The following is a 288,358-nucleotide window of genomic DNA, read 5'->3' as shown; positions in this document are numbered from 1 at the left end:
ATAATCTTAATACAAAACAAATGTGTCATAAATTAAATTATTGTGTGTACAATAGGGCGAAGACTTTTTGACTGTTTTATGAAAATTGTTTTCCTGTAGCAGGAATGAATGAATTTTGCCTATTATTGACTAAAATAACGTTCATTATTTTTAAATGTTAAAAAGATCACGCACAAACAAATTTGAAATTATATTTTTTGAGCATTCCAAATGCATTTCATGTTAAAGACAATTCCAAGATTTTTAACTTCTTTTACCATGGTATTATGTTGTTTTTCTAAGTGACGTCATATCGCACTAATCATTGGATTGTCTTCATTATACCCTCAGCCTTTAGGCTAGAAGGGTATATACACTTTGATACGAAAAATGTCTGTCTGGCTTGTGCGCACGATAACTCTCGAACAGTTCAACCGATTCGAACCAAATTTTGGGTATCGTAATATTTTGTCCAAGCTTAGTTTAAGTTCAAAAATGGGCCATATCGGTCCACTCTTCTGGTACCTCCCCACAAAAGTTCAAAATTTTTCTTTAAAATGGTTTTAACGATAACTCTCGAAGGGAGCAATCGATTTGGACAGAACTTTGCACATCGTATTAGTCCTTTCAGATATAGATCTGGTTCGAATATGAACTATATCTGTCCACTCCTTCGGGTACCTCCCACACAAAATTCGGATTAAGTGAAGTTTAAGGGATCCTCTCGGATGGTTTTGCAATTTTTTTCAGTAAGTTTTCCTAAAAGCTCCAAGAAACCCTGACGGCACCAACCAAAATGGCAAATCCGCAAGATAATCCTCGCAGGGAATTTCTGATTGGTGCAGGATTAGCACATCGTATTATTTCATCCAGTCATGTATCAGGTTGGAATATGGATTGTATTGGTCAACTATTTCGAGTACCTCCCACACAAAATTCGGATCAAGTGAAGTTTAAGAGCTCCTCACGGATCGTTTTGAAATTTTTTTCAGTAAGTTTTTTTGTGGCTCGCTTTACGACGTTACAATTTTTTGTCGGAGTAAGTCAATAATTCCTGAGATATTGGCCTAAAAGCTCCAAGAAACCCTGACGGCACCAACCAAAATGGCAAATCCGCAAGATAATCCTCGCAGGGAGTTTTTGATGCAGGTTTTTCGCATCGTACTATTTCATCCAGTCCAGTATGGGATTGAAATATAGACTATATCGGTCCACTCCTTCGGGTACCTCCTACACAACATTCGGATAAAGTGAAGTTTAGGAGCTCCTCCTCCTCCTCTGGCATCATTTTGACTCTTTTTCAGTAGATTGTTGGAGCTGTCTCATTTACAATGGTACATTTTGTTCCGGAGTAAGTCAATACATCCTAAGATAATGACCCAAAAGCTTCAAAACCCTGTCGGATATTGTGCAAGATAACTCTAAAACTTTTTCAAAAATTTCTTTCAAACTTATTTTAACATAATTTAATATTTTGAGTCCTTTATGAGGAAGTTTGGTTGCCAAAAATGTTTGGTATATGTCAATGATTTGGTATAAGCCCACGTTACGGTACCTACAGATTTTAAAGCAAACTCGTGATATAAAATCAATATATTTTATATATGGCATAATTATTGTGTTTGGTTTTGTTGTTTTTTTCTTGGTCAGTGGCTGAGGGTATTTCTCCGTCAGCACAGCTGACTGATACGTACTTACTTGTTTTGTTTATTATTCGTCTTGGAAGGGTTTAACAATAATAATGTATAACAAGTAAGAAAAGCGTTAAGTTCGGCCAGGCCGAGACTGGAGACTGTATAAAACGTTAACCTGTACCGATAAATTTCTGGAGGAAAGTTTCGTAACTCCAGCGAAGACTCAATACCAAATTTCAGTTATTCCCATTGAATATTGTGGCTAAAACTTTCAAAAATACCGAAAATTGGGAGGGGTCTTTCTAAGGGGGTATATAAAACCATGGAACAATACCAGAAATTTTCAGGTGGGAAGTTTTATACCACCAACGGAGATTAAATATTAAATTTCATCCGTTTCGATGGGATATTGATGATAAAATCCCGAAAATCGGGAAGTACGCTTCTATGGGGGTTATTTGAAGAAAAGGGCTTATACTGAAAATTCTCTTCTGCAATATTTTATATACCCATGGCAATTTAAATACTAAATTTTAGTCATATCGGTGGTATATTGAGGCCACAACTTTCAAAATACCGTAAATCGGAATGTACGGTCCTATGGAGGTATTTGAGGACGTCGGCCTATACCGGCACATTTCTGCTGGAATGTTTCATACTGGAATTTCATACTTAATACCAAATATCAGCTATTTTGGTGGAGAACGAGCTATATCTAGAAAATCGGGAGGTTCCATTCTATGGGAAGACATGGGCCTATACAGACAAATTTTAGGTGGAAAGTTGTATACCCTCAACGAAGACAAAGTACCATCTTGCAGCCATTTCCGTGTTATAGTGAGGCTTAAACCATCTATATAGCGAAAATTGTGAAATACCGTTCTATGGGGGTACCCCCCAAAACATGCACGTATACCGACAAATTTCTGAGGAAAATTTTTGTAAAATACCGAAAATCGGGCGGTGCTGTTCTATGGGAGCTATATGAAGACGTTGACCTATACCTACTAATTTCAGGTGGAAAGTTTTATACCCACAACGAAGACTATGTACCAAATTTTAGCCATTTCGGTGTTATAATGACGTTAAACCCTTCAAAACACCGAAAATTGGGATGTACCGTTCCATGGGGTGTACATTACAGCGTGGACCGATACAGATAAATATCTGGGAGAAAGATTTGCATCCCAAAAGAGGACGAAATATCAAATTTCAAGCATTTTGGTAGTATAGTATAGCTAAAACCTTCAAAAATACCGAAAATTGGGAGATATCGTCCTATGGGAAATATATGAGGGAGTGGATCTATACCAACAAATTTCCGGGGGAAAGTTTTGTACCCACAACGAAGACTAAGTACCAAATTTCAGGCATTTCGCTGCGATAATGAGGCTAAAACCTTCAAAATACCGAAAATCGGGAGATATCGTCCTATGGGGTCTATATTAAAACCTGGACCTATATAAACATTTTATGGTAGAAGTATTTCTTAGTCTCTGGAACCACAAAATACAAACTTACAACCAATTCTTTGGTCAAATGGGACTAACACATTCAAAATATCTTAAAATAACGCGTACTATATATGGGGCGTTATATGGGGGCTACACCAAAACGTTGACCTATATAAACAAACTTTGGGAGAAAGGTTTTTTAGCTTCTGGAGACGCAAAATACAAAATTACAACCAATTCGGTGCTCAAATGGGACCAATACATTCAAAATATCTTAAAATGACGCGTACTATATATGGGGCCTTATATGGGGGCTATACCAAAACATGGACCTATATAAACAAAGTTTTGTAGAAATATTTTTTATCCTCTGTAGACACAAAATACAAAATTGCAACCAATTCGGCGGTCAAATTGGACACATATCTTAAAATTTCCTTAAAACGACGACGCGTCACTTTGTATGGGAGCTATACGAAAACGTGGACCTACATAGCCCGCTTTTAATACCAAAAGTCCTACATACATATAATAGATTTTACCAAAATTTCATCCAACTACTTCAATCCGTTTGGACGCTAGTGTGATTTCCACAGACGGACGGACATGGCTATATCGATGTAGAATTGCCCGCTGATCAATACTATATATAGTTTGTGGGGTCTACAATGATTATTTCGAGTAGTTACAAACGGAGTGACAAACTTATTATCCCCTATCCCTATCCTATGGTGGATGGTATAAAATTAATAATGTATAAAAATAAATAATGTGCGAGTGCAATCCAGATCGATATTGTAACATTACGCATTTTTTGTGCTTTAAATTAAAACCATGACATCAATATCAAAGCGGCATTACGAGAATTTTCCTATATAAGCTTTTTGGCTACAGACACCAAAAATTGCAAATTTATGTCCGTATATAGTGAAAAAAGGACAAAACCTATAAAATATAATTAAAATCTAATTTGTGGCCGTTACAGAACCTGCAAAATTATACTTACAATGTACTAAATGGTACTCTAGTAATTTTGCCCATTTTGCGATAAAAACGTACTCTTATTCCAAAAGCTAGAAAATGTGATTTTCTCTAAACAAAAATTTCGATGGTTAATTCTAGCTCCTTCGTTTTTCTGCTAGTAAAACTAACTCTTGTGCCAGACTATGAAAATATTCATGAACATGTTTTGAGTTTATTGGTATGAAGGGAGAAAGGGAGCTCCTTCACCTCCTCTCTCTCCTAAAAGTTAAACAAATTTCATGTCATATTTTCAATCGCTGGCACAAGAGTATCACTATATTTGGATACGTTGATTTTGCCATTTCCAATTGAGTTTTTTGAAAATTTTGTAATTTTTCCCTTACCGTGCATTTTGAACAAATTTGTATAGGAATTTTTCTCATCTTGTGAAAACTGATTTTGTTTATGTCTACATTTAAGTCTTATTAGTCCAGATTTATTTCTGTGACGTAATGTCTGGAGAGTCTTAGTAACATAACAATCTGCAAAAAAATCGACGTTAATCGACAAAAAACTTAATTTAGAACACTTTTTAATTATTTTCCAAATTTAATTGACGATTCTCGTCAAAAAAAATGCTTGCACATTAAGCATATTTTTTACATATTTTTGCATATATTTTGCATAATTTTTGCATGTTTTTGATATGACCCTAAATATCGAAAAATTGACCCTCGAAACTTCTAGATCCTAAATTTGAGTACAATCGGATAAGATATAAACACATGCTAAAATCCGATATCTATTCGTTAATATAGACTGTTGTACTATATAAAATTTGATTTCATTAGTTTTAAATCTAACTTTTATCTGAAACACTCTGTTTTCGTGTAAAATCTGAGTAAATACATTTTAGTATCCCCATTTTCTTAGTGGGTGCCTGTCATAGGCATAGGTTGTGAATCCTAATTTCCATTTTCAGAATTTTGAAGGTTTTAACCACATTATCCCCCCGGCTTATCAAAATTTTGTTTTTTAAATAAGAGGATTTACCTTAAAAAGGTTTTTTGACCGATTAATGGTAAAAATGAGTCAATTTTTTGTCAAAATTTCGATTTTGACTGTTCATCGTTTTCTTTTCAAATTGATATTTTTAGAATTCCCTTGTTTAAAAACAAGATTATTAAGTAGCCCACAAAAAAATATGATTATCGGTCCATTCGTTTTCGAGCTTTAGTCGACACCGCAAAACGCTTTGTTAATAAAGGGGGTAACCCCTTTAAGAGGTGGTCACTGAAAATAATAAATAACATGTTCGTCTGCAAGCCTCTGCAGCTGACACCTTTATACATTTGAAGTACTCACTTTTCACAACTCAAACAGCAAATAATATCGATATACCTTTTTATGCTCAACTCCACTAGTTTAAAATTTGCATCACAAAATTGATGAACTAAGAACTACAGGCCTGGGTAACTGTAAACACCATATCGACGCCTCCAAACAATAGTATGCTAAGTCGACTTAGCATGTTTTTTACATTTTTATATTTAACGTCCTTTAACTTAAATTCTGTCAAATTTTGGTAATAATCGGACAATCCGAACAGAAGTTATAAACAAAAATTTACTTAGCATGGTACTGAAGGTCAAAGAAATTTCCAAACTTTTAGAGCTTATCCTGCAAAACGCACTGTTCAGAACAAGCAAACTATTATTTGGAGGTGTCGAATGTCCTTAAACTTAAATTCTGTCAAACTTTGGTAATGATCGGTCAATCCGAACAGAAGTTATAAACAAATATTGACTTAGCATTGTACTGAAGTTCAAAAAAATTTCCACACTTTGAGAGCTTCTCCTGCAAAACTCACTTTTTAGACTTAGCATACTATTATTTGGAGGTGTCGATATGATCACCTTTTACTTCCAAACAAATGTGAAGTCAAGTTTATTACATCAGTTTTATAATGACCATTTCTTTAAATATTTAAATATTTGGAGATAATAAATGTTGTTAATTTTGGGAAAATATGGAGAAAAATTCACATTGCCAACAATTATCGGATTTGAACCTTCATATAGACAAAACTACTTGACGTATCATTGCCAAAATTCAAAAACTTTATAATTTGAATGTTTTCTATCGTCTCCCATCAATATATTTGTACTCCGAGGTACTTGGTTTTGACCATTTTTGGTCGCTGTCGTGACACTGTGCGCTGTGATCTTGTCTGGCCAGTGAATCAAACCCGGAAAATCAGTGCACCAAGAGGACGTGCGCCACTGTGATTCAGGACTACCTTTTAGTGATCAACTTTTTTGTATTGGCATCAAATCTCTCATTACTACCAAAATTCTCTCTCGTAACAGCTACAACTGCGTAGTTTTCAATTCAATGGAATTCATTTAAATTCGGATTTAAAGTTTATTGCCATCAAATGAAGTTTTTGTATTGAACAAAAACACAGAATATTCGGCAAATTCACATAGATTTTTTGTGTAGCTAATTAATTGGCACAAAACGAAATTTCATTTTATCACATATAAATCATAAAAGATATAGCCGCCATTAACAAATATTTCGTTTATTTAACATTGATTATGGGCGAGTGGTGAAATTCGAGGGAAGTATGAAAAATTGTCATTGAAAATATATGGGGAATTCGAAGTGAAATCGGACAGTTCAGAGAAAAGTAATTTTTGATTTCAATTGTTTTTGGTTCAATTTATGCTCCTAGCCAACAGAACATTTTAGTATATTTTAAAATTATTTGTTGACCAACGGTACAGAGATATCGCCTATTGAAATTATCGCATTTTTAAAGAACTATGTTCAAATAAATACTCATAACTTCTTTAATATTGGTCCAAATGGGACCATCTTTTTTTATTTGTCTGTTTTTTTATCAGCTATCGAAAGAAATATTTAAAAGAAAAATGCAGTGGGCTTCAATGCAATTTTCGGGATTTAATATTTAAAATCAATTTTTAAACATGATTGCACCCTTCGACGGAATGACCGGAAGGATGTATAAAGCCGTCTGGAAGGTCATGCCTGAGTATATTGAGTCCGTTCTTGGTAGTTGCATTAACCAGGGGTACTTCCCGCGTGCGTGGAAGGAAGCTCGCGTCGTGGTGCTGCTTAAGTCGCCTGATCGGGTGAGGAGTAATCCTTGCTCGTATCGGGGCATAAGCCTTCTCCCAGTGCATGGAAAAGTGCTGGAGAGGATTATGGTGGCAAGGCTTGGGGAGTGCCGCGGCGTGGGCTTTGTCGAGGATAGAGGTACAGTGGACGCGTGGATGCATGTGCAGAACAGTCTGAGTGGGTCAAGTGCCAAATATGTCTTAGGCATATTTGTTGACTTTAAAGGCGCATTTGACTTCTTTTCGTGGGATAGCGTGCTCGTTAAGCAGTCTGAGATCAGGTGAAGGGAGTTTGTTCTCTGGTCGAGTTATTTCAGTGCACGAAGGGCTTGTGTCGTGGGAGCCAATGAGACAGTCTGGACAGATGTGGTGGGCTTTTAGTTGCCTGTGCAACATATGGTGCACCTGTATGGTGTGCCGCAGCAGAATCTGCTGTTGGACGTAGGAAGCTCTTGTCGTGTCAACGAGTGGTCATGTTAGCATGTCTGCCAGTGTGTCGCACTGTGTCTACGGACGCAATGCAGGTGTTACTGGGCGCCCTGCCCTTTGACCTGGAAGCGAGATGTAGGACTGCTCTGTACAAGCTGAAGTGTGGCTTGCAATTTTCTGAGGATGATTGGCTCGGGCCTTCTGATCTGGTGGATGGGGATGTTAGGCGGCGCAGTGCAATCCTTTGGGAGCGTGCTGCTGTTATGTGGCGGACTAGGTGGACGGACAGTTACAATGGGCGGGTGATGTACGAATGGACCGCCCAGACTTATTTTTATTTTTATTTTATTATTCATACATAGTAATGCAAAAAGTCTTTAAGACCAAAGTGCGCATTACAAATAAATACAAAGTATCTTGCTGATTAATCCATGACTAAGATAACATTATAAAAAAATATAGTTTGCAAAAATAATGACAAAAATTAAAAGAAAAATAAACTAGAAAAACGGCTCCCCAGCCAAAAAAGAATGAAAGGTAATGAATTAAAATCCCATGTTAATAATAATGCACGTACTACAGGCACCGGGCTACGCATTTAGGCACATGATATAATTACGTTTAAATGTATTGGGTGAATATGCAATATTCGTCTTTAGCATGAGTCTGGGATTCTTACTGGCATGGCTCTCTAAATGCATTTTTATATGCAAGAGGTCTGTCCGGGAGATATTTTTGTGGGTGTGGGATGACTGAAGACTGGCGGTATATACTGACGGAATTCCGGTATTATGATGACATTAGGGATTCAGTCAATATGGGTATCACGTATGGAGGGGCGGGGTGGGATTTCAGTAGGGCACTTGAAGACAGGCGGACTTTTAGTTGTTTAAGTAGGTTTGCACGTGAAGTGTTTGTTAGGAGAAGGAGTAGACTTAGTGGAGGTAATTCCTCCACATAGTCATCTCTACAATTTGGGCGTTGGAGGAGAGTTGGAGGAGTTGGTGTGGTGCGGCGTCGTTTCCTTGTGTGGATGTCGTGCCGGTCATCTGTGAGGGTGGCTTCGTCCATTGTTTGTGTTGTGTTGTCCGTTGCCGCGGTCCCTGTTGGCCCATTGTGCAGTCCGTGAGGACAGCATGTTAATTGTTTGAGGTCCTGTCTTGTATGTTTGTTCCGCTGGCTTAAATGGAGGAGTTCACCAGTCCGGGACTGTGTGGAGTCCAACTGGCAGTGGTCATTGACCACGAAGCTTGACCGGAGGCTATATTCTGGTACCGCGGGTGCCAGGTGCCCCCAGATCTTCGGATCTGGCCTGGCAGTTGGTGTTGGCCCTCTTGTGGGATCACCCAAAGAAAGGCAGGAGTTTAGATAGGCTCCGCTCCTAACCAAGGAGGCGACCATGTCCTAATACGTGTGAGCGAATTGGTACTCCTACTTTCTGTGCGGGGGCGTTGGTAGACGCATTGTATTCACCCGGTGTTAAGAGCACTGTGAGGAACCGCAAGGTAGGTACTCACACAAAACACCACGACGTATGTGTTGGTGTACATGATAAGATAACAGAGTTACAGCCTAATATATCCAGTTATTTGCTTGTAGTGTTAATTACGAAATTTTGCACGAGATAAAAGTTTAGGTAGAAGAAGATGCTTACAATTTTGGATGATGATCTGATATTATTTGGGAGAAATGGACCATTACTTTTATATGAAAAATACAAAAAAATATTTTTGGTCTATATTTTATTTCCTGGAGGGCATATGCCGGTAAGGTAGACTGCATATGGAAATATAACTACTGATCTTCCCCCTGATGCAATTTGCCATTTCGTGTCTGCTAGATAACGGGCCTACTGCTTATATAATATACTGCTTATATAATAATATATAATTTTCCTATTCGCAGTTTTTGCATTATTGCAAATTACATGGTGCCCTGACGTTTTAATTGTCCAATTGGATTTTTATACATACATTGCAGCATGGATCGCTTTGCCACCTTTTTGCAAAACGATTCTCCAGCCAGGCAAAATCAAATTTTCAACGGTTGCAAAATATCCTTCAGTAAGTTTTGCGACATTTTGTGAGTATTTCAGCCATATAAAAATTCTCTACAAGTGGTGTCTTAGGGCATGCCGTTCGGACTCGGAGATAAGCTGTGGGTCCCATATCATTGATCGAATATGAATCGGGGTACACTCACTCATTAATATGAGAGAAGTCTCCCTTCTAAGATCTTTTCGAAACAATTATTATATTATTATTTAATCTTTGTGTAAAGTTATTTCTTACAATAAATTTATTTGTTCCATAAAGAAATTTTGATTTCTGAAAGGCTAATTCCCAGTGGTAAAGGTGTAGGGTATCACATGGTAGGCCCCGTCCGACTATAGCCTTGGCTTACTTGTATAAAATAAATTTTTCTTTTAAGGCTGCTCGACCTCAATTCTAATGTTACATGATGCAGGACGAAGGGGTAATTGTAGAGTACTGCAATTCTACATAAAGCGACATATAACAAATACTGTTCGTGGGTCACAAGTGCTCTTTAATTCTAACATCCCGGCTCGTCTGTTCCTTGTACCACAATCTCATAATGCTAAGCTGTCAATCACACGGCAAAAAAAGCAGCGTCTACGACTGATCAGCAAAAAATGGAAGATCGAAGCATAAAAATATACATACATTAAAGAACAATTTAATTTCAAAGCTAAGAGTGAACAGAGATAACCTGATAATACCTCATAACACTAAGAGAACTGTTTAAACCTTGGAGGGCAATTGGATCGAGAATGAAATAAATGAATTACGGGTATTGCGAAGTATGTACCAAATATTAACTTTGAAATTGACTGAGAACTTAATAAAGAAATACGAACTGCTACATAGGCTGCGATAACCGATCATGTTTCATATTACTGCTTTTGGGTTCATAGAGCTTAGTTGCCGTTGTTTATACATCTTCCCATGAAAGCTTGTTTTGTCCTAGTTCTAGGATTATTTTTCGTCGCCAGGTGTTTCTTGGTCGTAGCAGTCGTAGTAGGTCGTAGTCGCACTGTAGTGCGTTGGTAAGCACGTCTGCCTTGAACTCAAAATGTTTGCGGATCAATCCCAGACCAAAACATCGGCAGTGGCAAATACCCTCAGTATAATGCTGGATTACAGTTTTTAGTCATGAAAAACTTCTCTACAAGAGGTGTTGTTCGGACTCGGCGATAAAAAGTAAGTCAAATATCATTGAGCCAGTATGAATCAGCGTGCTCTCATCCCTTCACGAAAATTTGTCTTGATTTTGTTGCTTCACGGAGGCAGGTTTCTTTGTGGATAGAACAGACTAAACCCGAAATATACCACTGTACTATTGCGTTTGAGTTACATCGCAACCCACTGTACGATTATTGAAAACATTCAGATTTATCATCTGTCCATTATACATTGCATTTATCACACATTTATCTCAACATTATAATTAAAAACAAATATAAATAATTCACGACGACGTCAACAATAACAACAATACAAGGGATCACACAGATTGCTGCTGTTGTTGTTGTTGATTCACAACTAATTGCAATACAAATAAAATTACATTTCATTTCATTATCGTTGACTGCCAACTTCAATGTCTTTTTGACTGTCGTCCGTCGTTTTTCTCGTCCAGCCGACATAAATCGAAGTGTTTACTTGGACGCACACAGAAGCATTTGCGCATGATCATTGATCACTTTGGTACGTGGTAGCTGGCCAGTGGTGTTGTTTTTGTTGCCTGGACCACCCAATTAGTTAAATGTTCGTTCGGAATAACCTAAAAGAGTTAAAAGAGTTTATGAACCTGTTTCATTGTTTGGCTTAAAGGTGGGTATGAGAGGCGAAATGCGTGCATCCGACAAAATGACCGTGAGTGTGTGTGTTGTTGCGTCTAAACAATCAAATAAGATGAAATTCATTTGGTGAACCTACCGACTGACAACTCGAAATATTTGTGAAGATGTGCTGACAGAGTGACTAACGAACGCACTGATGGATTTCGAATGCATGTTTGCATAGCAGGTTCGGAAAGTAATCCTCTAATGGATTTTCGGATATGTTACCCGGTGTTTAGATGTGAAACGCTTGGCTGACAATATGACGGTAGTCGGTAGAATGTTTGTTAATTGGTCGGTTGGTTGGTGGCTTGCTTGCTTGGTTGAATGCTGTCTCGTTGTTGTTTTTGTTGTTCACCGTGAGTGAACAAACGAATGAATGAATGAACGAATAAATTGATTGATCAAACAGACAGCAATACTCGGGCTTCACATATTCATAAATAATGATGAAAATACCTACACTGTATGTCTGACTGTGTGATTCCAAAGGGGCAAAGCTATTAATTTAAATGTACAATTTTCAAACATTTAAATGTTGTTTGATCAGTAATTAGGGCTTTGATTTATCCTGCTTGTATCTCAAGATATTATTTTAATAAAGAAGGGGGTGCGGACCCTCCCAGGATGTTTGTTTCACAGGTAGGCGTTAAATTACCTCCGTGTTCGAATCAGCTTCTTGTATTGACCTTTTTTTAACATTTCCCATTACCATGGATAGTTGAAATTAATTTGTAAGGAGGTGGTAATGGATGTGAGCAGATCTTGTGTCTTTCACAAAGGGAATAATACGAGAGCGGCTCTGTGTTTAAAGCTAATGGAAAATTGCCCATATTATGGGTGATTTTAATTAAAATTTATGATAGCTTCGTATGCGGAAGAACTTTACATTTTCTTCCATAGACCGAAGACCTTCCAAGGGCCTTCAAAAGGTCTTGTATAGACAAAACTCCTTCAAAAAGTCTTCCATAGAAAGAAGAACTTCAAAAGTTCTTTTATAGACAGAAGACCTCTAAAATGACTTCTATACATAGTAGACCTTCAAAAGGTCTTCCATACACAGAAGACCTTCAAAAGGTCTTCCATACACAGAAGACCGTCAAAAGGTCTTCTATACACAGAAGAAATTCAAAAGGTATTCTACAGCAAGAAGACTTTCAAAAGGTTTTCTATACACAGAAGACCTTCAAAAGGACTTCTACACACAGAAGACCTTCAAAAGGTCTTCTATAGCAAGAAAATTGTCATAAGGTCTTCTATATATAGAATACCTTTAAATGGTCTTCTATGCACAGAAGACCTTCAAAAGGTATTCTATAGACAGCAAACCTTTAAAGGGCTCAAAAGGTTTTCTATACGCATAAGACCCACGCATAAGACACTATAGCAAGAAGACCCTCAAAAGGTCTTCTATAGCAAGAAGACTTTCAAACGGTCTTCTTACACAGAAGACCTTCAAAAGGTCTTCTATAGAAAGAAGACTTTCAAAAGGTCTTCTATACACAGAAGACCCTCAAAATGACTTCTATACACAGAAGACCATCAAAAGGTCTTCTATACACAGAGGACCCTCAAAAGGTCTTCTATAGCAAGAAGACTTTCAAAAGGTCTTCAATACACAGAACACCTTCAAAAGGTCTTCAATAGCAAGAAGACTTCAAAAGGTCTTCTATACACAGAAGACCTTCAAAAGGTCTTCTTTACACAGAAGACCCTCAAGAAGTCTTCTACAGCAAGAAGACTTTCAAAAGGTCTTCTATACACAGAAGACCTTCAAAAGGTCTTCTATAGCAAGAAGACATTCAAAAGGTCTTCTATACACAGAAGACCTTCAAAAGGTCTTCTATAAACAGAAAACCTTCAAAAGGTTTTCTATACACAGAAGGCCTTCAAAAGGTCTTCTTTACACAGGAGACTTTCAAAAGGTCTTCTAGAGCAAGAAAATTGTCAAAAGGTCTTCTATACACAGAAGACCTTCAAAGGTCTTCTATACACTGAAGACCTTCAAAGGGTATTCTATACACTGAAGACCTTCAAAAGGTATTCTATAGACAGCAGACCTTTAAAGGACTCAAAAGGTTTTCTATACGCATAAGACCCACGCATAAGACACTATAGCAAGAAGACCCTCAAAAGGTCTTCTATAGCAAGAAGACTTTCAAACGGTCTTCTTACACAGAAGACCTTCAAAAGGTCTTCTATAGAAAGAAGACTTTCAAAAGGTCTTCTATACACAGAAGACCTTCAAAAGGTCTTCTTTACACAGAAGACCATCAAAAGGTCTCCTATACACAGAGGACCCTCAAAAGGTCTTCTATAGCAAGAAGACTTTCAAAAGGTCTTCAATACACAGAACACCTTCAAAAGGTCTTCAATAGCAAGAAGACTTCAAAAGGTCTTCCTTCAAAAGGTCTTCTTTACACAGAAGACACTCAAGAGGTCTTCTACAGCAAGAAGACTTTCAAAAGGTCTTCTATACACAGAAGACCTTCAAAAGGTCTTCTTTACACAGAAGACTTTCAAAAGGTTTTCTATACACAGAAGACCTTCAAAAGGTCTCCTATAAACAGAAAACCTTCAAAAGGTTTTCTATACTTAGAAGGCCTTCAAAAGGTCTTCTTTACACAGGAGACTTTCAAAAGGTCTTCTAGAGCAAGAAAATTGTCAAAAGGTCTTCTATACACAGAAGACCTTCAAAGGTCTTCTATACACTGAAGACCTTCAAAGGGTATTCTATACACTGAAGGCCTTCAAAAGGTCTTCTATTCACAGAAGACCTTCAAAAAGTCTTCAATACACAGAAGACCTTTAAAAGGTCTTCAATACATAGAAGACCCTCAAAATGACTTCTATACACAGAAGACCATCAAAAGGTCTTCTATAAGCAGAAAACCTTCAAAAGGTTTTCTATACACAGAAGGCCTTCAAAAGGTCTTCTTTACACAGGAGACTTTCAAAAGGTCTTCTAGAGCAAGAAAATTGTCAAAACGTCTTCTATACACAGAAGACCTTCGAAAGGTCTTCTATAGCAAGAAGACTTTCAAAAGGTCTTCTATACACAGAAGACCTTTAAAAGGTCTTCAATACACAGAAGACCTTTAAAAGGTCTTCAATACACAGAATACCTTTAAAAGGTCTTCAATACACAGAAGACCTTTAAAAGGTCTTCAATACATAGAAGACCCTCAAAATGACTTCTATACACAGAAGACCATCAAAAGGTCTTCTATAGCAAGAAGACTTTCAAAAGGTCTTCAATACACAGAACACCTTCAAAAGGTCTTCTATAGCAAGAAGACATTCAAAAGGTCTTCTATACACAGAAGACCTTCTAAAGGTCTTCTTCACACAGAAGACCTTCAAAAGGTCTTCTTTACACAGAAGACCCTCAAGAGGTCTTCTACAGCAAGAAGACTTTCAAAAGGTCTTCTATACACAGAAGACCTTCAAAAGGTCTTCTTTACACAGAAGACTTTCAAAAGGTTTTCTATACACAGAAGACCTTCAAAAGGTCTTCTATACACAGAAGACCTTCAAAAGGTCTTCCATACACAGAAGACTTTCAAAAGGTCTTCCATACACAGAAGACCTTCAAAAGGTCTTCTATTCACAGAAGACCTTCAAAAAGTCTTCAATACACAAAAGATCTTCAAAAGGTCTTCTATACACAGAAGACCTTCAAAAGGTCTTCTATACACAGAAGACCTTCAAAAAGTCTTCTTTACACAGAAGACTTTCAAAAGGTTTTCTATACACAGAAGACCTTCAAAAGGTCTTCTACACAGAAAACCTTCAAAAGGTTTTCTATACACAGAAGGCCTTCAAAAGGTCTTCTTTACACAGGAGACTTTCAAAAGGTCTTCTAGAGCAAGAAAATTGTCAAAAGGTCTTCTATACACAGAAGACCTTCAAAGGGTATTCTATACACTGAAGACCTTCAAAAGGTCTTCTATTCACAGAAGACCTTCAAAAGGTCTTCAATACACAAAAGACCTTCAAAAGGTCTTCTATACACAGAAGACCTACAAAGGTTTTTCTATACACAGAAGACCTTCAAAAGGTCTTCTATACACAGAAGACCTTCAAAAGGTCTTCTATACACAGAAGACCTTCAAAAGGTCTTCTATACACAGAAGACCATCAAAAGGTCTTCTATACACAGAAGACCTTCAAAAGGTCTTCTATACACTGAAGACCTTCAAAAGGTCTTCTATTCACAGAAGACCTTCAAAAGGTCTTCAATACACAAAAGACCTTCAAAAGGTCTTCTATACACAGAAGACCTACAAAGGTTTTTCTATACACAGAAGACCTTCAAAAGGTCTTCTATACACAGAAGACCTTCAAAAGGTCTTCTATACACAGAAGACCTTCAAAAGGTCTTCTATACACAGAAGACCTTCAAAAGGTCTTCTATACACAGAAGACCTTCAAAAGGTCTTCTATACACAGAAGACCTTCAAAAGGTCTTCTATACACAGAAGACCTTCAAAAGGTCTTCTATACACAGAAGACCTTCAAATGGTCTTCTATCCGCAGAAGACCTTCAAAAGGTCTTCTATACACAAAATACTTTCAAAAGGTCTTCTATACACAAAAGACCTTAAAATGGTCTTCTATACACAGAAGACCTTAAAAAGGTCTTCTATCCGTAGAAGACATTCAAAAAGTCTTCTATCCGCAGAAGACCTTCAAAGGGTATTCTATACACAGAAGACCTTAAAAAAGTCTTCTATACACAGAAGACCTTCAAAAGGTCTTCAATACACAGAACACCTTCAAAAGGTCTTCAATAGCAAGAAGACTTCAAAAGGTCTTCAATAGCAAGAAGACCTTCAAAAGGTCTTCTTTACACAGAAGACCCTCAAGAGGTCTTCTACAGCAAGAAGACTTTCAAAAGGTCTTCTATACACAGAAGACCTTCAAAAGGTCTTCTTTACACAGAAGACTTTCAAAAGGTTTTCTATACACAGAAGACCTTCAAAAGGTCTTCTATAAACAGAAAACCTTCAAAAGGTTTTCTATACACAGAAGGCCTTCAAAAGGTCTTCTTTACACAGGAGACTTTCAAAAGGTTTTCTAGAGCAAGAAAATTGTCAAAAGGTCTTCTATACACAGAAGACCTTCAAAGGTCTTCTATACACTGAAGACCTTCAAAGGGTATTCTATACACTGAAGGCCTTCAAAAGGTCTTCTATTCACAGAAGACCTTCAAAAAGTCTTCAATACACAGAAGACCTTTAAAAGGTCTTCAATACATAGAAGACCCTCAAAATGACTTCTATACACAGAAGACCATCAAAAGGTCTTCTATAAACAGAAAACCTTCAAAAGGTTTTCTATACACAGAAGGCCTACAAAAGGTCTTCTTTACACAGGAGACTTTCAAAAGGTCTTCTAGAGCAAGAAAATTGTCAAAACGTCTTCTATACACAGAAGACCTTCAAAAGGTCTTCTATAGCAAGAAGACTTTCAAAAGGTCTTCTATACACAGAAGACCTTTAAAAGGTCTTCAATACACAGAAGACCTTTAAAAGGTCTTCAATACACAGAAGACCTTTAAGAGGTCTTCAATACACAGAAGACCTTTAAAAGGTCTTCAATACATAGAAGACCCTCAAAATGACTTCTATACACAGAAGACCATCAAAAGGTCTTCTATAGCAAGAAGACTTTCAAAAGGTCTTCAATACACAGAAGACCTTTAAAAGGTCTTCAATACATAGAAGACCCTCAAAATGACTTCTATACACAGAAGACCATCAAAAGGTCTTCTATAGCAAGAAGACATTCAAAAGGTCTTCTATACACAGAAGACCTTCAAAAGGTCTTCTTCACACAGAAGACCTTCAAAAGGTCTTCTTTACACAGAAGACCCTCAAGAGGTCTTCTACAGCAAGAAGACTTTCAAAAGGTCTTCTATACACAGAAGACCTTCAAAAGGTCTTCTTTACACAGAAGACCTTCAAAAGGTCTTCTATACACAGAAGACCTTCAAAAGGTCTTCCATACACAGAAGACTTTCAAAAGGTCTTCCATACACAGAAGACCTTCAAAAGGTCTTCTATTCACAGAAGACCTTCAAAAAGTCTTCTATACACAGAAGACCTTCAAAAAGTCTTCTTTACACAGAAGACTTTCAAAAGGTTTTCTATACACAGAAGACCTTCAAAAGGTCTTCTATACACAGAAAACCTTCAAAAGGTTTTCTATACACAGAAGGCCTTCAAAAGGTCTTCTTTACACAGAAGACTTTCAAAAGGTCTTCTAGAGCAAGAAAATTGTCAAAAGGTCTTCTATACACAGAAGACCTTCAAAGGGTATTCTATACACTGAAGACCTTCAAAAGGTCTTCTATTCACAGAAGACCTTCAAAAGGTCTTCAATACACAAAAGACCTTCAAAAGGTCTTCTATACACAGAAGACCTCCAAAGGTTTTTCTATACACAGAGGACCTTCAAAAGGTCTTCTATACACAGAAGACCTTCAAAAGGTCTTCTATACACATAAGACCTTCAAAAGGTCTTCTATACACAGAAGACCTTCAAAAGGTCTTCTATGCACAGAAGGACTTTCAAAGGTCTTCTATACACAGAAGACCTTCAAAAGGTCTTCTATACGCAGAAGACCTTCAAAAGGCCTTCTATCCGCAGAAGACCTTCAAAAGGTCTTCTATACACAGAAGACCCTCAAGAGGTCTTCTATAGCAAGAACACTATTAAAAGGTCTTCTATAACAAGAAAATTTTCAAAAGGTCTTCTATACACAGAAGATCTTCAAAAGGTCTTCTATACACAGAAGACCTTCAAAAGGTCTTCTAAACACAGAAGACCTTCAAGAGGTCTTCAATAGCAAGAAGACTTTCAAAAGGTCTTCAATAGCAAGAAAATTGTCAAAAGGTCTTATATACACAGAAGTCCTTCAAAAGGTCTTCTATACACAGGAGACCTTCAAGAGGTCTTCAATAGCAAGAAGACTTTCAAAAGGAGTTCTATGGCAAGAAAATTGTCAAAAAGTCTTCTATACACAGAAGACCTTCAAAAGGTCTTCTATACACAGAAGACCTTCAAAAGGTCTTCTATACACAGAAGACCTTCAAAAGGTCTTCTAAACACAGAAGACCTTCAAGAGGTCTTCAATAGCAAGAAGACTTTCAAAAGGTCTTCCATATCAAGAAAATTGTCAAAAGGTCTTCTACACACAGAAGACCTTCAAAAGGTCTTCTATACACAGAAGACTTCAAAAGGTCTTCTATACACTGAAGACCTTCAAAAGGTCTTCTATACACAGAAGACCCTCAAAAGGTCTTCTATACACAGAAAACCTTCAAAAGGTCTTCTATACCTCAAGAGGTCTTCTATACACAGAAGACCCTCAAGAGGTCTTCTGTAGCATGAACACTATTAAAAGGTCTTCTATAGCAAGAAAATTTTCAAAAGGTCTTCTATACACTGAAGATCTTCAAAAGGTCTTCTATAGCAAGAAGAATTTCAAAAGGCCTTATATACACAGAAGACCTTCAAAAGGTCTTCTATACACTGAAGACCTTCAAAAGTTCTTCTATACACAGAAGACCTTCAAAAGGTCTTCTATACACAGAAGACGCTCAAGAGGAAAATGTCAATAGGTCTTCGCCGAAGACCTTCAAACGGTCTTCTATACACAGAAGACATTCAAAAGGTCTTCTATACACTGAAGACCTTTAAAAGGTCTTCTATACACAGAAGACCTTCAAAAGGTTTTCTATACACAGAAGACCCCCAAGAGGTCTTCAATTCACAGAAGACCCTCAAGAGGTCTTCTATAGCAAGAAGACTTTCAAAAGGTCTTCTATAGCAAGAAAAATGTCAATAGGTCTTCTATACACCGAAGACCTTCTAAAGGTCTTCTATACACAGAAGACCTTCAAAAGGTCTTCTATTCACAGAAGACCTTCAAAAGGTCTTTTATACACAGAAGACCCTCAAGAGGTCTTCTATAGCAAGAAGACTTCCAAAAGGTCTTCTATAACCAGAAGTCCTTCAAAAGGTCGTCTATACACAGAATACCTTCAAAAGGTCTTCTTTACACAGAAGACTTTCAAAAGGTCTTCTATACAGAGAAAATCTTCAAAAGGTCTTCTATTCACAGAAGACCTTCAAAAGGTCTTTTATACACAGAAGACCCTCAAGATGTCTTCTATAGCAAGAAGACTTCCAAAAGGATCTTCTATAGCAAGACGACTTTCAAAAGGTCTTTTATACACAGAAGACCTTCAATAGGTCTTCTATAGCAAGACATTTTTCAAAAGGTATTCTATACACAGAAGACCTTCAAAAGGTCTTCTATAGCAAGAAGACTTTCAAAAGGCTTTTAAAAGGTGCTCTATAAGTAAAAGACCTTCAAAAAGGGTTCTATAGACAAAATACTTTTAAAAGTCTTGTATAGAAAGAATATCTTCAAAAGGTCTTCTATAGGTCTTCTCGTCGAAATATATTCGATAGAAAGAAGATCTTCAAAATGTGTTCTATAGACAGAATACCATTTGAAAGATTTTCTATAGACAGAAGAGCTTAATTATGAAATTCTTCAATAATCAACGAACTTAATATGCACACGTTTCTCCTTACTCCATAATTTTGAGAATTCTACTCACGTGTTGTTAACACTTTCATTGTTGTTGTTGGGGAATTTGTAGCTTGATTAACAGGCATTCAACATAATTCAAGCGTAATAAATAAGTATACTGTAATGAACATAGAATAATAGTAAAATCCTGGAAAATTAAAAAATAATAATTTATTTAAACACTTTTTTTTACATATACTTCATAATTTCAAACCCATCATTTTCGATTTCAGAATCACATTTCGTGGTAAATATTAACCAAGCTACTTTTTATGTGAATCCTTTCATTTGTATACCTCAGTCAATTATCACTTCATATTACAATTGATAACATATATCCTTCGGTTTCATGTTATTCCGTTTAAGAGGGGGTTGCTTTTTTTTGAAGGGATGCCAGCTTTACAGCCGCTTTATTTCTCTAACCTGCTGCTGCCTTTGGTGTAAGTATTGATTACAATTCGGTTGAAAATAATTTGCCAAAAATTATTGTATGCCAATATTGATTTGGACTTTCTTCGATGTGTTCGACCTGTTTAGTTAGAATGCTTTGTTCTTCTAAGGGAAGTTCGCGTGGCAGTAATCTATTGTCCTTTCTGTTTCATTTTAGATATTGGGCATACGTACAACACGCGGCATTTGGGTTGATGCGACAGCATCACATGCAGCAAGTTTATGCTGTATCAACCCACACGCGAATGTGGAGTTTTGTTTTTGAAGCGATATAAAAGATTACTAGCGTGGGGATTGGTAAAAAGTTTCATTTTATTTGCTTTGTTTATGGTATAATTACATTTACCCCCAATATTATAAGTCTTCTTTTGTTATAGTTTGGATTTACCAAACAGATTTACAGCGTTCCCGTTAACTTAAAGTTAAAAGTGATCATTAAATTTCATGGAGGACCTTCTTGGCATTAACTTTTAACGTTAAAATTATATTTTTAATTCCTCAAAATTGGTTTATTTTGCGTTTTAAAATGCATCCAATAGTAAAAGAACACATATAATAATGAGCCTTAATGTTTTAAATTTCTAGAGATGATTTGTTTAATATTTTATATTTTTTAGGGATTAAAATTGCGATAGGACGTTAATTTTTTTTTCACTGATGGACCTTTTTTTTTGCTGCTGAGATTTCAACGTGGGCTATAACGACCCAGGTTTGGGTATATTCCAGTATTTTAAAGGTTTAGTCTACATGTGTCTACCAAATTTCATGTAATTGGACAATTGGGGTTCAAGTTGGTCAGAAAATTTACTTAAAACATTTTAAGGGGAGAGGTCCACATTTTGGCATAGACCGATGTCTCCTATTTGATGGTTACAGTTGAATGATTTGACCAAATAAGCTGTACTTTGGTATTTCTTCCATCTACAGACGTCGTTCCAAAAGTTTTCAATAGACAAAGGATCTTCTACAGGTGATCTAAAAACTTTCAAACGGTCTTCTATAGACCGAAGACCCTAAAGCGGCTTTGTTTAGGCAGAAGACTTTCAAAAGTTAGTGTACATAAAGAACAGCTTCAACAGATTTTCTTTAACTAAAAGTTAGAGTGGCTTCTGTTATTTCCAATGTCTTCTATAGAAGAAAAGTCTTCTTAAGGAAACACGTGACTGTCAATAGACAGAATATCATTACAAGCAAAGGCAGACGATTTTCGAAAGGATTTCTTTACAAACATTTTTTATGTATTTTTTAAATTTACCTAAAACAAAATATGGACAGAGGTCCACGAATTGACATAGCCCCAAATAACGGTGTCTTCCGATTTGAGGTATTTTGAAAGTTTTAGCTGAATATTCTGACCGAATAAGCTGTGATTTTGTATTTTAGGTTGGTAGCAGTCAACAAAAAACGACAAATTAATTTTTGAAAAAAAAAAATAAAAAATATTTCAAAATTTTGATTCCGGTTGTTAAATAAAATAAATAAATAAAAATATTCCGAAATTAAAAAAAAATACTCATTGCGTTTTCATAAAACTCATACTTTTATAAAAACTCATATATTAAACAAGTAAGCCAAGACTATAGTCGGACGGTGTCGACCATGTGATACCCTACACCCTTTCAACAAATCAAAATTTCTTTATGGAACAAATAAACTTATATTAAGGAATAACTTTGTGGATTCTTGTACCATATCACATCATGCTTAAATAATAATATAATAATTGTTTTACGTTCGCTTCATGTTCGCTTAATGATGTGGGACCCACAGCTTATCTCCGAGTGTAAAAGCGTGTCCTACGACACCACTTGTAGAGCCTCAGAAAATGTCGCCAACATTACCTATTAGGTCTAAATAGCTCAACTCGAAAGAGAATTAATTCAAATATCACTCTAAAAATGACCTTCGCCTTAATAAGGCAAAACAAAAATTTTACCTACAAATCAGCTACAAAATATGACAACAATTATGTTTTTGGTCCATTTTACGCGCTAAATATTTTACGATCATCACCAATAAAAATAGGGATCTATTCTGGTCTGAACCCGACCTACATACAAAATTTCGTGACAATACAAATAGGGATCAATTCTGGACTGAACCCGACCTCCACAAAAAATTTCGTGACGATCGGTCCATAATTGCGGCCTGGAGTTTGATTACAATTTATAATGGACAGACGGACGTACGAACAGACGGAGGGACGGACAGACACACATCTCAAAATCGCTATATTGGTATACCAATTTGGTGGTCTCCAACGAATATTTCGCGGTATTACATGAATTCTTTCTTTAATACCCTTTCCACATAGTGGTGTATGGTATAGAAATGTGCACATAGGTATTCTTTTTATGTGGACCCAAATACAGTTAGGCAAGAAATGTATTGCAAAAACCAAAATTGTAGAAAATGTCATATCAATTGTTCGTTTATGGCAACAAATTATGTAAAAGCTATACGGTTTTTTTGTGCAAATCTCTTGCTATAGGTCCTTACAACAATATTCCGTCAAAATATGCAAAGGTTATTTGCGATTTATAACAAATACGGTCAAAAATAAGAATTAACTACTACTTGGGGGTGACAATAAAAGTATTGCAACGGGAAAATCAGTACTACAAAACTATAACATTTTTACAATTTTTTGCGGTCATTATGCATTTTCATGACTTTCGCGGCTAATAATAGACTAACAGTATTGAATGTAATAAAGTTCAGTGATAAAAAATGCGGTCATGGAGGGTCTTCAGACAGGGAAAAAACGCACGGGACCATATTAACAATAAACAATGACGAATCGGCCACAGGCAAGTATGCCAAGAATGAATATTTGACTCAATATGTATTGTAGGATAATGGAACAATGCAAAACAGTCCGATTTTGGCTTTGAGAACATCGAAATACCTCTGGAAAGTATATGGAAAAAATGGACACCAGTGTAGTATTTTGAAACGACCTACGACAGAGCACTATTTCGTCTCTCAATGGTATTGATATGATTTAATTTTTACTAAGTGGATAGATATTATCCTCTGCTATCATAATAAATCCAAAAAAATGCGCCAAATCCAATAAAACCCATCAAATATGGAAATTAAACCGCCACTGGAGAAGCTGGAATACCGAATATTTGGGTACTATATTCTTTACCATGGAAAATAGTATGCCAAATTGGGTTCACGGATATAATAATGATTGGGAAGACATCCCCACTGACATCATTAAGAAATATTTAATAGTCATTAGTCTGAAAGTCAGAAAAATCGATCCCGAAAGCTCAAACAAATCAACTACCACCATTCCAAAGACCAGATCATGACATGTTAATCTTATTTGTGTAAATTGCCGATGTAATATAACAACACAAAACTCTTAAATACATCGGGCCAACATCCTGATATCAACTCTCATAAAATGTTTGGCTCCAATTTAACAAAAAACTCCAAAAACATCCTCCAACGAAGGATCAAGATTTACTAAAAATTGGGGAACCAGTATCCTTAGAGTGGAACATACCGAGCCTTAATTTTTGGTTTAACTAAGCTCATTAATGCTCCAATGAATGAATAAAGTGAATAGACAACTCATTAAGGAACACACCTTTGGTAATTCTCGAAGAAACCACCGATTTGGCAATTTTTGCAATACTTTTATTGTCACCCCCAAGTAGTAGTTAATTCTTATTTTTGACCGTATTTGTTATAAATCGCAAATAACCTTTGCATATTTTGACGGAATATTGTTGTAAGGACCTATAGCAAGAGATTTGCACAAAAAACTGTATAGTTTTTACATAATTTGTTGCCGTAAACAAACAATTAATATGAAATTTTCTACAATTTTGGTTTTTGCAATACATTTCTTGCCTAACTGTATGTTTTTTGAAGGTTTCAGCTACATCTTCTGATCAATATAGATAGCTCTACATTCGCATCTAAAATTTTGAGTGGTTGGAAAAACATTTTGTACTCAGTGCGGGTAAAGGTAGAACCTTGAAATTTCTAATATGGGTCACTGTTGCTGTGCCGGAATTAGGTTTTTTGGAAATTCCTGGAAGGGTACGAAAAGTACCAAAAGGTACAAAATGGTGAGCTATGCTATATAATAAATGGATAAAGCTAAACATCTTAAATATAGAAGTGAAATATGCCTGCCTGCAAAAATATTTAAAGATAATATCAAGGTTCCATTCATTGTTTTGTGTAGTTCTTTAAAATGTCTGTCCATGTTTTTGAAGATTATGGTTTCCCTTATGATAGAGGTTTGGTTTCCCTTGAAGGTAAACGGATTACACTGGTCAACAGAACTTTTGTTTCAACCAAAGTTGCAGTTGTTTCTAGATGAAATCGTCGAGTTATTTTCAAATCCGGTCCCGGTTTTTCTCCATCAGCTCTTGTTTTTGAGATATAGCTCAAAATCGGTTTTTACGAGTTTAACCCATACTTTCGTTATTTTCGGTTACAAACAAATATATTTTTGTGGGTTTTCGACATTAATATGTCAGGGAGATGTTGTACGCTCGATACAAATCGTTTTTGAAATAGTTATGGTCAGTATATATCAAAAAAATATAGAAAATATACGAAGGACCTTGTAAAAATTGCATATTTTGAGTACTTTAAGCTGTAATTACGTCATCGGGGGAAGTCATAGGATCTTCATATGGTACTCCGGATATGCTTAGGGTGTCTACTATATAATCCAGTATTCAAATGTATAATATAAAGTTCATAGCCCCCATGATTCGGCCATAACCGAATCACGCCATGAAGACGGCTAAAGGGAAATAATTTACCAGTGATATCATTACCACATAAGCCATTTACTTTTCAATGGCAGTCTTCATGATGATTTTTAAGTTATGGCCGAATCATGGGCGCTGTGAACTTTATATTATATATTTGAATCTCAAAAACAAGAGCTGATGGAGAAAAACCGGAACCGGTTTTGTAAATAACTCGCCGATTTAATCTAGAAACAACTGCAACTTCGTCTGAAACATTCAACTTTTTCAATTTTGTTGAGCAGTGTTATCTATATTTATAACTGACGCACTGACTGACTAACTGACTGACTGATAATCAACGCCCAGGCTAACTGTCTGAAGCAAGAATCTTGAAATGTTGGGTAAGAGTGTTTTTGGAAATTCAAACTAGAATGGTACGAAAAGTACTAAAAGGTACTAAAAATGGTTTTATTTGCAGTTGGAGGACCGGTGGAGCTAGAATTCTGAATTTCGGAATGAGAGTCACTGATGGAATGAGGGATAAGTGTACCAAACGGTTTTTAGAAACTCGAACTATAATGTACTAAATTTGGTAACATTTGGTATTATGTAAAAGAGTAAAAAGCTTGACATTTGGAATGAGAATCAAAATTGAGAAGTAGAGTTGATATAACGAGGCGGTTTTGCAAATGTGAACTCATGTGTACGAAAAGTACTAAATTGTACTAAATTTGGTACAATTAGAATTTAGGCTAACCGATATAGTTAGAATGCTAAAATTCGTACATATGTATGGGTACGAAAAGTACTACATTTAGTACAATTTAGATTTGGGTGAACAAAGAGAGCTGGAATCCTGAAATTTCGAATTAAGATTAAGTTAAGTGTAGGATTAAGGTAGTACTGGAAATTTGTACTTACGCGTACGAAATGGTACTACCATTACTACGGTACTAAATTTGGATTTAGGTGAACGAACAGTGCAGGAATCCTGAGATTTGGAATTAATGTTGCTGTTGGAGTGGAGGAATGAAGTAGTTTTAGAAATTAGCACTTATGGGCACGAAGAGTACTAAATGGTACCACATTTGGTATAATTTGGATTTAGGTGAAATTTGGAATTTAGATGGCTGTTGGTGTGTAGGATTGTTGAAGTTATGGAAATTCGTACATATGGGTACGAAAAGTAGTAAATTTGGTATAATTTGGATTTGAGTGGACGAACAGAGCTGGAACCCTGAAATTCCAAATTAAGAGTACGTCGGAGTGTACGATTGAAGTAGTTTTAGAAATTGGTACTTATAGGTATGAAAAGCATTAAGTGTTATCAAATTTGTAACCATTTGGATTTGGGAGAACAGGTAGAGCTGGAATCCTGAGATTTGGAATTAAGATTACTGTTGGAGTGTAAGATTGAGGTAGTTTTGGAAATTCGTACTTATGTGTACGGAAAGTGCGAAATTGTACTAAATTTGATACAATTTGGATGGTGAACGAACAGAGGTGGAATCCTGGGATTTTTACGATAACTGTCGGAGTTTAGGATTGAGGTAGTTTTAGAAATTAGTATTTATGAGGTTGTGGAAATACGTACCATAAGAATACGAACAGTATTAAATTGTACAGAATTTGTTACAAATTAATATTGTTTAAAGGGGTAGAGCTGGAATTTTTAAATTCGGTATTGGGATAGCAGTTGGTGTGAGGAGTGGAGATAAGGAAGAGGTTTGGAAATTTTGTACTTATGTATATGGAAAGTACTAAATATAGTATTATAATTGGTTTTGGGGGAACAGGTAGAGCTGGAAATGAGAATCACGTTTGGGATATAGGGTGGATGTAAGGAGGTAATTTTATAAACTAATATTTATGTGTACGAAAGTTATTAAATTTGGTACCATTTTGGTATTTCATAAAAGGATAGAGCTGTGTTAAAGTCAGTGCTGTTTAGATTAGGAATTTTATGAAATACGAACAAATTATGAAAATTTGTATATAGGACGCTGTGGGTTATGTGTGTGAGTTATGGAGGTTGTGGTGGAAAATAAAATAATTTACTAAATTTGGTGTTGGTGGAAGTAAACGCGAAGAGTGTTTCTAAACAATGTTCTGCAGCAATTCTTTACAAAATGGTTTTTACCCCTTGAGAAATTGTATTCTGTGGTGTTGAAAGGGTAAAACCAGAATTCTGAAATTTCCATTCCATTGATTACTTGTATTTTATTCCCTTGCCGCATACGAAGTTGCGGACACTTTGCTAGTCTACCATAAAGGAACCCGAAGAATAAGTCAGGGGAGTTCAGAGTAAAAATTGGACAATTTTGAAAAAAGTGGGTTTCGATTGCCTTTATTTTTTGCTGTGTTGATGCTGTTCCTCAGCAAAACATTTCAGTACATTTTCAGATTTTTTCGGCTAAAAGTTGCAGAGATGTCGCACTTTGAAAAAGTCGAATTCTAAAAAACTATGTCTTTGCACATTACTCATAACTTTTTTTAATATTGGCCCAAATTGAAAAAAATCATTTTTGTTTTTATCAGCTATCTAATAAATACATAGAAAAAACATTTGCACAGTGGGGTTTTATGCAATTTTCACGATTTAATATTTAAAACTTTTAGCAATGACTGTACCTCTCCATTTTCTTGCCAATTTTTTTGAATTAAACTACGGTCAATTAAAAAATGTTAAGTCCCACTTGGTAGTGGGTTTCGAATAATAACAATTTTTTTTAATTTTTTTAAATTTGTCAATAAAATTTTTTCTCTATAGAAGTTTGTTATTTAACCCAAAAGAAAACAAAATAAAACACTGTAAAAAATACATTTATTAACATTTATTTTTTTTTTTTTACTTATCTTAAAAACTAAATAATTTTCGATTTTGAAAATGGTTTGTTCAAGCCGGTTTGGCTTGAGCGTACGATAACCCTTCGCCAAAATTTAAGCCTTCTTAATATTTTGTCCAAACTTAGTATAAGTTTGAAGATGGAGAATATCGGTCTACTCTTTCGGGTACATCTCCCACAAGAGATCAAAGCATAATCACTATGGAAGACAGTAACCGATTTGGTCCATACTTTGTATATCGCACACATCTACCAATATGGATGGACTCTATCGTCCACTGCTTCGAGCGGCTGCCACACAACGGTACGACGGTACAAGTTTTTTTCAGGGGCAAGTCCATACCGAAAGCTGAAAAAACCTCTATGGCACCATATGTAGTAGCTGGAGCGCATGACAACTTTCGAACTGGATACTGCGTTGGTCGAAATTTTGTATATGATGATAATTTTTCAGCGAATCTTAGAGTTTTAAGATGGTGTTTATCAGCCCACTCCTTCGGGTACCTGCACCACAGAACTTCAGAAATGTTTCCTAAAATTGTACGCGCGTTATCTCACAAACGGGACATTGTCCTGGAGACAACCAATTTGTTCTAATCCTTGGATCGCGAAAAATGTTGTCCAAATTTAGTATAACTTTAAAGATTGTCCATATATGTCTTCTCCTTAGGGTACCTTCACCACAAAAGTTGAACATTGTTGTTTTAATGCAGTTCAGAGTTTGTTCGAAAATTCGTTAGAAATGTATACTAATTCTATTCCTTGTCCTGTTGACAGCGATATTATGTTTTTCGTGGGCAAGTCCATGCTTCCTGGCATAGTGGTCCAAAAGTTATACGGTTACCAACTGAAGTGACTTGTGTACGTGAGATATGAATCTATCGAAAGGAAAGACTCCCAAAATAAGGCCAGGTTCTACCTCCGCAACACTTTTGGCCTTTACTCCAAATCCATATTTTTTTAGGCAATTTTATACGTCCAAAATTCTGAAACCCCTCTAAATACATAATTTTTTAGGGAAAAACAGAGTTTCAGTTCCCACAGGCTGAGGCTATATCTCTGTCGGCAAAGCCGAATGATACTTTTTTACTTGTTTTTTTTTTCTGTTCCAAAACTGTAGGAATCTAAAATGTGTGCAAGTTTTTTACATTGTTCCTCAAAAATTTTGTTGTACGGTACAAAAATACGCACATTATTTGATTTTTTTTAAACAAGTTTTACATACATATCGCTCATTTACTCAAAGAGTGATACATCTCAAAAAATCCAGTTCCGAGAAAAATGCGTCTTAAGATGCACGCAAAAAAAAAATCGGCCTCTCTAACATATGTCCCAAACATATTTTGGAGCAAACATATATATGTTTGCAACAGTCCCAAACATAATATATGTTTGGGTGGAAACAAATATATGTTTGGGTGCAAACATATATATGTTTGGGTGCAAAGATATTTATGTTTGGGTGCAAAGATATTTATGTTTGGGTGCAAAGATGTATATGTTTGGGTGCAAACAAAGATATGTTTGGGTGGAAACAATTTTATGTTTGGGTGCAAACATTTTATATCTTTGGGTGCAAAAAAATACAAACCCAAAAGGCACAGAAAAAAACAAACACATGCACCAGTGAGCGCTTACTAAGAGCAAGGGAGCGTAAAATTCAATGTAAAACACTTTAAAATGTGTGCTCACTTGCTCTCAGTAAGAACTCACTGGCTATCTCTATAGTATACACACAAATGTTGAGGTTGTTTATTGGAAGGCAAAAGAACAACAAACACTTAGGTACATACAAAATTCCAAAGAAATACATAACACAATTTAGTAAAAGAAAAACTGATTGAACTCATTTGTACATAGTCACACTTTTAAAAAGAAAAAATATATAGAAACGTAGTTGAACTCTTCTCCTTTGTTGTGAAATAAAACAAATTGTCCTCATAGTTGAAATCATCAGCGGGGAATCGGCATCTAGAATCAAATGATTATGTAATGTAATAAATAAATATGGATATGCCATATTTCAAATATACATAAGTATGTATGTAATTACCAATATTAAATGCGATTTCTTCCTTGTCCAATAAAATAATTCCATTCAACTTTCCGATTCAATTATAAAATGTATTGGGCATTTAATTTACTAAAAAGCACAATTTCTTTAAGAAAACACAAAACACTGATTTATTCACTCACTTTACCGTCTTGACTCTACAAAGGCATTTAAAACACTGAAGAAAGAAATAAAATATAATTCATATCATTTCTTCTTCTCCTCCTAAGTTGGTTAACAACAACAAAACAAGAAACACACGATTTGTCGCATACACGCCACCAAAGCCCCCTTCTTCGCTTCTACGTCTTCTATTATACAATACACACAACTCTTTATTATAAAGCAGCATTCCACAGCCGCGAGAGCACTGTTATTACTCTCGTTGACAAACATCCTCTCTCCACCCATGAAAAAAATGTTCTAACATAAAAAGTATGTTTTACCCAAACATATCAAATTGAGATATGTTACAAAATGTTGCAAACATATATTTGTTTGGACCCAAACATATTATGTTTGGATCCAAACATATATTTGTTTGCAAACGGTCCCAAACATATATTTGTTTGGATCCAAACATATTTCTAACATAAATTTTTCTGCGTGTGGAGATTGAAATTTGACTTCCCACATTAAAATGATTATTACACAAAAAATAAACAACTACTTGGACCATATTAGTGCTAAAATTTTGTGCCAGATCAAGCATGATTTGAAGTGATTTAGTGCTTCATAAACTGTAAAAACTTTTTTTGTTGGACTATGCCAAATCTGTAGTAAATGAGCTATAACTCGTTGAGTTTAAGAAATATGAGCATGGAAATATGATACAAGATAAAGTAGAAGTCATAGAAACAAGTAAAAAAGTAGCAGTCGGCTTGCCGACAGAGATATAGCCTCAGCCGGTGTGGGTTGAAATACTTTTTTCCTAAAAAAAACTTATGAATTTAGGGGGGTTTTCAAAATGTTGGGCGTGTGAACCGACAAAAGTATGGATAGGATTAAAGCTCAACAATTTGCGGGGATATCGATAGATAGGGCTTTTTTATCTTAGCCTACGAAAAACATAATATCGATGTAAATAGGGCCACTAGGAAAACCTTTGGTAAAAATGTCCAAAGGTTCCTCGAACAGTCCCTCAACCACACAAAAATGTTGAACATTTGTGTGGGTGGCACCACAAGGATTGGTCAGATAGGGCCCAAATTTGAACATAAACTAAGTTTCGACAATATTTAGAGATCCAAAGTTTGGAACAAATCGGTTGCTATGTCTATGAGAAATCGCGCGTACCATTTTAGCGAATATTTTCGAACTTTTGTGGGGGAGGTACCGGAAGTAGTGGACCTATAAGCAACACCATCGAATTTCATCTAATATTTGAAGAAATATTACAATATCCAAAGTGTGGACGGGCGCAGTATTCGGTTCGGCCACTAAATTTTTTACAATATTCGGGCTGTTTTCTCAAGAAGTATGGACTTGCCCCTGGAAAAACTTTTACTATCGTAATTGAGGCAGCGAATGCAAGTTGCTTCAACAAAAATCAAAGTGATTCGAGAGCAGGTCTTAAAGTAAATTTATCCAAAATTTTGTATGGAAGGTACCCGAAGGAGTGGACAAATATAGTCCATATTCGAACCTGATCCATATCTGGTAGATATATTAGGATGTGTAAAATATGGACCAATCAAGAGTTACCGTGCGCACAATTTTTCCGAACATTTTTGAACTTTTGTGGGAGTGGTACCTGAAGGTGTGGACCGATATGGCTTATCTTCGAACTTAATCTAAGTTTGCACAAAATATTGCGAAAGCAACATTTTGGACCGAAGCGGCAGATCCGTTCGAGTGTTATCTTGCGCTCAAACCACTACACACGGTGTCATAGGGCTTTTTGTACCATCCAGGTTATTTTCTCAGGAAGTATGGTCTTGCCCCTGATGAAACTTATACCGTCGTATGGGGGGCAGTGAATACAAGTTTCTACAAGAGAAATCAACGCGATTCGAGAGCAGGTCCTAAACTGAACTTTTCTGAAATTTTGTGTGGGAGGTACGCGAAGGAGTGGGCCGATTGAGTCCATATATAGGAAACTCATCTAAGTCTGGTATAAATTTTACGATGTTCAAATTATGGACCAAATCGGTTACTTCTTTCAAAAGTTATCGTGCGCACAAATTTTCCGAACATTTCCGAACTTTTGTTTGGGAGGTACCGGAAGGAGTGGACCGATTTTTTTGAGTTATACCACTCTTTGAGTAAATGAGCGACCGAAAGGACAAGAGACTTCCCTTATATCAATGAGTGCACTCCGATAGATGATATGGGATATAAAGTAGATCCCATATCATCTATCGCCGAGTCCGAATGTGATGTCTTACGACACCATTTGTAGAAAAGTTTTTAATGGCTGAAATATTCAGGAAATACAAGCCAATATTACTCTAAGGGGATTTGCCACAGTCGAAAATATTGATGTTCTGGACAGAGATTGAACCGGTGCACTATTCAAAGATAGTATTAATTTTGATTTTAAATTTTTCTTAACAAATTGACAATCGTAAAACCAACAACAGTTTTAAATTAAAAGCATTTATTCAACAATAGTTTTACATTTCCAAAGGCAATAACATTCAACCACCACTTACAAAAAAAACTTACAATTTGCACCCCTCGCATTTCGAATGTCAATCTCTTTGGCTGTGGCATGCGTTATCACAAGGTATACAGCACAAATACCGTTGTATGATTGAGTTTCATAACAATTAAGAAGCGCTTCATAACGCTTAACGTTTCATAAAAGTTATGAAACATCCACTCGGCATATGCTTACCTATTCATCAATAAAAAGGATATCCCTTATATGATATCCCTTCAACATGTGCAATTTTTATTTACCCACAAATGACCTTAGGTCATGATTTTCTGATCGTTTACCATGGAATTTTTTCGTGTTGTGTTTTGTTGTTCTATTGGCAAAGTTCAAATTCCACTGCATCTATGAAACAATGAAAGTTTCATAACTTCTATGAAGAAGTTTGGCGTGCGTACTTGGTGGCTGATGCTGCTTTCTGTTGCTTCGAACATTCAACCCCTATCCCTGTCTAACGCACACGGCCAATGCTTGGTATAGGAAGTAGAACGCTTGCGTGTCCTGCGTCGGCGTTGACATTTGTAAACATCCTAGCGTTGTTTTTCTTGCTTGAATTGAAATCATTTAAAGGTTATAATCGTTTCGGACCAGTGGAATAATTTTGTTTTGTTATTATGTTTGTGTTTAAATTGCACTTTTTAATGGGAAAAACAAGTTAAAAATATTTAAAAAAGTGAGTTTTGCAACGCCAACTATTCGAGAAAGTGAAAGTGTGCATTTTTGCCGAGAAATAACTGTCAAAATTGAAGAATATTTGAAAATAAAAAACTGTGGATATGTAAAACGACTATTAAACGCTTTAGTGGATTCGAATTGGTTTGAATTTCCAATAAGAAGCAAGTGTGTGTACGTTTGTGTGTGTGTCCAAGAATTGCAACGAACATTGTAATGAAAAAGGAAATAAATTGAAAATATTTTAAAACCGAAAAACTATTTACCGACTTAAACTCTAAGCAGCTGTTTTGTGGTTTTTTGGTGTTTTATTTTTTTAATGAACTTGAAAAGTGTTAATCGCTGTGCTAACGAAGAGGACTACAGCAACAAATCGTATCTATACGAAGGAGAAACATCAAAACTAAGAGGATAACCCTTTCGCGCGTTCTTGCAAATTTTAAAAAGTGGTGTGAGAAAATTGTAGTATATTAATATAAAATATATAGGAGGATTATCCAAATGATTTACGAAAACCCAATATTTTCTAAATTTTTAAATATAATAGGAGTGTCCTTCATAACAAAATTTTATGGATCTTAATATTTTGTGGAAGGAGATAATATGTAGAGAAATATTGACCTTCCTCCTTCCATTTTAAATAGGGACTCTCCATACATTTCTTATATAAGAATAAAGACTGCGCAGATTTTTCGTTTGACAACCTTACCCGAAGTTTAAGACAACTTGTTGGTGGTAAGGTGAAGAAAGGAATTATGTTTCAATTATTTAATTAATTGATAATTTAGTTTAGTAAATTAAATTAAAATTGTTTATTCCCATGCCTTCACTATAGGCTTGGCAATGGTAAACAATGTCACTTGAAGAACATAATGTCAAGATATTAATCGCTTCTAGAAACGATTACAAATGATATCGATATTTATCTTAGAGATGGAAAGTTAATTCCAAAATCGAATATTTTTGTTATTGCAATTCCAATTAGATATCTAAGGTTGTTGGTTACTAAGAATATGAAAAATAGTTACAGATGTTGGAATACGGCTCAAAGTGTATTCTATGTATGGAAGGCTCAATAGATCATAAGTGTTTAAAAGTCTTCAAATTACCATTGACTCCAAGAGACTTAAAAAAAGTTAAGGATTTGCCGTTTGATAAAAGGAATTTTGTTTGTTTTGTTTTGGTTGAAGTTTCAATCTCATTTGATTGTTTTTAATCCTCCAGGAATTTACCCTAAGTAGAAGACCGATTTCTGAAGTAAAACTATATTTCGACAAAATATTAGGAGATCCAAAGTTTGGACCAAATTGGTTGCCCCGTTCAAGAGATATCGTGAATACCATCTTAGTGACCTTTTTTTAATATTGGGGGGAAGTACCGGAACTTGACCGGTATTGTCCATCTTAGAACTGAAATTAAGTTTGGACAAAATATGATGAAGAGTTATGGTGCTCTTCAGCCACTACAAGTGGTACCATAGAGGGTTTTTTTACACCTTTCGGACTATTTCTCTAGAAGTATGGACTTGCCCCTGAAAAAACATTCACCGTCGAGTGTGTGTGGTAGGCACCCGAATATTGTCCATATTCGAACCTGATCTATATCTGGTAGATATATTAGGACGTGTAAAGTATGGACAAAATAGGTCACTCACTCCAAGAGTTATCGTGCGCACAATTGTTCCGAACATTTTTGAACTTTTTTGGTGGAGGTACTTGAATGAATGTGCCGATATGGCTTATCTTCGAACTTAATCTAAGTTTGGACAAAATATTACGAAGGCAAAAGTTTGGACGGAATCGACAGATCCGTTCGAGAGTTATCTTGCGCTTCACTACATACGGTGACATAGGGATTTTTTGCATCTTTCAGGCTATTGTCTCAGGAAGTATGGACTTGCCCCTGATGAAACTTGTACCGTCGTATAGTTAACAGTGAATACAAGTTGTAACAATAAAAATCAAAGCGATTCAAGAGCAGGTCCTAAACTGAACTTTTCCGGAATTTTGTGTGGGAGGTACCCGAAGAAGTGGACCGATAGAGTCCACCTAAGTCTAGTAGAAGTTTCACAATGTGCAAAGTATGGACCAAATTAGTTACTCCCTTCAAGAGTTATCGTGTGCACAAATTTTCCGAATATTTTCGAACTTTTGTGGGGGTGGTACCGGAAAGAGTGGACCGATATAACCCATCTTCGAACTTAAACTACCTTTGTACAATATATTACGAATCGGCAGATCCTTCGAGAGTTATCGTGCGCTCCAGTCAGACAGACAGACGGACGGACATGGCTAAATCAACTCCAAATTGTCTGAAATGGATTTCGTCCAAAAATACCTGATACAGATGATATAACGAGCATCAACAGGTATAGTCTTTGAGAAGTACCTAATGTACTTTTATTTAGAGGAGACCCCAAGACGCAGAGCCTGGATGTCCTTTAAAGTCTTCCTGAAGAATTTATATAGAAGTAGACTTATATATAGAAGTAGACTTCTGTAACTAATTCATTGAGGGCCTCCAATCTGCAGTTCCTTGATCTTACCTTTATAGAAAAGTAACGGTTGCCCATTTGTTGAAGACATTGGACTTGAGTATAGGATGTACTAAGTACATTATCATAACTGAAGTTTCCTTTATATAGACGACAACAGGGTCTTCTGTAGAAAACCTGAGGGCCCTATGGCTACAGAACAGCAAGGTGGATCATGGGACCTTCGGTAAATAAGATGTAGAACTTTTAAAAAATACATTAAGAGCCTTCAATCTGCGAATCTAGGTCTTCCCTTCATAGACAAAATTACGTGCCTAATTTAAAGAAGAGTTCAGGCTGCATTGAAGAATATCTCGCACTTCTTATACAAGAACTCAGGTTGTTCTTAGTATATCCAATACTTAAGCCCTTCAAGGTCTTAAGGTCTCCTAGAGAAGACATTTGTCGTCTGCAGAAGACCTAACAGTATTCTATCTAAGAAGTCTGAAGCAGAATCTTTATCTCTGCTTCAGACCCTTAGGAAGAATACTGTTAGGTCTTCTGCAGGTCTTCAGTACAAAACTTTGATTTTGTGTACACGACCTCATGATTTGCTGTTGAATCCTGAGGGTGTTCTAATGAAGAAGTCTTAGGGGTCCTCTGTAGAAGTCCATCGTGCTTCTGTTGAATCCTAAGGGATCTTTTAAAGAAGTCCAAAGGATCGTCTATAGGAGTCCTAAGGGGTTTCTTTAGATTATCTAAGAACCTATTGTAGAAGTCCTAAGAGTCTTCTGTAGACAACCCCATGGTATTCACTAAAAGAACTAAGGGTATCCAAGGTCTTACGTTGAATACTAAGGATCTTCTGTAGAATACGAAGGCCTAAGAGACTTCTATAGAAGACCTAAAAGTCTTCTATAAAAGGCATAAAGGTCTTCTGTAAAAGGTCTAACGGTCTTCTGTAGAAGTCTTAAAGGTCTTCTATAGAAGGCTTAAGGGTCTTCTGTATAAGACCTTAAGGTGATCTATAAAAGGTCTAAAGGTCTTCTGTAGAAGGCCTAGAGGTCTACTGTAGAAGGCCTAAAGGTCTTCTGTAGAAGGCCTTTCTGTATAAGACATAGGGCTCTTCTGTAGAGGACCTAAAGATCTTCTGTAAATGGCCTTAAGGTCTTCTGTAAAAGACTTAAGGATCTTCTGTGGAAGACCTATGGTCTTCTGTGGAAGACCTATGGTCTTCTGTGGAAGACCTATGGTCTTCTGTGGAAAACGTAAGGGTCGTTGTAGAAGACCTAAAGAACTTCTTTAGAAAACCTAAGAGTATTCTGTAGAAGACTAATGGGTCTTTTGTGGAAGACTTATGCGTCTTCTGTGAGAGACTTATTGGTCTACTATGGGAGATGTAAGGGTCTTCTATGAAAGTCCTAATGTTCTTCTGTGAAAGACCTAAGGGTCTTCTGTAAAAGTCCTAAGGGTCTTCTGTAGAAGACCTAAGGGTCTTCACTAGAAGACCTAAAGTCGTTCTGTAGAATATCTAATTTAGAAGACCTAAGGGTCTTATGTAAAAGACCGAACGGTCTTTTGTTTTAAATCTTGAGATCTTTTGTAGAAGACTTAAGGGTCTTCTGTATTAGACCTAACGATTTTCTGTATAAATTTATTTGTAGAAGACCTAAAGACCTTCTGTAGAAGACTTAAGGTCTTTTGTAGAAGACCTAAGGATGTTTTCTGAAAGGCCTAAGGGTCTTCTGTAGAAAATCTAAGGACCTTTTGTGGAAGACCTAAAGATCTTCTGTAGAAGACCTAAGGATCTTGTTTAGAAGACCAAATGATCTTCTTTAGAAGACCAACAGATATGTACAAGACCCATAGATACCTTGTACTAAACCTATAGATCTTCTGTTGAGGATGTACAGATCTTCTGTAGAAGCGCATATGTCTTCTGTAGAAGACCTAAGAGCCGTCTATAAAAGACCTTAAGATCTTCTGTGGAAAGAATACTTGAGCGTCTTCTGTAGAAGACCCAAGGATCTGGAAGACCTAAGAGACTTCTGAAGAAGACCTAAGAGACTTCTGCAGAATACCTAAAAGTTTTCTGAAAAAGGCTTTAAGGACTGAAAGGTCTTCTGTAGAAGGCCTAAAGGTCTTCTGTGAAAGGTCTAAAGGTCTGTAGAAGGCCTGAAGGTCTTCTGTGGAAGGCCTAAATGTTTTCTGTAGAATGCCTAAATGTCTTCTGTATAAGGCCTAAAGGTCTTGTGTATAAGGCCTAGGGCTCTTCCGTAGAGGACCCAAAGATCTTCTGTAGAAGGCATTAAGAAAGACCTATGGTCTTCTGTGGAAAACCTAAGGTTCGTTGTAGAAGACCTAAAGAACTTCTTTAAAAAGCCTAAGTGTATTCTGTAGAAGACTAAAGGGTCTTTTGGAAGACCTATGCGTCTTCTGTGAAAGATTTAAGGGACTTCTTTGGGAGATGTAAGGGTCTTCTGTGAAATACCTAAGGGTCTTCTGTGAAATACCTAGGTGTCTTCTGTGAAAGACCTAAGGGTCTTCTGTGAAAGTCCTATGGGTATTTGTAATAGTGCTAACGGTCTTCTGTAGAAGACCTAAGGGTCTTCAGTAGAATACCTGAAGTTCTTCTGTAGAATATCTAAGAGTCTTTTGTAGAAGATCCAAGGGTGTTCTCTAAAAACCTAAAGTCCTTATTTAGAAGACCTAAGGGTCTTCTGTAAAAGACCGAAGTGCCTTTTGTATTAGACCTTAAGATCTTCTGTAAAAGACCTAAAGATCTTCTTTATTAGACCTAACGATTTTCTGTAGAAAACTTTAGATATTCTGGAAAAGACCTTAGGGTCTTCTGAAGAAGTCCTAAGGGTCTTCTGTAAAAGGTATAAAGGTATTCTGTGTAATACCGAGGGCTCTTCCGTAGAGGACCTCAAGATCTTCCTTGATAGACCTAAGGGTCTTTGTAAAAGACCTAAAACCTTTCTTAATGTCTTTTGTAAAATACCTAAGGGTGTTTCTGAAAGACCTAAGAATCTTCTGTAGAAGACCTAAGAATCTTCTGTAGAAGACCTAAGGGTCTTCTATGGAAAACCTAAAGATCTTTTTCAGAAGACCACAAGATCTTTTGTGGCAGACCTAATGATTATCTGTAGAAAACGTAAATTTTCTGTGGAAGATCTAAAGATCTTTTGTACAACATTTATTTGTCTACAATAGAAGATCTTAAAAAATCTAAGGGTATTCTTTAGACTACCATATCGTCTTCTGTTGAATCCTAAGGGTTTTACAAAGAAGTCCTTAGAGTTTCCTGAGTCTTCTGTAGAAGTCCTAAGGGTTTTCTCTAGAATAACAAAGTGTTTTTTGTAGACAACCTCAGGGTGTACGGAAGAACTCCTAGGTGTAAGAGTAAAGTTTTTATATAGAAAAACTAAGGGTAAATCTGATGGTCTTTTGTAGCCGACCCCATGGTCTTCTGTTCAATCCTTAGGATCTTCTGTAGAAGTCCTAAGAGTTTTCTGTTGTAGATCTAAGGGTCTTCTATAGAAGACCTCAAGGTCGTCTGTAGAAGATATGAATGTAATTTGTAGACGACTTCATGGTCTTCTGTTGAATTCAAAGGGTGTTCTGTAGAAGATCTAAGGCTCTTCTGTGGACAATCTCAGGGTCTTCTGTACAAGATCTATGACTCTTCTGTAGAGGACCTCAGGGTTTACATTTAAAGTCCCAAGAGAGATGGACTAAGAGTCTTCTATAAAAGATCTAAGGGATGACTTCAGCGGTTCCTGGAGAAGAGTTCATTGTCTTCTGTAGGAGACCTCATAATTTTTTATGGAAGGCCTCATGATCTTCAATGTTATATAAAGATTTCTCTACTGTAGAAGTTCTCAATTATTCTGTAGAATATTTTAGCGTCGTCTGTAGACGACCTTTGTGAGAAGACTGCAGATCTTCTATAGAAGTCCTTGTGGTCTTTCGTGGAAGAACTGACTGAACTAAGGATATTTTCCACAATAACAAGGGTATTCCATCGTAGAACGGGGGTCTTTAGTAACATAAGTAAATGTCTTCAAGAGAAATGCCTTCAAGAGAAGGTCTCGGGTTATAGACAATAATCTGGCTGTAGACAATAATCCAATAATCCAATCTGACTATAGAACACCTTCTGTAGGACTGTAGGATTTTCCCCCAAACATATCAGAATTTCATGTAGAAGATCTATGGGTCTTCTATACAGAAAGGGTCTTTTTAAGAAAATTCCAAGGTCTTCCATAAATGATTTTGGAATCTTCTATAGAAGCATTAAAAGGTTTCTGTAGAAATCTTTGGGTTCATATGCAGCCGAAATCTGCGGATTCTGTAGAAGATCAATGGACCTTCTATAGCAGATTGTTGCTGGTCTTTCTGGTAGACTTTATGTTTTTATGTATACCTCAAGGTCTGCTGTAGATCTCAGGGTTTTTTGTAATGGACCTCTTGGTCTCCTGTCTATAGAAAACTCCGTGTTCAGTATTGAAGTACTCAGTGTCTTCTGTGAAGATCTCTTTTTTCTCAAAGACCTCTTGGTCTTTAGTAGACGAACTCATAGTTTTCTGTAAAAGATCTATTAACCTACTGGAGCATACTGCTTCTGGTTTTTGTAGCAGACTTCTGGTTCTTCTGTATACCTCAGGGTTTCTGGGTTCTCTGTAGCAGGTCATGATCTTTTGTTTGTTTGGAGGTATGTTTTGTGCAGTAGACTTCAGAAGAACTAGTGGCATTATATTTAAAAAAATTAAAGGTTTTTTATAGAAGAGCTAATGGTCCACGGTACTCTTGAAGCAACTTTAAATGGAAGGTGCTTACCCCTGGGAAGTTTTTGCAGATTCTGAAACTGCAATGTTCATAGATGAGAAAAATTAAAAATCTTTAGTCTTATTTCGATACAACTTGCGGTTTCCAAGCAAAATCGTGAAAACTTAAAAAACCCCTAAAAATGTCAAATTGAATCGCAATTTTTTTTAAAAAGCGCTCCGGCGATTTTTTTTTTGTTTTTTGATTTTTCTCATCTGTGAACATTGTAGTTTCAGAATCCGCAAAGACTTCCCAGGTGTAAGCACCTTCCATTTAAATTTGCTTCAGGAGCACCGTGGGTCATCTGTAGTTTCTTCTATCTATAGCATATCACAAGGAACTTCAGTCGATTACCTCAAATTCTGCTTTTTGAGACTCGAGGATAGTAGATAGATAACACTTCAAGCTTTTCGGACTACATACTACTTCAAGGATCATCGTTAAATGATACATCAGAATCTTCTGCCAGGAGATAATAGGATTCTTTGACAATAGAAGACTTCAGAATCATGTCCATATAGAAAACTTGTTTTTTCTCTTTAAAATACTTTAATGCCATCTGATTTCTGCAGAAGATACCAGCTGCCTTCGAAACAGTTCTAGTGAAGAACATCAAGGCTTTCATACTTGTAGAAGAACTCAGGAGTCAGGTGGAAGCGTTCTAGAATATATATTATTTTTACAAAATAGATATCTTAGTTATTGAAGAACATTCCTTCTATAGAAAACTACATGGGGCTTTAAGTAGAGAACATCCCTGTACTGGGGCTCAATTCTTGTTCTATGAAAATTTGAAATGAAAAGTTTTATAAAGGAAATAAAAGTCAAATGAAAAATTGTATAATGCAAATATTTTTCATTTCAAATTTTTATAGAACGAGAATCCAGCCCCAAATCTATCTTAAATTAATTTCATTAGTATTTTTAGAGCAACTTTACTTATAACACCCCTAATGGGTTAATCATAAATTAGTGATGACACATATCGATATCGATAACAAATAAAAAAGTAAACCTGGCAACCCTGCAAGGAACACAAAACGATTAAAAAACTTATTAGCCGTCATTGAAAGATAAATCTGTACTTTTCCGCAAAAAAATCTAAAACCACCACCACAAAAAGGACATCAAACAATAAAAATCTTTAATAATATAAATGTAATTGTATTTGTTATAAAAATAATTAAAATTAATAAAAACAAACGGTTATTACAAACAATTCGTTATACAAAGAACACAGCGAAAGGTTTATCCTCTGAAACTCCCACTAAATGAGAACAAATGACGAACAATAGCCTCAAGTGATAGACAAAATAAATTTTCCAACAATTCATTAACAAAATGCAATAAATCTACAAATTATTTTTAGAAAGAAGAGTATTTTTTTAAAATTGCTAAATAAAACTCTGTGACAATCATCTAAAAAACAGACATTGTATACGAAATTATTAAAAGTGTTCGCAGAGACCTGACCTGATACCTACAACGCTTAATGCAGGTAACAGGATACCTAACACAAGATTACAAACACCCATAACAGTTTGTAGAGAACAGAGAAAAGGAAGTTTCGCAAAGAACGAGGAAAACAGAAGTGTACAACAAAATTCCCGCAAATTTTTGGTGTTTACATTGAGCATCAACGAGCCATGACCCACCATGTTTAGAAATGGAAAGTGTGAAAAACTAAAAGGTTGCTGACCCAATCAATCAGTGCAAGCAATATATTTTTCAACAATTAACCAAGGACGAGATATCTTCAAGCGCAATACGAAATAGCAACTTGTCATTATTTTGTTTAATAAAATAAAGTGTAACAACAGCATCAGTAGTAGTACCAGCAACAATAGCAACATTTCACAACAAGAAACCAAAGAAACCAACGATAAAAATACATCATAAAGATTGCGCAGCTGATTTGTGCGCATATTACACCGCCAATAGAAAAAAGAAACAGGAGTACGAGACATTGTGATACACATCAACCTGAGCGTTAGCATCTTTGCAATACTATACGATAAGGATTAAGGTAGCAGCAGCAGAGGCATTCAGCTGATTGACTTATTTGTTGTAAAACTATTTTTCCACATTGTGTTACACTTGATTAGCACAGCTTTGCGCCTTAATGGAGATATTGTATCCCTATGGAAATTCTACAGGTAGTGATATGGACGTGAGTTATTGTTAAGAATTTTCTTTTCTTTGTTTTGATTTTTTTTTTATTCTCACGATCGAAGGTTGAACATTATAGTCGTAATCATGAATATTCAAATTTTAGGTGATCAATATATGTGAATGACTTCTGTACTAAGGAGCTATAAATGTAATATTATTAAATATCTCTACTGCTTACTTTTGGGAAAAGAGTAAAATGTACAACTCCTCCTAACAAGTTGTCACATTTGGGTTTAATTTTCCTAGGGTTTAACTTTCGAATTCTATATTTGCCCAATACAAAATTATAACAACATTTGCTCTGTTCCAGAACTTGCAAGAAAGTACAAATTTTACTAGGATGACAATTTTTACTTAATGGCATTGAACAAATAGTTAAATTGGTAGATTCTTTCAGGTTCTGTAACAGAGCAATTGTCTTATGCGTTTGTTTTCTCCTATTGAATAGTTAAATTTTTAACGAACTTAATTATGTTGATGTGGTTAAATAAGATGCTTTTTATTGATCTAAATACTAGTATGTTCTATATGAATGAAGATGGAGATGCTTGTAGCAAGACCGGTGACAAGTGTGTTTCAAGGTTATACATGATCGGGGACAACTACGTTGATTGATGATCGGTATTGACTATGTTGATTGATGTTCAGGACTGATGTTTGTTAATGACAAGGTGCGTTGATCATCGGGCCAGGAATAACGAAGTTGATTGGATTCGGTTTCTACAATTATAGAAAATGACGAAGCTACAACTCCATTTTCGGTTAATCGATATTTTAAAAGTGTTCCAATAGTAGAAATTTGATTTTTCATTAACAACCGAAAACTGTTTTTAATCTACTATTATCTACTATATGTATCCAATAGTCAACTACGACTAATACTCGTCTGTATAAGGAGGAAATATCAAAAATTTCCAAAAAGCCGTATATAAAATATATTGATATTGTATCACGAGTTTGCTTTAACATCTGTATGTACCGTGATATGGGGCTATACCAAATCATATGGGGATATACCAAACATTTTTAGTAACCAAACTTCTTCAAAAATAACTCGAAATATTAAATTACATTAAACTAAGTTTGGAAGAAATTTTTGAAAAAGTTTTATAGTTATCTTGCACGATAGCTATTTGAATATGTACCGGCAGGGTTTTGGAGCTTGGACCATTATCTCAGGAAGTATTGACTCCTTCCGAAAAAGACTGTACCATTTTAAATGAGGCCGCTAGAACAACCTTCTGAAAAAATGAATCTAAACGATTCGAGAGGAGCTCTTAAACTTCACTTTTTTCGAATTTTGCAAAGTCTGTACCACTCAGAAACTCCCTTCGAGAATTATCTTGTACCGTCGTAAAGTGAGCCGCATGGACAACCTGCTAAAAAATATTCAAGACAATCCGAGAGGAGCACTTAAACTTCACTTTATCTGAATTTTGTGTGGGAGGTACCCGAAAGAGTGGACGGATATAGTCCATATTCCATGCTGATACATGATTTGATGAAATATATATGATGTGCAAAGTCTGCATCAATCAGAAACTCCCTGCATGAGTTGTCTTGCGGATTTGACAGTTTGGGCGGTCCCGTCTGGGTTTCTTGAAATATTTTGCCCAATATGTAAGGAAGTATCGACTTGCTCAAAAAAAATTGTAACGTCGTATAGGGAGTCGCATGGATAATTTACTGAAACAAATTTCAAAACGATCCGAGTGGAGCTGTTAAACTTTATCCGAATTTTGTGTGGCAGGTACCCGAAGGAGTGGACAAATATAGTCCATATTCGAACCCAATCTATATTTGGAAGGAATAATACGATTTGCAAAGTTTTGACCAAATCGATTGCTCCCATCGAGAGTTATCGTTCACACCATTTTACAGACAAATTTTTAAGGAGTGGACCGATAAGGCCCATCTTCGAACTTAAACTTAGTTTAGACAAAATATTACCATACCCAAAATTTGGTTCGAATCGGTTGATCCGTTCGACTAAATCGACTCCAAATTGTCTGAAACGAATTTCGTCCAAATATACATGGGGTCTAAAACCGTTATTTCGATGACGCACATTTTTGGCCGTATGAAAGTGTATAACCCTTTCTAGCCTAAAGGCTGAGGTTGTAATTATTCGGGGTCAAAGGTCATTGTTGGATGCCTTGTTCAGGTTTTAGGTTTTTTCTCAAAAACCGTAAGACTTATCAAAAATCTACTAAAGTAAAAGTTGTAGATTCAACAATTGTCTGTATGAATGGCTGTAACGATTTTTAATAAAAAGGACTTGCCATTTTTAAGATATTGCGATCTAAGTGTCAAATTAACAAGTGAAAAAGTATCAGTCGGCTTTGCCGACAGAGATATAGCCTCAGCTTGTGCGAGTTCAAACCTTTATCAACCAAAATCCTTTTCCCCAATAATTAGATATTGTGGCCCTTTTTGGGCGTATGAATTAATAATGTGGAGGAAGTTACAGAAGGAATGGATCGACATACTCCATTTTGGTAGTAGATCTTTTTTTTTAATTTTGGACCAAATCGGTTGAACAGTTCGAGAGTTATCGTGCTCTCCAGCCATAGAGGGAACCATAGAGGGTTTTTACGTCTTTCGGGCTGTCTTCTCAAGAAGTATGGACTTGCTCCTGACAAAACTCTTACCGTCGTAATTGAGGCAGCGAATGCAAGCTGCTTCAAAAAAAAAAAGATTCAAAGTGATTCGAGAGCAGGTCTTAAAGTGAACTTATCCGAAATTTTGTGTGGAAAGTACCCGAAGGAGTCTATATTCGATCTCGATCTATACCTGGTAGATATATTAGCATGTGTAAAGTATGGACCAAATCAGCCACACTCTTCAAGGGTTATCGTGAGCACAATGTTTTCCGAACATTTTTAAACCTTTGTGGGGGAGGTTTCTGAAGGAGTGGACCGATATAACCCATCTTCGAACATAAATTAACTTCGGACAAAATATTACAAAAGCCAAACTTTCGTCCGAATCGGCAGATCCGTTCGAGAGTTATCTTGCGCTCCAGCCAGCCAGCCATACAAAGAAACAGACGGACGGACATGGCTAAATCAACTCCAAATTACACAGAAAAAAAAAATCCGGCGATAAAAAAATTATCGTATTGACGAAATTCGATAAAATTATATGATCACAAAGTAAAAAAACAACCAATAAAATATTTCATATATTGACTAAAATATTTATCGACTTTTATACCCTCCACCATAGGATGGGGGTATATTAAGTTTGTCACTACGTTTGTAACTACTCGAAACAATCATTGTAGACCCCACAAAATATATATATTCTTGATTAGCGTGCAATTTTACATCGATATAGCCATGTCCGTCCGTCTGTCCGTCTGTGGAAATCACTCTAGCGTCCGAACGGATTGACGTAGGTGGATGAAATTTTGGGAAAATATATTATATGCACGTAGGACTTTTGGTATTGAAAGCGGGCTATGTAGGTCCACGCTTTCGTGTAGCCCCCATACGTGTGACGCGTCGTCGTTTTAAGGAATTTTTAGGATATTTGTCCCATTTTACCATTGAATTGGTTGTAAATTGGTATTTTGTGTTTCCAGAGGCCAAAAAACATTCCTACCAAAGTTGGTTTATATAGGTCCACGTTTTGGTATAGCCCCCGTATAAAGCCCCATATATAGTACGCGTCATTTTAATATATTTTGAATGTATTAGTCCCATTTGACAACAGAATCGGTTGTAACTTTGTATTTTGTGTTTCCAGAGGCTAAGAAACATTTCCACCGTAAGGTGTAGGTTTTGATATAGCCACCATAGGACGATATCTCCCGATTTTCGGTATTTTGAAGGATTTGGCATCATTATCACACCGAGATGGCTGAAATGTGGTATTTAGTCTTCGTTGGGGGAATAAAACTTTCCCCCATAAATTTTTAGGTATAGGTAGGTCCACGCCATCATATAGCCCCCATAGAACGGTACCTTCCGATTCTCGGTATTTTGAAGGTTGTGGCCATATTAATCCATCGAAATGGCTGAAAATTGTGGCGGGGGGTATAAAAAGTTCGGCCCGACCGAACTTAACGCTTTTCCTACTTGTTTATATTGAACTCATAAAATATTTCACATATTGACAAAAATATGTATCAAAATATTCAAATTTTGTATTAGCATTCAGTGGTTGTTAGAATAGCTACCAATAAACATTAGGGTTATAAATTTTTTGCAAATATCAAAAATACCACCGTATAGCCGCGTAGAGCACGAAAAACTACTATGAAATGCGGTGTATTTTTTTCTCTATCGCGAAAAAAGTTTCTGCACCAAATGCATTGAAATTCAGTAATGCATTATTTAATATTATTTGTTAAAATGGCATATACGCTTTCCGTAACAACTTATTAATAGTTTTAGGGCCATTATTATATCTTTCCTTTTGCTAAAGGTTAGATTTTAAAAGTCAAAATGGAGACTTTTGGTGGCTTTAAAATACAAATTTCGCATTAAACATTAATGATACAAATGTCCTCCATCAAATTGAATGCTCACATTTAGTTTTAGGGTAACCAGAAAGCTAAAAATCTGTTCGTTAAATCGAAAAAATAACAAAAGGCCAGTTGTAATAGTGGGGGTATATCTAATTTAAAATCAATATCGAACCATTCTCGACCAATTTGGCTTTTGGGGTTGTATTTAATAAAAAAAAACAAAATAATTGTAAATACGAATATTTTTTTATCGATTGTAAAAAATGTATTCAACTATTTTTTTCATCAAGAAAATATATTGTTTTATCAAGCACAATGTGGAATATTTTGATAAATATTTTTGTCAATATGTGAAATATTTTATCAGTTGTAATTTTACTTTGTGATCAAATAATTTTATCGAATTTTTCAATATGACAATTTTTTATCGCCGGAAAATCGATAAATTTTTTATTGAACCTTTGAATTTTTTTATCAAATGGCTAACATTTTTTTCTGTGTGTCTGAAACACATTTCGTCCAAACATACTTTGGGTCTAAAACCATTATTTCAATGAGGCACATTTTGCCCGTATGAAAGTGTATATATCCTCGTTAGCATAAATGCTGAGGGTATAAAAATAAGCCTCGTAACTACATTATGAGGGAACCGGGTAAAATAACCTCACAATGTGCTAGGCCTTTCGGGTTAAATAAACGGCGAACCTGATCCGTCGCACATAAAAGTTGTACATTTCCGCACCAAACACTAACTTCAGACAATAATTCAAAACAGAGAGTTTTCTTTGGAGTCATTCCGGTTGGGCTTACAACTACAGGTGTGGCTTAAATTGGTTAATTTTGTAAGCAATTACTCTAACATGGCACAACTCTATTAAACATTCTCCGATTTTGTTGCAATTTTTCCAAAACATAGGTTAAAACGCGCTCATCAAGTAAACATACATTTGTTGTTGGAACAGATCCGGTTACCCGAGTTCTTTAAGACTGTTCGCCTGAATATGTGCATAAAAATGATGAGTTTTTTTTAGAACCGATGTATCTCAAAAATGATTCCTTCTATGAAAAAAATTATAAAGACAAAAATTGTAGATAATTGCTCGGTCAACAATATTTACTCTGGTCACTTTTTGATTAGACCATTTCGAAAAAAATCCGAAAACCTAAAAGACCATTAAAATTTCACCTTTGACCTCGAACAACTTTTTTTGCACACATGGGATCGAGCTCTATACCAAAATTCAGCTTTGTGGGAATTTTTGCTATTTCAATCTCTATTTTGACTGGACTTTAATGGTCAACTATATTTATTTCGTATGTATTTCGCGGTGTTACATAAATTTTTACCAAAACAAACTTATAATACCCTTTCCACATAGTGGTGTAGAGTATAAATATTGAAATCGTATATTTTTTTGTTCTCAGGATTCTACAGAAACTTAACTTTGGGCAAATTTTACTTCTTCTGAATACTTGGCCACATATGTTTACGACAATTCTCTTGGTTCCCTTTGTGAGTTCCACGACGCTGATAAAATATTTTAGTTCGTAAAAGTTTACTAACCGACAGCTGTGACGTTGTCCCGATATTTATTTTCTGCCATCCAACATTAGAAGGGTTGAGTAGTTTCCTTATTACTCGACCGGAAAACTCTCTGACGGGCCACATCATGAATGCATGGTGCAGAACATTGAGAAATTAATCGGTGCTGCCAGTGCTATACTTCTCGATACTCGAGAACAGACGAGCATTGTCTTCGAAAAGAGAGTTAATGTGAAGCGTATAACGTAGTGCACAACAAATTTTAAGCGAAATTGCATGTCAAGAACTTTTAGATCTGTGGGTCACTAAAGCGCGATAGGTCTCTAGGTCTGGACTGGAAATCTCTCTGACGGGCCACATCATGAATGCATGGTGCAGAACATCGAGATAATAATCGGTGCTGCCAGTGCTATACTTCTCGGTACTCGAGAATCAAACGAGTATTGCTTCGAAAAGAAAGTTAATGTGAAGCGCATAACATGGTGTAAAACAAATTTTAAGCGGATTTGCATGTTAAGAATTTTTACATCTGCGAGTCACTGAAGCGCGATAGGTTTCTAGTGAAGAGAATTGAAAGAAGAAATATATTGTTACACAGTTCTTGCAATGTAATAGCATAAAAGTAGCGGTTTCAGGGTTTGGCAATGTTTAAACTTTGAGTAGCTATTGTAATTGATGTCATTGTGTTAACTTTTTAATAGTTCTGAGGTCAGTTGTGGCGTATTATTATCATAATTTCATTATTATTAATGCTCATACGCGACTAGAAACACCTATTGTTTGCAACACCAACAATATTGAAATAGAAAATTATAAGATTATTTTTTTTTTTATAAATTATAATCGTATATACATATGTAGAGTTTTGACTTTATCTGGAAGTTAACATTTTGCTAACACTTCTTTAAGGTATTTAAATCTAAACACATAAAACAGGTTTTCGATTCTTCAAATATTTTAAAATTGATATTTTAATCAAAATTTCAAAACTTTTTCCAGGTGAATTAAATTTATTCAAATTGGCATAAATTCATAGATAATTTGAAAGAAACCTTAAAATTTTCCATTCACAAAGAAAGAAGAAAAAGAAATTAATCAACAAACATATTTCTCATGTATTAGGAACAATGTACGATAATGGAAAAGTTTCTGCAACGTTTGGAAAAAGGAGGTAAGTGCCAAAATGAATTCAAATGCCTTTAGAATTTGTAATTTCAAGATTTATTTAGCAGCCTACCGGAATCACTGTGAACAGATTTCGTAACTTTGAGTAGAATACAAATAAGAACATCAGACAAAATTATCTAAGAAAGACATAAAACATTATATTTATGCCTTTGCAACTAACGTCAAATCAATTCTTGATAGAAAAAAAACTGTAAGTAAATATTACAACATATGTGTGTAATAAGTGGATAAGATTAAATATTTAAAAGGTAAATATCCATTGCTACAATGGTCAATAGCCAAACTGCCATAATTGGTTTTTGAAAATTCTTACCATTATCTAATTCTTACCATTATTATTTAAACTATACACACATATTTTGTAATAACGTTTTTGTATATTTATTGGTAAATAATTTTACTAATTAATTGTTTAAATTTTGCAGCTGCTTTGAAAACACCTCAAGTTACGGCATCTGTCTCCAGCTGATTCCTGATGGCTGTCTCCTGGCACAAAGGTAAATACATGCAAACTAATTTTCTTAATTACAACCAAAAATACATTCGACACAATTTCCAATATAATTAAATATTATAGAGAATATTTAACACCGTTAGACAAAGGCAAATGCTTTGTGTTAGATTGTATGTAAAAAAGTTTACTTCTGTCCACATTTTACAAAGTTAATGTAGGATATTAAATTAATATACAGGTTAAAAAAATGTATACATCACCCACAAAAAACTCTAGAAATTACGATTTACTCATCAGCAATTTGTATACAAAAATTCTTGGGAAATTTAGATTTTCGTGACAATTTCGTTGAAAATATAATTGTTTTTGGAAAATGTGTTTAGAGATTTTGAAAAAATGGGAAACTTATCGGATGTTTGTATTTTTCGCCTAAATTTTGACTTTTATCTGAAACATCTGGAATTTCACAATTATTAAACACAAACCTTCTCAATAATGTTTCGTATGCCACCACGCTGTTGTTTTTTATTTTATTTTATAAAACACAAGGGAGACTTCACCTCATATCAATTCATATTACCTCAATGATATGGGACCTACTGTTTATCGCCGAGTCCGAACGGCGCACAATGGTTCAAAATCGTTTTTTCCTGGTCAAAACTCTGTAAATCTTGAACGGATAGAGATATTTTCATATTATTTTATTTTCATATTTCAAGGTCAAAGTTGAAATTTTGAGTTGTTTTCATATTTTGCATTAAAATATGAGTATTTCATATGTTGAAATCTATTAAAGATCAAACACCAAAAAATTAAAAAAAAAAAAACAAGTAAGAAAGTATCAATCACCTGTGCTATACCAAATCATTGACATACATATACCAAACATTAGCTGTGTTCCTTTACTTACCGGAGGTTACCATTTGTTACAATTTTTAACCTGCAAAGCGTTCCTTAACCCCAAAAAGTGGCAAAACTGGCGGCAATTTTTAAGAGAGTGAGAGAGGACAGAGGGCACAATTGCCTTTCTCTTCTATCACAGGCTACCAGACAAATTTCTGCAGGAAAAAAATGATAGAACTGATTTTTTGACATTTGTTTGACGATTATTTCACAATGAGTCAAAAAATTAACGAAAAGCAGAAGAAAAAGGCGAACGCTGACAAAACAAAATTAAAAACTGTAAAATAAAAGAAGAAAATTGAATTTTATTTTTGACATTGCTACCAGATCTACCGTTTTTTCGTTCCTTTACTTTTCTGGTAAAAATGTTTATGGGAGAGCAATTTTGAGCAATTTTGTCAGTTTTCTCTTTTACCACTTTTACCATTAAAAAAGTAAAGGAACAAAGCTATTTTTAGTAACAAACTTTTTCATAAATGACTCAAAATATTAAATTATATAAAACTATGTTTGGAAGAAATTTTTGAAAAAGTTTTAGAGTTATATTGCACTATACCTATTTGAGTATGTACCGGCAGGGCTTTGGAGCTTGGACCAGGAAGTATTGACTTATTCTGGAAAAATATTGTACCGTTTTAAATGAGGCCGCTAGATCAACCTACTGAAAAAAGAATCAAAACGATGCGAGAGGAGCTCTTAAACTTCACTTTTTTCGAATTTTGTGTGGGAGGTACCCGAAGGAGTGGACCATAGCCCATATTCCAATCTGATTCATGACTGGATGAAATAATATGATGTGCAAACTCTGCACCAATCAGAAACTCTCTGCGAGAATTATCTTGCGGATTTGCCATTTTGTGTGGTGCCGTCACACAGTGTCACGACCGTGGCCAAAAATGGTCAACGTCAAGTACTTCGGAATACAAATTTATTGATGAGAATATAAAGTAAACATTTCAATTTGAAAGAATTTTATTTTATCGTTCTAAAATAAATTTTTAAGATTGCTTTGGATGTAGTAAACATAGATAGATTTAATTTTGTTTGGGAGTAAATAGTGATTATATGGTGTTTACGGATACCCAAGTCTGTGGTACTTAGTAAATCGATTTTGTGAACCAAATTTTAAAATTAGAGGAGTGGGAAAAATGTTGTATTAATGTGTATATCGATATTATTTGCTGTTTGAGTTGTGAAAAGTGAGTACTTCAAACGTATAAAGGTTCCAGATGCAGAGGTTTGCAGACGAACATGTAATTTCTCTTTTTCAGCGACCACCTCAGTCAGAGGATGCCCCCTTTTTTAACAAAGCGTTTTGCGGTGTTGGCTATAGCGCGAAAACGAATGAACCGATCATCATATATTTTTGTGGGCTTATTAAGTACCTAATAGTCTTGCTTTAAAACGAGAGAATTTAAAAATTTAAATTTAAAAAAAAAATGGTGAACAGCGAAAGTCAAAACTCGATTTTTATAAAAAAAATTTACCGCTTTTAACCACTAATCGGTCAAAAAATGTTTTTTAAGGATATTTCTCATATATAAAAGCAAGGTTTTGATATATTCAATATGCTCACAAACAATATGAAGACTAAGCACCATATTTCAGGCATTTCGGGTGGATATTAAGGCCACAACACTCAAAATACCGAAAATGAGGAGGCACGGTTCTATGGGGGCTATAGGAAGACGAGGACGGAGACTTAATACCAAATTTCAGCCATTTCGGTGTGATAATCAGGCTAAAACCTCCAAAATACCGAAAATCGGGAGATACCGTCCTATGGGGGCTATATGAAGGCGTGGACCTATGCAGACAAATTTCAAGGTGAAAGTATTATACCTCCAACGAAGACTAAATACCAAATTTCAGCAATTTCTGTGTAATAATGACGCTAAAATCTTCAAAATATCGATAATCGGGAAGTACCATTCTATGGGGCCTATATCAAAACGTGGACCTACACCCACAATTCTCTGTTGGAATATTTTATACATCTGCCGAAGACTAACCTCGAAATTTGAGTATTTTCGGTTGGTCATTGTGCCTAAAACTTTGAATATACCGAAAATCGGGAGGTACGGTTCTATGGGGGCTACATCAAAACGTGGACCGATCATCCCAATTTTTTGTCCTGTAAATTGTAAGTCAATAAGAGGTACGTGTACTAAAATTGATGCACCTACAATAGCTCCTTTTATTTTTGGCCACAGTTAATATGAACTCGCGACAGTGTGTGTGGTGCCGTCAGGGTTTCTTCGAATATTTTGCCCAATATCTCAGGAAGTATGGACTTGCGCAAGAAAAAAAAATGGATCGTCGTAAAGTGGCGCATGGACAATCTGCTGAAAAAATTTCAAGACGATCCGAGAGGAGCTCTTAAAATTCACTTTATCCGAATTTTTTGTGGAAGGTACCCGAAGGAGTGGACCACAGCCCATATTCCAACCTGACTGATGACTGGATGAAATAATATGATGTGCAAACTCTGCACAAATCAGAAACTCCCTGCGAGAATTATGTATCTTGCGGATTTGCCATTTTGGGTGGCGCCGTCAGGGTTTCTTTGAATAGTTTGCCCAATATCTCAGGAAGTATGGAGTGCTACAACTTACTGAAACAAATTTCAAAACATTCCGAGAGGAGCCGTTAAACTTCACTTTATCCGAATTATGTATGTGTGGGAAGTACCCGAAAGAGTGAACCAATATAGTACATATTCGACCCATTCGATATTTGGAAGGAATAATACGATGTGCAAAGTTTGGACCAAATCGAGCCAGCCAGACAAACTGGCGGACACGGCTAAATCGACTCCAAATTGTCTGAAACGAATTTCGTCCAAACATACTTGGGGTCTAAAATCGTTATTTCATTGAGGCACATTTTTGGCCGTATCAAAGTGTATATGGTAAATTTCAAATTTCTTTTGCAATTCCATTGGAAGAAATGTTAAAAAATTTTTTGCGAGCACATCAGCAATTTTTGGAACATAGATTAAGAAAAAAGTCGTGGTTTTAAATCTGTTCGCGTTCAAAAAATTGGATGCTACGCTCCAAAGTTATGGGGGGTTTTATTCCCTTATAAAGAACAAATATTTAAAAATTAAATTTTTGCTGTAATAAGAAAATGTATATATAAAGCGTTAACAGCATTCAATATCTATCCGTAGATGCCTAAATATTTACTAAATGTATTTCTATTTTCGCGGAAAATCAAGAAATACTGAAAAAAATCTTGGAGTAAATTTAATTTATTCTAATTTAGAGTACAAATAAAACTCGAAAAAATAAATTAAAAATACGTACAGATTCTAGACAACGCGTAGAAAAATATGAGACCAAAATTTTAACGATAGGATTTATAACTGCCATATTACAGCAACAACAAAAGACGAAAACTTAGTGTTGGAAATTATTTCAAAAATATATTTTTTTGTTTAATACGAAAAATAGAAAAAAAAATTTGGGAGTTATTCTACTATTTCGCTAAATTTCGATGCAAAGACTGACGGACTTCGCTGAAACTTCTTCAGGGAAAATGCGATGACAAACCCGAAAGTGTATTTGCTTACTTTGATAAACAGTAGGATTATGAAATAGAAAGTAATATTGAAATTATAACCAAAGAAAAAACATAACAGTTAAAAAACGCATAATTCGCGAATTCGTTAAAATCAGTTAAGGCGCATGCGCTTTTCAGATATAGCGAGTGCATCTCTATCAATATGTAGCGATTTTTCCACTTTTCATTCAGCGGCCAAAGTGTGCCGTCAGCTGCATCTTACTGTTCAAAAAACCTTTATGTGGGTAAAAATTGCGCGATGTACATACGCTTATAAGGCGCATCCGATTTCAGTGACCACCTATAAAAAATACGTCATTATAACAAATTTTAAACAAATTCGTGAAGAACCGCGGATGTGCTACCAAATTCTATTTTATACGAAATACGAATATTATTCCAGAATCTCGGTAATTTATGTCACACGGTTTTGGAAAATAATATAATCGCGTATAAAGGATTCCATTTATGTAAAAATAACCAAAGAAAATCGCGGTTCAATGCGCGGAATCATCAAAATATAATTTTGCAGAATTTCCTACTTTGAAGGTATCTATAGCTGCCGTTTTAGTAGATGGATTTGAAAGCGGATGGGTTCATTAGATCCGGCGCGTAAAAAAACTAAAATCACGCGGGTTTCAAGGGTACCTGAGTCACAGTTGTAAATTTTGAAACCAAAAAATAGGTTTTTGAAGAAAATTTTCGCACCAAAATTTTGAATTTGGACTCCTATTACTAGGGAGCTGCATTAAGCACACTCATGAGATATACATCAAACGACGTGGAATCACGAGTTCTACAATCCAATAAACAGTTTGGGTAATTATCTGGTTGCGCCCTCCAATTATAAGAAAAATTCAAAAAACCCAGATTTCAAAACTTCAAAATGTCAGCATCGATTTTAGGGGGATGCAGTGTATATATCGAAAAGTCATACATTAGAACCATGTTGCCCAACGGGTATTCTTCAATTCTTTCTTTGAGCTCAGGTCTGAATTTTCCGTGGTTTGACCAGAAATCTAGAAAGAACACAAAAAAACTTGTAAACTTCAACACATTTTTACCCATTTTTTAATATTACCACCAACACAGCTTCCACATAAATTATTTTTTATGTTTCATTTTATGCGACCCCGGCTAAAACACTTCAATTAATATAAATATATTCATATTGTATAAAATATATTGACAGTTCGCGACTTATTAAATGGTGAACCTCAACTTCAACGATTGTAAAACATTTTAGAATATTACCATATACCCTTTTAGACTAAAGGCTGAGGGTATAATAATTTTTTAAAAAAATTGAAATTTGTTCAAAAATTTAAAAATGCTTCATGTATTTTCATCATGGCAGAACTACCAGGTAGTGGTATCACACCAGCTGATCGAATATGAAAAGTCAAATCCCTTTATAAAAAAACTATTTTTGTTGTAATTTCCCCAACAACATAAAGAAAGTTTTGACATAACATATTCAAAATTTTACGATGCCATTACCTGGGTAATTGTGCCATGATTTTCATACAACTCAAGGCATATTTATATAAGGTAGAAGTGACATTCAACTGTCTTTTTACTTTTTTTTTTGTAAATTTGGGTTTCAAAATGTAATGGGGTCTACTCATGAAATTTGAAACATCGAAATTTGCTAACATAAAATTCTTTTTTTTTTTATTTTTTTGAAATTTTGCTTTTTTAGGGCGAAGATCATTTTTAATGATTTTTGTTAATTTTCTCGTTTAGAGTTAAGCTTGATGATCTGAAATTATTTGCAAGTGAAAAAGGAAAGCCAAGGAATCGAACCCACATAGTCACCAAATTACGTTACCTGGTTTCATTGGTGGTAAAGCAAATCTTCGGACGTATCGACTATGTAATGGCTTCTCTGTCCTTACCTTTATCGTTTTTCAAATGCAAATGTGTTTTTTTTCCTATTTTTATCATAAACGTGTAATAACAATGACCTACGGCAGTTCTGAATGCTTTATATTTACATTTTTATTCAAATTTGTTCTATTTTAGAGGATTTTCAAAATGTATTTATGTATTTTCTGCGAAATTTTTTAGAACGACCCTATTATTTAATATTTTCTTTGACATTCAATTTTCTATAACAACAATGTTGTTTTTGTAAATTTGTTAGTTGTTGAAATTCATGCACTTACCTTATATGAATATGCCTTGATACAACTCATATAAAAACTCATATTTTATTTATAATATGGGAAACGGTATGGAAAACAGATTTTTACCCATGTAATTAAAAACAAAAGTATACTGGCTTGAAAGAGGACACTCTTAGACATCATTATGCGAAAGCGAATCTTTGTTCCATGCTGTTCCCTAAAAGGTCTAGTCCACTAAATTGGAATTTTACTAAAATTTGGTACCTCACGGTAATTTATTAACACATTTCTTAAAGACAACAATCCTGCCTACCAAACGAAAAACAATGAACACAATATCTGTTATACATCTCTTTCAGATGTAATTCGAATTATTTTAATTGTAATTCGAGAATTGTATTTGTAATTCGTAACATTTCATTTGTAATACGAGAATTTCATTTGTAATTCGAATTATTCCACTTGTTATTCTAATTATTCCATTTGTAATTTGAATTATAACATTTGTAATTCGAATTATTCCATTTGTAATTCGAATTATTCCATTTGTAATTCGAATTATTTTATTTTAAATTCGAATTATTCCATTTGTAATTCGAATCATTTTTATTTGTAATTCGAAAAAGCCAGATATAAAATCAACACAAAAAATATTTTGTAATGTTTTTTGTTTCGAATTCCAAATAAAATATTTCGAATTACAAATGGAATAATTCGAATTAAAAATGGAATAATTCGAATTAGAAATGGGATAATTCAATTTACAAAGGGAAAAATTCGATTAAAAGTGGAATAATTCGAATTACAAATGGAATTATCGAATAACTATTAAACACACATACATAAATAGAAATTACTGGAGTCTTCATTTAAATGAAAAAAAAAAACGTTTTTAAGATTTACATACATATGTATGTAAATAAGTATTTTAAATAGTTCATCCCTTTGATATTTGATCGGCGATCGCTTGGTTTCCTCCTTAAGTGTGAACAATAACACACAGTTCATCACAACCAACGAACAACTAACTACACATGTTATCAGAGAGTGGGGGATTGATGGACAGACAGACAGACAGTCAAAAACCCATAGGAACAAATATTGTCATTTGCCTTTCTTTTAATTGTACATCTCTGCCGTTTTTGTTCCTGGGCTCAATACAATACTCGTATTTCATATACATATATTTTTATTTAAATAATTTCATTATTGTTGTTGTCTTTTTTGGTGGGTTTTGCTTCATCGTTCAACACATTAAAAACAATATTAATTTGTTATGCTTGTCTTTTGTCATCTGTACGAATATATGACCGTCGACCATTGAGTATGTGAGTGAGTGAGTGGTTTTCTTGTTGTTTTTGCTGCGGCTATATTTCATTCGGCACTTTTCAAAAGGAAATGTCATCCATCCAATTTGTTGCCAGCAAATGATGTTTCGAATATGAAACGGAGAAATTGTTTCGTTTCGTTTTTTCTTTTTTTTGGTTATGAAAAACTTTTGTTTCCTTGTTGGTGTTGTCCCGTATGTTAGTTGCTTTCATTGTTCAGATTGTTGTTGCTGCTGCTTTTGTTTTATGACCGGATCCAATTATTTTCTTTGTGTTCGTATATTCTCGTATAAATAATACAAAACATATTTTATTCGTTAAGTATTCACGAAGGAAAGGAACAAGAATATGTATTTTGTCTCCTGGTTCAAATTTGTGTGAATTTTGATCGTGTACCAGGGAGAAATAGCTAAAATATTGTCTAATTAAAATTTAATATACATATAATTAAAGAAGGTGATGGAAATTTAAAAAAAAAAATACTAAAATTAATTACGTACCTGGGTGTTTGCGGCGGAGCATTAATTCTCTGTGCCGAACAATTGTTCTTTTAAATAACCTATAAGAATCTAATATATTTGAAAATTTCACATGTTTTCCTTTATAAATTTGTCAAAAAAATCAAATATTCTTTCGGGTTCTGGGACATAGCAAATAGGTTTCAATAGTAGAAAATTGAATTTAAAACCTTTGAATTAATTTCAACAAAATTGACCAAAGTACTCCTTGTAGACACCTTCCGCTCAGCCTTATTCTCAAAGAAAACGATCTTCTGTACAGAGTTCTTCTACACAGAGATTTTGCAAAGATTATCTAGAAACAGAAGACCTTCCAAAGTTTTTCTATAGACAGAAGACCTTTCTAAAGGGGTTCTATAAATAGAAGATCTCCGTTTCCATAAATGTATTATTTCCGTCTAAAGATCGTCTATAGACAGAAAATCTTCAATAGACGGAAGACCTTCTAAGGGTTTTTTATATACAGCTGACCATTTATGGGTTTCTATAGAAGGAAAACATTCTAAAGGTCTTCTACAAAAGCATTTTCTAAACAAAAGAGCTTCTTAAAGTAGTTTATGGGCAGAAGGTCTTCTAAAGTTCTTCTATTGACAGAATCATTTCGAAGGTCCTCTATAGTCAGAAGAACAGAAACAGAATGCCTTCTAAAGGTATACTATATTTATATTTTTATTTTATATATAGATTTTCTAGAGAGAGAACTTTCAAAACGTCGTAAAAAGGCAGATTTTTTTCTAAATATATATTCTCATTGATCGAAGGCCTTCTTCTACAGATAAAAAAAGTTTATGAAGTTCTTCCACAGACGGCCTTCTAAACCTCTTTCATAGACAGGAGGATTTCTAAAAGTCATCTATAAACAGAGGGTGTTTCAAATGTCTTCTATAGATTGAAGACCTTCTACAGGATTTCTATACACGGAACACTTTCCCACGGTCATCTGTCGACAGAAATACTTCCTTCTACAGAAGCCGTCTATTTTAGACAAAAGTTATTCTGGGGCGCATCTTTAGTTAGAAGTCCTCCTAGAGGAATTCTATAGACAGAAGAATTTCCACAGGTCTTTTATAGACTGAAGTCCTTTACAATATATTTTATATACAGAATATCTACTGCATGTCTCCACAATATAGAAGACCTTATACAGTTCTTTCATTGGCAGAAGACCATTTCAGGCAAAGAGTTTGTAAAGCTCTGCCATAGACGAAAGACTTTCTAAAGGTCCTTCATAGTGGGCAGATCTTCTACAGACATAAGACCTTATCTATAGAATATAAGACTATTTAAGGCATTGTATAGGTAGGAGGCTTTCGAAAATTTTTCTATAGACAGAATACCTTCTAAAGGTCTTCTATAGACAGAAGGCCTTCCAAAGGTCCTCTATGGATAGAAGACCTTCTGAAGGTGGAATATATGGAATATAGCATTAAAATGTGGGACTACCGAGATAGAGTTGCTGAATGTTTACCTACCACCGATGAATAGTAGTGCCTAGCGCTATATGGCCGACATTAGTTCGCTATTGGGGGGCAATAACCGTCTGGTTCAAAGAGACTCAAATGCATATCATGAGTTTTGGCATTCCGTTCTAGGCAATGACCGTAGTGGTACAGCGCTGGCAGAGCAAATTGATAGCTCCACGTTTTGCACGGTGAATGAAGACACACCCACAAGGATATCTCCTCTTATGCCATAGTTCGCCAGACATCACCACTGTGACACCCGATCTGATAAATGTCTCCGTAAACAGACCACCTGACTTAATAATCTCTGACCGCCGTACTTTTCTGAACCAAGGAAAAGCTATTGGCAAGGATTCAGAGAAGTTACAAATCACAGCTTCAGATAGCTGGTCATTCCCTCAGATCCTTGGGTAGATGAGACAATATTCCGGGACATCATAACTGAAACCTGCTGGTCGAATACCCAAAACCAGACCAAATTTCCCAGCATAGGCGATGGGACTAGCAAATGGGCGTTATGAGCTTCGTCGTGCGAACCCTGAAGAGTTGGAGATCTTACTCATGAAGTCAACAGGCTGGTAGGCGTACATTAGGTGGATAGACCACCTGAGTCAATGCAACATTGGTACAGGATTAAGTAAATTGTTGGCAACGGTTAAATCATTGTCGAATCAGGGAATGAAGGATAATAAAACGGTTGTTATTTTCAACGGCGTGATAGTGAGTGATCCGAGGGGGTGTGCGTGTTATTTTAACAGGAAGTTTATAGAGCACCCTGATATTGATAGGGAGAATATAAATGTGTTACGCCGTATAAGAAGAGCCCTCCCAGCCGAAGAGGTACCGCCAAAATTTACGATGGTATTACCATTACCATTTACCATTGGCTTTAGTCACTCATATTATACCAGAAGCCTGGAAAGTTGGTAGGGTTGTCCCAGTAGCAAATATTCTATAGGCACTCCCCATGATGAGAGGCAAACATCAGCATGGATTCCGGAAAATGAACAGCATCACTACAACATTACACGCCATACCCACACATATATGTGGGGGACTGAACCGGAGCAGGCCGTGCGACCAATCAGTTATTGTGGCTGTTGACCTATGCTTTCGATGCCGTCAACCATGCCAAGACGTTAAAAAACAAAGAGAAGACTTCCCTCAAGCCGATTTTGAAACGTTTGATAATCAGCTATATATGTATGTATGGACGCCTGTCGTTTGTAGAACTTCGAAATAAGAAGTCCAAAACCCGTGGAGTGAAACAAGGAATTCCCCAAGGCGGGTGATATCTCGGGAAATGTTTAACTTTCATGTTTCTGAAATTCTACACCTTCCAGACGGCATAGAGACCGTAAATTACGCGGATGATTGTGCGATCTTGGCGTGGGACCCTATCGTCGCTGACTTAGTGAAGTTCTTCCATCTGAGGAATATGAAAATATGCGCCGCCACATCCACTGTCACACTGTTTACCACTAGAGTTGGGAAATCTAGTTCCCGGAGCGTTCCTTTTCTCAAAAGGAACTTGCCTTCGCTACGGACAGATCGAAGGTATTTAGGGTCTTTTCAGAATTGTGTGGCTCTTTTGGACATTTGAACTTGCCGACAAAATTGTGGATTAGGATTAAAATTCAAACGTGTTGCGGAGGAGTTACTTCAAGGAATAGACCGGCATAATCCATTATGGAAGTGGATCTTATTTTGGGAGTCATATCTTTTCGATAGATATCTCGCCCACTAGTCATTTTATATATAACTTTTTGCCAGTATGCCAGGAAGCATGGACTTGCCCATGGAAAACAAAATATCGCTGTAAACAGGACCTCAACGAACAGCATCGTTATACATTTCCAAAGGATCTTCGAGCAGACCCTAAACTACACTTAGACACAAATGTTGAACGTTTGTGGGGGAGATACCCTAAGAAGAGGGCCGATATGGGTAATTTTAGAAGTTCAACTAGATTTGGACAAAATATTAGGAGATCCAATGTTTTAACCAAATTGGTTGACCTGTTCAAGAGATATTGTGCATACCATTTTAGTAATATTTTTTAAATATTGTGAGGAAGAATCGGAAGTTGTGGACCGGTATTTGGCATCTTCAAACTGAAACTAAGTTTGGACACATATGACGAAGGCAAAATTTTAGACCAAATCGGTTGATCAGTTCGAGAGTCATCGTTCTCTACAGCCCCTCCATATTGTGCTATAGGGGGTTTTTAAATTTTCCGGGCTGTTTTCTCAAGAAGTATGGACTTGCTCCTGAAAAAACTTTGACTGTAGTAATTGAGTCAGCGAATGCAAGTTGCTTTAACAAAAATCTAAGTAATTCGAGAGCAGGTCTTATAGTGAGCTTATCCGACATTTTTTGTGGGACGTACACGCAGGGGTGGAAAAACATTGACCATACCGGATCTATATCTGGTACATATATTAAGATGTGTAAAGTATGGTCAAAATCGGTCATATTCCGTTCAATTCAGAACTTTTGTGGGGAAGGTACCTAAAGGAGTGGACCGATATGTTTATCTTTGATCTTAAATTAAGTTCACGCAAAATACAACGAAGGCCAAATTTTGAATCGAATTGGCAGATCTTGCGCTCCAACCAATACACACGGTGTCGTAGGGTTTTTTGTGCACATTTCAGGCTATTTCCTCAGGAAGTATGGTCTTGCCCCTGATTAAACTTGTACCGTCGTATGTGGGCCAGTGAATACAAGTTATTTACAACAAAAATTTAAGCGATGCGAGAGCATGTCCTAACCTGAACTTTTCCGAAATTTTGTTTGGGAGGTACCCGAAGGAGTTGACCGATTGAGTCCTTATTGGAACCCCATTTAGGTCTGATAAAAATTGCAGGACGTGCAAAGTATGGACCAATTCGGTTACTTCCTTCAAAAGTTATCGTGCGCACAAATTTTCCGAATTTTCGAACCTTTGTGGGGTAAGTACCGGAAGGAAGGGACCAATGCAACCCATCTTCCAACTTAATCTAAGTTTTGACAAAATATTAGCCAAATTTTGGACCGAATCGGTTGATCCGTTCGAGAGTTATCGTGCGCTCCAGCCAGACAGGCAGACAGACAGATGGACGGACGGACATAGCTAAATCAACTCCAAATTGTCTGAAACGGATTTCGTCCAAACATACTTGGGGTCTAAAACCATTATTTTGATGAGGCACATTTTGCCCGTATGAAAGTGTAGGGTATATACACTTAGCATAAATGCTGAGGGTATAAAAATTGTCAACATAGGCCCACGTTTTGAGATAGCCGCCATATAACGGTAACTCCCGATTTTCGATGTTTTCGGGGTTTTAGCTACATTTGTGACCGAAGTTCTCGTAATTTGACGTTTGAGATTCCCTGCACTCACGAAACTTATACACCAAAATTGTCAACATAGGATTTGGTATAACGGTACCTGTGGTCACAAAACATCTCCACCTAAAATTGTCAACACAGATCCATGTTTTGGTATAGCCCTCATATAACGGCACCTTCCGATTTTCGGTATTTTGTGGATTCTAGCTGCATTTTTTGACCGCACTACCTATTATTTGAAAGATTTTAAACACAGGTCCATGTTTTGGCATAGCCACCATATAACGATACCTCCCGAATTTAGGTATTTTAGCTACAATTTTTAACCGAACTAGCTATAATTTTCCGTTTAAGGTTCCCAGCGTACACAAAACTATTCCACCAAAAATAGTCAACGTGTAGGTGTTTTGAGGAGTCTCGCTACATTTGTTGACTAAACTATCTGTACTTTTACATTTGAGGTTCTCAGTGACCACAAAACTTCTCCAGTAAAAAGTGTCAACATACTAGGTCCACACTTTGTTATTGGCCCCACATAAAATGACGCCCCATGAAGACATTTTTAGATACATTTTCTGCCCTAATTTAGGCATTTGGGGTATATGTGGTCGAAAAACTTCTCCACCTATAATTGTGTATAAAATAAATTATTTAATTTCAGTTCAGTATATTTTATATTGGTATGAAAATTCGGCCCGGCCGAACTTAACTTTTTTCTTGTTTTCAATTGTGATTAAAACCTGCAAGGTAACAATGGCAGTCATTTCCTCAGTGTTTCGGTCACTTCTCTAGAAAAAGAGCTCTACTAGGATCGGCATACCGTTTGGTCTCGGCATTAAAAAGCTTGAAGCAGAATCTGTGTGCTATCATTAATATAAGAATAGGCTTCTCTTGTACTATTGAGGATTTCCGATTTTTATTATTTGGATTTTACATAATTTTTATAAGCATAAGCCGTGGACATATATCTGTCCCAAAAACCGATTGATACTCCTTAAATTCTTTAATATAGACGTTTTTACTGTTACATCTTTATGAGGTTGTGACAGACCTCACTTTGGATTCCCTTTCGTTTCGGAACCAATGCATCTGCATTACATGACATAACGGCATAAAAAGGCAAAACGAAATTCACGTAATTTTATGAGAACACATGTTGGGCTCAGATTGCTCCAGTTTTAAGTACTGCCTTTACAATGCCGACAAAGCGGTAAACTGGCACTGGCAGACAAATCGTTGTGGGCGATGTCAAACATGCGGAAGCGTCAAATTGTCTACGCATGCGTGTGTTTTATTACAAGATCATGAGACAGATTGTCACACTCACACAGGATTGCCACAAGGCGCAGGACATAGAGATGACAAACTCGATTTTGTAGGGAATTACCCAACAAGAACAAAAACAAAACCTATTGGAAAACCTCTTGAAAAAACACACGAACATAAATTTAAACCAAATTGGGCAGATAAAGACATCAATCATCCGATGATTACAACATAACCACTTAGAGATATGTTTTCACTTAAATTTCAAATTGAGATGTGTGATTTCCCCAAAACATGGAAAGGAAAAACAATAAAGCCGCTTGTCACCCACACTTGCCTTACACAGTGTTTGAAGTGAGTGCTAAGTGGATTACACAGCTACATGTGTATCTTAGAAGACTTTTAAGTGGTGTTATTGAACATCTTCTTTAGATGGTCACTCTTTGACACCTGATACCACCCATTCTGACTTACTTACCCTTACTGTAAAGATAATATCCTTTGACCCCATTGTAGCATAACGTAATGTTACAACTTTGTCTGTTTTACAAAACAGTATTCCACCACCACCCGAAATTTCAAATAGAAATAAAATGGAATGTCTTGCTTTTCGTCTTCATAATGAAATCAAATTTCCTTTTACTTTTGTTGTTTTGTTTTTGTAACATATGTATGACCAAACATATGTCCATATGTTTTGGATTTCTTATGGATCTTATCCTTTGAAATCTGAATTTTATATGGTACCATCTTCCTCATCGTCATCAGCATCTTCATCGTGTCACATGAAATTTAATTTCTGTAACATCCAAATGCTATTTTGGAGTTTTCCAAGTACCGAAGAAAAAAGAAAATCAAACTTTAATGCACCAGATTTGTAGCTTGTGTTCAGTTTGTTACGCTTTCCTTCTTATCCTCCGCCCTTAGCGTGAAGTAAATAATGAACATCAATATTTATTGTTTTGGTTGACCCCTCCCCTCCTCAATTTTTGTTATTTCTAATTGGAGACAAGTTTGGGGAGAAATGAAAAACCAAATGAAATGCTTTATAGATTCTTTTGTCGGCTTTATGTTCCATTGAGATTTGTTCACAGCAACTCACACTTAATGCTCGATAAATTTTTGTTTCTGCATAAAATTTTAATACATATTTTTGTTTTTAAATTTATCGTTGCAATGATAATGAACTTTTGTTTTTTTTTTCGTCAAAAGTTTGCTCTCGTTTCGCTCAATTATAAGAAAATGTAAAAAAACTTTTGTTGGCTAAAGTTTTGGTTTATAAGTTTTCTTAAAGTAACAAATGAATTCTGAATTATTAGAAATTATTACTCAAGGGCTGCAACTGTTTTTGCGAATATGGACCTGTACATCTGGATCAGTATAAGCGTAGCAATGGACCCAAATGCTTTAAGAATAGATCTCTAGTTTTAAAAATAAATAGAATTATTTTAGGTGGCAAAAGAAGTTTCGGAAGTTGTCAGTAGAGCTGACGAACAATCGATAGTCTGACTACCATTTTGATCGCTGTCGTAAAGCTTTGTTTATATCGGATTGCAAACCAATTTTTAACTTTCGACAGCAATCGACATGGACAGAAGGCGTTCGAGAGTTATCGTGCACACCAGCCAGCCAAACGGACAGACATGGCTAAATCAACTCCAAATTGTCTGAAACGAATTCCGACCAAACATACTTGGGGTCTAAAACCGTTATTTCAATGAAGCACATTTTGGTCGTATCAAAGTGTATATCGATGCTTTACATCCTGAAACTCGTATCTTAAAAACATTTTTTTTGAAGAGGGATAAAAAACGTTAATTTTTCGAAACATCGGGTACATCTTGTACATCTAATTCCGTAATAATTGCGTTTAAACTTTTTCAAAAAGCCCAATATATTCAAAAATATTTTTTTTAACTCTCCTCAAAAATGTTATTTTTTAAGATACGTGGTTGATGAAGTAAGGCATCGATAAACCCTCGTTACCCTAAAGGCTGAGGGTATAATTATAGCATTGCAACAAAGACTAATAAAAACTTTAGTGTGAGAGATGCATGAAGGAATTACCCTAAACATTGTGTCAAATCGGGAGGGACCGATATATGGGGGCTGTACCAAAACATGGACCTGGATTGACAATTTTTAGTGAAGACATTTTGTGGCCATTGGGATTCTCAAATGTCAAATTACGGGTAGTTCGGTCCAAAAAAGTACCAACAATTTTCAAAATACCGAAAATCGGGAGGTATCGCGATATGGACAATAAGAAAAACCTATGCTGGCAATTGTTGGTGGAGACGTTTCTTGACTACAGGGAACCTCAAATGTCACATTACGAGTAGTTCAGTCAAAAAATGTCGCTAAACCCCTCAAAATACCGAAAATCGGGAGGTACGGTTATATGGGGCTTATACTAGCAAAACATGGGCCCATATTGACATTTTTTGTAGAGAAGTGTTGTAACAACTGAAAAACTTAAAAATATAATTACCGGTAGTTAGGTACAAAGATGTAGCTAAAATCCACAAAAATGCTTAAAATCGGGTTATCAAAACATGGCAATTTTTCGAGAAGAGTTAGAACCACTGGGATTCCCAAATATTAAATTACAGATAGTTATGTTATAAATTGTAATCGGAAGATACCATTATGTTGGGGCTATAACTAAACCTGGAATCGGAGTCGGAGTCTAGCAAATTTTGTTGGAGTCGGAGCCGGAGTCGTGAAAATTAGCTCCACTCCGACTCCGGACAACAATTTTTTTTACTTTTGTCAAAAATTTGTTAAATCAAAAATCCTTTTAATCTCTATATTGATTATAAAATGCATATCGGAAACATTTTTGGGTCAGTTGATTGTTTATAATACACTTTGGAATAATGGTTTCATGTCCCACATATTCTTGGGGAAGATCTTCTAGATGATTTACTGGACAAATCATAGAAGGCTCACTGGTCTTCTTCTCTTGTTTGCTATTAGAAGTCATGAATGTCTTCTGTGAAAGGACATTTACTAAAGGTACTTTAAGAGAAATCGTACGGAAGACCAACTGGACTTTTATAGAAGTGATATTGATACTGCTAGCCTTTTTGTTGAATTTGTATGAGAAAAGTTAGAGTCTTCTTTCTGATTATCTTCCTGAGATTTTTTTCAAACGATAGTCTACCCTTTTCGTATGCTATGAAGAAATTTTGGTCTTTTGCAGGACTTTTGAAGAACGATGAAGTCTGCTTTTTTAAATGAATCAAAATTCTTAACCGTTTGGGCATCAGAGCCTCAAGTCTTTTGGGAACGATAACCACAAAAGTCTTCTTCTTGGATCTTCAATCATGCTGAGGTGTTAGAATATGGTTAATTTTCCATATCTCAAAAAATTATAAACAGTGTTATCGGACAGCAATTACGGTAATTTGGTATTTTGGGTCTCATTGCGTACAAATTCGAAAAATTGTAAATGTACTCGTAGGTCTTTTGGTAGAGAAACCTCGATTTTAGATATTTTGAAGGGCTTTGATACATTTTCACTAGGGTTATGACTTTTTGAAATTTTTTCTCAAAAATGATTTCCTGCAGAGAGAATGAATGAACTTTTGCTTATTAATGCCTAAAATAACGTTAAATACTTAATTAATTTCTCGTTGGAAATCGAGCTTAGTGATCAATAATGCATCTCAAAAAGGAAAGCCGACAACTCGAACCCACACACCCACCACTATACGACATGTGTAAAGAAGGCTCCTCAGACATATCGGCTGTGGGACGGCTTCGCTATCATTTAACTTTTATTCTTTCAAATGCAGTTTGTTTGTTACAGTGCTGAATGTTTTTTTTTCAGTCATTGTATGGCTTTCATGACAAACGCTTAGCGTAGTCTTTGAAAGTTAAGAGTTTGGCTCTGAACACTAACACACGTGAAATCCATTTTATTATAAAAAAGGTTCCGCACAAACCACTTTGATTTTTTTCTCAAAAAATAATTTCTTGTTGCACGAATGAATGACCTTTTCTCTATTAATGGCTAAAATAAATTTTATTTCATTTAAATATTGAAATAGGTCCCGCACAAACCACTTTTAATTTTTATTATATATGAAATAAAGTTATATATAATATAAATGATATATATGTAATGATATGAGAATACAATTAGTAACAAAACAAACCGTTATGTAATTCTGGTTATGTCGTGTGCCCCTATACCTTAATTTCAGATAAAGATCGGCTTATAAAGACTTCCAAAAAATTTCCAAAATTCTGAAAAATGTAAAAGTTTAAAAGCTTTTTTGTGCGAAAGATTTCTTATCGAAGCACTTTAGTTATTTTTCAATAACTTCTTCAACAAAAAACTTGTTATACCCAAAGATGCCAGATAAGTTTGGCCGAAAATCTGCACTTTTCGGGTGCCAAAATCGGCAAAAACGGCAAAAAATTTTCAAAATCGGCAAATTAAAAAACATTTATTTCAGTTCAAATGATCGCTTTATTTAATAAGCATAAGTTTAAAAAATAACATTTTAAGTACAACAAAACAATTAACAATTCATAAACCAAGGCAATAATTCAAAATATGTATGAAAATAAATGCTTTTACCATATGCATATGTAGTATATATTTATAAGTACGTGTATATATGAGATCAATATATTTTCAATTCAGTCAAGCTAAACAAAACGTATACAAATATTGTCTTAAGAGGATAATTAATAAGGTGATTGTTTTCATATCCTCAGCATTTATGCTAACGAAGGTATATAAACTTTCATACGGGCAAAATGTGCCTCATCGAAATAATGGTTTTAGACCCCAGACGGGAACCTTCCACACAAAATTTCGGATAAGTTCAGTTTAGGGCCTGCTCTCAAATCGCTTTGGTTTTTGTTGCAACAATTTGTATACGCTGCCTCCATTATGACGGTAAAAGCTTTTTCAGGGACATGTCCATACTTCATGAGAATATAGCCCGAGAGGTGTAAAAACCCCTATGGCACCAAATGTAGTGGCTGTAGAGCACGATAATTCTCGAACTGATCAACCGATTCCAAAAGTTATACGATGACCCACTGACATGACTAGTGGGCGCGATATCTATCAAAAAGATATAACTCTCATGTCGGTCTATTCCTTTAAGTACCACCTCCACAACACTTTTGAATTTAAATTTTAATCCACATTTTTCGTCAAGTTCAAATGTCTAAAAATGGCCACAAAATTCTGAAAAGACCTTAAAAACATTCGATCTGTCCGAAGAAGAAAGTTTCAATTCACATAGGCTGAGGGTAAACCTCTGTCAGCAAAGCCGGCTGACACTTTTGGCTGACACATTGGAATTTTGAAATTTTGGTTTACAATTAAATTCAATTTCTGTAATAAATATTTGTAACAAATCATTTTTAATGACAACATTATAAAAGTTACCCCCATTATTATAAGTCTTCTTTTGTTATAGTTCCGATTTACCGAACAGATTTATAGAGTTTCGGTTAACATAAAGTTAAAAGTGATGATTGAATTTCAAGGAGGAGCTTCTTGTCATTAACTTTCAATGTGAAAATTATATTTTTAATGCCTCCAAATTAGTTTATTTTGCATTTTCAAATCCATCAGATAGTAAAAGAACACATGTAATAATGGTCCTTAGACTTTTTTAATTTTAAGTAGTCTTTAGTAAAGAGAATTCCTTCCATCGAGTCCCTAACTAATCGATTTCGGCACTTGTTTTTATTTAAATTTACTTGGCTAGAAACTCTTTCCACATTTCCTGAAGAATGTGGCAAGACTAAAATATGTTTAATAAATTTGGACAAAATAGGAAATAATGGTTCAGAATTTGCACATATTAATTCACACACTATTTTCCAAAATTCTAGCAACTCTACGTTTTTATCTTTAAACAAATTTCTGAAATTTAAACGTGAAAGTTCGCGTGATACTTGCTTTTAGTTTATGTTTATAAAGCATTCGTATTCCTTTATAATGTCGAAAAATGAATCATCTGTGCCATTTATTATAAAACGTTGATTTACGGAAGCTAGGCATTTAAGTTTATTTTCTAAATTAAACCGCTTCAAAATCTGACAACAAAGTTCAATGTAAAAGATTGTGCAGTTTTTAATTATTTCCACTAACCCACTTTTCGACAATTTCGTTTTTTGAACAATTTCCTTGGCGTATATACTGAAGTACACGTTTTGGTAATCAAGAAAATTCAAACTGTTTTTATATGTTAAAAAACTTTATTATTATTAATCAAACTACTCTTGACGATATAGTTGTCTTTGTTATTGTACCAAATTAGTTCTAGCAACCACAATTTTCATACAAAACGGAAATTTTATGTGAACAAGTTGCCTTAACTGAAAATCGGCATTTTAGGGGTAAAAATCGGCAAATCTGCATTTCTATTTTTTTGGACTAAAAATCGGCAAAATGCCGATAAATCGGCAAATCTGGCATCACTGGTTATACCCAAACATCAATCGTCAGCTCGAAGTATAAAGGTGAACAAAGAAAAAAGTTCAATGAGAAGTTTTTCCTTGGCAACCTCACACAACTCCGACGAAAGTGTCTGCGAAAACAATTCAAACCTTTTCCACTAGTATGTGTCGTCGAATTTCAACGAATGCACAAATCAAAATTTGGTTGGTCTGCTTTACAGCAAAAACAACACACGTCGTGCCAATGTCTTCAATTAGAAACATTGTGGCGTTTTTATTATGATAGCGTTTGCAATTTTGTTTTCCTATATGGGCACTATTTCTGAAAATTTAATATAGCTGAAGCCAAGCTTACCCTTCCTGCATCTCTCACGCGAATTGTGATTATGATATAAAAAATGGGTTGAAGCCAACGTGATTTTTATGTTTTTTTCTCGATTTGTGAATAAACCACACTTTTCACGATTTTACTGTCAAATTAAAAGTAGAAACAAAACTAAATGAGTATCATCTCATTAATGTACAACTTTTTAAAACTTGATCTGCCATTCGACCATTAAAGGATGCTGACGTTTTGAAACCAGAGTTTTCAGAAACTCATTTATTGGATTGTAGTACTCGATTGCGAGTTATTTGACGTGTATATCGTGAGTTATTTGATGTGCACACTAGGCTGTTTTTAACTCAAAGAGGAAAAATCGATGTCCGAATTTTTTATGCGGCACATTTCCCATATTCTATTTTTAGTCTAAAGGCTAAGGGTATAAAAATTGTGATTATTCGAATCCCACTACCAAGTTGTTTAATAAAAAAATGAAGAAAATCGAAGAGTACATCATTGATAAAATTTGATTTAAAATATTAAATCGCGAAAATGGCATCCAAGCCCACTGTGCACATTTTTTCTATTTTATTAGGTACCTAATAAAAAAAATACGATAAACGATTTTTTTTATTGGGATGAATATTAAAGAAGTTATGAGTATTTCTTTGCATATATGTATATTTTTTACAGAATTACACTTTTTCAAAGTGCGATATATCTGCAACCGGATGCTGAGGAGCAGCATCAACACAGCAAAAAAAAAAAAAATAAATAAATAAATGAAATCAAAAACCTTCTTTGAGAAATGGAAACTTTTTCAAAAATCTAAATAAAATTTTTGACTAAGTAAATTTATTCGTTAGCCAAATATACTTGCATATTTTTTTCATAAAATAAATGTTTAATGCGAAATAATAATTTTAACTATATGCAATATTCAGCAAAATATACCTAAAACTGCTTCTGCAAAATATCCTTGGCAAAACAACGAAAACTTCCACAAGTCTTCTCAAATATTTATGGTTAAAGGTTTTTTCCCAACTTTCTTTGCATTTTTAATACAGAATGGAATCAGAGTTGAATCAATGGGTCTCATGCATAAAAACGAGTAAAAGCGATGAGTTGAGTCAAGTAAGCAATTGCTCGTAAGTTGAGTTAGATCGAACAGCAACAGCTTTTGCTCAATTTCGTATGCATAAAAATGAGTTCAAACCAATTGCAATTACTCGAGTAAATTGAGATCAAACCTCTAATTGTTATTGAAGTACAAACCAGTCGTCAAGTGGAAGTGAAGTAGAAGCAAATAATAATAAAATAGAAACTGACGATATATCTAAATTTTTAGTACAAAAATGAAAGATTTGTGGGATTGATTTGTGGGATTGATTTGTGTGTTTTTTTTTTAATTTTTATGTGAGTACAATCAATGACTCCAATTGCAAATGGAAAGCAATAATTTGCCAGCCATTTCCTTTGACAATCTTTTATTTGATCTGCATCTTTCGGGAATTTTATCCATTCGTTTGCTTTGGCAGATATAAGTTTTGCAACTTCCTCAATTGTTCGCGACACAGTTGATTGATGGACCCCAATATCTGTGGCTATACCATTTTGGAATCCAGGATCTGCACAGAATCTTAAATAGAGTCGAATTTTATCAATGTTGCTGAGGGCACCAGCTCCTCAAAAAATAATTCGCTAACCAGCAAATGCAACTACCATCAAATCTACACAGTCTTACATAAGTATACGTACGCCCCATAAATCTCGGGTTTTAGAAATAGTAATGATATTTATGAAATTCCAAGTACACAGGTTTAAAATGGTGTTATATAATCCTTGGACACCAATTGAATCAGAAATGTGAAATATTCTGTTAAAAACCTGCTCCCAAAGCATCAAAATATAATCACTACCAAAAAGCATGAAATTTACACTGTGAACAACGTAGTTTTCGTATTATAACCATTACCGTCAATATAGGGTCGGAAAGTATCGGATAATTGTACATTTCTGATTCAATTGGTGTCCAAGGATTATATAACGCCATATTAAAACACAATTCAAGGTCTTCTGTATGTAATTTGAGCCAAGAATTCCGAGGAATCTATTAACTTCCTGAGATATCACAGGAAAAATGTGAATTTATCGACACCCAGGAAGGTGTGTTATGCACAAGGTCAACTAAAAAGCTTTCTAGGATCTCAAAATCTATAATCTGACACTAATATTGTGGCTTTTGTATACTCAAATACCTAAAACGGAAAGAAATCAGCAAGGGTCCGCTTTAACGAGCTATACAAGAAGTTTGGCATTAAATAACGGCACTTAACTCCCAAAAATTATTTTTTTTTCTCTAAAATATATCTCGGACACCCAGACACATTCGCCAAAACAATAAAATGTATAAATTTTGCTGCTAATTCCATAAATTGTACGATAATACTCATATTTCCTTGGGGCGTATGTATACTTTTGTAAGTATCATTTTTTGGTTTTTGTAAAATTTACCGTTATTTATATTATGGAATATACTTTTGTTGTATTAAATATTGTTTATTAGTGAGACGAAATAAACCTGTGTACTTGGAATTTCATAAATATCATTACTTTTTCTAAAACCCGAGATTTATGGGGCGTACGTATACTTATGTAAGACTGTGTATGTATTTATCATTTTATTATTAGTTATATAAAAAGTAATAATTAAGATTACAAACCTGTATAATTTTTTATCCTCACTTGCTAAATTTGTCTTACGCTTTTGATAACATTTTTTATTTATTTGTGGTACAAAATAATCAGCCATTATTCCTTTTTAGTGCACGCGAGTCAACTAAAAGGCATGCTCCACAAAAGTTAAGCAAGAGCTCACAAAAGTAAGCAAAACCTTGTTTTTATGCATATGAAAATGAGAACAATCTCATCTAACTTCAACTTCTAAGTTCAAACTGAGCAAGAAGAGATCAAACGTGAGCAGTGAGTAAAAGCAAATACATCAAATTTTATTATGCATACGACAAGCACCTTTTACTCAAAAAATTGAGTTCGAGCTCTAGCTCACGTTTTATGCATGAGACCCAATGGTTCATTCTCTTTCCTATATGGGATCCTTTCATATCAAAATATGACATTAAAAGAAACCCCTGTTTCGCTATGTCGAACGAAAATGAAAACGAAAGAAAAACTACTAAACTCGTGTATTATTTTCAAAATTTGTAGTTGTTTCGAAGCAAAAACAATCAATATTGCAGTGAAAAGCAAAGTTTAGGTGTTTTTCGTTCGCATTCATTTTCCTTCGACATAGTGAAACAGGCCCTAAATATAAAATATTGGCCTTTCCAAAAAAAAAAAAAATAATAATAATAATAATAAATTATTTCTATTTCGAGTAAAATAAAAATCATAGATACTCTAAAAACGCGAAATAAAAAATAATCAACCCGTTTAAATAGTTAAGAAATTAAATTAGCTAAAATACTAAGAATTTTAGCGCCAAACGAAATCCTTGAGTACATTCCTGGTTTAAGTTGAATTCTGCAATCTATTTAGAATATTTTTAACTAGTTCTGTGCAATTCTCCTCTTGTTTTGAAAAGCTCCTCCTATAAGGATGTTTGGAATTATAAGTCGTCTGGGGAAATATTGTCCATTTAATTTTCGAACGATTTTAAATATTTTATATGGATTTGTTTGTTAATTTTAGAATAAATTATTACATTCGTTACATTAAAGTAGAATAAATTATTACATTCGTTTGGCTCTAAAATTCTTAATATTTTAGCTTAATTAATTTTTAACAATGTTACGGGTTGATTATTTTCTAATTTCGTGTTTTTAAATTGTCGACCGAATAGACTAAAAAAATGCGTAAATACTTTTTGTGTCGGAGATATACATATGTAAGTCAATTAAATAAATTTGATTAGCTGTACGACTTTCGCTTGGATCCACTGTTTGGGGGCCTGAGGCCTTAAGCTAATGGGATAATTTTTTTATTTATACATTCAATCTTGTCTTAAGTAAGTCGGCAAACTAACGTTTCCAAATACCAGACATTTCTATCGCATTTATTTGTTACAAATTAGAACAAAAAACATCGTTTTGACAGACGTTTAACGTTTTGACAAACTAGGTATATATGTTATTTTACTATATTTCACTATTAAAATGTGTGTTTCACAACTATTTTAAAAATTTCCATTGAAAAAAACTATATTTTCCACTTTAAAAAACTATGTCATGGTAACCTCATTTCCCACATACATATGAGTGAATGTATGGTCCAATTGTATTGTATTTTCTCACAAATATTAAACTTTCGTTTTCCATTTTTTTTTCTTCTGTTCCAAATAAAACTCGCTTTTTAAACAGTTCCGTTTAAATACGTGATTTTTCAATGATTTTCGACGAGACTAATGACGATGACGGTTCTTGGAAAAAAGGAACAAACGAACGTTGAGTCAATAATATTCGTAAATTTTAAGTGCCACATAAAAACTAAGGAAATTGCAATAATCCAACAAGGTAACCCGTTCCCGTTTCGTTCCTTTAACGAGCAACGTTCGTTAAATCGACATATTCCATTATATTTACAATGTCAACTGATTAAGGCTATGATGGCATTACAATTCCTTTGCGCCGCCACCACCACCATCAACATTGAGACCATTATAATGCGGCCTGGAAGTGTGTACTCTTTCAAAATATAATTAAATGAAAACGAGCATCCGAATATGCTTCGGTGGTATTGGAAATGCAGCCAGACGACGAAGTTAGTTAACAATCAAGGCAGGCATAGGACATATCATCTAAGCATCCATTCATCCATCCATCTATTCATTTATTGTCACCCCCTCTTGTTTGTTTGGAAAAAGTCATACAATATGCAACAACATTCAATTCTGCAATTCGAAACGCTACGAGTCGTTTCATCTCGTCTCTACAGAGAGAGAGGAGAACGGCGTCTGCCTCTGCCCCCACTTTAATTACATTCAAACAACACAAAACAACAATAATAAAGTCATAATGTTGTGCAACATTATAATAATGCCTAAGGAAGTGACAGAATCCAAGTGCAGAACGTCGCTGCTGCCGCAAGTATCCTCACCGGATGGAAGAAAGGGGTTGTTTTGTTTTGGTTTTATTTGGGAAGTTGTGGTTCCTTGACAAAAGAAGGAGCTGCTGGCATTTGACTTTATTAAGTCAACATGTCACGCCCTTCTCCGCCTGGCTAAGCCTGGTTGAGTTTCAGACGTAGCATAGCATAGATGCTGTGGTGGCGTTAGTAATCTTGGCTAATTACATGTGGCCACGGCTAGCTAGTTGTTTCCAAGTGATTTGGGGAAAAATCAACATTATCGACACATCGTTAATAAGGCAGCAACAAGCTCCGCCCATTGTCTTGAAAACAAACGTGATAAAAATCAAAACAAATGTTTTATTTTAGCTTACCTCTGCTAATCTCCGGTATCAGATCATCATCATAAAGAACAGCAACACCAACAACAATAACACCCCAATATTAAGCATGAACAAAATCATGACATCTCGCACTTGTACGCGTGTTAATACCAAAAACAACGAACACACACACTCACGCACACAGCCTCTCGTAGATTTGTTTCTTATTGTTTATGCTCGCGCCCATTCACTCTCAGCCACCAGGCATTCACACTCGCACAAACACCAACAATGTACCAACAACAACTATCATCATCTTCTCACACACTCTGGCAACAAAAACAACAACAACCCACTCAGCCAGTCAGTCAATGAATGACGTTGCGGATACGCTTGCTGGCTTCAGATTGGCCATTCATGCATTTCGGCATTAACTCCGCCCGATTGCTTTATTCGGCTGTGTTATTGTTGTTGTAGTTCTTGCTACTGTTTTGGTGTTGTTATTACGCGCGCCCATTCAACCAAACAGAAATCTCAGACATTGCCATTCAAACGAATCTCTGACGAGCATGCATTCGTGTTGGTTGGTATCTGAGAATATTGTTTGTGTGTGGGGTTGTGTGCGGCTGAGTGTTTGTGGTATTTATAGTTGAGCAAGAGATAAAAACCGATTTCTCTATTCGTAAAGAGTATAATCTCTCACTGAAATGTAGGGAATTTACCGAAATGACTTGATCTTTTTTGCTTCGTTCGTTAAAGGGGTTCCTTTATGAAGCCATGACAATCGTTGAACTGTTTGAAAGAAAGACCGTGAGCAAATTTCGCTAGTTGCCCAAAAACTACAATTTGTTTACATTTATTTTGCTCGTATATTAGGGTGTAATGAAGGAGAACTAAAGTGAAAATAGACTATTAATGTTTTTCCTCTCCAACTAGTTCCAATTTCTTGAATAATTAATTATCCGAACAGAGAAAATGTTGCTTTCTAGATTCACGGGAAAATTATAGGTTTTGTAAAAGTTAGGATAGGATAGTCGGCGGTTTTTGAATTTGAACTCAAATAACTAAAAATTAAGAAAAAAACCTATCCCATTCTCCAATTATTCGATATCATAGTTCCTCAACCTCATATCATAAAAAATTAAATTTTTGAGAATTATTCATAAAGCTTAAATATACATTTTCACACAAAACAGTCACGTTAGTTACCAAAAGCTACTTTAGAGAAGTTTGTCTAAATGTAAAAGCTGGTTGTAATAGTTATGGTCTGTTTCATTAAGACGATTCGAATTCAAATTCCTTCGAACTACTACCAAAATTCTGTTTTTACAGTGTTTTATTTAACTTGCTTTGGTGACTGTTTAGTTCAAATCTAGTGACTCATTTTCCTCACTAATTGCAGTTGACCAATCGAACTAAAACTTTGCACACTTTTCAGATTTGGATGACAATACATGAATATGAAAACAAAAACCAATATGGGTGAATTTTTTCCTATAGCCCCCATATAGGTGTTCCACCCGATTTCAGGTATTTGGTATATTTTATCTTCATATTTAGTCTGAATTGGCTGCAACTTGGAATTTGGGAACCTTAGTGGCACAGAAACATCCCCACAAACAAATGTGGACATATGTAGGTCCAGGCTTTGGTATAGCCACCATATAGCGGTAACACATTATTTCAAGTATTTTGAGAATTTTATCTTCATTTTTAGCCCGAATTGGATATTACTTGACATTTGGAGTTCCCAATTGTACAGAAGCTTCTCACCAAAAATTGTGGACATAGGTCCACGTTTTGGTATAGCTCCCATATTGTGGTACCACGAGATTTCAAATATTTTGGGGATTTTATCTCCATTTTTTACTTGAATTGGCTGTAACTTGGCATTTGGAGCTCCCAATGGCACAGATACTTCCCCACCTAACATTGTGAACATAGGTCTACGTTTTGGTTTAGCCCTCATATAGCGGTTCTACCCTATTTCAGGTATTTTGAAGTTTTTATCTACATTTTTAGCCTAAATTGGTTGGAATTTGATTATGGGGTGTTGTTGAAGGTGGAAAGGGCAGGTTGAGAGTTGGAAATTTGGAGGAGGAGTTTGTTCGGAAGTTCGGATGATGTTGTTCGGGGGTTCAGTGAAGTTTGTTCGGAGGTTCAGCGGAATAGTAAAATATATTTACTAAAGAATTAAAAATAAAAAAATAATTAAAAAAAGTTTCAATGTTTTTATTTGTGAATGCACAAAAACCTAGAAAATAATGTTTCTCTTAGTCTCAATAAGTATATTCTTCTTCATGACGGCATCTCTCAAAAAAAGGCTTGTCTTTTTTGCCATTTAATTTTGTCACCATTTTTAATTTAAATGCAAGCGCTTTATTTGAGAAATCCCATAATTAAAAAGAATATACTTATTGAGATCAGGGATGCCAACTGTTCCGAGGTAAAAGTCGCTACAGCCACATACGTACCATAGGTCTGTAGCGATTTACCTTAAAATAGTTGACATTCCTGCTTAAACGGTGGTTTTTGTCAAAAATCACCACAAGTAGCGGGAAAAACACCACTTGGACCCCTGATTGAGACTAAGAGAAAAATTATTTTCTAGGTTTTATTGCATTCATAAATAAAACACTGTGACTTAATTTTTTAATTATTTTTTTATTTGAAAATAATATTTGATTCATTTTGTTTTCAATCAAACAAAATTTTTTTACAGTAACAGGAGTTTGGTAGAAACAGGCCATTATGTATTCAAGTTTGATCAGAGTACGTAAAAATACTTTAAATAAAATTTCCAATCGTTTCGTTTCGTATTTTCCATAGGAACAATACAAAACGAAACATAACCCTCGTTGGCCGAGCTCGCTGTTTAGTTTCGTTTTGTTTACATTCGTGAGTACGAACAAAACGAAAAGCGAAAAGTACTCAACTCCACAACAACAGATAGAAAACTAAATAGTACTTAACACATGTGAATAAATCAAAAACGTTTGGTAGTTGATAAAATTCACTGTGGTATGCTGATGCTAACTTATTATGTGTGTGTGTGTCTGAGTGTGTCATTGACCATAACGCACGGCAAACGTTTCCCAAAAATACTTGTCGTTTCGGTTGTGAATGAAACAACTCGGCAAAGCATAGCCGAAGTTACATTTCACCAATCGTACGGTTTCCATCTTTTAACGTTGAAAAGTTTGTGTTTTTGTTTTGGTTGTGAGAATGAAACGATTCAGAGAAGCTGAACAGTTTGTGGCTTTGTGTGATTGGTACGGGAATCGTTTTGTTTCTTTCCGTTCATTGAGTTTGATACAGTGCTGCTAAACTGGAATTGGAGTGACTATTTCATATTTTCCAACAAAATGTATATATTTGAAATACATATGTCGAATTCTGAGTGAAATCAGACACTTTTTCAAAAGCTGGTGTTTGATTTCCTTTATTTTTTCTGTGTTGATGCTACTCATCAGCAAAATATTTCAGTATATTTTCAGATTTTTATACCCTCAGCATTTATGCTAACGAGGGTATATACACTTTCATACGGGCAAAATGTGCCTCATCGAAATAATGGTTTTAGACCCCAAGTATGTTTGGACGAAATGTGTTTCAGACAATGTGGAGTTGATTAGCCATGTCCGTCCGTCCGTCTGTCTGTCTGGCTGGAGCGCACGATTACTCTCGAACGGATCAACCGATTCTGTCCAAAATTTGCCTTTCGTAATATTTTGTCCAAACTTAGTTTAAGTTCGAAGACGGGTTATATCGGTCCACTCCTTCCGACACCTCCCCCACAAGAGATCGGAAATGTTCGGAAACTTTGTGCGCACGATAACTCTTGAAGAAATTAACCGATTTGGCACATACATTGCACATCGTGAAATTTCTACCAGACTTAGATGCTGTTCCAATGTGGATTCAATCGGTCCACTCCTTCGGGTACCTCCCACACAAAATTTCGGAAAAGTTCAGTTTAGGACCTGATTTTTGTTGTAGCAACTTGTATTCACTGCTACCCATACGACGGTATAAGTTTCATCATGGGCAAGTCCATACTTCCTTAGAAAATAGCCTGAAAGTTACAAAAAACCTTTATGGCACCGTGTGTAGTGGTTGGTGCGCAGGATAACTCTCGAACGGATCTGCCGATTCGGTCCAAAATGTGGCCTTCATAATATTTTGTGAGAACTTTTAGTTTAAGTTCGAAGATAACATATCGGCCCACTCCTTCAGGTACCTCTCCCAAAAAAGTTCAAAAATGTTCGCAAAATTTGTGCGCACGATAACTCTTGATGGGAGTGCCCAATTTGGTCCATACTTTACACGTCCTAATATAACTACCAGATATACTCCTACTCCTTCTGGTACCTCCCACACAAAATTTTGGATAAATTCACTTTAAGACCTGCTCTCGAATCACCTTAGGTTTTTTGAAGCAACTTGCATTCGCTTCCTTAATTAGGACAGTAAAAGTTTTTTCAGGGGCAAGTCCCTACTTCTTGATAAAACAGCCCGAAAGTTGTAAAAACTTCTATGGCACCATATGTAGTGACTGGAGAGCTCGAACCGAATACTGCGTTCGTCCACTTTTTGTATATTATAATATTTCTTCGAATATTAGACGAAATTCGAAGGTGGTGCTTATAGGTCCACTTCTTCCGGCACCTCTCCCACAAAAGTTCGAAAATATTCGCTAAAATGGTACGCGCGATTTCTTTTAGACGTAGCAACTGATTTGGTCCAAACTTTGGATCTCTAAATATTGTCGAAACTTAGTTTATGTTCAAATTTGGACCCTATCTGTCCAATCCTTGTGGTACCACCCACACAAATGTTAAACATTTTTGTGTGGTTAAGGGTCTGTTTGAGGATCCTTTGGACATTTTTACCGAAGGTTTTCCTATTGGCCCTGTTTACAGCGATATTGTGTTTTTCATAGGCTAGTGTGATAAAAAAGCTCTGTCTATCGATATCCCCGCAAATTTTTGAACTTTAACCCTATCCATAATTTTGTCGGTTCATACGCCGAAAACCCCCCTAAATACATACCTAAGTTTTTTGGGAAAAAAGTTTATCAATCCACACAGGCTGAGGGTATTTATCTGTCGGCACTGACTGATACTTTTTTACTTGTTTTACTAACGGTTCCAGAGATATCGCGCCTTGAAAAAGTCGAATTCTGTAAAAGCTATATGCAAAGAATAACTCATAGATACATTTTATTTAGTTTTGTGTGTCATAAAAAATCGTTTGACTTTGAGGGCTTTACCATGGCACAATTATTTTACAGGTAGAGACAAGTGTTGTTGTACAACAAACGTAACAATAACCACATAGAAATTTGTTTTTGTAAGTAATACTAGTGTCACTGGTATTGTAAAGAAAACATAAAAAGTGTCAATGACTTATTTTAATTTAATTTTTAAGTTACATAAATTTAAAAATCATGAATGAAAATTCGATTTATGTTCAATTCTAATGTTTCCAACCAATTCCTCCAAATGGCAAGGAAGCAGGAAAGATATTTGCTACAAAAATGTTTGGGGTCGTTAAAAATTTATTGAAAAATGAAAGTTTGCTTCAAATTTTTGTTTTTGAAATCAAAAAACTTATCTTTATTAGGGTTTTAATTTTTGTAATTTTACAAAATAACATACATATTGTGCCGCCTTCTCCCCATTGCGAAAAAAATTCCGCATCGAAGCAATTTAAGTATTATCTGTTCTGAACGGAATCACATATTGCAAACATTATCTTAAATTGACACTAGGTTGATTAATGCATCATACATAAACATCGATGTTAATGTAGTCCAGAGCAAAGTCGGGCAATATATGCTAGCTATTGATTGATATATGGTCAGTCAAATGACAGAGAAGCCCTGTTCTGCAAAAAACATATTCTCTTAAGTTGAGCATATAACAAAAAAAGACACAAATATATACAGTGACTGTCACTGAAAATGATGCAACCTGAAATAAAAAATGTAAACGTTGATAACTTGGAAACGAGTTGAGATTTTTAAACAATTCAAAAACAATTTTGTTGGCTGAAAAGTTGTCTTTAATATTCCATTAACAGTACCGTTATCAATTTTGCCGGAAAACAAAAAATGGGCATTAAAAATGATGCACCACGACAATCGATCAATAATTTCCAAATTTTTCGTTTTTTATCCTATTTTAGTCATCAGGATGGTGGAATAATTGGTTCCCTATCGTTTTCAGTAGTTTTGTCATTGATTCCGATAGAAAAATGTTGTTCCTGACGTAATTTTGGCATGATTGTCATTAATGTCCCTTTGTAGGTAATTTGACTAGAAATTTCTAGTTTTTGTAGCTATTTTCCAACAAATGAAAAGCCATTAAGGGTTATGTCTAGAGTATGTTTAAATAATTTTATGATATATGGGAAGTCCTGTATCAGCCAGGCTTTTATTTCAGGTTGCACCATTTTTAGTGACAGTCACTGTATGTTGTGGCTAAACCTGTATAATGTGGCTAAACCTTCACAATAGAGGAGATATGCTGACTAAATATTAAATTATCTTAAATTCTGAATTTCTTCCAGATTACCATAATGTTCGAAATTAAACTCCTCTCAAAACGATTGGACATATGTAAGTGGGAGATTAGGTCGGACCTTACCCTCAACGGGTCTTAAACGAAACGAAATTTCAGAGATTATTAGACGTATTGGTATTCAATACAATAGTAATTGTGGCCTCTATCATTATTGGGTGTTTTGGAAATAGAATGCCGCCATCAAGTCCGATTTTTATATAATTTGTTAATTTAGCAAGAGGTAGTTTACACTATCTATCAATGCCATAAGTACTGAAATTTTCCATCGTTATACAGTCGCTACTGTGTGTAATATTAGAGATTTTCCTTACGTTATTTACTTTTTGCATCCACACCAGAAAAAATGTAGTGAAATTATATCCCCACATTGCCTGCGTGGGTAAATATGGAATGTTTTTATTTCGTGTCAAATGACATTGATAGCTAGTGTAAACTACCTCTAAGTAGGACTTCATAAACGCCATAAACAACTCGATCAAGGCCACGTTTTTAACTAGCATTTAAAATTCGTTTTTATGAATTACTGGGGTTTTTATGTTTAGGAGTATAAAATAATAACCTGATCAACGAAACATCACTTTGTTAACAACAAGTAAACACGGCGTTAAGTCCGATCAGTAGTGTGATTCTCTAACTCATTTTTTTAGTTACCGACAAAAATCGGTAAAATTAAAACGCAAAATTATGAATGAAAAGTGCAACTAAAAGTTGACAATACTATTCAAATCGGTTGAACTTTACGACTGCTTTTTATTAGTCGTTAGCTTTTCGAAAAACATCGTTAATTACCGAAATTATAAACATTTTAATTTTACCGACATTTGTCGGTAACTCAAAAAATGAGTTAGAGAATCGCACTACAGGACGTTCTGTTTATAGCCTTCATCATAAATTATACTTAAACAAGATTTCAGCCATTTCGGTTGGATAAAGAGGCTAAACGACTCACAATTCACAAAAATCATGAGGTATCGTTCTTTCTTACTTACTTAGTTGGCCCATTACAGAACATTTGTTCCATAGACCGAACAATTTTGTCTTTTCGTCGTTTACCGCCAGACCCACTTTCGCAGATTCTGCTTCGACCTTCCTAAAGGTATCAGTTACTTCCTTTACTGATCGTCCCATGATGTCTATGTCATCAGCATAGGCATGTAAGATGTGGCTTTTGGTGTAAATTGTGCCATTTCTTTTGACATTTGCATCTCGTATTACCTTTTCCAGCAAAATGTTGAATAGGTCACACGAAAGGCTGTCTCCTTGTCTGAAACCTCTTTTGGTATAAAATTCTTCGGAGAGGTTCTTTCCAATTTTAACTGAGGACCTAGTATCAGTTAAAGTCATCTTACAAAGCCGGATGAGCTTTGCGGGGATACCAAATTCAGACATTGCATGTAATACCTTTGATCGGAGGGGACTGTCGCATGCTGCTTTATAATCGACAAAAATGTGAAATGTGTCGATCTGCATCTCTTGGGTCTTCTATAGGATTTGCCGCAGGGTAAATATCTGGTCAATGGTGGACTTGCCAGGTCTAAAGCCACATTGGTATGGTCCAATTATTTCGTTGACCATTGGCTTTAGTCGTTCGCACAATATCCCTGACACTATCTTATAGGCAATAGGGAGAAGACTTATGCCCCTATAGTTTGAGCATACTGTCTTATCTCCTTTCTTGTGGACGGGACATAGGATGCTCAGGTTCCAATCGTCGGGTACGCGTTCTTCCTGCCAGATGGTGCTAACTAGCTGATGCATACACCTTATCAGCGCGTCGCCTCCGGTTTTAAACAGCTCGGCTGGTAAGCCATCGGCTCCTGGTGCTTTACTATTCTTCAGCCGGTTGATTGCTGTTTTCACCTCATCTTGGCCGGGCGGTATACATTCTATACCATCTTCTGGGATTGGATCTGTGGTATCATCGTCTTCGCTACTATTGGATACCAGCAGATTGGAGAAATGTTCCTTCCATATCCTGAGCACGCTATCTGTATCTGTTACCAGATTACCTTGCAGTTCTCTACAGGAGGATGTGCCTGTACCAAAGCCATCTGTTTGATGTTTCACTCTTTGGTAGAATTTTCGGACTTCATTCTGTCTCCTGAACATCTCGATTTTTTCACACTCCTGCTTTTCCATTTCTCTCTTTTTCTTGCGGAAAAGCCGTTTATCTTCTCTCCTTTTCTCCCGATATCTCTCTCGCGCGCTACGCGTTGCTACTGATTGTAAAGTAGCTCTATATGCCGCATTTTTCTCTTCGGTAGCAGCACGACACTCCTGGTCATACCATGAATTCCTTTGTGGAGGTCTCTGGAATCCAAGTATGCATTTTGCGGCTGTTTGCATGGAGTGGGCAATAGGTTGCCATTGTGTTGTTATGTTATCGGGACAAAGAGTGCTCGCGTTAAGCAATTGGGCTAGTTGAGTGGAATATGCTGTGGCTATCTGTTGTGTTTGCAGCCTATTGATGTCCAACTTCCGCGTTGAGTCTGTTCGTGCTTTATTTGCAACGTTTAGACGGGTACGTACCTTTGCTGCAACAAGGTAGTGGTCCGAATCAATGTTTGCGCCTCGGAACGATAGTACATCCAACACGCTGGATGAATGTCTTCCATCTATTACAACATGATCAATTTGATTACTTGTTCTTTGATCTGGAGACAGCCAGGTGCCCTTATGAATATCGAGATGATTAAATCTGGTACTGCTAACTACCATGTTTTTTGCAGCTGCAAAGTCTATCAGCCTCATACCATTGTCAGATGTTTTACTGTGGAGACTGAATTTCCCGACTGTTGGGCCAAAGATATTCTCCTTTCCAATTTTGGCATTAAAATCGCCTAGAATGATTTTAATGTCATGGGCAGGGCAACGGTCATATGTTTCTTCTAAGCGCTCGTAAAATATATCTTTGGTCTGTTCGTCCTTTTCTTCGGTGGGAGCATGAGCACAAATAAAGCTGATGTTGAAGAATTTAGCTTTTATTCGAATTGCAGCAAGTCTTTCATTCACTGGGGTGAAGCTGGATACCAGATGTTTTAGTCTCCGACTAACTACGAATCCGCAACCAAACTCATGCTTTACGTCATGGCAGCTATAATACAGTGCGTCACCTTTAGGTATCGTTCTATGGGGGCTATATCAAAACGTGGACATATATTGACAATTCTCTGCTAAAATATTTGACACCTCCAAGGGAGACTAAATACCAAATATAACCATTTCGATTGAATAATGTGGCTAAACACTGCACCTGTAGCGAATATTGCATGCGGTATTATTTACTTCCACCAAACAAAAGGAAACACTAAATTTAAGCCATTTCGGTAGGATAATACGTATAAAACCTTGAAAATTCCGAAAATCAGGCGTTACAGTTCTATGTAGGCTATATCAAAATACGGACTGATTTAACCGATTCAATAACAAACATAAATATAAACTTCTGTATCAAATTGTAAAGATCTATGTTAAATATTGCAAACTTTTTCCAGATTTTAACAGATAGACGGACATCGTTATATCAACATATTTTTTATGTTGGTCAAGAAGAATGCATAAATATTGTCAAGTCGGTTCGAAAATCTTGAGGCATTAACATTAGCTAGATAGATATGTATATAGACTGCTAAGATTTACAAGGCAATCAGTTTGCCATAAAATAAGAATTTCAAAATGTTAAGATTGGGATAGCTTTGCGTCTTTAGCAAAAAAAACGGTATTTGAGCATTAGCACGAACATATTTGGTATTAATTAAAAACTCAAACGGTTTTTCATTATCAGTTTTTCCCCCTTTTAATACGTCCGCCATAAAAATATAATACTACAAATTTGAAATTGGGATACCTGAACATATTTTTTCTCTATTTCTAGTATTTGGCCAACCCAAGATGGAATATGACGAATATCCCAATTCAAATCCATAAACTGAAAAACAGTTAACAGCTCTTGTGATATCTGCATTGTTCAATCACCAAGATGAGATTTTTCTATTTTCATTGTCAGGAATTCCATTGCTTTTGGTATACCCCTAATAGAGTCGGAGATATTCACAAAAGAATAATGCATTGTTCTTTCCTCTCTGGAATCCCAAAAAAAAAAAAATTGTCAAGAAAATCTTTTCACACTAAGAATGCGGATACTATTAGGTATTAATTACTTCAAAATTACAAATTGTTATGACGAAAATGACGAGATTTCTGGAAAAATTAGTTGATGGACTTGTTCAAGTCACCTTTGGCCCCATACAAATTACTATGGAAACAAAGATTGCTCGGGTTACCGTTAACCGATCGCTATAAAATTTCATATATAAGGTTTTTGGATCAAATGGAAAAAAATTAGGATGAAGGAGTTCCAAAAATTGTTTTGGGTCGCCCTAATATTCCCACAACATCCCCGAAGGGACAGGGGTCGACTTCTCTCATATCAATGAGCGCACGCCGATTCATATTGGCTCAATGATATGGACGTACTTTTTATCGCCGAGTCCGAACGCCGATATCACTTGTAGAAAAGTTTTTCGTGGGTGAAATACTCAGGAATTGCAAGTCAACATTAATTGATATTGCGACCGCCGAAAATTTTGATGTTCTGGTCAGAGATTGCAGACCTTCTGAGTGCAAAGAGGACGTGCTTACCACTGCACCACGGTGTCTCAACATTATTAACCAAAACATGTAATGTAAGGTGTCAAACGAATGTTTTCAAAATGTAATGGACGTTCGAGAATACCGCGTGTTTTCGCCAAATTTTTGAACATCATTTTATTTTATATTTTATGTTTTTTTTTTATTGTTAACGGGAATCTACTACTAACAGACATCAACAAGATTAGCCATAGATATCTCCACTAATAGGCAAACCATATAGATCATACAAGTAGAAGAAAACAATGCCCTTTAGGTTTCAAAACGGGAATATCATCTATGATCACGATGTGTGACCAATTTTTTTTTTATAATTATATAGTGGCTATATCAAACCGTAAGTCTATATTGATTTTTTTGCAAGCCATTGCAATGGCTTCATATTACTGTCTATTACAGAGAGTAATGTATACACATGGGTACCACCGTGATGCAGTATTATGCACACCCGCCTTGCACGCTAAAGGCCGATTTCCCGGCCAGGCAACATCAAACTTTTTTCAACGGTGACAAAATACCCCTCAGTAATGTTGGCGACATTTCCTGAGTATTTCAGCCATGTAAAACTTCTCTATACAAGTGCTTACTATTTTTAACACTACTTTCAGAAACCACTGAATTTTTTTCCGATTTTTTGAGCACTTTGATTTTATATAATTGTCTTGTTGCAAACATGGTTGTTCTTCATGCTTTTTTCATCATTTTTTTTGAAGAAGTTATGGAAAGATAAAAGAGTTTTTTATTAATATTAATAAAAGGAATGTAATATTTTGAAGAAAGTGGTTGAACTCATGCGTCTAAGGAACCCATGAGGCGTATGATTCTTATTGCTGAGAATAAGAAAAAATACGCCACCCATGATTCAACGTTAAACAAATACAAAATATCGATAAAAAAACAAAAAGAAAAAACTTGCTTAAACCACTATAACTTAGCGTTTTTGCTTTGTAATTTCACCCGCCACTCTAAGAATGGACCTTCTTTTTGCTAACATGATTTTTTTTTTCAAAATGGTTAAACGTACGAAAAAAGCATAGAGGTTAATCATGTAGAGAATGTACACAGCTACAACATTTCCTCTAATCCCATTTCAATAGGACTTGGGGTTTCCAAGCAACATCGCGAAAACCTAAAAAAATCCCTAAAAATGTAAACTTTGATTGCGAATTATTTAAAAATATTCTAGTTTTTTATTCAATTTCATCTTATAGAAGACCAGGAGGTCTTAGAGAAGAGGAAGAGGTCTTCTCATAGAAGAGAAAGACGTCTTCTAATAGAAGAGAAGAAGGTCCTCTCATAGAAGGGCAGGATGCCTTCTCCTTGAAAAGCAAAAGGTCCTCTCATAGAAGGGCAGCACGTTTGCATATTGGTTGGTTGGTTTACGTGGTGGCTATACTTTATAGCCTCAATTAGTATATAAGGAATACCGTTTTGAAAACCACACCACTCGTTCAAGGATTGTTATTTCGTAGTATTCAATTGGCAGTTAAATCCAACCTGATGAGTTGAGAAATCGCAGAAGGTCTCGGCGATATTATGAAGGAACGGTCGTCCTATAGCTTTAAGTCGTCGTGGCATTAGTGCAGGGCAGGAACAGAGGAGGTGCTCCACTGTTTCCTCCTCTTCTTCATCTCCGCAGCTGCGACAGTGGTCGTTGTGTGGTATATTTAAACGCTTTGCGTGGTTACCAATAGCCCAGTGACCGGTTAGCACTGCAATAAGTCTTGCCAGGTTCCGTCGATTTTGGCTGATTAGGAACTTTGTGCGTTTGGCGTTGTATTGAGGCCATGTAGATTTTGATACTCGGCATGTTTCCGTTTTGTCCGTTTTGTATTAGAAGATATCCCCTTTAACTACTCCCATTGGTGTTGCGACTGACACCTTTGGGAGTTCGTTAGGGGCGGATCCTGCTCTGGCTAGTTCTTCCGCGTTTTCATTCCCATCAAGTCCCTTATGGCCTGGAATCCAGGTGAGAGTTACTCTTGCCAGACGCCCTAGTTTAGCAAGTTCTTCTTTACAATCTTTCACTAGCTTTGATGTGGCAGAGTTAGATTTTAGTGCAAGGAGCGCCGTTTGACTGTCGACATAAATTCCTATTGAGTTTGGTGTGTGGATTTTTAAGAGAAGAGTACAAGCTTCCTTTATGGCCAGTATCTCCGCCTGAAAAACACTGCAATCGTCAGGTAGCTTTGTGGATGAAGATATGTTTGCATCATCTGAGAAGACACCAGAGCCGACTCCACATTTCATCTTGGAGCCATCTGTGTATACCTTGATGTCATGGCCTGTCAGTGGTAATCCACTATTCCATTCTTTCCTGCTTGGAAATTTATTATATTATATTTTTTATAGAAGATCTGGAGGTCTACATTTCGAAGATTTGGGGGTCTTCACATGGAAGGTCTTCTTATAGAATATCTAGAGGTCTTCTTTTAGAAGATTGAAAGCTTCTTATAGAAGACCTAGGGTCTTCTTGTGGAAGATTTGAGACCTTCTTATGGAAGATCTGAGGCCTTCTTATAGAAAAACTGGAGGACTTCTTATAGAAGGCCTGAATGTCTTCTTAGGCAGATCTGAAGGACTTCTTATAGAACACCTGAATGTCTTCCTATAGAAGGGTTCGAGATCATCTTGTGGAAGACGTGGGGGCCATCTTATAGAAGATCTGGAGGACTTATTTTAGAAAATCTGCAGGAATTGTTATACATGATCTGGAGGTTTTCCTATGGTAGATCTGGAGGTCTTCGTATAGAAGACCTGACGGTCCACTTATACAAGATCTGGAGGTCTTCTTATAGAAGAAAACAAAGTGAAACATTTCTGTTGGGCAAAATCTATGCCATATGGCATAGTATGAAATATAAAAAATCTGGCAACTCTATTAAACTCTATTTCAGATCTTTTTTCGTTTTAATTATTAAGGCAATGATTATCTACTAAATTAATTGATTATCTACTAAATTAATTGCAAAAAGTTAACAAAAAAACAATTTTTGTTAAAAAAAAATATATAAAATTATAAGATGGTATTTTCATGCAATTTTAAATCGAACGAGGAGCGCTCGTTGTTTGAGACATAACGATGTATAGGGTCCACCAATCAAAATTTGTTCTCGATTTATTTTTAGATAGCACTTCAGAGAAAAATACAAAATTATTAATAAAAAGGGTACCCATAAGTGTTTTGTCTTAAAGCGGGCTTCAAAAACTGGCTATGCCATATGGCATAAAATCACCGAAATAGTTAATTTCGCGACGCTGATTTCGGTTTTTATACCCTCCACCATAGTATGGAGGGTATATTAAGTTTGTCATTCTGTTTGTAACACATCGAACTAATCATTTGCGACCCTATAAAGTATATATATTCTTGATCAGGATAAAATTCTAAGACGATCTAGCCATGTCCGTCTGTCCGTCTGTCTGTCCGTCTGTTGTAATCACTCTAGCGTCCGCAATAATTGAGATAGAGTGCTGAAATTTAGCACCCGAGGGTCTTTTTTCCATAGGCAGGTCAAGTTCGAAGATGGGCTATATCGGTCCACTTTTTGGTATAGCCCCCATATAACGGTACCTCCTGATTTGAGGTATTTTGACGTTCTTCGCCACATTTGCAGACCGAATTAGCTATAATTTGGCACTTAGGGTTCCTAGTGATCAACAAACTTATATCCCAAAGGATATGGGCATAGGTCCATGTTTTGGTATAGTCCCCATATAACGGTACCTCCCGATTTTCGGTATTTTGAGAATTTTAGCCACAATTTTTAACCGAACTATCTGCAATTTGATATTTGAGGTTCTCAGTGGTCATGAAACATCTCCACGAAACATCGTCAACATAGGTCCATGTTTTGGTATAGCCCCCATATAACGGTACCTCCCGATTTTCGGTATTTTGAGAATTTTAGCTAAAATTTTTAACCGAACTAGCTGTAATTTGCCATTTGAGGTTCTCAGTGGTCATGAAACATCTCCACCAAACATCGTCAACATAGGTCCATGTTTTGGTATAGCCCCCATATAACGGTACCTCCCGATATTCGGTATTTTGAGAATTTTAGCTAAAATTTTTAACCGAAATAGCTGTAATTTGCCATTAGAGGTTCTCAGTGGTCATGAAATATCTCCACCAAGCATCGTCAACATAGGTCCATGTTTTGGTATAGCTCCCATATAACGGTACCTCCCGATTTTCGGTATTTTGAGAATTTTTGCCACAATTTGTAACCGAAATATCTGCAATTTGACATTTGAGGTTCTCAGTGGTCATAAAACATCTTCAACGAAACATCGTCAACATAGGTCCATGTTTAGGTATAGCCCCCATATAACGGTATCTCCCCATTTTCGGTATTTTGAGAATTTTAGCTGCAATTTTTAACCGAACTAGCTGTAATGATCGGTTTTTGGAGAATTTTAGCCACAATTTTGTCTATTCAAAAATAATCGTCAATATAGGTCCATGTTTTGGTATATCCCCACATATAACTGTACCTCCCGATTTTCGGGAATTTTCAGTGGTCACGAAATTTCTTCATTAAAAATTCGTCAACATGGGTCCATTTTTGAGGGTCTACATTGTTTTGATGAAACTACCCTCAATTTGACTCTTGAAGTTCCGTGCAGCTATAAAACTTTTCCGCCAAAATATTTAAAGACAGGTTGACTCTTTGATATAGCCCCGTAGGTGGTACCTTTCACCTAGCTGAACACATTTTTTTAGATTAGATAACACTGTGCAACAAAATGGAGGTGAAAGTCTGGGGCGCGGAAAATTCCTCTTGGGGAAGAAAGGCCTTGGTGGGTATATTATGAACCCTGAAGGACAGATCCGCCGTGAGTCGAACTTCCGCGTTATGGCGTGATGAAATTTTTGTTAGAGACCCTGTGGGCCATCAGGAATTAGCGTTATATCTCTGTTCACTGTTGCTTAAGTGCTCTACAAAAACAACAAACAAAGATATAATGCAAATTCATGATGGCTTACAGGGTCTCTTGCAAAAACTTCATCACGCCATAACGCGCAAGTTCGAATCACGGCGCATCTGTCCTTCGGGGTTTTTAATATACACACCAAGGGCTTTCATCTCCAAAAGGAATTATCTCTACCCCAACATTTGTGTTCACAGTGTAATTTAAGCAATAGTAGGAGGCAGTAAGAGTCTAACCATTGTCGAAAAGTTGTTCCACCTAAAATTGTAAAAGGACCCTAATTATTCCATTTTAATTAAGACTATTTTATGGTGGAGGGTACAAAAAGTTCGGCCCGGCCGAACTTAACGACGTTTTACTTGTTAGGTTTTAATTTGTCATATCGGAATTTTCAACAAATTGTCAATAACTGCACGTCCACGTTCTATCGTGAAAAATCTTCATCTTTACATCCATAGTGTTCAAAACCGATTTTAAAAGATTAGTTCTAACCACTCTGCGAACAATATCGTTTTTAACACTCACCTGTAGTCAGATTTTAACGAGACCACTCTATTACACGCCCATAGCAAAAAAAAAACGAGGCACAGCAAATGGCATTGTTTGAGGCAGTCGCAGTGTGAACAAACATTACACCCCTAAATAGTAGCTGGAAACTGTAACAGTTCTCGCCTAGCTGAGCGAGTGTGTGTTTGAGTGTGCGGGTTTTTGTTTTCTTTTTTCGCAGAGGGTTTCAAAACGAACACTTGTCGTCCAATTGCCTTGTGATAAAATGCCAGAGACATTGTGGCTGGTGGAAGACAAATGGGGGTTGAATGCTCCAATTGGGCTGTGATTGTAGCCAACAACTTTGCTTCTTAACACTTGTGGTGGCCAGTAATCAGAGATAACAACAACAACAGAAGAAAAAAAGATAATCACTGTTACGCTTGCTGGCCAACCAGGCAAGGCCAGGGTAAATTAGACTTTTTAGTTAAAAAAGTGAACATTAAAAATCAAAGGGAATGGTTAAAATTCCCGGGGGATTGTTATGATGATGATATATGGAGTTTGGCAGGAAGGAAAGAAACTCCGCAAACAATCTGTCAAAGTTAATCCAATTTTAAAGTCTTCCTGTAACTTTGCTTTTATAGGTATTTGGAGATAATACCCACAATCTATGGATAGCTGTTTACATTACAACACCCCCTCAAATAATTTACAAATATCGCTCTTATATCTTCAAATTTCACGTGTAACTTACTTTCGAAAGGTGGGAGGGGGCTTAAGGCTCGAGAAAATAAAAAAAACAGCAAATCCACAAAAGCTTTGCTTATAAAACTCACCACACACACTTGGGGTAGACACTTTTGCCAAGGAAATAAATGGTCATGAACTATGTACGACGATGTACACTGTGACTACTGACTACGATGCTGTTGTCGTTGTTGTTCATAGCACTGATGTCGACGATGGTGATGATGACGATGGTGATGATGTACAACAATGAAAAATGTATGTATTTTTGTACATACGATGTACAATCAGAATGTTAATGATGTTGATGGCGATGATGATGACGACGTTTGGTACGGTACGTACATCTCAATGCCAAAGATTTTCAAAAATGCCACAGCGCATGGAAGATTCGGTTCGCCGGCCGTAACAGAACGGCAGTTCGAGAAAAGGATAAAACAACTAAATTCAAGTACTTGGTATAGTTAAAGCCGGTGTGCGTTAAAACGCTACTTTTTTCTGCCTCTGTGTGTGTCCGTGGTGTCCCTTTGTTTTCTGTCTGCCCAAGAAGTTCAAGAAGCTTCAATTCTTAAATTTAGAAGTTTAAGTCAAGTGTTCTAATCTAACCTCTTTGAGGTCCCTGTCTTTTTAAACTTCTATTGTGTTGGTGCCAAAGGACTGTATCGAGACGTAAAAAATGTCCTATTTGTGATAGATGTGGAATCGAAAATGTGGAATGAATCATACCATGGATATATAGGGCAGTGGCCAGCATATACCCAAAACGCCAAAGGTATTAAAAAATTCAATTGAAAACACAACAAAAAAAGCTAAAACAATAATTTTGAAATGTTACAACATTAAATGAGAGAAAATAATACATATTGTTTATTCATAGTACATATTACATACTAAGTGTTGTACATAAACAAAAATTTTATTTAAACTCACACATGTGCATAACCTTGGCAATAATTATCACCATATAATGGCAATGTTTTGAATTTGAAAATAATATATTTTGAAGATTTTTTTAGATTTCTTCTATAAGAAAATTTTGAAAAATTGTGTAAATTGTATATTCTTGTGATGCCCAACTGTTTTTACTTGTTGGAGGAAAAAATATTTTCTTTTTAAAAAAAAGCTTGATCTTTATCTGTGACTGTGTAAAAATATTTTGAAAATGTAAGTAAGAACCCTTGATCGGGAGATTATTGATTTTTAAATTACACCAAGAAAAAAATATTCTCAAAGTTATTAAAAAATGGAAAGAAGAAAAAGTCAAAAACAAAACTTTAAATGGCGAGCTGCGCCAAAACGTCTTCAGAATTAGGACTAAATTAAAAAAAAATAAGTTGGCAAAAGCTATAGCCGGGATGGGACCGACAAGGGACGCAGGTGGCCTCCGAAATGGTTTGGCTACTTTAACAAAATATTACGATTCAATAATTAACAACGGATCATCCATTAAAAAGTTGCAAATTTTCATTTTTTGTTACCAGAATTTCAAATACAGACGCCCTTAATAAAGTTGGAAAAAAGACAACGAAATGTCGAGAAAAAATGAAATAAAAATCTCTTTTTTTCATTAAAAAACAAAATCTGACCAATAAAGCCCAATAACCAAAAAAAAAAAATTGAAAACTTGGCATAAATAGAATACTCTACCAGCTGGCGGAAAAATCTGAAATGTTTACCACAGGTAGATCTTTACGTCCTGATTACAAAAATGTAAAGTTTGTTGAGGGGAAGTTCATACTTCCCGAGATATGGGCCCCTGAAGTTCCGAAAATGCCCTTGTAAAAGTTAAAAAAATTAACTTAAAAAAAATGTTTTCGTGCCCTAAGTTGGTTCCTGTCCATAGTAGAAAGTCTTAAATCCCCGGCCGAAGGCCGGTTACTTAGAAAAAACTTACAATTTAAAAAAAAAATTGAGATTTTTTCCTTCAGCTGGTAGAGTATTCAATTTGTTCCGAAAACTTATATTGGTCTGAAGGGTCTGTACCGAAAATTTACTATATTAAAAAGTTGCCTAAGAAATATATAATGGCCTGTTTCCCTAAGACGATTCGAATTCAAATTCGTTTGAACTACTACCAAACTTCTTTTTTTGAAAAATATTTGATTCGTTCTTGTTGTCAAGCAAACAAAAATATTCTACAATAACAGGAGTTTGGTATTACTTCGAACGAATTAGATTCGAATCGTCTTAGTGAAAATTCCATAATTTCTTTCTTTGAATACTATTTTGGGGGGAAATATCCAGTAATACGGAATTACTCCTTTATGCCATGTCATTTCATTATCAAATAATAAAGCGGTTTGAAACGAACGAATTTGATTCGAATCGTCTTAGTGAAAATGCAATAAATTTGTTTGTTTGAATACTATTTTTGGGAGAAACTTAAAGTAATACTGAATTACTTCTTTATGCCATGGCATTTCATTATCAAATTTAATATCAATTAAAGGTCTTGAGACTTTAAACTCAATCAAAAAAGTTGCAAGTTCAGTTTTTTGTGAATAGAAGTGGAAGAAATGAAATCTCTATTGGATAAAATGTACGACATATGAAGCGTTTTCTGTGGAGTATATGTCGAAAACCAATTAGAAAATTGTTTTTACTGCCTTAATCAACTTTTTACTAAAGCAAGTAAAAAAGTGTCAGTCGGCTTTGCCGACAGATATATACCCTCAGCCAATGTGAAGTGAAACTTTCACTTACGGACAGATCGAATGCATTTAAGGTCTCTTCAGCATTTTGTGGTCCTTTTGGACATTTGAATTTTCCGACAAAAATGTGGATTAGGAATTAACTGCACTAATACACAAATGTTGAACTTTTGTGGGGGAGGCACCCTTAGGGAGGAACGATATGGGCCATTATAGAAGTTAGTTTTTAGTGACATTTGTTAAATATTGGGGAGAAGTACCGGAAGTTGTGGACCGGTATTGGCCCATGAAACTAGGTTTGGATATAATATGACGAAGACCAAATCGGTTGAACAGTTCTAGAGTTATCGTCCTCTCCAACCGCCACATATGGTAACATAGGGTTTTTTACAACTTTCGGGGTGTTTTCCTAAGAAATATGGACTTGCCCCTGAAAAAACTTTTACCGTCGTAACGGAGGTAGCGAATGCAAATCTCTACAACAAAAATCAAAGTGATGCGAGAGCAGGTCTTAAAGCGAACTTATCCGAAATTTTGTGTGAGAGGTACCAGAAGGAGTAGACAAATATAGTCCATATCCGAACCTGATCTATATCTGGCAGATATATTAGGATCTGCAAAGTATGAATTACATCGGTCACTCCCTTCTAGAGTTATCGTGCTCACAATTTTTCCGAACATTTTTGAACTTTTGAGGTGTGGAATGATTTGCTTACCTATTTTCTCAGGAAGTATGGACTTGCCCCTGATGAAACTTATACCGTCGTATAGGGGCAGTGAATACAAGTTACTACAACAAAAATCAAAGCGATTCGAGACCAGGTCCTAAACTGAACTTTTCCGAAATTTTGTGTGGGAGGTACCCGAAGGAGTGGACCGATTGAGTCCATATTGGAACCTCATCTAAGTTTGGTAGAAATTACACGATGTGCAAAGTATGGACCAAATCGGTTATTCCCTACAAGAGTTATCGTGCGCACAAGTTTTGCGACAATTTTTGAACATTTGTGGGGGAGGTACCTGAAGGAGTGGACCTATATGGCCCATCTTCGAACTTAAATCGAATCTGGACAAAATATTTCGATACCCAAAATTTGAACCGAATCGATTGATCCGTTCGGGAGTTATCGTGCGCATCAGCCTGCCAGACAGACAGACAGACGGACATTGCTAGATCTGCTCAAAATTGTCTGAAACGGATATCGTACAAACATTCTTGGGGTCTAAAACCATTATTTCGATGAGGCACATTTTTGGCCTAAAGGCTCAGGGTATAAAAATAACTCTAGAAGGTCCAAATTGATTTTTTTCGATACATAGGTTCGAATATGGATTATATCGATTCACTCCTTCAGGCACCTCCCACACAAAATTTCAATTATCCGATATGACCGAAACTTTGAACATTCTAAAATTACTTCCAGACGTACATACATATATCAAGTACCAAGAGGGTCTATAGGGGACAACATCTTCGGATACATCCCTCACAAAAATTCAACGTAAGTGTAGTTTAAGGGCTGTTCGAGGAGACATTCCACATTCATGGTAGAACAAGAAAAGGTAGCAGCTATACCCAGCTGACTGAACTGGGCTGTAATGTTAGTGTCAAATTCCATACGACATTTTATATATAAATATATATGTTCGATGTATATTAGGGATATATGTATGAATATTTTTTGAAGAACAAATTTATTCATCAGAAAAAAAACTATTTCCCATAAAGACTCCTTCATAGCATTGACATGTAACGTCCTCCAGGTCCGAACGACGTACCGTACACTAAAACACTGCTTATAGAGGCGGTACAATATTTGTTAATATGTGTGGTATTTTGTTAAACTTGAAAAGAATAAAGCCATAATTAACATGTGTTTTTTTGTTTTCAAAAGCAAATGATTGAAACAGCTTCTCTTTTTTCAATGAATAACCAGCGACACCAAACATTTTTGCAAGAATTCTACTTTCTGCGAGAAATTATGCATTTAGTGGAATGATAGGGAAACATTCAAATTGAAAATCTAACGAGTTTTCATCCATGCTTTTCAAAATATTTAATCAAATGTGAAAAATTATTAGTTTTTTAAATTTCAATAATTTATAGACATTTCCTTATTTTGTTTACATGTACGTTGACACTAACGTTTCCAAGCAAAAACAAATTTCTATGTAGTTGTTGTTGAGTTGTTTTTGTTGTAGTATTTAGTTTACCTGGTTTGTTCTACCATGTCCCACATTGTGACCATGGTACACCCTTGGCCTTGTTGACAGTGATATTCTATTTTCGTAGATAAGTTCATGGTTATGTCAGGAATGGTCCAAAAGCTGCAAATCTTACGGTGACCACATAAAATGACGGCTTGGCACCATAACAATCAAAAGGAAGAATTTCCAACATTAGGTCCATTCCCTACTCCATTTTGGAAATGTGCATAATGTTGGCCCATCAGTCCATTTATTCAGGTATCTTCTGTACAAAAGTCCAAAAAGACCACGAAAATCTGAAACTCCCTGACTTCACAATTTTTAGGAAAAGATTTTTGTTATGTAGTCCTTTTTCGATCTGTCTATAGATAAATATTTCAACTCTGTCGACTGATACTTTTTTACTTGTTTTACAGAAAACAAAAGTTACGCATTTTCATAAGTTTGCCTCCGCTGTGCCGACAGAAGTGATTAGCCTTGTTCATAGTTCTTGGAAAGTTTTTAATGTCATCGAGTCTATAAACATCTACTCGTACAATTAAGAAAGTAAAAAGCGGGAATAACGATCATTGAAGTATCAGATGGAGTTTTTTCGACTTAGGCTATTTTTTCAGGACTTAGCTAAAATTTTGCCGAGCTTTTTTTAGAGATATTTTTCGACTCTGTTTTTGTGTAGTTCACACAGTATTGCATTCAGAGTCTATGAGTCGTAGTTTGTATCGACTGATAAAAATGTTTTCTTTTTTCTTAATGTAAAAAGGAGCCGTAGACAAATTTTTATTGGAAATATTCGATATTCTAGTTTTTATTCTTTTTGAGGTACTTCCTTTCACAAATTATTAATTAATTAATGGTATACAAATATAAATAAAAGGTTTTTGAGGTAGATCTTCTTATTTGAATCAGTCCTCTTGGTCTAAAATGTATTCAAGGGAAAACATAATAAGGCAAAAATAACACAAAACTATTTAATGGGACTGAAGTTAGTGTGTACTTTAAAGAAGAAAAGGCGTTATGCTCGGGCCAAACTGTTTATATCATCCACCACATTAAAGCACTATATATCTCTATTCGACATATTTGCGAATGCAATCCCCGTATTCAAACGTAGATCTTTTTCAACACTTTCTGCATGGAGGTTCTCCCACCAAAGGATATTCAAAATCCATATTACAGATGATATTTTTAAAAAATTATGCTAATAGCTTCGAATTGTAGAAATACTTTCGAAAGCGAAAACGCTATAGTAGCAATTCTCTTCGGGATTTAAAACACAAAATGCAAAAATGGTTGAAAATTCTGATGCACACCAAAACGTAAAACTACAAGGGTAATATTAATTTGAACGATTTTTTAGTTATTGCTTATATTCTGTTGAAGAATTTGGTAAACTTTTGTATGGGGACTATAACGAACATGGCCTGATATGGTTTATTTTGCATATAAAATCAACAAAAAAGCCGTTAAAATAGCTTTACGTAACGCTATACAACATTTTTAACTTTCATGACTTTTGGTCAAGTTTATAGACCTAAACCCGAGAAAATTTATAAAAGAAATTTGATCTTGGTCACTTTGAACTTGAAGAAGAAATTTCATGGATTTTATGCATTCGCAAGTTTTGTTCTGTTATGAGAAGAGCTACAACTTTGCCTCCGAGAGTAAATTAAATTTCTTAACTGTTTGGAAGATACGATCCTGACAAAATGATCCTTTTTGACATCAAAGCCTCAAATCTTTGGGTCATATAACCGCGAAAGTTGAAGAGATACGGAAAAACGACCCTTTTAATGTCTTCTATAAAGCTGCGATGTCAGAATATAATTAATAAACCATTACACAAAAAATTACACACATTAATATACCTAACTAAAATGCCTATGTACAATACTAAAAATTTAAACACCATTTTTTTCTTGAACATTTTGCTTCCAAAAGGTTTATTTGGTCTAGTGGGCACCCAAAATAAATGAGTTATGAAAATTGTTGTGTTTTAATTTGTATTATTAGTAGGGTTCCACCCGTGCGTGTTAGTAATAATAATTATCATACGCAGGGTGGAGTTGATTTAGCCATGTCCGTCCGTCCGTCTGTCTGGCTGGCTGGAGCGCAGGATAATTCTCGAACGGATTAACCGATTCGGTTCAAAACTTGGCTGTCGTAGTATTTTGTTCAAACTTAGTTTAAGTTCGAAGATGGGTTATATCGGCCCACTTCTTCCGGTACCTACCCCATAAAAGTACGAAAATGTTCCGAAATATTTTGAGCACGACAACTCTTGAAGGCAATAACCGATTTGGCCCATACTTTGCACTTCGTGAAATTTCTACCATACTTAAATGAGATTCCAATATGGACTCAATCGGTCCACTCCATCGGGTACCTCCCACACAAAATTTCGGAAAAGTTCAGTTTAGGACCTGCTCTCGAATCGCACTGATTTTTGTTGTAGCAACTTGTATTCACTGCCCCCATATGACGGTATAAGTTTCATCAGGGCCAAGTCCATACTTACTGAGAAAATAGTCTGAAAGCGGCAAAGAAACCCTATAACACCGTAGGTAGTGTATGGAGCGCAAGATAGCTCTCGTAATATTTTGTGCAAACTTAGTTTAAGTTCGAAGATATGCCATATCGGTCCACTCCTTCAGGTACCTCCTTCACAAAAGTTAAAAAATGTTCGGAAAAATTGTGCGCACTATAACTCTTGAAGGGAGTGACCGATTTGTTGCATACTTTACACGTCCTAATATACCTACTAGATATAGATAGGGTTATAGATATAGATCAGGTTCGAATATGGACTATATTTGTCCACTTCTTCGGCTACCTCCCACACAAAATTTCGGATAAGTTCGCTTTTAGACCTGCTCTCGAATCACTTTGATTTTTGTTGAAGCAACGTGCAGTCGCTGCCTCAATTACGACGGTAAAAGGTTTTTTCAGGGGCAAGAACATACTTCTTGAGGAAACATCCCGAAAGGTGTATAAATCCCCTATGGCACCGTATGTAGTGGCTGGAGAGCTCGAACCGAATACTGCGTTCGTCCACACTTTGGATATCGCAATATTTCTTCGAATATTAGAAGAAATTCGAAGGTGGTGCTCGGTTCTGGTACCACCCCCATCGAAAATATTCCCTAAAATGGTACGCGCGATATCTCATAAAAGTAGCAACCGGTTTGGTCCAAACTTTGGATCTCCAAATATTTTATCCAAACTTAGTTTATGATCAAATGTGGATCCTATCGGTCCATTTCTTGGGCTACTACCCACACAATTGTTCTAATTTTTTCCGACGTTATGTTTTTCGTAGGCAAGTGTGGTACAAAACCCCGTCTGTCGATATCCCCACCAATTTTTGAGCTTTAATCCAATACATATTTTTGTCGGTTCATGTGAAAACCCCCTAAATACGTAAGTTTTTTTTACTAATAAAACACTATAGCATAGTCTAATTAGCACTTTCGAAAATTTGAAAAAAATTATTGGCTTATTTTGAAGTACGGACTAATAAACCTATAGAGCAAGCCGCGAACAAATTCAAATCGATCGGAGCAAAATTGGCTGAGAATCCGTTGTGTTTTTTTTTTGAGTGGACGCGCAGAGTATTTGCTGGTTATACCATTCCTTTTTCATTATTTTATTATACCTTACAAGGGTTACCTAATGTTAATTCCTTGAAAAATTGAAATTTATAAGTAGACATCGGATTTTTGTATGTTTTTTATTTCTCATCCGATTGGACTCAAATTTTGGATCTAAGGGTCAATTTTTCGATATTTGGGGTCATATCAAAAAAATGCAAAAAATATGCAAAATATATGCAAAAAATATGCAAAAAATATGCAAAATATGCAAAAAATATGCAAAATATGCAAAAATATGCAAAATATGCAAAAAATATGCAGAATATGCAAAAAATATGCAAAATATGCAAACAGTTTTTGGCCGAAAATCGTCATAAAAGTCGTAAAATTGTCAATAAAAGTTGGAAAAACAATCAAAAAATACATAACAGTGTTCTAAACTAAGACTGTTGACCGTATAACATCGTTTTTTTCAGCAGATTATTATGTTATTGAGACCATTTAAGACAGTGTGGTGTAGGGTATAAAAGTATGGTATTGTAATACAATTTTTTTATTATTAAACTATGCAAAAATATAAAATTTGATAGAATATCAAACGCTCTATGTAAAATTCTTTACTTTCTTTGTAATAATTTGTAGCGTTGGGCTGGTTATTGTTCAAAGGGAACAAATCGAAGTCGGATTTTTTAAGGCGGCAACCGCATAAAGTTTTTAGTTGGGTCAGATTTTAAGACTGTCAAAGTTTGAGCACAATTGGAATATGTTAACATGTGCCACTGGGGCCCTGACGTTATGAAAATCTCGATTTTTTTGGCGATTTAGCGATTTCGGCGACCCATTTCTCTGGAATGGTTAAAGCTTTTTATCCATATTAAGCATTAAATTAAAGGCCATTCTGTTCTTAACATTTCTTGAACAACAAACTACGTAAGTATTACAGAATTCGAGATAATAAAGCCAATGTCCCGAAAAACGTGACTAGGTACGCCTTTGTGCGAAAATGGAGACTATTAAAAAACATTTTCTTCATTTTTATCAATTTTTGGAATGAAAACAAATGTCTTTGACATTTTGTTCTAAATTAAATTTATTCGAGAGTCAGACATCATGTGGTTTTTTGGTTCTGGGTACAGCTGACTACTTGAAGAACGCTCTGCTATGTAGTTCGCAACTTTCAAGTTGTTTACCATACTTTGCGCCTCCTGGAAATTCGGAGTTAATGTTTAATCTCTTGAACAACAAGAATTATGCCAGATCTTTTTCTAGGATTTTCGGCAGTTGCTCTTTTGGAAGTTTGGATCGAATATTTCTGAAGAAATTTGAATCTTTGCTTTGTTAAGATTTTTGTTGCCTTTTGGCTCTTTACGGCGTTTGCACCGTTGGATCAAACAATGCCAAGCCAACAAGTTCAGGACTAAGATCCACAGGTGATTTATTATTTTGTTATTTCCTTTTTCTGATACTTGTTTGTCTATGTTTACGTATTTCAATAGATTTTAAATGAGGTCTAGCTCTTGTTTTTATGCTAAACGTATCGTAGAATCTGAAGAACCATCTGTCCCGAAAACAATCAAGCGTGGCTTCAAGAAAATCGTAACTATGCTATCATTGGTGCTGGACCCCTGTAAGGTGTATAGGAACGTTACTAGTATCATTATGGCTACAGTAGAAGCTATCGGAGAGGATCCCTACAAATATAAGGTCTCTAGAAGCTTTATCCGTGAACAGCGGAGAATAAACCGTGAAAATAAACGCAACAGCTTTAAGGAACGAGGCTATTTGTGTGCACTGGCATGGAAAACTATTACCAGATATTCTCAAAACAGAGAAGAAAAAACGGGTTGCTGTTCTGTTATCACATGGGGGTAAAGAACAACTCCTATGCGTTCCTGAAACTGACAGTAGCTCATGGGAGAAACAAGAACTAGCAGTGTACAAATGCCTAGAAAAATGGGGTCCACGAGCTCGAGCAGATATTAGAGAGCTTCTGTACCACCGTACAAACTTGTTAGAAAATTGTTGAGAGGGATTTTTGACTGCAAGTTTGGAAGCACATCCGGACATCAACCAAACATATTCAAGCGATTTCTATAAGAATAGTCTGCGATTGACAAATCCAAGTTCGAAGTAGGCGAGAGTGTTTTAAAACTACTGCCCAGCCCACTTCCCAAGAACAAGAGGCCGTAGAAGCACCTTGCGTTTAAATCGTTCGAGACTGGACGCCCCCAGAATGATTTTTTCTATTTTATTTATTTATTTGGTATCCCACACGACAACAACTAAGTGTTATAAGTGAGAATTTGGGTTATTGATTATACAAAACGTATAATGAACAAGATAATGTTTATATAGATATAATATAGGATATATTGGGTAAACATTATCAATAGATTGAGTTTAATACAAAAAATAGTGAAAAGGATATTCAGAAATATTTTTAGGTCCAAAACAAGACCTAAACCGCATTGAAGATTTACTTAATACGAAAGGCATTCACAAACAAATATCAGATAAAGGAAATAGCAAAATGATAAATCATATGTGGTACCTTACCTAGTCCTGAACTTATTGGTCTGGCATTGTTTGAACTGATAGTGCATAACACCGTAAAGATCTAAAAGACGACAAAAATCTTAACAAAGCAAAGATAGAAATTTCTCCAGAAATAATCGATTCAAATTTACAAAAATCAACTGCCGAATTTCCTAGAATAAGGTTTACCAGGCATAATTACAAGTGAGACTTAATTGTTGTTCAAGAGATTAAACTTTAACTCCGAATTTCTTGAAAAAGATTCTGCAACTTGACCACAGAACATCAATTACCCGGAGGAGTAAAGAGGGTAAATAACTTGAAAATTGTGAGCGACATAGCAAGGAGTCGAGTTCATCACCAAGTTGTCATCTGTACCCAGATGGCTCCAAAACCACATAATGTCAGTCCCTTAATGCCCGTAATTTCAACGCGTAGTTATCTATGAGTTCACAGATATATCCCGTGTATAATTTCAACGCATAGGTAACATTACTGAGTCAAAAACGGCCGTGTTACTTACACCAAGGATTTTACCTGGTTAATCGTTGCCAATGTGTTAAAAGTTGTAAAACACAAACAAACAAAATTGCATTTAAAAAGGAAATGTTTGATAGATAGCGATGCCATTCCACGGCCGATATGTCTGATGAGTCTCAACAAAAGGCGAACCATGTCACATAATGGTGGTTGTGAGGGTTCGAATCTTCGGCTTTCCTTTTTCACTTGCAAACATCATCGGTCATTAAGCTCGACTCCAACGAGAAATGAATTAAAATTAATATTAAAATAGATCTTCGCCCTAATAGGCACCATTTTCAAATAAAGTAAAATATATTCGTTTTCATTCGCTAAAATTTGATAATATAGGAAGAAAAAATTTGTTTTTTGTTTAAATAGACTCCATTTTTGCCCTATGGCCTCTTTCGGGACATTGGGTTTATTAATTCGAATTCAGTAACACTTACGTACATTGTTGTTGAGCAAAAAATGTTAAGAACAGAATAACTTATAATTAAATGCGTAATACGGGCAAGTAGCTTTAACCGTTCCACATATATAGGCCGTCGAAGTCGCCAAATAGCAAAAAAAATTGATTTTCATAACTTCGAGGCCCCAGTACCACGTGTTAACATATTCGAATTGTGCTCAAACTTTGGCAATCTTAAAATCTAATAATACTAAAAGGTTTAGGCGGCTCCCTGGCTAAAAAATCCGATATCGATTTGGTCTTTGAGTTAAAACCAGCCCAATTCTACAAATTAAATTAAGATGCTACAAAAAAGGAAATATTGAATTTTACATAAAACGTTTGATATTTTGTCAAATTTTATATTCTTACATAGTTTAATAATAAAAAAATGGTATTACAATACCATATTTTTATACCCTACACCACACTGTCGTAAATGGTCTCAATAACAAATTAATCTGCTGAAAAAATCGACGTTATACGGTCAATAGTCTTAGTTTAGAACACTGTTATGTATTTTTTGAGGTACGGTTATATGGGGGCTATATCAAAACATGGACCCAGAGACTCCATTTTAATACCTTTAATACTATTGATATAAGAATGTTTTGAACCAAATGTTGTCAGCCTACGTCAAGTGGTTCGTCAGATAAAGAGTTTTTACCCAATATTTGGGTAAATACTCGAAATCGGGGTACCCTTATATGGGGCTATAAGAAAACGTGGACCTACGTTGACAAATGTTTGCAGGGATATTTTATACTCATTGAGGACTCACTGCGCCAAATTACAGCCAATTTGGTTGTAAAATGTGGCTAATAGATTAAAAATACCTTAAATCGGGAGGTACGGCTATATGGGGGCTATACCAAAACATGGACCCAGGGACTCCATTTTCAATACCTTAAATACTATTGATATAAGAAAGTTTTGAGCCAAATTTTGTCAGCCTACGTCAAGTGGTTCGGCAGATAAAGAGTTTTTTACCCAACATTTGGGTAAATACTCGGGTATTTACTCAAGTATTTACCCACTTGTTTAAAGTACTGTAAAACGGTCCATTTTGAAACGATTTCACAACCTATACCCATTTTCAATACCAGATATTCTCTTGATATAAGTAAGATTTGAGCCAAATTTCGTCAGACTACACTAAGCGGTTCGGCAGTTAAAGAGTTTTTACCCAAAATTTGGGTAAATACTCGGGTATTTACCCAAGTATTTACCCACTTGCTTAGAGTATTGTAAAACTATCCATTTTGAAACGATTTCACAACCTAAACCCAGGAATAGGGTGTAAGATTTTGTATTGGCGATTCAATATAGTAAATACCCAAATAAATACCCACAAATGGGTATTTACGGTATTTACCCAATTTACCGGGTATTTACCTATTGGGTATTTACCCACTGTCCATCTCTAGATATGTTTTTAAACCGCAAATAAACATTTTTCGATTGTCATAAATTTTGTATACCCTACACCACAATGTGGGAGAGTTTTATAAGTTGACCCAAAGTGTGTAGCACATCGAAATAATGGTCGCGGATCTATAACTTTACATGTATAACAAAATCGGTCTGGGTATATGTGCCCGACCGTCTGTCCACCCAAAACCTTGTAATCATGCTCCAGATCGAAATTTTGATGAGTGTCCCAGAGATGAAGACGCCTATTGATGTTGGTGATGATCGGAAAATATTAAGGAGTCGGAATGGGGAAAAATCGTATGTGGAGAAAAATCCAACGTTTTATTCTTATGCGAATATCTTCACTCTTAGTAGGAGTATTCCAAAAGAAAAGCAAGTCGACGGAGAAATCGCAATAGTCGCTAAACAAACCAATGTGTCATGTTTGGGATTTGAATTGTAATATTTTGGTTGGGGGCCTTCCAAAAGCAAAGAGTGACAATGAAGGTAGAAAATCTCACCTTTAAAATGATGTAACGTATGTTGGTCAAACAAAGGAGATATCCCAATAGTCGGCAATAATTCGCTTTATTCATTTTTTTTAGTTGATCACAATTTCTTTACCAAAAGTGGCCAAATACTAGATATATAGAACCTTGTAAGCACGCTTCAGGTCGGATCGGCTATCGATGTTGGTGGTGATCGGATAGTATATCCGAATAGGCAAAAAACTTAGGTGGCGACAAAGGCCACGTTTTATTATTAGGCGAATATCACCGCTTCTAGTAGTGACATTCCAAATGGAAGAACAATAAATCACATTAACAATGATGCAAAATATTTTGGGAGCATATCAACAAAAGTGTCCAATATTAAAGGAGACATTCTGAGGTTTGAGTTGATCCCAATCGCAGGTATCCCAATTCCCAATTTGTGGAATTTAATTTCCAAGGCGGATATATGCGCTTCTGTTGGACATATTCTGAGAGAAGAACCTTATAATGAAAGTAGACCGTCTGAGCTTTGCATCAATACCAAATGTGCTGGTAATGATGGTTAAATACACTGTGCAACATTTTTCAGCCAATCGCGTGCAAACAACTTCTGTCCAGAATTTTATGAAAGTAGAGGACCAATAGGCAAAAACCATATTTGGGGTTTGTTTTCTTAGATCGGGATCGGTTTTTATGGCCTCATCTAAACGTGGTTAAATGTCGATTTTTTAAAACAAATCGGGGCTGTATCTCTGAAACCAGTACGAATCTTGTTTTGACATCTGCAGCCAACTTGTAGATAAGAGCAAGAAGAAAATATTTGGAGGACTAGTGAACACGAAAAACTGCGCTTATTGTCTCAAATTTTATAATATATATAAAAATTCTATAATTTGTGTATATTTCTCAGCGTATCTCCCAAGCTGTTAAATTTTTTCTTAAAGTTACATTTGAGAAAATATTCTCTGGAATGTAATGCACAACTCTTTAGAACATTGCAACGTTGTAAAATGCCTCTATAGCCTTGTTTATAGCAAATTATTCAACAACAATTTGGTAAATATTTCAGTAACTCATTGAAATCCCCAACATGAGAATAAACAGCCTGGGTGAACATTGTTTGAAATAAGTTTTGAAAAAGTTATGTTATGAAATACCCCTTAAACAACGTGAAATAACCATTTTAGAGTTTCAGAATGTTCTGAAGAATTGATGGTCACATTATTTGGAATATTTTTAGAACGATTACTTAGTTCAACTCCCAACAGATTAGTTGATACTGACCGGAATTTTAGAAATTATGTAAACTTTTCTATAATTTAACGAATTTGATGCGCTAGATGCAGATTTTCCTAGTTCATCTGTTTGACACATACGTTTTACTACCTTATGGCTATAATATTGCCGAAGACTGCAAAGCAGAATTCTTATTAGTTTCGGAGATAAAGGTCCGATCACTGGAAAAAAGGCTCATTTTATGTCGGTTTAGATGAGGCCATAAAATCTAAACCCGATCTAAGAACACAAAACCCAATTAAGGTTTTTGTAGTCTCAATATGTACTTTCAGAAAATGCCCATTAGAAGTTGTTTGCATTTCCAGTGTTGCACAGTGTTATTTGGAAAATGTTTGGAATGGCTACTTGTTTCAACTCCCAACAGTTTAGTTGTTACTGGCCACAATTTCAGAAATTATGTAAACTTTTCTATATTTTAACGAGTTTGATGCGCTAGATGCCGCTTTTTCTAGTTCATCTGTTTGACACATAAGTTCTACTACTTTAGGGCTACAATATTGCTGAAGACTGCAAAGTAAAATTCTTATTAGTTTCGGAGATAAAAATCCGATAACTGGAAAAAAGGTTCATTTTAGGTCGGTTTAGATGAGGCCATAAAATCTAAAACCGATCTAAAAACACAAAACCCAATTAAGGTTTTTGTAGACTCAATATCAGCAAAAATGTCTAAAATCGTCTTTTCCATTTCAAAAAAATCAAAAAAAATTTTGATACTACATCTATGATTTTTGGTACATAGATTAAGAAAAACATCGTCATTCCAAATCTGTTTTCGTTACCAACTTTGATTGTTGCGCGCAAAAGATATGACCGTTTTAATTATGCTAATTAGAAAAAATTCTAAAAAAATCGCGGCTTAATATAGTAAGCTGTTATATCCAATTGTCGTTAACTGAATTCGCACCCTTTGAGAATATCCAAAAAAAAAAATTCAAAAAGTTTCAATGGATTCGCGAAAAATTAAATTTGTTAAATAATTTCACGTATTTACAAACATATTTTTGAAACAATAGCGCTTATACTTACAAAAAAATATATAAAAAAATTATAGCAGCATCCAGACATTGTGAGGAATAAAATGAAACCTAAGTCGTGAAGTTTGGAGCTATAGTATTTGTGTTATTTGCAAAAATACAATGAAAATGTGACGAAAAAAATAAAAATTATGTTATTCTAATTTTATTTTTTTATGGTTTTATAGAAAATGTTGAAGAAAAAATGATTGAGTTCTTCGTCATTTTCGTCCAAATTTCACGCAATAATGAAGATATTCCGTTGCAACAACTTTTTCACTTATAGTTTTCCTATTGGCGAATATTTTTAGAACATTATATTAAATCACAAGGAATTCCAATTGTGGCATAACATTAAAATAATGTTATATTGAATATTACAACATTTGAAACGCATAGAAACCGCGTAGTAGTGGAAATCACAAGATGCGCATCCGATTTTCCAAAACAGCGAGTCAATCCCTCTTATTTGATATACACTTTGTGAAATTCCATTTGACGACCACGATGTAGCATCTGTTGCATGTTAGGGTGCAAAAAACAGTAAAATGCCCATAATTTCCACGAAGTACATTTGCATTTTATGCGCATCCGATTTCAATGATCACCATTAAAAAATACATCATCCTATGTCATTTCAATGCGATCCATCAAGAACCGTGGATGTAGCATCGCACTCAGTTTTTAGAAAAAATCTATTATATCTCCGGATTCGCGAACGTTTTTCAATATCTGTTTTCGCACATTTTAAATATGCGTTTCGCTCTATTTATCTAAGTAGGAATAACACATCTAAAACGCGTCTAAATACGCGATATTTTCAAAAATATTTTTTGCATATTTTCGAAATTTGAGGGGTATCATATCCGCCGATCTAGTGGATGGATTTAGACGCGCAAAGGCTTGTTAGATTCAGAACGTAAAAAAACTAAATTCACGCGGGTTTCCACTGAAATCGAAAGGCATTTGTAAGTTATGAATCCAAAAAACTGGTTTTTAAAAAAAAAATACGCACAAAAATTTCGACTTTAAACTGAGATTGTTGTGAACCTTTAAAGGCTACACGCCCGAGTTATACATCAAAAAATGCGTAATCACGAGTACTACAATCTCATAATCAGTTTTTAAACGAGTACAGTTGCGCGTTCCGATTAGAGCAAAAATTCAAAAAACCCAATTTTTCAGTCTTCAAAATGTCAGCATCCGTTTGAGATTGATGCGGTGGTTATATTAAAAAATCATACATTAGAAACTTCATCTCTAAAGTGCATTCTTTAACTTCTTCTTTGAACATTATACTCTACATTGTATTGTAAAGCCACTAATTGAAAATTGACTTAAAAAAACTCGTTTCCTTCAACGATTTTTTTCTATTTTTTTACATTAATATGACCACAGCTTCCGCTCAAATTATAATTTTAAGAAATCCATCGGTGAATCGTGCTAAAACAGTTTATTTTACCTTAATGCGTTCAAAAGTTATGGTATATTACAAAAATTCGCGAGATACAATACCCCATACCTCAGTTTCAACAGAAGTAAATTTTCTACAAAAAGGCCGATATGTACTTTCAGAAAATGCCCATTAGAAGTTGTTTGCATTTCCAGTGTTGCACAGTGATATCAGAGTTATTGGCTATAAACTATTCCAACATTAATAATTTGAAACTTTTATTTTGAAGACAAATATCTCTATTTCTATTTGCTGTATTCAAAACATTTAATCAGCTAATCAGCAAAACTACCAAAGCTTGAAAAAAGGAAAAATGTGTAAAAATGTAAAAATGTGTCGTCAAATTATATCAATATTTAATTTTTAAACTCTAAATTAATACAGATTGTTTCGATGTTATTGCCCCAGTTCTACGAGTGTACTATAGAACATAGCTTTAATTTTGAGAGTGCTGTATTTATTTTGGTTCAGTTAGCACTAAGTCATCTGATATAAAAGCCTGAGTGGTTGATGAATTTAGTATTCCTTAAAATAATGTTTACTATGAAATGCTTATGCACAGGAGTAGCGGTGTAGAGTTTGACATTGTAGGCCTCCTCCCGACTATACCCTTTGCTCAATTGTTTTATTAACATTTTGTTCCACCCGTGAGTGTAAGGAATAATAATACGCATGGGTGGTTGACCAACTAAAATAACTTGTGTGCGCGATCCATTCCAAAATATATTATGTCGCTCCATTTCTACAGGTACAGTCTCCACAAAAGTTTAGCACCTCTTAAATTTATTAGTAATACGTAAATGCCTTCGTTCGGAACGTCCACAATCGTTAAGATAAATATCCCAAAAGTTACGACATTTTTATTGGCAATTTTGTTCGTCTAAAAAGGTCATAACATTCTTATTACATAACTTTTGGGGAGGAATATTTTGGATGTGTAACCGGTATTCGATCTGTTAATAGTAGCAAATTTACAAAGGCTGAGGGCGCATATCTGTCGACAAAGCCGACTGATAGTTTTTGACTTATTTTACAGAAATCAAAAATTTAAAAATCTTTTAGTTCGTTTCCAACCGTTTACAAATTATGACAAATATAAAACGCTTTTAGATACAAGTGGCCATTCGAAAAGGGTAGAGTCCTTGTCCTTAATTTGCTTATTGCGAATAATTATGTTGGGTTCTTTAAGGATCGATTGTTATTTGTCAAAACTATGAAACATTTGTAAATAAATAAAAAAATAATAAAAAAAAATAAATAAAATAAATTTAATTTAAAAAATATTCAAATTCTATTTCCAATAAATTGAAAGAATTGAGTTCAGTTAAGTGTTTAATGTCATCGATTCCAAAACATCTTTTCGTAAAATTAAGAAATTAATAAAGCCTCTTCTCTAACATTATATCAAAAGAAAGGGAATGCAGCCGGAACAACAATCATTCATTTTTTTCGACTTATAGTATTTTGTCAAGATTTAGCTAAGAGTTTGATGATTGGTTTCTGAGATATTTGTTCTACCATGCTTTGGGAAAGCCCAAACTTGAGTTTTGTAGTCTCAAACAGTATTTCAAGATGGATTCGGAGTCTATGAGTCGTAGTCTGTATCCTCCGATTTTAAATTTCTGGCTTTAACAGACTCTATCACTTCTGGTAGTTAGATATAGAAGTCCAATATGAACTCGCGAATTCGAGTTATTCTTCATTTTTGAGGTATTTAATTCATAGAAGTCGGTCATGTATCTCGATTATTTAATTTAAAAAAGGCGTTATGTTCGGGTCGAACTATACTCTCTAACATATTAAACCCCTGTATAACTTAATTCGTCCTACTCGCGAAAACAGTTATTTGGATTGTTATTGGGGATTGTATTAAAACGGTTATATGTTTTAACCACTTTGTGCATGGAGGTACTCCAATCAAAAGGAGTTCCAAAATCTGTATTACAGCCGATATTCTTAAAAATTAAGCTAAGATATTCGAAATACTGAAAATCTAGCGATAGCAAACAATGGCAATTCTCTGTTGTTTTAAAATTCTGGGATATACCATAACTCTAACCTGTTTCGTCTACAAAATCCATTGAGTTACCCAATAATTGCTCAATTTATGGGAAAAATCGCCACAAGGACAATTGCCTGTTTTTTGCTACCACCAAAGGACTTTTGTTTTCAAACAAATTTCAAATCTATAACAACTAAACACTTACAGTTTTGTTCGTAAATTTAAATAAAAATATTTTATTTCCTCTTTTCTTCCACACTCCTATTTTTTTATACCCTCAGCCTTTAGGCTAAGGAGGGTATATACACTTTGATACGATGAAAATGTGCCTCATCGAAATAATGGTTTTAGACCCCAAGTATGTTTGGACCAAATGTGTTTCAGACAATTTGGAGTCGATCTAGCCATGTCCGTCCGTCTGTCTGTCTGTCTGTCCTGCTGGCTGGAGCGCACGATAACTCTCGAACGGATGAACCGATTCGGTTCAAATTTTGACTTTCGTAATATTTTGTCCAAACTTAGTTTAAGTTCGAAGATGAGCTATATCGGTCCACTCCTTCCGGTACCTCCCCCACAAAAGTTCGAAAATGTTCGGAAAGTTTGTGCGCACGATAACTCTTGAAAGGAGTGACCGATTTGGTCCATACTTTGTATAGCGTAAAATTTCTACCAGAGTAATATGAAGTTTCAATATGGTCTCAATAGGTCCACTCCTTCGGGTACCTCCCACACAAAATTTCGGAAAAGTTCAGTTTAGGGCCATCTCTCGAATCGCTTTGATTTTTTTTAGCAGCTTGTATTCACTGCCCTCCATACGACAGTACAAGTTTCATCAGGGGCAAGTCCATACTTCCTGAGAAAATAGCATGAAAGTTGCAAAAAACCCCCATGACACCGTGTGAGGTGGTTGGAGCGTAAAATAACTCTCGTACGGATCTGCCGATTTGGTCCAAAATATGGCCTTAGTAATATTTTGTCCAAACATAGCTTAAGTTTGAAGATAAGCCATATCGGTCCACTCCTTCGGGTACCTCCCCCACAAAAGTTCAAAAATGTTCGGAAAAATTGTTCGTACGGTAACTCTTGAAGGGAGTGGTCGAATTGGTCTAAACTTTACAAATCCTAATATATCTACCAGATATAGATATTTGTCCACTCCATCCGGTACCTCCCACACAAAATTTCGGATAAGTTCACTTTAAGACCTAATATCGAATCACTTTGATTTGTGTTGAAGCAACTTTCATTCGCTGCCTCAATTACGATGGTAAAAGTTTTTTTAGGGGCGAGTCCATACTTCTTGAGCAAACAGCCCGAAGACTGTAAAAACCCCCTATGGCACCATATGTTGTGGCTGGAAATCCACTTCCATAACGGTCAATGTCGATCCATTCCTTTTAGTATCTCCTCCGCAAAACTTTTGATATTTAATCCTAATCAACATTTTTGTCGGCTCAAACGCCCAAAATTGTTAAAACCCCCTAAATACATACGTATTTTGGAAAAAATTGTTTCAATATACACAGGCTGAGGGTATATCTCTGTCGGCAAAGCCGACTGATACTTTTTTACTTGTTAACAAACAATCGAATACAATTTATAATGTTCGTGTAAACTAAAAATTTAAAAATACTGAAAACGGAGCAAAACTTTTGTATGGTCCCATATGGTTTATTTTCAATTCTTAATATCCGAGGACATTTACCCCCAGTTTATGTATTTCGAAACGAAAATGTGTGCGCATGAAACACACCCAAACTTTAGTTTTTGAAAAATATTTCCTTTGCTTTTGCTTCAAAACAAAAAATCAAATTTGAAAAACACACTCAAATTTGGTAGTTTTTCTTACGTATTCATTTTCTTATCGACATACATAAACAGGCCCTTATTTTATATTCTGTAAAAATTTCAAATTTTATCCTAAATATTGAGAACTATTTATAGTTTTACGTAACGCTACACAACATTTAAATTGCTCATGTTTTTGGTCAAGTTGAGGTTTCAAATGTCAATTGTATACGTCAAATAAATCCTCATAAAGAAGGTTAAGACGGCAAAAAGCTTTAATATAACAAGTAAAAAAGTATCAGTCGGCTTTGCCGACAGAGATATACCCTCAGCCCATGTGAATTGAATCACTTTTTGGACATTTGAACTTGCCGACAAAAATGTGGATTAGGATTAAAGTTCGAAAGTGTTGCGGAGGAGGTACATAAAGGAATGGACCGACATAGTCTATTATCTAAATGGATCTTATTTTGGGAGTCATATCTTTTCGATAGATATCGCGCCCACTAGTCATTTCAGTGGGTCATCGTATAACTTTTGGACCAGTATGCCAGGAAGCATGGATTTGTCCACGGAAAACATAATATCGCTCTAAACTGGACCATATCGAACAGCATCGGTATGCATTTCCAAAGGATTTTGGAAAATACCATAAACTGCACATGGACACAAATGTTGAACATTTGCGGGGGAGGTATCCTAAGGAGAGCACCGATATGGGCCATTTATGAATTTTAACTAAATTTGGACAAAAAGTTAGGAGATCCAAAGTTTGGACCAAATTGGTTGACCCGTTCAAGAGACATAGCGCATAACATTTTATTGAAATTTTTTAAATATTTGGGGAAGTACCGGAAGCTGTGGACCGGTATTGCTCATCTTCGAACTGAAACTGAAGTTTGGTTGATCAGTTCGAGAGTTATCGTGCTCTCTAGCCACTATATATGGTGCCATAGGGGTTTTTAAAATTTTCGGGCTGTTTTCTCAGAAAGTATGGCCTTGGCCCTAAAAAAAAAAACGTTACCGTTGTAATTGAGGCTTGTCGTGCGCACCATTTAACCGAAAAGTTTTGAACTTTTGTGGAGGAGGTACCTGAAGGAGTGGACAGATATGGCTTATCTTCGAACATACACTAAGTTTGACAAAAATATTATGAAGGCCAAACTTTGAATCGGCAGATCCGTTCGACAGTTATCGTGCGGTGTCATAGGCGTTTTTTTTGCAACTTTCAGGTTATTTTCTCAGTAAGTATGGACTTGCCCCTAATGAAATCTGTACTGTCGTATGAGGGGGAGCGAATACAAGTTGCTATAACAAAAATCAAAGCTATTCGAGAGCAGGTCCTAAACTGAACTTTTCCGAAATTTTGTGTGGGTGGTACCCAAATGAGTGGACCGATTAAGTTCATATTGGAACCTCATCTAAGTCTGGTAGAAATTTCAGGATGTGCAAAGTATGGACCAAATTGTTATCGTGCGCACAAATTTTCCGAACATTTTTGAATTTTTGTGGGGGAGGTACCGGAAGGAGTGGACCCATATAACCCATCTTCGAACTTAAACTAAATTTGGACAAAATATTACGAAAGCCAAATTTTGGACCGAATCGGTTGATCCGAGAGTTATCGTGCGCTTCAGCCAGACAGACGGAAAAATTGTCTGAAACGGATTTCGTCCAAATATACTTGGGTTCTAAAACTCTTAACTCTCAAACGTTTCAGACAATTTGGAGTCGGTTTAGCAATGTCCGTCCGTCTGTCTGTCTGGCTGGATGGTGCGCACGATAACTCTAGAACGGATGAACCTATTTGGTCCAAAATTTGGCTTTCGTAATATTTTGTCCAAACTTAGTTTAATTTCGAAGATGGGTTATATCGGTCCACTCCTTCCAGAACCTCCCCCACAAAAAATCGGAAATGTTCGGAAAATTTGTGAGCACTATAACTCTTGAAGGGAGTAACCGATTTGGTCCATATTTGGCACATCGTGAAATTTCTACCAGACTTAGATGAGGTTCTAGTATGGACTTAATCGGTCCACTCCTTCGGGTATCTCCCATACAAAATTTAGGAAAAAATCAGTTTAGGACCTGCTCTCGAATCGCTTTGATGTTTGTTTTAACAACTTGTATTCACTGCCACGCTTACGACAGTACATGTCTCATTAGGGGCAAGTCCATACTTCCTGAGAAAATAACCTGAAAGATGCAAAAAACCCCTATGACACACTGTGTAGTGGTTGGAGCGCAAGATAACTCTCAAATGGATCAACCGATTTGGTCCAAAATTTTCCCTTTGTAATATTTTGGCCAAACAACTGAACTTAAACTAGTTCGAACATAAGCAATATCGGTCCACTCCTTCTGGTACCTTCCCCACCAAAGTTCAAAAATGTTCGGAAAAATTATTCGCACGATTACTCTTAAAGGGAGTGACCGATTTGGTCCATACTTTACACATCCTAATATATCTACCAGATATAGATCAGGTTCGAATATGGACTATGTTTGTTCACTCCTTCGGGTACCTATCACACAAAATTACGGATAAGTTCACTTTAACACCTGCTCTAGAATAATTTTTATTTTTGTTGAAGCAACTTGCATTCGTTGCCTCAATTACGACGGTAAAAGTTTTTTCAGGGGCAGGTTCATACATCTTGAGAAAACTGCCTGAAAGGTGTAAAAAAATCCCCTACGGCACCATATGTACTGGCTGGAGAGCACGATGATAATTTGGTCCAAAATTTGGCCTTCCATATATTTTGTCATACTTTCGGTTCAAAGATAGGCAATACCGGTCCACAACTTCCGGTACTTCCCCCGAATATTTAAAAAAATGTCACTTTAATGGTATACCTCATGAACAAATTTGGTCCAAACTTTTGATCTCCTAATATTTTGTTCAAATTAAGTTTAACTTCTTAGAGGAACCTTAGGGTACCATAGGTACCTCCCCAAAAGTTCAACATTTGTGTCTAAGTGCAGTTTAAGATCTGTTCGAAGATCCTTTGGAAATGTATACCGATGCTGATCGTTGTTGTCCTGCTTACAGCGGTATTATGTGTTCCGTGGACAAGTCCATGCTTCCTGGCATACTGGTCCAAAAGTTATACGATGACCCACTGAAATGACTAGTGGGCGCGATATCTATCGGAGAGATATAACTCCCAAAATAAGTACCTCCTCTGCAACCCTTTTGAACTTTAATCCTAATCGATATTTTCGTCCGCAAGTTCAAATGTCCAAAAAAGGACACAAAATAATGAAAAAGGTTATAAATACATTCGATCTGACCGTAGATAAAAGTTTCAATTCACATAGGCTGAGGGTATATCTCTTTCGGGAAACCCGACTGATACTTTTTTACTTGTTATGACCTAATTGACCTACCCCCATTATTACAAGTCTTCTTTTGTTATAGTTTGGATTTACTGAACAGATTTATAGCATTCCGGTTAACTTAAAGTTAAAAGTGATGATGGAATTTCAAGAAGGAGCTTCTTGTCATTAACTTTCAATGTGAAAATTATATGTTTAATGCCTCCACGTTAGTTTATTTTGCATTTTCAAATCCATCAGATAGTTAAAGAACAAATGTAATAATGACCCCTAATTGAGTTGCGAAAAACTTCTTTATAGGTATAAAATTGTGGACAGGAAAGAACATTTATTATACCTATTATTCCATTTTTATTGCTGAAGACGGCAAAACAAAATTCTTATTAGCTTATGAGATAAAGCACGGATCAATTGAAAAATATGTCGTTTTAGCCCGGTAAATCTAAACCCGATCTAAAAACACGAAACCCAACTAGGAGTTGTGTAGTCTTAATATGTACTTTCAGAAAATGCCCACTAGAAGTTGTTTGCATTTTCAGTGTTGTCCAGTGTAATATAAAGATATTTTAGTTGTTTTATTTATTTTGTATTTTTTTATATATAAATAGATTACTTCTAATTCTTCAGGAAAAGAAGAAGATACAAAAACAAATTATTCGAATACTTTTTTAATTGATTGACCGTAGACAGGAAATTCAAAAGACTTTCATTTTTTATTCCAAACAATGAACTCAAATGAAATAAACAAAGCTTCGCTTTGAACTCTAAATAAACACTGAGCTAAAAACTTTGCAAACAATGCAAATATGAACAACACACTGAGCAAACATTGCAATTAATTCATGCAAGTCCGGCAATAAATGAGCAAATAACAACAAGAAAAATAACTCTCCATATTAATGTAGGGGGAGATATATATACAACACAACACAATACTCATTCGCCACCACACAAACCACCCACATTCCGTTAGACACCTTTATTTATGAATATAACAAAAACAACAACACAAAGGTAAACAACATGTCAACAAAGATCTTCAGATCTTGGTTTGCTGCTTTCGTTTTGAAACAAAAAGTGGTAGTGGTATCCAAAAAAAGAGTCCACATCAAGAGCGAGAGAGTAAAAGAGAGCATAGCAAAAACAAAACTTGTTTGGATACCCATGGCATGCACACAATATTAACAAAGCACCGCCATTAAGGGCCACACATACATGGCCTACACACACTGACAACAAAATTCATTAACCAATCAACCAAAGCCAATGTGGCTCTCCAACACAATGCAGAATTTGTGTTGTTGTTGCTTTTGTTGATGGTTAAGACTTTGTGTGTGTGTTTTGTTGCTGTTGTTGATCTTGGTGTTTGTTTTTGTTGGTGTGCATTCATGTTGATGGGTGGATGAATGGAAGTCTCAGTGTTTCTTGTTTTTGTAGGGAAGTCTTTTTTTGGTTGTTGGTGTTGGTATATTTCTTTTGCTCTTGCATTGTTGTTTTTTTGTTGTTTCTTTTTGTGTGAAATTGTCTTCTGCTGCCTCCTCTGCTGTCTGTAAATGCTACTCACGCCGCCGCCGTTGTTGCTGCTGCTACTACTACTGCCTGATGTTGTTGTTGTATGCTTAACTGACTGATCGATCATACATCAGAAATGCTAACAGAGCGAGATCGCTACGCCTCAAATTAGTCGCAACAAGTACGGTTGACGAAGAACAACAAGTCGGAACGAAGTCACAGAACCCTGCATACGTTTGTGTTTTTCATTGTTTTCTTTCTTTTTTGTTTTGTAATTTGGAAAATTGTGTGTGCGTGTGTTTAACTTTTGTGCATATTTTCCCATGCTTTCAAATAGATTAATGAAAACTTTAATAACAACAAAATAGAATTAAATAAAGTTTTCAACAAAATTTTCCAATTTTTTTCTCTCAGCATTATTTTAACGACGGCATAATACAGTGACTGAAGCCGGTTCTTAATAAAGCAGAAAAAAATGAACGTTTTTATGCAAAATTAAAGATCAAAGAGATCGTGGATTGTAAATCGAGTGATAATGAATTTGATTGATCGTTCGAACACAAACAAGGCTATGGAATTTTTAATAAAATGCCTATAAAAATCTTGTGATAATGCTGATTAGAGAATACTCTGTCAATGACCATTGGATTTGTGTTTGTATGGATTGGTGAAAAACTCTAAGAAACCAAAGAAAAAATGCTCACGGTGTTAAAATGAAATTTTAATAAAATTAAAAATATATTAAAGAAAAATATAAAAAAATACTCAACGGCAAATAAATAAAAGAAAATAATAATAAACCCATGGTGTAAAGTGTGTGCTAATTTTCAATTAAACCAAAACGAAGCCAGTAAACCACGTCAAATCAACAACAACAACAACAAAACTTATCTGGCCTACTCACAAAGCTTTAAAATTCCAAGCAAACGACAAGTGTGAATTAGAATCAATTGTTACAACAATAGTGGCAAATTCCCATACCTCACTCCCCCGGCTATTATCATATCTAACAAAAAAGAAGAAAAAAAAAGAAATAAAAAGGCAAATAAGAAAAAATAAAATAAAACTGCCAAAGAAAGTCAGCCGTTAAAAATAACCAAACCTAAAGAATTCCGTTAAAAGTGAACAGGTGTATTGGAAAACGCCACCACAACAAAACAAGTAAGCAAGCAACAACAACAACTACGGCAAGCATTTTTTAAAGGAAACAAAAAAGAACAACAGCTGAAGCAGCAAACCCACCAACAACAACACCACCAGCATAACTCAAGAAGGAGGAAGGAAAAACGTTAAGAAGATCCCCGTGAAAATAACCATACAGGAAAGCCATACGAACGAGCCAACATTTCTGTTTTACACTTCTAATAAGGAAAGGCAGAAAAATTACACCACTTTTTCATCCCTAAACAAAGAACACTCACCTGTTCATTCGTTCGTTCCTGTTTTTGGCGCAGTTTTCTTCATTAACACATTACATGCAACGCTTTTTCTAAGGATCTTCTCACACAGAACAACAGCGTGTTTGTTATTGCCTTCTTTCCCACTATCTCTCGTCGGTAAAAAGGGGGACAATAAACCTCTACTTCCGCTTAATTTGGATTAAGTTTCGGCTTCTAAATTTTTATTTTCTTGCTCCCGTGATTGTCACCCATTGTTTTGGGTGATACCCCATTGGCGATATATTGGCGTGCTTCAGCTTTATATACGACTCGCAAGAGCAAAATATGATTGAACCAGGTTAGTATTTTTATTTAATATTTTTCTTTGTTTATGTTTAAGATGATTTTTAGTAGGTGGTTAAATTTTGAAAATCTAGGCATAGACCAAGACAAAATATTGAAGTTTGTTTTGTAAAGTGTTTTTATTAGTTAAATATATTGTTTATAATTTTATAATTTTTAAACGTTGTAGTAAACCATTTCCTTAGTTTTTTATTATTTAGCTACAAATCTAAAAGTATGTATGTCTAAGTAGTTTTTTTATTCTTATGGTTATGGGTAGGTAGGTTTTTTAAATTGAAAAATAATATATTATATGTAAAGTTGGAAAAATTAATAGCCTGTTTTTCAAAGACGAAGATAAATTAAATGGAATTACTACCAAACTCCTGTTGTTTCAAATTTATTGGTAATATTTTTGGTTTCAAGCAAAACATAATTTGCTACAATAGCAGGATTTTGTTAGTGCTTAGAATTCTGTTTGTTTTGAGCCTCTCAACAGACGGTAGGTACTGAAATTGTTTCAATATATCCCATCATTAACTGCTCGACCTTGTTATTGTACACAGAAAAAATTATAACGATTTGATAGACAAATTCAAATATTCAATTAAATTTTGATTGTTTATTGCCGATAAACGAATTGTCATATTTACAAACGTATTTATCAAACCTTTTCCCAAAATATTTTCCCTTTTTTGAGAATAAGTTTTTTCATCGTCTTTCAAAGAGTTAAGGCCTCGACACATAAGAAGCATGGCGTTCTTGTTTAAGTCATATCTGGTAAATGACTAAAGACCAAGATCGACCTAATTCAAATGTGATTCTGAAATCTTTTAATTAGGTCGAACTTGGTCTTTAGTCTTTTATCAGATATGACTTCAGCGAGAATGTCATGATTCTTATGTGTCGAGGCCTTTAACTACATTTTAGTTAGTTACAAAATACAAATTTTTATAAAACTGTTTATTGGAATGTTTTCTGTGTATCATTCCAATGGTAATCCTCGGGAAGAGCTTTTAAAGGGAGATCTTGTGATTTTTTACATTTTGGAGAAATTTCTACTCAAAATTTAATTGTAAATAAAAATATTGTTTTGTTTTTTAATAAACAATATAAAAATAAAAATATTTCAACAGAACGGAATCGAATGTTTAAATTAGAGTAAGCATGGCACAATTACCGAGGTAGTGGCATCGTAAAATTTTGAATATGTTATGTCAAAATGTTCTTTATGTTGTTGAGGAAATTACAACAAAAATATTTTTTTATAAATTTGACTTGACTTTTCATTTTCGATCAACTGGTGTGATAGCACAACCTGGGAAATTGTGCCATGGTCGTAAGCAAAAATTTTGGGAAGATTAAATTTATGTTAAGATGTTGTATATTTGTTTATGACCAGTTTCGCTAAGACAATTCGTCCGAAAATGTTGTTTGATGGAAAAAATTTTTGGTTGAAATTCGAGGTTTCCAATCATAGAGAAGCAAAACCCGTTAAAGTTATTGAAAGTATTATTTAATCCGCATACATGCGTACTTAAATTTCGTGTAAGATTTTTGAATTCTACAACATTTTATGAAAATCTGGCCAGATTTTTATATTAGCTATATTATACATATAAAAAGTTTTTGTAAAATTCGTTTTTTAGCCACAACAATGAACTGATAAAATTGTTTCGTCGTTTGGAAAATTATTGTGGCCTGCAGAACGATTTCCTGAAAATTTGCCTTTGGCCCTCATACAAAGTACTACGGAAATAAAGATTGGTCAGGGGGCACGAGTTATCGTTAACCGATTATAAACAATTCTTGTCGTAAACTGAAACTTAACTTTAAATTTTACGCCGATCTGACTATAATTGCGACCTACAGAGCCGCTTCAAAATCGGATGAAAATGTTGTTTTTGGTCCAATAAAGATCGGCCAGGGGGCACGAGTTATTGTTAACCGATCATAAATAATTTTTGTATAAATCAGTTTTTAGCCACTGAACTGGTAACGTTTTTCTATCGATTGGACCATAATTGTGGGCTTTAGAGAATTTTCGTGAGAATTCACCTTTTCCCCCATACAAATTATTATGGAAACTACGATCGGCTTGGTTGGCACGGGTTAACATTAACCGATTGCCATAAAATTTCATATACAAGGTTTTTGGATAAAACGGGAAAAAATTGATTGGGTAGGAGTTCCAAAAATTTTTGTTTGTTTTTTTGTCGCCCTAATGGGCTATAACAAAACTTGGAGCAAATACTACAATGTTTTGTAAGTAAGTTTTTTTATGTTACAGTTCAACCAAAACTGTAGACAATTTCCCATAAAATGAAATGTTATCCTTGGTGCCTTTGGAGGCACCTTTACACAGGGTATATTTCGAAATCTCTATTTTTTATATAATTTTTTGTTAGATTATATATAACGTCCTGAGAAAAAAATCTTTTTCAGGGCAATCATGAATATTTTCCTCGGAATTTTCCGCACTCAAAATAATTTAAAAAAGTTAAATTCTTTTAAAATTATTTTTTAAAACTTTGAAAATTACTAGAATCAGTTAATTATGGAATATTCTCGACGAATCGACAAATTCCCTTCTTGGACATAAATATGGAAAATTGGACATAAATATGGAAATAAAAAATTGTGAAATTGGGGGAAGGGAACAAATTCCGCACGGAATTTTTATTCATGTTTGCCCTGATTATCTCTGGGCAGTGGGCCGTAAAATGTAACAAAAACCTGCAAAATACTTAGAATACATATCCATATTATTATTCTATTGATATCTGCATTGGAAGTATTTTTGGCCACTGTTGGCATTCATATGGGACCATTATTTTAAAATCATATGCTAAGTTTACATTTACGAAATCCACTCGATTTCAACTTTCAAATTCAATAAGTTTCAGTTTCATTTGACGTATACGCAAAGGAATTGACAGTTGAAATCGAGTGGATTTCGTAAATGTAAAGTTGGTATTATAGACGTCAAGCATAATTATTTTCAATTTCAAAATAATCAGTTTTCATTTATCATTTGTAAAATAAATTGAATATGGCAGGAAGGCTATAACTTCGGACCTTGCCACAAATACTATTTTCCAAAATCATCTCAAACATTGCTACCTTGATTAATATTAAAGAACCGATAAGAATAGACTTCATCGATTTTTATAACCTCAGCCTTTAGCCTAAAGACGGTAGATACACTTTCGTACGACCAAAATGGGTTTATACCCCAAGTATGTTTAGACGAAATACGTTTCAGACAATTTGGATTCGATTTAGCCATGTCTGTACGTCTGTCTGGTGCACACGATAACACTCGAACTGATCTACCGATTCGTTCGAAAATTTTGTCCTCGTAACATTTTTTTCAAACTTAGTTTAAATTGCGAAAATGGGACATACGGGTCCACTCTTTAGTGCATCTCCCTCTCAAAAATTCAAAATTTTTGTTTATATGTAGTTTAAGGTCTGTTCGAGGATCCTTTGAATTTTACTACTCCTTGTGGTCCAACCGCAACACTTTTGAGGTTTAATCTAAATCCATATTTTTGTCGGTAAGTCCAAAAACGTCGGTCCAAAATCGCACACGAAATACTGAAAACCTCCTAATATGTATTTTTGTTTTTCCCGGCTTCACCATCTCCAACTGTCTATTTATCGAATAGACGCCTTTTTTAAAATAATCGGTATTTTATTTTCTTACCAAAGATTTTTTTCATTTGGACGGTCACATCTTTCTAATCTTTTTTTGCTAAGAAATATTGCACAGTTTTGTGAAAAATTACAGTCTAAGAAAAAGAATTTTTTTTAAAATGCGTTTTGTAATTTCCTACCTAGCTCGAAAACAAATGTAGCATTTCCAATATTATTAAGTACCTAATAATGTTGTCTTTGACAGAGGAAATTTTAAAATATTAATTTTAATTAGTTAAACATTTAAAAAAAATAAAGCTGAAAAAAAACAATATTTTGATGTAACTTTTATATGAACAATTTTGGGTACCAACAAAAATTTTATTTTTATTTTATTTCGAAAAGATTTACTTGGCAAACTGTATATTGTTTCGAATAAAAAACATATTTTAATAATCTTAAATTTATGGGGAACTCCAACTGTGTTCCCATAGTTCATTTCACTGAATCTCTGCTCTGGACAGTGGTTCAGAATCGTGTTTTCCTGGTCAAAATTCTGTAACTTTTGAACGGATAGAGATATTTTCACAATTCTTTTTTTGTTAGACAGATAACACAATCAGCTTTCCGGTGAATTATAAGCGGTCAAATTCGGTAGTTGCAGAGGAATTCAATGTCAAAGTTAAACTTTTGAATTTTTTTACTATTTTTCATCAAAATATCAGTGCTTTTGTGTTTTTATATCTTCTTATATATTAAAGATGGTCAAACGCCAATAAATACACTACAAAAATTCCAAAAAAAAATTAAAAAAAAAAATTCGAAAAAAAATTAAAAAAATTTTTTTTCACAAATTGTTCACATTAAAAAATGCAAAAAATTTAAATTTTTTCAAAAATTAGAATAAAATGCTCCTTGGGTGTTCATAAAACTTGTTATGGAAAAACACACATTTTTACCCATGTAATTTCAATAAATTTAAAAAAGTGTTAAACGGACGGAACGGGACGGGAACAAAAGTATATATGGGCTAAAAGAGGAGACTTTCGGGCATATTTCTGTGGAAACAGAACATTGTTCCATGTCCACTAAAATTTGGAATTTCATAAAATTTAGTACCTGAGGAAAAATTAAATAGCTCATGTTGTGTAAACGCCACGGTAATTTGTTTAATTTATTTTTAAAGGCCACAATCCTACCTACCTAACAAAAAAACAGCGAACGCAATTTATGTTATAGTTTCCTAGAAATAACTATTTCTTTCTCCAGAAGTTTTCAAAAATTACGTATTTCTCAAAAATTGGAAAAATGTTCGTCTTTAGGGGCACCCCACGCCCGCACCTTCCAATATTTTGACCTAATTTTTTGGTTTCCTTAGTTTCAATATGTTTACTATCGAATACCATATAGAAATTAAATATCTGTTACAAAACAAAATTTTGATTTTTGGCCAGGAAAATCGATTCCTGAGCTATTGTGCGCCGTCGGAGAATAGTTTCAATTATTTTATTTTCATCTACGAAAAATGCTTTCCAAAGTATCTACCTTTTTTAGTACAAACCTATAGAATTCTTTTTAAACGAGGTTTTTATTGGTCTGAAGCTATTTTTTCAACATTGCTTTTCTAATGTGTGTGATAATTATTGCCAAGAGTTTAAAAATAACAATAATTTCATAATATAATTTATAAATATAAAAAAGTGTTAAAAAGTTAAAACAATACAAATTTTCTTAAAAAATATAAAAGTGAATATATTTTTTCAATGCATTATTACATTACATATTTAAATTAATTAATATTTAAAAACATTACAATATTTTGTACATTTATTTATAACAGCAACAGGGTTTTTTATGTGTTTTCCAATAATGAAATATTAGTCTAAACTAATAATACGGTTACACTAGAGTTTTTTGCCGGGTTAACCCACTTCGAGAGGATTTATTTGACGTTTGCCATTTTAAATCCAAATCCACTGGGTTAATCCGGTTAAGTGTAACCTGGGTATAACAAAAGAACTTGTCCAATGAATACGTACATAATCGCTAATTTTTTATAGGTTTTTCCATTGAAGAACATCTTACAGAACTTTCCCTTTATTTAAAGGAAATATTTATATAGTTTTAGTTTTTTGTGGTTATAATATTATTTTGTAACTATATATTATTGACCATAATTTATATAATTTATCTCACACAGATTATGATACAGTAATTTTATTATATTTTCAAAAACTTTTTTGTGGTAGTTGTTGTATTAATTTTAAGATAATCCTAAGAATATCCGTGTTTAATATTAAAAATGTAAAATTTAAAAGTATTTCCTGAAATTTTACTCCAAAAATCGGTTTCTACCAAATCAAATATTTCGTTAAGAAGCAATAAGAGATTTGAATTTCACACGTAGTAAAAAATATGATAATGTGAGTTATATCTGGGGGTTTTCTAAGAAGCCTAGGCCGACTTATCTTCGGTGTCATGCTCAAGTGTTCCATACGCCACTTTTTACTTTTTGACTTATATGTGGTTTTTAAGGTTCTTTCATATGCTCTTTCTGAATTTTCAATCAGCTCCTACTTTTCTGCACTAGTTTTCAATATAACGGCTTAACGATGCAAAAGTTGTATTTTTTCAGATATGATATGAAATCTTACAAATTGAAAAACACGTTCCAAAATCAGAACATAGATTTTTAATTTAAAAGGTATTTATTCATTGACTCAAACAAGCCACATTTATATAAGGTATATGCATAAATTACAACAACTAACAAATTTACAAAAACAACATTGTTGTTATTGAAAATTAAATGTCAAAGAAAATATTGAATATTAGGGTCGTTCTAAAAATGTTCTCAGATAAAAAATACATAAATACATTTTGAAAATCCTCTAAAATAGAACAAATTTGAATCAAAATGTAAATATATAGCATTCAGAACTGTCGTAGGTAATTTTTAGTGTGAAAAGAAGTATTTTATGGTAGCAAATTTCGAAGTTCAAAATTTTAATGAGTAGACCCTATTACATTTTGAAAACGAAATTTACAAAAAAAAGTAAAAATACAGGCGATTGTCACTTCTACCTTATATACATGTGTCTTGGACTCAAAGAAAAAATGCAGTCATTTTCTTCTATGTAATTAATACACAATAATTGTGTCACCACCCAGCAAAAAATCCTACCAAAATAATCGGTTTTATAGGGAATTTTTGGCAGCCGTAACTACTTACAAATCCCCCTACTAAACCATTATTTTAACAAGCGCTTACATGTGCACCACCAACTGTTCTTTGTTCTTTGTTTTTTTTTTTAACAAAAAGTACCCGACCGGCTGTGAGCGTTGAACACACAATCCTCTGATTTATGATCGGACACACACGCTCTGTGCCACCGTACTCATAACTTAGTAAGGCGTAATATAAGTAGTTATTTTTGTTTACATTACTTTGTAATGAGTTACATAATGACTAACGGATCCGAATTTTTGCTGGGAAGTGTTTATTTGGAACAAATCGAAAAAAATTATATTTTCCAAAAATTTTTTATAACTTGCCACAGATATTCCTCTTAAATTTTCCACGTTTAATTTTTAATTAATTTCTCGTTGGAATCGAGCTTAATGATCAATGATGCAAGTGAAAAAGGAAAGCCGAAAATTCGAACCCACACAACCACCATTATGTGACATGCATGTTTCGCCTTTGGCAGAGGCTCTTCAGACATATCGGCTATGGAGCGGATTCTTTGACATCGAACTTTTCTTCTTTCAATTGCATTTTTTTAATTTTTTTACAACAACAATGGGTATTTTCCCATTTAGTTGTGCTTTCATGACAAACGCTTAGCGCTGCCTTCGAAAGTAACGAGTTTGGCTCTGAACGCTAACACGCCGTGACACGTTTATTTCATATAATATTCTTAACAATTAAAGTTAGAAATATTAATAGTACTATTTTCAGCTCCAGTCAATTGAGGCACAATGGTTAATATAAAAATCCATTTTTTGGAAAACAATTGACATTTCCTGAAATAATTTCTGGTAAAACGACACATCCGATATGTCTCACGAGCTGCTAACTAACAGCGAAACCGGTCATATAATTTGGTGGTTGTGTGGGTGGGTTCGAATCTTCGTCTTTTCTTTTTCAATTGCAAGAAATCCTCCATCATTAAGCTCAACTCCAAAAAGAAAAAATTATAAAATAGACTTATTTCAAGGTTTTAAAAAATATTCCCATCGACTATAAGTAAAACTCCATATAAAAATGCATAACTTTATTTTTCAATAAATTTTCAGAATTGCAGGCAACCCAAAGATTACGTCGAAATAAGCATTTTATCGAAAAGAATTACCATGATTTCATAATTCTGTTCGTCTATGCTCCACGTTGGGCGCCATTATGGCTGCACTTTGTAATGCATGTAACTAGAGCTTCTACTTGTGAAAACATATGAAAAATTAAAAATTGTTTATGTCTTCTTTCAAATGAAAATTGGAGCAAAAATGTACTTCATATCCTTAGAATCAATTGAATTTAAATTGTTTCCAATACAAAAAATTGTTTCAATATAAAAAATAATAATAGAAATCATGTAAAAACATTCATAACTTGATCTTGATCTTCGAACAATTGGCATTTATCATTTCTTTAATAAATATTTAAAAAAATTTATTTTTTTACAAAAGTTCCCAAAATCATAATGGCTGCCGACGGCATAATTTTTTCCATAACATCCCGAAAACATTAACCACAAATTTGTGGTTTGCTGGAACAAAAAACAAATCCATCAGCCAGGTATGGGTCCTGGCACAAGTTTTGTTATTGTAGAAGTTTCACGCCTTGTTTGTTACCCTTTAAACGGTATAAAAACAGAGGGAGGAAGGACAATGGCAAAATAATAAACCATAAAAATGGGTTACCCCTAAAACAAATAAATCCTTTGGAAGAGAAGTGAAATGATTTTTGTAAAATAATCCTACAACCCTTGTGATGGGCAAAACGAACAAAACAAAAAACTGATCTTGCAAGCAAACATTGTATGTACGATCTGCAATGTACGTACGTACGTACGTATGAACGAACAAACAAACACCTTTCAACGAAAGCCATTTTGTATGAATCAAAATTATTTTGAAAACAACAACAACAATATATGATTAAAAACGCACACACACATGTATTATAAATAACCCAAAATCCAAGTGAAATAAATTAAAAAAAAGTACGTTAACTCATTAGGTGATGGAGTTTTTCTTTTTTTTTTTTTTGGAACAGCAATGAGGTGGTGCTTTGTTATTAAACAAACAAAAATAAATCACCACGTTTGTGTGTAGTTACAGTACAAGTTTTGTGTACCGTATTGTAATTTTCATGAAAGAAATTATGATTTCAAATAAACCTCAAACAAAAAAAAAAAAAAAAAAACAAAAAGAAAATTCTATTTTTTAACCATAACCATTAACTTTAACATACCTAACAACATACTACAAATGCTGCATATGTATATAAGTATATGTGTTAGTTTTAGTAATGGGGTGAGTTAAGGTGTCCAACTACAATTTATGTTTAGAGAGTTGTTTAATGCTGTTGTACAATGAAAAAACAAAAAAAAAATAGGTTCTGTTTTAAACTCTGAAATCATCATTAATGCTAGACTGCGGCACGATCAACATCATCATCATTCTCGGCACACGTGCCCATATACTATCTACATACTACTTATTTTTTCCGCATACGTCATATTAACCTTTTTTTATTGTTGGTGTTGTCGGTTGTTGCTGTTGCTGTCGGTGCTTCTCTACTAACTATTATAGCCTCATTATAATTAGAAGGGGGAGATAACAACATAGCCCACAAAACATAACATAACATAACACACAAATCTAAAAAGCATACAAAACCCCATGCCACCAAATAATGAATGTGCCTATATACATATTCACTGCTACATACCCAGCAAACCAAATGTCGGATGTCCGACATATAGGACCAATTTCGGAAGCAAAATCGTTCAGATTTCGTATCGATTTTTATACAATTTTTCGTAGGGTAATTCGTTCAGATTTCGTTCCGATTTCGGAGAAAATGTCGGAAGTAAATTTCCCTTCGAATATGCTAATGTTTTTCTTCCGATTTCGTTACGAATTCGGATCGATATGTCGGAAACAAACTTCCCTTCGCACAACAACCACCTTTTGTATATATCTAACAAGCAACATTTTAGTTTGTTGTCGTAAAACAAAATGGTTGGTTATAAAATTCGCATATACATTTTTTAAATATTTTAAATATAAATGCAACATAAAATAATTCAAGCTAGTGATGATAGACTCAACATATTCGTACACAGAGTTTGCATTGTTCTACTATAACTACAAAATGATAACAACAGTGAAAATCATTAGATAACTTTGAAATTATAATCTTCCAATAAAAAGCATAACAAAAAAAATTACCAATAAAAAAGAGGCATTAGAGAAAAATTTTTTCTTTCTATAATCATATGAAATTATTCCAAAATCGTTCAGAAATCTTTACGAAAGTTCGGAAGGTACCTCCGATTTTCATACGATATTATTCCGAAATCGTTCAGAAATCTGAACGAAAATTCGGAGGAAAAAAATCGAATTCCGAATTTCCCAAGGATTTTCTTCCGATTTCGTTGCGAATTCTGATCGAAATCGATCCGATTTCGCTCCGACATTTCGTTCCGAAATTATGTCAACCACTTCATACAACTTTCGTTAAGATATCGTTACGATTTCGGATCAGATATCGGACGTTACGTCCGAAGTTTGTTCCGATTTCGTTACGATATCGGTACGATTGGTTTGCTGGGTACCTACATATATAGAAATACATATGTATATATAAACATATGTATGTTTGTATATATAACTCCATATACCAAAAAAAAAGCATTTATTACGCCGTCGCAGCCACCAACAAGTAGTGACTAGTGATCGTTCGTTCATATATACTATGTCTGTATGTACGTAAATATGTGGTGGCTGGTATAAAGCAGAGTTGTAAGTCGTCATCATGTCGAATATGTGGCATTTGCGTGTTTTAGAGCATTTGTTGCGCGCTTACCTCTGCAACTATTACTTACTGCTTGCTACTTCGTCTTCTTCTTACTTTTACCTCATTTTTTGGGTGTGTATGCAGAAGAAGAGAGTGTGGCGGGGGAAGAGGAAAGCTTGATGACGATCATATAAAAATACAATTTATCAGATACGGACGACCGCTTAAACTTCCCCCCATTAAACAATAGTCAGACAACAGTGGTTAGAAAACTTGCAACAATCTAGAAGTCATTAAAGAATTCTCAATCGAATATAAAAGAAAAATAATGTGAGAACGCGGCTTTAACAAATTCCTAGGATTGCATTGCATAACTCTTCTAACCCAAGCCATCTTCTCATCCTTTTTCTTTTCTAAAGCAACATTTCTACTGCGCCTACATTTGGAATAATCATGCTATGTTTGTTAAATTTGAATGTTAAAATAGAAGAACACTTGCAACACTTACTAGAGAGAGGAATTTTATGCAACCACTATTTTTGGTCCGATTTATGTCAAATTTTGGGACTAGTCATATTTTTGGCTTCTGATTACATTGCAATCGAAACATATGACGTATGCAAAATGCATAAATTTTGCATATGCCAAATTTATGCATTTTACAGATTTTCTTATTTCAATGCTTGATACACAAATGTGTGTGTCCAATTGTTCTGTTTAAAATTGCCTTCAGACACTTCGATAAAATATAGAAATGTATAAACAAAGCCACAACCTTCAAAATACCGAAAATCGGAAGGTATCATTCTATCGGGGCTATACGAAAGCCTGAACCTAAACCGAAAAATTTTAGGTGGACATTTTTTACCCCCAAGGATATTGAGGCCACAACCTTCAAAATACCGATAATCGGGAGGTATCGTTCTATGGGGACTATATGAAGACGTGGACCTATGGCGACACATTTCAGGTGGAAAGTTTTGTACCCCTCACGAAGACTAAATGCCAAATTTCAGTAATTTCGGTGGTATATTGAGGCCACAACCTTCAAAATACCAAAAATCGGGAGGTACCGTTCTATGGGGGCTATATGAAGACGTGGACTTATACTGACAAATTTTAGGTGGAAAGTTTTTTACCCCCAACGAAGACAAAATACAAAATTTTAATCATTTCAGTGGTATAGTGAAGCCACAACTTTCAAAATACCGAAAATCGGGAGGTACCGTTCTATGGGGGCTATATGAAGACGCAGACCTATGCGGACAAATTTCGAGTGTAAAGCTTTATACCCCCAACGAAGACTTAATACCAATTTTCAGCCATTTCGGTGGGATATTCAGGACACAAATCCTTGCATATATTTTTGCATATGGTTTTGCATATGCTCATTTTATGCAAAAATATAAAAATATGTCAAAATATGCACGATATGAAAAATATGCCAAATATGCAAAAATTTCTTTTCCTAATTCGTTTTATTTTGTGATAAAACGAATTTCTGTCTAATCAGATTTTCTCTACGATCATCCTAACCATATATGCATTTGCATAGGATTACGCTGTCTAGTCATTGCTTATATTAACCCACATAAACCCACTGGCTGGCTGGAGCGCACGATAACTCTCGAACGAATCAACCGATCCGGTCCAAAATTTGGTTTTCGTAATATTTTGACCAAACTTAGTTTATGTTCGAAGATGGGTTATATCGGTCCACTCCTTCCGGTACCTCCTCCACAAAAGTTCAAAAATTTTCGGAAAATTTGTGCGCACGATAACTCTTGAAGGGAGTAACCTATTGGATCCATACTTTGCACATCGTGAAATTTCGGAAAAGTGCAGTTTAGGTACTGCTCTCGAATTGCTTTGATTGCTGTAGCAACTTGTATTCACTGCCCCCTATACGACGGTACAAGTTTTATCAGGGGCAAGTCCATACTTCCTGAGAAAATAGCGTGAAAGGTGCAAAAAAACCCCCATGACAACACCGTGTGTAGTGGTTGGAGCGCAAGAAAACTGTCAATGGATCTGCCGATTTGGTCCAAAATTTGGCCTTCGTAATATTTTGTCTAATCTTAATTTAAGTTCGATGATAAGCTATATCGGTCCACTCCTTCAGGTACCTCCCCCACAAATGTTCACAAATGTTCGGAAAAATTGTGCGCACGATAACTCTTGAAGTGAGTGACCGATGTAATCCATACTTTGCACATCCTAATATATCTACCAGATATAGATCAGGTTCGAAAATGGACTATATTTGTCTACTTCTTCTAGTACCTCTCACACAAAATTTCGGATAACTTCACTTTAAGACCTGCTCTCGAATCACTTTGATTTTTGTTGAAGCGATTTGCATTCGCTACCTCCATTACGACGGTAAAAGTTTTTTCTGGGGCAAGTCCAAATTTCTTGGGAAAACAGCCCGAAAGGTGTATAAAACCCCTATGTCACTATATGTGGCGGTCGGAAAGCACGATAACTCTCGAACTGTTCAACCGATTTGCTCCAACATTGGATATTCGTCATATTACATCCAAACTTAGTTTCATGGGGCAATACCGGTCCACAACTTTCGGTACTTCTCCCCAATATTTAAAAAATGCTATGACGACTTCACTTGAATGGCGCAACCAATTTGGTCCAAAATTTGGATCTCCTAATATTTTATCAAAATTTAGTTCAACTTCTAAAATGGCCCATATCGGTCCTCCCTAAGGGTACCTTCCACTCAAAAGTTCAACATTTGTGTCTTAGTGCAGTTAATTTCTAATCCAGATTTTTGTCGGCAAGTTCAAATGTCCAAAAAAGGGCCACAAAATTCTAAAAAGACTCTAAATACATTCGATCTGTCCGTAGGTGAAAGTTTCACTTCACATTGGCTGAGGGTATATCTCTGTCGGCAAAGCCGACTGACACTTTTTTACTTGTTTTAACAGAAAAGTGCTCTAACGCGTATTTAAGGCCAACTGTGGCATGTCATGGGAACCACCGTGGTGTAGTTGTTAGCACGTCCGCCTTGCACTCTGAAGGTCAGCGGTTCAATCCTTGACCAGAACATCAAAATGTCGGCTTACATTTCCTGGGTATTTCAGCCATTAAAACTTCTCCACAAGTGGTGCCGTAAGACACGCTGTTCGGGCTGGGCTATAAAAAGTAGTACCAATATTATTAAGTCAATATGAATCGGTGTGCACTCACTTATTCAATGGAGGTCTCCCCTCTTTCTTTGGGAATATTGTTGGAACATATCAACTCATTGCAAATTTTTAAAACACTTAGCCTTTCGATGAAAGACAGTTTGTTTCATAATGTTGGGCGCCACATCGGCTAATAGATGGATGCGAGAATCACTAATATTTTATTAGGCATCATTGGATGCGACTGCTTTTGTCTCCATAATAAAAACATAATTTTACAGAACGTACATCAAATGTTTTGTTCCCTCGCCAACTTGGGCCCTACATTGGAGCATTAAAAGGGATATATTTCCAGACTTCTAACATTAGCCTTGTAAGCCTTTAATCCAAACAGCATTAAATTAAAATATCAAAACTATTGGTCTTACGAAAAACGCCAGTTTGTTTCATTACATTGGGCGCCATATCATTAGAAGAGATATGCATTAAAAGAGATATGTTTACAGACTGTAAGCATTTTTTCCAAGCGACATTATTTGAAAAGCATTGGACTTATGTTTTATTACATTGGGTGTCATATAAGCTAATAAAAGGAGGATTAGTAATATTTTATTATGCACAGCTTGTGTCTCCATAATAACAACACAAAAATAATTTAAAGTCTACGTAATACCGCTACAAATTAAACGGGACGTTCGTCAAATGTTTTGGTTTTACGCCAACAAGGACCCTATGTCCTAATAATGGAGCATTAAAAATGTTTCCTGAATTCTTACATTATGCAAGCCTTCAATTCAGGGAACATTGAATGAAAATACCATAAGCATTGAACAGTCAATAAAAGGATGTCAGGATCAATTATATTTTATAAGTTAACGTTGGATGTCACACAAAAGTATTTTAAAGTTCACTTAAGACCGTTACCAATTCCACAGGGCGTAAATCAAATGTTTTGGTTTTACACCAACTTGGAACCTATGTTGGGCGCCACATTGGATAATGGAACATTAATGTTTTTAGGCCCACGTTGGCCATTACCATGATGAAATAGTAAGGTGGCGTAAAATAACCAGATGATTGGTTTCAATCTGTCAAATTTTTTGTTATTGTGAATAAATTGTATGAAAATGTAAACAAACATTGTGACATATTGAAGACTTTTTGGCCAAAACAGAGTTGTATTTGTGCTACTTACGTGACCTGTTAAATAGATCTTGGCCATTACCTCTAATATCTTCATCATTAAGAAATAAAAACAAAGAAGGTCGCACAATGAAAAGAACTATCTGACCAGTGTTTGACTTCCGATGGAATCCCATTTAATTATTGTTGGACCTGAGGTTGAAAAATTGCTGACACTACCCGAAGAATTTGAAGAGATCAATATCCTCTGCAAACTGTTTTTGGTATAAAGAATTAGTAGGACTATAGAACTATAGAAAATCATGGTCCTCACAGCAGTTAAGTGCAATAACTTTAGCGTTTTTACAAACAGGTATATATATCGGCCCAATGTTGAACGCCATTGTGATTAAAAACTCACGTCCCTACGTTGGGCGCAAACGCAGCTATGTGAGCATATGGCTATGAGGAATTATGGGCACAAAGTTTTAAATTGTAGGAACCTTTAGAATTTTACTAAATAGATATAACACATATGTATGTGCCAACGTTGTGCGCCATTGTATTGATACAATTCGAGGAAGGAAAAAAATCTATGCAATTATATTTTCTACCTTTTAGGAATCGTGAAACCACTGTTTCCCCACATTGAGGATGATAGTCTACGACCGTTGGATAGCTATCTAACTAAACAATAAAAACATACATACATATATGCCAAAATATATATAAATACATACATAATATGTATGTATGTAACTATGGACAGGCATAACACATATTAAACTAAAGCCAAAAACCATAGGTGTAGCTGTAACACAGAAAAAGAAGAAAAAAAAACCAAACGTAAATTATTATATAAACTTGGTTTAGACCGGGCGCTGGTATAACGTTTTGTTGTTGTTGGTGTACTTTGTTGTTGTTGCTGTTGTTTTGTTAATATTATGGTTATATTGTCGAGAGTCTTCTTGCAACGAGTTTCGAAAAATTTAAAACATACACAAAACTCCAGCTTTAACAAATAGTGGTGAATGCTTGTGGTGCTACGTATGTGGATGGGGTAGAAACAAAAAATCAGCGAAAAAACACAGAAGAACCAACAACAAAAACACACAGAACAGAAAACTAACTTTAGGAGAAGGCCCGTTTTGATTTCATGTTGTTGTCATTGCCATTTGAATTTGGCTGGATAGGTGGACGGGCAGACGGACGGACAGAAAGGCGGACGAACGGAACGACAGACAGACATATAAAACTGAACAAAAAACGGAAACGGGTATGGGGGAATTATTTTTGATCGTCGTTTTTATATCTCTCTTAATTTTTATTTCGGTGTTTTTCTTTCTTTTTAATTTTTTTTTGTACAGCTAGAATGGCTGACAATAATACATATGAGCATATGTATGTATGTTTATACATATATTAACAAAAAAAATTAAATCAAGCAACCATAGCGGCCATGTTTTTAGTCTCCATACTAGTTATATGTAGTATGCCAGTCATTTAGTCTAGAGTTGGGGGGAGGAGGGGTAAAGATTTTTTTCTTTTTAAACAATTTATAAACAAACAACATAAAATTGTAAAGAAAATTATCTTTAGTTGTGTTAAGCTGTAGTTGTCTTGCCGTCTCGCATAAGGTAAAGGAAGGAGTAGATGCCAATGCTAAGATTACAGAATAAAAAATTAGAAATAAATGCATTTGGGCACGAGTCATTCTGGATAATTCTATGTTTAGTGTTTTTTTGTTATTGTGCTTTTTTCATTTTTTTATTCAAGACTATGCTTAATAGTCTTAATAGTTGGTAGAGTAGTTGATTGTCTTGTGCTTTTTTGTTGTTGTTAGTACATTATTTCACCAAGTCTTGGAAGAAGAAGAGATTATCTTAGCTTGATGTTACTTTGGCGTTTTTAGTAGAAATTTGCTTTTTGAAGAGCAAAATTTCTAATTAGAGCTGTGGAGTGGGCGAGTTTTCTTAGAGTTTTTGAAACTTCAATTTAACTCGAATTATGTTTTTTCGGGTATTATAGTTAAATATATATTTAATGCGGCAACACAAGTTATAATTATTAATAATTATGTCGAAATATTTTTGTTGGGAATTTTTTAAGGTTCTAAGGTGTGAAATGAGACATACATACATACATCAAATAAATATAATTTGGCAGCAGGATTCCAATTTTAAATACCATGATCTTCAACTGACTTATGCCATAGTTTCACCACACGGAAAAGTACCAAATGTATTACGAAAGGCGCCAATTGCTTTCATTACGTTGGGCGCCATATTTGCTAATGCATGTTTGCTATGGGTGCTTATATTTTATTGCGCAACTTTGGCTGCCACCTTCTTCTCTCTACAATAATAATGGAATTATTTCAAAGTCTACTTAAGATCCCAAAATTCCAAAGCATCACTTTACGATGGACGACAAATTGTTTCGTTACGTTTGGCGCCACGTAAGATGATGGAAGGGTGAGATGATCACTTAGTGGTTTGGCCTTATGCCAACTTGGACCCAATGTCGCGCACCACATTGTTTAATGGAACATTAAAAGAAGCCAGATTTCCAGCCTTTTTACATTAATCCAAATTTCAATATCAAGGAAAATAACGAAAGCATTAGTCTTACGCTAGACGTCAACTTGTTTCATCATATTGTGTGACATATATGATAATGGTGTCAGAATCACCCACATTTGTTAAGTAACGTTGGATGCCGCCAATTGTGTCTCCATAATAACAAAAATATTTTAAAGTTTGCATAAGACCGCTACCATTTCCACAGAACGTAAGCCAAATGTTTTGGTCTTACGTCAACTTGGAACCCACGTTGGGCGCCACATGGGATTATGGAGCATTGGAAAATATATGTTTCCAGACTTCTTACTGTCTTTATTCCAAGGATAAATACCAAAAGGAAAGGCGCCCTGTATGGAAGTGGGAGGGTGTGAGGATCACTTGTGTGTCCATATTAACAACACCAAAGTATTTTAAGTTAATTTAAGTTTACTTTACTTTGATCTTTCGCCAACTTGGACCCCACATTGGGCGCCACATTGGATAATGAAGCATTGAAAAAAGCTATGTTTACAAACTTCTTAAGAAATGAATAAATGATCGATACCAGGGAAAATACCCAAAAGATAAGTCTTTCGATGAACGCCAACTTGTTTCATTACGTTGGGCGCCATATCCGATATTGGATGGGTGTGAGTATCACTTATATTTTATATTTTATTAGGCAATGTTGGCATTTGTGTCTTCATAATATAAGAACGCGAATTCCGCAGGACGTAATCACATTTTTTTGTCTTACGCCAAGTTGGATCCAGCGTTGGGCGCCAAATTGTATAATTAGAAAGCCTATAATCCAAGATCATCAATATTTTTAGGGCCACATTGGACATCACACCTGATGCCGAACTTAGAATAGATTTCCAACCGCTTGGATACATTGCTTTATCTGTTCAAATTTGAACACCATGATTCTCGATATCATTTGGCCATTAGTTCGTTACCAAACCCACAGGAAGAAAACATTGAATTTGAAAGAAAAAAGCTCGATGACAGAGAAGCCACTCCCACAGCCGATATATCTGATGAACTGCAAACTAACAGTGATGCCAGTCACATAAATTGGTGGTTGTGTGGGTTCGAATCGTTGGCTATCCTTTTTAAATTTCAAAAAAAAAATCTTTAGTCATTAAGCTCAACTCCAAGGAAAAAATTAATATAAAGAAAATCAAATGGTTTGGTCTTTCGCCAAACCGGACCCTACATTGGGCGCCATATTCAATAAAAAAACTATGTTTCCAGACTTCTTATATTATGAACGTTTTTTTATGCAAGGGTCACGTTGGACTTCTCAACTGACATCTTCATCATTGAGCCATACTACATATGAATAGATTTCCACCGCTTCCATGCATTCTTACTTCGAGACTTTCTCCCAGACCATTAAGTAAAGACCTCAAACCAATCAATAATTTCAAATTTATGTGAAGCAAAATATTAAAAGAATTGAAACAAAAATTGATTTTGATCATATCAATACGCCAATTCTTCGGCGGAAGTTTTAAAGAGAGTATAGAGAGGCGTTATACTCTCGCAGAAAATAGCCTTTATAGACCTTAAGAAGGCAGTCTTTATAAACTCCCTTCTGGGGGCTGATAAAGAACCCCTTGTAATCCATAAAGACTCCATTCGTGGAGCCGATAAAAAATACCTTCTGGTCGTCTATAAAGCCTCCCTTCTGTATGTCTACAAAGGCCAAATTTGGGACCTATAGACAGAGGGAAAAAAGTCGATTCAAAATTCAATTTTTTTAGCACAAGAGTGTTCAATTTTTTTTACCACGAATCTGACTTTCCCCCAGATCATTATGTAAAGACCTCAAACCAATCAATAATTTCAAATTTATGTGAAGCAAAATATTAATATTAAATATTATTATTTAAAAAGTATAGTAAACATTTATTTTGATCATATTAATACGCCAACTCTTGGCGGAAGTTTTAAAGAGAGTATAGAGAGGCGTTGTACTCTCACAGAAAATAGCCTTTATGGACTTTAAGAAGGCAGTCTTTATAAATTCCCTTCTGGGGGCTGATAAAGAACCCCTTGAAATCCATAAAAACTCCATTCGTGGAGCCGATAAAAATACCTTCTATTCGTCTATAAAGGCTCCATTCTGTATGTCTACAAAGACCAAATTTTTTGGACCTATACAAAGAGGGAAAAATTAGATTCAAAATTCTATTCAATTTTTTTTAAGAAGGTTGTTGTTATTTTTTTTTTTTTTTTTTTTTTTTTTTTTGAAAACAACGCCTCATGGTGTCAACATGAGCACGAGCGTGTTCAATTTTTTTACCACGAATCTGACCACCAAATGGTGTCAATATGAGCACATGCGTGCTTAATTTTTAATATTTCGACCACAAACGTGGTCAATTTGGCAACGGTAGGTTGTCAATTCTCGAAACCCGTTGTCAAATTGACAACGGCGTGCTCATTTCGACCACAATGTTGATACACTATCGACAACGGATGTGGTCAGTTTGACCACGTATGGTGTCATTTTTTCTCTGGGTGTATATGCTCCATTTTGGGAGTCTTTACAGGCTCCCTTTTGGGAATTATGAAGACCCCCTTCTGGAAAACTATAAAGACTCTATTCTTGGAGCCTATAAAGACGCTCTTCTAGCAGCTTATAAGGACTTCCTTCTTTGAGTCAATAAATATTTCTTTCTTGGTGTCTATAAAGGATGTACAACAACACCATATGCTCTCTTCATTCTCATCTGCCGTTGTTCAGCAATGGAAAAATATTCTCAGAAAGGCTAATGCATTAAATATTTGAGCACCACTGATAGAGACTCCCTTGCTGGAGCAAATAGAGACTAAATTGTGGAATTCTGTAAAAGTTGGTATTCCACAAATATTATAAAATCATGAGTTTAGCTGGGGGATTGTGGTCAGAGGCCTGAGATACCCAGATGGCTAAAGATATTTTGTTGTCATTTTAATTTTTTACTTCATTTTTGCACTTTGCATTCCATTGAAGAAAATTTCCAGATTATATGATGGTCTTAAACAAATATTTTTATTATTATTTTTTTTTTTCAATTGCCAAACCAAATTTAAAAGCGTTTTTTTTTTGTTGTATAAACAAATTAAAGACATAAAACAAAAAACGATCAATAAATGATCAAACACGAGCTAAAAATTTAATATTTCAACATGCTGTCGGTTTGGGCCCCCCACAAAAAACCATATATCTTAGCCATATTTAAACAATACCTAAAAACAAACCCAGATTCAAAAAAAACATAATAATGATCACTCGATGATAATGGTGATGATCATAATTATCATTAAATGAACTTCAATGATAGCTTTTGACTTAAAAAAAAATCTTTCAATAATTTTTTATGCTGTTTACTGTCATCACTTTGGCCGAAGTATGTAAATATTTGATCTTGTCTGCTATCTTCAGGTTGTTGTTGTTTTTATTGTTTGTCTATACCACAACTCCTCTCGACATTGTTCAATGAAGCATTCAACCAAAAATGCCACTGGATTAATGCATGCCCAGGGCGTAATGTAATGTCCATTTACAAGGGTCATTGATGTGATGCCGCGCCGACAGATGTAAGGGAAAAGATGATGACAAACAACGGCAACAACACGCAGGTAAATATTATTTCCCTACAGACAACATACTTACGATGTTACGATGGTCACAGTAAGTAGGCTTGTTATTAATAAGCCTCATCTCTTCCTAAATGCAATAATTCCTAGTGGATTTATTTTCATTGCTTACTTGAAAAAACCTTTAAAATTAATTCACTAAAAGCAAAAACGTGAATCTTCTTTTTATTTTATTTTTGGGATTTACATAAAATGTTCAAGTGTTTGCTTTAATTTTAAAGCCGTTTTTTGCTGTACTTCGTTCAAGTACTTCATGTCCTACTGTGTGTGGTCGCTGGCTTAAGCCTAGGCCTTCATCAACAAACTGCAAAAACTACATATTAGTATAACACTTCACTTACTATTATTAATGCATCTTTTGTGTGTACTACTTCCTTCCTCCTCTGATTTGTTGCTGATCCACAGGTTAGTGGATTTGCACTGGGTGCGTGCATAATCGTCAACACACGCCATCCAGGCAATCAGCCATCCAACCAACCGTCTAAGTCACGCTGATTATAAAAATAAATTAAAGAAAGATTTTCTTAACGGTTATTAAGAGACTTACTCGTCTTTATGAGGTGCTATACCAATGACCCGGCCATGCCCAATCAATATTTGTCCTTTTTTGTAATGAATTACAATTTATTTAGAAAAAGTGGAAAATTTGGGTTTTATGTGGGGAAATCCAGGGCGAAGGTGTGAAAAAAAGTTTTATGAGAAAACTTTTTGAAGAATTATAAATAAATAATTATAAACTTAAGGGATGTAGAGTAGGAATTTCAATGAATTTTTTAAGAAAACTGCAATCCTAAAATATCCCTAGATAGGTTGCATTGCAAAGTGATTCCTTTTATTCCACACTGAACAACTGGCAACATTGTAACTTTTTCTCTTTACAAGAATTTAACTTTTTTTGTTCCCATTGGAAAATGAATTCTTATTCTTTGTTGATTTCTATTTTTAAATACAAATTTGTTGGTATGACCAGCATTTGTTTGGAATGTTGAATGGGAAAAACTAAACTCTGGCCGACGAGAATGCAACCTTAAAAGTGCAATAAAAAAGTGCTTCATTCATTCACATTTACACAATTCTTAACAATTGCATTTCAATCATCATGACTAGCGTTGTCATCGTCTTCGTTTTCGTTACCAACATTTCAGTTGTCACTTCAAATAAGTAGCTGGCCAAGAGAACAACTGGTCAAGTGATATTCCCAGTTAATCTTTCAATTCATTCATAATGGAAAAACACGAGTAGCTGCTACTCAAACGGGGCATCTGGAGGGTGATGAGGAAGGCTAGCTTTTGAGTGTTATTTATACCCATATTACAACAATCAAAATGAAAAAGAATGAAATGCAAAAATAACAGACAAAACTACAAAAAAAATCTTGTTTGATTTGAGTAGCTGCAGCAGTTGTTGTTTAGATGGAAAACCTAGGAATGTAGGTTATATACTTGTCACTTATTCGTTGTCTCCACCGTCCACTCATTCATTCATTCATTCCTCCATCAGCAGTAGTAGTATCTGTAGCTAAGTATAAAAATTACACTAACAAATCTGAGAATTTTTTGCATCTATATAAGCAAAGTGTTCAGTTACATGGTCATTTACACCATTACATTCCCAAGAGATTTGACAAAAGGAAGAGGTTGGAATGATATTTAAGCACACACACACACATTCATATAGCAAATTCTAGATCTACAAGTGGGAATGCTTTTTTATATAAGTTGGCATTATCGTCCAATTGTTTATATTTATAAAATATCATGTGGCGATTGTTGTCTTCTATTTTTTTTTTTTTTTTTTTTTTAAATGACTTTAGAGTCTTAGAAGTTGAGAGAAATTGTGGGAGACCTAAAAAATAAAACGTAAAATATAAAAATATAAAATATTAAATATAAAACACAATATATTAAATATAAACATATAAAATTTAATTTTATATTTATAAAAGTATTAAATATAATATTAAAATATAAAACATAAAACATAAAATATTAAATATAAAATTAAAATATAACATATATAATATAAAATATAAACTATAAAATAAAACATAAAAAATATAAAATTTAATTTTATATTTATAAAAAAATATAAAATATTAAGTATTAAATATATAGAATATTTAATAAAAATATTAAATAAAAAATGTAAGTATTAAATTAAAATATAAAACATAAAATATCAAATATAAAATAATAAATATAAAATATTTAATAAAAATATTAAATATAAAATTAAAATATAAAACATAAAAAATATAAAAATATAATATAAAATTTTGTTTTTTCTTTTTATATAAAATATAAAAAATATAAAATATAAAAAATAAAATATAAATTTTAACTTTATATTTATAAAAATATAAAATATTAAGTATTTAATTAAAGTTTAAAATATAAAATGTTTAATAAAATATTGAATGTAAAATTAAAATATAAAATGAAAAATATAAAATAAAAAATATTACAATATATAAAATATAATGTATAATATAAAATATAAAACATAAAATATAAAATATAAAATATTGAATAAAAATATTAAGTATTATATTAAAATTTAAAATATAAATTATTTAATAAACATATTAAATATAAAATGAAAATATAAAATTTAAGTACAAAATTTAAATATAAAATATTTAATAAAATTATTAAATATAATATTAAAATATAAAAATATAAAATATAGTAAAGTTATATTCCGAAGTGACACGACACTATTGTCCTTATTTTGAGTCCCTTAGCCAATTTTTTCCCAGCTTCTTTAAAATGACAATATATAAAATAAAAAAAAAATATATAATATAAAATAAAAAATACAAAATTTAATTTAATAATTTAAAAATATAAAATATTAAGTATTAAATTAAAATATAAAATATTAAATATAAAATATTAAGTACTATATTAAAATATAAAACATAAAATATAAGATAATAAATATAAACTATGTTTTATATTTTATATATAAAATATGAAATAAAAAATATGAAATATAAAATTTAATTCTATATTCATAAAAATATAAAATATTAAGTATTAAATTAAAATAGAAAACATAAAATATAAAATAATAAATATAAAATATATTTTATATATTATATATAAAATAAAAAATATAAAACATAAAATAAAAAATTTAAAATTTTTAAAATCAAAATATAAAATATAAAACATAAAATAAAGAATTTTATTTTATATTTATAAAAATATAAAATATTTAATAAAAATATAAAATATAAAACATAACATATAAGATAATAAATATAAAATATGTTTTATATTTTATATATAAGATATGAAATAAAAAATATAAAACATAAAATAAAAAATATGGACAATTTAAAATATAAAAAATATAATAAATAATTAAAAATAATATAAAATACAAAACATAAAATATATAATATAAAATATGAAAAATAAAATATAAATTATAAAATATAAAAAATAAAATATTAAATAAAAATATTAGGTATTAAATTAAAATTTAAAAAAATTTTAATAATAATATTAAATATAAAATATTAAGTATTAAATTTAAATATAAAATAATTAATAAAAATATTAAATATAATATTAAAATATTAAAATATTAAATATTAATATTAAAATTTAATAAAAATATTAAATATAATATTAAAATTTAATAAAAATATTAAATATAATATTAAAATATAAAATATACAAGTAAAAAAAGTGTCAGTCGGCTTTGCCGACAGATATATACCCTCAGCCAATGTGAAGTGAAACTTTCACCTACGGACAAATCGAATGTATGTAAGGTCTCTTCAGAATTTTCTGGCCCTTTTTGGACATTTGAACTTGCCAACAAAAATGTGAATTAGGAATTAACTGCACTAAGACACAAATGTTGAACCTTTGTGTGGGAGGTACCCTTAGGGAGGACCGATATGGGCCATTTTAGAAGTTAAACTAAATTTTAACAAAATATTAGGAGATCCAAAGTTTGGACCAAATTGGTTGCCCCATTCAAGTGATATAGTCCTAGCATTTTAGTAACATTTTTTAAATATTGGGGAGAAGTACCGGAAAATGAGGACCGGTATTGTCCCATGAAATTAAGTTTGGATATAATATGGCGAAGACCAAATGTTGGACCAAATCGTTTGAACAGTTCGAGAGTTATCGTGCTCTCCGACAGCCATATAGGGTGACATAGGGATTTTTTAACCTTTCGGGCTGTTTTCCTAAGAAATATGGACTTACCCCTGAAAACACTTTTACCGTCGTAATGGAGGTAGCGAATGCAAATCGCTTCAAACAAAATCAAAGTGATTCGAGAGCAGGTCTTAAAATGAATTTATCCAAAATTGCGTGTGGGAGGTACCCGAAGGAGTGGACAAATATAGTCCATATTCGAACCTGATCTATATCTGGTAGATATACTAGGATGTGTACAGTATGGACCAAATCGATCACTCCCATCAAAAGTTATCGTGCGCACAATTTTTCCGAACATTTTTGAACTTTTGTGCGGAAGGTACCTGAAGGAGTGGACCGATATGGATTGTCTTCGAATTTAAACTATGTTTGGGCAAAATATTACGAAGGCCAAATTTTGGACAGAATCGGCAGATCAGTTCCGTTATAGGGGCTTTTTGCACTTTTCAGGCTATTTTCTCAGGAAGTATGGACTTGCCCCTGATGAAACTTATATCGTCGTATGGGGGGCACTGAATACAAGTTGTTGCAACAAAAATGAAGGCGATTCGAGAGCAGGTCCTAATCTGAACTTTTCCGAAATTTTGTGTGAGAGGTACGCGAAGGAGTGGACCGATTGAGTCCATTTTGGAACCTCATCTAAGTTTAGTAGAAATTTCACGATATCCAAAGTATGGGTCAAATCGGTTACTTCCTGCAAGAGTTATCGTGCGCACAGAATTTCCTAACATTTTCGAATTTTTGTGGAGGAGCTACCGGAAGGAGTGGACCGATATAGCCAATCTTCGAACTTAAACTAAGTTTGGACAAAATATTACGAAAGCCAAAATTTGAACCGAATCGGTTTATCCGTTCGAGAGTTATCGTGCGCTCCACCCAGCCAGACAGACAAACGGACGGACTTTTCTCAATCGACTCCAAATTGTCTGAAACACATTGCGTCCAAACATACTTGGGGTCTAAAACCATTATTTCGATGAGGCACATTTTGCTCGTATGAAAGTGTATATACCCTCGTTAGCATAAATGCTGAGGGTATAAACATATATTATGTATTAGCTATGCTTTTATTATATTCCGAATTGGCTCGGCGCTATTGTCCTTATTTTGAGTCCCTACGGGTAAGGACGCATTAGGCAATTATTTGCTCAGCGACAGGCAGTGTGCGCTTACGGAGAGCAAGTGAGCGTAAAGAATGCATTGAAATTTATGCTCACTTGCTCTCAGTAGGCGCACACTGCCTCTCGCTGGAACAAATGTTTGTCTAATGTGACCTTACCTTTAGCCAATTTTTGTTTTTTTCCCCAGCTTCTTTGAAATAACAATATTTTGCCGACATTTGGGCACAATTTGTTTCGAGCAGCTTACATTTTTATCAAATCCATCACCCAATTTTAGCATTGTGGGTCGCCGATTTTTTTTTTAAATCAGCTGTTCCGTTGGCCTCACTTTTAGAAAATCCAAAAACTAGGATATTTCTTTGATGCAAACATCTGCTCCATATGTAAAGATGGAAAACATCTTTTCGTTTAAATTAACCTTATGCTCCATATGCAGATTAAGTGACCTTGTTTGCAAATTATTTTGACAGCAGATTTTTTCGGCAATTTTTTTCTTTCTATTTTTCGAAATTTTGCAGAAAATTAGCACCTTTACCTTTAGGTTCCAAAACAATGGGAATTTGCCCTTGATGTAATTAGTTTTTTGTAAAAATTGCAGAAAATGTAAGTAAGATTCTTTTATGTACCTCATCGGCAGTTATTTCATTTCTTTTTGTTTTTACCACAAGCAAATTAATTCTTCTCAGGTAAAGATGATGACGACGACGACGTAGAAGAATGAAGATACATTTTGTGAACATTATGTGGCAGATTAACAGACCTTTCTTGTGGTAATATTTGATGTGAATCGAAGACAATGACGAGATGAGCAGGATTACATTTGTTTGCGGTTCTTTTTATAATGTAGAGCAGTGTTGAGGTGGAAAGGAAGAGAGAGAGAGATAGAGTATAAGAAGCCAATGCCGAATAATTGTCCATTGATACTATTCTGTGATTATGGTGAGATAACAGCCAGCGATAGTTGAGGGATACAGTGTTTCTTGGAAAAAATTTATATTATTTTTTTTTCAATGGAAATATGGTTCAATACCAGGTTTAGCAGGAAGACCAGTTGACTACCAATTTAGTTGTCAAAAAAAAAATATTGTAAAAAATTTACAAATTATTTTTGAACTGAAAATTTTCAATCTTCTTCAACGTTTACCGATTTTTATATTTTAATTATATATATTTTTCTTTGTCTGATATTTATAATTTTCATCAAATAACTTGTTATGCCTTTTTTCGTCCCACTGTCCCCGAGTTTCATATAAAAAATCCCATAGTTCAATATTGTTCCAATTTTTTTCTTTTTTACTTTTTGATCTTGCAGCTTTCATATGATGGGAATTGTATTTTTTCATTTTCAATTTTGTTTTCTGTTATTGTCTAGAGTGGTTTCATGCTTCTTCTTTTCATTATCATCACTAACATCATCCCATTATTAACAAATCCGATTTAAAAAGGATTATCTCTTTACAAAAGAAAAACTGTAACATTCGGTCGGTCGGCTTTTTGAGTGTAACACATCAGTCAGTCAGTCAACTATTCAGTCAGTTGTCTAACAGACAATGTAATAAACCAAAAAATAAAAGAAGAAGATGATCTACATTCGAAGAGCATCTTTGTCTGAAACAACAAATTAGGATTAAAACCTAACCTCTAAACCTAACAATTTGTATGGATTGTTTAAAAATTTGAATCATTCAAAACCAAGTGCAGCAGCAGGCGCTTAAGTACTTTTGTTTTATGATCCTTCATTATTTTTTGAGAATGAAGATGAAGAGTGTGAGGAGAAAGAAAGTGTATAAAGAAACTCTTGAGAAGCACGTGATGTCTGTGAGAGGGAATAATTGTTTTCAATATTTATTAAAACCATTATGGCAAGAGTTGTGGTTAGGTAGAAAGGATTAAGTGGTGAGAAAATTTGCGAAAAGAAAAACAACATACGTATACTTGAAGCTGGATATGTTTGATGGCATATACGAGGGTCACTCGCAAATCTTCTAGCCTAGGCAACTCGCAGTGTCGCCAAGTGTCATTTGGCATTTTTATGGAAAGTTAGCCTAAGCGCACTCAGGTCAGTTTGATATATGACCCTGTGTTGGGTTGTTTACAGTGGCTTGATTGAGCACTTTTACAGCATCTTCTGGCGACGAAAATCATTGACCACGCATGTATCCATGCTGTGTATCCTGCATCATTTTTTTAAGTTCCAAGAACATAACTATTGCCTCCACAGTACATACATACATACATACATACATATGTTCCCACAACATCCCTGAAGGGACGAGGGAGATTTCTCTCATATCAATGAGTGCACGCCGATTCATATTGGCTCAATGATATGGGACCTACTTTTTATTGCCGAGTCCGAACGGCGTGTCTTGCGACACCACTTGTAGAGAAGTTTTTCATGGCTTAAATACTCAGGAAATGTCGCCGGCATTACTGAGGGGGAATTTTGCCACCGTTGAAAATTTGATGTTGCTTGGCCTGGGATTCGAACCGCAGACCTTCTGAGTGCAAGGCGGACGTGCTAACCATTGCACCACGGTGGCCCCCATTTGCCTCCACAGTATTGATATTAAATTTTAAATAATTCTACTTTATTATTGACATATTCAAGCTTCAATTAATTTATAATAAAATAATGCATAATTTAAAAATTTCAGTTAATTAATTATATTTTATTTTAAACTAAACAATTTAACTTTAACCAACATAATTTGTGTTCTTCCCTGAAATCGTGCTGTTGGTGCCCTACAGGTTTCAGGTGCTCGGTCATGGTGGGCAGCAATATAGCTTCCCATATTTTGGTCCCTGTTGGCAAACCTCTTAAGACAATTCCTTCTCAAAACAGTAGCCTTTTCGAAATGCACATGCTTCACACGTTTAGACATAACCATTCTGTTCAATGTACGTATATATGTACTCGTATGTAGCTCAGAACAAACAACTGAAACGTCAGAAACGTTTATCGTTTCAATACTGTTTTTTTTGTAAACTTTTTATTCCATCCTGCTGCTAATCCTACTCCTTCATTGGCTTTTGAAGTCACAGTTTTTTTATTTTTCCCTACTCTCCTTATTTGGCAGAGACACGGCGGAAGGACAGACAAAAACATTTACTGATCGGAACAATGTAAATATGCCAACAAATACGAAAAAATACCCCAAGAAACTACCTTTAAACCAAACACAAAGTGAAGTAAACAAAAAACTAAATTTTCGATCCACTTTTTTGGTGCGATCACCACCAAACTACTGAAGGGATTTGGGGTTTTGTACTCCACAAAAGAAAAAAAAGACCTCAAAACATTGTCTGTTGCCTCAATGGCCCAACAAAAAAAAAACTTACTTGGGTTTCGTAAATGATGATCGGACATTGTTTTCCTGTCTTCTGATCGGGATTTTTTTTCATACGTTCTTTGACTTTGCAAACCAGAGAAAGAAAAAAACTGCAAAACTACAACAACTACTTGATAAAGTCGCGCCAATGTGTACACGCCTTAATGGGAAAGTGTATCGTCGGACTTCTAGACAGAGAGTTTTGCAGACAAAGAGACAATGCAGGCCTGTTCTAAATACTTGACAACACACACATTGTTTGGGCTTGCCCTGCATTGCAACTCTGTGTGTGGATAGGCCAGCCCTAAACCTTAACGCTTAGGTTTTTTTCTTTGTTTTTGTTGGTTTTGTATAACCTTAAAATCAGGCTTTGGCGAGACTTGCAAAGCAACAACAAATATATGGTTGTCGGCTTTGGCACTCACATTGTCGCCTATCGTTCGTTTTTGTTGTTTTTTTTTTGTATTATTTTATATGAGGATGTCTTCTTTCATTTTGTTCCTCAAAAAAAAACTATGCTCATCCCGCGAAACCATTTCATTCAATAAATGGCATGGATTTCCAATGCCGTCTGTCTTCTGATACGTCTGTCCTTCTAAGCGTTTGTAGCATGAATTAAAACTTGCCTGGATTAATAAAGGTTCGTCGTTCACAGATCGTCTAAATAAAATTTTGTTGCCAATCGATATTAATCTGTTTTAGGGATAGCAAAATCTGTGCGTATGTTTGTGTGCAGTTTGAAAAATGCAAAAAACAATGTATTCATTCTGTTACAATTACACAAACCACAAAGACCATGGAATAGAGGAATTTTTGAAATTTTTAGTTTTCTTGACACGTTTCAAATTGGCTTGCATGGTAGTACTGCATGAAGGTTTTCAAGCCATTGAGAAGCTGAAACGACAAATTTCAGCCATAAAACCTTATAAAATGTGCAGTACTTCGTGTAATAACCGCGTGACACGATATCAGCCATCATGAATGGCACAATTTAGATCTTCAAGATTCTGCTTGAAAACTGCAAATCCTTTCGAAATGGGACTGAAGAATATGTTGTAGCTGTGAAAATTCTCTACAAGATTGGCTTTCGTAATTTTTTCCTAGGTTCTACCGTTTTAGAGATATATAAGTTTAAGTTGGGAAATTGCAGTCATGACATTGTTTTATAAGGAGGCGATACATTCAATCCGTTGTCCTAATTTGAACTTCTATATCTCAATAACGGTAAAAACTACGAAGACATCTTACAAGTCAATCTTGTTGAGAATTTTCGTAGCTATAACATTTTCTTTAGTCCCATTTTGATAGGACTTGCGGTTTCCAACAAAATCGTGAAAACCTAATAAACCGTTAAAAATGTCAACTTCAACCGCGATTTATTTAAAAAGACCTCCGGCGATTTTTTTGTTTTTTGATTTTTCTGATCTATGAACATTGTAGTTTCAGAATCCGCAAAAACTGCCCAGGTGTAAACACCTTCCATTTTTCAAGCCATTGCGAAGCTGAAATGACAAATTTCTGCCATAAAACCCTAAAACACGTACCGCACTTCGTGTAATAAGCACGTGATACGATGTCAGTCATCCCACAAGTCCATATTTTGTCACGGTAGTTCTATTTGCCGGTCATTGGTGGTATCTTAATTTAGTCTCATGGCTGTTCGTAGAAAAACCACCGAAAAGTTTATGAGTCGTCATTAACGCTGAATACGAAAAAGGAAAGGTCAACATTTATTAAGTTTTTTCCTATGCGAAATACTCAGAAAATTTTGCAAGAATTTTTGTTGATAAATTAGAAGCTGAAATGAGCTATAAAACCTTAAAAACGTACCGTACTCCATGTAATAACCGCGTGACACGATATCAGATATGGCACAATAACACAATAACTTCAGACATTAGCTTACCCAATTTCCCAATAAATTTACGTGGTCGTATCCATATCTTAGCTTACTAGAAAAAAACGTATCTTCAGTTACTAAACCTTCAGGTGAGATTAATATAAAGTATTTATTGGAATTCCGCGTGACACGACACATGTTTATATTTCATTACGTTTTGCTAAAGTGTATATGCTTCTATATACATCTTGAGGTGGACTCATACTTCCTATAATAGTGAAAACGTGTCACTCGTGTCTTCTGCATGTTCGGTCCAGGTAATAACAACGGGACAATAAAAAAGGTCCTCGTGACACGAAGTCCCTATCCACACAAGTCCATATTTAATCAGGTTATTTGTAGCTTAATCTGATGTAACATGTCAGTGTCCTCATCAAGTCTTGAGACTGAGATTCGTGTGTTTTCGGCATAAACTCTAGGTAATAACATCGTGGCATACAATGTTTTTATTTTAGACCCTCCAGATACCTCACATCAATATTTAATCACCCCAATTAAAGCTAAATCTATTTCTTGTAGTCTTTTTCATATATCATTACTTCTAGGGATGGACACATACCCCGTGTTAGTGGAAATAACGTGTTAAACATGCCTCACGTGTGTTTAAATTTCACGTGACAGAACATACTTGGCTCTTAGCTCTCATGATAGCCGTGATATGAAACCAGACATCACACACGTGAATATCTAAAAACGTTATTCAAAGCGCCAATTATCCACCCAATTTTATATTAAATTTCCTTCTTCGCATCTAGAGATTGGCACATATATTCACTAATAAAAGGTGTATTGAATTCAAAATTGTAAGAGAAGGCACGCGTGACACGAAACAAGACACGAACTCACGTTCAGCGCTGATAACCAAATTCAAAGCTCTGTCTCTACTCTGAAGAAAAAAAAATTGACAGATGCTGTAAAAATCAGTAGTTCGTTGAGGAATAATTGGTACTTTTATAACTCTCTATGATTTTCCAAAGTTCATCAAAGTTATCTCAACACACGCACCTCTTTAATCCATTTATCATCGAAGCAGCAGGGTATTACTATAGATGGCAACGGTCCCTACAGCCTTGAAGAAAAACGGAGCTTGAGCTCCACGTGCTCCATTGTAATATGTGCATTAGCACGCTACAAATGTGATATACCCGCATGATATGAAGTGACTCCAGTTTTTATTATAGAAGCACGCATGACACGTAGAAATAAGAAATCTCTGATCGAGTCTGTCATTGTCGACGGCACATTCTTCCCTTCAGAAAAACGTATGATGCCAACCACTCATTCGTTGATGATGCATTGGCTAATACCCTAGACCAGCATCCGGCAGAAAGGGGCACACGTGCCCTTGACGAGAATAACATGATAACAACCATCATTCAGTCTTCATTCAGAAGTTAATGAAGAAGGTTCTGCTGTCGCTTGTTTCAATGATTTTTAATTTTAGCAATGCATTAACTCTCCCGCTGTCCGTGGAGAGAGAGAGAGACGTATGCGTGAGGTCGCAAACAATGCGTTTGTATTAGTGCCGATAGCTGCCCTAGACCATTGATGCTCAAAATATTTTGTTCATTAGTCTCTCTGCGAGTGTCTTTCCTTTGCTAAACAACGGCAAATGAGAAAAAAGAGAACGTATATTGTTTTTGCCGTCACTTTAACGTATATGGATGATTTTGGCTGCCATAGACCAGCGTCAGGCACCATACTTTTCTGTTGCATACTTTACGGGGCGTCATTGTGTGAGTGTATGCTTTTTCAATGGGTTGAATTGTGTGTGGAGAGAGGAACGTTAAATGAGCGCACACGGGCGCCTAATTGCCTGTCCTGGCCCTAGACCATAGCCGACCAAGAAGAGCGAGCGCTTAATTTGATTATGTGTGGGTAAAATTACACTGACAGAACAGGGTGATGATTTTCATATTGAGTGTGAAATGAAAAAAATATATTGTTGGCGTGTTCGCTTTGTATGACTTAAATTAAAAATAATAATAATTTGAAGAATATTTTTCTTCATATGTTAATTTTTTGAGAGAAAAAACAAATTATATATAAAAATAATTTTTTAAGACTTTCTAAGCATAAAAAACATTTTTTTTCTATGAATTTCCCTATTGACTCGGTGCGGCGGACTATTGTGGACCGAGATAAAGGCACCTCTTTGAAAATGTCTTCAATTTTTCTACCAGTATCTCCAGAAAAAGGTAATACTGACATAAAAACTTCTTTAAAAAAACCCCCCTTCTTCAAAAGGTCTACATTTCTTGGCCAATTCCAAAGCAATCTTATATGTGGCCTTGATTGTGGCATTATCATAATTGCCTTTGTCTTTTATAATATTAAGACACCTATTATTATTTGTTAAATTATCTTTAAGCTGTCATATTATTTTTTTCGCTAATTTCCCGTCATTAAATGATATTTTGCATGCGTATTATAATGACGCCTAAGGTAAGATGGATATACATTTTTTATTGTTGCATTGCAAACGAGGCATCCTGCGTCATTAAAAATATTAATACAAAACAAAAAATCATTATCAATTTCTTCACTCCACATATTTGCTGTACAACTGCAAAATCTTTTCAGTGTACCAAAAAAAAAAAAAAAAAACAAATAAAGCGGCATCAACCTGCTTGCATGACATTCAGTACAAGACTGAAGTAAAAAAATCAAAACATTTGCTCTCTTAGTTTGCGTTCGGGTCGCGTGTGTGTGATTTGCCGAAAAACTTCGTAACCTTAACAATATCAACGAACGGGTTTGCCCTAGACAGACGACAGCGTTAATTTGCATTAACTGTCTTAATTCGTGCATTATCCACATTCTTAATGCACAAAATCAAAGTGTATTTAAATTGAATTTAGGTATTTCAATATGGCAATACTGTAAAGGAGAGCCAATATTCATGTAAGGGAGAGAGCATATTCATGCTCTGAGACACAATTTACATAGCAAACAACAACAAAACAGTTGTTTACCAGCAAACAACTGTCAGCGTAAATGCAGAAACTGTCGTCTGTCACGGAAAATTAAATGCACTTCTTAATGCAAAATAACGCTGCCGTCTGTTTAGGGTATAAGGTCATTATTTTTTATGGGTAAGCTACCAGCAACAGGTGATCTATGAAAGAAAATCGAGATTTCCCAATTTCTTACAGAGAACGTAATTTTGACTGGTAAGAGTTTTTGGAACTGTCGGCAAGTTTAAACTTTCCAAAAGTGAAATTGTAGTATTTAAATTTACGGGTACCCTGCAAGGTGTTGTCGCAATGATCTGCAATTTCGGAGAGAGTAATATTGAGAAATCTTCCTTACAGTTCAGTTCCGGTGTCGACAGAGTTTTGCAAATCATCTCGTGAGTTGACGCAACGAGTTAAAAATCAGTCGGGAGAGTATTTCCGCTGATATCTGGAACAATGTATTTTCTATACATTTTTCGAAATTTACAGTTGCAATATTCCTATCATTAGTCAATGATTCGTCCAGATTGCAGAAGAATAGTCTTAACAGATTAGGGTTAGCACAAGCTGTAGAAGTGGGTGCGTAATACATTATTGCTTCAACAAACCTCTTTCGACCACCCTTTAAAGCAAGGGTAAATGCGAATGGTCGGCCCGGTATTGTCTGAAGAACTAAGATTTCGCAGAGAGCGAAGAGCGAGATAATAATAGAAATAATACTTTCTGTCAGACCATCTCTAATATCGGTGATTTAGGAAAAACGATGGTTTTTCCTTTAGCGATTTCAAAATGAGGTCCACAAACTGTCTAAAAAAAGCACAATTTCGCTCGAGTTAACTGCGTATTTATCAACATTTTGAAGTATGTTTTCAATATTTAACATTCCTTTCTTATGATAGACTTATCTATACCATTAACCACACTTCTTCTGCCACTTAATAACTTCTCTGTACTTAATGGAGCCCAAAACCAAAAGATTGAGTTTATTATTCTTTTATCTCCTTGTAACCTAAATTGGCGCCCAACTGTTGCGGCGCTTTTTAAACATGTTCAAGCTATGTATACATCTTACTGACTTTATTTTTTTCCAAAATTTTAAATTGTAAAAATTCCCAAAAAAATGTGCTGAATGGAACCTCAAAACTATCGGTCTGTTCCAGAACTGCAAGAATCTACTAATTTTTACTATTTTTTCCGATAACATAAAGGAAAAAATGTTATCGTAGTAAAAAATAGTAGATTCTTGCAGGTTCTGGAACAGAGCATATATCTATACAATGCAAGATGGTCAAACCATCTGCTCCAAATTAATTGGCGTCCAACTGATATGCCAATTGCTTTGGGAAAATTTCCGCTCTCTACATCTATTAAATATATACCTTTTCCTTAATGTCTAAAAATTCCCATTTTTTTTAAATGGGACCTCAAATCTCCGTCTGTACATCTTGTATCTTAAACCATCCCCTCTCAATAAATTGGCGCCCAACTGCTATGGCCATGGTTTTAGCAAACTACCGTATATTAACTATTCTTTCATTCTGTATTTTTTTTAAAGTGCCAATAATTCAAATCCTGTCTTATTAATTTCTAAAAATTCTCCAAAAACTGTCTATAATTTGTCAGTTTTGATTCTTCCGTTGTCAACATGGCGCCCAATTTTTGTGCAACTCTTTTTACCTTATCGATCGGCTTTAAGGATCAATAAGTTGTTGATATTTTTCTTTGACATTTTGCTAAAAAATTTCCGAATAAAAGAAACTTGGGTTCTCTAAGAGAACAAAAATTTTAGCGAGAAAAGAGCTCAATGAGAAGATATAAAGAAACCTTTTTCTCCTTTACCGTTTAAGTTAAATGGCTTTGATTTGGGTCATTTGACGTTTTTTTTGCCTTATCTGTACGTTTCGTTTCTTCTTTTTTTTGCGTTGCCTGTCAAAGGTGTTTATCATGAAATTGTCATATGTTATAACAACTTTATAATGACATATCTATTCTACGTTTTGGGTAGAGTTGCCAAGGTAAAGAGTTGTTAATACAAAGTCTTGTTCTGTTGTTAATTATTCTTTATTCCCCAAATTCTTAATTTGCCACCCTTTTACCCTTTTCTGACATTCCAGCACACTTCATTACAGGGAAAATAAATGTTTCCTCTAATCAACTGTGTTTTTGTGTGCTCCAACCTCTCCAAACAATTCATAAATCCATAAAGTACTCCTACTTTTTTTGTGCCTATTCGGGGTGCCTTATATTTTGTCTAATGTCATTTTAATTTGTCGACTTGGAAATTGAAAACCAAACATGCCACCCGGAAAAAAATATGGCCAATTTGATATTTCCCCACAAGCTCTAGGTTGGCTGGTGCCGTTGTGGTGCCACACCACAAATGAAATGCAAGTGAATAATGCACCATATATGGAGGGAACATGTGTGTGTATGAGTTCCATATATGATCTGGCTGCACATGAACATCGTTGCACAGACACACACACCCCTTGACACAAAATGCCACAAAAAGTCAACATCAATCTTAGAGACAAGACCTACAGGGCCCTGTTGTCAGGCTAAATTTTACAATTCTGTAGAGATTTGTATGTATGTAACCTTTGGGGACATTGGGAATTGTCATCATGCCTGATGAGGCAAATGTTAAAGGGGGGGGAAGCCAGAGGATGAGAGGAGTCAAAAGTCATTTTTGGAAATCAGTACAAGCATGCATATGTGTCTATGTCTGTGCATGGTTGTTGATTTATGAAAAATCATCCCTGAATGACATTGACAAGTGTAAAGTCATGTTGTGTGCGGTCGGTCTTCTTTGCCATCACCCCCATCCATCCATCCTACCACCACAACTTCATTAACATAAATTTAATGAGTTTCTAATAGTTTAGAAAATATTTAAATATATTTCAGTAGGAATTGACAAGATTGTAAATGTTGTGGTTTTCGGTCCGTCTTTTCTGTTTATGATTCTCAGGAATGCAATGGCACGCGCTTTTGGGAATATTTTCTAAGGAAAAACACAACGTCTTCTTGTAAATTGCAATGTCAAATTGTAATAAATCGTTTATTTCCCAATTGTTTTGTGGAAGAGCTGAACAGATGGTTTTCTACTTTACCATGGAACGAGTAAAATTTATGTCACCATAAATATTTTAAATTTTATGGTTATTGTCAAGAAGGGTTAGCAACAGCAGGGCAAGAAGACATTGTTAGGCTCATTATCTAGAAGTTATGGTAAAACACATAGTCCTATAATTTCAAGTGGTTTTGTATAATCTATCTAAACAATGCCCAAAAAGGACTTAAATTTCGAGATATGTATACAATTTTTCCAAACCTCAAATAATTTTCAAAATTCATCTATTCCTGCAAATAACCTTTCTCCAGCAGCTGAATTTCATCAGCCATTTATTTGTCATTTATTTTTAATTATATTATTTTTGCAAACAAATTTTTTTTGTTGGTTATTCTTGACAATTAACTTTTTTTATTGTGTCCAGTTCATTTGCATCTGTTAAACGCCACCATTATTTAGCCGATGTCGCCGCTGCTATCTATAATTGTCGTTGTAAAAATCATTGATCGCTGCTCTTTGGGAAGGAAAACAAAAGTACAACATAGCTAGAGAATGAGAGGGAACAAGTTCCAGGGTCCCGATAATGTTTAACGGGTCATGATAACAAATTTTATAAATAAATCTCGTTGTCTTGCATTTATGTGTGCGTGTGTTTGTGTGTCTTTTGACAGATAATCGAAGTCCAGTTCCAAAGACAATGTAAATCAGTCAATGATCAGACGCATCAATAAAACCATTGAAGAGAAAATTGAACAAAAGCAAAGAAATGTACAGCAAAAATACAAATAAGGCGTAGCGAAATAACTCAAAACGGGGGAGAGCAAAATATCGATATTAGGGAAAATTTGTTCTAAAACCATTTTTTCATGACGAACAATTTTTTATTAACAAAAGTTGTCGATAACAACTTTTCAATAACGAATGGATGTCGTTAACAACTTTTGTATAACGCAAAAATGTCAATAACAAATTTTCTATAACGACAAGTTGTCGATAACAATTTTTATATAAAGAAAAACTGTCGATAACAACTTTTCTATAAAAAAAGTTGTCGATAACAACATTTCTATGACCTAAAGTTTTTGATAACAACTAGAAGTTGTCGACAACAATTTTTCTATAACGAAAAATTGTCGATAACAACATCTCTACAAAGAAAGGTTGTGGATAACATTTTTAAAAGAGGAAATTTGTCAATAACAACTTTTCTATAACGACAAGTTGTCGATAACAATTTTTATATAAAGAAAAACTGTCGATAACAACTTTTCTATAAAAAAAAGTTGTCGATAACAACATTTTTATGACCTAAAGTTTTTGATAACAACTAAAAGTTGTCGATGACAACTTTTGTATTACGAAAAGTTGGTGACAACAATTTTTCTATAGCGAAAAGTTGTCGATAACAACTTTTCTATAACGAAAAGTTGTCGATAACAATTTTTCTATGACGAAAAGTTGTCGTTAACAACTTTTCTATGGCGAAAAGTTGTCGTTAACAACTTTTCTATAACGAAAAGTTGTCGTTAACAACTTTTCTATAACGAAAAGTTGTCGATGACAACTTTTCTATAACGAAAAGTTGTCGATAACAACTTTTCTATAACGAAAAGTTGTCGATAACAACTTTTCTATAACGAAAAGTTGTCGATAACAACTTTTCTATAACGAAAAGTTGTCGATAACAATTTTTCTATGACGAAAAGTTGTCGTTAACAACTTTTCTATGGCGAAAAGTCGTCGTTAACAACTTTTCTATAACGAAAAGTTGTCGATAACAACTTTTCTATAACGAAAAGTTGTCGATAACAACTTTTCTATAACGAAAAGTTGTCGATAACAACTTTTCTATAACGAAAAGTTGTCGATAACAACTTTTCTATAACGAAAAGTTGTCGATAACAACTTTTCTATAACGAAAAGTTGTCGATAACAACTTTTCTATAACGAAAAGTTGTCGATAACAACTTTTCTATGACGAAAAGTTGGCGATAGAACTTTTCTATAACGAAAAGTTGGCGATAACAACTTTTCTATAACGAAAAGTTGTCGATAACAACTTTTCTATAACGAAAAGTTGTCGATAACAATTTTTCTATGACGAAAAGTCGTCGTTAACAACTTTTCTATAACGAAAATTGTCGATAACAACTTTTCCATAACGAAAAGTTGTCGATAACAACTTTTCTATAACGAAAAGTTATCGATAACAACTTTTATATAACGAAAAGTTGTCGATAACAACTTTTCTATAACGAAAAGTTGTCGATAACAACTTTTCTATAACGAAAAGTTGTCGATAACAACTTTTCTATAACGAAAAGTTGTCGATAACAACTTTTCTATAACGAAAAGTTGTCGATAAAAACTTTTTCTATAACGAAAAGTTGTCGATAAAAACTTTTTCTATAACGAAAAGTTGGCGATAACAACATTCTATAACAACAAGTTGTCGATAACAACTTTTCTATAACGAAAAGTTGTCGATAACAATTTTTCTATAACGAAATGTTGTCGATAACAACTTTTCTGTAACGAAAAGTTGTCGATAACAACTTTTCTATAACGAAAAGTTGTCGATAACAACTTTTCTATAACGAAAAGTTGTCAATAACAACTTTTCTATAACGAAAAGTTGTCGATAAAAACTTTTTCTATAACGAAAAGTTGTCGATAAAAACTTTTCTATAACGAAAAGTTATCGATAACAACTTTTATATAACGAAAAGTTGTCGATAACAACTTTTCTATAACGAAAAGTTGTCGATAACAACTTTTCTATAACAAAAAGTTGTCGATAACAATTTTTCTATAACGAAAAGTTGTCGATAACAACTTTTCTATAATGAAAATTGTCGATAACAACTTTTCCATAACGAAAAGTTGTCGATAACAACTTTTCTATAACGAAAAGTTATCGATAACTACTTTTCTACAACGAAAAGTTGTCGATAACAACTGTTCTGTAACAAAAAGTTGTCGATAACAACTGTTCTGTAACAAAAAGTTGTCGATAACAACTGTTCTGTAACAAAAATTTGTCGATAATAACTTTTCTATAACGAAATGTTGTCGATAACAACTTTTCTGTAACGAAAAGTTGTCGATTACAACTTTTCTATAACAAAAAGTTGACGATAACAACTTTTCAATAACGAAAAGTTGTCGATAACAACTTTTCTATAACGAAAAGTTGCCGATAACAACTTTTCTATAACGAAATGTTGTTGATAACAACTTTTCTATAACGAAAAGTTGTCGATAACAACTTCTCTATGATGAAAAGTTGTAGTTAATAATTTTTCTATAACGAAAATTTATCGTTAACAACTTTTCTATAACGAAAATTTTCCGATAACAACATTTCTACAACGAAAAGTTGTCGATAACAACATTTCTACAACGAAAAGTTGTCGATAACAACTTTTCTGTAACGAAAAGTTGTCGATAACAACTTTTGTATAACAAAAAGTTGTCGATAACAACTTTTGTATAACGAAAAGTTGTCGATAAAAACAACGAACGTTGTCGATAACAACTTTTCCATAACGAAAAGTTGTCGATAACAACTTTTCTATAACGAAAAGTTGTCGATAACAACTTTTCTATAACGAAAAGTTGTCGATAACAACTTTTCTATAACAAAAAGTTGACTATAACAACTTTTCTGTAACGAAAAGTTGTCGATAGCAACTTTTCTATAACGAAAAGTATTCGCTAACAACGAGAATTTGTCAAAAACAACTTTCCTTAACGAAAAATTGTCGGTAACATCTATTCTTTAAAGAAAATTTGTCGTTGACAACTTTTCTATAACGAAAACAACTTTTCTACAAGGAAAAGTTGTTGGTTTTATAACGAAAAAATTTTGATAACTCATTTCTAGAACGCAAATTTGTCGATAACAACTTTACTACAACAAAAAGTCGGCGATAACAGCTTTAGTGTAACGAGTATTTGTCGAAAACAACTTTCCTATAACGAACAACTTCCCATAAAGAAAAATTGTCGGTAATAATTTATTTGTAACAAACAGTTGTCTATAACAAGTCTTCTATAACGAGAATATGTCGATAACAGCTTTTCTATAACGAAAAGTTGTCGATAACAACTTTTGTATAACGAAAAGTTGTCGATAAAAACAACGAAAGTTGTCGATAACAACTTTTCTATAGCGAAAAGTTGTCGATAACAACTTTTCTATAGCGAAAAGTTGTCGATAACAACTTTTCTATAGCGAAAAGTTGTCGATAACAACTTTTCTATAGCGAAAAGTTGTCGATAACAACTTTTCTATAACGAAAAGTTGTCGATAACAACTTTTCTATAACGAAAAATTGTCGATAACAACTTATCTATAACGAAAAGTTGTCGATAACAACTTTTCTATAACGAAAAGTTATCGATAACAATTTTTCTATAACGAAAAGTTGTCGATAACAACTTTTCTATAACGAAAAGTAGTCGATAACAACTTTTCTATAACGAAAAGTTGTCGATAGCAACTATAACTAAAAGTTGTCAATAACAACTTTTCTATAAGGAAAAATTTTTCTATGACGAAAATTTCGATAACAACTTTTCTATAACGAGAAGTTGTCGATAACAACTTTTCTATAACGAAAAGTTGTCGATAACTACTTTTCTTTAACGAAAAGTTGTCGATAACAACTTTTCTAAAACAAAAAAAATGTTGTATGACGAAAATTTCGATAACAACTTTTCTATAACGGAAGTTTTTCGATAACGAAACATTGTCAACAACAACTTGTCGTCGATACAAAATTTTCTACAACGAAAAGTTGTCGATAACTGTGTTATACAACAAAGCGTTGCCAAATGAAAGTTGTCTATGAATAAAAAATTGTATGTAACCTTCTATAAAAAAATCGATAACACGCTTTGTATACGGTAAGAATGCAGACTTAAACTTTTTCCCCAAACTTTTTCGCTTCCCTCTTTTTTAAAATAACAGTATTAAAAGTTTTCCCTCAAAAGCTTTTATCCCTAACTCCCTTCTTTTCAAATATGTACAAAATTTATTCCCAAAAGCTATCATCGCTTTTATCCTCTGTCTCCACACTTTATTTGTTTGCAACACACTTTCTTAACATGTCTTAAAGGAAAATTGCTATATCATTTGTTGGTTCTGGCAAATTTGTTGCGCATTAAGGCAAATAATCCCCCCCAAAAAAAAAAAAATTATATGACTTTTCGCATAATTATAACAATAGAGCCCGGAGCCCGAATGTGACAGTGTCGATGACGACAATGACTATGAGGATTTATGAGGATTTCCCTGGAAATAAACTTGTAAAACATCTCAATCACAATACATCCTTTTTGGAAGACGAGAAATGAACGACGTCTATCGTTGTGGTTATGGCGTCAACATTTCAACGTAAATCATTTGATTTTCTGCGTGAGAGCTCATAACTCTAACCCCAGTCAGTTGCCTTTATGTGGTTGGTGGCCGGCCACAAATCATAGAATATGAACAAAATGAACACATCATCGACTCAAATGACGATCGAAAACAAGTGGTTAAAAGTAGCAATGAATTCACCATTCACAATTGTTATGGTTTTTTTTGTTTTTCCTTGAAAATATGATGAAGTTTATGGCATCATTATAAAGCGACAGCAGCAGCAGACACACTCCCAGAGACCACCAACCACATGGCCATAGTTGTTCGGTGCATAGAACATCGATTAACTTTTTTTGTGCTGAACGGAGGAACGGAAACTCCATTGTCGGCATCAAGAATATGATGTTTATTGTTATGATTATTGTACATTTATTGGAACGTATCTCGTGTTTTTTGGCAAAAGAAAAACGTCAGCAAATGCAGTGCACACGCTTGCGGCACGTGCCTGAGCTGCGTAACTAAATTGAATAAATTTTGTTTTTGGTTTTGGCAAAACTCTGTAAAGGATGCAAGTTTGACAGGGAAATTCGTTCGTTACCCATTCTGGCGATTTAACACACTTTGAAAATAAAACGACAAAGCACAGGCCAAAAGAGCAAGGATATTTGGTGTTTTGTTGGAGAGTGCCAAAAGGACCCCACTGAACTGAACAGCAAAGTCATAGAACATGTTGTAGTCGAAAGTGTTTGTTGCTGCACAATGTCCTTTGCATACGTTCACGATTATGTACGGGCCATGTGACTCTATGAATTTTCCATTCTTTCTCTCCACTTCCCACTCCGGGGTTTCCTTGACATTAAAAGAAAATAAAAAGTTTGTGTTTTTCGTTAAGTTTCATTACATCCTTCTTCTTCTTCGTCTGGCAAGTGTTAAAGCCACCAAGTGGAAGGAAGTTAATAACCAAGTGACAGGCTATTGTTGCTAAGCCAGTGCAGAGTTTTGGGTGTTTGAATGATGATTATGTCTGAACTTTAAGTGTTGTTGCCAAAGTTACAACAACAAATAATATTCACAAAAACAAAAATTTTAACTATTCTGTCAAATCATAATTAATGTGATTATGTCTCTCATCCCTCCCTTCTTCGCGCAGCCACTGAGTAAGGGCATTTGGTTTATTTCAACATATTCAAAGAAAACCAGATGGTTTTTCCATAGATGATGCTATTTTTCTATTACCACTACCACTCTTGTTTCGTTCGTTTGGCATTTCCCTCATTCCCTGTGGCATTCAAAACGAAAATTGATGTGCACATTTCGAATGTTGTGGGTTGGTTCTGAGTCGCATTTTTTGTGCCAACATTGAAAGTGACATTCAATCCTCCCCCACCATCCTCATCTTCTTTGCTGCCATGTGAGAACAAATGAATTACCTCCTCCCACTCCCCCTTGGGAGTTTTTGAAAATGTTACAAAGAATCAATCTGAAATTAAGTGCTTCCAAAGTGAAATGAATAAAGAAAACAGGAATATTTTACAGGACCAACCAAGGTTATGGCAGACATGTGTTGTTCACTTGTGAATTACACCCCACCCATCCCAAAAAGGGGAAGAGAACACGAGAAAAAAATCCAAATAGATTTTGATAAAGAACATGAAAATGTCATATGTAGTTTGAATATTTGAACATTCACTTTTATGTTCACTAAAAGATAAGGCCAATAAAATTATGGGGATATGGCGACGTTATTGGCAATGGCAAAGGAGTAAAGGAAGCCAGTTATCAGCAATTATTTTATGAATAAATCGATTTTAGAGAAAAATTTAATATTTTCTCTTTTTGAAAATTTTGCTCTGCTCCAGAACCTGCAAGAAGATAGAACGACAACATTTTTTTTCCTTTATGTTATCGAAAAATGCGTAAAAATTGGTAGATTCTTGCAGTTCTGGAACAGACCATTTGTTATTGACAACCTGTTATGTGGAAATTTTGAAATCGAAAGCATACAAAATTTTATTGCGATAACAAATTTTCCTTTATGTTATCGAAAAAATACATACAAATTACTAGATTCTTGCAGTTCTGGAAAATACCCTTTATATCAACGTTGAAAACTTATGATCTGTTCCTGAAGTGCAAAAATCTACTAATGTTTACTATTTTTTCGATAACATAAAGGAAATTTTGTTATCGTAGTAACAAATTTTAGATTCTTGCAGGTTCTGGAACAGGAATTTCCATTTAAGGAAAAATAGTTATCGGAAATGTTTTACTGGTTACAATTATTGAGAGAGAACTTGTTATCGACAAGTATATTCCTTAGAAATGTTAAAATCAACCACCTTTTTCCGCAGAGAAAATATGTTGTCGTCAATACGTTTGCATAGAAAATATGTTATCGACAACATTTCTGCCTAAAAAAAGTTGCTATCGAGAACATTTCTGCATCGAAAAGTGGTTATTGACAATTTTTCAGGATATAAAAGTTGTTGTCTACAACTTTTCTTAATAGAAAAGTTGTTGTAGACATTTTCTTCACAAGAAATATATGCAGACAGCTTTTCTTCTTAAACAAGTTGTTATCGGCAACCTTTCTTCTTAGAATAGTTGTTATCAAGAACTTTTCTTCATAGAAATTTTGTTATCGGCAACATTACTACACGGACAATTTGTTATCGAGAAATTCTCTTCTTGTTATTTGCAACTTTTTTCATAGTAAACATTCTATCGAAAACTGTTATCGATAAAGTTTCTTCATAGAAAACTTGTTATCGACAAATTTTTTTTCATAGAAAAGTTTTTATTGGCTACATTTCTTCATAGAAAAGTTGTTATCAACAGCTTTTCTCCAAAGAAATATTGTTATTGACAGTTTTTTCCCTAAAAAAGTTGTTATCGAAAAGTTTTCATCATAGAAAAGTTGTTATCGACAACTTTTGTTCATAAAAAGCTTCTTTCATAGAAAAGTTGACAATTTTTGTAATAGAAATGTTGTTATCGACAACTTTTTGTTATGGAAAATTTGTTATCGACAACATTTCATTGTAGAAAAGTAGTTATCGATAACTTTTCGTTATAGCAAAAGTGTTATCGATAAAAAATTAAAAAGTTATTGACAACTTTCCGTTATAGAAAATTTTTATCGACAACTTTTCGTTATAGAAAAGTTGTTATCAACAGGTTTTCTCCAAAGAAAAGTTGTTATCGAAAAGTTTTCTAGCTATTATAGCCAACAGCATTTCTACAAAGAATTATTGTTATTGACAGTTTTTCTCCATAAAAAAATTGTTATCAAAAAGTTTTCATCATTATCGACAACTTTTGTTCATAAAAGCTTGTTATCGAAAACTGTTTTCATAGAAAATTTGAAAACTTTTTGTTATAGAAAAGTTGTTATCGACAACTTTTTGTTGTAGAAAAGTAGTTATCAACAACTTTTCCTTATAGCAAAGTTGTTATCGATAAAAAAAGTTGTTATCGACAACTTTAGGTTATAGAAGGGTTGTTATTGACAACTTTCCGTTATAGAAAACTTTTTATCGACAATTTTTCGTTATAGAAAAGTTGTTATCAACAGGTTTTCTCCAAAGAAAAGTTGTTATCGAAAAGTTTTCTTCATATAATAGCTATTATCGACAACAAATATTGTTATCGACAGTTTTTTTCCATAAAAAAGTTGTTATCAAAAAGTTTTCATCATAGAAAAGTTGTTATCGACAACTTTTGTTCATACAAGCTTGTTATCGAAAACTTTTTCATAGAAAATTTAAAAACTTTTCGCTATAGCAAAGTTGTTATCGATAACTTTTCGTTATAAAAAAATTGTTGGCGACAAGTTTTCGTTATACAAAAATTTTTATTGAAAACTTTACGTTATAGAAAAGTTGTTAATGACAACTTTGCGTTATAGAAAAAATTTTATCCACAACTTTTCGTTATAGAAAAGTTGTTTTCAACAGGTTTTCTCCAAAGAAAAGTTATTATCGACAGATTTTTTCCAAAACAAAGATGTTATCGAAAAGTTTGTGTCATAGAAAAGTTGTTATCGACAACATTACTCATAGAAAAGTTGTCATCGACAACAGAAAAGTTGCTATTGATAACTTCACTTCATAGAAGATTTGTTATCGACATAGAAAAGTTCTTTTCGACAACTTTTCTTCATAGAAAAGTTCTTACCGACAGTGTTTCTTTACACAAAATTTATTGTCGACATACTTTCTTCATAGAAATTTTGTTATCGAATAGTTTTCTTCATAGAATAGCTATTCTTGGCGACTTTTCTTCATAGAAAATTTGTTATCAACAGTTTTCTCCAAAGAGATGTTGTTATCGACAGCTTTTTTTCCATAAAATAGTTGTTAGCAACAAATTTTTTCCATAAAAACCTTTTTATCGAAAAGTTTTTTCATAGAAAACTTGACAACTTTTTGTTATAGAAAAGTTGTTATCGTCAAATTGTTGTTATGTGAAATTTGTTATCGACAACTTTTCGTTATAGAAAAGTAGTTATCGAAAAATGTTCGTTATAGAAAAATTGTTGGCGACAACTTTTCGTTATACAAAAGTTGTTATCGACAACTTTACGTTACAGGAGAGTTGTTATTGACAACTTTCCGTTATAGAACATTTGTTATCGACAACTTTTTGTTATAAAAGTGTTGTTATCGACATATTTTCGTTATATGGGCACGGCGGAATAACAAGATGTTACATCGAAAACAATAATCGTGCCATTTATCACACCAAACGTCAACATTTGTTCACAAATTTTGAAGTTTGGTCTGTTTAATGGTCCGATTATTGTTATCGATGTAACACCTTATTATACATGGTTATGGGCAACTTTTCTAAAAAGGAAATTTGTTATCGACATTTTTTCTACATCATAGCAAATTTGTTATCCACAACTTTACTTTATAGTGGAGTTGTTATCGGCAATTTTTCGTCATAGAATAGTTGTTATCAATAACTTTGATTAACAGAAAATATCTTATCGACAACTCTTCTTCATAGGAACATTGTTATCGACCACTTTTCTTCAGCGAAATATTGTTATCGGTAACTTTTCTTCATAGAAAGTTCAGTATCGATCATTTTGCGTCAGAGGAAAGCTGTTGGTGACATCTGTCGATTATCATAATTATGTCCCTAATTTATCAGTAAAATCTTCTAAACAAATGAGACAAACTAGAAAGTGAGAGAGTGAGATAGACAATGTTTAAAATTCTAAGATATAAATACATATATTGTCATTTTCAATGTGTTGGTTACGCTGCATTGAAGATGATTGGTTAACCTGAATGAATTGTGAGGGGGAACAATCGCTGTGTGGATGCTGGGGCAGAATATGGATGTTCATATATCTTACGGATTGTCCCCTTTCCTTTACGTTATGTTGGCGATAGATAAATGTCATATCAGCCCGCCTGGTAGCAGATAATTGATGATGCCGATCATCATCAAACAAACGAATAAAAGATTTCATTGGATATCGTATCATATCACCCACACACAAAGGCCTATAGATTTTTGTGGCGATTGAAGAAGCGTGTGTGTGAGCAAAAACGTTAGGGTGTCTCATACAAAGAGATTTTAAAAGCGTTTTTTATTTAAAGTTCTAGAATTATGTAAAATAGAAATTAAAGTATAGATATTATGATAATAAAAAGTGAAAATAAAATTTTAAAAATATTAAATATTTGATTTATTTAAAGAAAAACATTTTGACTTACTGGAATTTTTACTGTTTTTAAATTAATTGAATAATGGGATTGATCGGAAAATGAAATACATATTTGAAGGTGCCCAACAAAATGATTGATAAAAACAAACGTCTATATATATGTATTTGTGGCGTTTGTAGAAGAGTGTGTATGAGCAAAAATCTAGGGTGTTTCACACAAAGTGATTTGAAAGGCTTTTTTATTTAAAGCATTTAAATTTTAAAATTAAATAAAATAGAAACCTTGAATATTAAAAAATTAAAATAAAATATTAAAATTTTTCGGATTTATTATGCTCCGATATATATATTCGAATATTTTTTAGTATTTTATTTTCATTTCATTTGAAAAGCTTTTTTATTTAATGCTTTTAAATTATGTAAAATAAAATGGAGACCATGAATATTAAAAAATTAAAATAAAATATTAAAAAAATTCGGATTTATTATGTTTTGATATATTCGAATATTTTTTAGTATTTTATTTTATTTTCATTTCATTGTATTTATTTATAGGAAAATATTTTGATTTTTGAAATTTTTACTGTTTATAAATTAATTGAATAATGGGGTTGGTCAGAGAATGAAATATTTGAAGGCACTCGAAAATTATTTGAAATATTAAATTCCGCTGGAATGGTTCCCAATACTTAGTCCATATTTAAATTAGGCAATTTTCCTTGCGGCAATTGTCAGTTTGTTGGTGAGAGAGGTTGCTACGAGGCAAAGGGTTACCATATGTTTTAACTCTCTCTCCTTCAAACTGACAATTGCCGCAAGGAAAATTACCTGATGTAATTATGGACTTAATGAATATATTAGTGTGGATATTAGGGTGGTCATTGGAACTTTTTATAAATATTTAAAAAAATAAATAAAATTCGTCTATATTGCATAATATTAGAAAATCATGCAAGTCGATATTGAGACCAAATTCGAGTGGACATATGTATTAGGGTGGCTACTTGGTCAAACATTCAAATTATTAACAATTGTTTAAAATATAATTGAAAAATGTATTTTAAAAATTTCCTCCCCTCCCTCCTTTGTTTCATTGAAGGGTGTGGCCCATGTTGCTTTCATATCCATTTATGTAAAACACAAATATGTTTACACCAGTACGTTAACATGATTTATGATGTCATTAATTTTCGTTGACAGATCAACATGTTGACGCTAAGATGCTAGATGCTGTCGCTAGCTTTTTGGCTGGCTGGCTGACTGCATGAATGCCTGCCTGCCTCGATGTACTTGACAATTGAGTGTTTGCTGAATATTTAAGGGTCTTAAAAATATTTTGATTGCAATTCTTGGTTTCTACCCTCTTTTGTGCTGCTGATCATCATTGCACATTATGTAATTAAAAGACTTGCACAAAATGGACAAGTAAAATAGTGTTGAATCAATAAAAGAATTTCATTTAATAATGAACAAAACAAAAAACTTGTGTTATTTGTTCTTTTGTTAATATTGAGATTTTCTGCTTGTCCTAAACAATGATTGCTTTTAGCTTTTTTTCTAAATATAACAAAACAAAAAATCTCATACTGTGTACCATTTCTATGTGTGTTATTATTAAGGTTTTCTCACAGCATGATCATCCATTTGAAGTGTTGTTTCATTTTGTTGTTTTGTCGCTTTTTTATTATTATTTTGCCTCCTCTCGAATACAATGGGAATTTCACATGCATTCGACACTAATGACGACAGAGACCATAACATTTTTACAAATCTGGCGTTAAATGGCAAAAGGAATCATATTTCAATATTTTGTTTTTGTTTGGAATTTAATTGACTTTTTTAAGAATGGGGAGGGGTAGTTGAAATTTAAGCTTTGTCAATTTTCTAACAAGAAAAATCGCAGAGAATTCCTTTCTTATTTTTAATTTAGGGTCTTCATTTCAAAATTTATTTTAATTTATTTTTTTTTCTGTTCCAGAACCTACAAGAATCTACTAATTTTACTATTTTTTAATATTATCATCGTACTAAAATTTGAAGATTCTTGCAGGTCGTGAAATAGGACAATTTTTCCTCTTGTTTTACCTGTAATTTCATGTTTTCAAAATTCTTCAGTTATTTTTCTACATTATTTTTAATTTTTAAAATTTTTTCTTTTATTTTATTAGCCCCCTTGCGGCCAGACTTAGAGTCGTATTGTTATAGTACAGGTAAACTATGTTTTGCTTTACATTTTTGTGATTTCTATACTCTCTTTAATTTCTAACAATAATAAAATTTTATTTCAAAACACCTTCTCATTAACAAAAAAAAAAACACCTAATGTAGATTTCTTAAGTTTTTCCACCACACTACTCACTGACTCTATATAGGCCTATCTATCTAGTATTTGTAGTTAAATTTACACTTGTTATAAAAATAATCTACAACAACAGCAACACAATTTTGTTGTTGTTGTTGTCCTTTCTCTCTTTGGCAATTATAATTGTGACGCTTAGACAAAATTCAAGTCAACTGTGTTGTATAATTAATATCAAGTGAACTGCATATAAATTCATCAAAACGAAATATAAGTTGCAAAAAAAAACAACCATCAACCGTGTTGTGGTGGCGACAACATCACGAAGTTGTTCTGCAAGCAAAAGACAGACATGTATTTTGCTAAGAAAAAAAAATGAAAATAAAAAATATATTGTGGCATAAAATGGGGTTCGCATACTCAGCCATACAGCAATTGTAAAATTAAGTAAAAATATAAGTTGGCGCTTATCATCTCTTAGAGGGCTTGGCAACAATGTAGACAACATCTTGTTGTACCAAAAACACTCAGAGAAAATTGATCGTTAAAACTTTTATTCAGCCTGGTTGAATAAACATTTCCATAGGAAAACTTTCATTCAGCCTGGCTGAATAAAGATTTTCATAGGAAAACTTTCATTCAGCCTGGCTGAATAAAGATTTCCATAGGAAAACTTTCATTCAGCCTGGCTGAATAAAGATTTCCATAGGAAAACTTTCATTCAGCCTGGCTGAATAAAGATTTCCATAGGAAAACTTTCATTCAGCCTGGCTGAATAAAGATTTCCATAGGAAAACTTTCATTCAGCCTGGCTGAATAAAGATTTCCATAGGAAAACTTTCATTCAGCCTGGCTGAATAAAGATTTCCATAGGAAAACTTTCATTCAGCCTGGCTGAATAAAGATTTCCATAGGAAAACTTTCATTCAGCCTGGCTGAATAAAGATTTCCATAGGAAAACTTTCATTCAGCCTGGCTGAATAAAGATTTCCATAGGAAAACTTTCATTCAGCCTGGCTGAATAAAGATTTCCATAGGAAAACTTTCATTCAGCCTGGCTGAATAAAGATTTCCATAGGAAAACTTTCATTCAGCCTGGCTGAATAAAGATTTCCATAGGAAAACTTTCATTCAGCCTGGCTGAATAAAGATTTCCATAGGAAAACTTTCATTCAGCCTGGCTGAATAAAGATTTCCATAGGAAAACTTTCATTCAGCCTGGCTGAATAAAGATTTCCATAGGAAAACTTTCATTCAGCCTGGCTGAATAAAGATTTCCATAGGAAAACTTTCATTCAGCCTGGCTGAATAAAGATTTCCATAGGAAAACTTTCATTCAGCCTGGCTGAATAAAGATTTCCATAGGAAAACTTTCATTCAGCCTGGCTGAATAAAGATTTCCATAGGAAAACTTTCATTCAGCCTGGCTGAATAAAGATTTCCATAGGAAAACTTTCATTCAGCCTGGCTGAATAAAGATTTCCATAGGAAAACTTTCATTCAGCCTGGCTGAATAAAGATTTCCATAGGAAAACTTTCATTCAGCCTGGCTGAATAAAGATTTCCATAGGAAAACTTTCATTCAGCCTGGCTGAATAAAGATTTCCATAGGAAAACTTTCATTCAGCCTGGCTGAATAAAGATTTCCATAGGAAAACTTTCATTCAGCCTGGCTGAATAAAGATTTCCATAGGAAAACTTTCATTCAGCCTGGCTGAATAAAGATTTCCATAGGAAAACTTTCATTCAGCCTGGCTGAATAAAGATTTCCATAGGAAAACTTTCATTCAGCCTGGCTGAATAAAGATTTCCATAGGAAAACTTTCATTCAGCCTGGCTGAAAAAAGATTTCCATAGGAAAACTTTCATTCAGCCTGGCTGAATAAAGATTTCCATAGGAAAACTTTCATTCAGCCTGGCTGAATAAAGATTTCCATAGGAAAACTTTCATTCAGCCTGGCTGAATAAAGATTTCCATAGGAAAACTTTCATTCAGCCTGGCTGAATAAAGATTTCCATAGGAAAACTTTCATTCAGCCTGGCTGAATAAAGATTTCCATAGGAAAACTTTCATTCAGCCTGGCTGAATAAAGATTTCCATAGGAAAACTTTCATTCAGCCTGGCTGAATAAAGATTTCCATAGGAAAACTTTCATTCAGCCTGGCTGAATAAAGATTTCCATAGGAAAACTTTCATTCAGCCTGGCTGAATAATGATTTCCATAGGAAAACTTTCATTCAGCCTGGCTGAATAAAGATTTCCGTGGGAAAACTTTCATTCAGCCTGGCTGAATAAAGTTTTTAATAGAAAAACAAATTCTATTCCAAAGTAAGAATTTAAACTAAACCTCGACTAACATTTTTCTTTGGCTGTATTTGTTGTGTTACTTTTGAAAAACAAAAAAACAACTTTAAACTAAAATGTAATCACATTGTATGTAAGCATGTTAGGCAAGTATGCCAATATGTGCAAAAAAGAACAACTTCCAAACTAAAGAAGGGGAAAAACTCAATGTCATTATTAAGGGTTTGCTTTTTTTGTTGTTTACGACAAATGGCCTGTACTTATTTTCCACAAAAGGGCTGAGATTTGTTGCAGACAAACTTATTTTATTTTTGTTTATAAAGGCCATAGAAACGAACATATGGGCAGATTTTCAAACGATTAAACTTAGTTGTTTTCCTTTTCAAGGATAGAACCAACATCCACAAGAAACCAAACGAAAGAGGGGAGTAATGATAGTACAGGCAGCGTGCAATATTATAAAACTTAAGTATCGACCATTAAAAGCCCAATTAATATTGTCTTTATTGAAACCAAAAAGAAGAAGCAACGCCACACATATCATAAATTCTGGGAAATTTGAAACAACAAACAACCCCATTGTCTTCTCGATTTTTACTGGCCAGTACTGGGATGACCATTTAAAAAAAATAGTTCCAGAGTGGTTTTGAAAAAAAATGCACAGAACTTTTTGTTGTCGCCGTTTGCCTACTAAAGCAGAATTCATTATTAAATCACACAAAAACCAGCAAAATATTTCAACGAAAAGGCATTTTGCTCAATTCCAGGAATTTTTGGGGAAAAATGGCTTTGATAAAAATTCCAGCAACAAACAATATTATCTGCCTTAGCATGCTAATTTTATTGTGTGTGGTATAGATGGCGGATACATTTCAAATGAAAAATTATCTAAACAGAATAAAGAAATACTGTGGAAATAAAATTAAGTTGTTGGAAATGGAGGAATTGTTGAGATGCTAGGGAACGAACTATTGTTTTGAATTAAGAGATTCGACGAAATTTAAATAAATCTAAATAATATTAAAACAATTTACAAAATTAAAAACTATATACATACAGTCAATTTTGTTGACGTCTTAGCGTATGAAACCGAATTCATCGTGGATTTTTAAAAATATTTTTAGAGACCTCCGAAGGACTCGTGGATTTTTAAAAATATTTTTAAAGACCTAGGAAGGTCTCGTGGATTTTTAAAAATATTTCTAGAGGCCTCCGAAAGCCTCGTCGATCTTTAAAAATATTTCTAGAGGCCTCCGAAGGCATCGTGGATTTTTAAAAATATTTCTAGAGGACTCCGAAGTTCTCGTGGATTTTTAAAAGTATTTCTAGAGGATTCCGAAAGCCTCGTGGATTTTTAAAAATATTTCTAGAGGACTCCGAAAGCCTCGTCGATCTTTAAAAATATTTCTAGAGGCCTCCGAAGGCCTCGTGGATTTTTAAAAATATTTTTAGAGGCCTCGTGGATTTTTAAAAATATTACTAGACGCCTCCGAAGGCCTCGTGGATTTTCAAAAATATTTGTAGAGAAATCCGAAGGTCTCGTGGATTTTTAAAAATATTTCTAGAGGCATCCGAAGGCCTCGTGGATTTTTAAAAATATTTCTAGAGGCCTGCGAAGGCTTCGTGGATTTTTAAAAATATTTCTAGGGACATACGAAGGCCTCGTGAATTTTTAAAAATATTTCTAGAGGCCTCCGAAGGCTTCGTGGATTTTTAAAAGTATTTCTAGAGGATTCCGAAAGCCTCGTGGATTTTTAAAAATATTTCTAGAGGCCTCCAAAGGCTTCGTGGAATTTTAAAAGTATTTCTAGAGGATTCCGAAAGCATCGTGGATTTTTAAAAATATTCCCAGAGGCCTCCGATGGCCTCGTGGATTTTTAAAAATATTCTACAGGCCTCGTGGATTTTTAAAAATATTCTACAGGCCTCGTGGATTTTTAAAAATATTCTACAGGCCTCGTGGATTTTTAAAAATATTTCTAGAGGCATCTGTTAATCCATTCGTGAGTTATACAGCTCCTCAATTAACCAGCAAAACAGACGGACGGACCCGCAAAAGCGACTCAAAATTTTCTGAAACAAAGCTGGGGTCCAAAGTTGGGGTTCTATGACGCAAATTTCTATCATTTTACTCGTATATACCCTCGTTAAGCTATAGGATGAGAGTATAATCAATTGTTTGTTGATCCATGGCTTCAAGAGGTTTTGATCCCTTTATGGGAACTATTGGGAGACCTATACCAAATATTCTCCGTAGGAATACATTCGACACTCAATAGTGGAATTTTGTTCTCATTTTCTTGGTTACCGAAATAATCGGTAAAATTTAAATCCATATAATTTCGGTAATTAACGAAATTTGTCGGTAATTGACGAACATTTTCGGTAATTTTGTAACCAAAATAAAGTTAAAACTAGTGTTGGCAACATATGAATTTCTCCAAGAACCCCTCACCTTGTAAATCCCCTTTTTAAGGCTTTGCTCAAATTTAAATTTTCTGCAAAATTTCACTTTTTAATAATCTCATACCTTTTTTGACAGAAAATTATGCAAACACAAACATTCGACAAACCAAAAATCTCAAAACTTTTGATGTTTTGACAGCTAAACAAATTTGACAATTATAGGCATACAAAAAGATATTTATGTACATGTGTATGTAACACTTTGAAGCAAAAGCTGTCAAGCTAATTAACAAATTAGTCACAAGCTATTGAACATTATGATGAGATATTGCTCCAAATACAAGATAATTTTACTTAGCGAAATTGCCACACAAAAACAAAACTGTTTTTGACAGCCTCTTTCAATATGACAGTTTTGTCTCCCTCCCTAACAAACAAATTTTGTTTATTCCTTGACAAATCCCTTTAAGAAAAACATCACTCATAATTAAAAATATATAAAAGTAAACAGCAACAAAAATCTATTATAATTAATAATAATACAAAAAAAAAAAACAAAAAATATATATTTTTATAAAAAACACAAATAAGTTCACAAAATCAGTGATGCATTCTAAAGCAATTACAAAGGCAATTAGCAATTGTTAACTAAGTAGAACCAATTTTTATTTAGAGATAGGCATACGTTTGACCATCCAACTAAGCGGCCAAGCATCCAACCAACCAGTCAACCAGCCATCTAATCAGTCATAAAAATATTTTGTTTTCTTTTTAAATAAATTTTAGAAAATTAGATTAGAAAATGTTTATGTTTTTTTTGCAAAAAACCCAAACCTAATTGACTTGGTCTAGAGAGAGAATCTTAGCTAATAATAAAAAAACGACGCGATTGCAAATTTAACAACAACAATGATAAGACATCATAGCACATTGTTCGCTCGTCTGTCTATCTGTTGTCTGTGACTTTGTTCAGATTTGACTTTTTAACATTGAATTTTAAAATCGAAATATTTTCGCTTTTTTTAATTTTGCTGATTAGAAAACATTGGTTGTTTCAACAATAAATAAGTCAAGTGTACAATGCTCTCATTTTATGCGTAATTGAATTTAACAAATTATAGAATATTAGAAAAAATACATATATAGCTATCAAGAGGAGGATGGGAGGAAGGTGAATAAACAGATTGCTAGACTTGCGAAACTTGTGAAATAAAATTAAATGAAGTGCATCATAAATAATTGCAAAAAGAAATAAATAATTATGAAATGAAATATTTTTTGAAAATTTTGAGATTAAATAAAGGAAAGACAAGGCTCCACCTTCGATGAAAAATATTTGTGTGTCAAGCAACTAAGGAGCTGAAATAAAAAACTTCAATTATAAAACCTCTAAAATACGTACCGTACATCGTTTAATAACCGCGTGACACCCAAATATCCCAGAGTAGACAAGAGAAACTTCTCTCTCATCCCGATTCATATTAGCCCAATGATATGGGATCTACTGTTTATCGGCGTGTCTTAAGACACCACTTATAGTGTTCATGGTTCAAATACTCAGGAAATGTAAGCCAACATTACGCTAAGGCAATGGGAGCAAGGCGGACGTGCTTGCCACCGCATCGCGGGAGCTCCTTCATATACTTTCAGTAATTTTTTCGTTGTTTGGGACAAAAAACTCTTTACGCACCCTCTTATTGTAAAAGCTTCTTGTAGCTTCAACAAATTTAAGGACATTCCTCAGGCTATTTTGAAATTGTTTACATCAAGTTGTCCTCACTGTGTCTATTACAACAGTACAAATTTCAAGTCTATACTTTCTAAGATGATGGCCCAAAGGCTATGAAAAGCCCTAAAGTATATTAAATAAAAATATTCACGTGACCTTCAGCTTCATCTAGCAATATTTCTAAAAATTCACGTGGACTTCAGACTCCTCTAACAATATTTCTAAAAATCCACGAGGCCTTCGGAGGACTCTAAAAATATTTTTAAAAATCCACGAGGCCTCTAAAAACATTTTCAAAAATCCACGAGGCCTTCGGATGACTCTAAAATATTTTTAAAAATCCACGAAGCCTTCGGAGGACTCTATAATATTTTTAACATCCACGAAGCCTTCAAAGGCCTCTAAAAATAATTTTAAAAATCCACGAGGCCTTCGGAGTCCTCTAAAAATATTTTTAAAAATCTGCAAGGACTTTGCAGTCCTCTTAAAATATTCCTAAAATATCCACGAGGCCTTCGGAGTCCTCAAAAAATATTTTTAAGAATCTATGAAGCTTTTGGATGCTTTTAAAAATATTTTTAAAAATCTGCAAGGCTTTTGGAGGCCTTTAAAATATTTTTAAAAGTCTACGAGGTCTTCGGAGTTCTCTAGAAATATTTTTAAAAATCCACGAGGCCTTCGGAGGCATCTAAAAATATTTTCAAAAATCCACTGGGCCTTCGGAGGCCTCTAGGAATATTTTCAAAAATCAACTAAGCCTTCGGAGGCCTCTAAAAATATTTTTAAAAATCCACGTGGCCTTCGGAGGTCTCTAAACATATTTTTAAAAACCCACGAGGGCTTCGGAGGCCACTAAAAATATTTTTAAAAATCCTCGAGGCTTTCGGAGGAATCTAAAAATATTTTTAAAAATCCTCGAGGCCTTCGGAGGAATCTACAAAAATTTTTAAAAATCCACGAGGCCTTCGGAGGCATCTAAAAATATTTTTAAAAGTCCACGAGTCCTCTAAAAATATTTTTAAAAGTCCACGAGTCCTCTAAAAATATTTTTAAAAGTCCACGAGTCCTCTAAAAATATTTTTAAAAGTCCACGAGTCCTCTAAAATTATTTTTAAAAATCCACGAGGCCTTCGGAGTACTCTAAAAATATTTTTAAAAATCCTCGAGGCTTTCGGAGGAATCTACAAAAAATTTTAAAAATCCACGAGGCCTTCGGAGGCCTCCAAAAATATTTTTAAAACTCCAAGAGGTCTTCGAAGGCCTCCAAAAATATTTTCAAAAATCCACTGGGCCTCTAAAAATATTTTTAAAACTCCAAGAAGCATTCGAAGGCCTCCAAAAATATTTTTAAAACTCCACGAGGCCTTCGAAGGCCTCTAAAAATAATTTTAAAAATCCACGAGGCCTTCGGAGTCCTCTAAAAATATTTTTAAAAATCTGCAAGGACTTTGCAGTCCTCTTAAAATATTCCTAAAATATCCACGAGGCCTTCGGAGTCCTCAAAAAATATTTTTAAGAATCTATGAAGCTTTTGGATGCTTTTAAAAATATTTTTAAAAATCCACGTGGCCTTCGGAGGTCTCTAAACATATTTTTAAAAACCCACGAGGGCTTCGGAGGCCTCTAAAAATATTTTTAAAAATCCTCGAGGCTTTCGGAGGAATCTACAAAAAGTTTTAAAAATCCACGAGGCTTTCGGACGTCTTTAGAAATATTTTGAAAAATCCACGAGGCTTTCGGACGTCTTTAGAAATATTTTGAAAAATCCACGAGGCTTTCGAAGGCCTCTAAAAATATTTTCAAAAATCCACTGGGCCTCTAAAAATATTTTTAAAACTCCAAGAGGCATTCGAAGGCCTCCAAAAATATTTTTAAAACTCCACGAGGCCTTCGAAGGCCTCCAAAAATATTTTTAAAACTCCAAGAGGTCTTCGAAGGCCTCCAAAAATATTTTTAAAAATCCACGTGGCCTTCTGAGGTCTCTAAACATATTTTTAAAAATCCACGGGGCCTTCGGAGGCCTTTAAAAATATTTTTAAAAATCCACGGGGCCTTCGGAGGCCTCCAAAAATATTTTTAAAACTCCACGAGGCCTTCGAATGCCTCTAAAAATATTTTCAAAAATCCACTGGGCCTCTAAAAATATTTTTAAAACTCCAAGAGGCATTCGAAGGCCTCCAAAAATATTTTTAAAACTCCACGAGGCCTTCGAAGGCCTCCAAAAATATTTTTAAAACTCCAAGAGGTCTTCAAAGGCCTCTAAAAATATTTTTAAAAATCCGCTGGGCCTCTAAAAATATTTTTAAAACTCCAAGAGGCCTTCGAAGGCCTCTAAAAATATTTTTAAAAATCCACTGGGCCTCTAAAAATATTTTTAAAACTCCACAAGGCCTTCGAAGGCCTCTAAAAATATTTTTAAAAATCCGCTGGGCCTCTAAAAATACTTTTAAAACTCCAAGAGGCCTTCGAAGGCCTCCAAAAATATTATTAAAACTCCACGAGGCCTTCGAAGGCCTCCAAAAATATTATTAAAACTCCACGAGGCCTTCGAAGGCCTCCAAAAATATTTTTAAAACTCCACGAGGTCTTCGAAGGCCTCCAAAAATATTTTTAAAAATCCACGTGGCCTTCGGAGGTCTCTAAACATATTTTTAAAAATCCACGGGGCCTTCGGAGGCCTCTAAAAATATTTTTAAAAATCCACGTGGCCTTCGGAGGCCTCTAGAAATATTTTTAAAACTCCACGAGGCCTTCGAAGGCCTCCAAAAATATTTTTAAAACTCCACGAGGCCTTCGAAGGCCTCCAAAAATATTTTTAAAACTCCACGAGGCCTTCGAAGGCCTCCAAAAATATTTTTAAAAATCCACGAGGCATCTAAAATAATTTTTAAAAATCCACGAAATCTTTTGATTTTTGCTTAAATGCAGTTTGAAGTTGTTCGAAGATAGTTTTGAAATTTTTCCCAAAATTGCTTTTTTTGGGCCTTACATTTTTTTGCATTTTACTTTATGCCACTCTTTGTACACCCTAACGTAGCCAGTATTTAAAATATGTATTTTATAATGTACATTTCAAATTATTTTGAAACAGTGTTCAAAGTCCTTAATTGGTTGTCTCCTATTTTGTGTCACTCTTCGTACCACCCACTAGCAAATGTAAAAATGTAATGAACAAATATTTATTTTGTTACATTTTAAATGGGTTCTTTTATTTTTGTTACATTGGAGTTGGAATTTCGTGTTTTGTTTGACCAATTGAACCGATTTTGTCTTATTCTATTCTTAAAATATTTTCGTGCTACCCTAATGCATATGTACGAGCAATAAGTCTTTCATTACTTTTTAAAATGGATTTTATTCCTTTTTACCAAGATATGTAACATTTGAACCGGGTTTTCATACCTAGAACTTTCATAACTTTTTAGTGTTTTCCCCACCCTAATGTATAAACATCTCTTCTATAGACCATTTGAATTCGAATTATATACGAATTTCATAATTTATTATATGCCACATTAAGAACTGAACGTGCAAATTAAACGAATTCTAACCAACCAACAAACAGATGACAAGCAAATGGCTAGAGACGAAAAATACAACAGCAGCAACAACATCATCATCTGACATAAATAATAAAGAATTCTTTACGTTAATATATCAACTTGAAAACGAAACATTAAAATTTATATTTATTTGATTCAATAGAGACAAGTGAATGAATCATGAAAGAAACACAGAAAAAAGAACAGCAATAACAAAACAAAAAAATCAGTTCCCAGATAACACCGAATTTTGTGGGCAACGTCCCGCGTTGTCATCAGTAGACTGAGGGGGGTAAAGGTGAAATTATAAGCCGAAATGACGACGCAAAACAGAATTAATCACAGACGTTGGGAAAATTTTATATAAGATTTTCAGTTTCTATTGTAAAGCTGAAGCGGGCGATCAATGTAAATGATAGATATGTAGATAGGCAGTGTGTAGGAGACATGAGGGAAAATTCAATGTTAGACGTAATAATGATTATTGTGTTTAAATGTTTGAATAGGCTTTTGTATTGTTATTTTGGCGCGTTGTTTTGGCCTTCTGTTTGAATTTGACCTTTACATGGCTAATACAAGGGCAGACCGAAAAAAAGAATACATTATACATACACGTAGAAGAGACATAACTAAACAAGTGTCAGCCAGCCAGACAGACAGTTAGCTGAATGGATATGCGACTAGTTGTTGCTATTAATTTAGCAACAACAAAATGTAATTACAATTCGCATTAAAAACATTAAAAAAATAACAGATGTTTTTATCAACCACCGAACAGCAACAGTAACACTGCTAACACCACCACCACGACCAAGCAAACGCCACCACTTAAGGGACAGCAGCAGCTCTACATGTTGTTAATTTATGTATGCCCGTTGGTCCGTCCGTCTGTCCTTTCTTCTATCGATCTACACGCTTAGCACAATTTTTCCCTTTTTTAATGCTGCACTCGACCGACCAAACGCAGTCAACAGTTGACAGCAAAGCAATCAATTTGGCCGAAAATAACCTTCATTTGGCAACCAAATAATGAAAATAAAAATAAAAACTCCCTGGGTACCACCACCACCAACCACTCCACTGTACAGGAGGGTACTTTAGATTTCGATGTGAAAATTTTGTTTGACAATATTTACAATGTCATTCAGTTCAGCGTAACACACTTCAGCAGTTCTCACATCCCTTCTCCTTTTGACGTCCCAAAATAATGACCCCCAATGCAAAAAAAAAAACAACGAAATCAAACTCACAACTCATTTGTCCACACACAATCATCATATATTATTGAATTGAATCGAACGCATCCATATCCCTGGTCATTTGTTAGACATTGTTGAGCCTTTATCCAGTGTGTAGTGTAGCTGCTCCTCGTAAATGACATTTATGTGTCAATGGTCCAATGTGAAGTGAACCGATAAATTTGTAACGGTAATTTAAAATATTGTGTCCCAAGGGGTGGGTTGCTTAAATTAGTTCGTTTTAATTTGTTCATCAATGAATTTAATAGTTAAAGGATTTCATTTTAAAATTGAGATATCAGATTTAATGTGGAGGACCTTTTTTTTAGGGACTATACCAGATAGTGAATCTATACAGTCTGATTTGTCGCAAGTGATTTCAGACATTTCCGTTAAATAATGTGGCTAAAACTTTAAACACACCGAAAATCGGAAGGGACCAACCTATGGGGCTATATGAAGACGGAGGTGGAAAGTGTTAGACATCCAACAAAGATTAAATATCAAGTTACAGCCATTTCGGTGGGATATTGAGGCCACAACCGTCAAAATACCGCAAATCGGGAGGTACTGTTCAATGGGGGCTATATGAAGACGTGGATCTATACCAACAAATTTCAGGTTGAACGTGTTATACCCCAACGAAGATCAAATTGCAAGTTACAGCCATTTCGGTGGGATATTGAGACCACAACCTTCAAAATACCGCAAATCGGGAGGTACTTTTCTATGGGGCCTATACCTACAACGAAGACTAAATGTCAAATTTCATCAATTTCCTTGAGATATTTAGGCCACCACCTTAAAAATACCGTATATCGTGAGGTACGGTTCTATGAGGTTTATATGAAAACGTGGGCCTATACCGAAAAATTTCAAGTGGAAAGTTGTATACCACCGAAAATCAGGAGGTACCCTTCTATGATGGCTACATGAAAACGTTGATATATACTGATAATTCTCTTCTGGATCATAGAAACCTAAATACCAAATTTCAGCCATTTCGATTTGATAATGATACTGAAACCTTCAAAATACCGAAAATCGGGAGGGATTGTTGTACCCCGTACAAGAAGAAGACGTGGACCTACAGCGAAAAATTTTTGGTGGAAACTTTTGTGCCCCTAACGAAGAATAAAAAACAAATTTTAATTAGGAAATAAAGGCCACAACCTTCAAAATACCGAAAATCGGGAGGTACGGTACTATGGAATCTTTGTCAAAACGTGGATCAATATAGCCCATTTTCAGTACCAAACATCCTAGCAGTAAAAGAAACTTCTATACCGAATTAAAAAGCACTATCTTAAATATCAAAAATAAAAGTATTTTTAAAAATCCACGAGGTCTCTAAAAATATGTTTAAAAATCCACGAGGCCTCTAAAAATATTTATAAAAATCCGCGAGGCCTTTTAAAAATATTTTTAAAAATCCACGAGGCCTCTAAAAATATTTTTAAAGATCCGCGAGGCCTCTAAAAATATTTTTTAAAATCCAGGAGGCATCTAAAAATATTTTAAAAAATCCACGAGGTCTCTAAAAATATTTTTAAAAATTCACGAGGTTTCTAAAAGTATTTTTAAAAATCCACGAGGCCTCTAATTTTTTTAAATTATTATTAAAAATTCCCCAGGCCTTTCAAACTATTTTTAAAAATCCACCACGACACACTGAATTTTTTATTTATAAAAATCCATGAGGCCTCTAAAAATATTTTTAAAAATCCACCAGGACACACTGAATTTTTTATTTATAAAAATTCATGAGACCTCTAAAAATATTTTTAAATATCCACGAGGTCTCTAAAAAAATTTTTAAGAATCCACGAGACCTCTAAAAGAATTTTTAAAAATCCACGAGGTCTCTAAAAAAATTTTTAAGAATCCACGAGACCTCTAAAAGAATTTTTAAAAATCCACGAGGTATCTAAAAATATTTGTAAAAATCCACGAGGCCTCTAAAAATATTTTTAAAAATCCACAAGGTCTCCAAAAATACTTTTAAACATCCACGAGGACTCAAAATATTTTTTGTTATTGCACGAGGCCTCTTGATATATTTTTAAAAATCCACGAGGCCTCTTGATATATTTTTATAAATCCACGAGGCCTCTAAAAATATTTTTAAAAATCCACGAGGTCTCTAAAAATATTTGTAAAAATCCACGAGGCCTCTAAATATATTTGTAAAAACCCACGAGGCCTTTAAAAATATTTTAAAAAATCCACAAGGTCTCCAAAAATACTTTTAAACATCCACGAGGACTCAAAATTTTTTTGTTAATGCACGAGGCCTCTTGATATATTTTTAAAAATCCACGAGACCTCTAAAAATATTTTTATAAATCCACGAGACCTCTAAAAATATTTTTATAAATCCACGAGGCCTCTAAAAATATTTTTAAAAATCCACGAGGCCTCTAAAAATATTTTTAAAATCCACGAGGCCTCTTGATATATTTTTAAAAATTCACGAGGCCTCTTGATATATTTTTAAAAATCCACGAGGCATCTAAAAATATTTTTAAAAATCCACGAGGCCTCTAAAAATATTTTTAAAAATCTAAAAATATTTGTAAAAATCCACGAGGCCTCTAAAAATATTTGTAAAAATCCACGAGGCCTCTAAAAATATTTGTAAAAATCGACGAGGCCTCTAAAAATATTTTTAAAAACCTAAATATATTTTTAAAAATCCACGAGGCCTCTAAAAATATTTGTAAAAATCCACGAGGCCTCTAAAAATATTTTTAAAATCCACGAGGCCTCTAAAAACATTTTTAAAAATTCACGAGGCCTCTTGATATATTTTTAAAAATCCACGAGGCATCTAAACATATTTTTAAAAATCCACGAGGCCTCTAAAAATATTTTTAAAAATCTAAAAATATTTGTAAAAATCCACGAGGCCTCTAAAAATATTTGTAAAAATCCACGAGGCCTCTAAAAATATTTGTAAAAATCCACGAGGCCTCTAAAAATATTTTTAAAAATCTAAATATATTTTTAAAAATCCACGAGGCCTCTAAAAATATTTTTAAAAATCCACGAGGTCTCTAAAAATATTTGTAAAAATCCACGAGGCCTCTAAAAATATTTTTAAAATCCACAAGGTCTCTAAAAACATTTTTAAAAATTCACGAGGCCTCCAAAAATTTGTTGAAAATCCACGAGGTCTCTAAAAATATTTTTAAAAATCCACTGTGCCACCTTTGTAGCAAATGTGGAAGTTTTACATGGATGAAATACTCCAAAAATGTCGCCTTCATTGCACTGAGGGGTACATTTGCCACGGTTGAAAATGTGATATTGTCTGTCTTAGGATTCGTACCCAGACATTCAATGTGCAAGACGGGGGTACATGCCATTGAACCACGGTGCCCATTTTACAGAAGAAGCTTAACCCTTTTGAACAAAAAGATTTCTTATAAAGGCCAAATAATGTTCTATTAAAGTATCCTGAGGACACTTTTTCCATTCTATATATAACTTAGGTAATTTTTTCTATAAAAAAACCTTAGTTCAATAAGGACACTTTCTTATAGAAAAATCCTCTGTTTCCTAACGACTATATTTTTACGAGAAAATACTCATTAGTTTCTTGAGGACTTTTTTATAGGCAAAAATCCCTCAATGAGGATTTTTTTTTTATTTCTATAGGAAAATATTCCTTAGTATTCTTAGTTTCAATTCTTCCAGAACCCTATCTTAGGAAATATAGAATCTGGCTTCATTCACTGATATAAAAGAAATCACCACTTGTCCTTTAAGGCATACTCGTGGGCTTTCATTTGCGATTTATTATAAAATCCGGCCGATTATTCTTTTCAAAAAAACCCGATTTTTTTGGGGTATTCGAACTTCATCATCTGAAAGATGACCTTCAAAAACAAAGAACATTTGTTGGTCTTTCACATCTAGATTACATTATGGTCTTCTACAAGAAAATTTGTTAAAAACCTTCAAAACTTGACTTCCTCTCCTCACAACCTCTTAAAAGCTATAATGACAAAAGTCAATATCGCGCATGTTTTCCAAAACATTTATCACTGAACTAAAAGGATCTCCTCTCCACATTCACATTTAACCCGCCACTTACAATTCGTTGTTTTCGAAACATAAACTTTATTAGCCTAAAATACAACCACATTACGATCACTCAATTCCCCTTCCCGGTTTTTCAAAACGTGGGCAAACAAATAAACGTTTATTTCTTGCCGTTTGAAAGGACTGACATTTCAAACATTTTCAAGAGTTAAGCGTTAACATGTGTTAATGCAACAACAAACATCAACTTGGATAAAACGCGTTTTGTATTGTAGGTCGGTCGTCTATTGATATTGCCACTTCAAGAGTGCCACTGTTCGTCGTGCAGCAAGTCACCACCACAGCAAACCTTTGCCATCCTGTTTGAATCATTTACACATTACATTCCAGTCAACCAGCCTGCCTGCCTGCCTGCCTGCCAGTCAGACAATGTGTAAATACACTTAAAATCAAAAAGGTAAAAACAAACGACTGCTTCTGCACTCATCTCTGTGTCTGTGTTCTATTATCATCATCGGCAGCAAGCATTATTACCATTATCGTTATTGCCATGAGTGGTGCAGCAGCTATTATTTCTGTTTACATGCCACAAAAAGCAAACTCTCCATACCCTCTTTATGGCTCATTGTTCTAACTTCTTGCCTCATGTTAATGTTTTATGACAGCAACAGCAGTAGTTCCTTCCTTGTGTATCTATCCCTGCATGAAAAAAGGTGAGTGTGAGCTATCATCGATCTTGAGTACTCGACTCTATCCAAATACCAGTGGTGTGGTAGTACCTCACAATGCCGCCGATGATGATCCTCATCAACATCATCTCTGTCACGACAATGAGGATAATAATGACAATGTTTACACCGAGCTCAACCAAACGAGGCAGCTGTTCTGCTCTCTATGAGTGTGCATTGTTTTATGGTAAAATGGTCTATTGTGTGCTATTTATTTAATCATTTGCCTAATAACGCCAAAAAGAGAATGAGAAAGAATAAAATCTAAGATATTTGTTGTATACAAAAGCCGACAGATGTAAAGGTAGAGTGTTCCATGTTGAGATATTTTACAACAGGTACATCGAACATATTTTATGGATATTAGGAGATGAATTGCTACCAGTTCTCAGTTCCCTGAGGATTTTTTGTAAAAAAAAACATCACTTCCCTGAGGAAGTCTTTTTTCTATAAAAAAAATCCTTAGCTCTTGAGGAGACTTTTTTCTACAAAAAAATTTCCTCGGTTTCCTGACGAGACATTTTTCTATGGGAAAAATCCTTAGTTTCCTAAGGATTTTTTTTCTATAGAAAAGAATCCTCAGTTCACTGAAGGCAATTTTTCATTAACTTTTTCTATAGAAAAAATTTCCTCAGTTCTCTGATGACACTGAGAAGACTTTTTCCACGGAAAAAATGTTCATTTCCATAAGGAGACTTTTTTCAGTGCCCTGAGGAACTTCTCTATAGAACAAAGTTCCTCAGTTCCCTGAGGACCAGGAGACGGCACTTTCTATAGCAAACATTTAATCAGCTCCCTGAGGAGATTTATTTCTATTGAGAAAATTTCATCAGTCCGTGAGGACACTTGTTTTTATAGGAAAAATTCTCACAGTCTCCCTTTTCTATAAAAAGTACCTCAATTCCCAGAGGAAAATAAAAATTCTATATTATCTAAGGACACTTTTTCCTCAGGTCTCTAAGGACATTTTTTCTATAGAAAAAATTCCTCAGCTCCATGAGAATACCGTTTTTCGTTAAAAAAAATCCGTTCTTCACTAAGCAAAATTATTTCCATAGAACAAATTTCCTCAGCTCCCTGAGGACACTTTTTTCTATAGAAAAAATTTCCTCTGGTCCCTGAGGACACTTTTTTCTATAGAAAAAAATTTCCTCAGGTCCCTGAGGACACTTTTTTCTATAGAAAAAAATTTCCTCAGGTCCCTGAGGACACTTTTTTTCTATAGAAAAAATTTCCTCAGGTCCCTGAGGACACTTTTTTTCTATAGAAAAAATTTCCTCAGGTCCCTGAGGACACTTTTTTTCTATAGAAAAAATTTCCTCAGGTCCCAGAGGACACTTTTTTCTAAAGAAAAAAATTTCCTCAGGTCCCAGAGGACAATTTTTTCTATAAAAAAAAAATTTCCTCAGGTCCCTGAGGACACTTTTTTCTATAGAAAAAATTTCCTCAGGTCCCTGAGGACACTTTTTTCTATAGAAAAAATTTCCTCAGGTCCCTGAGGACACTTTTTTCTATAGAAAAAATTTCCTCAGGTCCTGAGGACACTTTTTTCTATAGAAAAAATTTCCTCAGGTCCCTGAGGACACTTTTTTCTATAGAAAAAATTTCCTCAGGTCCCTGAGGACACTTTTTTCTATAGAAATAATTTCCTCAGTTTTTTCTATAGTAAAAATTTCCTCAGAGACCTGAGGACACTTTTTTCTATAGAAAAAAATTCCTCAGTTTCCTAAGGACACTTTTTTCTATAGAAAAAATTTCATCAGGTCCCTGAGGACACTTTTTTTCTATAGAAAAAATTTCCTCAGGTCCCTGAGGACACTTTTTTCTATAGAAAAAATTTCCTCAGGTCCCTGAGGACACTTTATTCTATAGAAAAAAAATTCCTCAGGTCCCTGACGACACTTTTTTCTATAGAAAAAATTTCCTCAGGTCCCTGTCGACACTTTTTTCTATAGAAAAAATTTCCTCAGGTCCCTGACGACACTTTTTTCTATAGAAGAAATTTCCTCAGGTCCCTGACGACACTTTTTTCTATAGAAAAAATTTCCTCTGGTCCCTGAGGACACTTTTTTCTATAGAAAAAATTTCCTCAGGTCCCTAAGGACACTTTTTTTCTATAGAAAAATTTTCCTCAGGTCCCAGAGGACACTTTTTTCTAAAGAAAAAAATTTCCTCAGGTCCCAGAGGACAATTTTTTCTATAAAAAAAATTTCCTCAGATCCCTGAGGACACTTTTTTCTATAGAAACAATTTCCTCAGATCCCTGAGGACACTTTTTTCTATAGAAATATTTTCCTCATGTCCCTGAGGAGACTTTTTTCTACAGAAAAAAATTTCCTCAGGTCCCTGAGGACACTTGTTTCTATAGAAAAAATTTCCTCAGGTCCCTGACGACACTTTTTTCTATAGAAAAAATTTCCTCAGGTCCCTGACGACACTTTTTTCTATAGAAAAGATTTCCTCAGGTCCCTGACGACACTTTTTTCTATAGAAAAAATTTCCTCAGGTCCCTGACGACACTTTTTTCTATAGAAAAAATTTCCTCAGGTCCGTGAGGCTACTTTTTCTATAGGAAAAAAATAGTTCCCTGAGGATAATTTGTTCTGTAGAAAATTTTAAATTTAAAATTAAAATTAAAGTATCCTCAGGGACTTTATTCTGTGGAAAAAAATTAAAAATTATATTGAAAGAAGTGTCCTGAGTTTTTTTTTTTTTTTGTAGACAAAAGCGTTTTCAGTGACCTGAGTAATTTTTCTACAGAAAAAGTGTCCTAAGAGACCTGAGGATTTTTTTAAAAAAAAGGTGTCCTCAGCTAATTGAGGATTTTGTTTTCTATAGAAGAAACTTTTTTCTTTATTTTTGGAGAAAAAATTCCTCTTTTCCCTGAAGACGTTTTTTCTATAGAATTTTTTTCCTGGAAGACACTTTTTCTAAAAAAATTTCAGTTCCCTGAGTACAATTTTGTCCATCGAAAAATATCCTCAAATAACTGAAGACACCTTTTTCTATAGAAAAAAATTTTTCAGATTCCTGAAAAAAAAAATTATCTCTTGGCAATCCTCTGCGCAGTCCTTCTTTCTAAAGGAAAACGTGTTTTTGTAGACATCAATAAATAAAATTATTGCTTCCACTACATTCCACATATTTTTATTTCCCTCTCTTCCCTTATTTTCTCCATTATTATTATTATTGCATTAAATTGAGAAACCACTCAATTTGCCAAAAATAAAAAGAAAAGCGCTTAAAATAAAAGCGTAACACTTTCTTTTCAATTAGCCACTGATGGAATGATAAAATTTACAAAAGGGAAGCGAAATCAAAAACTTTTTTTTCATAGCTAATAAAATTATGGTCTTAATGCATTTCTCCCACAACAACAAAAACAACAGTTGTTACTACCAAAAGTCCTTACCGACAAAGTTCTGCTTTTACCGTCAACAACAATAATCATAATCAGCTCTTAACAATCTGATGTTTCAAAACCACATAATGTTGATTATTGAAAACCCCAAGATACCAAAAAAAAAAAAAAACAGAGATTATAACGCTCTTGATAACACCACAGAAGACACACACACAACTGCCATAATGTTGAAATAGAGTGAAAGAAATTAAACCTGTTACCCACCACACTCGCAAATGCTGTTATCCTTCTTCAAGTGAATAAATAAATAATAATCCTCAGTCATTACATTTCAAAGTGATTTTCAGGGAATTTTCATTCGCAGTATGTTGAGTGCGACAATGTCACTTAATTCCCTGCCACTCCCGCCGCCGCTAGCTGGCACTTGAAAAAAGTGATTTCTCCACACTCAGCAGGGATATATTGTTGCACAAGTGAAATTGGATAAGTGACTGGTATCATCATTGAATGAATGGACGGATGGCTGGTGAATGTGAACAGCAAGCAGCTATTATTGTGATAAATAAAAATGCGTTTAATTCAATTATGTGCATACAACACAGAAAGCCATTTGCAAACACACACAGACACACACTGTTGTACTCTATTCATACATTAACCATACGCCACCATTCCATTCATCCATCCACTCATTTGACGATTGTTCGTCGCTTAGTTCTTTGCCGTACATATGTACATATGTTTGATATTTTAGGTGAGATAAAACATTTGCCAAAAAACCACCAAAGCCAACCAAACAGCAATAACAGAAACAACAATAGCAACAACAATGGTAATGAGAAACCACCCAACGGTAATAATACCACCCTCTCTGTGTGAGATTGAAATACTCACATTTTAGTTTACTCTATTTTTTGTGAAGAGTAATTCCGTAATTGAGGCACAAACACCAACATACACACACACAATGCAGGGTCTTATAGAGTAACTGAGAGTCCTTTTGTTTGTTGAAGGTACAACAAAAGCTCTGCAGTCTAGCAAGGATGCTGTTTGGTGCTATTTTAATGCGCACCTTGGTAGTTGTGTGTGCAAGGATGTTTAATAGAGGGGGGGAGCTTGCCACTCACTTAGTTCCGTTGGTAAAACCATTGATGCTCAAAAAACACTGTTACCTATATAGTGATTCGCTATGATATTCACCAATAATTGTAGAAAAATAGAGGAAATTACGAGTGATTTGTTTGCACGAAAAGGTTTTGCTACGAACATCAATGATTTAATTTTTGCCAAGAAAAATACTCCTTGTTGTATGCTTTTATTTTGTGACACGATTTGGTGATGGTGTAGGGGAGCTTATGGAGAGAGTTTTTTCTATTGCTGTGCACAAAACATCGATACATAGATGGATTACTACGATAGATTTTAATGTGTTCGTTGGTTTCTATTATCGTTTAGGTAATCTTTGCCACCATTAAGGTAGTATGTTTTTGCTGTTTGTGTTGTTGTTGTTGTTGCTAGTATTGCTATTGGTATTTTTGTTTGCTTGTTACTTATTAGAGTTGCAAATAAGCCACTGTTTTATGTTATTTGCGTGTGAATGGCAGTTGGGAGTAGCAGTAGTAAACATTGAAGTAGGTAGGTAGGTCGGTCGGTAGTAACAGCGTCAATAGGTAAATGTTTGAGTAAATGGATATGCATTTGTTGTTTCTATTCTAGTCTCTGCTCTCCGTTTCTATTCTCCGCTCTGCTAGCTGTTGTTTGACATTAAACTCGAATTTGTTTGCAAGTAAATATTGAAAACATTTTCGTATGTTTCTGATAACGTTGCTGTTAACGTAGACATTAACGTCATTGACACGATGAAGGTGGCGGCGGCAAATCAGTATACTTTAGTTAGTGATTTCTTTCGTCAGTTTTGTTTGTTATTTGAAATTTTGCCGTCGGCATTTTGTTTTTGTTCAAAAATGTCCTATTGTCTGTTAATGATGAGAGGCAAAATGATGTTGCAGGTTTTCGGTTGTTGCTGTTTATTTTGTCTGCTGTTGCTGCCCTTAACCGGTTACTTATTTACCAAGAGGAAACAAACTACCGTAAATAAATATTTGAGGATATTATTTGCCGAGAGTTTTTAGGCAGGCAGGGCCTAAAGGAAATATGTTGGAAATCATCGTGGAAAATGGAAATGAAAAGAACCTGAACACAAAACCTGAGTATAATTTTTTGGATAAAAAAAAGAGGGCCTAATTTATTTTATTTTGAGATTTATGAGAATATGGTGTGGAATTTTAGCAGAAGAAAATCTTTTGAGGGCTTAAGGTTTGTCACTTCGTAGGTGTAAAGCATGATGCTTATTCTAGAGATAAAAATTCCTCAGAACCTGAAAATATTTTGTATAGAAAAAATCCTCTGCTTAGGCCACTGAAGATCAAAAGTCCACGGATCAAATGAAAATGTTTTTTCTATAAAAAAATACCATGACTAACAACAGTAACTACCAAAAATCCATACAAAAAGTTCTGCTTTTACTGTCAACAGCAATAATCATAATCAGCTCTTAATAATCTGATGTTACAAAAGCAAATAATGTTGATTATTGAAAAACCCCAGAGTACCAACAAAAACGCTCTTGATTGTGGTTTTATCAAGAGCGTTATAATGTCATAAGGATGAAATATAATAAAAGAAATGAAACCTATCTTCGTACTTACACTACTGTTGCTTCTTCTATATAAAAAATTGATTTTGACTTTGTCTTAAGAAATAAAAATCCTGGATTTTTCTTTTTCTATTTTTTTTTCTATATAAAATATTTCTATATAAAAATATCTGACAATAAAAATTAAAAAAAAAAATAGAAAAACTTATTTTAAAATTAAAACAACAAAAAAAGTTAATTTCTTAAACATTTGGATTTAAGATATAGATATATTATTTGATACAGAAGTATATATACCTCCTAGGATGTTTGGTATTGAAAATTTGCTATAGCAGTCCACGTTTATATATATAGAATTGGTACCTTCTGATTTTCGATATGTTAAAGTTTTTAACCTGATTATCTCATCGAAATGGCTAAAATTTATTCTTCCTTATGGGTACAAAACCATCCCTCAGAGATTTGTCGATATACATCCACGTATTCATATAGGACCCATAAAACGGCCACGTTTCTACAAACACCTTCCCCCTTTCCCTCCGAAATTTGCTGGTATAGACCCAATCGAAATAGCTGGAATTCGGTATTTAGCCTTCGTTAGGGGTACTCAATATTCCTGCTGAGATTAGTCGGTTTAGGTCCACGTTTTCATATAGGACCCATAAAGCGGTACCTCATGATTTTTGGAATTTCGAAGGGTTTGGTCAAATTATACAACCAAAAATATTTGAAATGTGGTATTTGGAGATTTAAAAGTATCGGCAGAGAATTATCAGTGAAGGCCCACGTTTTGGCATGGGCCCCCATAAAATTATACAATACGAGTTTTGTTATTTTTCGCATCCTCAGTAAAAATACTCATTACACAACCCCTTACTTACCCATTATTTGATCACAGGCATGTCGCACGTAATGAGTGGTTATTTTTTGGCCACTAAAATAAGTAGTGTAATAAGTAGTTACTAAAAGTTCTATATACTTATTTAACTACATATATTTGTGGCCAAAAACTAATCACATATCACTCGTGCAATGTCCTTCTTAAAATAATGGGTTGAAAGGTGTTTTGTAATGAGAGTTTTTGCTTGGAAATCGTTGATTTTTTTCTGTTGAAATAAAAATCCTTAGACATTTTATATTGAAAAAAAAAATAGTTGAGTTTTGAGAAAAAATCCTCATACATGGGAGTTAGATGATTTCTCTAGAACAAATTTTCAGAAGCCTGACTTTTTATAGAAATTTTCCTCACACCTATCAGTTCACTGAGTATGTCTTCTTTTATAGAAATCCATCATCAGTGGATGTTTCTTCTACAGAATTTTTTATAGACAAAATTTTCGTCTTTTTTTCTATACAGAAAGAAACCTCAATCCTTTCAAAACTGAGAATGTTTTTATTTTCTATAGAAAGAACTAAATAAATAAATAGAAATATAAAAAAATATATAGAAAAACCTTCTATAGAAAAAGATAACTATCAGAAATTGTTTTCTAAAGAACAAAAATTCTTCTATAGAAAATAATTTTAAAATTTTTAAAAGTTTATATAAAAGCGTTTTTCCATAGAAAAAATCCCTTAAAAGAGAAAATTCTATGTTCACTGAGTATGTTTTTTCTAAAGAAATAACTAAATAATTATATAGAAATATACAAAAAATATATTGAAAAAATTCTATAAAAAGAATTCGCGGTCCTTTTAAAGAAAAAATCTCAGCTCACTGAGTATACATATTTTTACTATACAAACAAACTCCTCAGGACAGTTCTTCTTCTAAAAAAAAATCTAACAAAAAAAATTTCCTTAAACATGGCCCGTCCGTTTTCTATAAAAAAAAATTCTCTGTCACATCATGTTTTTTTGTAGAACAAAAGTTTTTCTATAAAAAAATCTTCAGTCCCGCTAAGGGAAGAAGATCTTCAGTTCGCTGAGTATGTTTTTTTCTAGAGAAATAATTTACTCAACACCGTCGTAGGATGTTTTTATAGATAACAAAATGACTTATTCCCCATTATAGGATGTTTTTTACAAAAATAAATTCCTTAGAGCCGTCTGGATTTTTTTCTATGTGAAAGATCGCAAACACCTTTGAGAATGTTTTTTTCTATAGCAAAAAATGAGAAAAAATTTAAAAAATCTTTCAGGCCTGTTTGAGAATCTATTTATATAAAATGAAAATTATTTGACATGTCTGAAAAATTTTTTCTATAGAAATATTACATCAGCCCCGCCTGTCCCCTAATAACTCTTTAAAGAATATGACCCCCAGAAGCCTTAATAATCAATTTTTCATAGAAGACCAAGGGTGACTTTTCTATAGAAAAAAAATTATCTTTAGAAATAGACACGCTGAGGGTGTTTTCTTCTGCAGAAAAAGATCTGTCAGGCTCCTCTATAGAAAAAAATCTTCAGAAAATTTATTTTTAATAAAAAAAACTAAAAATATATTTTCTCCATACAAAAAAATGTTTAGTCATATTAATATTTCAGGAAAGATATTTTTCTTTGTAAAAAAATCACAAATACAATTTTTAGTAGTCTTTCTATATTGATTTAGACTTCATTCACCATTTTAGCCATGTTGATATATTTTGGTAGCCATTTTTTGTAGGGAAAAATCAAATATAAATCTTTTGATTCTTTCCATAACCATTTAAAATTCATTCCCCATTTTATATCAAAATTCCATTAAAATCTTTTCCTTTCTTGCCTTTCTTTGTGTAATTCGATACTTTCCTAAGTGTCGCCAAGCTGATGCGATTTGTCTATTTACTTATGTAGGTCCTTTAAGACAATATTTGGCAAAAGGATATTTGCTGTGTTTACTTTTTTCTTGTGTGTGTGCCCAGTAGCTAATGGAAGCTAATTTACAAATTTGTTCAGGGAAGGCTGGAAGTTTTATTTGTTTGTGATTTGTTCTAATTCAATTTCCATTTTAAAATTTTTAAGACATCCTTAGAACAAGATGTCCTTTTTTAGGCAAACATGAGGAGCATATTTGTTTTTGGCATTTGATTTTAAATGACAAAATAAACAAAAAAGGACAACTAAAGGTAGCTTGTTTTACTAATCGTTAAGCAAATATCCTTTTTCAGGAGATAAGAAGCAATAAAGGGAACTCAAAAATTTCAACAGAATATTTGAAGAGTTTGTATTTTAGTTACCATTAATATTTACATTGCAAAGAAACTACAATTCAAATCGTTCTACAAAATTCTTTAGTGTTATTAATACATATCTTTGATTTGATGTCTCTCATTATAAAAATCTTTATCATGTTTCCACTCTTGTTAAATTTTATTTTACAATGATTTATTACCACAACCACTAGCACTATCTCTACAAATATGTTTTCAGTTTGTCTCCCCCCTCCTCCTGTTTAATATTTCTCAACATTAATTGACTTCTTTGATCTTGAAATCTAAATAAATTTGTCTCATTATTTGTTTGTGACAAAAGAAACGCTTGTTCTTACAGCTTCCAAAGTCAATACACACACATGATATTTGACATTTTATATTGATCATTTATACTTAAGATTAATGGCATGATGATTTTTCACAGATTCCACCACAAGAAGTGAAAGGAAGGGTGAGAAATCTCCTCTTCATCTATTGCTGTGATTACAAACATACATCTGTTTACATGCTTGGCATGTAAAGTGGTCTCTTGATAACTGCCAAACTGAACTTGAGATCATAAATTACAATTGCTGACTGGCGGCGGCGGCTTATCCCCAATCTTCTAAAACAGATAAACGGGTTATGTCAACACATTTTCCTAAAATTGAGTTGAAAATATAAATTTTAAAACAGAACTGCCCCCTTTTTTCCTGGTAAAATGTAGTTGAAATAATTTATGTTATGTATGTGTCCGAAGAGAATACACCCATTGACCAAGAAGTGACTATTTGGAATGTTTTAAAGAATTATTTGAATTTTAAAGGCAAATTTATTTCTTTTTTCAAAACTAGTGGGTTGTTGATATTGAATTTTTAAAGAATTTTTTTTCATATACCAACAGACCTACGAGCGTGGATTTTTTAAGAATATTTTTCATGAACCATCAGACCAAGAAACGAGGATTTTTTTAAGAATATTCTTTCATCAACCATCAGACCAATAAACGAGGACTTTTTAAGAATATTTTTTCATGAACTATCAAAACAATAAACGTGGATTTTTATAAGAATATTTTTTCATGAACCATCAGACCAATAAACGTGGATTTTTTTAAGAATATTTTTTCATGAACTATCAGACGAAGAAAAGTGTTTTTTTTTTAAGAATATTTTTCATGTACCGTGAGACCAATAAACGTGGATTTCTTAAGAATATTTTTCATCAAACTTTGGACCAAGAAACGAGGATTTTTTAAAAATATTTTTTCATGAACCATCAGACCAATAAACGTGGATTTTTTAAGAATATTTTTTCATCAACCTTCGGACCAAGAAACGATGATTTTTTAAGAATATTTTTTTATCAACCATCAGACCAATAAACGAGCATTTTTTTTAAATATTTTTTTATCAACCATAAGACCAATAAACGTGGATTTGTTTAAGAATATTTTTCATGAACCATCAGACCAATAAATGAGAATTTTTAAAAAATTTTTTCATCTACCATCAGACCAATAAACCTGGATTTTTTTAAGAATATTTTTTATGAACCAGCGGACCAATAAACGTGGATTTTTTAAGAATATTTTTCCATCAACCATTAGACCAATAAACGAGGATTTTTTAAGAATATTTTTTTTTATCAACCATCAGACTAATAAACGAGGATTTTTTAAGAATATTTTTTCATCAACCATTAGACCAATAAACGTGGATTTTTTAAGAATATTTTTTATGGACCATCAGACCAATAAACGTGGATTTTTTAAGAATATTTTTTCAGGACCATCAGACCAATAAGCGTGGATTTTTTAAAGAATATTGTTTCATTAACCATTAGACCAATGAACGAGGATTTTTTAAGAATATTTTTTTATCAACCATCAGACTAATAAACGAGGATTTTTTAAGAATATTTTCTCATGGACCATCAGAACAATAAACGTGGATATTTTTAAAGAATATTTTTTCATGGACTATCAAAACAAAAAAGTGGATTTTTAAAGAATACTTTTCATGGACCATCAAAACAATAAACGTGGATATTTTTAAGAATATTTTTTCATGAACCATCAGACCAATAAACGTGGATTTTTTTTAAAATTATTTTTTCATTTTTTTAAGAATATTTTTTCATAAAGCACCAGAACAATAAACGTGGATTTTTGAAGAATATTTTTCCACGAACCGTCACAACAATAAACGTGGATTTTTAAGAATATTTTTTCAGCAGCCATAAGACCAAAAAGCGACGATTTTTTTAAGAATATTTTTTCATCAACCCTCAGAGGATTTTTTAGAATATTTTTTGATGAACCAACAGATCAATAAACGTGATTTTTTAAGAATATTTTTTCATGAACCATCAGACCAATAAACTTGGATTTTTTAAGAATATTTTCTCATGAAGCATCAGGCCAATAAACGTGGATTTTTTTAGAATATTTTTTCATGAACCATCAGATCAATAAATGTGTTTTTGTTAATATTTTTTCATAAACCATCAGACCAATGAACGTGGATTTTTTAAGAATATTTTTTAATGAACAATCAGACCAACAAACTTTGATTTTTAAGAATATTTTTTCATGAATCATCAGACCAATAAATGAGGATTTTTAAAAATATTTTTTCATCAACCATCGAACCAATAAGGGTTGATTTTTTTCATATTATTTTTTCATCAACCATAAGACCAATAAATTATGTTTTTTTAGGAATATTTTTTATAAACCATCAGACCAATAAACGTGGATTATTTTAAGAACATTTTTTCATGAACCATCAGTCCAATAAACGTGGTTTTTTTAAGAATATTTTTCATGAACCATCAGACCAATAAACCTGGATTTTTAAGAAGATTTTTTCATGAACCATCAGACCAATAAACGTGAATTTTTTTTAAGAATATTTTTTCATGAACCATCTGACTAATAAACGTGGATTTTTTAATAATATTTTTCATTGACCATCAGACCAATAAACCTGATTTCTTTAAGAATATTTTTCATCTATTTTTCACCGATTTCTATAGGTAGTGTGAAAAATATAAACTCCAATACATTTTTTCTGAGCAACTTATCCTTGCATCCTGAAAATTTGTCATGTTCGATCACCCGTTGTCTTACAAATTGAATCAATCGTTTTATGAAAAAAATATTTTAAATTCTTTTTGGGGTTATTTTTTTCGACAAATTCCTTTCTCGTTTTTCTTACACATTACAACATAAATAAGACAAATTTCGTAAATTATGGTCACATAAAATGTTGCCTTCAACAACAATTTAAGAGTTACAAACAAATCTCTGCATCTCTGCTACTTTGTTTTGAATTCCCCGTGGCGGTATTTGGCTTTGGTTGGTGGTGCTGCTGCTGATCACTCAAATACGTACATTATTTATTCCATTGCAGCAGCAATATCTTAATTCTGAAATAATTAACGATGTAAAGATTACAAATGTCAAACATAATGTCAACTTGAATTTTATGTTAAATTTCATTACATTTGTTTTATTTGCGCTAGCCTGTTGTTCAGAGGTTGTTGTGTGGCATTGTTTTTTACGCCTGGCGCGGCTGGGAGTTTTGTTGGCTGACGGGCTGGCTGGCCACACAAACAGGGTGTGTGAGTTTCTTAGTTTAATTTATTTAGCATTGTTGTTGTTGCGTATTTTCCCTAAGGTACTGACGGGAACTCCGAAAAAAGAATGAATGATTCTGCTGCTGGATGACGAATGCCCTACTAAGTACTCTATTATGTTTGGCTTAGCTTCCCATGTCGTGATTGTAAAAAAAGAACACAACGAAACGTCACTTTGCCTGTCAACAAAAATGTTGCGCGTATGTTTCCAATTTGTATTTTACATGCCTGATGTGTGTGTGTGCAGAAAATCATCAGGATTGTAAATGGAATTAAGTAAGAAAGATTTTTACATTGTTGTGTTCTCACTTTTTTTGCTTTTGCAAAAACTTACGTGATTCTATTGTGTGAAAAGATGCAAAGAAAAAATCCATCATCATCGTGATTGCTCTCAGCAGGGTGATGATGATGATGTTGTTGGTGGTGGTGAAAATCCTTGCAATTACTTTAGGATTATAGCCAAATATTTGTGGTCTATTTACGGGTGATTTGTGTATGAGTTTTACGTGATTTCACGTTGCTTTTTTCCTTTCTCTCCCTGTGTTTTTCATTTTGGAGCAATTTTAGGGGTACTTTTTTCTTGGTTGTTTATTTTGTTGTTGTTGTGATGCTATTATTCTAATGCTAAACGTTTCGGTTTTGTTTTTGCCATGACTTGCGCATTATTTGTGGCGCCATAAATGATTAAACAAGGCGACAAAAATCAATACCGAAAGTTGGGAATTAATAAAAAATATATTTAAAAAAATTCTTACAAAAATTCGGTTCTTGAGTTATATTTTAAGCAAAGCAATTCAAGAACCCAAGGGTCTTATATCAGAAGAAGAAGACCAAAATGTCTTTCGATAGAAAATGCTCGTTTAGTTTTAGAAGTTCTAAAGGTCCGTTTAAGGAAGTCTTAAAGGTCTCTTAAAGGTGAATTTTTTAAAGAATATTTTTTTCATGGACCACCAGACCAATAACTCTGGATTTTTTAAAGAATAATTTTTTCATGGACCATCATACCAGTAAATTTTTTTTTTCGTGGACCATCATAGCAATAAACGTGTAGTTTTTAAGGATATTTTTGCTTGGACCGCCGGACCAATAAACGTGAATTTTTTAATGAATATTTTTTCATGGACCGTCAGACAAATAAACGTAGATTTTTTAAGAATATGTTTTATGTACCATCAGACCTATAAACGTGAATTTTTTTTAAGAATATTTTTAATGGACCATCAGACCAATAAACGTGGAATTTTGTAAGAATATTTTTAATGGACCATCAGACCAATAAACGTGGATTTTTTTTTAAGAATATTTTTTAATGGACGATCAGACCAATAAACGTGGATTATTTAGGAATATTTTTTCATGGACCATCGGAACAATGAATGTGGATTTTTTAGGAATATTTTATCATAGACCGTCAGACCAATAAACGTGGACTATTTTAAGAATATTTTTTTATGGACCATTAGACCAATAAACGTGGATTTTTTAAGAATATTTTCTCATGGACCATCAGACCAATAAACGTGAATTTTTTTTTAAATATTTTTTCATGGATCATCGGACCAATAAAACTGGATTTTTTAAGAATATTTTTTATGGATTATCAGACCAATAAACGTAAATTTTTTTTTAAAATATTTTTTCATGGACCATTGGAACAATAAAAGTGGAGTTTTTAAGAATATTTTTTAATGGACCATCAGACCAATAATCGTGGATTTTTTTAAGATTTTTTTATGGACCATCGGAACAATAAAAGTGGATTTTTAAAAAATAGTTTTTAATGGACCATCAGGCCAATAAACGTGGATTTTTTAAGAATATTTTTTCATGGACCATCAGACCAATAAACGTGAATTTTTTAAAATAGTTTTTCATGGACCATCAGACCAATAAACGTGGATATTTTAAAGAATATTTTTTCTTGGACCATCGGACCAATAAACGTGGATTTTTAAGAATATTTTTTCTTGGACCATCGGACCAATAAACGTGGATTTTTTAAGAATATTTTTTCTTGGGCCATCGGACCAATAAGCGTGGATTTTTTAAGAATATTTTTTCTTGGACCATCGGACCAATAAACGTGGATTTTATAAGAATATTTTTTCTTGGACCATCAGACCAATAAACCTGGATTTTTTAAGAATATTTTTTCTTGGACCATCGGACCAATAAGCGTGGATTTTTTAAGAATATTTTTTCTTGGACCATCGGACCAATAAGCGTGGATTTTTTAAGAATATTTTTTTTGGACCTTCGGACCAATAAACGTGGATTTTTTAAGAATATTTTTTCTTGGACCATCGGACCAATAAGCGTGGATTTTTTAAGAATATTTTTTCTTGGACCATCGGACCAATAAGCGTGGATTTTTTAAGAATATTTTTTCTTGGACCATCGGACCAATAAGCGTGGATTTTTTAAGAATATTTTTTCTTGGACCATCGGACCAATAAGCGTGGATTTTTTAAGAATATTTTTTCTTGGACCATCGGACCAATAAGCGTGGATTTTTTAAGAATATTTTTTCTTGGACCATCGGACCAATAAGCGTGGATTTTTTAAGAATATTTTTTCTTGGACCATCGGACCAATAAGCGTGGATTTTTTAAGAATATTTTTTCTTGGACCATCGGACCAATAAGCGTGGATTTTTTAAGAATATTTTTTCTTGGACCATCGGACCAATAAGCGTGGATTTTTTAAGAATATTTTTTCTTGGACCATCGGACCAATAAGCGTGGATTTTTTAAGAATATTTTTTCTTGGACCATCGGACCAATAAGCGTGGATTTTTTAAGAATATTTTTTCTTGGACCATCGGACCAATAAGCGTGGATTTTTTAAGAATATTTTTTCTTGGACCATCGGACCAATAAGCGTGGATTTTTTAAGAATATTTTTTCTTGGACCATCGGACCAATAAGCGTGGATTTTTTAAGAATATTTTTTCTTGGACCATCGGACCAATAAGCGTGGATTTTTTAAGAATATTTTTTCTTGGACCATCGGACCAATAAGCGTGGATTTTTTAAGAATATTTTTTCTTGGACCATCAGACTGATAATCTTCTTACGGAAGATCAAGAGGTCTTCTTGCTCCAGGAGACCAATAGGATCTTCGAATACCAAACATTACCAAATTGTCTTATAGAAGTCCAATGGTCATTTTACAGAAGACTAAATGGTCATCTAATAGAAGATCAAGAAATCTGCTTACGGAAGATCAAGACGTCTACTTATAGATGACAAAGAGGTCTTGTTACAGAATACCAAAAAGTATTCTTACAGAAGAAAGAGTCTTCTTAAAGAAGACAAAACGAGTCGTATTTTAGAAGAGAAAAAGTGTACTAATGGAAGAAGACTCAAAAGTTTTTTTAAAAGACTTGAGTTCCTTAAGAAGACCAGAAGATCTTTTTAAAATACAAGGCTATTTTCAAATAAAAAATTTTGTTGTCTTGTGTTCGAAACCTTTTGCTTTTACATCTACCCCCCAAAACAAAATTCCATTCAATGCTCCCCCTCTACAAAAAAAACCGAACCTTTAACGAAGTATCTAGCTTTGTTGGATTCTGCGTATTATCTTAGCGTTAAGTGACAAACATTTTCACCACTTCCGACCGAAGAACAACTAAAAGGGGAAACAAACGATTGACACACGACCACATTTGTTCTGCACTCCATTTTCAGGATTTTTCCAAAGCAAAAGGAAGGAGTATAGAGAGTTTCATTGAATGTTGATGGGGGGTTAGCTATTCTTTTGGGGGGAGGGAGGGGTACATTACATTAAGTTTATCATTTTGTTGGTTGCCAGTTAGTTTTTCGCATCTTATAACACCATCATAAAATATAATCGTTAACAGACTTCTTCTCAGAGATAATCATTACCAAAATTTATGGTTTATTTTTCGTTTTGAGTTTGAGTTTATTTTTTTGGTGGCATTTAACTAGGACATGTTGTGCTTGTTAGCATGGCAGAGTACACATCACAGCGGGATATTAAGAGATTTGGAGAAAATTTGTTGAACTGGTTTTGTTTGCTTTTTTTGTGGTACTAATTAATTGAGTGTGGGATTTGTGGGAGCTTTTAAAAAGCTACAAGTTGTTAAAATTGAAATTTTGAAAAAGAAACAAATGTGTGTTAGAAAATACAATTTCCAGTAACATAATTGGGAAAAATATTCGAAAATAGTGGAGAATGTAATTTTCAAAATACCTCAATTTTGTAGTTTGCGGACTATATAAAAAGGAAAAATTGTGACATGAAAAACATGAGGTTTTTGAAAGCAAAAAACTTAAAAGTACAGTTATACTTTCAAAATATCTCGAAGTAGCTTTTAGGAAAAGCCACAACAAACCGTGATTTTATTTCTTAAATATAATTTTCATTTATTCAGAAATTGTGACATGAAGAACATGTGGTTTTTGAAAGCTAAAGACTTTAAGTACTGTTATAACTTTCAAAATATCTCGAAATAGCTTTTAAGAAAGGCCACAACAATTCGTGATTTTATTTCTTATATATTATCTCCATTTATTCAGAGCCCAAATTAATTAATGTTAAGTTAACACTTTGAGAAGATATTGAAAACCACTTCAAGCATGTCCCAGTTTTGTAAGTTTTGGAAGTTGTAACCATAACTTCCAAAAAAAGTTGCCTAAGTACCAAGTTTTTTATTAACAGAGTTAAATCTGTCCCCTTTTAAAGCTTGCCAAAAACTTTGATCAAGTAATTCAACTTGAAATAAATAGTTATATTGAGACCTCATTAAAACGTGTCTTAATTTTGCAACTATGGTAAGAGCTTTCAAGAAAAAGCTACTCAATTACAAACATCGTTTCAAATTTCGCAAATATAGTTCTAGGAATTAATGAAAGTTAAAAAAAATAAAATAAATTAGCTCCCAAGTTTTGCGACAATCAATGTTTGTGACAGATTGAAAGGGCATTTAGAGCTTTCGAAAAAGCTTTGTCTAATTATAAAGTAATTCAAGTTTAATAAATATGTTAAATTGATTCGAAATGTTGCCAAAAGCTATATGAATCGATTTGCTTAATTATTAAGGGATTTATTTGAATGTGTCAAATTTAACCAAACTTTGTCTGATTCTCAACTAATTAAAGTTTTATTTTAATTCTCTCGGATTTATTGGACATTTATATCTCAATTTTACAGACATCTAAATAGCTCCGTTTAATTATTTGATGTTGTGTCAGATCTAACCAAGAGTTAAAGCTTTTATAAGCTTTGTCTAATTCTCAACTAATTGAAATTTAATTTCCACTTTTTTTTAAATTTTCTCATTTTTTGTTATAACATTTTTTGCACCCTCCACTTTTTGCACCGCAATTTTTAAATATTTTTTATTTTTTTTTATTTTCGTGTAATTAATTTTTATTTCATTTTTAATATTTGTATTAATAGGTATTTATTTATTTCCTGATGTCAATAACTCCGCTGATGCTTTAGTTTCCGACGGTGGTGCCTGTACGGGCACTTCATCGGCCGGGGCCACAATGGTCACCTCAGGTATGATGAATGAAATTTTAATGGGAAGGTTTTTCTATTCGAAGAGTCCTTTCGAAATGAGAGAAAAGGATATTCCTTCTCTGAATATGTGGTGATGGTGTCACAAAATTTGCACTAAATAAATATTTATAGGGGAAGCACATTGTTGGGGCCTTTCAAATGGATTTCCAAAAAACAACAATTTCGCAAATTGACACTATTTGAATACGTATGAACAATCTATCGATTGCACTTCTTCAAATATTTATTTATGGGTGGATTTATCTTAAATCCTTAAATATGAAATCTAAAGTTTCGAAACGGCACAATATTTTTTATTTATATTCCAAAAAAGCTATCACAAAAAAACAAGAAAGCACCGGAAAGAAGTTTGCACATGAAATCCTTTCAAGGAATTTCAATAATCAACACTATTTGACACTATTAGAATAAACTATTTCACCAACTATCGTTCTACAAACATTCGTGAATTGATTTTTTTCAAAAATCAATAAATATGAGGAAGGATTTTCAATAATCAACCCTAATTGAAATTAGACTATTATTACTAGACATCGGATTTTGCATATTTTTCAAAATTTCAAACATAAAAAATTCTGATATTTTTGGGTGATTTTATTCACATTTTTGTTATATTTGCACAATATATAATAAAATATATAAACAATGTGACAAAATATATTCAAAATCACTTAAGAATATGAAAATTTTCATATTTGAGTTTTGGAGTTTTTGGAAGATATGGAAAATCGGATTTTGCAATTTTTCAAAATTTCGAATATAAAAATTCTGATATTTTTAGGTGGTTTTATATACATTTTTGTTATATTTGCACATATTATAGAAACTATATAAAAATGTGACAAAATATATTCAAAATTACGTAAGGATACCAATCTTTTCATATTTGAATTTTTGAAAGATATGGAAAATCAGAAATTTGCAACATTTTTCAAAATTTCGAATACAAAAATTCTGATATTTTTGGGGTGAATTTATATAAAGGTTTGTTATATTTGTACATAATATAATAAAATATATAAAAATGTAACAAAATATATTCAAAATCACATAAGACTATCAACATTTTCGTATTTGAATTTTTGAAACATATGAAATCTCCGATGTCTAATTATGACATATTTCACTTCTATCGTTACGCACAACTTCAAACTTTTATTCGTGAATTGATTTGTTTTCAAATCAATAAATACGGCACTTTACTCTTTATTTTGATTGAAAATAGTATTTTTTGTTACTTTTTGTTGTGTACCAATTTTTATATTGTATTAGGTTTTGGTTTATTTTTTTCTACTTTTTTGCACCGTTTTATATTTTCTTTGAAGCACAAATTTCCACGCACTTTGGTTTAAAAAATGCCACTTCTGCGATTTTGTTATTTAATTTATTTTTCCCTCAATTTTTTTTCTTCGTTTCATTTTATTATTTAGATATTTATTCATATTCCTCAGAAGTAAAATCATCGGCGGATACATTGCTACCCATTGGTGTATCATGTAGCGGTGATACATCGGGTACTGGTGTTGTAACAGGTATGAGAAATTTTTGGCAGATTTTTCTTTGTTTTTTTTTTTTTTTTTTTTTGTAGAAATTTGAAAGGTAGTTGCAGTAATTTTAATACAAATATTTAGAAATTGTTACTTTAAATCGCTAGGAATAGAGGAACAATGGAACAAATTATCAAAACCTACTCCATATGGAATCTTTGTAATATTACAAATTTAAAAATGGATATTCTGAAAACGTTTCTTATTAAATTTGTTGTGCAAATGATTCTTAACAAAGTAAAAAAATAATCATGAACAATGTATTCAAAAGTTCCTGGCAAGATAAAATCTAGGGAAACTTGACAAACTTCTAAAATTAGTATTTTCGTAGTAGTTGGAAAATACTAATTTTTGAAGTTTAATGACCTGTTTCTCTAAGAAGATTCGAATACAAATTCGTTCGAACTACTACCAAACTTCTGTTTTTTGAAAAAAACAATTCATTCATTTGTGTTTTCAATCAATCAAACATTATCTACAACAACAGAAGTTTGGTAGTAATTCGAACGAATTTGAGTTCGAATCGCCTTAGAGAAACAGGCCATAAAACATTTCCATGTTTCGAATACTTTCAATGAAATATTTAATTGAAATCGATTCTCGACTTAGATTAAATTTTCATTTATAATTTTAATGATTATATTTGCAATGGAAAAAATACTCCCAAACCTACTCCATATGGAATGTATGTGATATTATAATTTCCGCTTGGCCTCGAACTAAGATATTTTTCCCTACACATATTGTTTAAATGAATCCCAATAAAATACAGAAAGAATCATGAAAATTGAATAAGTTATTCAAAGGTTAGGGACAAAATAAAATCTATGAAATATTTAAAATGCGACATAACTACTGGACAACTCTTATTTTACCAGTTGAAACCAACCAGTCCATATTAAGAATATTTTTATTGCAATATTTTATTGAATTTCAAATATTATTGGAAATATTTAACTGAAATGCAAACGTGTTCCATAGTAAACACTTTTTGTCAATATCCAGAGATATTTGTCACTAAATATTCAAAAAAAAAAAAACTTTCCAAACCTACTTCATGTGGAATGTGAGTGATATTAAAACTATCCATTGCCTTCATGCAATGATATTGTTCCTTATATGTATTTTTTAAATGAATCTTAATAAAATAAGAAAAAGAATCATGAAAATTAATTAAGGTTAGAAGCAAAATAATATTGCAGGCATATAACATTTGAAAAATATCACAAAACTACTCGGTATGGATTATATGTCATATCAAAACTTTTCTTTGCCAGTATCCGAAAACTTTTTTCATTATTCCTGCTTTGTAAATGAATCTCAAGAAAATAGAAAAGAAATCATGAAAATTGAACAATTCGTTCAAAAGTTATAGGCAAGATAAGATTTACATATGTTATTGGAAAAAAATTACAAAACTACTCCATATGAAATATATTTCATATAAAAATTTTTCTATGCCGGTATCAGAATATATTTGTCATTATTTTCAATGTTTAAATAAATCTCTACGAAATAAAAAAGTAATCATGAAAATAACACATTGGAAAAAATTACAAAACTACTCCATATGGATTCTTTGTCGTATTAAGACGTTTCTTTGCCAGCATCCGAATACTTCTTTCATTATTCCAATTTCGTAAATGAATCTCAACGAAATAAAAATGTAGTCATGAAAATTGAACAAGTCGTTCAAAAGTTATAGGCAAGATAAGATTTACATGTGTCTATGGAAAAAAATTACAAAACTACTCCATATGAAATATATGTCATATTAAAATTTTTCTATGCCGGTATCAGAAAATATTTTTAATTTTTTTCATTGTGTAAATGAATCTCTACGAAATAAAAAAATAATCATTAAAATTTAACAAGTCGTTCAATAGTTTCAGTCTAAATAACATCTCCAAGAAAAAGTAAAACTCCACATATCAACAGAAAAACGTTGATTTTAACAGCTGAAAGCATTTTCATTATTTCAATTCTTTCTTTTTGTAATTTGCACTTATTGTGTAAATGAATCTTAACAAAATAAAAAAGAATCCTGAAAATTTAACACGTCCTTCAAAATAACACATTGGAAAAAATTACCAAACTACTCCATATGGATTCTCAGACGTATTAAAACATTTCTTTGCCTGTATCCGAAAACTTCTTTCATTATTCCAATTTCGTAAATGAATCTCAGCGACATAAAAAAGGAATCTTGAAAATTTAACAATTCATTCAAAAGTTATAGGCAAAATAACAAATGTTTATGAAATTGGCAAAAAATCACAAAACTACTCTATATGAAATATATGTCATATAACAAATGTTCAATGCCAAAAGCCCATTGCATATTTTATTATTATTAACGATTAGATGAATCTCAAGGAAATGAGAAAAGATTCATGAAAATTGAACAATTCTTTCAAAAGTTATAGGCAAGATAAGATTTACTATGTCATGGGAAAAAAATTACCAAACTACTCCATATGGATTCTATGTCGTATTAAACCATTTCTTGCCAGTATTCGAAAACTACTTTCATTATTTCAATTTCGTAAATGAATCTCAACGAAATAAAAAAGAAATCTTGAAAATTGAACAAGTCGTTCAAAAGTTATAGGCAAAATAACAAATGTTTATGAGATTGGCAAAAAATCACAAACCTACTCTATATGAAATATTTGTCTTATAAAACATGTTCTATGCCAATAGACCATTGCATATTGTATTAATGTTAATGTTTAGATGAATCTCAAGGAAATAAAAAAAGATTCATGAAAATCAAACAATTCTTACAAAAGTTATAGGCAAAATAAAATCTACTGAAAAAAAATAATATTTTTCATATCAGCAGGAAAACATTGACCATAACAATTGAAAACATTTCCACTCGAATATTTGTTCATAAAATAATTATTGCAATACTTCTTAAATTAGATTCAAATTTCAAGTAAATTTTGATTTATTTTTTAATTTTGATTTTTTTTTTATTTTGAATTATTTTTTTTTTTTAATTTTCCGCACATTGTTATTAGGTTTACAACAGAAAACTTACTTTAACAGTTCAAACCATTTCCGGGCTTCAACTATTGTTTCATAAAGTATTTATTGTTTTTTTAAATTAGTTTTAAATTTCAAATAATTTAGTTTAAACTTCGTAATTTTTTTATTTCAAAATAATTTATTTAAATAAAATTTCTTAATATGTTTTATTTCAAAATAATTGTTTTTTATTTTATAAATGTCCAAATATTTTTTTTTTTTTTAGTTTTAAACTTCTTAATTGTTTTATTTCAAAATAATTTATTTAAATAAAATTTCTTAATATTTTTATTTCAAAATAATTTATTTCTTTTATTTTATAAATGTCCAAATATGTTGTTTTTTTTTAATTTTCCGCACATTTTTTTAATATTGCACCTTAGTAGCGTTGTTGCTTTTCTCAATTTTGTTCTCATATGTATTTTTTTTAATCCTTATTATTTCTCAGATATCTATACATTTCCGTCCGATGTGAAATCTGTACCGGTTTCTATAGTCTCGGACGTTGTCTCATCGCATCTTGGCCATTCATCAGGTATGATCCACTGACTGCACTCCACCAATTCTACTTCATTTTAAGATGAAGTTTTTGAATATTGCAACGTTGTTTTTTAGAATGATTGAACAGAATATATACTCTCAAATGGTAAAGGTTTAATCGAGGAAGGGGATAATATTTTCGCTTTCTCATCTTATTTGGATACATATTGTATCTAAATAAAATATAATAATGGATATTGGCCACTTTAGCTGTAGATAACATTTCCAGATCAAGAACAAAATTTATAGAATGTTCTTTCAGTGTGTTTAAGTCTCCCGGCAAATAATTTTGCACTTATTCAAAATAGTGAAAAATTTTCTTCAATTGTCCAAAATACGTGTATATTTTTGTTTTTGTAAATTATATATTATAATTACAAATTATAATAAAGCACTAGCAATAAAAGCTACTGGCAATGATATGGATAATTTTTCAATATTTTGACAACTATTTTCAAAATTGTGTGGCTTAATCCCATTGTTTTTGTTGTTTTAATATTTTATGAAAACAATCAATTTATTAGTGGAGAAAATTTTGTTTGGTTTGAAGAAAATAAAAATAAAAAATCGAAAACTTTGCAGCAAAAATACTCATTACAAAACCCCCTGCTAATTCATTATTATTACAAGGGCATGTCGCGCGAAATTAGTAGTTATTTTTTGGCCACTTAAATAAGTACTTTAAAAGATAGTTACTAAAAGTCGGGACTACTTATTTAACTACTTATTTTAGAGGCCAAAAAAGGGAGTTTTATAATGGGTATTTTTGTTGGGTATAGTCTTCCCTTCCTTATCCCTAGGCAAACAATGCCAATTGTTCTTCACTAATAAATCAGTCGTGTTAATAAAATATTGAAATAAAAACAATGACATTCTAATAGCTGCCCCCAATAAAAAACAACTTCAATGTCCATATCAAAAAATCGGTAAAAATTCTTTGATTTACTCTGCTCCAGAATCTGAAATTTTAAAAATTTTTTAATTAATTTGAATTCATATTTATTCGAACTACTGCCAAATTTCTGTATTTTTTTAAAAAAAATTTAATTAATTTTTGTTTTCAATCAAACAAATAATTCTAAAATAATATGGGTTTGGTTGTAGTTAGAACGAATTCGGATTCGAATCGTCGTACAGAAACCGGCCATTAATATATTTTTTTAAAAACAAAAATAAAAATTGTAGTTATGGATAATTTGAAAATTTGCCTGCTACGGCGAAGCTAATTTTAAAGTTAATTTTTATTAATTTTGATCATTAAGATCAAAATCGTTGTATGTGCTCGAATCCTCGGCTTCCCACTTTCACTTGCAAAAAAACCTTCAAACATTAAGCTCAACTCCAACGAGAAAATTAATAAAAGTTATGGATAATTGTTTTTTTCAGACCATTTTTCTACAAAATAATGGATAATTTTATCCACTATTTAAAAAAAAAATCACTTGAAATCAATTTCCGATCATCAAGCTTAACTCTAAACGAGAAAATTAATAAAAATAAAAATAGGCTGAGCCTGGCTGGTATTTAAAACCACGTCCTTGAAAACATATTAAAATTTGTTGTCACGGCGTGTTAGCGTGCAAAGACAAACTCATAACTTCAAAGTCAGCGCAAAATAGCGTTTGTCATGAAGAAATACATTCCAACGGCCAAATATCCGTTAATGTATATGTTGAAAAACGAAAAGTTCTAGGACAGAGAAGCCATTCTACAGTCGATACGTCTGAAGAGCTGCTTAACCAGCAGCGAAACCAGGTAACGTAATTTGGTGACTGTGTGTGTTCGAGTTTTCCTTTTTCACCTGCAAAAAATTTCCGACCATCAAGCTTAACTCTAAACGAGAAAATTAATTAAAATTATTTAAAATTGTGGAAAAGGTTCCAAAGTTTTCCACAAATTATGGATAATTTTGTCACAGTATCCATAAATTCTGCTTATATTTTTTTATCACATACTTTATCCATTTTATTCAAATAACATAATAAATGTATCCAAGTGATCTTAAAAAGGGGACAACTTACCCTGAAAATTTAATTCACTTTATCGTAATACAGTGGTACTTTTATCCATCTTATACAAATAACATGGAAACATAAATCACTTTATCTTAATACCATGGTATTTTTATCCACTTTTTTAAAATAAGAGAAACGCTTTAACCAAATGCCAAATAATGCGAAAATATATTCCCAAATATTTCAACTGTTCCAGAACCTGCAAGAATCTAACAATTTGTGCTACGATAACAATTTTTCCTTTATGATATCGAAAAAGTAGTAAAATTTAGTAGATTCTTGCAGTTCTGGACCAGCCCCATATATTATCCAAACAAAAATATTATGAACCTCTTTCTGAACCCTTTGCCATTTTGAGAGAATATTTTTTTTCATGGGCTTAGCTTTGGTTTTGGTATTTTTATCTTGTAGCTTTGTTGGAGGTCCTATAATGGGAAATGGAAAACATTTCCCCCTCAAGCAACATTTCTCTTAGATCGTACTCTTTTTCTCTCCACTTCACCAATTTCGTTTTGCACAATTTTAGTTTGAGGTTGATTACACTGCACCCAAAAAATGTTTATTTTTGTTTTTTTTTTTATTTCTTTAATTTCTCAAATTTTTCAAATTCCCTTTAGATCTTTATACTTTTCCCTCATCATCTGAGGTGAAGACCACACACACCACAACGACCCTTACCAATGAAGGTGGGTCTTGCAATGAAACAACGTCGTCAGGAAATGGAAATAATGCCAATAATAACAACAATAATAATAACAATGTCACAGGTATGATGTCCATGTTCCGAAACAAAAACTTCGTAGGGGTTATTAAAAAGTTGGTGTTGGTAAAGCACATTTCATTTTTATCTTGCAATAGGTCTCTTTATTGGAAAACACATAAAAATAAGGGCCTTTAAAACTTACTGAACTAAGTGCACATTAGCTTAAGGCAATGCAAAAAATATAGTTTCTTTTTGCATCATAAACAAACAGAAGAAAAAACATGTTTATCGAATTTCTTTTTTGATTTTAATTATTGTTCTTTCTTTCCTCTTTTTCCTCCCTCATTATGTTATTCTTATTTTTTTAGATATCTACACATTTTCCTCCGATGTTAATGCCTCCTCAGAAGGTATGCTCTCCGATGGCTCCAATAATGGATCAAGTGGAACCGGCGCTGGAGGTAGGCATCATGTCCATTGTTGTGGATTTACGTACGGTCTGGTTCTGGTGGGCTCATGCTATCAGGCTGTGTAGGTGTGCTAACAGGCTTGACAGCTGGAGTACCAGCATCAGAGGGGCTACCAGGCTTGATAGCTGGATCACCAGTATCAGAGGGGCTACCAGACTCCATATCTTTATCCATCATTTTTGATTTTTCGTCCAATGCGGTTGTTTTAGAAATGTCTGGCTTAGGTGGTTCTTTGGTTTTGGTTGTTTTAGATCCTTCTTGGTTAACTTTATTATTGTTGTTGCTAACGTTGTTGTTGTTTTTATCATTTGGTGTTTCCAATTGCCCTTGTTCTCGGTAATAGTTGGTGATATTTTGTTGAATACTTGTATTACTATATGTTATATTACAATCACGGCAAATAGCTGCAACAGAAATGCAAAGAAAAAATAGCACAAAAATTAGAAATTATTCTTAAACAGGGGTGTTCTGTCTTTGCAAAAACACTATCTCCAGGGCGTAGTCGCGTGAATATTTTGTTATTTGTTTAATTCCCTAGATATTGTGTTTTGGCAATGACAGATCGACACTGTTATAAAGCAATGACAACTTTCATTAGTGGACAGCGTTGCCATATTTGACATAGGAAAAATATAAACCCCATCTGTCAACTTTGGCACAACCTAAAATCTCTCTTACACCAAGAGGTTTCACTGTCTCTCCACAAAAAATCCCACATAAAAGAGAAGGACTTGACTTGGGGAAATGTGTTTGCAAAGGAGAGTCTAGGCTAGTCTCTCCTTTTGAGAGATCCGGCTATTCCGAGAAAGAGTCCACTAATTGAAGTTTTCACTGTATTTACCGCATGCACTGATCTTTGCACAGATTTGTATATTTTTTGTTTTGCACTTGCACTAGGTTTGGGCAGAGCACAAGTGACCAATGCTGTGTATTTCTTACCATATTTTTTATCATCAATATTATTAGCGCCTTTATTGACTGTCTTCTCTTCGGAGTCATCATAATCATCATCATCATCGTCTTCGTCATAATCGACAAAGGAAAATAAGTCATCTATAACACCACGAGGCTGCAACAGGAAAATCAAAAAAATATACATATATTAATTGTCTTCTATGCAGATTATTGTCGGTCTACTCTAAGCCCCAACAAAAATACCCCTTACAAAACACCTTACTAACCTATTATTTTCAATAAAATAATGGGTTAGTAAGGGATAGTAAGGGAAACTTTTAATGAGAACCCTTCCACGAAGAAAACAGAATCTTTTAACTGAACAAATGTTACCAGAACAATTGCTACAGAAGGCTTTCTACTGGTATTCTGCAGAATTATAGAATTCCTATAGGAGATCTTATGTTGATATCGTATATGGAAAAACTTTTCTAATTTAGTCTTATAAATGTCCTATAGAATACCTATTATAGAAGTTTTAAAGTAGGTTTTCTATAGAGGCCCTGTAGAATCTCTTGTAGAGGAATTTTCTGGAACAAAGTCTGTCATCAAAGTCTTTGAGATAGGGTGTTTTATTTAGAAACCCCATTGAAAGTTTTCTGAAGAAGTATTACATTTATTATTATTGAGGCTATATTTGACGTATACGTAAAGGAATTGACATTTGAAACCCAGTGGTTTTGTTTAATCCGGTTATATATAAACGAACTTTAAAGAAGTATTATAGAATGTCCTAAATCCATGTTTTATAGTACCTTAGGAGGTTTTCAATAGACGACCCTGTGAAGTTTTTCAAAAAAGCCACTAAGAACTTTTTTCGGGAGTTTTCTATCGAAATCTTTAAGGATGTCTTCTACAGAAGTTGTCTTCTTAAGAAGTCCCATAAGCGATATATAGGCCCTTAGGATGACTTCTATAAAAGTCTCTTTGATGGTCACCTTGAAGGTCTGCTATAGAATAAATGGATGGATGTCTTCTATAAAGTTTCTTCAAGGAATTTTTAATAGAAGTCCTTAAGGAAATCTTTTGTATAAGTACCTTAGGACGTATCAAAACCTTAAGAATCTTCAGTGTGAAGCCACTTAGAAGGTCTTCAATAAATGTTCTTTTGAGAGTTTTCTATAGAAGTCCTTAAGGATGTCTTTTACAGAATGTGTCTTCTTAAAGAGTCCTATACGCGATATGTAGGCCCTTAGGATGTTTTCGATTGAGGTTTCTTTGACGATCTTCTAAAAATGTCCCTTTAAAGTCATCCACAAAATGCATGAAAAAGGTCTTCTATAAAGTATCTCTAAGGAATTTGCTATAAAAGTCCTTAAAGAAATCTTTTGTAGGATTTCTTTAGAACATATTCCATAAAATATGTTTTATGGCACCTTGGGTGGTTTTCTATAGGTATCCCTATGAAGTTCTTCTAGAAAAACCACTTAGAAGGTCTTCTATAAAGTTTTTTTAGGCAGTTTTCCATAGAAGTCCTCAAGGACGTCTTTTACAGAAGTTTTATAAAAAATATATAGGCCCTTACGATGTCTTCTATAGAAGCCTTTTTGAAGGTCTTCAGAATATGTCACTTTGATTTTTATTTTTTTAAGAATTTTTTAAGGATCTCTTCTGCAGAACTTCTTTAGGACTTATTCTATAAAAGTCCTTAGCAGACAATTTTTGAAATTACATTAGAATATTTTATTCCTCATCAATAGATGGCAGCCCTCCAAGAATCCTGCAATAATCCTTTGGAAGGCTATTTATTTTATTCGAAGTCTTCTATAATAATCCAATGTAAGATTTTTGTAGAAGGATGCCTTTCAGAAGCTCATCAATAGGTAACAGGCTTATTGAAATCCTACTGAAGCCCTTTAGAAGGCTATTTATAAAAGTCCTTCAGAACATCTTTGATAGAAGTCAAACAGAAGGTCTTCTATGGAAGTTTAATATAAGATTTTTGTCCCCATAATGCCCTACAACAGTTAATCAATAGATAGCAGCTGAAAGTCCTTTAGAGTTTCTATCCTACAGAAGTTCTGCTGTAGTAATGAAATATAAGATTTTCGAAGAAGTCCCCAGTAGAGTTGCACAGTCTAGTTAATTTAAAAGATCTAGTTCAATAGTTAAGCTCTTTTCAGTAATGTAGTTCATAGTTCAATATCCAGTTCAATAATTCGGATCCACTACCTTGATCCAAAACATAAACAAACACATCACATAACACAGACCACGGCGTCACTTTATGCATTTGTGACGCCGTTGATCTTTCGGTTGGCTCTCAGTGAACTATTGAACTATAATGAACTATATTAACTGATCTAGTTCATATGCTCTTTTCGATGAATCGTTCAATGGAACTAGTTCGTTCCTGAACTATACAACTCTAGTCCCCAGACCATCATCAATAGGTAGCAGCCCTATATGTCTTCTACTGAAGTCCTTTACAAGGCTATTTCAAAATTCCTTTAGAACGTCTTTGATAGAAATCTTACAGAAGTTTAATATAAGATTAAAAAATCCAGGATGCCCTACAAAAGCTCAGCAATAGATAGCAAGCAGCCCAATAGGAATCCTACTAAAGTCATTTAGAAGGCTATTTAAAAAAAAGTCCTCTTGAACAGGACATCCTAAGGGGCTACACAAGTTCTTCTATAGTAATCCATTAAAATATTTTTGTAGAAATCCCCTGCTCAATAGGTGACAACCTTATATGAATCCTACTAAAGTCCTTTAGAAGGCTATTTAAAAAAGTCCTCTAAAACGTTTTTGATAGAAGTCCTACAGCAGGTTTTCTATAGTAATCGAATGTCAGATTTTTGTAGAAGTCCCCAGCATGTCGCACCACAGAAGCTAATCAATAGGTAGCAGCCGTATATGAATCCTTCTGAAGTCCTTTAGAAGGCTATTTAAGAAAGTCCTTTAGCTGATCTATAGTAGTTTAATATATATTTTTTAAATCTCCAGAATACCCTTAAACAGTCCTATATGAATCCTACTGAAGTCCTTTAGAAGGCAATATATAAAATACCTTTAGAACACCTAACCCTCAGAAGATCTTCTTCTTTCTCAGAATGTCCTTCAGAAGCACATAAATAAATAGTAGCCCTATAGAGATCCCACTGAAGTTCTATATAGGACTCATATACAAATTTTTAAAATTTTTATATGCAAGAACAGCTAATGTCAGATTACTGTATATATCGCTCCTTTATTCAAAGAGTGTCTTAATCAATAAATTTCAATGTATTTCTATTTTTAATATTTATTTCCCACATCTTTCTTCATATTGTGGCAAATTTTCAAGTTGATTTTCAAGATGTTTAGAACACCTAACCCTCAGAAGATCTTCTTTCTCAGAATGTCCTTCAGAAGCACATAAATAAATAGTAGCCCTATAGAGATCCTACTGAAGTCCTCTATAGAACTCATATAAAAAATTTTAGAATTTGTATATGGAAGAACAGCTAAAGTAAGATTTCTGTATATATCGCTCCTATATTCAAAGAGTGTCTTAATCAATAAATTTATATTTTTTATATTTATTCTCCACATCTTTCTTCATATTGTGGCAAATTTTCAAGTTGATATCTTATAAACTCAGCGAGTTATAGCTCAATTACTGGAATAGTGAATGAATTTAATAAATTCACATTTAGACTTAATGAAACTTTATACATGCATGATCTTGCTTAGAAAAATTCTGGTATTCTGAGAGTACTCTCCTACGAGAGAGGAACAATGTGATAACTTTAGTCAAGGCTCTACAACATTTTTAAATCGAAAACAAACTTCAAATACAATTTTGAAATTAGATTTTTTGAGTTAGGACACTCTTTGAGTAACCAAGCTTTATGTATTTTTCCGACCAGAGAACCCTCTATACATCTTCTGTTAAAGGATAAACTTTAATAAGACTTTCTTAGTTAAAAAAAGTCTTAATTATAATAAAAATATTATTAATAAAACATTTTTTCAAAAAACGCCTAAAAGTATGCCACGCATCTTGTCAACTCGGCCTTATACGCAGCTAATGACAATGTCTTAATTACAGGAGTAATACTTAATAAATAACAATAAATTTAATAACAAATTTAATAAAATGGAATACATAAATATTAAAACAAAGGACTTTTCTTCAATTTTCAATAAATTTCTATAATTTCAATATAAATTCCATAAAAACGTTAACGATTTCTTTCACAATATTTCACAGTCTTTGATTGATTGAATATTGCATTTTCTTACATGCCGTTTCATTTCCATTGAACTATACGTTTAAATTGAATAAAATTGAATACATAAATATTAAAAATAAATGACTTTTTCTAAAACGTTCAATAAACTTCTATAATTTCAATATAAATTCCATGAAAACTTGAAAATTTATTACATTGATTTTTTCACAAAATTTCTTTACTTTCACAGTCCTTTTATTAAAGTATTTCCCCTCCATAAATTCTTGATTGAATATTGAGCTTTCTTACATTCCGTTTTACTTCCATTAAACTATTCGTTTCAATAACACTTCCATGACACAAAATTGTAAAATATAACACAATATTTATTGTATTCCAAAATATTTGAAAATTTCTTAACATTTTGTTTTTCGTTTTATTGACGCGTTGTGGCTCAATGGCGAACTCTACACGTTCTGAAATATTTAAGATTCATATCAGCCTTTTTAACTTTGAAATTGTCAACATGAAACGTGTTCAGACGCTAATTTTTTGCATTTGTAAAGCTATTACAGATAGTTTTAATGCTGGTTAGACGCAAAACGGTAATTAGGCATAATTTATGTATTCCCTGTGGAGCAAGCAACAAGAATAGGTGGTTTGCAATGTAACTTGAAAATACCCTATAAAAATGAATTAAGAACAAAATATATTTGAAATAAAAACAAAATATTGGGACTTCTATGGATTCAAATTTTTCAATGTACCTCTTAGGTAATAACAGCTCAACTCGAAAGAGAATTAATTCAAATATCACTATAAATTGACCTTCGCCTTAAAAAGGTAATACAAATACATAAATTATAAAGAGTCTGATATTTGCTCTTTACAGTTGAGCTTTTATAAGTTAAAGAAGAGTATTGAAAAATTAATTCTGCTTCCACCATGCTTTCTTATTAAACAGTTTCATGTTGACATTTTCAAGATATTTCACACGCATAGTCCCCTTGAACATTTTTAGAGGAGACCAGAAGAACTTTAGGCCTCGCATATAGTCTTTTAGATTTTAGTCGCTAAATGAAATTCCTAAAAAATCATATTTTGTCCTTATTCCACATTTGTTTCATTTGCGTAAAATTAGGCTTGAGTGTAATGAAGTTTTATACTTATGTACATATTTCTTATATTTCCCCACACTTATTTTCCTCCTCTATATGTACATTATGGCATTGAATATTTCCCAAGAACCAAAGAATATATTTCGAATTTCCTATATAGAAATTTATGATTTTGTTCTTTTGAAAATGCAATATAAAATACAAAAATTATTTGCTAATAAACACAAAAGGCAATAACACGCGTCATACTTCCACTATGACTTAAAGGGGGCACCAAAAATAATTTCGCATTATCGAGAATAACAACAAAAACAACAACTACGATGGCAATGACGATGATGATTATTATGAGTTATTAGTTTACTTGGAAGTAGTTAAGCTGTTGTATAGTTGTATTTGCTTTTATATTTTTGTTTATTATTATTGTAAAGAGCACAAAACCATGAATGGATGCACTTTTAGTTATAGTTTTTTGTGTTGTATATTAAATGTTGCTATTTTCGTTGGTATAGCACCAGAAATGTATTGTTGGTAATTTATATAGATTTTGAACATCGTAATCTCCACTGTGAAATAAATATAAATTTTTGTATTATTGTGCTGCTGTAGTCAAACTTACATATTTATGGATTATATAGAATAGCGAAACATACATACTTTTAAATTTAGCCAAAAATGTGATTTGAATTTTTTCTTTTTTTTTTGTTTATTAACTTTATTATTGTTGTTTTTGTAATTTTTTTTATTTCACTTTTTTGGGTTTGATGGATTTTTATAACCCTTTGACTACCATCGATGATGATTTTTTTTGCAAAAGTTTGATATTTGCAACTCATAAAGAATTGAAGTGTTTTTAATCTTAACAAAATATTGCAGTCCAGTACAAAAAAGTGAGGTTATATAAAATGTACATAAAAAATGAAAGACTTTAGATTTTAAACGTGCATGAGAAAATCATTAAAAAGTGAGTTTATTTGTAAAATGTTTTGGGGTAACTATGTCCGATACAAATTGCAGACGGTCTTTAAGGACTAAGGTCTTAAGGGCATTCGTACAAGATACACTATTCAGACAAAGACGTATAGAAAATCGTCTATATTTGAGTTTTTTTGTCGGAAAAAAATAGAACGTAAAAATATCCCTATTTTCACCCGTGAAAATGTCAAGCAATACTTTTTGGCATGGGAAATAACACTGCAAAAAAACCAAAATTTTCATTAATTTTTTCGTATGCCCTATTTTCATATTAAAGGGCTGTATTTTCGAAGAATAAATACAACTGGTTTTATTACCCCACTTTGGGCGCTAAGTTGTTATCCACCGTGAAATCGTCAATCATGGCGTTAGGATATGGGAAATAACGCTGCATATTTTTTAAAATAACATCGATGCCAGCTGTGTTTTTTTTGCCCCATGTTGGGCGCCAAATATTTAAAAAAGTGATAACGCTGCATATTTTTTAAAATAACATCGATGACAACTGTGTTTTTTTTGCCCCATGTTGGGCGCCAAATATTTAAAAAAGTGATATCCTCATCTTTATGGCTAAAGGAGGCATATACACTTAATCAAAATTATGATTTCAGACCTTATGTACTTGCATATTACACATATGTTAAGGTTTTAAATTTTTGGAGAATAATTATGGTCCCACGTTGGTCGCCAAGTTTTTCTTATACCCTAAGGATGATATAGAGGGTATATACAATTAATCTAAATTATTGTTCTTCTGTCCTTCTTTTTGAAGACTATTTATAAAAGCCCTTTAAAACGTATTTAATAGAAGTCCTACAGTAGGTCTTCTATAGTAATACAATTTAAGATTTTTGTTACAGTTCCCAGGATGGCATACAGAAGCTCACCAATAGGTAGGAACCCCATACAAATCTTACTGAAGTCCTTTTGAAGGCTGTAATATTCAAATATGTTATTTTTGTAGAAGTCCTCATGATTCCCTACAGAAACATATCGATATGTAGCAGTCCTATATGAATTCTACAGAAGTCTTTTGAAGACTACTAATAAAAGTCCCTTAAAACCCTTAAAACCCTTAACCTTTTGAAGGTCATCTATGATAATCCCATATAAGGATATTAGAAGTTCCTAGGCAATGGGTCAAAAGACTTTGCATTATCAGTCCATACCTTAGTCCATGTTTCAGGCAGTTTTAAGGCAAATAAAACGAAAAATGTCTGCGAATTTTGAATAATGGACAATATTTATAAGCCCCAAATTATTTGTGTTGCCCCACATTTGGCTCCAACTACTCCTATTTATGCCCTTAAGACCAAATCCAAACAAAATCCGTAGAAATTCAGTTTAGCAGTTCTGTTGCTATTGGTAAGTTTTTTGCAAAAGTTTCAGATTGTCGCTTACGTACCGAAATTCTGGATAGTTCTGACGTTTATTAGTTAAAGAGTCGCAATGCTGGTGTTATGGTCCGAAACTTTTCAGCTCATATGTATTTCAATTTCAGTCTTTAAATTCTGCTTTCAAACTTAATACAGACCAGCAAGTGGTGAACCTGTAGCCCAAAAATTAGAAATATTTGCATAGATGAGGTAATATGGCAATTGCTCAAAAGACCTTACATTTTTCAGCCTGTTTCCAGACAGCTTCAAAGCAAATTCAAAGAAAAATATGTACGAAATTATGGCGAACATTTTTAAGACCGTGCCTTTTTGGATATTAATATCTAGCTTCACTCCCTACAAGCATTGCATCCCCACATCGGGCGTCAACAACTGCTTTTTATACCCTAAAATCTATGGATAAAGAGGCTAGATCATATTTTTATGTCCATGCAGTTTAAAGATTAATATAGTTAGGCACTCCTTTTGAAGACAAACACTACTTTTGTGGCCCACATTGGGCGCCAACTATTCCTGTTTATGCCATAAACTCCATTGCTAAAGATGGTATATCATATTATTATGCTAATGCATTTTTGAAGATTAATATTTAGCCTCATTTCTTTTGTAGGCTCACACTACTGTTGTTGACCCGCATTGGGCGCCAACTATTCCCCTTTTATAACCTCAACCCTATGATAAAGGTGGTATATACGCTATGATAGACCAAAATTATGAATTTTAAAATAATTGTTTCGGAGACCATATATGACAATTTGTACTCCGACTATGCCATTCATGTCCGTCCGTATACCTGGGTAGTTGATATTTATTATAAGTCTCGAAAGGTATTACTGATTTGTACAGCCCAATGTTTCTTTCAAAGATGGATCTGTTTCGAAGACTTGTTTTATTAGTATATCTGGTACCGTGGATAAAAGTTCTAATTATATTTTGTCCAACCTTAAATCAAGTAAGAAAATGGTCATATTGGTCCTCTCCTTTCGGTACCTCCCCCACAAATGTTCAAAATTTGTCGCTAAAATTGTGCACCATTTTAATTTTTTTTAATCCATACGAAAGTTGATAAATTGGAGCCGATTTAGCCTTGTCCTTCCATTTGTCTTCTGGCTGGAGCGTACGAAAGATGGTTTAAAAGTGGCATATACTAGCTCACAAGACTGAATGTTATGTGTCTGTGGGGAGGCCTTTGATAGGATCTTGCACAATTCGCTGAGTTTTTTACCATTGCTTATAACCACATTGATACTCTAAACCCGTATAGTTCCGGTCTTGCCAAATTTTGGATTCACCTTCAAAAGAACAGACTGAAGGCGTTTTAAAGTTGTTCTATATTTAGTATGGACTTAGATTAAGACTTAGATCATAGGATTATAATCATGAGCTCAAAATGAAATCAATGATTTTTAATCCAATGCAGTACTTTACGCATAACCTCACTTTTTTGGATCGTTTAAAAGATCGCGCCGTAAGGGCTTTTTTATATTATTATTATTATTATTATTTTGTTGAAACTTGTAGGAGTGTAAAAAATATAAATTTCTATAACACTTTGTACTGAACATGTAAACATTTCCAAAAAATCATCTTGTTAGTAAAAGGGTTAAAACACATAAAACTTAGTAGCCGTAATTAGTTTTTTTTTTATCTGGTGGCTTATGGAAATACAAAATCCCCCTTGGTTGTTATTTTATGATTTAATTATGTAGTTGCCATAATTTCCGGTTAAAATTTAAGCATTTTTTTGCAAACCCCAAAAAAAACCAAAAACTAAAATTGCAGTATGAAGGGTGTTGATCCATTTACAATTCAACAAAAAAAAAAACCTTGTGATGATCAACCCCCCACCTACAACGCAACACATATAAAATGAAACACAAAACAAATATTCACCTAATTTTTCTTCTTCTTTTTCTCATTTTTTTATTTAATTTATGGCTCTGCGTTTTAAATTTGGTTAAAATCCTCCACGTACTGTTCCCCTACGAATGATTTGCAAAAAAAAACCCTACCTCTCATTCATTAAACCAAATGTTGTACTCCAATGTGCGAATGTGTGTGTGTGTGTGTATGTTAAAATTATTTATTTTTGCCATTGAAATGAAATTAAATCAATGTATGTGCTCTTCTAATTGTTGTTGTTATTGTTTTCATCATGTTTCGTTGTTGTCGTTTCTTTTTTGCAATTTTCTGCAAATTGAAACTAATGAACATCTGTGTACATTTTGCTATGACTACAAAAAAACTTTGATGAACTATATCAACACCAAATCTTTTTTTGCTGTTTACATTTTTTGTTTCAAAAAAAAAAACTTTGCGCAAAATCAAACACACACGCACACTCTCAACCATATTCAACATTTATGCCAACTCAACTAACTTACAACTGCAAACTCTGCTTACTCTAATAATGTGCAACAAACACATCGTGCGCCGTCCGTCTATTGTTGTCTGACTCCGTTCTGACTTCAATTGTATTTTTGGTACGTATTGTTATTATGTATTGATCTTTCCTTAACGTATTGGTGTTGTTGTTATTGTTGATGTTTTGTGTATTGTGATTCCTATTACAAAAAATCATCATCGACAACAACAACATCAATAATATTTTGTCGATATTTCTTTCATTTCTTTATTTTGTGCAATTTTTCATTATATTTTTGGTATTATTCTATTTTTGATTTGATTTCGTTCATTAGGGAAAACACAAGGTACGCTCAGAAAAATTATGTGTGTTGAAATTAAATATTTATTAATTTTTGATGGGATGAGATGAATTATCATTTGGAACTGAAAATAATATTTCTGAGGAATTTATTGTGTACTTTTGAAAATTTCATCGAATATTGTAGTAAAAATTAAAACAAAAAATATAATAACAATATTTGGCGCCCAATGTAAGGTAACTTTTAAAGCTTTAAAGCAGACGTGACAAAAAGGGAACAGCCCAAAATGTGAATGTATTCAAACTATTGGCAACTTATGACTGTGTGTTAGTGTGTTTTTATGCACGCACGCTACAGAACAAAAACAAATCAAAACATTATCTCTTTTTCGCACGCTCTTTCTATGCATTCGGGTCGTATGTGTGTAAATTGCCGAAAAACTTCGACACCGCTGTGTCAAAGAAGAACACATTTGCTTTAAAGGTACCTTACATCGGGAGCCAAATGTTGCTATTATATACATACATATTTTTTAATTTTTACTACAATATTCTATGAAATCTTCACCAAATATTACAGACAAATTTTGTAAAAATTTGATCAAAAATAAAATATGTATCTCTAAATGCGACCAATTTAATTTGTTTAAGGTATTTTCGCTAATATATGACATCTCAGCCTCTTATTATACACTTTTAAATATGTTAAATGCTTAAAAAGTATCCCACGTTGGGCGCCGCATATTGCTTTTTTTTGTTTTTTTAATTTTTTGCTGCAATATTTGTGCGTATGATATGTCATATATTAAAGGCAATCTTCTCATTGGGCGCCAAATATTAACGTCATATTTTGGTTCTAATTTTCACTACAACATTTTTGGTTATGGTCCACCAAACATTCTAGACAATTTTTGTATAAATTGCGTAAAATTAAAATATCAGTATTTGGCGCCCAACCCAACTTGTTTAAGGTGTCTTCGCTAACGTACGACTTCTCAGGCTATTATAAAAAAGTTAAATTCTTTAAAAGGATATCTGAATCTGTTACACCACGTTGGGCGCCAAATATTGCTATCAGATAATTTTTGTAGAGGCGTTTAAGGCGTCTTCACTAATATATTACTTCTCAATTTTTTATTATTCACTTTTGAAATGCTTTAAAATTACCCAATTATTAGTGATGCCACGTTGGGCGCCAACTATTGCTATCGTGTTTCCGTTTTAAGTGTTGTTGCAATATTCTTGGTCTGTGTGTGTCACGAATATTAAATGAAATTGTTATAAAAATTAAAAAAAAAAAAAACAGTAAGGAAAGGATCAAAGTCGGGTGGGGCCGACTATATGATACCCTACACCACTGTGAATAGGTAAAATATATATGGGAGCTATATCCAAATGTGAACAGATTACGATATAATTTGGCACATATATTTCTAGACCAAACACCGTCACACATTCCAAATTTCATCAAAATTAGACATACATAGCGTCTTTGGTGCATCAAGTACCTTAAATCGGGCGAAAATATATATGGGAGCTATATCCAAATCTGAACCGATTTCGATAAAATTTGGCACACTGATTTCTAGACCAAATTCCGTCACACATTCCATATTTCATAGAGATCGGACATATATAACGTGTTTCGTGCACAAAGTACCAAAAATCGGCCAAAAATATATATGGGAGCTATATCTAAATCTTAACCGATTTTGATATTATTTGGCACACTTATATGTAGACCAAATTCCGTCACACATTCCAAATTTCATTGAGGTCAGACATATATAACGTCTTTCGTGCACCAAATACCAAAAATCGGCCGAAAATTTATATGGGAGCTATATCCAAATCTGAACCGATTTTGATATAATTTGGCACATTTATCTATAGACCTAATTCCGTAACACATTCCAAATTTCATCAAAATTGGACTATTACAGCGTGTTTGGTGCATCAAATACTTCAAATCAGCCGAAAATATATATGGGAGCTATATCCAAATCTGAACCGATTTCGATATAATTTGGCACATTTTTCTATAGACCTAATTCCATCACACATTCTAAATTTCATCAAAATTGGACAGATACAGCGTGTTTGGTGCATCAAATACCTCAAATCGGCCGAAAATATATATGGGAGCTATATCCAAATCTGAACCGATTTTCACCAAAAACAATAGCGTTCTTTATTAGATAGACAGATACAGCGTGTTTGTGCATCGAATACCTCATCATCAGCCGAAAATATATATGGGAGCTATATCCAAATCTGAACCGATTTTCACCAAAAGCAATAGCGTCCTTCATTAGGCTAAAAAGTGAACTTCCCCAATTTTCAGCCAAATCGAACAATAAATACGACCTGTACGTTGCGAACGGACGGACGGACATGCATAAATCGACTCAGAAAGTGATTCTATGCATATCCCTAGAATGAACTATGGGTCTATCTCTTTTCCTTAGGCATGTTACATACAAATGCACTAACACATAATACCCTTACCACAGGGTGTAGGATATAACAAATATTTGGCGCCCAACGTACGGCATCATTAATTTAGATTATATGAGACAAGAAATATATGGATCAGAATTCCAATTTTAAGGATGTGAATTGCAAAAAAATTGCCCTCAACGTGTAGTTACGTTGGAAGTCAAATATTAATATCCCTTTTGCATTAAAAATATTCAATAATATTTTTATTTTATAAAAGAAAAATTGTGAAGAAGAAAATGTATTAAAATATCAATCTTTGGTGCCCAACGTATGACACGAATAATTTTATTCCAGGTGTTCCCGAATCTATATGTATGTGACAATAGAACCTGTGACTACATATTTTCAATCTAATGTTTAAAACGATAGACCATATTAATGTCAGTGGATGAAAACTTGTTTAAAAACGGTATCACTTTTGGTGTTTCACGTTGGGCGCCAACAATGCTCGTTTAAATTTTGTTTATTAAATTTTTACGGTATGTTTTCAATAGCTGGGGTCTCCCAATGTAAATGAAATTTGAAGAAAACAACAGATTCACATATGGCGCCCAACGTGTGATATGAAAACATTGCCTTGAAATGCCGCCAAAAATGTCTAAGTCAAAATACAGAATTTATGGATCTTTATTAGAATATTAATAAACCTCTGTCCCTATACCAGATATTAAGTAAAATTGTTAAAAATTCGAAAAAGAAATTATTTAAATTATTATTCTTTGGAAGTCAACGTATTGCTCTCGAAATGTTACTTAAAGGCGCCCCGAAAAACTACGAGACAAAATAAACATTTATATCGCCTGATACTCTTAAACTTATGTATAAAACTATCTAAAATGCAAAATATTTATGAATTCTGTTTTAAATTCCAGAATAATAATAATTATAAAATATCCTTGAGATCAGAATGAAGCATATGAAAATTTACAAAAAAATAGAAATGAAGATGTCACATCCTTAACAAATTAACACTTCATAAATGACAAAGGTCCATTGACAAAGTGTTGCAATGGTTAGCATGTCCATTCTACACACAGAATCATCTCATCATCACATTCTTCAATAGGTTTTACCGCCTCTCAAAAGTAATATTGCCTTACATTTCATGGGTATTTCCAAAACTTCTCTACAAGTACCATGTTCGATACGCCATTTGGACTAGGTTGCGAGAAGCAAGACACATATAACAGAGTAAAAAATTTAATTGCGCACTCTCTTTGATACATGAGAAATCTCTTCTCGCCACTTTAGGAATGTTCGACAAAAAGTCTAGCAAGAAAACATTTCAAAAATCACTCACACACACCCATGGATCTCAATATCCTCAGGTAGAAACTCATATTCAACATGTAATATTTTTAAATAAGGAGTATATTTCTTTAAATTAGATCATACAGAGACGTGGGACTCTCTCTCTCTGGGTGAAGGAAACTCAGAATTATTCACAACTACTTATTTGTGAAAAAAATATTTATTTCTGATTGAAGTCCAATTTGAGATACATAAATATTCAATTGGATATATATTTTTTGAAACTGGCGTCCATTGCGGGGCTAAACGAATGTCATGAATTATTTTTAAGAATGGCGCCCAATTGTGAATTTGTGAATTATCTGTAGAGGAAATCTGGATTTTTTGCATTTGGAACTTCAGTAAATTGACTGTCAAGAAACACTAGTCACACAATTGGCGCTCAACTTGTATTTGTTTAAAATTAAAACAATTAAATTTATTCACAATTACTTATTACTGAAAAAAATATTTATTTCTAATTGAAGTCCAATTTGAGATACATAAATATACAATTGGGTATATATTTTTTAAAACTGGTACCCAGTGCGGTGTTAAACGAATTTCATGTTTTTTTTTCTAAAGTGGCGCCCAATTGTTTGGGTTTTGTTTGTGAATTTTCTGTAGAGGGAATCTGGATGTTTTGCATTTGGAACTTAAATGTATTGACTGAGTGTCAAATGTTGATCAATTTAATGTCAAGAAACACGTGTCACACAATTGGCACTCAACTTGTAATTTTTTTTTTTAATTAAAACAATATATATAAAATGTTTATAAAATATTTCTAATAAGACAATATTGATGACGGCACGTGGAGTTTTTGATATATTTTTATGAGCTTTTATTTAAGAACAAAAATATATATGCAAGGTGACTCAATAAAAAAATCTCACTACAAAATGAATTTTAACACATTTTAGAATCCTGATTACGACTGTCTAATATTCAAAGGTCTCAAGGTGTTTGCCGTCAAAGTCCATTCCCCACTTCTCCAGATAAATTGTATTTACCAATTACCCCTTCGCCCGAACAGCTTCCTTGTAGATAGTTTTGTAGATTCCTGACTGACATGGGATTGGGATTTCAATGATCTCAGCAGAAATCTGGTGTTACAACGTTGCTGTTTTGGGAAACGACTGCTTCGAGTGTATAACAAAGCATCTTGCAATGTCTGTTGGGTTATGCTAACTTTTGCTCGTCGATGCTACATTGTCAGTCCGTTCTACTTTCGAAACAGTCATTGGACATTGACGCTTCCACTGTCCTCTTTCGTTTGGATGGGTGGATGGTATTGGCACATCAGGTTTGTCGTCACTGATTTTCTTCATAAAAAAATCGTCAACATTTTTTCATTTTTCAAAATGAGATACCTTTACTTAATTCATAATAATACATAATTCAAAATAGTTTTAAGAGTGGTCCTAACCTGTTTGGTCTTTTAAATAAAATTATAAAAATAAAGAAAATAATAATTCTTTACTAAAAATTATGGATTTAGACAGTCAAATGAATGTTAGTTCACTTAAGGCTTAGGTTATTATAAGTAGCGCCCAACGTGGAATTTTTCTTAAGTCACATAAGAGTGGTTTCATGTAAAAATTGCATGCCATTAAGCGTCGTTAGATCGAGTTACCCACTAGAGTAACTTCATCAAATTACTGTAGTGGGGACTCGATCTTTAGGCTTAGGTTATTAGAAGTGGCGCCCAACTTGGAATTTTTTAAAGTAACATAAGAGAGGTTTCATGTAAAAATTGCATGCCATTAAGCGTCCTTGGGGACTCAATCTTTAGGCTTATGTTATTAGAAGTGGCGCCCAACGTGGAATTTTTGATAAGTCACATAAGAGTGGGGGGCCACCGTGGTGCAATGGTTAGCACGTCCGCCTTGCACTCAGAAGGTCCGCGGTTCGAATCACAGGCCAAGCAACATCAAATTTACAACGGTGGCAAAATTCCCCCTCAGTAATGCTGGCGGCATTTCCTGAGTATTTCAGCCATGAAAAACTTCTCCACAATTGGTGTCTTAGGACACGCCGTTCGGACTCGGCAATAAACAGTAGGTCCCATATCATTAAGCCAATATGAATCGGCGTGCACTCATTGATATGAGAGAAGATTCCCTTGTCCCTTCGGGGATGTTGTGGGAACATATGTATGTATGTATGTACATGGGAGTGGTTTTATGTAAAAATTCCATGCCATTAAGCGTCCTTAGGTCGAGTTCCACACTAGAGTAACTTCATCAAATTACTGTAGTGGGGACTCGATCTTTAGACTTAGGTTATTAGAAGTGGCGCCCAATGTGGAATTTTTAATAAGTCACACAGGAGTGGTTTCATGTAAAAATTGCATGCCATTAAGCGTCCTTAGATCGAGCTCCACACTCCATACAAGTGGCGCCCAACGTAGATTTTGTGATAAGTCACATAAGAGTGATTTAATGTAAAAATTGTTTGCCATTAAGCGTCGTTAGATCGAGTTCCATACTAGAGTACTTACATACTTACTTATCTGGCCCATTACAGAACATTTGTTCCATAGACCGAACTAAGAAAAGATCTCCAATTCTCTCTGTTTTTCGCTTCGGCTAGAGTAACTTCATCAAATTGCTGTAGTGAGGACTCGATCTATAAACGCCTAATGCCATTTATGAACGTTAAAATGTTATGGTAAATCCTAAAAGGGCAAACATGTTACCCTAAGTGTCATTTAGGATCAGTACAAGCAACGAAATTTTACAACTGAAGTTATCACCTTTAGAGGTAATGATCGAAAAGCTGTAAAAAATCCCTACAATCACCAACTACATATAATGGAAAAAAATCCAAAATGTTTCCTAAAAATGTTTTGCAAGCCCATATTTCCCGAGTTAAGGGCCCCAAAAATACTTAACAACCCTAATCCTCAATACCGAAAGATACGGAAAATACTAGACTTGGCAATCTAGTTCTCGGAGCAGATCGATCTTTCTAGTTCCTTTACCCAGAAGGAACTAGTTCCTCAAAATAGTTCCATTGTTCCCAGATCGATATAGTTCAACTAATCTTTCTCTTTCATCGTTCATTTCATTCCAAATAGTTCCGAGACCGAAATAGTTCAACGAATCTTTTTCTTTCATCGTTCTTTTCGTTCCAAATAGTTCCTAAACCGAAATGTTTTTATTGTTTGGTGGATGAATTGGCATAAAAATAAATAAATTGCAGCGAACAAACAGCAACAACGAAAGATCGACGTGGGCGTTAAATTGAAGGAACGGGAAACACGGAAGGAACTATATAAACGCAAGAGCTGAAACTAGTTCGTTCCGGAACTACACAACTCTACAAAATACTGCTGTTACATATACCAAAATATATTTTATATTAGTACCCAGTTTTAGTATACATATTTCTGGCAAACCCGAGTGATGCTTTCTTACATGTTTCCTTTCAAAAATAAAGCGTCAACATCTGGCGCCCAACGTATGGTACGCTTAATTTTGCTTAAGATATTCTCACTAATATATGAAATAAAGATATATTTCGTAAAAAACACTTATTTAATTTCAGATGCCTGTTTTGGAATATTTCTAATGGCAAACCCAAAAAATGATATCTAAAATATTTACTTTGAATTTTATTTTATTATAAATGGTATATTAAAGCAATATCCACTACTTTTATAAGGACAAAAGAATGATTTACAATATGCAACTTTCAGAGCAAAATAAAACAACTTCATTAGAAGTTTAAAATACTGATGAAGTTTAAATACATATTTTAAATAATGCATTTTTTTTTAAAAATAGGTCATAAAGAAGACCTGCTTATACATTTACCAAAAATCTAAACTAGAATAAACAACTTGTTCCATTTCTAATAACCAACAATTTAATGCCTAATTGACAAATACAAACATCAAATGAAATAAATGTGTAAAGCAAGGCAGAGTCCTAAACTGTTTCGTCTTGGTCCTAACTACATGCTTTCACAAAACAAAAAAAAAAAACAAATATGTAAACAAACCTTATATCTCTCCACCCCATACTCCTCCCCCTATTTGCAATATCATTAAGCGTAACGTTAATTATACGCTTACCCAAACGGACAGAAAGGGTTGTTTCCTCTTCTACTACTATCTATGCAACATGGTTAAAATTTGCTCGAGTGTAGCATATGATGATGGTAAAAGTAACAACTTCATTATCGATATTCACGGGCATACCGAACGAACGAGCGAACATCAGTGACAACGACTGCAGCCTAAACACTTCAATTTATTCTATAACGACCTTTATTTACAACAGATTTTTCATTCATAAGACGCTCAGCGTAGAGGAAAATGTTTTGAAAAACACGTTCATTATTATTACGATGATGAAGATGGAAATGGTGGTGTTCCTGCTACTCTTTATTTTATGACTAGCAAACTACAACAAAAGGGAAAACATTATATCAATGGGAAAAAAGAAGTTGTTGTAAAATTTATTACAACGTTCCAATGATGATGATGAGGATGCTGCTGCTGCTTGGGCTACTACTAGTGTTCTGGGATACTTTTGCTTGATGGGCAACCCTGTTACATTATTTCGCCTTTGTTACGCTTTCATTGAAAGGAACACTAAAAGACAGACAGACACACAGACCGAAAGACCCACGTATCGATGGACAGACATAGGGAATGGCATTAAATAGTGTTTGGTTCGCACGTTCTATGGTGCTCTAATGGTACTTCAATCTTTTCTTTTATTTTCCATTTCATTTTTGTTATCGCCCTGTGTCGTCTGGTGAACATGCACGACGACAACAACGACGAACCAGCCGTTCGTTCTTTGTTGGCTTTGCTCGCATAAAATCAAAAAATGTGTTAAAGGCAATTTATTAGATTCGAAAACGTTCGGTCGTCTTGTTTCGTCGACTTTCGTTCATGATCAAGGGGCTAAGTGCACCGCCACTGCCACCCCTTAAAATCGAAATTTAAGTTTGAAAAACATATGTAAGTCACTATCTGGAACAAGGATGCTGTGTTTGAACATGTGATGATGAATGGGCAAGGGAGAGAGAGTGAAGACGGAATGGAGGGGAAGAGAGTGTACATTTTTCATTGCGATATTAAATTAAGGTTTACAAAAACAAAAAACACACCAACACTTGTAACCTTTTTTTACAATGCAAAGTAAATGGACTAAGCCCAGGAGAGGAAGAGAGAAAGGAAATTTTGAACATCAAGAAGTAGAAGAGGAAGGGAAATGGTAATTTGGTTGGTTAAAAAAGGTACATGGCAGTAGCAGAGTTATTAGCAGCTCTGCCGCTTCCCAATATAACAATAACAAAGATGATGATGATGATGATGTTGTTGTTGTTCTTGGGTTTTGTTTAATAATAACGAGATGTTAACATGGCCGCCGCCGTTCTCATTGTTGTTGTACCTTTGAGATAAACATTCCCATTCCACTGTTTTGTGAAACTGACTGTTGTACTTATTTTCCACCCCCTTTTTCACGGGCAAACAACACACTCGAAAATGCGTATCCTTCTTCCTCTGTACGAGTGTTTGTGTCAGTTTATTTTTTGATGTTGATGCGTGCAAAAGAATTCCTCTGGAAAACGTTACAAACACACAACGCAACGCATTTACGCACCGAGAGCCAACCAACAAAGACGTAAGGTTCCTCCTAAACAAAAAGAGCCGGGGGTTGATTTTCATCTGCATAGTGGTACAACAGGACCATGCGACGACGTCAGCGTTGGCGGCAACGTGTTCGTGTGTTTTTTTTACTTTCAAAAACGGTCCTGTTTTTTTTTGCTTCTTCTCGTTCGTTCGGTTCAGCTTCAATATCATCATCGTCGTCATCAGCAACAATAATTATTGATTTGTTCTCTAGTTCAACGCCACAACAATAACAACAAAGTTTAACGCGGAAAAACGCTCACACACAAAAAGACCGGAAAAACGAAGACGTTATGCCTCGATTGTAAACGAAACAAAAGAAATACAAAAAAATACATAATATTGGAAGAATTTAAAGAATTTCTTTAAGAAATTTTGTGTTCCTAAGCATCACCTCCATTGAAGTGCAACCAAAAGAAAAATTATTATTATTTTAGTTCTATATAACAGCAAATTGTGATATTAAATAATAAATACATAAATTATCCAAATAGCCAAAAAGTAATGCCAAAATAATTAACATGCCCAAAAGAGGTAATAAAAGTTTTTAAAAATAAATTTTTAAATTAAAAAAAATCGATAAAAAAATAGAAAATAAAATATTTTAAATTCAGTGCAACGTAAAAAAAGAAACGCTTCCATACATATTGCAATAAGAAACGCATGGCCTGTTATATTTCTCTCAGTGTAGCTTATAAAGCATCCCTATGATTAAAGGTAATTACAAGTGACTGTATGTGGACATTGTTTTAACAAAAATGAAATTATCAACATTAAGGAATGTGTCTCAAGGAATTTTATTGAAAATAAAAACCACTGTAACTTCTAAAGGATCTAAAGAATTTTAATAAAAATAAAACAAACTCTAGACTTCTAAAGGATCCATAATTATTTTAAATTCTTTGATATTTTCTGAATATAGAAGTGTTCAGCAAATAATGGTTGAACATAAGCAAAGTATGTACCAAACGTTATGTTTTTGTGCCAACACCTGTTTTCGTCAAAGGATTCCCCCTTGCTTTTGTTCTTCCCTAAGGAAAGAAATATTAAATCAAAACATTGTTTGTTTTTTTCGAAAATATATTTAATTCAAATGTCTAAAATAAATTCACAACATTGAAATATAAATTCTGACTCGAAATCTTTAAAAAATATACTGAAATATGGCGCCCAACGTGGAAATAGATGCTCAAACAAGATTTCTCCCTTTAGATATCAAAACTCATTAATTGCTTCTTATCTAACGAAACCGACACGTGCCTTATATATTATCTTTAACTACGTTGGGCGCCACATTAAACCAAAAGCATTAGAGCTAGAAAATAGCTTGAAAACTTAAAGTATAGCAATTTTACACAACCAAATTTTTACATCTTTAAAACAAGCATTACTAAAGTGTATATGGGAATGTGGCGCCCAATTTGCAAGTAATTGTATGGAGCAAGGTGATATTTTTCTTTATAATCGCTATGTGTGTTTTTCCTATATTATTTAAAGAATTACAATATTTTATTTGCTTCTTATAACATTTAACATCAACGATGGTCGTCATAAATAAATAGCCGAAATGGTTACATCTAAATGGTTAAATCTAAGAAGCCATTGGATAATGTATCCTGAAAGTGGCACATAACCTGGAATCTAGATCTGTCTCTATACAATATAATCATATTTTTTATAACATTACATTAATTTTTCAAAACTCCGGCGCCATATTTAAGGAAATTTGTGTTCTGTTTGAATTTATTGTAAATCAAGATAGAAATATTGAAATGAGCGCTAATGCCAGTAAAAATCTAAATTAAATAGCATTGTTTTAAACTGTGGCGCCCAACGTGGGTCCTAAGAAAGCAAATAGTATATAAATCGACATTTACACATGATATACTGATGTCTCAATACAATATAAGGGCTCACCACACTTATTTTAATCATATTTTTTATAACATTACATTAATTTTGCAAAAATCGGGCGCCATACTTAAGGAAATTTGCGTTCTGTTTGAATTTATTGTAAATCAAGATAGAAATATTGAAATGAGCTCTAATGCCAATTAAAATCTAAATGAAATAGCATTACCTTAAACTGTGGCGCCCAACGTGGGTCCTAAGAAAGCAAATAGTATATAAATCGAAATTTACACATGATAAACTGATGATACAATATCCTGTTCTGTTTGAATTTATTGTAAATCAGGACAGAAATATTGAAATGAGCGCTAATGCCAGTAGAAACCCTAAATTAAATACCATTGCCTTAAAATGTGGCGCCCAAGGGAGGTCCTGTTCTATCTAAATTATATAAATTAAGATAGATCGATTTCATATCCAATACAAAAATCTGAAGCATAAACAGATATGAAATATTAAATTATTACTGCCTTAAAATTTGGCGCCCAACGTGGGTTTGAATATTTTTTTAGAAAAGGAAATCAAGTTATTTTACGCCATGTCATTATAGTATATCTTTATACGTATTTGATATGGAATATTACACTACGTTTGTCTTAAAATGTGGCGCCCAACGTGGGTTTGAATATATTTTGGCAAAGGAAATCAAGGCATTTCATCACCATGTCACGTTAATAACACATTTTTATATATGTTTAAACGTTTTTTTTATTTTCCATAAAGGAAAATATACACGTGGTTTCATAGCATTTATTATTACATTTAGGTTGGGCGCCATTATTACAAAAAAGTAACAAAACCAAAAATGTTTTAATTTCTTACCAAGCATGGACACGGTTTTATAACACCAACGGAGACTAAGAACCAAATTTCAGACAATTTGGGTGGAGTAATGCTGCTAAAACTTCAAAATACCAAAAATCGGGAGGTACCGTTAGAATGGCGCTATATCAAAACATAGACCTGGGGCTGGATTCTTGTTCTATGAAAATTTGAAATGAAAAATATTTCCTTTATAATTTTTTTCATTTGACATTAATTTCCTTTATAAAATTTTTCATTTCACATTTTCACAGAAACAGAATTGAGCCCCTGTATTGAAAAATTGCTGGGGAAAAGTATTGTGGTCCCAAAGAAGACAAAATATCAAATTTCAGTCACTGGGGTGTGATAATGAGGCTAAAACATTCAAAATACCGAAAATCGGGAAATACCGTTCTATGGGAGCTATATCAAAACGTGGACCTGTATTGACAAATTTCTGGGGGAATTTTTATAGCCCTATGAAAGCTTAAATGCCACTTTTCATCCATTTCGCTGTGATATTAAGGCTTAAACTTTGACAATACCGAAAATCGACAAGTACCGCTCTATGGGGTTCATATCAAAACGTTGACCTGTATCCAGAAAAAAATCTGGGGGGAGAATTTTCAGCCCCAATGAAGACTTAATACCAAATTTAAGTGATTTAGGTGCAATAATGGGGGCTTTATTTAAAAATACCGAAAATCGGGAGATACCATCTATGCGGGCTATATCACAACCTACACCTGTTCTGACCATTATCTTCGGGAATATTTGAGACCTCCAAGGCAGACTAAATACCCAATTTCAGCCAATTCGGTAAAACCTTTGAAAATAACGATAATCGGAAGTGGACCTGCACCAATGTATTTCTGCGTCACAGATCTGTAACCATTTCGGTGGGATAATGAGGCAAAAACTTTGAAAATACCGAAAATCGGGAGGCTACTATGGAGGCTATATCAAAAAGTGGACCGATATAACCCATTTCCAATGCCAAACATCCTAGCAATAATGAAAAACTTCTCTACAGGTGATGTTATGACACACACCTTTCGGACTCGGCGATAAAAAGTAGGTCCCATATCAGTGAGCTAATATGAATAGGCGTGCACTCATTGATATGAGAGAAGTCTCCTTTGTCCTTCAGACGATGTTGTGGGAACATACATATGTATGTAATGTGGACATACGGACATCCTTATAAAGACTTCGAATTTTATGTTGATCGAGAAAGTAAATACTTTAACGATTTGTTACAAACTAAATGACAAAGTCAATTATACACTCCGTCTTATGGTGGGAGGGTATAAAATGGCGCCCAATCTGGGACGAACAGCTATAGTTGTAATATAACATCTTAAGAAATCAAGCACGTCTGCCATGCACGCAGAAGATCTGCGATTTAATCCCTGACCAGAACATCGATATTTTCGCCGGGACAAATCCCCTCAGCGTAATGTTAGCTTACATCTCCTGAGTATTTCAACTATGAAAAACTTCTCTACAAGTGGTGGGTGTCATAAGACACACCTTTTGGACTCGGCGATAAAAAGTAGGTCCCATATCAGTGAGCTAATATGAATAGGCGTGCACTCATTGATATAAGAGAAGTCTCCTTTGTCCTTTAAACGATGTTGTAGGGACATACATATGTATTTAATGTGGACATACGGACATCCTTATAAAGACTTCGAATTTTATGTTGATCGAGAAAGTGAATACTTTAACGATTTATTACAAACTAAATGACAAAGTCAATTATACACTCCGTCTTATGGTGGGAGGGTATAAATTGGCGCCCAATCTGGGACGAAGAGCTATAGTTGTAATATAACATCTTAAGAAATCATAAAACGTTATATGCACCTTAAGTTGCATTGGGCGCCACAAATACATTCCATTGGAACAGAATTATTTAAAGCAAAACATTGGCAATTTAGTCTGAAATTAGACCACGGCGTACTTTTTCTTCTTCTATTATTTGACTTGAGGTCGTAAAATTAAAAAAGTCATAACATTTACTTTTTTAATTTTGTAATTTTATTTTCCAATATTTCGACTATCTTCGATAATCATCAGTGCTTTGTTTGCAATTCGAATATTGATCTTTCTTAAAATTGAACCTCCTGTGCCATCCTCTTCGGTTGACAAAGAATATCTAAATAATTTAGTTTAAGTTTTTATAAGATTTTTACAGCTTCTAGCATGGTCTGAACCATTTTTGCACCATGATTTGCCAGAACTTGATCTTTCTCCATCTTATGGTGATAGAATGCAAAGCTATAGTTTTATTATAACATCTTAAGAAATCATACTCCTTAAGTTACGTTGGGCGCCACATCGGCATTCACAATTTTTGCTGAATTTAAAATACGACTTATATTTTGTAATGACGTTTTATAAGATTTAAGCCAGTTCCTTTACGTGCAAGAATCTTCAAGTTTTACCACTTTTTACTCGAAAAGCGTTTCTTTACTTAAGACATCATACAATTCATATGGGAGCAGTCTACAATTTTTACTACTTTTGCCGGTTTTACCATTTTCAAAAGTAAAGGAACAGGCCATTTGGCAACTTCAAGAATGTCAACTTGACTCAACTATGATATAGACCAGCGACGACCACAGAAATACAACCAAAGCGAAGACATGTATGAACGTATGAGTCAAAAAAGCAACAACCACATTATGTTTTTGTTTGTTTTCATTAATTTACACCATAGCCGACCAAGAAGAGCGAGCGCTTAAATTGTTTATGTGTGGGTAAAATTACACTGACAGAACAGGGTGATGATTTTCATATTGAGTGTGAAATGAAAAATATATTGTTGGCGCGTTCGCTTTGTATGACTTAAATTAAAAATAATATAAATAACTTCATAATTTGAAAAGTATTTTTCTTCATATGTTAATTTTTTTGAGAGAAAAAACAAATTGTATATAAAAATGATTTTTTAAGACTTTTTAAGCATACATACATTTTTTATTGTTGCATTGCAGACGAGGCATTCTGCGTCATTAAAAATATTAATACAAAACAAAAATAATTTTCAAATTCTTCCCTCCACATATTTGCTGTACAACTGCAAAATATTTTCTGTGTACCCAAAAATAAACAAATATAGCGGCATCAACCTGCTTGCATGAAATTCAGTACAAGACTGAAGTAAAAAAATCAAAACATTTGCTCTCTTACTATGCGTTCGGGTCGCGTGTGTGTGATTTGCCGAAAAACTTCGTAACCAAATCAATGCCCACGAACGGGTTTGGTCTAATCTTGTTTTCTGCTTGTTAAACGCACACACGCACATTCACACTGCACAGCTGGAATTTACTTCATAACAACAATGAAATACATAACAAGGAACGACAGAGAATAACATACCGAGAGAATAAGCCTTGATACTCAAGTAGAAAAAATGAGACAAACATTTTAATGAGAATGAATATGTATGTATATCAAAGTCAATCGCTAGTAAAGCAAGTAAGGAATTTTTGTACAGTTACGCTGTTAGAGCATAGCTGACCAAGAAGAGCGAGCGCTTAAATTGTTTATGTGTGGGTAAAATTACACTGACAGAACAGGGTGATGATTTTCATATTGAGTGTGAAATGAAAAATATATTGTTGGCGCGTTCGCTTTGTATGACTTAAATTAAAAATAATATAAATAAATTCATAATTTGAAAAGTATTTTTCTTCATATGTTAATTTTTTTGAGAGAAAAAACAAATTGTATATGAAAATGATTTTTTAAGACTTTCTAAGCATACATACATTTTTTATTGTTGCATTGTAGACGAGGCATTCTGCGTCATTAAAAATATTAATACAAAACAAAAATCATTTTCAAATTCTTCCCTCCACATATTTGCTGTACAACTGCAAAATCTTTTCTGTGTACCCAAAAATAAACAAATAAAGCGGCATCAACCTGCTTGCATGAAATTCAGTACAAGACTGAAGTAAAAAAATCAAAACATTTGCTCTCTTACTTTGCGTTCGGGTCGCGTGTGTGTGATTTGCCGAAAAACTTCGTAACCAAATCAATACCCACGAACGGGTTTGATTTACACTGTACGTGAGAGAGCGAAGCAAATGCAAAAACAACTCAGTGGGCGCCCTCACTATACGATCTAAGCAAAGAAGCTCGCCCCTGATATAGACAGAACAGAACCTTACGCATGTCCGTCACGCATATATTTCCTTTTAAAAACTTTTCAAAAGCGATTATTTTTTAAGTCTGGAGTATTATCCCAATGGCTTAACTTCATCATTACTTCCTATTACAGAGATTATTATTTATTTAGTAGAAGTGCTCTTTTGGTTTATCTTGTCCATTAAAAATCCAAATATTTCTTATTTATTCAACAAACCAGGCCTTTGGAATGCTCTCCATAACATCTGTCACACCTTGGAGGGATTCTCCACCAAAAAAAAAAAACACTCTGAAAACCGCGACAAATTGTTTTGTTTTTCAGCAGCTACTGTATTTATTGACCGGAAGAAAACCAAAAACTGACCAAGTGAAATAAAGTGGCTTAACCTTCTTTCTCTTCGCTCACAAATAAAGCCGACGGCAAACGCTATAAGTGAGAAGTAAAAAAACTGGTGAATGAATGGATAATTGTGTTGATACACTTTCGATTGGCATTTAACCGCAAAAATCATCATCGGCCACAATAAAAAAAAAAGAAATAACTTGGCAAAGGGAAATAAATTGAAGCATTCAACAACTCTTCCGCTTTAATCAGTTACTAAAAGGAACGCAAAATAAGCAAAACAGAAAAAAAGAAAAATAACCTGCATAAAAATGTCATCACAAAAAAACGAAAACCACGAAAAAGAAGAAGAGCCAGAATATCTTCTTTAAAATCTTCACTAGCGGAAATTCGATAGTGGAAGTACAATTTAGATGTAATTGCTTATGATATTGTCGATTGTTGTTGTTGTTATCGTTGGTTTTTATTATTGGTTTGCTTATATTTCATTGGTTTGTTGTTACATTTCATGAGATGACATTTAACAAACCGATAAACGTCAAATGTCATGTTCACACACAATGACAAATGCCGACGGCGGCACATACATAGCTCATATTACTAAGTAGATATCAACTCCAGAATAAGGTGTATAGATGTATGCTCTCCAGGGGTTTGTTGTTGTACTCAAAACTCTTTCTTAATGTTTGAGTTTGCGAGACAAACGCATGGAATGCAAGGATGTGACTAAATGTCTGGCTTGGTGAATGCACCATCACTGCCACATGAAATCATTGTGGCTTGTGGTTTGCCAGTGAAAAGAGTTTTAGGAGGAAAATCGTCTCCTTTGTTTTTGTTGTTGGGAGAATAAAAAATGAGTTGCCATTTAGTTGGACAATTAGTATGTGGAGTTTAGATATTATTTGCTATTAGGAGTCATCACATGATTTACACATGGTTTAGGTATATTCTATTTAAGCTATGTTTACATCAAATACACTTAATTAATTCTGTTTAGACTAAGTTTATATCAAATTCATTTTATGGTGGGAGGCTATGAAAATGGCGCCCAATCTGGAATGAAGGACTATTGTTGTAATATGACATCTTATGCAATCATAAAACCTTATATGCTCTTTACGTATCGTTGGGCGCCACAAATACATTCCGTTGGATCGGAATTATTTAGATCAGCACATACATCCGCATTCAAAATTTTGGTTGAAATTCGATCACTATGTAATTTTTTTCTTCTATTTATTTGGCTTGAGGTCAGTAGAACTGGAAAGTAAAAAATTCATTTAATTTTTATTGGACAAGTACAGAACCCTAGCCCATAGCGCCATGAGCATTCCAAGAACAGCTATACAATAACTTCTTTCAGAAAATAACATAAATTTTTTTTTCAATTTTGTAATTTTATTTTCCAATTTTTCGACTATATTGGATATTTCTTAAAATTGGGCCTCTTGTGTCATCCCCTCCTGTTGACAAAGAATTTCCAAAAAATGTTACCCCCTACGTTCAAATGACTCTAAGTTTAACCTTGATTTCAATTGCAATCGTATTGAATTTAGGTCAAATAAAAGCGGTTTTATGCGATTTAGGGTACGTTTATACTAGCTTCTATTATTATGAAGGTTCTGCATCGATTTGCTTCAAAACATTTTCATACATTTTATTTTAAATAAATCGACTTAATCATCATAAAGGGTATTATAGTCTAAACACGCCTTTAAGTGCCAACCTCTATGGTTTCAAATGACAATTACATTGCAAAAACGTCAAATAAATCATCTTAAAGAAGGTTATTCCGACAAAAACCTCTAACCTGTTAGGTTTTTATTTATTGACCTATATTTTCATGCATGATAATAAGCATTAATGTAAATGCAGTTTTATTACTTTATTTCTAATGCTTAATGATGCGTTTACATATCAAATAATTTTTGGGATTTTTTATTAATTTTCATTTAAAATTTCCCTCCACATTTCACAACTCCATAGTGCACCGTACCCCTTGCATTCGCCACTGATAACCAACATTAGTTGCGGCCAATGTATGGTGTTTAATTGTAAAAAAGCCACTTGGAGTTCCTTTCAAATGGTGTTAACACTTGTTGGGTGTTGTTGTTGGCTGGGCAATTATATTCGGATCCTATTACTCCACGCACACACAAATCTGCCCACAATACCACCAATAACTAGCTGGCTGAGTGACTGACTGGCTGGCTGGTTGCACTATCAGCAGCAGCAGCAACAACAAAACTTCGCAGCCACTTGGTCTTTCTTTCTTCGTTCATTCAATCCAACAATGCCTATTATTTATGTGGCTAGAAAAGCTATTGGTTTTTGGATTTTGTTGTACGATGTATTGGATTTCTTCTGGTGAACGGAACAAGTGACAACTCTTCCAATACCGCAATGCTGCGGCTGGCTGGTGTTCGTTCGTTCTCTTGATGAACATGTAATCGAGTAAATCACGTTTCATTCATAAAAAAAATATAACAAAAAAATATTGAAATGAATGAAAAAGAAAAACACAACAAAAACAAATGGTTTTTGTTGTGTGTAACATTTTCCCCAAGTGTTGCTAATGGGGAAATTAAAAAAATTAACAATGAAGAAGAAGTTATAAAATTTAATGCACTATTTAACCATGAACAATGGAATATGAATGAATTTTTTTTGCTACTATTCCATGGACTCTTCACTCTTCTATTTTTCTTGAAAGATTGGAGAGGGGAAGTACCAACATATGGCCAAAACTTGCGTAATTTGCTTACATGTAATATAGCAAGTAGCTTAGTAACATCCCGGTTACTACCTCTTCAATCACTGTCACCGTCACTTCTGTTGTGACACATCATGTGACCAATCTTTGAAGTGCTTAGCTTTTAATCGAAATGTCTAAAATTTGTGCAATTTCTTTCAATCACTTTTTTTCGGCGTTGCTCAAATGATTAACGATCTTTATCTGTTCTTGTGTGTGGGGTGAAGTTTCCCCTTGACGTTTAAACCTAAGTGAGAAGAAAAGTCAAAGGTCAGAGAAAAACAAATTATCTTGTTTTAAATTAACCATCAATGTCACCGTTTAAACATCACTGCTAATATATCAATATAGAGATGTTGGGAATTGATAAATAAACCTGAGATTTTGGAATGGATTTAAAAAAAAATTATCGAAGGTTTACAGAGATTTATGTATACTTGGATTAAAAAGCATATTTTTAATGTGTTCTCTCCAAGACTCTCAAACAGTCTTCTATCCATAGAAGACTTTTAGAAAGTGTTCTACCCACGGAAGACCTTTAAAGGATTTTTTTATCCATAGAAGACCTTAAAAGAATTTCTCACCCACAGAAGACCTTTAGAAGGTCTTCTATCATAGAAAACCTTTAGAAGGTCTTCTATCATAGAAAACCTTTAGAAGGTCTTCTATCCTTAGAACACCTTTAGCAGGTATTCAATCTATAGAAGGCCTTTAGAAGGTCTTGTATCCACAGAAGATCTTTAAAGGGTTTTTTATCCATACAAGACCTTAAGAGAATTTCTCACCCATAGAAAATCTTTAGAAGGTCTTCTATCCATAGAAAACCATTAGAAGGTCTTCTATCCATAGAAGACCTTTAGCAGGCCTTCTATCCATAAAAGACCTTTAGAAGGTTTTCTACCCACAGAAGGCCTTTAAAGGATTTTTATCCATAGAAGAAGATCTTCTATCCATAGAAGACCTTTAAAGGATTTTCATCAATAGAAAACCATTAGAAGATCTTCTATCCATAGAAGACCTTTTGCAGGTCTTCTATCCGTAGAAGGCCTTTAGAAGGTGTGCTACCCATAGAAGACCTTTGGAAGGTCTTCTATCCATAGAAAACCATTAGAAGGGTTCTATCCATAGAAGACCTTTTGCAGGTCTTCTATCCATAAAAGAGCTTTAGAAGGTCTTCTATCCATGGAAGACCTTTAGAAGGTCTTCTATCCATAGAAGGCATTTAAGAGGTCTCAAGTCCATAGAAGACCTTTAGTAGGTGTGCTACCCATAGAAGACCTTTAGAAGGTTCTATCCATAGAAGACCTTTAGAAGGTCTTCTATCCATAGAAAACCTTTAGAAGGTCTTCTATCTATAGAAGGCTTTTAGGAGGTGTGCTACCCATTGAAGACCTTTGGAAGGTCTTCTATCCATAGAAAACCATTAGAAGTTCTTCTGTCCATAGAAGACCTTTAGCAGGTCTTCTATCCATAGACGACCTTTAGAAGGTGTGCTACCCATAGAAGACCTTTGACCTTCGACTATCCATAGAAAACCTTTAGAAGGTCTTCTATCCATAGAAGACCGTAGAAGGCCTTCTATCCACAGAAGACCTTTAGGTGATTTTTTATCCATAATAGACCTTTAGAGGTCTTCTATCCATAGAAGACCTTTAGAAGGTGTTCTACCCATAGTCTTCTATGGGATTTTTTATCCATAGAAGACCTTTAGAAGGTCTTCAATCCATAGAAAACCATTAAAAGGTCTGCTATCCATAGAAGACCTTTAGAAGGTGTGCTACCCATAGAAGACCTTTGGAAGGTCTTCTATCCATAGAAAACATTTAGAAGGTCTTCTATCCACAGAAGACCTTTAGAGGATTTTTTATCCATAAATGACCTTTAGAGGTCTTTAAAGGATTTTTTTATCCATAGAAGACCTTTAGAAGGTCTTCTATCCATAGAAAACCATTAGAAGGTCTTCTATCCATAGAAGACCTTTTGCAGGTCTTCTATCCATAAAAGAGCTTTAGAAGGTCTTCTATCCATGGAAGACCTTTAGAAGGCCTTCTATCCATAGAAAACCATTAAAAGGTCTTCTATCCATAGAAGACCTTTAGAAGGTCTTCAATCCATAGAAAACCATTAGAAGGTCTTCTATCCATAGAATACCTCTAGCAGGGGTTCTATCCATAGAAGACCTTTAGCAGGTGTTCTATCCCTAGAAGGCCTTTAGCAGGTGTTCTACCCATAGAAGACCTTTAAAGGATTTTTTATCCATAGAAGACCTTTAGAAGGTCTTCAATCCATAGAAAACCATTAGAAGGTCTGCTATCCATAGAAGACCTTTAGAAGGTGTTCTATCCATAGAAAACCTTTAGAAGGTCTTCTATCCATAGAAAACTTTTAGAAGGTCTTCTGTCCACAGAAGACCTTTAGACGGTCTTCTGCCCATAAAAGACTTTTAGAAAATCTTCTATCCATAAATGACCTTCAGAAGGTCCTTTGGTCATGGAAGCCCTTTAGAATGTCTTATGTCCATTGAAGACCTTAAGAAGATCATCTGAACATAGAATACCTCCTATTTATAGAAGATCTTTTGAAGGTCGTCTGTCCAAGAAGACCTTCTATCCATAGAAGACCTTTAAAAGTCATACTGCAAATGCTTTCAACCACATCTAAATTTAGGTCATCTCTCCCATCCACAGATTCATTCATAGCTTATGAAAAGTAGTTCCTTGGTTCTTTTTCCAGTAGAACTTTCATTCAACACACATTCTTTTGAACAAATCAGGCAGGCAGGCACAATAACAACAACAACCACAACAACATTAAAACGTGCAAAATAAAATAAAAACAAAACATTAGCAATATCCGCAATTCTCGGAACTTTGGGAACAATGGCTTGTGATGGTGGCACAAAGTCTACAACAGATGCACATTTTTGTTGCGCTTTTTTGTGCTTATGACGACGATGATGATGATGCCTTCACAGCCAATGAATTCCAGCAAATGGTGTTGTTATTGTTGTTGTTCAATGAACTAATTAGAAAAACGAATCAACATATTCAGAGCGTACCACTCAAAACAAACTTAATTTGTTTTTCTAGGAAAAACAATTTTATTTCAAAATATCTTTCTTTGTTTTCTTTTCTATTTCCTCAACTTTTTTCTTAAGTTCTTTTCTTTTTAACAGCTTTTCCTTGGAAATTAGATATTAATCATGATTTGTTTTTTCTTTTCTTCTTCTCCTTGTTCTCTTTAGAAAATCAATGCCCTCAATATGGTGAAGTCAACCAATTGGGTGGTGTCTTTGTCAATGGACGACCCCTGCCGAATGCCACACGCATGCGCATTGTGGAGCTGGCACGCCTAGGCATACGACCCTGTGATATTAGCCGCCAGCTGCGTGTCAGCCATGGTTGTGTTTCGAAAATCTTGGCCAGATACCATGAAACGGGTTCCATACTGCCGGGTGCAATTGGTGGCTCTAAGCCGCGTGTTACCACGCCCAAGGTTGTCAATCATATACGCGAATTGAAACAACGTGATCCTGGTATTTTTGCCTGGGAGATCAGAGATCGTTTGTTGAGCGAGGGTATCTGCGATAAAACGAATGTACCGAGCGTTAGTTCAATATCACGCATACTGCGCAACAAATTGAATCCCATCAGTCATCATCCGCCGACACCGGCCCCAGTGGCAACACCAGGACCACCACCCAGTACATCACCTCAGCATACAGCACACAGTCAACAGCAGCAGCAGCAACAACAACAGCAACAGCAGCAACAACAGCAGCAGCAGCAACAGCAGCATGCCCATTCATTGGCTGCTGCCCAGGCCCATGCTGCTCACAACGCCCATGCCCACACACCCACCCATGGCTCCCACAATCACCATGGTCACGGTCATATGCACCACACACCGCCCCATTCGGTGGTGACATCTGTTGCAGCCTCAGTCACAGCCCATCCCCATGCTCATCAGGCACATCAGGCGGCCGCTGCGGCTGCCAGTGTTGCTGCCCACGCCCACCATCCCCATTTGTATTACCAGCCCTACAATGCGTACAGCATGAAGTCGACAGTTTCATGTGGTACACCATCTCCGCCCCAGACAGGTTCACCTCATCAAGTCCATTCGGCGGCAGCAGCAGCGGCTGTGGCCCATGGCTGGCCATCACCGCACACCGTAACCGACATCTTGGCTCATCATCAGGCAGTGGCCCTTAGGGCCAGCTGTCAAGTAGGCAATCCGGTAAATACTGGTCTCACAGCCAGTCTGCCAATGACACCATCGCCGGTAGGTGGTTCAGCGGTAAGTGGCCATCAACAATTGTTGGATTGTGAGAGTGTTTCGAATACCACCAGCGCTTTGGCCCAACATCAGGTGGCTGCCACCCAAGTGGCAGTGGCTGCGGCCGCTGCCTCACAACAGCCCTATGCCAACTATTACATGTACTTCCAGAATGGTGGTATGCATCATCCCGGTGGCATGATGACAACTGGTACCACAAGTTTATGAGAATTATGAAAAAAGATTTTGGCAAAACAATTATTGGATTTGCTTGTAAATGATACTCCTTCAACAGCAGCAACAGTAACATCGGAAACAGCAGCAACAACCACAACTTGAAGAAAAACACACAAAAACGAGATTATAATGGAAAAGGAAGAAGAAGAAGAAAGGAAGTTTCCAAGACTTTGGAGCCGAATTAAAAGCAAAGGAAGAGAGCCAGAGTATATTGTGGATAATCCAGTGGTCCATATCAAAGAAAACGAAACCAAAATTTGCTCAATTCATTCTCAAATTTCTAACCCTCAACATACCAACCCACAGCCACAAATCCAGCTCTACTCCTACAACTCCAGTTCCAACATGAACATTGCTTTATGTTTTCCTTCTGATTTTCACATCCCTTTTCCTTTTTGGATTCATTTTGTTCTTCTTACTAAGTTTGATGGAAATAAAAAAAACTCTGTATACTCTCCCCACCTCCTTTACCAGAGAAAATCGTTGAGCATCGATTCGATTGATCTTTTCTTGTCTAAATAGCAGCAGCAACAGCAACAACAACAACTCAAATATACACACTCACACACACAAACAGATTTCTCTAGATTTTTACGTTAAGCAATAAACGATCGCATATTTATTTTATACGATACCAATTTAAACTTTAAGTATTTTTTTTCAGATATTAGTCATTATTTTTATATACATATGTATGTATGTAGCATATATATATAGCAAGTATACTTATATTGTATAACACATAAGTAAATGAAAAAAAAACAAATTCGTTGGATTCAAGTTTGAACTTGGCTATTCGAATTTGCCTCAGAGTGGAGGAGGTTGAGATTCGAAGGGTCCTTTGGTTTATCAAATTTGAATCATCGTGCAAATTACAATGACGATAATAGTTGGATGAATGAATCGATGATGAATGATCTTTGTATGTGTATAATGATGATCAATGTAAAATTTAAAACTTAACAAAAAAAAAACAAATAAACAAATACGAAGAAATCATAAACAAATTCGAATGACAAACAAACAAAAAAACATGAAATGAAATAAAATTCACAAACCGTAAACAAGTTTATTATTATTATTATTTAAAGAAGCAAAAATAAAAAGAAAATAAGAAAAAAATAAGAAAAAAACAAACCGAACAAAGCAAACAACAAACATGAAACATAAATTGAAATTATCTGTAAGAGAACAAGAATTTAGTGTAAAATATTTAAAACAAAAAATACTTATTTTATTTGGTTGTAGATTTTTGTTGTATTCTAAATAAAGATCATTTTTAATAATACAAAAAACGCATAAAGTGTAAAATTTAAATGTTTGGTTATTTCGACAAAGGTAGGTACATATTTCACAGTGAAGAAGTTATAAGTTCCACTTGGATGGTAAGGTATGATAAAAACATTTTTATCAAAGTATCAATGGGTTAAGTTCTGAATTTTTAAGATGTGTCTTATGTTGATGATATAAACAGCATGGGACGATCAGTAAAATAAGTATCTGATACCTTTATGAAGGTTGAAGGAGAATCTGCTAATGTGGATATGGAGGGTTAACGACGAGAAGACCAAGTTGATGGTGTCGACACGCAATGCGTCCATACATCCCGGACCAACTATTGAAGTTGGTTCATATAGTTTTGAGGTAGCAAAAGACTTCGTCTACCTTGGCTCCGCCGTAAGCACATCAAACAACATCATATAAGCAGCTTAAAACAAAGCCACATCTCGTCAAACAAAAACAACGCTTTACAAAACACTGATTCTGCTCATGCTAATGTATGGTACCGAAGCCTGGATACTTTACGGACCAATCTGCGTTGACGGTGAATGAGCTATGAGCTGTATCTGCTATATAACGGCATCAGTACAGATAAACGTATCGACATGCAACGATTACGTTGGCTAGGGCATATCATAAGAATGAGTGATGATGAACCCGCTAAAAGACTGTATAAATACGGGTCACATGGCGGCACACGCAGAACTTTAAGGACAAGGCTTTGTTTGAGCGTAGAATTGAAACGCAACATCAGAAAACTTCATATCCCAGATTGGGAAAATACAGCAGCACACAGAGATGATTGGATATCTTTTCTTAGTTCGGTTTATGGAACAAGTATCCTGCTAAGTAAGCAAGAATTCCAAGAATTAAATAGAATACTTAGGGTGTTGGAAGTTCTGGTTCAATAATATTGTAATTGCACTAAAATTCAGTACCTGAGGAAACAATGAGCTGTTTTCATTTCGTACTATTTCTTCAATTTTTTCCAAAAAGAAAAAAATAAATAAATCCAAATGAAAGGTGCTTAAACCTGGGAAGTTTTTCGGATTCTGAACTACAATGTTCATAAATGAGAAAAATCAAAAAACAAAAAAATCTCCGGAGGGACTTTTAAAAAAATTGCGGTCAAAGTTCACACTTTTGGGGTTTGTTTAGGTTTTCACGGTTTTGCTTGAAAACTACAAGTCTGATTGGAATGCGATTTACACCCTCAGCATTTATGCTAACGAGGGTATATGAGGAAATATCAAAACTTTTTAGTTTTCCATAAAAAAAAATTATGCTACTTGAACGATTTTTGGTACATAGATTCGGAAAAAATTCCGATTCTCAAATCTGTTCGAGATACTAATTTTAGTTGTTGCGCTCAAAAGTTATGGCGGTTTTAATTCTGATAATAAGAAATAAATCTTAAAACAACGCCAGTCATTATATTGCGAAACATTGTTAATTAAGGGCTTCCTACGAACAATATGATTACCGAGGTCCTAAGAACAAAGTTATCAACATATTTCTGGAACCCTCTTAAATTATAACATTTTTTCAATTTTAAAATTGTTCTGGGTCGAAATAATTTTGGTCGCTAGTTGTCGCTGCCAGAAAAAAAATCAAAATTACTTTGATGTGTATACTTTAATAAAAAATCATTTCAAGGTGCGATTCGTTGCGATAAATGAAGTAGAATTTTTTCAGGCTACATCAAATTTCGAAATATTTCATATTCGGCTGGTACAAACTTAATTCTAAAAACACAATTTTGAACCGATTTGCCTGAAATTTTGGTATTATTATTTTGAATGTCCAGATAAAATATAAAATAGCCATATTTTCAAGCCGATTTCGCTGTAATTTTACATTTTGATTTCTTAGAAGATGTAAACCCTTCGTACCAAAAATTATAAACATCAGTTGAAATTTTAGTTTAGACCCCATACAAAGGGGTCACCCTTTCTAATATATTTTAACGGTCTGTGGAAATTTAGGGTGAAAATGATTTTGAATTAATATTTTTTGACAGTACTTAAAAATAAAACTAAATTTAAACACAAAAAGGACGTACAAATACTTTTGGCCAGAAAAATTGGATTTGGGACCAGTCTGCATCGCGACGATTCAAATGGAACCAAAAATATAGAAATCTGTTTAGCGGTTTGCACGTTTTAGCAAAAACAAAAAAATATATTGAGGGAAGTTATAAAATTTTTGTAAGAGAAAATATTTTTCACATTTTTTGTGAGTTAGTTGAAGAAAATGTAAGAAAATTCGGTCGGAGTTATTCTTCTATTTCAGTTAAATTTCACGCAAAAAATCACGTTTTTATTCTAATCACTTCTCGAGTTCACGCTAACATCTAGCGGAAGATATGGGTAACGTTCAAATAAATGTTGGGTTCCTTCGAATGCGGTATAATCTTCAAATAAAACTGTATCATTTGAAATGCGTGTAAATCGCGAAATCATCAAAATCGCTTGATGCGCATGCGGTTTATCAATACGTCGAATTCTTCTCTTTTAATTTGTATGCATTTGCCAGGATTTACTTTGGCCGCTAAGATGTAGGTAGCGTCGTCTGCAGTTTAGTGTGCAACAATCTGTTTAACGCTTATATTTTGCACATAGTGCATACACTTTTTATGCGCATCCGATTTCACTACCAATCGTGGAAAAATGCATCGATCTAATCCTACCTGACCAAAATTTTGAAAATTCATGTTAGCGAAAATTTCTTATTTAGTAATGATGTAAACCTTATTTTATACTTATATTACTGATGAAATAATTGTCTTTACTATTTTTTAATTAAAATGACGTAAGACTTCTTGGCCAATTTCCCTTGTTTTCAGAACTTTTTTGACAATATATTAGAGTTAATATATGTTCAAACTATAGATATACAACTACAGTGAATGTTATGTAATTCAGTGATATCACTTCGGTAAGACCAAACGAACGAGTATACAATCGGAAAACCTTAGAAATATCTTAACCTTTCCTTTGTTTCCTACTTCACAAAAGTTCAAAATCATGGCTTCAATTTTCCACTCCAATTTTATTGAGTAATTTATGGAAGAAAAATGGGATTAGTAGAGAATTGATTTATGTAAAGGGAACATTCGTATATCATGGCGTTATCCACTAGTATTTTTTTTTATATTTGCAGGTAGATTTAGGAGTTTTTTTTTGTCTTTTATCACCCTGCGTTGTCAGAATATGGTCAGTTTTTCAATTTCGGAAAGACAGGTGTCCAATCGTTGTTACTGTTACTGTCATTGAAGTTATTCCCTAAAGATATTTTGGTGTCCAATCGTAGATCTTATCACAAAGAATTTCTGAAGGCCGAAAGTGGTTTTCTTGATAGAGAACTAATGCTGAGCAATAGACTCCATGATGAAATTCTAGCACCCAATCGTGGGCAATAATGTCAAATTCTGTCGCCCAATCGTGCATCTGTCAATAGACTATTTTGGCGTCCAATCGTCAGACTTCTCTTATAGAAATTCTTGTTTCCTATCGTGGATTTTCTCATAAATTGATCTCGTCAGTCTTGAATAATTTTAAAATGAAATTCTGGCGCCCAGATTTTTAGCAAAAATCCATGAACACAATTTTTCCCAACCTACATTTTTTATACTCTCAGCCTTTAGTCAAAATGTGCCTCATCGAAATAATGTTTTTAGGGCCAAAGTGTGTTTGGAAATCTGTTTCAGAAAATTTGGAGTAGACTTAGCTATGTTCGTCCGTCTGGGTGGCTGCCTGGAGAACACGATAATTCTCGAACAGATCAACCGATTCGATCCACTCTTTCGATAACCTTCCACAGAGTATTTGAACAATTTTCAGAGAAGTACAGTTTAAGATCTCTCTGGATAATTAGTAAATATACCTGTGTAAGCTTAAGACCTCAGCAGTCATGGCTTCACTTCCTTTATGCTAATAAATTAGTTATAACTAAAAATATGAAATAAAAAAAAAAATATTACACAAGTAAATTATAAGACCTCTCTGGAAACGGTTTGCTTTTTTGCAACAATTGTTCTCGGACCCCTATTACTACAATACAAGTTTTTTCAGGGACATGCCCATACTTCCAGAGAAAATGGCCCAAAAGCTGTAAGACACACCTAGGGCCATCATGTGTAGTGGCTGGTGCGCATTACAACTTTCGAACCGGATACTGCGTTGGTCCTAACATTGTTTATAGCAATATTTCTGCGAGCCTTATATGAAGTTCGTAGATGGTGATTTTCGGTCTACTCCTTCTGTATTTCCAAACAACCCCCCCCCCCATAAATTCAAGAATTGTAGCTACAGTCGTATGTGCGATTTTTCTTGAACGGAGCAACAGATATGTTCCAAACTTTGGTTTTAGTAATATTTTGTCCAAACTTAGTTTTAGTTCGAAAATGGGTACATCCCAACAAACCTTCAAAATAGTTGTTTAATGCAGTTTAAGGTCGGTATTCTTTGTGTGTGTATATTTTTTCTTGAAAAAACTGAAAATAATACTGTGACGCACTGAAATGACTTGTGGGCGCAATATCTTTTAAAAGGAATGACACCCAAAGTAAGATATACTTCCAAAATGAACTATGTCGGCCCGGTTCATTTCTTCAGTTACCTCCATATTTTGTTGGTGAGTTCATACGTCCGAAAATGGCTACACAATTCTGAAAATCTCCTAATACATAGCTTTGGGTTAAAGGATTTTGGTTGTGTAGCCGCTATTCGATCTGTCCATAGATTAAAGTTTCAGTTCACGCAGGACCCTGAGCCTATCCGCAAATCCGACTGATACTTGGTGAGATTTTGACGAATTTGAATCTGTTTCCGATATTTTTATTTATTTTTTTTTTTTTTTTTGATTTCGTTTGTCGTTTTAAAGTCCTTTGCCGAAGAAGGAAAAAGGGACAATTCTAGAAATGTGCATCCATTCAAAGTACTTCCCAAAATACAATTCAAAGAGTAATCAACAGAAAAATCCCTGAAGATGAAATTCAATGTAATTTCGAAATATTTGAAATAATATGCAATAAATAAAATATAAACATTGACCTCAATCTCAATCTTGATTTTATTAACATTCGAAAAGTCGAACAAAACATAAAAATACGACAGAAAAATTCTTTTTTGTACAATAGACATTTAATAATTTGTAGGAAGGGACAAGTTTCAAATAAACTTAACGGACGACACTGCGGTGGAATAGAAATCATATAAAAAAAAATTGATATAGTTTTTTTTTTTTGTTGCCAATTTCAAACATAATAAAGAATTTGTAATAGTTATGATGAACAAAATAGTTAATTACAAAAAGGTGTTAGAGACTATATACTTATTGCTCTTATCAGGGTGCCCTGGCTACGTCGGTGATCCGGACCGCCGAAAAACTAAAACCAGCACACTCAAAAGGATATTGTAAATACTGTACCCAAAAAATATGTTTTTTAGAAAAAATATCGCACTAAATTTTGGTCTTTGGCAGTAGATTACTCTGCTGCTGTGTGGGCTACATAGCCAATATACATATCAAATTATGCGTAATTGCGATTACTTTAATCCTATTAATTGTTTTTTGAAATACTCGAATGAGCGTTCCAGTTAAATTAAAAATACGAACAACACCTAAAATCCGGCTTCAAAATTTCAGCATCCATAAAAGGTGGAAGCAGTGGAAATTTCGAAAAGTGATACATTAGAAGTGTAATCTTCATTTTGTAGTCTTCTACTTTTACTTTGGACATATGTCCGTCATTTGAACGGTTTAATCAGCAATCAAATGGTAACGTAAAAAACCTCGTTAGCTTCAACGTTTTTTTCCTATTTTTATTCATTTACGCGGCCATAACTTCCACGCAAATTAAATTATTTTGCCAAATTTTTGAGCTTTGTTCAAAACCACTTGAATTGATCTAGCCATGGTCATAGTTACTGGTAAATTGCAATAGTTCGCGTATTATAATAGTGCAAACCGTGGCTTCATGAAAACTAATTTTTTTCGATATTCACTCATATACACTTTCATACGGGCAAAATGCGCCTCATCGAAATAATGTTTTTAGACCCCAAGTATGTTTGGACGAAATCCGTTGCAGACAATTTGAAGTTGATTTACACATGTCCGTCCGTCTGTCTATCTGGATGGCTGGAGCGCACGATAACTCTCGAACGAATCAGCCCATTTGGTCCAAAGTTTGGCTTTCGTAATATTTTGTCCAAACTTAGTTTAAGTTCGAAGATGGGTCATATCGATCCACTTCTTCAGGTACCTCCCCCACAAATGTTCGGACGATAATTCTTGAAGGGATCAACTGACTTGAACCATACTTTGCACATCGTGACATTTATACCAGACATGGATGAGGTTCCAATATGGACTCAATCGGTCCACTCTTTCGGGTACCTCCCACACAAAATTGCGGAATGGTTCAGTTTAGGACCTGCTCTCACACACACTTCCTGAGAAAAACGCCGATTCGGACCAAAATTTGACCTTCGTAATATTTTGTCCAAACTTAGTTTAAGTTTGAAGATAAGCCATATCGGTCCACTCCGTCAGGTACCTCCCCCAAAAAAGTTTAAAAATGTTCGAAAAAATTGTGCGAACGATAACCCCTGAAGGGAGTGGCCCATTTGGTCTATATCTTGGACATCCTAATATATCTACCAGATATAGATCAGGTTCAAATATGGACTATATTTGTCCACTCCTTCGGTAGCCCACATAAAAAATTTGGGATAAGTTAATTTTAAGACATGCTCTCGAATCACTTTGATTTTTATACCCTCAGCATTTATGCTAACGAGGGTATATACACTTTCACACGGGCAAAATGTGCCTCATCGAAATAATGGTTTTAGACCCCAAGTATGTTTAGACGAAATGTGTTTCAGACTATTTTGAGTTGATTTAGCCAGATATAGATCAGGTTCGAAAATTTCGGACAAGTTCATTCTAAGACCTGCTCTCGAATCACTTTGATTTTTGTTGAAGCAACTTGTATACGCTGCCTCCATTACGATGGTAAAAGTTTTTTCAGAGGCAAGTCCAGACTTCTTGAGAAAACAGCCCGATAGGTGTAAAAACCACTAAGGCACCATAAGTATGGTGCGCCTTAACTAAATTTAAATGAAAGGTGCTTACACCTGGGAAGTTTTTGCGGTTTCTGAAACTACAGTGTTCATAGATGAGAAAAAACAAAAAAAAATCGACGTAGGGATTTTCAAATAAATCGCGGCCAAAGTTCACATTTTTAGGGCTTTTTTAGACTTTCAAGATTTTGCTTGGAAACCGCAAGACTTTTGAGATATAGAAGTACAAAATGGGACAATGCACAGTGGATCCACCCATTGGCCAAAAATAAAAAAAATAATGTCAATATCTGGCAACGCTGACAGCAATGACATGGACCTTTTTAAAAATATATTAATTTTTGCTTTATTCGAACGTGATCTTCTTAAGAATAGCTTCAAAAGTCGGAACATTTGACTAATATTTTTTGTTGTGAGTACAACCTACATTTTAAGTGCAAATAAATGTATTCAAAATATCGCGAAGCTAATGCGTATACCAAAATAGTATAGTGGATTTTGAAGAAGGAGGCAATAGCTTAATATTCATTAAAAATAGTGTTTTAGCGTGTTGTAGAATTCTGGTTAACTGCATATTTTTTAGTGTATTTTGTAATGTCAATTCGATCATATACTTAAATTTGACCTAAGGTTTTAGTCATGATGCCCACCAGTGCCCACCTCGGGAATAATTTTCCAAAGTAGTTTATGGGTTTAGGATTATTCAGTACTAAAATCAGCTGCCATCTAGTGCCAGACTATAAATGGTGGGCTGTTGACTAAAGCAGCCCTAGAATAGGGTTTCTATGGATATATTAGCGTATAACTCTGTTATCTGACCACGTACATTAACATAACTGGTATCAGTGGCAAGATGAAGAAAACTTATTCCAAATGTGTCATTCGTTGGCGGTACGTGCCTTCCAGGAAGAAAGCTATAAGATCTATATTAAAAATGTTACCAATTTCAGACAAACATTTTGATTTTTTTTAATCCGCTAAATTGGTTGGATTTTATGTTGTTTTGGAGATTGTTTTGTTTCCCCAAGCCTATTTTTGCATCATAAGATAATCGGGACCTTTGTTCGTGTCATTTTGTATTAACGGCATAAAACAATTCTTACCGTATACCCCCTCCAGAGGGGAAAGGGGGGAGAATGTTACGCTCGTGGTTTCTTAAAACACTCTTCGCAGCAGCACAAAGCTGTTGGCTTGATTTTTACACTCTAAATATTTTTGGCCAATTTCTCCATACAAGTGGATCCACTGTGCAATGTACTGACACGGTGTGCCTTAAGCAAATTTAAATGGAAGGAGCTTACACCTGGGAAGTTTTTGCGGATTCTGAAACTGCAATGTTCATAGATGAGAGAAATCAAAAAACTAAAAAAATCGCCGGAAGGCTTTTTAAATAAGTCTTGGTCAAAACTCACACTTTTAGGGGTTTTTTAAGTTTTCACGATTTTGCTAGAAAACCGCAAGTGTTATGGAAATGGGACTCGAAAGAGAAAATATTGTAGCAGTGAAAATTCTGTACAATATTGACCTATATGATATTTTCGTAGGTTTTACCGTTTTTGAGATCTAGAAGTTGAAATTTGGACAATGCACTGACTGTATCGCCTCCTTATAAAACAATATCATGCACGGCCCGCCTTAACTAACATTAAATGAAAACCGCTTATAACAAGCACATTTTTGCGGATTCTGAAACAGCTATGTGTGTAGATCACAAAAATTTTGGGCATTTGAACCGACAAAAATGTTGATTAGGATTAAAGATAAAAAGTTTTGCAGATGAGATACTAAAAGGAATGGATAGACATTGACCGTTATGGAAGTGGATCTCCAGCCACAACATATGGTGCTGTAGGGGGTTTTTACACTCTTCGGGCTGTTTGCCCAAGAAGTATGGACTTGCCCCTAAAAAAAACGTTTACCTTCGTAATTGAGACAGCGAATGCTGACAACACGCAGAGAAAAAATATTTTTCGCTTTTGTTGGAACAAAAATATATGTTTTGGTTCCAAAAATGTATTTGTTTTGTTCAAACATTGTAATCCAAATCCAAAAATACCATCTTTTGTTCTAAACATAGAAAACAAAAACAACTTTCGAATTTCCGCAATATTGTTAAAATCGTTAACAATACCGATTGTAGGAACTATCATAATCTAATTTTGTTTACAAAAAGTATTGTCAATACAGAAAACCAGCCCAGAAATTTTTGATTTGAGTGCATATACTTCTCATATACACTTTTCGCATAACTTGGATATAAATGTCGCGTATAATATTGCAATCATTGATGAACACAATACATGGTTTGCTGCATTGGCTGACAACAAAGACAAACAAAAAGCCACAAGAACCCACCACAACATAAGGAATAATTAAACACCATAACAAACATGAAAAGGAAAGAAGAATGAAACAAAGCAGAAACAAATAAAAACAAGAGTCTCACAAGTACATACACACAAAAACAAAGGTAAAGGCATCATGTCATACAAACACACCACAACTCACCAAAATTGTTTTTTCAACACGGCATCGACTAGCGAGAGAAGAGAAACAAATTTTCGAAGAAAAGAGAGAAATATTGTTCAGTTGACACAAACTATTTTTGGATTTACAATACTACATGAGGAATCCAACAATATGTTAACAATACATATTTTGCTCTTGGAATATTGTTGGATCAAACATATTTTTTTCTCTGCGTGAAATATAGTCTATATTTCACCCTGATCCATATCTGGTAGATATATTAGTATGTGTAAAGTATAGACCAATTCGGCCACTCCCTTCAAGAGTTACCATACGAACAATTTTTCCGAACATTTTTGAACTTTTGTGGGGGAGGTACCTGAAGAAGTCGACCAATATGGCTTATCTTCAAAATTAAACTATGTTTGGACAAAATATTACTAAGGCCAAATTTTGGACCGAATCGGCAGATCCATTCGAGAGTTATCTTGCGCTCCAACCACCTCACACCTTTTGTGGGGGAGGTACCGGAAGGATTTGACCGATATAGCCCATCTTCAAACTTAAAATAAGTTTGGGTAAAATATTACTAAAGCCAAAATTTGAACCGAATCGGTTTATCCGTTCGAGAGATATCGTGCGCTCCAGCCTGCCAGACAGACAGACGGACATTGCTCAATCGACTCCAAATTGTCTGAAACACATTTCGTCCAAATATACTTGGGGTCTAAAACCATTATTTCGATGAGGCACATTTTGCCCGTATGAAAGTGTATATACCCTCGTTAGCATAAATGCTGAGGGTATAAAAATGGTAAAACCTACGAAAATATCAGAAAGGTCAATCTTGTACAGAATTTTCACTGCTACAACATTTTCTTTAGTCCCATTTCCATAAGACTTGTGGTTTTCAAGCAAAATTGTGAAAACCTAAAAACCCCTAAAAGTGTGAACTTTGACATTTATTTATTTAAATTTGGAAGAAGATTTCTTCATCTTGCCACTGATACCAGTTATGTTAATGTACGTGGTCAGATAACAGAGTTATACGCTAATATATCCATAGAAACCCTATTCTAGGGCAGCTTTAGTCAGCGACCCAACATTTATAGTCTGGCACTAGATGGCAGCTGATTTTAGTACTGAATAATCTTAAACCCGTGACCTACTTTGGAAAATTATTCCCGAGGTGGGCACTGGTGGGCATCATAACTAAAACCTTAGATCAAATTTAAGTATATGATCGAATTGACATTACAAAATACTCTAAGAAAATATGCAGCTAACTAGAATTCCACAACACGCTAAAACTCTATTTTTTTAATGAAAATTAAGCTATCTTCTGCTGAGGATGCTGGAGCTCAAGAACCCAGGTCTCCTTACTAAGGACTGGACTGTAATGAGTCTAACCCCTTGTAAGGAGAATGGAGGGATGGATGTCAAGATGGCGATAGACTCCTCAGGAAAGGAGTACCTTAAGGTTCGTGAGGGAAAACTGAATTTTGGTTCAGGATGGGTTCGGTTCCGACAGATTCCACCTCGCGAAAATCAGTAGGAGTAGGTAGGCGGCAGGTGCTACGCATTTTGCAGATTAATCTTCATCATTGTAAAGCAGCTGCCGTCCCTCACGAACTCAGAGGTAGACATTGTTCTAGTCCAGGAACCTTATATATACAAAAATAAGGTTTCTGGACTGAACAATGCCAACTTCGAGGTCTTCGCATCGTCCGAAGGGGACAAGGTGAGGACCTGCGTGGTAGGTAGGAAGAACCTCAATCTAATCTTTCTATCTAATTATAGTAATGGAGACATGTGCACGGTGCGACTGGAGAACGGCAGAGAGAAGGCCACTCTCCTGTCCTCAATCTACATGCCATATGAGGACCCTGATCCACCAAATCAGGGGGTACACAGGCCGCTAAAGGAGAACCTGGGCGTTTGTAACGTAATCCTTGGATGTGACGCCAACGCCCACCATTTTCACTGGGGCAGCAAAGATACAAACACTAGAGGTGAGTCGATTTTCAATTTTATATTATCTTACAATCTAAGAATCTATATATATAAAAGAGCTCAGTGAGTGAGTGAGTGAGTGAGTGAGTGAGTGACTGACTGACTGACATATCACCGCCCAGACGAAACCGCTGAAGCTAGAATGCTGAAATTTTGACTGTGGGTTGCTGTCGGTGTGTAGGGGTGAGATAAGGCTGGGTTTTTGGAAATTCGACCTAGAAGGAAACGAAAAGTACTAAAAGGTACTAAATATGGTACCCTTTGTATTAGGCAAACGGGAAGAGCTAGAATTCTGAAATTTGGAATGAGGGTAACTGATGAAGAGTTAGAAAGATGTACCAAAGGGTTTTTGGAAATTCGACCTATAAGTGTACGAAAAGTTACTAAATTTGGTACCAATTGTATATTTTGAGCGGATATAGCTACAATCTTCATATTTGGTATGGGAATCAAGGTTGGGAAGTGGTGTTGATATAAGGAAATGATTTTGGAAGTTCGTACTTAAGTGTACGAGTAGCACTAAATGGTACTAAATTTGGTACAATTTGGATTTGGTTGAACGGATAGAGCTAAAAACCTGAAATTTGGAATTTAGATTACCGTTGAAGTGTACGATTTAGATATGGGTGTAGTTTTGGAAATTCGTACTTATGTGTACGAAAAGTACTAAATGGTACTAAATTTGGTACAATTTATATTTGGGTGAACGGATAGAGTTGGAATCCTGAAATTTCGAATTAAAGTTACTGATGGAGTGTAGGATTGAGGTACTTTTGGAAATTCGTACTTATGGGTTCGGAAAGTACTAAATGGTACTAAATATGGTACAATGTAAATTTATGTGGACGGATAGAGCTGGAATCCTGAAATTTGGTATTAAGATTACTAGACATCGGATTTTAGCATGTTTTTTATTTCTTATCCGATTGGACTCAAATTTTGGATCTAGGCGTTTTGAGGGTCAATTTTTCGATATTTGGGGTCATATCAAAAATATGCAAAATATATGCAAAAACCAGTAAGGAAAGGATTAAAGTCGGGCGGGGCCGACTATATGATACCCTACACCACTGTGAATATGTAAAATATAAATCGGAGCTATATCCAGATCTAAACCGATTTTGATATAATTTGGCACATTTATTTCCAGACCGAATTCAGTCACACATTCCAAATATCATTGAAATCGGACTTATATAGCGTGTTTGGAGCAGCAAATACGCAAAATCGGCCGAAAATATATATGAGTGCTATATCCAAATCTGAACCAATTTCGATACAATTTGGCACATTTATTTCTAGACTGTATTCAGTCACACATTCCAAATTTCATCGAAATCGGAAATATATAGCGTGTTTGGTACAGAAAATACGTGAAATCGGCCGAAAATATATATGGGAGCTATATCCAAATCTGAACCGATTTCTATATAATTTGGCACACTTATTTCTAGACCAAATTCAGTCAAACATTCCAAATTTCATTACAATCGGACGTATATAGCGTGATTGGTGCAGCACATACGTGAAATCGGGCGAACATATATATGGGAGCTATATCCAAATCTGAACCGATTTCGATATAATTTGGCACATTTATTTTTAGACCAAATTCAGTCACACATTCCAAATTTCATCGTGAAATCGGCCGAAAATATATATGGAAGCTATATCCAAATCTGACCCGATTTCTATATAATTTGACACACTTATTTGTAGACCGAATTCAGTCACATATTCAAAATTTCATCAAAATTGGACGTATATAGCGTGTTTGGTGCAGCAAATACGTGAAATCGGGCGAAAATATATATGGGAGCTATATCCAAATCTGAACCGATTTGCACCAAAAGCAATAGCGTTCTTCCTATGGCTAAAAAAGTTGTAGTCCCCAATTTTCAGCTGAATCGGACAAAAAATGCGACCTGTACGTTGCGAACAAAAATACATGGACAGACGGACAGACAGACAGACAGACGGACGGACATGCATAAATCGACTCAGAAAGTGATTATATGTATATCCCCAAAAGGAACTATGGGTCTATTTCGTTTCCTTTTGTATGTTACATACAAATGCACAAAGACATAATACCCCTTACCACTGTGTGGTGTAGGGTATAAATATGCAAAAAATATGCAAAATATATGCATATTGACAAAAATCGTCAATTAAATTTGGAAAATCATCAAAAAAGCATTCTAAATTAAGTTTTTTGCCGTTTAACATAGTTTTTTGCAGATTATTATGTTATTGAGACTCTCCAGATATTCCGCCACAGCAATAAATCTAGACTGACAAGACTTAAATCAGTTTTCACAAGGTGAGAAAATGTCAAATAACTCAGCATTCCTATTACAACATAATTTGCTTCCTATACAAATGTAGATAGATAATGGAAAAATTTCAAAAACTCAATCAGAAATGTCAAATCAACGTGTCCAAATATGGTGATAGTTTCTAATCGGCCAAAATTGTCTAGCAAAAAACAAAGGAGCTAGAGTTAGTCATCGCTATTTTTGTTTAGATAAAAGCACAATTTTTTCTAGTTTTTGGAAAAAGGTTCGTTTTTTAGCGCAGAATGGGAAAAAGTACTAGAGCACCATTTACGATTCCAGGTTCTGGAATATAACTATAATTAGAAGTATACGTTTTGAATATCCACATATTGGATTTGAATATATTGTATAGTGTTTAGTCCTTTATTCAGTATATACAGACATAAATTGGCAATTTTTGTTCTTTGTGGTCAAAAAGCTTCTTTGGAAAAATGCTCTAACTGCCGCTTTAATATTGATGACATGGTTCTAGTTTAATGCACTAAAATACATAATTTTATAATATCGATCTAAGCATACAACCGCTTAATTCAGAATTGGAAAATGTTCACTCCTCGGCGAAAAGTAATGCATTATTGTTATACCCATCCACGATGGATAATAAGCAAAATGAAGAACGCCCAATGATTAGTGCAAAATAACATCACTTAGAAAAACCACACAATAGAGTGGTATTAGTAAAATAAGTCAAAAACCTTGGAATTGTCTTTAAAATGGCAAAACCACTCACATATTTCTGCTAGAAAAGTATTTGGAATGCTAAAAAAATATAGTTCAATTTTGATAACACAGTCGAAAAGTCATAACCCTTTTGTATTCAAAATTAATTAATTTATACCTGTCCGTATACTCGATAATTTGTAATAATTATTACGAATGCTTCAAATTTTGACAGTTGTTTAATGGAGAAGTTGGTGAAAAAATTGTTTCACCAACATTTAGTAAAAATTATCGAGTACAAGGACAAACCTTTCATGACACATTAGTCTTGTTGTATAGGATATACATAAATATATTAAGAAAAATATTCGCCGCAATATTGTCATTAAAGTTGCCAAATGCACTATACACCTAAAACGCAAAGATTTCAAGGAATATTAATTTACAAAACGATGAAATTCCACATCTGTCTCTAGGTTTGCTTACTTCCTGATATAAACTTTAAAAACGCCATATTTCTAGCACTACTTTCACAATCTGATTGGCTTTTTCTGGAACAAATACGGGCAATGCCAATAAAAATGTCCGGATTGTCGAGTAGAAAAATCTCACTATTTTTTACACGTAGAGCACTTTCATTTAAGTGTATTAGCAATTACAATTTAAAAAAGTATTATTATATAACTTCCACGAGTGATTTAATCATATAAAATAATTTATTTCCCTTACAATTCGTTAATCCGAACAATTTGATAATTCGGACACCACCGAAACCTGTGGTGCAGGGATTATCGCGAATGTACTGTATATATGGGAGCAATATCCAAATCTGAATCGATTCTTACCAAAATAGGGATCGCCCTAGGCCCAAAATATCCCCAATTTTTATGCGAATTGGTCTATAAATGTGACCTGTGCTTTGTTTTAAAAAAGACATGGCGAGATGGATAAGTGCGAATCTATGCAGACCATCAGAAGGAACTGTGGGTCTATTTCGTTTCATCTTGCATGTTGCAAATTCATTAACTAAGACATAATACCCTTAGGGTATTAAAATATAGTTATCAGTGCAATCATGAATAAAAATTCCGTGCAGAATTTGTTTCCTTTCCCCAATTTCACAATTTTTTATTTCCGTATTTATGCCCAAAAAGGGAATATTTTTGTCGATTCGACTAGAATACGCCATAATGAAGCGAATCTAGTAGTTTTCAACTTTTAACAAATATTGATTTTAAAAGAGTTTCACTTTTTAAAATTATCATCCGTGTGGAAAATTCAGAGGGAAATATTCATGATGGCACCGTATATATTTTTTATATGTTTTTAATAAAATATGAAAGATTTTATGTAATACTAGCAAAATGCCCGCTACTTCGTATGCGGAAAATGAAGAGTATACAAATAAACAATACTTAATATGAAAAAAATTATGTATCAACACCTATTTTAAATGATTTTTAATTTAATATTGTTCGTACACCATTAGTTCCAATTTCTAAAAAAAAGAAAACCTTGTCGCATTACAACGGTGCGGGTAGTTGTACACACTTTTTCCAACCGAAGTAGTTGTAATTTCAGAATTTGTGATATCAAAATGTATTTCCGCATTTCCAACAACAGCTCAATACCTTGGCCCTCAGTGACCTCCATACCTAATATCGCATATAAAAAACCTCCTTATCTAAAAACTAACACTGAACCTAAACAAAAATGCGAAATTCCAGCTATATCTCTTTATGCAACAACAAAACGGTACCAAATTTAGTACTAATAATAGGTAATAGTTTCAAAACTCACATCCCTATATCAAAAACTATATCGCAACGGCGATACCTATTTAATGATCCTTATCTCCATTCTATACCCCAACCGCTATCCTAATGCCGAATTTCACAATTTCAGCTCTACCTTTTATGGTACGTATATCCACAATGACATCCATAACTCAAACCTACACACCAACAGCAACTATAGTACCAAATTTCCGAATTCCGTATACAAAATTTAGTACCATTTAATACTTTTCATACGAAAGTACAAATTTCAATGACTAACTCAATCCTCCACTCCGGCAGTAATCTTAGTTCTATATTTCAGGACTTTAGCTCGATGCGTTAACCAAATCCAAATTTTATCACGTTAAGTATAATTTAGTACTTTTGGTACACATAAGAACGAATTTCAAAGGTTACTTAAATCCTCCACTCCAACAGTAATCTTAATTCCAAGTTTCAGTACCATTTAGTACTTTTTTGTTACCTAATATTAGATATTTCCAATATCATTTCAGCCATCAACGACCCTCATAGCAAATTTCAGAATTTTTACGCATTAAAAAACTACTTATATGATCGTTCATCGTACCAAATTTAGTACTTTTCATACACGTGGGTATAACCTCAAAAAATTACTTTCTTATATAAACCATTTGTACCAACCGCGATTCTCATTTCCAGCTCTATCAGTTCCCCCAAACTAAATTATAGTACTTCACAAATACATAAGAACGAATTTCCGAAACCTCCTCCTAAAATTCCAAAACTTCCTGCTAAACCCTTTACACAATAACAAATTATATTAAACTAGCAAAATGCCCGCTACTTCGTATGCGGAAAATGAAGAGTATACAAATAAACAATACTTAATATGAAAAAAATTATGTATCAACACCTATTTTAAATGATTTTTAATTTAATATTGTTCGTACACCATTAGTTCCAATTTCTAAAAAAAAGAAAACCTTGTCGCATTACAACGGTGCGGGTAGTTGTACACACTTTTTCCAACCGAAGTAGTTGTAATTTCAGAATTTGTGATATCAAAATGTATTTCCGCATTTCCAACAACAGCTCAATACCTTGGCCCTCAGTGACCTCCATACCTAATATCGCATATAAAAAACCTCCTTATCTAAAAACTAACACTGAACCTAAACAAAAATGCGAAATTCCAGCTATATCTCTTTATGCAACAACAAAACGGTACCAAATTTAGTACTAATAATAGGTAATAGTTTCAAAACTCACATCCCTATATCAAAAACTATATCGCAACGGCGATACCTATTTAATGATCCTTATCTCCATTCTATACCCCAACCGCTATCCTAATGCCGAATTTCACAATTTCAGCTCTACCTTTTATGGTACGTATATCCACAATGACATCCATAACTCAAACCTACACACCAACAGGAACTATAGTACCAAATTTCCGAATTCCGTATACAAAATTTAGTACCATTTAATACTTTTCATACGAAAGTACAAATTTCAATGACTAACTCAATCCTCCACTCCGGCAGTAATCTTAGTTCTATATTTCAGGACTTTAGCTCGATGCGTTAACCAAATCCAAATTTTATCACGTTAAGTATAATTTAGTACTTTTGGTACACATAAGAACGAATTTCAAAGGTTACTTAAATCCTCCACTCCAACAGTAATCTTAATTCCAAGTTTCAGTACCATTTAGTACTTTTTTGTTACCTAATATTAGATATTTCCAATATCATTTCAGCCATCAACGACCCTCATAGCAAATTTCAGAATTTTTACGCATTAAAAAACTACTTATATGATCGTTCATCGTACCAAATTTAGTACTTTTCATACACGTGGGTATAACCTCAAAAAATTACTTTCTTATATAAACCATTTGTACCAACCGCGATTCTCATTTCCAGCTCTATCAGTTCCCCCAAACTAAATTATAGTACTTCACAAATACATAAGAACGAATTTCCGAAACCTCCTCCTAAAATTCCAAAACTTCCTGCTAAACCCTTTACACAATAACAAATTATATTAAATTCTATACCACTTACTACCTTTTATAGTATGCATTTCCAAAACCACCTCCATATCTTAACCCCACATACCAACAGTGACTCTAAAAACAAAGTTTAAAATTCCACCCGTGCCTACACCCGATACTACATTTAGACATCTTTAGTACTCTTCGTAAATATACAAATGTTACACACCAATACTCTCCCTAACTCCAAAAATACAGCTCCGTCCAATACTCACCCTTACTCCAAAAATACAGCTCCGTCCCCACACCCAACAACAAATTGAGTACCATTTAGTAATTTTCGTAAGCTTATCGTACGTATTTTGGAAACCACATGTCTCAACCCTACACTGACAATTATACAAAATAACAACATTAATATTGATTCCAAATCTCAGAATTCAAGCAGTATCTGTTCGTCCATTATCAAATTGTGCGAAACATAGTTCCATTTAGTATTCTTCGTACCCATAAGTACGATTTTCCAAAAGTACCTCAATTCTTCACTTTTACAGTAACTTTAATTCCAAATTTCAGATTTCCAGCTCTCTCCGTTCAACCATATCTAAATTGTACGAAATTTAATACTTATCATAATGATAAGTACGAATTTTACAAAACTCCCTCAATCCTACAACTCAACAGTAATCTTAATTCCAAATTTCAGGATTTCATCGCAATCCGTTCATCCAAATCCAAAGTGTACCAAATTCAGTACCATTTAGTACTTTTCGTACCCATAAGTATGAATTTCCAAAACTGCCTCAATCCTACAGTCCAACAGTAATCTTAATTCCAAATTTCAGGATTCCAGCTCTATCCGTTCACCCAAATCGAAATTGTATGAAATTAAGTACCATTTAAAACTTTCCGTACCCATAAGTACTAATTTCCAAAACTACTTTAATCCTACACTTCAAGATTAATCTTAATTCCAAATTTCAGGATTCCAGCTCTATTCGTTCACCAAATACATATTGTACCAAATTTAGTACCATTTGTTTCTTTCAGTACCCATAAGTACGAATTTCCAAAACTACCTCAATCCTATACTCCAACAGTAATGTTTATTCCAAATTTCAAGATTCCAGTTCTATACGTTCACCCAAATACAAATTGTAACAAATTTAGTACTATTTTTACTTTTCGTACCCATAATCACGAATTTCCAAATCTTCTTCAATCCCACACTCCAACTGTAACCTTATCTCCAAATTTCAGGTTTCCAGACCTGTACGTTCAATCAATTCCAAATTGTACCAAATTTAGTACTTTTCGTACACATAAGTACAAATTTCCTAACCTATCCAATATCTCAATCCTACACTGCAACAGTAATCTTAATCCCAAATTTCAGTTTTCCAGCTATTTCCGGTAACTTAAATCCAAGTTATACTAAATATAGTACCAATTAGTACTTTTCGTTCACATAATTTACGAATCTCCTATCTCAATCCTACACTCCAACAGTAATCTTAATTCTATCCGTTCACCCAAATCAAAGTTGTACTAAATTTAGCACCAAAACTACCCCCGTATCTCACTGCTATACTCCGTCTTAATTCCAAATTTCAGGTTTCCAGCTCTATCCTTTCACCCAAATCCAAATTGTACTAAATTTAGTACCATTTAGTAATTTTCGTACACATGAGTACGAATTTCCTAAGCCGCTTTCTTTTATAAACACCACTTCCCAATCTTCATTTACATACCAAATTCCAAATTTCCAGCTAAATCCCTTCAAAATATACAACTTGTACTAAATTTTGTAACTTTTAGTACCCATAAGTACGAATTTCCAAAACAACATCAATCCTACACTTCAACAGTAATCTTAATTCCAAATGTCAGGATTCCAGCTCTATCCTTTCACCCAAATCGAAATTGTACGAAATTTAGTACCATTTAAAACTTTCAGTACCCATAAGTACTAATTTCTAAAACCACTTCAATCCTACACTCCAACAGTAATCTTAATGCCAAATTTCAGGATTCCAGCTCTATTCGTCCATCAAATACAAATTGTACCAAATTTAGTACTATTTAGTACTTTTCGTACCCATAATTACGAATTTCCAAATCTTCTTCAATCCCACACTCCAACTGTAACCTTAACACCAAATTTCAGGTTTCCATACCTATCCGTTCAACCAATTACAAATTCTACCAAATTTAGTACCATTTAGTACTCTTCGTACACATAAAGTACAAATTTCCAAAACTACCCCATATCTCAAACCTACACTGCAACAGTAATCTTAATTCCAAATTTCAGTTTTCGAATTCTATCCGTTCACCCAAATCAAAGTTGTACTAAATTTAGTACCATTTAGTACTTTTCGTACACATAAGTACGAATTTCCAAAACTACCCCCATATCTCAATCCTATACTCCGTCAGTAATCTTAATTCCAAATTTCAGGTTTCCAGCTCCATCCTTTCACCCCAATCCAAATTGTACTAAATTTAGTACCATTTAGTACTTTTCGTACACATGAGTACGAATTTCCTAAACCATTTCCTTTTATAACACCACTTCCCAACCTTCATTTACATACCAAATTCCAAGTTTCTAGCTAAATCCGTTCTAAATATACAACTGGTACTAAATTTTGTAACTTTTAGTATTTCTCGTACACTTAGAGGTGGAATTTCGAAAAACCCTTTGGTATATCTTTCTAACTCTCCATCAGTTATGCTCATTCCAAATTTCAGAATTCTAGCTTTTCCCGTTTGCCTAATACAAAGGGTACCATATTTAGTACCTTTTTGTACTTTTCGTACCCTTCTAGGTCGAATTTCCAAAAACCCAGCCTTATCTCACCCCTACACACCAACAGCAACCCACAGTCAAAATTTCAGCTTTCTAGCTTCAGCGGTTTCGTCTGGGCGATGATATGCCAGTCAGTCACTCACTCACTCACTCACTCAGTCATCACTAAGCTCTTTTATATATATAGATTCTATACCACTTACTACCTTTTATAGTATGCATTTCCAAAACCACCTCCATATCTTAACCCCACATACCAACAGTGACTCTAAAAACAAAGTTTAAAATTCCACCCGTGCCTACACCCGATACTACATTTAGACATCTTTAGTACTCTTCGTAAATATACAAATGTTACACACCAATACTCTCCCTAACTCCAAAAATACAGCTCCGTCCAATACTCACCCTTACTCCAAAAATACAGCTCCGTCCCCACACCCAACAACAAATTGAGTACCATTTAGTAATTTTCGTAAGCTTATCGTACGTATTTTGGAAACCACATGTCTCAACCCTACACTGACAATTATACAAAATAACAACATTAATATTGATTCCAAATCTCAGAATTCAAGCAGTATCTGTTCGTCCATTATCAAATTGTGCGAAACATAGTTCCATTTAGTATTCTTCGTACCCATAAGTACGATTTTCCAAAAGTACCTCAATTCTTCACTTTTACAGTAACTTTAATTCCAAATTTCAGATTTCCAGCTCTCACCGTTCAACCATATCTAAATTGTACGAAATTTAATACTTATCATAATGATAAGTACGAATTTTACAAAACTCCCTCAATCCTACAACTCAACAGTAATCTTAATTCCAAATTTCAGGATTTCATCGCAATCCGTTCATCCAAATCCAAAGTGTACCAAATTCAGTACCATTTAGTACTTTTCGTACCCATAAGTATGAATTTCCAAAACTGCCTCAATCCTACAGTCCAACAGTAATCTTAATTCCAAATTTCAGGATTCCAGCTCTATCCGTTCACCCAAATCGAAATTGTATGAAATTAAGTACCATTTAAAACTTTCCGTACCCATAAGTACTAATTTCCAAAACTACTTTAATCCTACACTTCAAGATTAATCTTAATTCCAAATTTCAGGATTCCAGCTCTATTCGTTCACCAAATACATATTGTACCAAATTTAGTACCATTTGTTTCTTTCAGTACCCATAAGTACGAATTTCCAAAACTACCTCAATCCTATACTCCAACAGTAATGTTTATTCCAAATTTCAAGATTCCAGTTCTATACGTTCACCCAAATACAAATTGTAACAAATTTAGTACTATTTTTACTTTTCGTACCCATAATCACGAATTTCCAAATCTTCTTCAATCCCACACTCCAACTGTAACCTTATCTCCAAATTTCAGGTTTCCAGACCTGTACGTTCAATCAATTCCAAATTGTACCAAATTTAGTACTTTTCGTACACATAAGTACAAATTTCCTAACCTATCCAATATCTCAATCCTACACTGCAACAGTAATCTTAATCCCAAATTTCAGTTTTCCAGCTATTTCCGGTAACTTAAATCCAAGTTATACTAAATATAGTACCAATTAGTACTTTTCGTTCACATAATTTACGAATCTCCTATCTCAATCCTACACTCCAACAGTAATCTTAATTCTATCCGTTCACCCAAATCAAAGTTGTACTAAATTTAGCACCAAAACTACCCCCGTATCTCACTGCTATACTCCGTCTTAATTCCAAATTTCAGGTTTCCAGCTCTATCCTTTCACCCAAATCCAAATTGTACTAAATTTAGTACCATTTAGTAATTTTCGTACACATGAGTACGAATTTCCTAAGCCGCTTTCTTTTATAAACACCACTTCCCAATCTTCATTTACATACCAAATTCCAAATTTCCAGCTAAATCCCTTCAAAATATACAACTTGTACTAAATTTTGTAACTTTTAGTACCCATAAGTACGAATTTCCAAAACAACATCAATCCTACACTTCAACAGTAATCTTAATTCCAAATGTCAGGATTCCAGCTCTATCCTTTCACCCAAATCGAAATTGTACGAAATTTAGTACCATTTAAAACTTTCAGTACCCATAAGTACTAATTTCTAAAACCACTTCAATCCTACACTCCAACAGTAATCTTAATGCCAAATTTCAGGATTCCAGCTCTATTCGTCCATCAAATACAAATTGTACCAAATTTAGTACTATTTAGTACTTTTCGTACCCATAATTACGAATTTCCAAATCTTCTTCAATCCCACACTCCAACTGTAACCTTAACACCAAATTTCAGGTTTCCATACCTATCCGTTCAACCAATTACAAATTCTACCAAATTTAGTACCATTTAGTACTCTTCGTACACATAAAGTACAAATTTCCAAAACTACCCCATATCTCAAACCTACACTGCAACAGTAATCTTAATTCCAAATTTCAGTTTTCGAATTCTATCCGTTCACCCAAATCAAAGTTGTACTAAATTTAGTACCATTTAGTACTTTTCGTACACATAAGTACGAATTTCCAAAACTACCCCCATATCTCAATCCTATACTCCGTCAGTAATCTTAATTCCAAATTTCAGGTTTCCAGCTCCATCCTTTCACCCCAATCCAAATTGTACTAAATTTAGTACCATTTAGTACTTTTCGTACACATGAGTACGAATTTCCTAAACCATTTCCTTTTATAACACCACTTCCCAACCTTCATTTACATACCAAATTCCAAGTTTCTAGCTAAATCCGTTCTAAATATACAACTGGTACTAAATTTTGTAACTTTTAGTATTTCTCGTACACTTAGAGGTGGAATTTCGAAAAACCCTTTGGTATATCTTTCTAACTCTCCATCAGTTATGCTCATTCCAAATTTCAGAATTCTAGCTTTTCCCGTTTGCCTAATACAAAGGGTACCATATTTAGTACCTTTTTGTACTTTTCGTACCCTTCTAGGTCGAATTTCCAAAAACCCAGCCTTATCTCACCCCTACACACCAACAGCAACCCACAGTCAAAATTTCAGCTTTCTAGCTTCAGCGGTTTCGTCTGGGCGATGATATGCCAGTCAGTCACTCACTCACTCACTCACTCAGTCATCACTAAGCTCTTTTATATATATAGATTCAATATTTTCTTAGTCTTAATTTCTAGCGCATTTGTTATTCTGTCAGACAATTTTGGCCGAGCAGAAACTATCAACATATTTGGATACGTACATTTTGACATTTCTGATTGAGTTTTTGAACAAATTTGTATTAGAAAGCAAATAATGTTGTAATAAGAAGGCTGGGTTATAGGAAATTTTCTAAGTCTTTTAGTCCAGATTTATTGCTGTAGCGGAATAATAATTAATAACATAATAATCTGCTAAGAAATCGACGTTTAACGACAATAAACTTAATTTAGAACACTTTTTGATGAGTTTCCAAATTTAATTTGATGATTTTTGTCAAAAAAATTACTTGCATATTTTGCATATTTTGCATATTTTTTGCATATTTTGTGCATATGCAAAATATGCAAATATGCAAAAAAATAAAAAATATGAGCCTGTCATTGCATTCAGTTTTCTTCAAAACGAATTTTGGTCCAATCAGAATTTTCGTATCTTTATTAATAAAAAATATGCAAATATGCAAAATCCGATGTCTAAAGATTACTTATGGAGTGTAGGAGGTAGTTTCGGAAATTCATACTTATGGGTACGGAAAGTACTAAATGGTACTAAGTTTGGTACATTTTGGATTTGGGTGAACAGATAGAGCCGGAAAGTACTAAATGTACTAAATTTGGTATAATTTATATTTAGTTGAACGAATCGAGCTGGCACCCTGAAATATCGAGTTAAGGTTACTGTTGGAGTGTGGGATTGAGGAAGTTTTGAAAATTCGTACTTATGGGTACGAAAAGTAATAAATGGTACTAAATTTGGTACAATATAGATTTGGGTGGACGGATAGAGGTGGAATCCTGAAATTCGCAATTACTGTTGCAGATAGTTATTGAAATTGGTATTTTCATACGAAAAGTATTAATGGTATTATGAATAGAGGCGGAATTCCGATATTTGGTATTTGATATTTGGTTGTGGATATACGTACAATAAGTGTACAAAAATTACTAAATGGCACAGAGATAGAGAGGAAGTTTTGGAAATTCGTACTAATGTATACGAAAAATACTAAATCGCGGTTGGTATATAGTTTTGGATGAAAGGAAGTAATTTTTGAAACTTATAAATACTATAAGTACTAAATTTGGTCCAGTTTGGTGTTGCATGATGGGATATAGGTGGAATTTCGAATTGTTGTATGAGGGATTGTATTGGTGTTTAGATACGGATTTTTTGAAATGCATACAAATTCTAAAATTAGGCTGAGTGCTGGATGATTTAATGAGAAATGCGAAATGTACTAAATGCTACTAAATTTGACATTGGGTGTAGCAATGAAGATGGAATTATATCATTAGTGCGTGAAAAGTACAAAATTGCAATAAATTTGCTATTGGGCTGAGGAATAGAAGTGAAATTCTGATATATTATTGATTTGTCAGGTTCATTGTTAGAGGTGGTCGTACAATAAGTGTACTAGAAGTCTTAAATAATACTAAATATTAAAGCACTGGTACTGGGTGAATCAATAATGAAATTTGTTATGAGGATAACTGTTGAGATTGGATCAGAATGTTTATTTAAATCCGCCTTTAAATGTATGAAAGGTTTCTACATGTAATACCATTGACATTGGGTGAACAAGTAGAGCTAAAACTGTAACATTTGAGCTAAATTAAAAATTGTACTGAAAAATGTACTATTGTTTGTAGGTTAACACGAATTCGGTTTCTAAATAATGTACTGAAATCAAAAAGTAAAACGTACATTTTCAACAAAATTGTTTTTATCTTTGTTGTCTATACGTTATAGTAAGTTCATTTGAAAAAGTATATCTATGCGGCTAATGTTTTACAAGAAGGCTTTTACATCCTGAAAAAAGGAATAAAATAAAATGTCTCAAAAATTAACTGTTATATAGGGTAACATCTTCTGAATAATGGTTTTCTACATTTTGATACCACAGATTCCAAAATTCGGTTGGAAAATGTGGATAAAATTTTTAAAATACCCATACCGTTCTAATAAAACATGGACTGGAATTTAAAATGTAGGCCGCTGTTGAAGTGTAGGGTTCTTTTTTTGAAATTCGAACAAAACGTGTACGAGCAGTACTTGAAAGAAATTAAATATCAATTCAAATAGATATTAGTACGAGTACATCAAAATTTTCAGTGTTCTCCATATTAAATATTGTTTATTTGTATATTATTCCTTTTCCGCTTACGAAGTAGCGGGCATTTTGCTAGTATGTAATAAAGGGAATGACCCTACCTTTAAAATTAGAGACAGGGAGAAGGTCATTGATCTAACCATGTCAAATTTAGATGATTCTGTCGTCAAGAACTGGAGGGTATCCAACAAATGCTCCTTTTCGGATCATATGAGGATATACTTTGAAATCTCTTTCGACGGAGTCCGCCAAAATCCTTATAGGAACCCGAGAAGGACGGACTGGGGCAGGTTCACTGATCTGACGAACCATCAACTGTCACTCTCCGGAAGGATAGAAACAGTTGCTGAGCTTAACAGTAAGGTGTCCAACCTAACAGAAATCCTTCTTCGCTGCCATAGGGATGCCTGTCCATTAACTTATCCCGGGAAGAAATCCCAACCGGTGTGGTGGAACAAGGATCTTGGCGAACTGCGTAAAAACACCAAAACGCTGTAAAACAGGGCGCACTCGACGAAACTTGACAGTGACTGGGAATCGTATAAAGCGAGTTTCACCAAATACAAGAGTGAAATCAAGCGCGCCAAAAAGAAGTCATGGGTTTGTTTCTGTAAGTCTGTAGTATTGGTAGTATCAAAAAACCGGACGGCACGTGGACAGACTCAGGTCTTGAGACTCTAAACCTTCTAGCTGAGACCCACTTCCCTGACTGCACGGACGCCAGTAACCTTCACATTGAATGTGAAAACTTCCAAGTCCAAAAGTCAGTGGACGAGAGCCTCATTGATAAGGTTGTAAGCAGAAACAAAATAAAGTGGGCAGTAAGTACATTCAAACCCTATAAGTCACCTGGTCCAGATGGAGTAATTCCTGCGATGCTTCATTTTGCCGCACCGCAGATATACCAAATTCTGGAGGAGATCTTAAGGGCCTGTTTGTTTCTTTCCTGCGTACCAGATCTGTGGAAAGAGGTAAAGGTAACCTATATCCCCAAGGCGGGGAAAGCCAGTCACTCTGCACCGAAAGACTACAGACCTATTAGCCTATCCTCCTTTCTCCTCAAGACACTCGAACGACTGATCGATCTGGAGATTAGGAGCTTTGTAGACACTGCCTCGCTGAGCAACTCGCAGCATGCCTACATGAAAGGTAAATCTGTCGAAACTGCTCTTCATGAGGTCGTGGGTTTCATTGAGAGAAACATGGAGAATTCAAACTTTACCTTGACGGCTTTCGTGGATATAGAAGGAGCCTTCAACAACGTAAAACTTGAATCCATTCATCTCTCGCTTAGAGCGGTCAACACCCCGGAAATCCTGATCTGCTGGATAAAGAGAATGCTGGAAAGCAGGATCATTAATTACAGCATTGGGGAGTTGACAACAAGGAAGACAGTAACTAGAGGTACTCCCCAGGGAGGTGTACTCTCACCGCTGCTATGGCTACTTGTAATAAACAATATTTTGGCGGAATTCGACAATCAGGGCATCAAGGTTGTCGCATACGCGGATGATGTAGTTCTACTAATAACTGGCAAATTCTTGTCCACAATTTCGGAGCTTATGCAGAGAGCCTTATCAAAGCTGTCCATTTGAGCCACCACAAATGGCCTTGGTGTAAATCCAACGAAAACAGAACTGGTATTGTTCACCAGAAAGCGTAAGCTCGGCGACTTCATACCACCAACATTGGATGGAGTGCAGTTACATCTATCTCCTGAGGCCAAATACCTAGGTACAATCCTGGATTCTCAATTGAGATGGAAAAGGAACGTCGAGGAACGGACGAAGAGAGGTATGATCGCACTCTATTCATGTAAGAATTCGATCGGGAAAATTTGGGGGTTAAATCCAGCTATTATACACTGGTTGTATAATACTGTTGTGAAACCCATCTTATCCTATGGATGTCTTGTCTGGTGGCATGCGCTTCGACATAAATCGAACTCTGGCAACATAGACAAGGTGCAAAGGGCAGCCTCGATCCTGATAACTGGAGCTTTTAGAAGTACACCACAAGCAGCTCTGAATGCGATGCTAAACCTCTTGCCCACGAGACTTAGCATCAAAGGTCAAGCAGCACGTAGTGCCCTAAGGCTACATGTATTGAATCGTTGGCGTGACAGCACCTATGGTCATGCATGCATTCTTCGGGAGCTAGGGTCAAACCTTAGCTTGAATCAGCAGGGGAAATTCAGCGACTACTTGTCACCAATCCATAGATTTGATGATCTTGAGGTCGTCATCCCTAGTAGAGATGACTGGATCCGTAGTAACCCTCCTCTGGACGATCTGGCTTTCTATACAGACGGTTCCAAGATGAAAGAAGGTACCGGAGCTGGCGTCTACTGCGAGAAGCTTTGCCTCGAATACTCATATAGGTTGAACAGCGACTGTAGTGTTTTCCAAGCAGAAATCTTCGCGATCAAAATGGCCGCAGAGTTGATAAAAAGTCTGTATGCTGAAATCTTTGAACTGAAATCTTTGGTGACTATCTTTTTTGATAGTCAGCCGGCTCTTAAAGCCATCAAATCCCCCAATATCAAGTCCGAGGCCGTTCTTGAGTGTATAACTGCTTTAGCGAACCTCACTAAAGCTAAGGTCACATTAGGCAAATATTTGCTCCAGCGACGGGCATTGTGCGCTTACTGAGATCAAGTGAGTGTTAATAATACATTGAATTTATACTCTTTTGCTCTGAGTAAGCGCACACTGCCGGTCGCTGGAGCAAATATTTGCCTAATGTAACTCTACCTTAACGCTGTCCGACTCTGCTGGGTACCGGGACACTGTGACATTGTGGGAAACGAGAAGGCAGATGAACTGGCAAGACATGGATTTCGATCAACAAGTCAAGCTATCACTGATTCTATCAAACCACCCATATGTCACGTTTTTCGGAAGGTGGGGACGTTCTTTGAAGAACAAGCCAAGGAACTATGGCATAATGAACCAAGGTGCAACGTGTCAAGGGCCATTTGGCCGAATCTTTCAACAAAGAGAACAACTTCACTTTTAAGTTTGAGTAAATCAGAAATCAGGGTATTGACGGGAGTCATTACCGGCCATTGCAACATCCGAGCTTTTATCGGCAAATGGCAGGATGATGGCGTGGACTATTGCAGGCTCTGTGATGATGAGGAGGAAACGGAGACGATCGAGCATATTTTATGTCGTTGCCCGATGTTAACTCGAAAGCGATTTAGATTAACAGGAATACGCTTTCCTCCAAACATGGAACTAACAATCATAAACAACATCATCAAAAATCTGAATTGGCTGGGACGGCGCGACCCATAAGCGTAACTACTTCCCTGACAGTTTTTTCCACCATCGACAATTAAACCACCCTCTCTTTCTTTATTATATCTTCATTTTTTCTTTTTAATAATTCATTTATTACTACTTTCCAAACCACACCCTTTTTTTATACCCTCCACCATAGTATGGAGGGTATATTAAGTTTGTTTTTCCGTTTGTAACGCATTGAAATACTCATTTGCGAACCTATAAAGTATATATATTCTTGATCAGGGTAAAATTCTAAGTCGATCTGAGCACGTCCGTCCGTCCGTCCGTCCGTCTGTGGTAATCACTCTAGCATCCACAAAAATGGAAATAGGACGCTGAAATTTTGGGAAAATGCGTCTTTTGTTTGCAGGCAGGTCAAGTTCGATGATGGGCTATATCGGTCCACGTTTTGGTGTAGCCCCCATATAACGGTACCCCCCGATTTACGGTATTTTGACGTTTTTAGCTACATTTTCAGACCGATTTGGCTATAATTTGACATGTAGGGTTCTTAAGTGTCAATAAACATATATAACAAAATTTGTGGGTGCCACCGTGGTGCAATGGTATGCACGCCCGCCTTGCACGCAGAAGGTCGGCGGTTCGATTCCCTGGCCAAGCAACATCAAACATTTTTCAACGGTGGCAAAATACCCCTCAGTAATGTTGGCGACATTTCCTGAGTATTTCAGCCTTGAAAAACTTCTCCACAAGTGGTGTCTTAAGACACGCCGTTCGGACTCGGCGATAAACAGTAGGTCCCATATCATTGAGCTAAATATGAATCGGGGTGCACTCATTGATATGAGAGAAGTCTCCCTTGTCCCGTATGGGATGTTGTGGAACAATGTTTTTTTTTGTGTTAACAAAATTTGTGGACATAGGTCCACGTTTTGGTATAGCCCCCATATAACGGTACCCCCCGATTTGCGGTATTTTGACGTTTTTAGCTACATTTTCAGACCGATGTAGCTATAATTTGACATTTAGGGTTCTTAAATGTCAATAAACTTATGTAACAAAAGTTGTGGACATAGGTCCACGTTTTGGTATAGCCCCCATATAACGATTCCCCCCGATTTACGGTATTTTGACGGTTTTAGCTACATTTTCAGACCGACTTAGCTATATTTTGACATTTAGGGTTCTTAAGTGTCTTTAAACTTATTTAACAAAACTTGTGGACATAGGTCCACGTTTTGGTATAGCCCCCATATAACGGTACCCCCCGATTTGCGGTATTTTGACTTTTGTAGCTACATTTTCAGACCGATTTAGCTATAATTTGACATTTATGGTTCTAAGTGTCAATAAACTTATATAACAAAATTTGTGGACATAGGTCCACGTTTTGGTATAGCCCCCATATAACGGTAGCCCATTTGGCAATTTTAGCTACAATTTTTAACAGAACTAACTGTAATTTGACATTTGAAGGTTGTAGTGGTCACCACACATCTGCATCAACAATTTTCAACATAGCCCCAATATAACGATACTTCCCGATTTTCGGTACTTTGAGGATTTTACTTAAAATGTTTAACCGAACGTAGGTCCATGTTTTTGTATATCCCCAAAACAAACCTCCCGATTTTCCGTACCTTAGCTTTATTTTTTGGGCGAACTTTCTGTAATTTGAAATTCAAAAGTCAACAAAAATTCTGCAACAAAAATTGTTCATTTAAGTTCATATTTTCGTATAGCCCAGATACCTCCGAACTAGCTGTTAATGACATTTGAAGTTCCCACGTTATGTACCGATTTTCGATATTTTGAGGATTCTAGCTAAATTTTTTAACCGAATTAGGAGTTATTTGACATTAAAGGCTCCCATCAAAAACTGTCAACAAAGGCCAATGTTTTATTATAACCCCTATATAACAGTACCTCCCAATTTCTAACCCACCAAAAATTGTCAACAGTTAGATATAGGCACCATAAAAAAGGGCTTCCCGAATGAAGCACTTTATGTACATTAGCTGACATTTTAACGTACTCACTTAAAGTTGGGGACAGGAAGGAATATTTTATGGTGGAGGGTATGAAAAGTTCGGCCCGGCCGAACTTAATGCTTTTTTACTTGTTTTCTTTATTCTTCTCTCTTTTCTCTTCTCTTGTCTTTTCAGGTAATTCTGAACCTCTTTTTTCTTTATGGATGATCACAATGGACCGAAAGGTCTCCGAGTGGCGTAGTCAATATATATATATTGACTACACATCCCCAAACCTAACCTAACCTAACCTATTACCTCCTCCTTCAAAATCCACTATAATATTTTGCTATACGTATTAGTTTCGCGATATTTTGAATATGTTTAATTGCACTTAAAATATAGGTTGTACTCAAACAAAAAATATTAGTCAAATGTTCCGTCTTTTGAAGCTATTCTTAAGAAGATCGCGTTCGATCCAGATGTTGTACCAAAATTTTGACATTCATTTTTTTTATTTTTGGCCAATGGGTGGATCCACTGTGCATTGATGTTATTTTTACAGTGTTTTTTTTTTAACTTGCTTTGGTGTCCGTTTAGGTCAAATCTGGTAGCTCATTTTAACACAGTTGCAGTTGATTTCAGATTTAGATGACAATACATGAATACGGAAACAAAACCAATATTGGTCCATTTTTATAGTGTTTTATTTAAATTGCATTTCAAATCTGGTAACTCAATTTTGACTTTGCACACTTTTCAGATTTGGATGACAATACATGAATAAAAGACAAAATCCAATTTGGGTCCATTTTTTCCTATAGCCCCCACCCGATTTAGTTCAAATCTAGTAACTCATTTTTAACGCAGTTGCAGTTGACCAATCGAACTGAAACATTACACACTTTTCAGATTTGGATGACAATACATGAATATGAGCCTATTTTTTTAAGTCCAGGTTTTGGTATAGCCTTTATATAACGGTACTACATGATTTCAGGCATTTTAAAGTTTTTATCTAAATTTTCGGCCTAAATTGACTATAATTTAGTTCTCAGTGGTCAAAAATGTATTTACTAAAAAGTTAAAAGTAAAAAATAATTTAAAAAATTAAGTTTCAGTGTTTTATTTAGAAATGCACTTAAAACTAGAAAATAACTTGGCGCTTAGCCTTAATAAATATATTCTTTCTCATGATGGAATCTCACAAATAAAACGCTTGCATTTAAATTATAAATGGTGGCAAAATTAAACGGCAAGCGTTTTATTTGAGATATTCCATCATGAAGAAGAATATATTTATTGAGGCTAAGCGACAAGTTATTTTCTAGTTTTAAGTGCATTTCTAAATAAAACACTGAAACTTAATTTTTTTAATTTATTTTTTATTTATATTTTTTATTTTTCATTATTATTATTTTTTTTCTTAAAAAATATATGTACAGTAAATATCAATTTTTTCATTCAGTAAAATCTACGCAAAGATTTTTTTATTTTATAACAAATTTTTAACTTAATTGGAACATTACATGCTCCAGGCTCTCTCACTCCTTTTAACTAAAGAAACGGGTCAAAACAGCAAACAATACCACGGTGATGGCGGTGAAGCCACTAAGGCTGGCACTACCACTGGCCTTGTAATTTTTCAAATGCGTTTTGAAGGCATCCAATTTATTCGTGGCCCACAACAAGTTTTCAGCAACTGTCTTTTCAGCGTTTTCCAAGGTACTGGCAGAGGTACCGAATTTGGCTTTATTTTGGTTGTTGAAGTTCTTCAGTTTAGCTTCTTGTTGAGTGGTAGTAAAGCGAGAGGCAATATTGGAAACAACAGTAGCAACTGAGGAGTAACCACCCATTCTAAAAGAAAATTAAAAATATAAAATAAGAAACACTTCTAAGCCACAAAGGCAACTGATGTTGAACTTACGATGTAGCCAAGGAATCGACATTAGCAGCAACCAAATCAAAAACTTCCTCGACATTTTCATTATTTTCACTGTACAAACTGGAGAGGGCAGCTGATTTGTCTTGGCGACGCACCTGATCGGATACAACGAGGTGGAAGAATCTGCTTACCAATTTAGAGTCCTTAACACAACCCAAAGCGTTCAATATCAAGGTGACTTCAGTGGCAACAGTTTCGGTCAAGAATTTGTTATACAACTTATCGAAATCAGCTTCAGTACCCTCGCGCATGGCGGTACAATACACAGTCGAGCGAATATTCACTGGTACAGGTTTGTTATCCAAATTCTTAAAGTATTCCTGAGATTTGCTAATACAATCTGATTTACCGAATTTACAAGCCCACGACAAAATCTTGGCACGATTGTAAATATCCAAACTGGTGTCGCTGGCCTTCTCTTCGAAACCCAAGAGATCGTAAGCCTTGGCGGTGATATCACGAATGTAAACAGCAAAGTCGGCGGTGTCAACACCCAAACGAATTACCAAATAATCGAAACCGTTAAAGGCAGCAGTCCATGGCAAGTAGTTGGTTTCGGTTTTCAAAAATTCCAAGACATCGAAGGCCAAAGAGTAATCAATAACACTGGCACGAGCCAAATTGAAGAGATCATCAGCAATTTGAGCACGATTCAATTCATGAATACCACTCCAATTGTTAGAGAGCAAAGCATGATGGATACCATGCCAAGATTTGACATCATAATTGACACGGTAATAACCGGTTTCTTGGACATTACCAACAATCCAGGAAACATTTGAGTTGAATTTAACAGTAACTGGGCCGGTGGTGGGTGTAATAAACAATTTGGGTGTGGTGGCATCGAAATCTTTTTCAACATTGGTTGTATAGGTAATGGGTACAGTGTACTCTAAGCTGGGATCAGCACCATCGCCTTCCTTCAACAAGAACCGCTTTTGGCTAATGACCAAATTGGTGGGAGATGTCAGATTGAAAGTGATGACAGGATAACCAACTTGTTCGGTAAAGCCATGGAATAGACCATGGGCATATTCTTGGAATTCACTGGGGAGGTATTTCTTCCAGATGGTGAACAAATCTTGGGGCACGGTGTTGGTGTACTTGCTGGTGAAAGAAAAAAACGAAAATAAAATAAGTAACTCAATGAAAAGTAGATGTCAAATATCAAAATACCATAAATTAATAAAATAAATAAAAATATTTCCCATGAACGTCACAGAAGATTTTCTTATCATAGGACACTTTTTTTTACAAATACCTTTTAAAGGACGTGGATTTTTTACAAATATTTTTTGAAGGACGTGAATTGTTTAAAATATTTTTCAAGGACTTGGATTGTTTAAAAATATTTTTTAGGCAATTGGATTTTTTAAAAGTATTTTTTTTTAAGACGTTTATTGTTTAAACATATTTGTTTCGAAGACTTGGATTATTTAAAAATATTTTTTCAAGGAGGTGGGATTATCAGAAATATTTTAAGGACTTTGATATTGTAAAAATATTTTTTAAAGGACTTGGATATTTTAAAAATATTTTTTCAAGGACGTGCGGTTTTTAAAGAAAATATTTTGATGGACATGGATTTCTTAAAAATATTTTTTAAGGACCTGAATTTTTTAAAAATATTTTTTCAAGGACATGGTATTTGCAGACAATTTTATGCAAGGACATAAATTTTTTAAACAATTTTTTGCAAGAACCTGGATTTTTAAAACAATTTTTTCAAGGACATGGATTTTTTAAATAGAATTTTTTAAAGACTTGGATTTTTAAAACATAAGTTCTCAAGAACGTGGATTTTTAAAAATATTTTTTCATTTTCGTATTTTTTTTAAGAACGTGGGTTTAAAAGAAATTAAGAACGTAGATTCTTTAATAATAATTCTTTAAGAACGTGGA

The 288,358-nt window shown here is 34.2% G+C and overlaps 3 protein-coding genes across 7 annotated transcripts in view; 1 reads left to right on the top strand and 2 right to left on the bottom strand.

Annotated features, from left to right (window-relative positions):
- Positions 1-95,293: 95,293 nt before the first annotated feature.
- Poxm (paired box pox-meso) lies at positions 95,294-252,864 on the top strand. Of its 5 annotated transcripts, none has more exons than XM_073959902.1 (9): positions 121,128-121,191; positions 121,372-122,694; positions 173,608-173,649; positions 207,936-208,040; positions 209,492-209,593; positions 213,090-213,176; positions 215,814-215,963; positions 216,268-216,360; positions 250,326-252,864. In XM_073959902.1, the coding sequence occupies exons 2-9, from the start codon at positions 122,682-122,684 to the stop codon at positions 251,558-251,560; spliced, it is 1,827 nt and encodes a 608-aa protein (XP_073816003.1). In that variant the 5' UTR covers positions 121,128-121,191; positions 121,372-122,681; the 3' UTR covers positions 251,561-252,864. The 5 variants fall into 5 exon arrangements, with proteins under 5 accessions (XP_073816000.1, XP_073816001.1, XP_073816003.1 ...); XM_073959901.1 differs by having other exon boundaries at positions 250,299-252,335; XM_073959899.1 differs by lacking the exons at positions 121,128-121,191; positions 121,372-122,694 and adding an exon at positions 95,294-95,465 and having other exon boundaries at positions 250,299-252,335.
- On the bottom strand, positions 216,038-221,956 carry LOC141388977 (uncharacterized). Its single transcript, XM_073959905.1, has 3 exons — positions 221,793-221,956; positions 217,309-217,438; positions 216,038-216,773 (listed from the first exon to the last, which is right to left on the bottom strand). The coding sequence occupies exons 1-3, from the start codon at positions 221,904-221,906 to the stop codon at positions 216,388-216,390; spliced, it is 630 nt and encodes a 209-aa protein (XP_073816006.1). The 5' UTR covers positions 221,907-221,956; the 3' UTR covers positions 216,038-216,387.
- A 33,152-nt stretch (positions 252,865-286,016) lies between the features above and the next one.
- The window catches only part of LOC141391049 (membrane alanyl aminopeptidase-like), a 14,275-nt gene continuing 11,933 nt past the window's right edge, over positions 286,017-288,358 (bottom strand). Inside the window, exons 6-7 of the mRNA XM_073963969.1 lie at positions 286,439-287,563; positions 286,017-286,368 (exon numbers count right to left, since the gene is read on the bottom strand). Coding sequence (XP_073820070.1) covers positions 286,065-286,368; positions 286,439-287,563 — 1,429 coding nt within the window. The 3' untranslated portion in view covers positions 286,017-286,064. The remainder of the gene's footprint in view (positions 286,369-286,438; positions 287,564-288,358) is intronic.

Source organism: Musca autumnalis, unplaced genomic scaffold, assembly GCF_047663935.1.
Source record: "Musca autumnalis isolate F117 unplaced genomic scaffold, ASM4766393v1 scaffold_1, whole genome shotgun sequence".
Classification (NCBI taxonomy): Eukaryota; Metazoa; Arthropoda; class Insecta; order Diptera; family Muscidae; genus Musca; species Musca autumnalis.
The sequence above is the reverse complement of the archived record's forward strand: the minus strand, read 5'-3'. Positions and strand labels throughout refer to the sequence as shown.

What these genes read in the sequence shown, in the direction of transcription:
- Poxm (XM_073959899.1), top strand. Translation starts at nt 95,402, where the DNA reads ATGTGGAATGAATCATACCATGGATATATAGGGCAGTGGCCAGCATAT. An exon ending in GTCGTATTGTTATAGTACAG is followed by an intron (nt 173,650 to 207,935) that starts GTAAACTATGTT and finishes TTGTATTAATAG; the next exon opens with GTATTTATTTATTTCCTGAT. An exon ending in GGCCACAATGGTCACCTCAG is followed by an intron (nt 208,041 to 209,491) that starts GTATGATGAATG and finishes TTTATTATTTAG; the next exon opens with ATATTTATTCATATTCCTCA.
- LOC141388977 (XM_073959905.1), bottom strand. Translation starts at nt 221,906, where the DNA reads ATGTTAAGAAATTTTCAAATATTTTGGAATACAATAAATATTGTGTTA. An exon ending in TAATGGAAGTAAAACGGAAT is followed by an intron (nt 217,439 to 221,792) that starts GTAAGAAAGCTC and finishes TTCCTGTTGCAG; the next exon opens with CCTCGTGGTGTTATAGATGA. An exon ending in TATTGATGATAAAAAATATG is followed by an intron (nt 216,774 to 217,308) that starts GTAAGAAATACA and finishes TTTCTGTTGCAG; the next exon opens with CTATTTGCCGTGATTGTAAT.